The sequence below is a fragment of the Chionomys nivalis genome, chromosome 17 (assembly GCF_950005125.1).
Source record: "Chionomys nivalis chromosome 17, mChiNiv1.1, whole genome shotgun sequence".
NCBI classification, from domain to species: domain Eukaryota; kingdom Metazoa; phylum Chordata; class Mammalia; order Rodentia; family Cricetidae; genus Chionomys; species Chionomys nivalis.
In genome coordinates this window covers 42727493-42977732 of record NC_080102.1, presented here as the reverse complement: position 1 = coordinate 42977732, position 250240 = coordinate 42727493, and the positions used below count along the sequence as shown (strand labels likewise).

At 50.0% G+C, this 250240-nt stretch overlaps 5 protein-coding genes and 1 pseudogene across 7 annotated transcripts; 2 read left to right on the top strand and 4 right to left on the bottom strand.

The window, feature by feature from the left end:
• The first annotated feature begins 31402 nt into the window (after nt 1-31402).
• On the top strand, nt 31403-167621 carry Celsr1 (cadherin EGF LAG seven-pass G-type receptor 1). Its single transcript, XM_057791439.1, has 35 exons — nt 31403-34991; nt 91348-91986; nt 107811-108033; nt 111058-111173; nt 112086-112174; nt 126358-126515; nt 127870-128033; nt 128456-128581; nt 129419-129585; nt 135332-135517; nt 136584-136697; nt 137240-137414; nt 138144-138285; nt 138589-138709; nt 140030-140213; nt 140514-140615; nt 141418-141512; nt 141916-142125; nt 143000-143183; nt 144580-144723; nt 146383-146587; nt 147585-147752; nt 149842-149968; nt 152152-152352; nt 159686-159860; nt 161314-161426; nt 161823-161902; nt 162578-162704; nt 163419-163544; nt 163968-164062; nt 164319-164422; nt 164600-164749; nt 165158-165391; nt 165635-165896; nt 166084-167621. Exons 1-35 carry the CDS (start codon nt 31403-31405, stop codon nt 166106-166108), a joined length of 9120 nt encoding a protein of 3039 aa, XP_057647422.1. The 3' UTR covers nt 166109-167621.
• Nucleotides 167622-167775: 154 nt separating this feature from the next.
• On the bottom strand, nt 167776-183635 carry Trmu (tRNA mitochondrial 2-thiouridylase). Of its 2 annotated transcripts, XM_057791437.1 has the most exons (11): nt 183498-183635; nt 180596-180761; nt 178827-178933; nt 176449-176571; nt 174118-174290; nt 173026-173079; nt 172885-172951; nt 171777-171877; nt 170297-170441; nt 169868-169950; nt 167776-169736 (listed from the first exon to the last, which is right to left on the bottom strand). In XM_057791437.1, exons 1-11 carry the CDS (start codon nt 183577-183579, stop codon nt 169584-169586), a joined length of 1254 nt encoding a protein of 417 aa, XP_057647420.1. In that variant the 5' UTR covers nt 183580-183635; the 3' UTR covers nt 167776-169583. The 2 variants fall into 2 exon arrangements, with proteins under 2 accessions (XP_057647420.1, XP_057647421.1); XM_057791438.1 differs by lacking the exons at nt 178827-178933; nt 180596-180761; nt 183498-183635 and having other exon boundaries at nt 174118-174231; nt 176449-176566.
• A 3649-nt stretch (nt 183636-187284) lies between these two features.
• On the bottom strand, nt 187285-204480 carry Gtse1 (G2 and S-phase expressed 1). 2 transcript variants are annotated; one of them, XM_057792120.1, is made up of 12 exons: nt 204365-204480; nt 204072-204158; nt 202285-202342; nt 201553-202177; nt 199723-199878; nt 198028-198151; nt 196422-196799; nt 191147-191219; nt 189572-189808; nt 188580-188775; nt 187962-188177; nt 187285-187549 (listed from the first exon to the last, which is right to left on the bottom strand). In XM_057792120.1, exons 2-12 carry the CDS (start codon nt 204148-204150, stop codon nt 187466-187468), a joined length of 2226 nt encoding a protein of 741 aa, XP_057648103.1. In that variant the 5' UTR covers nt 204151-204158; nt 204365-204480; the 3' UTR covers nt 187285-187465. The 2 variants fall into 2 exon arrangements, with proteins under 2 accessions (XP_057648103.1, XP_057648104.1); XM_057792121.1 differs by having other exon boundaries at nt 201586-202177.
• Nucleotides 204481-207188: 2708 nt separating this feature from the next.
• Nucleotides 207189-230312, bottom strand: Ttc38 (tetratricopeptide repeat domain 38). The gene is made up of 14 exons (XM_057792710.1): nt 230204-230312; nt 229458-229535; nt 227707-227788; nt 226481-226652; nt 223698-223871; nt 220982-221057; nt 218563-218682; nt 216649-216708; nt 215284-215322; nt 212791-212872; nt 211167-211332; nt 210441-210600; nt 210155-210228; nt 207189-207798 (listed from the first exon to the last, which is right to left on the bottom strand). Exons 1-14 carry the CDS (start codon nt 230222-230224, stop codon nt 207705-207707), a joined length of 1398 nt encoding a protein of 465 aa, XP_057648693.1. The 5' UTR covers nt 230225-230312; the 3' UTR covers nt 207189-207704.
• A 1246-nt stretch (nt 230313-231558) lies between these two features.
• Nucleotides 231559-232014, bottom strand: LOC130889029 (ubiquitin-conjugating enzyme E2 L3-like; annotated as a pseudogene).
• An 8599-nt stretch (nt 232015-240613) lies between these two features.
• On the top strand, nt 240614-247030 carry Pkdrej (polycystin family receptor for egg jelly). Its single transcript, XM_057791225.1, has one exon. It carries the CDS (start codon nt 240614-240616, stop codon nt 247028-247030), a length of 6417 nt encoding a protein of 2138 aa, XP_057647208.1.
• Nucleotides 247031-250240: the final 3210 nt, after the last annotated feature.

The window sequence follows — 250240 nt, the reverse complement described above, 5'->3', positions numbered from 1 at the left end:
CCCCAGGAGCCCATATGTTTGAATGCTTGGCCCCTACACTGCTTAGGAAGGACCAGAAGCTGTGACCTCATTGGAGGAGGTGTGTCTCTGGGTTTGAGGTTTCAAAAGCCCACACTATCCCCAGTCAGCTCTCTCTGTGTCTCATGGCTGTGTCTCAAGATGTAAGCTTTCAGCTACCGCCCTAGCGCCATTCTTGCCTGCCTGCTGTGCTTCCTGCTGTGATGGTCACGGATAAACCCATGTGAGTCCCAAATTAAAGGCTCATCTGTGTGTTGCCTTGGTCATGGTATCTCATCCAAGCAATAGAAAAGTAACTAAGACAGAAGGGTAATTCCCTGCTATACAGCTCTCATGAGGATGGCACTGGGCAGGCCCTCACGATCACACAGGACATCCTGAAGCCTGCCGGCCAGTGCAGCTTCAGAAGGGAGCTGCACAGGGCGCTCTGCAGGGAGTTACAGGAAGCCCCGCCCCTCACTTCCACTCACACGCACACACTCTCTCTGATTTCCTGTTCCTCCCTCTGTAGACAGGCACCACCCTCAGCTCCTGACCCCAGGGAGAATCTTCCCTGACCTTATCCCTGTAGTATATCTCATTCTCAGGCCGCTGCGCTTGCAGCGTTGGCTGGGGCCTGCGCGTTGCTGGGGCTTCCTGACAAAGTGAGTCACCTGAGAACACAGCAGCAGCCCATCAGGAAGGGAGCCAGCCCCCACCCTGACAGAACGCAGAGGGGGTGCCCAGGAAAGGTTCTCTGCCTGCCTGACTAGGATAAGGAGATGAACAGGAGCCCCACAAGGGAGACAGACTTCTAGGGCTTTCCCAGGAGTCCTATCCCGTCCCCTCCCCCCAACTGTAGACAAACAGCCCCTGGGTACCCACTCCCAGCCACTTCCTGGTGGGGAACAAAACTGGTCAATAGTGGTACATTCTAGAATACACTGCCCCAAGGGGAACTTGAGGTTCCCATGCCCACCATCTACTCAGTGGCTCCTTGCAACCATGGTCTCTTGTTTATCGTATTCTGGACTGTGTCTCACAAATCTGGATATGGAAGTCCTAATCCACCCGACCTCAGAACATGACTACATTTAAAGGCAGGGTCTTCACAGAGGCCAGTAAGGCTAGTGGGGTCCCATAGGCCAGCTCCAGTCTAGTCTGCCTGGGTCTTATAAGAGGACAGCAGAAACAAACACACACAAAGAGGTGACCATATGGAGACAGAGAAGGCTGTGACTCCACACCCTTGAACTTGGCCTTCAGAACTGTGAGGGAATCTCGGCTGCACCAGCTGTCCCAGAGGTCACCTGGTGCTAAAGGCCACACACTGAGAATCAATAATGTCACCACCGACTCGCGAGCTAGACATGGAGGGACAGGTCGGAGCTGCACCAGCTCCTGAGTCTTGTTGGCATCTATCGGAAGGTAGCTGGAACCTGTTTGCAGTCTGGCCAGCTGGACCCTCTTGTTCCCTACATCCTCTCCTCAGAGGTCCGAGAAACAAGAGTAACTGCTATCCTCTGTCTTCCCAGCATAAGAGAACAATGTAAAAGCGAGAGAAGACAAACTCACTGCTACAGCACCCCCGGGACACGCAGAGCCCAGCCCATCAGACAAGCCTGATCTACAGCTTATTCCATTCTTACAGGAGAGAGACCAGTGAACTTGCTGTGGCACAACTCACGCAAAATCCGGACTCCCCAGAGCAGTGGTTCTCAACCTCCCCAACACTGCAACTCTTAAATACTCAACGCTGTGGCGAGCCCCAACCGTAAAATTATTTATTGCTGCTTCATAACTGTAATTTTGCTACTGTTATGAATCGTACTGTAAATACCTGCTATGCGGGATACCTGATGCGTGGCCCGCAAAGGCATAGTGACCCACAGACTGAGAATCGCTGCCCAAGAACCTCAGTTTCTGTGTCTGTAAGGTGCGGGAGTGAACTGGCCTCTGTAACCATGGCAGCTGGGACTGGGTCTCAGTCTCTTACCGCCCCCCCCCCCCACCAAGAGGAGGTAAGCAGCAGCCCGTGGGGAGATCAGGGCTCAGGGGCTCTAAGAAAGTGCTGAGAGTCAAGAAGCCTGTGCAGCTAGGGCTGCAGTCTAGCGGTGCCACACAGCTGAATGTTCATCTGTGCACAGTGCCTGTTCTTCTCCCCGTTATAGGCACTCTGTGAGCAGGAGCTCAGTATGTGCTCAGATGTCATCTAGAAACCTAATTTTCATATTTCCTGGACTTCGAAATGCCCTCTGGAGTGAGAGCGCCCACCAATGAAACAGCTGTTTTCCGGGAAATCCCCAACCCCTGCTGTGTTAGGCTGTTCCCATGACAGCGTGACGCGGGACTACTGGGCATCTTGACTGGAAGGAACATGGATATGATGTGGCATGACACGTGGAGGGTTCTGCTCTAGATTCTCCACTCTGCACCCCAACTCTGGCTGTGACCGTTGGAGACTCTGTCCCCCGAAATAAAAGGTGTTCTCTAACGGTCTTGCCAGGCCTCATGGGGGTGGCAGAAAACAGGTTCTGAGCTGCCAGCCTGGCATGGGAACTGGGGGTAGTGAGCCAGTGCAAAGAGGATGAGGGAGCAAGCAAACTGCCCACCCCTTGGAGCCAAGTTGCAAAGTTAGGCTTTTCTGGCTTCAAGCTGAAAGGTCCTCCACCTTGTGGCTGCAGATGGTAGCACAGCACAGGGAGGAGCCTGCACAGTCCCGAATGGCTTACACTGTCTTGTACCACTTCTTTACCTTCTCCCTACCCAACAGCCTGCCAAACTCTGGCACTACTTGGGGCCACTTGGCAGGCTCTTCCCTTTTTGTCCCTCTGTCTCTGTCTACTTGGGGACAGACTGTTGCCCTGGTCTTTTCTAGGCTCTGAGTTTCACCAGCTTGGTGACCTTGGCTAGTCCCTGTAAGCTCTCAGAGACCTAGTTTCTTTACTTCAAAGGACAGTGACTGCCTTCTTCCTTTTCCTGTCCTCTTCTCTTCCACAGCAGTGCACAGAGGCCCACGGCCAGCAGAGCTGACCTATGAAGACTTTCTGGAGATGAAGGACCTATGTGTGAGCCGTCTGCCACATGCTCACAAGGGCTGGAGGACTGGAGGGAAGAGCCTGTCCTGGTATGAGACTTGGGTTATCAGAAAACGGAATTTAAAACCTAGGAAGGCTTCTGAGGGGGTTAGACCATGGAGAGGTGATAAACTTCAGGATTTTTCTTGGGGAAGTGGGGGCAAGTAAACAATGGGCTTGGGGAGCTGAAGGCATGAACCAGGGACACAAGCAGGTAAGGAGATGAGGACATTAAACAGTACAGGGGTGTGAGGGGCAGGGGACAGTGTGTCAGTGCAGGGGTGTGAGGGGAAGGGGCAGTGAGTCAGTGCAGGGGTGTGAGGGGCAGGGGACAGTGTGTCAGTGCAGGGGTGTGAGGAGAAGGGGACAGTGTGTCAGTGCAGGGGTGTGAGGGGAAGGGGCAGTGAGTCAGTGCAGGGGTGTAAGGGGCAGAGGCATTGTGTCAGTGCAGGGGTGTGAGAAGCTGGGGGCAGTATATCAGTGCAGGAGTGTGAGGGGAAGGGGCAATGAGTCAGTGCAGGGGTGTGAGGGGCAGGGGACAGTGTGTCAGTGCAGGAGTGTGAGGGGCAGGGGACAGTGAGTCAGTGCTGGGGTGTGAGGGGTTGGGGGCAGTGAGTCAGTGCAGGGGTGTGAGGGGCAGGGGACAGTGAGTCAGTGCTGGGGTGTGAGGGGCAGGGGCATTGTGTCAATGCAGGGGTGTGAGGGGCAGAGGCATTGTGTCAGTGCAGGGGTGTGAGGGGCAGGGGCAGTGTGTCAGTGCAGGGGAGCAGAGGCTGGGGGCAGTGAGTCAGTGCAGGGGTATGAGGGGCAGGGTACAGTGAGTCAGTGCTGGGGTGTGAGGGGTTGGGGGCAGTGAACCAGAGCAGGGGGTTTGGGAGCTGGGGCGGGAAGTGGGGGAAGTGATAACGTTGGAGGAGGTTGGTGCACGGAAAGAATGGAAAGGTAAGATGGCAGGGGCCTCTTGAAAGCCAAGGGCTAGGAGCAACTTTTGTAGGGCCTGTATGTGGCTGAGGAGGGAACTTCCTGACCTGTGGTTCTTGGTGATTTGGGGAGCAGGCTACAAGAAGATCTGGCAATATAGACAGTCTGGACATGGAGGGCCCCAGACCTGATTTCTTTCCTAAAGAGACATTCTTGCTCAATCCTCCAGTACAGTCTACGTGGAGGCAAACAGGGATTACAGAGCCAAAGGAATGGGACCATCCAGAAGCAAAGAGGAAGTGGGCAGACAGACAGAGCTCCAGGACAGAGCCTCTTGTCTGTAGAAGAGCTACAGAGGAGAGAATGAACAACAGTGGGGGTGCGGGGTGGGGAGGTGGGGAGCCATGGCCAGCAACGCCTTCCTGGTCCCTGTGATTCCTGAGAGCAGGGGATGCAGAAATGAACTGTAGCTGGGCAGTTTTAATCCCAGCACGTGGGAAGCAGAGACAGGCAGATCTCTGAGTTTGAGGCCAGCCTGGTCTACAGAGCTAGTTCCAGGACAGTTGGAGCAACACAGAGAAAACAAACAACAACAACAAAAGAAATGCCCCGTAGACAGGATGGTAGTCGGACCCCATCTAGAGTTCTTGGGAGGGAAGTGTTAGGATTCTAGAGACCAACACTATATTTTACAAACTTTCTAGCATTAGAGAAGTGTTCTGCAGATAGTCTGCCCTCTAAGGTGTCCCCATTAGCCACATGCAGCTACTGAGCAACTGAAACGTAGCTAATTCCAGGAAGGGGAACTTGCAATTGTATTTCGGCCTCACAGATTCCAATGCAAACAGCGTGTGTGGGTAGCGGAGGGAGCAAGCTGACTGCCAGCCTAGCTGGGGAGCAGACAGGAAGCACAGGCTATCCTGCAATGGAAACCGGAGCCAGGGAAGTCACGAAAATGACGAGCCTGTGGAAGGACAGCATGATTCAGTGCGAGAAAACAAACCAGCCCATTAGAGGGAAGCTACTCGGGAAGAACGGGGAAATGGTTAGAAATAAAATGGGAAATCGTTTTATAATGAGTAAAGGAAAACAGAACTTAAGAGACATAAACAATAAACACATTACGTTGTACCTTGAGATAGACAAAGGCAAAAGGAAAACTTTTTAAAAAGAGACTTTATTTTTTTCAAGATTTTATTTATTTATGTATATAAGTGCTCTATCTACATGTATGTCTGTATTCCAGAAGAGGGCATCAGATCCCTTTATAGTTAGATGTGAGCCACCATGCAGTTACTGGGACTAAGCTCAGGACCTCTGCAAGAGCAGCAAGTGTTTTTAACTGCGGGACCATCATCTCTCCAGTCCCAGGTTTGGAGGAGGTTTTTTTTTTTGTCTTTCGATTTTTTTATTTTTATTTTGTGGGTATGAGTGCTTTGCCTGCTTGTATGTATGTGCACCATGTGTGTGCATCGCCCACACAGGTCAGAAGAGGGCAAAACTGGAACTAAATGTGATTGTGAGTGACCATGTGGGCACTGAGAATCGAACCCAGGTCCTCTGCAAGAGCAAAAAGTGCTCTTAGCCACGGAGCCATACCTCCGGCCCCTCATGGTTCTTGACACCATTCCTAGTCCCTAAGATGTTTTCCAGCAGTTGGCTAGAGAATTCGCCTGGAATTTCAGGACCAGGCTGAGACTGTAGAGTGTAGTCATTGGTGTGTGTCAGGAGGCCTGGGAAGTACACCTGAGGTAGCATCCGTGTGCCGGCACACCAGGATGCCCGTAGACATGCGGTCCCTTGCCAGATACATGCAGAGTGGAAATGAAGGTAGCTTTTTGTTTTGTTTGGTTTTGTTGTTGTTGTTTTAATGAAGGTAGTTTTCAATGGCGCTTTGTGATTTGTTCTGTAACGTTCTTTTACTTAATTTGTATTTTTTTTTTCTGTAAGAAACTGCTTATAATAGACTGCCTTGTGCTCAAATCACTCGGGGTGAGTGGCATGAGCCCTGGGGCTCAGCAGGAATGAGTATCTGCGATGCAAAGGGGATGGTGGTGTTTCTTGCTTCTGGTGAAGCCTATTTCTGTACATTAATGGTTTATAGGAGAGCCATTCCATACCAGAATTGATAAGTGTGTACAGGCTGCTTTGCTTTAATTGGCCATGACTTGATTCTGATGTGCAACCACTGAGACTGTTAAGTCTGACCATGAAAATGTAAGTCTGGAAGCTATGGAACACATCCTGTGCATTTATTATAGCTACTTTGTGTATCATAATGGCGACATTTTAAACGAGATGTTTTACATTCCCAAGAGGAGGAGAGTCTTGTCACTAGCTGTGTAATTTAGAGTCCAGTTGGTTTTTTTCCCCTAACTGGACCTGTTTGTGCAGTAATATGATACTATGTGTGGTATGCTTTGCATAAATCCTCATCCTGACAGTTACTAGCTGACAGTGCAAACGCTAATTGGGGGTTCTATTTATAGGGAGTCTAGGATAAAATATGAAGTTCTGCAGTCAGCTTACTTAGGGCATCATTTCCTTGTGCTGTGGCTGATCTCACATCTAGCTTGTTTCTTCTCCAAGGAGAAACTGTGGTGCTGGTCCAACCCAATAGCTTCACGCAGAAGGATGAAACCAGATCCTTATCTCACCCTATGCAAGACTTAAGTCCAAAAGGATCAAGGACCATAAGTCCTAAGAACCTGCCTCTGAGAGAGGAGAAGGTAGAGAATAGGCTTGAACTCACTTGAACAATAAAAGGACTTTCTGAACAGGACCGTGGGAGTGCAGACATCAAGTCTAACTATTAATAAACAGGACTTCATAAAACTAAAAAAAAAAAAAATCTGCACAGAAAAGGACACCCTTCCTCCAGTAAATTGGTGGCCTACTGAATGGAAAAACAAACACAAAAACTTTATCAACGAGGTGTCTTATGGAGGGTTAGTATCTAGAATATATGAAGAGCTCAAAATCTTAAATAAGAAAACAAGCAAATAATTTAAAATGGCACATAGAATTAAACAGAGTTCTCAAAAACAGAGTTACAAATTGCTAAGGAACACTTTTTAAAATGTTTAGCATCCTTAGCCAGTGATTTTCAACCTGTGGGTCTTGACCCCTGGGGGGGGTGTCAAAGGACCCTTTATCAGGGGTCACATGTCAGACATTTACATTGTGATTCATAACAGTGGCAAAATTACAGTTATGATGTAGCAACAAAAAAAATGTTATGGTTGGGGTCAGCACATAAAGGATCGCAGCATTAGGAAGGATGAGAACCACTGTCTTTAGCCATCAGGAAAATCCACCTAAAGCTTCTCTAATATTTCATCTCACCCAAGCCAGAAACACTAAGGTTAAAGAAAATGAAGACAGATACTAGCGTAGATGTGGGGAAAGGGGGTGCCGGGGCTGGCATGCACGTGGGGAAAGGAGGTGATGGTGCTGTCATGGATGTGGGGAAGGGGGGTGACAGTGCTGGCATAGATGTGGGGAAGGGGAGTGACAGTGTTTGCATGAATGAGAGAAAGGAGAAAACTGTTGGTGTCAAAGCAAATGGTGCAGCCACCATGAAAATCAGTGTGGAGTTCCCAAAAAGGCTATAAATAGATCTCCCACGTGATTCAGCTCTTGATTCTTGGGTGTATGTCCAAAGGACTCCACATCTTAGAACAGAGACACCCACCCAGCCCTGTTCATTGTTGCTCTACTCACCATAGCCAGGAAACGGAAACAGTCTAGACGTCCATGGGTATTGAAAATGTGGTATATTTACACAATAGAATAATATTATTCGTCTATGAAGAAAAATGGAATTACCTAATTTTCAGGTAGAAAGATGGAGCTGAAACCATGGAAACACTCATTCTGAGTGAGGTAACCTGAACCCAGAAAGACACTGTATGTTTTCTCTTCATCAGCCAGTGTTATCTTTGAATCTTCAGATGCCTGTGTATGCTTCATTTAGAGCATCCACAGAGGCCAGGAGCTTACTGAAGAGTCATGGAGGTGGCTATGTAAGGGAGGGGCAATAAATAGTGTATGGGGTTAAAGGGGAATAGTAGAACAGAAAGTGTCATACTGGGTAGGGGAATGGAGGGTAGGTTAGAGGAGGGAGTATGGGGAGGGCTAAATAACATGCAAGACCTATCAGAAATACATATAGAAACCTACTACTATAGAAGCTTCCTAAAAGTGCACACACAAACACACTACATATTATGTATATCACTATATAGAGAATGAAACTACCCCACATTTTTTTAACTTTTAAAGATTGTTTTTCTTATTTTTGAAATATTTACTTATGCGTATGTGTGTCTGCCTGTTTGCCACATGTATATGGATGTCTGTGGAGGCCAGAAGAAGGAGGGTATCAGGTTGTCTTGTAATTAGAGTTACTCTGCTCAGGCCTCCAGCTCCTGCTATGGCCTGATGTCACCAGAATCTAATAGCTGCTGTGAGCTGAGTTAGAAGTCTCGGACCTGCCCAGGCAGAGACACCCTAGAGTCACTGTGCTACAGGGGTTATTGGGAAGACATCTGGGACTGGAAGGGACTGCCAGTCTGTTCTCACTTTCAGCTCACTGTGACATTAGACAAGAGCGGCCATGCTGTGCTCTTCCATGGGAAGGCCTTCCTGACCACCACCCCCCCCAAGATCTTCCTGGGACCCCCAGCCTTAGAACATTCCAATGCTTCAAGGTGGATTAAGAAAGAAATAGATGGGGCTGGAGAACTGTCTCAGTAACTAAGAACACTGACTGCTCTCTCAGAGAACCTGAGTTCAATTCCCAGCGTCCCAGCACACCTCACAAGTGTTTGTAACTCCAGTCTCAGGAGACCCAGCGCCCTCTTCTGGACTCCGTGTGCACATGGCACACACATACCCCATAGACATGCAGGCAGGCAAACACATCCATACACATAAAATTAATTTTCTTAAAAAATAAGAAAAATATTGATTCAGCAGCTCACACTGGCTCCACTTGAAACAAATCTATCTATCATTTATTTATTTAGCTTTCCAAAACAGGGTTTCTCTGTGAAACAATTCTGGCTATCCTGGAACTCTTTCTGTTTGTTTGTTTTTGAGTCATGGCCTTATTATGTGGAGACTCTACCCAGCTCTGGCTGTCCTGGAACTTATTATGTAGACCAGGGTGGCCTCAAACTCACAGAGATCCACCTGCCTCTGCCTCTCGAGTGCTGGGATTAAAGGCGTGCGCCACCACTGCCTGGCAACATTACTAATTCATGAAACTGCTAAATCCAAAGTATCCCTCAGGCACAGTTGGAGTCAGGCAAGTCCCAAGGGCCTCGGGCCCTCTTTGCTCTGGCTCTACCTTTTGGTCTATCCAGAAGAACCTTCTCTTCCTGATTACAAGACTAAGAAATGCAGAGAATTTTGTCTTCCCAACAGTTGAATCAAAATTTCAGGATTGAGCCCTGCTGACTAAGATTGATCTCCTGAGGTCACGTATGTTGTGGAATATTATTTTAAGTGGTTAAAGATGGTTTTCATTGTTTATGCTGCAGAATATTACTTTAACTGAGTAAAGATGTGTTACTTTTGTTTGTGCTGCATTTGTTTAATGATGTCAGGCTCTGTGTTTAATTATGTAAAGATGTGCTGCATTTACTTATTCTTGCCTGTCTAAGGCACCTGATTGGTCTAATAAAGACCAATATCTAGGCAGAGAAAGGATAGGTGGGTTGGCAGGAGGAGAAGTCTAAAAAAGAGAGAAGAGCTCAGCAGCATGGCGGGTGGACCATTCCTCCACCAGAGAAAACCTCTGCAGATGGTTGGGCCACAGCGACAGCAGTGGCCTCTGGAGATTGTCTGACAAACCTTTATACAAACTAACCAAAAGGCAGAGAGAGAGAATATCCAAATCATCAAAATCAGAAATGAAAAGGGGGACATAACAACAGACCCTGAGGAAATCCAGAGAACCATCAGATCATACTTTAAACACCTGTATTCCACAAAATTGGAAAACTTAAAGGAAATGAACAATTTTCTGGATAAGTACCACATATCAAAATTACATCAAGACCAGATAAGCAAATAGACCTATAACTGCTAAGGAAATAGAAAGTCATCAAAAGTCTCCCAACCAAAAAAAAAGTCCAGGATCAGATGGTTTCAGTGCAGAATTCAATACGAACTTCAAAGAAGAACTAATACCAATACTCCTCAAGTTGTCCCACACAATAGAAACAGAAGGAACATTGCCAAACTCTTTTTACGAGGCTACAATTATCCTGATATCCAAACCACACCAAGATATTACTAAGAAAGAGAATTACAAACCAGTCTCTCTTATGAACATTGATGCAAAAATACTCAATAAAATAATGGCAGACTGAATCCAAGAACACATCAGGAAAAAATCATCCAACATGACCAAGTATGCTTCCAGAGATGCAGGGTTGGTTCAACATACAAAAAAATCCGTTAATGTAAATCCACCATATAAACAAACTGAAAGAAAAAAAAACATGATCATCTCATTAGATGCTGGAAAAGCCTTCAACAAAATACAACATCTTTTCGTGATAAAGGTCTTGGAGAGAGCAGAGATACAGGAACATACCTAAACATAATAGGCAATATACAGCAAGCCAACATCCAACACCTAACTAAATAAAGAGAAACTCACAGCGATCCTACTGAAATAAGGAACAAAACAAAGCTGTCCACTCTCTCCATTTCTATTCAGTATAATACTTGAAATTCTAGCTAGAGCAATAAGACAACAAAAGGAGATCAAGGGGATACAAATCAGAAAAGAAGTCAAACTTTCACTATTTGCTGATGATGATAGTATGCATAAGGGATCCCAAAATTTTGCCAGGGAACTCCTACAACTCATAAACACCTTCAGTAATGTAGCAGGATACAAGATTAACTAAAAAAAAAATCAGTAGCTCTTCTTTATACAGACGATAGACAGACCAAGAAAGAAATCAGAGAAACATCATCTTTTACAATAGCCATAAATAACATAAAATATCTTGGGGGTAACTAACCAAACACGTGAAGGACCAGTATGACAAGAACTTTAAATCTTTGAAGAAAGAAATCGAAGAAGACATCAGAAAAGGGAAAGACCTCCCATGCTCTTAGGTAGGTAGAATTAACATAGTAAAAAAAATGCCAATCTTACCCAAAGCAATCTACAGATTCAATACAATGCCCATCAAAATCCCAGAAAAAGTCTTCACAGACCTCAAAAGAACAATTCTCAACTTTACATGGAAAACCAAAAATCCAGAATAGCCAAAACCAATCCTGTACAAAAAGGTATTTCTGGAGGCCTCTTCTTACTTGCGGGGCTGAGGAGTTTAAAGGAGTCTTAGCTCCTCAGGCCGGGAAAGGCAGTCCTTGACCCAGTGAAACCCTTTTTGCATCTTGGGCACCTAGTTTTTGGTTTGGCCCATGTGCAATCCCTTCATGAGTGGACGGGCCTGCCACAACCCTAGCAAGTTCTGTCATTGGGCATTTCTACAATTCTCCCTTGGTTCTCTGTCAGCAAGAAGGGCACTAAGGGAAGCCATTGGCAGTTTCTGGGATCATGGTCTCTGGCTGCTATTACCCATTTATGAACGACTTCATTGTGAGCAGCAGCCACTGCATCATAGGTAGGGACATTAAGCCCCTCCCATGTTAACTGTTGGGGGCCTGATGTAGTGACATTTTCATTTGTATTTTAATAAATAAAGCTTACCTGAAGATCAGCAAAGTAAAACAGCCCCATTGGTCAGGCAGTAGTAACACACACCTTAATCCAAGTAGCCACACTAGTTGCCATAGAAACCGGGCTATGCACACCTTTAATACCAGCCCTAGAGAGAATTACAAAATGGGAAAAGACAACTCTCACTCTCCATTTCATTCTGAGATTTCTGGAGACAGGATCACCATTTCCGACTGAGGTCAAGGTAAGAGCTTTTTCTGGTCTTCAGGTTGAACCCCAATCTCTGTCTCTGAGTTTTTATTAATCATGTATCATACTTGCCTTTAGGGCTTTAAAGGCCAGGTCAGAGATCTATTGAAGGTAAACTTGCTGTTAATTCGGGCCTACGTAATGGGGTTGGCATACTGTCCATGGCCTGTGCATGTCATGAACTACAGGAAGGTTTAATTGTATATTAATATTTGGCCTGATGATCACAAAAAGAGCGCCAGTTAACACTGCAGGCTCTAAGAGCCTTCATTAGAGGGTACCAATCGTAATAGGCTTGTAAATACATCGCTCATTGCCTTGAAACCTGTTTGAAGTACAATGAATCGGGACCAAACTCACTGGCCACTTTATAAATGAGGGAGAGATAGACCAAGGGGTGGGTATTCATGGCTGAATGGCCACATTAGGTCCTACGTTCACTAGAGAGGCCATGGTTAAACCCTGTGGTATCACAGTTGAGATGATTGAAAGGTTGGCAGGGTGTTTGCTGCAACCCGTAAACAGTGTGGTAAGTCCCCCCCACCATGGGTACTGCAGGGGAGGCGTAGCCACCAGCAGCACAGGGGGAGCAGAGGGGGAAGCTGGCATGGACCTGGGGGGTGTTATCTTCTCCTTTTCTCTGTCTATTGTTCCTGCTACTTCCTTTGTTTTCCTTTTTTCCTTTTCCTTTTCTTTTCCTTTCTTTTTCCCTGCAGTCTCCTCCTCCTCAGAGTTAGAGGGGATCCAGACATTGGTTGAATGGAGCTGACAGATAAATTGACATGGCACAGTTCCTGACAGTGTATATTGTGGGCCTAAATCACCTCCTCCTCCGCTGAGGAGGATCTTAGACTAGCGATTATCATTAACAAAACACACATAAAGGATAACTCAGGGGTCACTCCCGAGGCTAGCTCTCTCTTCCTAGCCAGAAACAAAACCCGCATCCAGAGATCGGGGTCCCACATATTCTCTGGTGAGACCCATGGCATGAACACCGCGGCCTCCATTCAAAGTTTTTCTGGGTCCTCAGTTCTGGCCCGAAGCCCTCGGCTGCCTGAAAGGGACCTGGGGACCCCACACGAGCCTCCTTACAATGAGAAGGGAGATTTCCCACAGCGGCAAAGCATGGTGAACAACAAGGAAAGCGAAAGTGTGTGTCGGACCCACATTTCTTGTGCTTAGTGGGGGAACTTCCGTGGTGTTTTAGGCCACAGTTGTATGCCCACACGCTGTCTCTGGATGGTGGTCGACCGTTAGGAGTTCAACCTTGATTCTGTTTCCTGAGGGGTCAACTCTTATGTGGAAATGCCAGGCAAACCAGGACAAATGATATGCGCCTCCCAATCACTTTCGCAAGACAAACACCACAAAGAAGAGAGAGGGTCCCACAGTGGAACCGAAGGGACGCTCAGCACAGAGGAACCTCATCCCTGAGAAACACCCATCAGGAAGCGCTATCCGGCACTGTGAGTGAGAAGAACGGATTGGCTGGGCCAAAAAGCCAAAACATGAATGGAAGATTGGGTCACGGGTGCTGAATGTGGTGGCCCCAAAAATTACTGAGGCAACGACAATGACAATCCACATGGGTTCAATACCTGCCAAGCCCCATGTTGGGCACCAGAGGTAGAAGGGTCCCAGATGGTGTCCCTTGGGCGAGAGGGAAAGGTAGGTGTGAAACCAATGACGTAGGCACTGGGAACAGGTTGAAACAAGAAGCTCATTTTATTTCAGGAAGGGGAAAGCCTTGTATATCTCCCACTCTCCTGGGGGTGGCAATTCACTGAGCTGGCATCTACTGAGGTGATGTGGTCCTTATCCTTAGATCCGCATCATCTCTCATCACACTCACCTGCCATTGTCAAGGCCCTCTGGCAGACCCAGGCTGGATTTTAGGAAATAGCTACTATACATGCTCTTAATATCAATCCAGGCCGGCTGGCTCTCAGACCCATTAAGGCTTAGTCATCCCACATATCCACACTGGTCACCTTGTGGACACTTGTGAGGATGCCCAGTACCAAGGAGCAGCTGGACCCCAGAAGGCTAGGGGGCAAGCCGTGGAGTCATGTTATCTTGTTGTATGAAGAGGAGCCCATTTGTTTGTCTCGACCGCCCGGCTAGCTTAGCCTCAAAATAATCACACAGAAATTGTATTAATTAAATCACTGCTTGGTCGGTTATCTCTAGCCTCTTATTGGCTAATTCTCACATCTTGATTTAACCCATTTCTATTAATTTGTATATTGCCACGTGGCAGTGGCTTACTGGGAAAGACTCTCACCAGCAACCATCTCAGGCAGAGGATCCATGGCTTCTCTCCAGCTCTGCTTTCTTCCTCCCAGAATTCAGTTGTCTCCCCCCCACACACACACTACCTAAGTTTGCCCTATCAACTAGACCAAGGCAGTTTCCTTATTAACCAATGAAAACAACACAAAGCCAAAAGGACCTCCTATACCACTATCTGGATTAGAAATCACCTGAAAACCAATAGCTTCCTTCTCTGTTACAATGGGTGTGACTGAGACCAAATGGAGTTCCTTGGAAGAAACATATATGCAACAACCAGTTACACTACTGCTCATCCCTGGGGACAGGCCCAGGCTCTTCTTCACCTGAGCTCTCTCTAGCCCCACCCTATACAGTTCTTATACATCTCAGACACATGCTTGCCCTGCTTATTGGTCCCAGCTTCTCAGAAATGGCTCCCCTAAGACTTGGCTGCCTAGAGGCTCTGAGCTCCGGGTTGAACCATGAACAACAAGGAAGTCCATACCAGCCATGGTGCTTGGCACATCTTGCCTCCATCTTGTCCCTGTACCTCTTACAGCTAACTGATCAGGTAACCCTAACACCCTCTGTTTGAATGGCATGCTTCCAGAAGATTCCAACAGATGCAGCCCCACCTATCCTCCAGCCTCTGCCTCACAGCTAGGAGCAGAGCTTCTCTGCCTTCCACACCTGGCCAGATTTTGTTCCATAATGGCTCTGGTGGCCTGTGAGAGCCCGCATCCCAGGGACAGGCCTGTATGTGACCAGTGTCCCACCTCCTTCCTCCACCCTGCTTAAGGCCCTTGCTTTGCTCTAGGGAGCACATACCTTGTTCTCCTCAGCGCCTGTAGGCAGTGTCCATCTGTGTCTTGATGTCTGAAACCTGAGCTGGAATAGAGCCAAGAGTCCCTCACTGGGGAATCGTGTGTGTGTGTGTGTGTGTGTGTGTGTGTGTGATGCATCTGGATTGCTCAGCAGCTGATTGTGAGACAAAAAAGTACCCTGTGTTGTCTAGCTGGGCCCAATGTCCAGAAGGATCTTGTCTTGTGAAGGAGGGAATCAGAGGACCAGCTTCAGAAGGACAAAATATTCGAAAGATTCAGCTGGCCATGGCTGGCTTTGAACGTAGAGGGAGGCAGAAGTTGGAGAGATGACTCAGCGGTTAGGAGCTGACTGTTCTTCCAGAGGACCCAGCACCTACATGGCAACTCACAACTGTCTGTGAATCCAATCCAGGGAACACGACACCACACACAGGCAAGATAGATAGGTAGATAGATAGATAGATAGATAGATAGATAGATAGATAGATAGATATAGAGAGATAGAGAGATAGATAGATAGATAGATAGATAGATAGATAGATAGATAGATAGAATCTTTAAAAGAAAAGAAAATGGAGGAAGGAGACAAGGAACATAGGTGGGTTCAGAAAGTTGGACACAAGAATGTGTTCCTTTCAGTCTCCAGAGAGACATGTGGCACTCCTGACATCTGACTTCTGCATTGGCTGAGACCCATTGCAGACTGCTAAACCCCAGGACGGTTGTGCTAAACTCCTGAGTGTGAGATTTTGTTACACAGGACAAGAGATGGAGAATACAAGATACTCAGAGAGAAAAGAGGTGTGCCTAAACCCACCATGAGAACTGTCTTAAAAATTATAGCTGGGCAGTGGTAGTGCACACCTTTAATTCCAGCACTTGGAAGGTACAGGCAGGCAGATCTCTGTGAGTTCAAGGATATCCTAGTCTACAGAGCAAGCCAAGGTTACACAGAGCAACCCTGTATTGAAAAACCAAAAAAAAGAAAAAGAAAAAGATTGCGATATGTATGTATATATATACATACAATCTTTTTCTTGTGTGTATATATACACACACACACACACACACACACATACACACACATCTATCTATATATAGAGAGAGATAGATGTGTGTGTGTGTGCGTGTTTGTCTGTCCATGCACCATGTGCATGCAGGTACCCAAGGAGGCCAGAAGAGGGCATTAGATCTCCTAGAGTTAGAGGAATTACAGATGGTTGTGAGCTGTCCACTGTTGGTTCTAGGAACCAAACCCAGGTCCTCTACAAGAGCAGCAAGTTTTCCTAACTGCTGAGCCATCTCCTCGACCCTACAGCCAGGCCTTTTGATTGCTACCAGGGCCACTCTTCCCAGAGGACAGAAACATAGGCTCAGCAAACATGTTCACTTCTGGTCTGGGAGGCCAAAATGTTGGGGAATATTATTTTAAGATGTGTGACTTTTGTTTACACTGCATTTGTTTAATTCTGTGAAGCTGTGATTCTTTGCCTGTCTAAAACAACCTGATGGTCCTAATAAAGAGCTGGACGGCCAATAATGAGGCAGGAACAAGGATAGGTGGGGCCTGGCAGGCAGAAAGTATAAATAGGAGAAATCTGGAAACGGGGACGAGAGAACAAGGGGAGGAAGACATCAGGGGTCAGTCACAGAGGAAGAGTGAAAGTAAGATACACAGAAGTAAGAAAAGGAGAAAGCCCAGAGGTGGAAGGCAGATGGGATAATTTAAGTTAAGAAAAGCTGGCAAGAAATTAACCAAGCTAAAGGTAGGCATTAATAAGCATGAGGGATTTATTTGGTAACTGGTTGGTGGGCCCCCCAAAAAGCCAAAAGAGTAAAATGTCACACCTACAGGGATCTGTGTTTACATGTAGGGCCTGAGAAAGCTGGAAAAAAAACCTCATGGGTCCTTTGAGAGTTTACACCTGGTGGCGAGCCCTTGAGTAGCCAGTATGTTAAGTAGGAACAAAAAATGAAGTAAAAATGCCTGCCACCGCATAAGCATGGGCGTTCTAGTGCTCTAGAAAGGCTGTGTGCGGTTCCTGGTCATGAACCTCTGATCTTGCTGCAAGTTTTAAGCTTGGCTTTCACAACCCAACCTGAGAATGGGTGGAGCCATTCTACAGTGCATGCAGAGGATTAGGTGTAGCTTTAGCAGTCTAAAGTTGGCTCTATCCAAAAAGGCTAAAAGATATGCAGCAAAAAGAGGTCCAGACTGAAAAAAAACCTGTAAACAGGTTCCAGTGTGTTTTACAGTGTGTGTAGGCTTAAGAAAGAAAGAAAGGAAGAAAGAAGGAAGGAAGGAAGGAAGGAAGGAAGGAAGGAAGGAAGGAAGGAAAGAAGGAAGAAAATGGGTATAGTCCGTTATAGAAAGAAATAAGGAATTTTAAAAAAGTCTTTAAAGAGACAGTAAGAGTGAAAGGCAAAAGCCATGTAAAGATGGGAGCCACACAGGGAGTCTGGATCCTGTATAGTATTGTGTTGATTTTGAATTTTTTGATTGCTGAAAAGCAAAGGACAGCTGCTAAGAGACCTGGAGTTGAAAGAGGGATTGTAGAAATAAACCAGCCTGGATATTTGAAGAATGTCTTTAAAAAAGTCAAAAAAAATGTATTTGTCAAATGGAAATCAAAACTGCTTTGGAGAAGATGTTTTGCTTTTGTTTCCACAGGAAACAAGAGGCCCTGGATTCTTTCCAGATTGATTTGGATCTAGTCTGATCAAGGGAGAACTCCTGAATCTTGACAAGTGCTATCTATTAACAAAGGTTATAATTGGTCTTTCTAGGACTTGACCATTATCTCATATTTTTCTTGGGTCCTCTGGGGTTGTCTTTGCCCATAGCCAGCAGGAAGCGGTATAGAGAGGACTGCACCCACATTCCCAAGAGAGAAGGGGGTGTGGGTGGTGTTTGGTTATTTTGTGGGTTATGGATGTTTGCTATAATTTAGGGGAATATAGGAATATAGAATGAAAAACAATTATTAATTGCAGATATTTTGCCTTGGCATGGATTTTGGTATATAAATACAAGTTCAAGCTGGGCGGTGGTGGCACACGCCTTTAATCCCAGCACTCGGGAGGCAGAGGCAGGCGGATCTCTGGGAGTTCGAGGCCAGCCTGGGCTACAAAGGGAGTTCCAGGACAGGCTCCAAAGCTACAGAGAAACCCTGTCTCGAAAAACCATAAATAAACAAATAAATAAATAAATAAATAAATAAATAAAATAAATAAATACAAGTTCAAAGCCAATTTTGTTATACTGTATATGTTTTTGCTTTTGTTTAAAGGACTTTTGCATATTGATACACATTTAGGATATTTTTGTTACAACACACTGTATATATGTTTCTACTCGTTTAAAGGATTTTTGTGTATTGATACAAATTTAAAGTTTGTTTTTGTTTTTTTTTTTTGTTTTTTTTTTTGATTTTCGAGACAGGGCTTCTTTGTAGCTTTTGGTTCCTGTCCTGGAACTAGCTCTTCTAGACCAGGCTGGCCTCAAACTCACAGAGATCCACCTGCCTCTGCCTCCCGAGTGCTGGGATTAAAGGTGTGTGCCACCACCGCCCGGCTTAATGTTATTTTTGTTACAACATAGTGTATATATGTTTTTGTTCATGTTTAAGGTGTATTTAGGCAGTTCACTTTAAAATGTAAGGTTAAATTCTAGGTTTTGAAAGCTATCATTATGAACTATCTAGGATAATCAAAAAAAAAAAACAACAGGTCCATAGTTAGTCATCTATAACAATCAAATTTGTAGATATATTAGGCATGTTTTCCAGATCATATAGACATATTTTAGGTAAATAAAACTTTCAAAGGCCTACAGAATATGGCATTTAAAATGATTTGTTAATTTAGGGATTTTCATGACAATGAGACACATCTGCTACTAGCAGCACTAATTTACTTCAGAGATGATGGGCATCAAAAAAACTCCTTATGATAAGAGTTTGCTTTCAAGGAAGCAAGGCTAGTCATTTGGGCAAGAAGCTGCTTTTTCTTGGTCTGTTTGACAATATGTTATAAAACAGGACATGTAGGACCCACAGGAAAGTAACCACTGAACTTTGCCAAAACAAGGCAGGATGGTCCCTGAGGGTCCCTACTTCCCAGAAGAAACTGCTAGGCATTCTACAGGACACAGAGGAAAGTGACTGACAAATGCTCAATATAGGTGGACAGTCATTCAAGTTTCCTGCTTCATTGAAAAGTCTGCCAAGTACTGTGGGCCTGTAGGCTGAAGATGAATGCTCCAACATTGCATAGAAACTTAGGTGACTGTTTATCAAAGTTGTTTGCAATGCACTTTTGTTTATTAAAATAATATTATATCTTTCTAGTACCTTTGATGGAGTTGAAGACTAGATATAGTTGCAGCTTTTCTTAGATATGATAGAAAATAGGTTAAAAATTTGAATTTACTAAGACAGGATTGATTATGGAGTATTTTCTTTAAATTTACCAGACAAAGTATACTATGAATGTAATCTTTATTTGATAATTGTTATGATTGTATACAGTCTTACTATGTTCAACTTAAAACTTTTCATTTTTGCAGAAAGGAAAAAAGGGGAGAAATGTTGGGAAATATTATTTTAAGATGTGTGACTTTTGTTTATGGTGCATTTGTTTAACTCTGTGAAGCTGTGAATTTTTTGCCTGTCTAAAACACCTGATGGTCCTAATAAAGAGCTGAACGGCCAATAATGAGGCAGGACAAGGATAGGTGGGGCTGGCAGACAGAGAGTGTAAATAAAAGGAGAAATCTGGAAAAGGGAGCAACCAGAGAACAAGGAGAAAAGAGTGTCAGGAGCCAGTCACCCCGTCACCTGGTCACCCAGTCAGCCACCCAGCCAGCCAGTCACCCGGCCACCCGGCCACCCAGCCACCCAGCTACCAAGCCACCAGCCCAGCCACCCGGTCACCCGGTCAGCCACTCGGCCACCCAGTCAGCCACCCAGCCACCCACTCACCCAGCCACTCAGCCACCCAGCCAGCCACAAAGTAAGATAAAAGGAAGAGACACAGAAGTAAGAAAAGGAAAAAGCCAAGGGGTAAAAGATAGATGGAATAATTAGTTAAGAAAAACTGGCAAGAAATTAGCCAAGCTAAGACCGGGCATTCATAACTAAGAATAAGTCTCCATGTGTGATTTATTTGGGAGCTGATTGGTGCCCCCCACAAATGACAAAAGAGTAAAACATTGCACTACACCAGAGGATGGACTCTGAGTGAATTCTGTGGTCAGAGAAGCCAGTCAAGGGGCTGGAGAAATGGCTCAATTGTTAAAAGTACTGACTATTCTTCTAGAGGACCTGAGTTCAATTCCCAGCACCCATGTGGCAGCTCGTAACTGTCTGTAATTAAACTTCCAGGAGACCTGACACACATAGCAAACCACCAATGCACATAAGATAAAAATAAGCAATTTTTTAAAAAGTCAATCAACCAACTGCAACAGAAGTCAAAATCTGAAGGAGCCAGTCACTCTGGCAATAGCTTCCTGGATTCTCCTCTCCCTCACAATGTAGGTGGTAGCTTGCCATGGTCATCCGTTCTGGCTCCTTGTGCACGCAGAAAATGTACCTTCTGGCCCCCGAAGGCTGACTAGGGGCTCTAGCCTATTTGTAGCATCCCAATCCATCTTCTTCTCTTTTGATCAGGGCAGGGTCTGAGTGCCTCTTCCAAGCTGCAGATCTCAGCATGCTTAATGACATTCCATGTCATCTTGACTCATTATTTGTGCCCTGTGGGACCATGGCCTCTGCCAGCAGTGTTGGTGGGGCCCCAGGGCTCTCCCACTGCCAAATTTCAGTAAGTTCTGCAGACTCTGTGAGACAGAGTCTTCATGATAAGAGGGTCTGCTTAGCCTGCCTCTTCTGCCTAGGGAGACCTGCATCAAGGAGACCCTAAGCACTGGTGGTTCCTCAAGGCTAGTATTTCTTGCTGAGAAGCCATGCATGGCTAACCCTCACCCCCAATTCTTTTCAAATTGGGATCTCTCTTTGTTTTTTCCTTTTTTAAAATTGATTTTTATTGAGCTCTACATTTTTCTCTGCTTCCCTCCCTGCCTCTCCCCTCCCCTTCAACCCTCTCCCAAGGTCCCCGTGTTCCCAGTTTACTCAGGAGATCTTGTCTTTTTCTACTTCCCATGTAGATTAGATCCATGTATGTCTCTCTTAGAGTCCTCATTGTTGTCTAAGTTCTCTGGGATTGTGATTTGTAGGCTGGTTTTCTTTGCTTTATGTTTAAAAACTACTTATGAGTGAGTATATATAATTGTCTTTCTGGGTGTGGGTTACCTCACTCAAAATGATGTTTTCTAGATACACCCATTTGGGGGGGGCTCTCTTTTTCAAGGAACTCTGTTCACACTGACAGCCAGGCATCCTGTTGGACTTGCTCACAAGCTCTGTCCCAGCAGTTTGCAGAGGTTGGCTCTTGCCTGTTCTTGGCAAATGTCCTCTACCCTCTCCTATGATCAAAGCCAGGAGGCCTGGGCTCTGTCTCTAACACATCCCTGTAGGGCAGCTGGACTCTGGCACTAAGAGCTGTGGAAAGGGCAGGGGAGAGATGTAGGGAGGACATTCCGTTGCAGCAGACACAAACAGGCAGACGTTTTCCGTCACTGTTCGCTGGAGGTGACCTGTCACAGGTATTTGTCCTCCCGCATCATGCCTTTGTCTCCTGGATATGGTGTCCCAGGAAGAGGACTCACAGAGAGGCAGCATCAACAGGAGTGGTTCTCAGCTTTGGGAAAAGACCACTATGGTTTTCTTTATATATTTTTGCTTAGCACAAAGATGTCTCTCATGCCATGCAAGTATACCACTATTGAGCTGCATGCCTCAGTCCTCTTAACTTTTGCTGTTTTTGAGACAGGATCTTACTATAACATAAACTGGCATTCAACTCGTGATCTTCCTGCCTCTGCCTCTCAAGAAGCTGGGATAGTAGACCTGTGCCGCCAGGCATGCTTGTACATGTGTGTTTGCGTTTGTGTCAGGGCAGTGCCTGAGTAGTCTAGAAGTGGGCATGGGATCCCCTGGATCTGGATTTATAAGCAGGTATGAGACACTGGAACTGAACTTGGCTCTCCTTGGAGGAGCAGCCATCACTCTACTGCTAAGCCATCTCTGCAGCCCTCATTTTATGCTTTTTAAACCACTGTAATTACAGGGGATACAGCTCAGTCAGTGGAGTGTTGCTTAGCATGCATGGTTATGTCTCCAGTATAAATCAAGTATGGTAGGAAATGGGTATAAGCCCGGGAATTTTTAAAAGCAGGGAATCCAAAGTTCAAGCTTATCTTCAGCTGTAGAGTGAGTGTACAACTAGCCTTGTTTACATGAGACCTTAACACACACACACACTGTAATTCAGATATGGCTGTCAGCTCTGTACTTCCCTCATCCTCTACAGAGGTTCTACAGAACCACTGAGAAAATTATTCTTACCCAGATCAGCTATACTCCGTAAGTTTCACAAGTTGAACCAAAGAAATTAACAGAAAGGGGCCTTCATATGCATGTACCCAGTCACGTCTTCCCTCCAGAAGCAAGTAGATAAAGTCAGATTTTCTTTGTATCACCAGCTCCCCAAAAATTGATTCTGTCAGGAACAGACATATCTCACTGTCATGAAAAGCCTTATGTTTTAAAACATCTTAAGTACTATATTCTGTAGCTCTCTGAAGTGTTTGAAGACCACCTATCTATCTAAAACACTTGAGGCTAAATAAATATTATTTCTGTCTACTTCTAAACCCTTACTACATGTTTGATTGTTATCTTAATTATCCTAAACAGTTTGTAATAGTAGCTTTCAAGGACTAGAACTTTACATTGCAATTTTAAATGAGTTGCTTACGTACAATGCCTTACAATATGTTGTAACAAAAATAGCCTTAAATTTGTATTAGTATACAAAACTCCATGCCATGGGGGGCTGGAGAGATGGCTCAAAGGTTAAGAGCACTGACTGCTCTTCCAGAGGTCCTGAGTTCAATTCCCAGTAACCACATGGTGGCTCACAGTCATCTGTAATGAGATCTGGTGTCCTCTTCAGGCCTGCAGCAGACATGCAGACAGAATACTATATACATAATTAATAAATAAATCTAAAAAAAGAGATTCAAGTACCAAAATAACATTTAAAACAAAACAAAACTCCATGCCAATATAAAATATTTGAAGCTAGTATTTACTTTTTAGTATAAAAGTAGATTCAATAATCTACTCTTTTATCTTATCATTCCTATCTCTCTCTTTTTTTCTTTTCAGAAAGAGGCCCCTAAATCTAACTTCCTTTGCTTAGTTTCCTCCCTGACCATGATGAATAACAACTTGTAACCAACCCCCCTAAACAATGACAAACCTCCATAACTCACTGAATGACCAAAAATCACCCACCTCACCTCTCGGGAATGCAGGCATCATGATCTTAAAATTACTTCCTGTTGTCTGGGGGGGTGATGACATCTTTAAGGGACCCTGAGAAAATTGGGATAATGGTCAAGACCTGGGAGAGCTTGCAGTATCATTTTTGTCCAGTCTCTGTGTAATTGGAAAGTGCAGAGCTTATCTGAAGTCATGGCAGGTGTAGTCTATGAGACTGGACCATCTTAGTTAGCAGCTTTGAGGTTGCCCTGGATGCAGATTTATGAGGAAACTGCAAAAGAAGCATTCTGAGAGGCTGGATCACCTGGGCTACTTGTCTTCATTGACATCTGGTCCTTAGGTTCTGAAAACATACACACTTTTAAAGATAACATAAACATCTGCATTAACACAAGTATGGGATGTGTGGTGTGCACAAATCTACTAAAGATGATTCTCTGCTCTATATTTGAGTAGATAAACGGCATCTGTCAACTTTATAACTCCGTTTGGATTGCATAACCAAACTGTAAGGTTTTTCATGTCTCATCCAGTCTCAGAGCTGCCCCCCATGTAGAGGGATCAACATATACATCACCTACCTTGTAGTTTTCTTTGGTTTCTTTTTCTTTTTTATTATTATTTTTTAATATTTATTTATTATGTATACAATATTCTGTCTGTGTGTATGCTTGCAGGCCAGAAGAGGGCACCAGACCCCATTACAGATGGTTGTGAGTCACCATGTGGTTACCGAGAATTGAACTCAGGACCTTTGGAAGAGCAGGCAATGTTCTTAACCTCTGAGCCATTTCTCCAGCCCCACCCCCTGGTTTCTTCCTTCATGCCTGCAGTCAAGATTTTCAGGAGGTTTCCCCAGTTAAATATGATCTCTATTAATTTTGAAGAAATCCATAGCTTTTCGTTTCCCATGGAAACAAAGGCATAACCTTTCCCCCAATGCAACACATTTCCTGACTTCCAGTCTGAAGTTAAGACATCCTTAAAATATATAGGATGATTTAATTTAGTAGTTTTTCCCACAATCCAATGTCTCTCAGTAGTTGTTGTTTTTAGTTCACTAGCATTTAAAAATTTAAAATTAATAGAGCACTATATAGGATCCAGACATCCTATTTTATAATATTTCTCATCCCTACAGGACTCATTCTTTTTATATTACTTTAGTTTCTTTATTATTTTTAAACTATTTTTTGTTTTTCTGTGGCTGTCTTTACCCATTTTCTTTTCTTTTTTCAGCACCTAAGCACATTTTCCAAGCATACTATACCTGTTCAAATGTCTTCTTGATTTGGATCTGGCTTTTTGCATAGCTCTCAGCCTGTGTGAGCCAAGTCTTAAAGGGCCAGGCTAGCCTCTATGCAGCTCTGCTTAGTGTCTGGTGCTGGCAGCTGGCTCCACCCACCTTGGATTCCATCAGTCTACCCGCCCCAGTTCTAGATTGCAACTACTGTTCTGTGAGAGCCTAGCCTCACATTCACAGGCTCTGGGAAGTTGCGGGCTGAACTGTGGGAGGCATTTCTACCTAGTTTCCCCAAGAGTATCTAATCAACTGCTCAGTCCCTACACTTAGATATTTGGTGATGGACACCAAAAGTATTTGAATTTTACTTGGACCACCAGCTCCCAAATAATGACTTCGAGATTTATTGTTAGTTATGAAAGTTTGTCCTTAGTTTAGGCTTGTTCCCAAATAGCTCTTATAGCTTAAATTAACCCATTTATATTAATCTACATTCTCCCAAGTGGCTCATTAACTCTGCTCAGTACCGTGTGTCCCACTTCCTCTATGTCTGGTGGGTGCATTTCCCCTTCTTCTTCCCAGAGTTCCTAGATCTGTCCGGAAGTCCCACCTATCCTCTCCTAACTAATTATTGGTCACTCAAATTTTTGTTAAACCAATCAGAAGATGCCTTGGTAGAGACATATCTTCATAGTATACAAAAAGATTATCCTACAACAAGTAGACCATCAGACAAACCAGGCAGGAGACCCTTGGGGTCACTCCACCTCCTATGCATCAGTGGGTAGGGGGCTTAAGTGAATTGTCACCTGACACCTGCAGGGCTTCTGCAGAGACGAGGCTTCCCCCCACAGCAGCACCAGTGTGTGCTAATCACAAGGTCAGAGGGACAGAAAGGGCTGTAACATCCGACTCAGTTACCCAGACACTGATTGCTCTGTTCCCATCCAAGATGGTGAGGGACCTTTGATGTTTCTTTCACTTCCTCACTTCAACTCCACAAACAAGGTCCATTGAGTCATCCTCAAAGTCCAACCTAATTGTGACCATTTTTATGTTTGCCACACCCCCTAAGTCCACCCACAAGTACCAAGGACAGTTGATAGTGTGGAGCAGGAGGAAGTAAAGCCAAGGCAGCTAGCTCACCTCAGACCCCACCAGCCTGCCTTGGGTCAGCGCTGGCATTCCTCTGTGTGCTCATCAGGGACCAAGGAAAGTCCCCAAGGAAAGTCCCTGATAGAGCTGTAGCGATAAAGTCAAAATGGGAAAATAATGAAGAAATTCAAAGATTTTTATGTGCAATTTTGCACAGAGAACACTATCTCATTCTCTTTTTGCCACACTCAGAAGGAAGGGAGGGTCAGATGTGTAACCCTAGCACTTCAAAACCTGAGGCAGAATGATTGTGAATTTGAAGCTAGCATGGAAGGAAGAAAAGAAACAAGAAAGAATAGGAAGGGAGGGGGAAGGAAAGGAAGGAGGGAGGGAGGAAGAAAGAAGGGGGACAGAAAGGGGGGAAGAAAAAGGGAAGGAACAAGGAGGCAAAAAGAAAGGGAAAGAAGATAATTACTCCAGTTAATAATTAATTAATTAATTAATCAATCAATTAATTAGAGTAGAATCAATGCCCCAGTCCACGGATGATTGCTAATTGGACTGTGGAACACCCACACCCACACCACAGAGACCAAGCCTTCAGGGAAGGACTTAAGAACCAGCGGAGCACTGAGGGACAAAGGCCTGGCACACAGGCAAGCATTACTTTCTATAAACCCTCTGGAATAGACGGATCCAGACAGGAGGTGGACCAGCAGGTCTGAGGGTTGGAGGGGGACTAGGGTGTGGCAGATTGGACTTGATTTGAGGTTGCCTGAGGGTGATGAAAATGTTGTGGAATTGGTGGTAAAAGTAGCTCAAGCTGGTGAATAAGATCACACTCACCCAGTCGTAAACTTCAAGAAAGGCCAAGTTCTGACCGCATAAGGTCTTTCTTTTTAAAAATGTTTAGATAGAATCACCATGTAAGTGGTAGCTGGAGACGTCACCTCACCCATCATAGCTACCAGGCCACAGCAAGTCTTAAACCTATCTTCACCCAAACGGGAAGGAATGCTGTCAAGCAAGACAGTGCTGCCTCTCCATGTCAACCCCCTGAGTGTGTATTTGATGGAGGGGGGGAGGAAATAATACCAGCTGCAACACTAATGACAGAAACACAGGGACATTCGGCCCCGTGACATAAGCAGGGTGGATGATGCTCTGGTTGTCCCGTGATTTCTAGTCCATCCCAGGTGACTCTCTTTGTAGTTTCCCTCTGCTGCAGCTGCTGACCCTTCCAGCTTCTCTGGCACATTCGTTCCCCTGGGTAGCGACCAGCTCACACCCATTGCAGTCGACTCAGAACCTCAGTTTGCCACCGTCCACAGTTGAGCTGGGCATCCTTGGGCGGCAGACCTTAAGGGGCTCAGGAATCCCCGGAGCAGAGATTGCCTATCCAGGGGATGCTTGAGGTGCAGGTCTGCACCCCTTGGAGTGCACACTTCATCCAGAGTGTGGTTCTCAGTGCAGCAGCCTGGAGCCCAGAGGCTATTGTCCTTGCCATCTCCATGTACCCAGGTAGGTGGGCGCTTGTACGGAATTGGAGATTACTCCTTGGAATATTCTGAGTTGTAGAGACATCGCTCCGCCACTAGGGGCCAGTGCAGCCTGGAGATCGGTCCTATGCAACGTATACACTACCCATAAGAACTGGGGACCTAAGGAGGCGAATGCAAGCAAGGGAAGGTGGATGCCATAGGGGTAAGGAACACATTGTCTTTCCTTCCCACCCAGGGGACTACAAGGAAGTTGTGGACATGAGATGAGTTGCCCTGTAATCGCCCCATTTACAGTGGGGAGACGGCATTTCTGCCCAGCTTTGAGACCCTGGACCCTTTCAGGTCTTTTTTGGAGCCTGGGCTTCCCTAAAAGTTATACAGGTGGATCGGGGCTGGCTTCTCAGGGGACACCCGAGGGATCCAGTCCCATCTGCCCTATGCAGGGGCCCAGGGTAGCCACACCTGTGCTGAGGGAGAAATCATGGTGCTAGTGTTCGAGCTGGTCCTGGTGCCTCGCAGCTAGCAGGGAAACATTGTTCCTTTTTTTGTCCTGAGTTCTTCAGGTCTCTCAGAAAAACCAAACCAGAAGACATGGGTGATTAGGATCGCAATCCCGTCATTCTCTTGACTCTGTTAGCATCCTAATTAATTCAGGGCTGAGTTTTTGTTGCATGTTTTAATTTTCATGATTTTCCATGACTCAACCCCCACCAAACACAAGAGTGCCAGTGTCGGGTGGATGAGTGGACCAGGTCTGTTTTCCAGAAGCTTTTCTCTCTAAATTCCAAAAGCAGAGGACGGGATCACACTGTACCTGCAGGATAGTTTCTTGGGGGCTACTTGCTGTTCAAAAGCTGGCTCAGGAATTCACCATGTAAGGAACTGAGTCCCAGTGTTCATGTGGGTCTCAATTCAGGCCCCCCACAGAAAGCACTTTGAACAATCTAGAAATTGATAGCTTCTGCTTACTGTTTTATTGTTTCTATTTTTAAAAACACCGGAGTTCCTATGAAATACCTTGGCATGCCTGCAAAAGAGAAACATCAGTTACGGCCCACTGTTCCCCTGAGGATGGTGGCAGCAATCCAACACACCATCCATCATCATGAACAGATGGCTTCATGTAGTCATCGCCAGGGGTCAGCTCAAGAATGACATGGGCCACTCCCAGGCTTCTCTTCAACCTCCAATACAAGGAGGCCCCGAGAGTCAGGGGTGAATGGGTCCCTGGGCCTCGGAGACCAAGGAATTATATTGTAAGGGAGAGCTCCTTGCTTAAAACTACCTTGCAGATGAATGGCATTTGAGCAAGATGGTGACCTGCTAGAAATCCAGGCTAGGGGACATCCTCCAGGCAGTGCTGGATGAGGCCACTTCCCACCCTGTTGCACATCCGACTACAATCTCCAGGTATAAACCTTCTTTTCAGTGAGTACCTGGTGGACTGGATCAAGTCCTAGCACAGACTCAGTGGGAAATGGGTGAAAACTGAAAAGCCACAGCTCCTCTCTCTCCTTGACCATGGACACATGACAAAGCGTGTGCTCTAGTGTGGCGCTATACATCCAGGCCCGATAGATGACATTGGGTGTCACAAAAGTCTGTATATTATTATTATTTTATTATTATTATTATTACTATTATTATTATATTAGTGCTGGGAGTAGAAGCCAGAGCCTGGAGCTTGCTAGACAAACACTCTACCTCTGTCACTGAACCACACCCCATTTCTGTCTCTTGGATGTTACTGGGCCACCCTGCAACTCTGTCACAAGCCACAGCCTGTCTTTTTATCCCTTCCCTCTAAGGCTGTGGCCCTGAGTGTGCACAAGGGATGGGTGTGTGGCATGTGCACTTAGTGGCGCCATGGAATGAATGCTGCCAGGACCTGCAGGTTCAGAAAGGGGCCCCTTTGGCCCCCACCGGGTGGAATGGGGGCTTGCTCCTGACCTGTTTCTGAACAGAAAACTTGCCTATGGGACTCTGCTGACGGCCTGTCCATCAGATTTGCCTTTGTGGTCTGGCCTGGTTGCTGGGACCAGGAAATGTTCACTTGTAGCTTGCAGGTGTCTGATTCCAGGAAAAGCACCCACACCCAACTTACTTGCTGTATTTGAATTCTGTTTATTTAAACCCAACCCACCCTATTTAAAGCCCTATTGCAACATGCACTATGGGGGGGTGGGAGTATGGGGAGTACCGAGGGGGGGTGTCTCGGTAGGTTCTCCAGCTTTCTCCCTCCTGCCTCAGGGAGCTCTTCTTCCTGAGGCTCCAAAACCTTGATTTTCCTACCAGTGAAACTCAAGTGCCCATCCAAGAGTAGTGTGGGGTAGAGTAGTCCTGTCCCTGCCCCTACCCTCTTCCCACACATCTCTAGATCAGGGCTCCCAAGCTTTGCAAGAGTCCAAAACAATTCTATTTTTTTAGGTCAGTATTATGTCCTCAATTGTTGCCAGGGGGAAGAAAGAACCATTTTCAGCAACTGGGGAAAACCGGAGACACATCTATGATACATACACGCTATAAATGCTGAGAGGAGATCCCTTGACTCCTTTCTAAAACCACCCTGTCCTCTGTTGCCATCTTGCTGGGCTCTGACTGCACAGAAACCCCAACTCTGATGGTGACCAAGCAGCCTTCAGAGCCCTTCAACTCTTTGAGGAGAAATCTTTCAAAGGTTAGACGCCTACCCCAGTGCGTCCATGACTGGGGCTGCGGGCTTGGACCCCGTTCAAAGGGGTGGGGTAAACGTTGCAAAGCTCCGCCTCTCCCTTCCCAGTTAGGAGACACCTTCAAGGTGTGCTCCTTCGGAGTCTGGGAGTCTCGGCGTTTTCTTGTGTAGCTAAAGCCACGCCCCACCTCAGCTCTGCTGGTTCTCAGGCCCCTTCCTCTTTTTCTCCCCAAGCCCTTGCCTCCTGTAATGGTTGCTTGCCCCTTGATGGGCGGTAACTAGTGGTTTGGTGACAGGTGGCGGCCTCCACCAAGGTTTAGGTCCCACAGCACGCGCTGGGGAACAAGGTCCCTCCCCACTGTCACCTCCAAACCAGGTTCTTTTTCCTTCCATTTGAAAGTTAAACTTTAAATGAGACCCGAATCCGGTTAGTTTCCCATTAGATTTCAAAACCTAAGGAATGTTTGCGCTGAAGTCAAATATTTTAGCCACCCCGTGTCTAGAGTCTAACAGTTTCCAGTCCCCTGCTACTGCTGAGACTACCTAAGTTCTCTGACCCTTCTGTGTGTCCTGCAGCCCTGGGTCTATCCCTAATGACGCCGGGGGCGGCTAACACGAAGATCGGTCCGGCCAGGTGCGGTGAGCGGCTTTGGATCGCACCCGGCCTGGGGAGGAACTGTGCTAGTGCCTCAGTGGCAGCCGCGGCCGGGGACCCTAAGGCAGTAAGCAGTAGAGCACTGGTCTCCCAGGGCCCCGCCTCCCGCGGAGGCAGGGTGGGGAGGCCGCAGGGGAGGGGGCTGAACCCCAGCCCTCGCCCGGGCCTCGCCCCTACGTCTCCATGGAGATCATCCGGGCCCGCACCTCCCGGCTGGCTCCCTCTCCCTCCCCCCTCCCGTCCCCCCACCCGGCCCAGGGCTGAACAATGAGAGACTGGGAGGGGGCGGGGCGGGGCCGGGGGCGGGGAGAGCGCGGGCAGCGGGGGCGCAGGCGAAACACACCGCCCAGTCAGCAATCCACCTCCTGGGTCCGCAGGCCGTGCGGTGATCGCAACCCCCGCCCCGCCCCGGGCCCGCCCAGCTTCCCACGCCCGCCCAGCGGAGTCGGTGCTGGGGCCACCTGGAGCCGCCTGGAGCCAGCACTGCTACAGGTTGATGCGCGGCGCCCTCCCGGGACGCGCGGAGGAGCCATCTTGAAACCAACTTGGCAAACTTTCGCAAAGTGCTCTCGAAGTGGAAGCTGCGCGGGAGGCCGGGCGCGCGGACCCCGGTGTCCGTGCCAGGGCCCCCGGGGAGGCAGAGCGCGGGCCGCCCCGAGGGCCCGGCGCCGGGCGCGCGGGAGCCGCCCCCCGGCTGTGCCGGGTGGATGCGGAGGTGCGCCGGGTGCATGGATTGTGCTCCGGCGCCCGGCTCGGGCTGCGGCTCCGGGCCATGGCGCCGTCACCGCAGCGTGTGCTGCCCGCGCTGGTATTGCTGGCCGCCGCCGCCCTGCCTGCTCTGGGGCTTGGAGCAGCCGCCTGGGAACAGCGGGTGCCCGGCGGGGCCCGCGCCTTCGCTCTCGGACCGGGCTGGATCTACAGGTTGGACACCGCGCGCACGTCTCGGGAGCTGCTGGACGTGAGCCGCGAGGGACTGATGGCGGGGCGGCGGCGTGGGCCAAGCGCAGGGACCAGGGACTGTGCGCGCTTGACTGGGAGGCTGCTGCCGCTGCAGGTCCGGTTGGTCACCCACGACTCCCCAACGGCCCCGAGCCTGGTACTGAGGGCGCGCACCTATGGTGCCCGCTGTGGGGTCCGGCTGCGGCGCCGCTCGGTCCGCGGTGCGGAGCTGCGCTCTCGATCTGTCCGCTCAGTGCCTGGGCTCGGTGATGCGCTCTGCTTCCCATTCCCAGGTGGCGGCGCAGCCTCGCTGTCTTCGGCGCTCGAGGCCATCACTACCTTCCCCTCCTGCAGCTGCCCGCCGCTCGCCGGGACCCGCTGCAGGCGCACAACCATCTGTCTGCCGCCGGGAGGCTCAGCGGGCCTACGCCTGGTGTGCGCCCTGGGACGCGCGGCTGGCGCCGTCTGGGTAGAACTGGTAATAGAGGCAACCCCCGGGACTCCCTCAGAGTTGCCCTCGGTGTCGCCTTCGTTGCCTAGCCTGTCCCAGCCCCGGGCAAGGGCGGTGCGACGGTCTAGACGGGGCGCGGGAAGCAGTACGAGCCCGCAGTTTCCGCTGCCCAGTTACCAGGTGTCAGTGCCTGAGAACGAGCCCGCGGGCACTGCGGTCATAGAACTGCGCGCGCACGACCCAGACGAAGGGGAAGCCGGACGTCTTAGTTACCAGATGGAGGCGCTGTTCGATGAGCGCTCCAATGGTTACTTCCTCATTGACGTGGCCACGGGCGCAGTGACCACGGCCCGCCCTCTGGACCGCGAGACCAAGGACACTCATGTACTCAAAGTTAGTGCTGTGGACCATGGCTCCCCGCGGCGCTCAGCTGCCACCTACCTCACCGTAACTGTCAGTGACACTAATGACCACAGCCCAGTTTTTGAGCAGTCTGAGTATCGAGAACGAATTCGAGAGAACCTCGAGGTGGGCTATGAGGTGCTGACCATCCGTGCCACCGACGGAGATGCGCCTTCCAATGCCAATATGCGTTACCGTCTGCTGGAGGGCGCAGGTGGTGTCTTTGAGATAGACGCACGATCAGGTGTGGTGCGCACCCGGGCTGTGGTGGACCGGGAGGAAGCCGCTGAGTACCAGCTGCTGGTGGAGGCCAATGACCAGGGTCGAAATCCAGGCCCCCTCAGTGCCTCAGCCACTGTCCACATAGTGGTTGAAGACGAGAATGACAACTACCCCCAGTTCAGTGAGAAGCGCTACGTCGTTCAAGTCCCAGAAGATGTAGCTGTCAACACTGCTGTGCTTCGGGTCCAGGCCACCGACAGGGACCAGGGACAAAATGCAGCCATACACTACAGCATCGTCAGTGGCAACCTGAAGGGCCAGTTCTACCTGCATTCGCTTAGTGGGAGCCTGGATGTCATCAATCCCCTGGACTTTGAGGCCATTCGGGAGTATACCCTGCGGATCAAGGCGCAGGATGGGGGTCGGCCTCCTCTCATTAATTCCTCAGGGCTGGTCTCAGTACAGGTGTTAGATGTGAACGACAACGCACCCATCTTTGTGAGTAGCCCTTTCCAGGCGGCTGTGCTGGAGAATGTGCCCCTGGGGCACTCCGTACTGCACATCCAAGCGGTGGATGCGGATGCAGGGGAGAACGCCAGGCTGCAGTACCGCCTGGTGGACACAGTTTCGCCTAGCTTGGGGGGCAGCACTGTCGACCCTGAGAACTCTGCCTCTGCTCCAGACTTCCCCTTCCAGATCCATAACAGCTCAGGCTGGATTACTGTCTGTGCAGAGTTGGACCGTGAGGATATAGAACACTATAGTTTCGGTGTGGAGGCTGTGGACCACGGCTCACCACCCATGAGCTCCTCTGCCAGCGTATCCATCACAGTGTTGGATGTAAACGATAATGACCCGATGTTCACACAGCCTGTGTACGAGCTGCGACTGAACGAGGATGCAGCCGTGGGGAGCAGTGTGCTGACGCTTCGAGCCCGAGACCGTGATGCAAACAGTGTAATCACCTACCAGCTGACAGGCGGCAACACCCGGAACCGCTTTGCACTCAGCAGCCAGAGCGGTGGTGGCCTCATCACCTTGGCCCTGCCCCTGGACTACAAGCAGGAGCGGCAGTATGTGCTGGCTGTGACTGCGTCGGATGGCACGCGGTCACACACTGCACAGGTCTTCATCAACATCACTGATGCTAATACCCACAGGCCGGTCTTCCAGAGCTCCCACTACACGGTCAGCGTTAGTGAAGACCGACCCGTGGGCACCTCCATTGCCACGATCAGTGCCACAGATGAGGATACTGGTGAGAATGCCCGCATCACTTATGTGTTAGAGGACCCAGTACCACAGTTCCGCATTGACCCGGACACCGGCACCATCTATACCATGACAGAGCTTGACTATGAGGATCAGGCTGCCTACACGCTGGCCATTACCGCTCAGGACAATGGCATTCCTCAGAAATCAGACACCACCTCTCTGGAGATCCTTATCCTCGATGCCAATGACAATGTGCCCAGGTTCCTGCGGGATTTTTACCAGGGTTCCGTTTTCGAGGATGCGCCCCCATCTACTAGTGTACTCCAGGTCTCCGCTACCGACAGGGACTCGGGCCCTAATGGCCGCCTCCTTTACACTTTCCAGGGTGGGGATGATGGAGATGGAGACTTCTACATTGAACCCACATCTGGTGTGATCCGTACCCAGCGCCGGCTGGACAGAGAGAACGTGGCCGTGTACAACCTTCGCGCTCTAGCTGTAGATCGGGGGAACCCTAGTCCCCTTAGTGCGTCAGTGGAGGTCCAGGTGACTGTCTTGGACATTAACGACAACCCCCCAGTGTTTGAGAAGGACGAGCTGGAGCTGCTTGTGGAGGAGAACAGCCCTGTGGGTTCAGTGGTGGCGAGAATAAGAGCCAGTGACCCAGACGAGGGTCCAAACGCCCAGATTATGTATCAGATCGTGGAGGGCAACGTGCCTGAGGTCTTCCAGCTGGATCTACTGAGTGGTGACCTTCGTGCCCTGGTCGAGCTGGATTTTGAGGTCCGGAGGGACTATATGTTGGTGGTGCAGGCCACTTCTGCTCCTCTAGTGAGCCGGGCTACCGTGCACATCCGTCTCCTGGACCAGAATGACAATCCCCCAGAGCTGCCTGACTTCCAGATCCTCTTCAACAACTATGTCACCAATAAATCCAACAGCTTCCCCAGTGGTGTGATCGGCCGCATCCCAGCCCATGACCCTGACCTATCGGACAGCCTCAACTACACCTTTCTGCAAGGCAATGAGCTGAGCCTGCTGCTGCTGGATCCCACCACCGGAGAGCTGCAGCTCAGCAGGGACCTGGACAACAATCGGCCACTGGAGGCGCTTATGGAGGTGTCTGTGTCAGGTGAGTGGCCCGTGTGGAGGAGTTGCTGCTCCCTTGGGCCTCCTAGAGAGCCTCGGGGACCCGCCAATGGCCGCCAGGGCATGCCTAGACACATTTGGGCAGGGCCTGGGCAACCATCCTGGCATTTGCTGCTATGATTGGTTGCACGCTGGGGGTGTGCTCCCCACCCAAGCCCATGGAGGGGGAGGCCCCTCATTGCTTCCCTCAGCAGTTTTGTGGGGAGCAGACCTGGGCTGTTTTAAGCTCAAGTGCAAGGGCTTTTCTGTGCTTCTCCCAAACCGTGCTGTTAAAACCTGGCCTCGGGGTTATCCAAGTTGTCTGGCTTGCCCAGTGATGCTCCTTAGTAAGCCTGCTGCATGCATGGCTGTCTGGAAGGATCAAAGGTCACTCCCTGCTCCATGTGCCAATTAGTTCCCGGGTGGGACCGTTGGAAATTGCTGGATGGTCCCTGAGTCACCCTGTAATATGGCTGGTGTTCCCTTGGTCTAGTTTTTCTGTCTCCTCTAGATAATAACAATCGGCTCATGTGTGCTGCCTCTGGGGTGACTCTTTGAAAAGCACAGCCCCGTTTGATCTCGGCTCCTGCCCCTGGACTTGGGCTTATAATTTGGGAGTTTGCTCATAGGCTGTTCAACTTAGTGTGGGAACCAGTGAGGCTGCTTCGGGGCTGTGGGGGATGGGCAGAGGAGAGAAAATGTCAGCTCAACCCTCACAGACTTGGCAGCAAACCTGCTGTGTAACAGGGCCTGGGGTGCCTGGAGACCCAGAGGAGAGAGGGTTGAGCAGGGCCTAAGGGACAATTTAAGGGCGCCAGTGGCTCTGGGAGGGGTCCAGGTTGCTTGGGGCTCACAGGTGTGGATTTGATCAGCTGGTTCAGGTAACTGACCAATGTTCCAGGAAGGATGGTTCAGGTGTGTGGACACCTGAGTCTGTGTTTCACGTGGGCAGTAAGTTATGGGATGTGGTATCTCCATGGGAACAGGGAAGCCCTGAAGGTCAGTTTTCTATTTGTCTCATCTCAGTGTTGGCTGATATTCTTATGTTCCAGGGGGCGGGGGGTGACTAGCCTCCCTTCCAGTGGTCTCTTCACACCATCTGGGACATCGGGCCTTGGTTTTGAAGTGGTGTGGTGACCCAACATGGCTTTGACCACAATCTATCTGTTTGGGAGAAAGTGTAGAGACCACTAGGGAACGTTCTCATAGGTTATTAACCAGTGGTGGTTCAGCAGGGCCCTACTGCATGGTGATCATCACTGATTCTTTCCTGAGCTTGGTGCCTCTCCACATCGTGTGTGATGATTACCTCTGGCTCCCAGCAGCCTTCTAAAGTCTCAGCCCTCTGGCAACTGGAGGTTTACACACACGGATACTGAGGTTCAGAGGTGTGAAGCCCCAACCAGCCGGGCAGGGGCTCCGGGATCAGCATGAGGCCACATCATCTTTCCCACTCCTTTTCTCTGCGGCAAAGGGTTTAAGGACGGAGCTGCTAAGCCGACTCTTCCGCTGTCATTGGGTGCTCTGCTGGGAAATGAATTCTGCCATGCTACCGCTCTCAGACCGTTTGCTTCATCCTTCAAAGAAGAGACTCACTGTGACCGCAAGGCCTGCCGGTCTCAACAGCAGGCCTGTGAAGAGACCTAACCAGGCTTTGGTTCCCGGAGGCCACTCTTACATTTTATGAAGGCACAGTGTGGGAAAGCTGTTGATTCAGGCTCACTCAGCACTGTTTTCAGTGCCGAGTAATTGGCTCCAACAGGATTTACAGCCATGCCCTAAAGCCTTTGAAGCTCTTACTGCCCTGGAGAACTAGGTGTGAGGCTGGCAGTGGTTGGGTCTTGTGGGAGCTCTTTCTGGAAGGGCTGTGAGCCCTCAGCCAGGAGAGGAGACCCATGGCTTGGGGAGAAGCATCTGGGAGCAGGATGGGATGTGCAGGGGAAGAGGTAGTTCCCAGCCTGGCCCTGGATCCTGCATGATCCTTTTTGACTGGAAAAAGATTGTTGATGGTTCTGTGGCACTTCTCAAAGACAAAACAGTTTTTTAAAAAATGTTGGAATATGTATGTGATAATTCAAACAGCTGGAATTTTTGCAGGCTGGTCTTTCTAGATGTTTATTTTCTGTGTGGGGTGTTTGAATGCCATTTTCTATTCTGTGATGGGGACTTTTTTGGTTTTTCGAGACAGGGTTTCCCTGTGGCTTTGGAGCCTGTCCTGGAACTAGCTCTGTAGACCAGGCTGGTCTCGAACTCACAGAGATCCGCCTGCCTTTGCCTCCCGAGTGCTGGGATTAAAGGCGTGCGCCACCATCGCCCGGTGGGACTTTTTCTTATGGACACTGAGGAAACCAATGTTGGCCTTTCTCTGACAACTAGCTGAGAAGCTCGAGTGCTGAGGACTGTCCCCTGATTGGTCTTTTAGTGATGCTGACATCCCATTCCATTAGTCAGTTAGTTAGTTGGTGTGTGACTGTGTATGGGTGTAGTGTGCCATGGTGGAGAGCAGATGACATCTCCAGGAAGCTGGTTCTCTTCCTCCATCACGTGAGTCCCAGGAATTGAACTCTGATTGTCAGACTTGGTGGCAAGCACCTTTACCTGATGAGCCCTTTTCATAGACCTCAACACTGACATCTTTTAACACTCCTGGAACGCGTAGGTGCCTGTAGGTTCAGGGACTCATGCTTGCCTTGGAGAGCGCGGCTATTGGCAGGAAGGCACAGTTCCTGCCACTACTATTAAGGTGTGTCACAGACTCGTGGATGTGGGAAAAGTAGCGTTTGTGGGGTAAAAATATGAGTGGCTGATGAGTCATTCAGACGTGTCAGAAAACCTCAGAACTCGGTCAGCCTCGCTGTTTGCCCTAGCGGGGAGCGGACAATGCAGAGCCGTCCAGACTTGACTGGCTCTCAAGAGTGTTTGCCCAGTTAAATACAGGATATCGCGGTGACTTTTCAGTAGGAGATTGCAAACAAGGAAATGAGCAGATGGCTGTACCAGGCATAGTCTGGACGCACCATGCTGCATTTCCCCTAAAACTCAACAGTTAGCAAAGAATCAGAGTAATATTACCGCCCTTAAACCATTCCTGTAACAGAGCTGGCCTCACCTGGTGACACAAATCACCAGGAGGAGTTGGCACTTTGGGCAGCCAGCTAACTTTTTGAATGTCTGATAACGTGGAGTATTTCTTTGTTTGTTTGATTGTTTGGGAGCAGGTCTCTCTATTTAGTCTGGACTGTCCTGGAACTCACTCTGTAGACCAGGCTGGCCTCGAACTCACAGAGATCCACCTGCCTCTGCCTCCCGAGTGCTGAGGCTAAGGGTGTGCAACACCATGCCCAGCTAGTATTTACTATTGAATACCTACTATGTATAAGATCTTGATGAGTCTATGAAGTCCCAGACCTTCTGGAGTTGGATGGAGATAGACAGGCACAGAGCTAAGCTCAGGGAGGACCCGAGGAACAGTGGAGGAGAGGAACTGTCCAGTGTGGACTAGGCGGCAGGTGCCTGGCAGGGAGACCTGGAGGGTCAAGCGTCCTTGTATCTGGAGAGGGCAGACCACAAGGCCCCATCAGCTTTGTCAAGGGCGTTTGAAGCACCAGTTGTGTCATGTCCCACCTGCTGCTGCTGGAGGTGTGGAGGAGACTAGAGGAAGCTGGGGAGGCCGAGGGTGTGCCTGTGGAGTGTGATTGGCAGGGCAGGGATGTGCCAGGCTAGGACATCAGATGCCAGACAACGAGACCGTCAATGGTAGTTGGCTGCTCTATGTCGGGAATTCTCCCCAGGCCTGTCAGGGCATATTCAGTTCTTAAGCTGCTGCTTCATGATGCAGGTTCTTCTGGCATCGTCCCGTCCCAGAGATAAGCCAGGGCAAGGCACACAGGGCGCTTAGCCTGTGGCAGCAGTAGGGAATAAATGTGTATAGTCAGGATAGGGCCCAGGCCTCCCTCTGGGAACCACAGCCTGAGCAGACTGGTAGCTGAGTCGAACCAGGAAGGGACACTCGGGGAAGAACGGAGAGGGGGTGACCGATGGCGCATGGGATCAGGGAGCTGAGGTTATGGTATACGATGGTGATCCCAGTGCTGGGTCGTTGTGGTCCCGTAAGAACGGATGAATAGGTGACACCATTGCTGGGAGTAAGGTATAGAAAGGATTAAGTCTTGACTGGGATGGCGGTGGGGAGACACAGGGCCAAGGTGAGGTCAAAAAAGGTTGACATCATGCACAAGCAGCCATGCAAATGTTTACCTGTTGGGGGTCCTGGCAGTACCTTTCAGGGGGTGTTGGGAGTTGGGGTGCCTGTCACTGCTGGACAATAGAGTTGTCTCTTTGGGTCATTGCATGAGGAGGAGGGGCTGGGGATGTGGCCCAACCACCAGCTACAGGGTACCTGGGTACATCTGGACACTTACCTCAGCACCAGGTATAGTGGCAGACAGATGGAACTCAGTGGAGCAACCTTACAGCCCTTGCCCAGCACTTGGAGAAGGAGGATACTGATGATATGCCTCCCAAGTGGGTCATGCTCCTGGTGACACCAGGACTCATCCAGGACCTGCTGTCACCATTGCAAAGACCACTTGGGTTTGGGCTGATGGAGTTCTATCAGAATCCTGCTGGGGAAGTGGATGGGTGAAAGATGGGAGCCCCTGGCAGCAATGCATGTGCTTGGGGCGTGGTGTGTGGCCCTGTGCCATGGGCCTCTGCCCCTGCCAGCACTGGGACTCCAACAGGTAGATCTTATCATGTGAGGCAGAGCATGTGGAAAATATTCATAAGTTTGGCATGACTCTTTCAGCTCGTAGCCTTGGGGGAAATAGTTTACTAAGTTTGGGTGTTTTTTATTTTATTTTATTTTATTTTTTTGTCCTGTAACTTGAACACAGGTTTACATAAATGTCCAGAATCAAATTCTTGGTATAGTGTGGGGAGGGGTGCAGTAAAAAGGCCTTGGCTTCCAGTTGCCTCTCAACATGGCAACCTGTGCTTGAAAGGTAAGGAGAGGCCACCCGATGAGACGTGGAGGGCTGGGTCCTTCACTGCAGGGATCTGAGAGACCAACTGCTAAGCTAACCTCTGTGGCTGATTTCTGGAATGAGCTAGCATGCCAGTTCAGGGATCTGCAGCCTCTACATGGGCGACTGAAGGCAAGGGCACCCCAAAGACATCTTCAGTTCCTCTTTGTGCACAGGGGGACTTGGCCAAAAAGGACAGGGCTAGGTATCCACCCCTCCTCCCCTCAGGAAACTGTGGTTGAATTCTCACATATATGTGTCTGGTAAGAACCTGGGGACACCTTGATCCACTTACCTTTTGGGATGTGACATTCCAAAGGTGCCAAAGCTCATGCCAGCCCCTTGTCACTGTAGCTGCTATAGGGTCTGATCTCTTGAAAACCAGGTCCTTGAACACACACACACACACACACACTACACCAGGGTCCACTTCAGCCATTCCAACACAATTTTAATTCATTCCAGTAGCAACATGGGGGGCATCCTACAGACCACAGAGGGTGTCTGAGAGACAGGATCATTTGGGGGCTTGATAGGTCCCCAGTACCTCAGGTTCCCTGTATTAGGGAAAGGAGTCATGCTGAGTGAACTCCTTGGCCTAGTCAGTTGACATCACATGTCAGATATGCACAATAGGGGACATGTCACACCCAGAGCTGTTGGGATAGGTCTGTTGTCTTTGGGGGCATTGTGTCTGTATTTTCCCGGGGCGCTGCTCATGAAAGTGAACTCTGGGTGAGCAGGAGACCCCTGGATGCCTGTGGCTTTTCCATCAGCATGGCAGCTCCCTATTTTCCGGATATAGCTGTGGCCTTGCATCCCCAGCTTGCTATACAGATAGCAAATGTCAGAGAAGAGCTGAAGCATGGCTCTCCCAGGCCATACCAGCCTTTTCTCTGTCCCTGCATTGGGCTTTCCTGGCTTCCTGTCAGCCATGGGGGTGCTCTTTTGGGGTGTTTGGATGTTGCTGGTCCCCACCAAACAAAGGAAGCTGTGCCTGATTTGGGGATTTGTCTTTGCGGAGGTGCAGACGAGGAGCTCCCTGGGGTGGGAATGCTGCCTTTGCAGAGGTGCAGATGAGGAGCTCCCTGGGGTGGGAATGCTGCCTTTCTTATACCCCACCCTTTTGATCTCCAATGTCCACCAGATCATTTTACCTCCAGCCTGGATACTGGAGCCAGTGCGGGGGAAGGGGCGGTGCTGATGATGGAGAGGGACAGGTAGCATCTGTCATCTCCACCAGACCTGGGAACAGGAGCCACTAGCCATGGGGAGGTGGGTAGAGTTTAGGAGGCGGCTCAGAGATTGGAGTGGGACTGCCTGCCCTTTGGGCCTTTGAGTCTACTTTGCCCCTGGGTCATGTAGCACGTGGAGATCAGGGTGTATCTTCCTAAGGTGGCTAGATCTTTGTACCTCAGTTTCCTCGGTGGATCAGGACCAACAGGCACCATCTGCAGAGGGATGATGAGGGCTGCTAGAGGCGCTGCCTAAGATGTGATGGCATCAGGGACCTTTGGTACCACACTGACTAGACTGGGTGGCAGGGGCTAAGTAGCCTCTTCCTCTGATAGGCTGGTGAGTAGTCTGTGGGGATAGCTCTCCCTTGCTGCTCCACTCTCCCGTCTTTCTGTCTGTCCCTCTCTCTGCTTCCAGTATGCCAGGACATCATGGGTGTCTGTCTGCTTATAAGAGGCCTCACTGGTAGCCAGCAGAGACCTCGGGCAGCTAGAATGTCCCTTAAGCAGAGGTAGTGGCCACGGGGCTAGGGAAGTCTGCTTGGTTGGCACAGTTTTGCAGAAGGGTTGGTTCTGGGACCTTGATGCACCTGTGTTAATTTGAACTGAAGAGTGTGGTCCAGCTGAGGGCGGCCTTGGGATGGCTTTGTATAGCTGTTTGCTATCAGCGGTCAAAATGCACGGAGAAAGACCCTTTGTCTCTGTCCTTGGCCTCATACTGCCTGCCAGCTCTCCCTTCACTGAGCTGACACGTAGTGTGTGTGCACGTGTGCGTGCGTGTGTCTGTTTCACTGTGTGTCATCTTTTTGTCCCTTAGTGTGTGGTGGATGCCAGTCTATCAGTACTGGACTATAACATCTCCTTTTGCTCTCAGGTATGGCTCCAGGTACTGGCTGAGCCTAGTAGCTGCCTCTGCCTTCTCCACTCTGCACCCCTTTGGCTTGGTCTTGTCCTGGGCACAGTGCCAGATTCTTGCCCCCCCACCCCCAACTTATGGGAACTTTCCATACCCTTTGTGTTCTCCCTCCCATCCCTAAGGCTTCATGGTCATGTGGTCACTGCCTGTCTTTCGTAGAGGGGGTGGTCTTGGAAGGATCCCAAGGGGCAAGGCCGCAGAGCTGGGTAGCATGTATAGTTGTAGCCCCATTATATGACAGAGCTGAGGGGCTAACACTAGAGAAGGGAGTGTTAGGGAGCTGACTCTTTCTCTGTGGGCTCTTGTGTGAGGGACAGTCATAGGAAGCTGGGGACTTCTGAGCGAAGGCACCAGGTATGGGGTGCAAGTTTCTTGGTGCAGGGCATTTAGGCCTGGAAAGTTCCTTTTGAGGTTTGAAGAAGCAGCTCGGGCTGAGCTGTACCACTTACCTCTAAGGCTGTCCGCTTCCCGACTGTGAGCCCCTCCTTTTTATATTTGCTTATTTATTTGGGGGGTACATGTGCATGCCGTGGCATGTGCAGGTCAGTCAGAGGGTAACCTGTGGGAGTCAGTTCTCTCCTACCATGTGCGTTCCCGGAATTAGACTCAGATTAGATCATCAGATTTGGTGGCAAGTGCCTTTACCTGCCAATCTGCCCCCCTTCTCATCTTCCTCCTCCCCTACTTATTTGCCTTTCTTTCCTTCCCCTAAGCCTCCCTCTCCCTCCCTTCTTTCCTTGCTTTGTCCAGGCTGGTCCAGAAGTGACTATATAGTCCATGCTTGTACAGTCTGCCTGTACCGTACTGTCTACCACGTGACAGTTTGCAAGGCAAGGGACTGGAGATTGAAACAGAGAGGAGAGAGAGGGAGGGAGAAGGAGGGAGAAGGGGGGAGAGGGGGGGAGAGGGGGGAGGGAGAGAGGGAGGGAGAGGGGGGAGGGAGAGAGGGAGGGAGAGCAGGGGGGGAGGGAGAGGGAGGGAGGGAGGGAGAGAGAGAGAGAGAGAGAGAGAGAGAGAGAGAGAGAGAGAGAGAGAGAGAGAGAGAGAGAGAGAGAGGGGTCATCCTTGAACCAAGAATGCACCCTTTATTGTATTCCAGGGCAGCTTATATAGGGTTCTTCCTTGATTAATGGCCCCTAGCTCTCGGGATTTTTCAGCTGCAAGCCCACCAGAAACCACTCCCCTGCCATCAGGAACTCATGAGGATCTCGTGCCCAGAACAGCTGCAAGCACAGGAAAGCAAGTTGTTTACTCCGGCAGGCAAGGGATCATAGAAAATTCAGGGTCTGAGGGTCTATAGTCCCTCAACACATGCTGGCCTCAAACTCCAAGCCATCCTCCTGCCTCAGCTGCACAAATGCTCGATTAGAGGTGTGAGCTATTATACCCAGCTTATCTTTCTTTTTTTAGAAGTCTTTCCCCTGCCAGTTCCGTGTTTTGATTTAAAAACAGTTTCAGGATATGGTTCATATCTAATCTAAATGACGCTTGCTTAAGGTAAGCTAACAGCTGCTCACTCAAATAAATCATGAGTGGTGTTAGCATTAGGAGATAAGAGTGCTCTTGCAGAGCAGTGGCCCAGAGCAGTGATCTGGTGGTGGCCCACAGTTCCTCAGAGGGAGCCTGCTGCACCAGGCACAATCTGGGTGCCACACCTCTGTGAAGCCCTGTGTGTGGGCTCAGAAGCCAGAGCTGCAGGCTCCTTGAGAAAGTGGCTCCTGTTGGGAGGAGATGTAGGTGGGCCTTCTGGAGAGGACATTTGGGCGGTACCCTTCTCTCTGCCCCCTGCTGATACCTCTGGGTCTCTTAGGGACTGATGCTTCTCCTCTCTCTTGCTGAATTTCTCTAGGGTTAGAATTGGCAGAGCAGAAGTGCGTAGGTGGCTGACTTTGGCGTGGGAGACTGTCTTTTTAGTCCTGTTTATTGGCAGGTGCAGAGACCATATCTCATTTAAAACTGTTAATATGGGCTAGAGATGCTCAGTGGTTAGGAGTCAATTCCTGCCCTCCTCATTGGCTAGTTCACAGTGCTGAGAACTCCAGCTCCGAGGGAGCTGATGCCTTGGACCTCCAAGAACACTTATACATACCCCTCCCCCACCGATACACAGATAATTATATAAACAAATCTTAAAAAGCTGCTGTGAAGCACCTGCAAACTGTTAGGTAGTAAGGGATTAGTATGCAGAGTGTGTAGAGAACACCAGCTCAACAAGAACGTAACTTGGTTTTAAGAAAGGATGGAAATTATATTAGACATTTTTCTCACGGGTACGGATGGCCAGAGACCGCCCTGTGCAGCCCTCTGCTGTGGCCAGTTCTCCCCACCTTGAGACCACGTCCTGCGTTCCAAACTCCTGGGAATACGTTCTAGTTAGTATTTAAAATATTTAGCTGTTTGGCTCCGTGTTCCTGGAACATGAAGACTAAGGGGGCTTCTTGGGACACAGACAGAGAGAGGGACCTGTAAGCTTGATGCCTGAGCCCTCCACCCTTGTCCTACCTTGTCACACAGCATGAGTCCCAATTGATAGACAGGACATAACCCAGGGAGTGACAGTGCTCTGTATTCTGAGGGTGTCCTTTAGGGCGGGGATAATGCTGGTCACATGGTAGAGAGCATAGCAGTAGCCAGGAGCACTTAGGACAGACAAAAGTATGCCCTCCCTGTGTGTCCTGAAGCCATGTAAAATGGCGGGAGGCAGCTCTCTCCTGAGCATGGAAAATTCTAATGTGTAAGCAAAAGCCCCTCCACTCTTCAGAGAACAGAGAATGGAAAATATGAAGGTTTATTGTTCTGAGAAATTTCCTGTCTCTCTGGCATGTGTTCATCGGAGGGCAGGGGGGCATGCATGTGTACAGGGCAGGAAATCCAGGGAGGAGAGTATGGCATACTGCATACACTCCCCAGTGTGACCACATGTGCCTGGGAAGGTGAGGCCAGGAGCCAGTGACCAGTTCTGCCTTCTAGAAATGACCATGTACTAAAGGGAAAATGACCAGTGCTGGATGGAGATGGGGGGGTGACAACAAGCCAAAGTGGCCTCTTAGTCAGGAAACTGGTGGCTTTAGGGTTGGTATAGCCATCAGGAGTCCCGGTTTTGTCTGGTCTGGGAGATCTATGTGTTTGTAGCAGGGATTCTTTTTCCCTTCCTGTTTTTTTTGCTTTTTTTTTTTTGGCTTATGGGCCTAGTCTTTTTTGAGCCACAAGCACATAGACTAGTGTAAGAATCAGGCTAAACTTTCCCATGGCCAAGTTTGTCCTTTCTGTCCTTTGCAGCCAGGGAACTGAGACACCAAGGCTGGGAAGGGTATCCCTGGGTGGGAACTGCCTTGGCAGGCCAGTCTGGGATCTGTGGATGGCATGGTGAGGGCAAAGGAACCGATGCCTGGAGTACCCTGGAGTACCCAGGAGGCAAGAGTCGAGCTATGTGTTTTTGCCCAGTGGTGCATTGTTTGGGTTAGCACAGTATGGGGACACGGATATTGGCACCAGCAGTTACTAAAGGACTGACTGCTTTTGTTGTCTGAACTTGTGCTTTCTTTTCTCTCTCTCTTTCTCTAAGACTTACTTATTCTTATTTATGTATATGTGTGTATGATTATGTTTGTATATATACCATGTGTGTGCAGGTGCCTACAGAGGCCAGAAGAGGGCGTCAGATCCCCTACCTATAGTTAAAGTTTTAGGTGGTTGTAAACAACCTGATGCGGGTACTGGGAATGGAACCTGGATCCTCTGAAAGAACAGCAAGTAGTCATAACTGCTGAGTGTCGCTCCAGAGATCTAACTCTCTTGATTCTTGAGGCAATCCAGTTTACCTCTAATTTAAAATAAAAATTAAAAAGATTTTTTCATTTATTGTGTATGAATGTTTGGTACATATGTATGTCTGTGTACCATGGGAGGTTCAGAAGAGAGCGTCAGATCTCTAGGAGCTTGAGTTATATAGATGGTTATGAGCACCAGGTGGGTGCTGGGATGGGAACGTGCTCTTAACTGATGAACCATCTCTCTGACCCTTCTTCTCTGTTTTTAACGGTGGCTCAGCTCACAACAAGGGAACAATGTGGTGGTGTTCAATACATTCACATGTTGTGCAGCCCCACTCTGATAGTATATCTGCTTGGAAACCTGACCCAACCTGGGCTTTGCGTTCTCCCACTGTAGATCCCTGAACTCAGGTGCATCTGTGTCATCTGGGCCTCCCTTGTCTTTGGGATATACGCTGTTATAGAGGGAATGCTGGACCAACATAATATCCCTGTGTGTTTTATGGTCCTACTTCTCATCTCTCCCATCCACCCATCCTCTCCCAGCCAGCCATCTAAGAACATATCATTTCTGGGACTCCTGGCAGTCATCACCCCCACCCCCCGGAGTTGGACACTTGTGTCTACTGCTCACTGTGTGTATGCTCTCAGGAGGCACAGGGATCAGGTCAGGCCATGTAGATGTGTGCTTTCAGATAGTCTCTGGCTGAACGCTAGGCAGAGGGAAACCCTATTCTGCAATGTCTCCCACATTTCCCTATTCTTGAAAAGCTAATTTCATCAGACAGATGAATCTGTCAAGAAGTGTGACTCAAGCCACTGCAGGTACTTCCTTCAAGAAGAGAGGGCTTCAGTGTAGGGGATTGGAACTGGGGGCACGAAAGGGAAGCCCTGCAGAACTTCCTCAGGACCCTCCTCGCTCCTGAGCAGCCGCCCTGCAGGAGGCCTGTGGACTCTATACTTACCTTCCAGGAATCTGTTCCAGCCACTGAACTATAGCCACAGCTACAGAAGAATAGCTTCCCTCCTCCTAGGGGTGGCAGCACACAGATGGGGCCTTCAGCTTGCAAACCCTGCTCTGCAGAGAAGCGCAAGGCAGGCCTAGCACCCGGGCCCAGCTGGCATTGGTAATAACATGCTAACTTTTCTGCAGCTAACAGAGTAACAGAGGAGGGAAGAACCTCCCATCCTTCTTACCGCCCAGGAGTGATGAACATAGTGCGTCTTAACGGATTTTTATTCATATGGGTGTGTGTGTGCATTCTTTTTTAAAGGCACCTTATGTAAACTGTTCTGTGACTGGCTCTTTTCACTACAAGTCTACCGTGAGATTTCAGTGACTAAGTCTCTGTCATTCATTCCCTTTCAAACGGTGGAATGCCATCTCTCTGGGCCAGTTTTTAACTGTTAGCTGGGCTCCATGTCCTTTGTGATGATCTGGGGTTTCTGTCTTTCCCCTCCAGGTAACTTCCTAGGAGTAGACCTGGGTGGGGGCCATATTGATCGGCTTCCATTTCTGCCCCGCTTCCCTCCCATATGCCCCTCCTCTTTTTGGGTCAGGATCTCATATAGCCCAGACTGGTGTCAAATTCACTATGTAATTGAGGATGACTTTGAACTTCTGATCCTCCTGCCTCCACTTCTGTGGTGCTCAGATTACAGACATGTGCCATCGTGCCCAGTTTGCAGTGCTGGGGATTGAACCCAGGGCTCTGAGCATGATCGGCAAACTATCTGCCAGCCAGGTCACATACCCAGCCCTCCAGTCCTGCTTGCTTGCTTTCTTTCTTTTCTTTTTTTTTTAATATTTATTTATTATGTATACAATATTCTGTCTGCATGTATGTCTGCAGGCCAGAAGAAGGCACCAGACCCCATTACAGATGGTTGTGAGCCACCATGTGGTTGCCGGGAATTGAACTCAGGACCTTTGGAAGAGCAGGCAATGCTCTTAACCACTGAGCCATCTCTCCAGCCCCAGTCCTGCTTTCTTAACCCATTAACTATTCCAGGGGAGGTAGTTGATGTTGGGGCTTTAGAGTGGGCTGAATGTTTAAGTCAGTCCTGTCACAAGGGTTGGCCGGTCCATGCTGGCTGCTATGAGTTTAGTGATTCCATAGATCATGCCTGCCTTATGGAGGAGGAACCTGTGGGATGTACAAAACCTGGCCAACATCTGTGCCCCGAGTCCTCACTCTTCTTAGGGGCTGTATGGAGATGGAGCCCTGTCCCATTGGCCTGCACCCCTCAGCTTCCATCCTGGGCCCAGGGCTCAGCCCTTCCAGATCTGTTGTTACCGGGAACCATGGACTGCCTAACTTTCTTGTGTTCTGTCTAAAGATGTAACTGAGTAATTGAGTTTGTGCTTGAGGCGAACCTGTTTCTTATCTTAATGGCCCAGCCAGGACCATGTGATTGGGGAATATCTGCCAATATGCCATTTGATTTTATAAACTCTGGGATCAGCAGCACGTGGTTCTAGCTGCCCAGCCCCCTCCCGAGGGTCAGGTGAAGGTCAAGAATGGGTAGACAGAGGCCTGGGGTTCCACTCTCTGGCCAGAGGACTGACTGGCAAATAAAATGGTTCTCTGTCCATCTTGTGTACCAGGAACGCATCCTTGGATCTGTCCTAGCGTCAGCCAGAGCTACAGCTGAGTGGGTGCCGTTTAGAAGGGGCTTCTGAAGCTGGTAGAATGGGGCTGAGGAGAGAGGGAGCACTCTGCACAGATATGGGGTTTGGAGGAGATGCCAGAAGGCTCAGAGTAGGTCTGGAGCATCCACTCCCAAGTCTGAGGGCAGGATTGATCGGGTACAGGCAACAGCCCCTGGGTGAGGTGGAGCCTTGGGGTTGTCTTGCTGTAACTCGTGTGAGAATGACTCAGAGAGGTGGGCGAGGCAGGAAGTTCATTCAGAAATACCTCTTGCTGCAAAGCCAATGAGGCCTGGGATTCAGCGGACCTGGAACAGAGACTCTTCTTGAGACTTGACTGACCTTTGACACAGGGAGGATGGACCATGGAGCCAGTCTAACCTGAGGAGGAGCTGGGACGCCATTGTTCCTATCTTCTAGCAGGCCCTGGGCGATGACACACAGATAGTGTGGTATCATTGGGCCGTGACTTTTATAACTGCCCCCCACCTCCACCATCCCAGATGAGACTGACTGGCAGCCAAAGAGGCACAGCCTTGGCTTCCCCAGAGAAGCCCTGGCCTCAGGAGCTTTCTGTGCCTTTATCCTGAGCCTTTGGGTGACTCCCACCAGATGCCTGCCTACACCTCCATCTGTCTATCTCTTGGGTCTGAGGGTGGACACCTTAGACATTCACTCCCCAAACTAAGCTGAACCGGATCCATTGGGTGAAGAGAGACTCGTGGTCAAGGTTCTGGGAGATTCCAGCCTAGACATTTTCCCACAGGAGCCTGGAGCACTGTGAGAGGGACGTAGACAAATGAGGAAAGGATTTGTGGCAAATGACAAGTTCCAAGCCGTAGTTCATAGTCTACAGAGTCACTGTTATTCCAAGCGTGTAATAATGAGTTTTCTTACCGGCTCGTGGTGCAGCTAGGGTTTAACCGTAAGTTCTTTGTGTGAGTGAGGTTTGAATGCTCACATGGCACGTATGCCATGGGTCTGGCCCCTCAGCAGGGTGGAGAATGATACTAATTACAACCGCCCATGGGCAGTATCAAGTTGACCTTGCTTCTCAGATTCCATGCAGAGGATATTGTTCACATTCTCCAGCTGTAGCTTAAGGGGTGCTGGCTCACTCTGCTTTGCCCAGGACATGATTTCTGTCTCCCTGTTTCATTGGACACCTTGGTGTGGACAAGGATCTGTAAGACTCGGGGCTCTAGGTGGCTACCACCACCTGGCTAACCTAGGTTTTAAGTCTCTGTGTATAGTCACGGATGCTTCTGTTGGCTTTCTGCCATCTAGAGAGAACTGTTACTCCCGTCAAGGGACTCACTCATGTTCCCTGTCCCTGTAGTGGTGCTGAGTCCCAGATTACTCTCAGGCTTGTTGACCTGAGGGGTGTGATTCTGAGACATAGCTGTGGGGGTGCACACCTCACTTTGGTGTGATTCTGAGACGTAGCTGTGGAGGTGCGCACACCTCACTTTGGTGTGATTCTGAGACGTAGCTGTGCAGGTGTGCACACCTCAGTTTGGTGTGATTCTGAGACGTAGCTGTGGAGGTGCGCACACCTCACTTTGGTGTGATTCTGAGGCGTAGCTGTGGAGGTGCACAGACCTCAGTTTGGTGTGATTCTGAGACGTAGCTGTGCAGGTGCGCACACCTCAGTTTGGTGTGATTCTGAGACGTAGCTGTGGAGGTGCACAGGCCTCAGTTTGGATGTAGCTTGAGGAGGTCACTCAGCCCTCCCCCTCCATTTTTTAAAAGTTTATTTTTTAGCGGGGCAGTGGTGGCGCATGCCTTTAATCCCAGCACTTGGGAAGCAGAGGGAAGTGGATCTCTGTGAGTTCGAGGCCAGCCTGGTCTACAGAGCAAGTTCCAGGACAGGCACCAGAATTACACAGAGAAACCCTGTCTTGAAAAATCACAAAATAAATAGATACTGCATTTTTGCATATGTAACACGTGTGTGCAATGCCGACAGAAGCCACATGAGGGACTGGACTGGGGTCTCATGGCTTTGAGGACCCTAGGCCCTACATGTGTTGATGTCCCTCCACGAGTTGGCAGAACACACACACGTACACACACACACACACACAAAAAATCTCAGAAGTGACTGTCTTAACATTTCTGTGGCCCTGGCAGAGGATACCCCTGTTCATGCTGGGCTGACCAGGAAGTAGAGAGACCAATAACCCGAGAATAGCTCTTAGGGATGGCACCTGTATTGGTCATGATGCCTCATCCCAGAGCCACCATACCTAGGAAGTTCTCCTGCTGCCTTTGACCCTCCCCACCTGCTCCCAGCCCCTCTCCCTATAAGGTCATCATACCTGAGGCCTTCTAAGGGGCCCTGTGTAGGCTCTTTAACCTCTAAGGGACCCTGGGCTTCTGATGGGCCAGCTTCCCATGGTTCTCCATGCTGTGGAGCTCAAGATTAAGGTGCAAGAAAGCTAGCAATAGTGTTGTCAGCCTAGAGGATGGATTTGCTCGCATCATGCTGCTTGGAAAAGCTTAGGATACCTGGATAACCTGGATGGGGCCAGCTGGCTCTTAAGAACCTTCGGGGTGAGTGGGGTGTGGCATGTGTCCTGGGCTGCTGGGAAGTTGGCAAGATGGTCTGTGCCACTCTGCTAAGTGGACATCAGGGCCTGCAGGTTCATTGGCCACTGCTTTGTCCTGTGATCTTCAGGAGCCTCCAGCTGGCTTTTCCTGCCCCTCGTTGCTCTGTTCTACTACACTGTACACTCCCACGAGGAAACTTGTCTTGGGGCACTGCAGGGCAGGCACAGGGTGGAGAGGCCCAACACGCCCTGTTTGTCATATATTTCGGGATTTATTATAACCCTGCAAGTTCTTCTTTGGAATACAAATAGTTTTGGTCTGCCCTGTTCATAAAGATAAGCACGCTCAGGTTAGGAAGCTCCACCAGCGCTGGAAAGCGGAAAGCAAGAAGTTCCCTGACCAGACTCCAGGTCCAGACACGGTTCTTGTGGCGGTCGATCTGTCCTCAGCATCAACTCCCCCGTCTTCATAGACTGCGTACCTTTTATGATGAAGGAGGCCTTCCTGGCTTCTGCTTCTGGGGTGGGTGGTAACTAGGGAGCGTATAATGTTGGTAACTCCTCTGTTGCTCTGGAACTCAGCCTTTTCCAGGCCCTGGCAGCAACAGGGGTTGCCATGGTGACGGGCCTCTCTGAGCCCATGGGAGGCACCTCGTGGGGAGAAAGGGAGGGTCCGGGAGGGTGGGCCCTCACATTGAAGAGCTGGTCCTTTGTCCAAGAACAGTGGGGCCCTGAAGGGCCATTTGTATATCAAGCTCGCTTTAATTCCCTCCAAGGGGCGGCCCAGGAAAGGAGGGTGTTCCTTCTACCTTTCAGAAATGAGTCTGGTGGGTGCTTTGGGATGTTTGAGCTTGGAGCCCTGGTCTTCAATCATGACCTCATTCCGGAAGTCTTTTTTTTTTTTTTTTTTTTTTTTTTTACTTATTTATTTATTTTTATTCTTTTTTAATTAAAATTTCCACCTGCTCCCCATTTCCCATTTCCCTCCCCTCCTCCCAAATATTGCCCTCCCCCCACTTCCCTCCCCCTATCCCCACTCCTCTTCTCCTCCCCCCACTCCATTCCCCCTCCCTCTCGATACTGAAGAGCAGTCCAAATTCCCTGCCCTGCGGGAAGACCAAGGTCCTTCTATCTACGTCCAGAAAGGTGAGCGTCCAAACAGGCTAAGCTCCCACAAAGCCAGTTCATGTATTAGGATCGAAACCTAGTGCCATTGTCCTTGGCTTCTCATCAGTCTTCATTGACCGCCATGCTCAGAGAGTCCGGAATCAACCCATGCTTATTCAGTCCCAGACCAGCTGGCCTTGGTGGGCTCCCAATAAATCAGTTCCACTGTCACAGTGGGTGGGTGCATCCCTCGTGGTCCTGATTTTTTGCTCATGTTCTCCCTCCTTCTGCTCCTTTAGTTTGTAATGACTCTAGGGTGCTAGCTGCCGGCCCTCACCCACCGGGCACAGAGGACAGAGCCAGCCTTCTGTGCCTGTTATCTTCTGTCCCCACCTGCTATGGTAAGGGATATGCCCTCCCACTCTGCCCTCTTCTTCGCATGTGCCATGGTCATCAGAGCACTGACTGATGGATGGGAAGGTGGTTTTGCCTTGGGGGGGTATGAGCACTCTCAACCTGTGTACCCAAGTAGGTATCGGGCCGGAGGAACGAGTGTCCTTGGTCCCTTACCAGACGAGTCGTGGTGTGTTCAGTAAATGACCTACTGACTGTAGGTTACTGAACCAAGCTCTGCCTTATGGGACGTGCCACACAGCACCTTCTCTTGTCAGGCCTCTCTTCCCGGATCCCTTAGGGCGGTTTGGTTCCCCGTGTACCCTCAGAACTGCTTCCTTCCCCTCTCTCACTCCTCTGTCTGGTCCTGTGGCAAACGTCTCCTTCAACACTATTGATGCCAGCTTGTTCTCTGGCTTGGTCTAGCTCCAACTGGCTGTGTGCTTTGAAATATCTGTTCCATTTTCATCCGCAGAAGAACGTGATAAGAGTTACCTTGTGGGTATCATAGACACACAGGTTCACTGGGGCCTCCACTGCAGGTCTGCACCCCTACCCCTCTGGCCAGCTTGGGTCTCCATCTGGAACTTGACCAGGGGAGGACAGTGGGGTGTCTTTGTCTACCTGGGTCTTCCCCCATAGCGGGGTGCTGTTGCTTGATTAGAGCTGGGGCAACAGACATGCAATAGGATGGAAGGTGGTCAATTGCATCACGTATGACAGGCCAGGACACTGCTGAAAGGACCTGGCCCCCACCACAACTATAGAAACCCTAGACCCGATAGAGGACACCACCCCTGTTTTTGAGCCTCCCAAGAATGTGGTGTTCACCATTCACGTTAGTCTCTGGCTTGGATGGAAGAAACAGCTAGATTGTTCCTCCACCTTCTATTGATCTCTCTGTTGCCATCTCCGAGACCTGTCCCACCTGCAGGGGTGTGGCAGTGTTTCTGTTAGGGATGCTACTACCTAGACATCATCAAACAGAGTCCTTTCTAAACAGGCATTTCTAAATTCACGCAAACCGAGCATCCTGCAGGAGATGCCAGTAGCACCTGGTCTTTGAGGGATGCTACGGGAAGCCACAGACGAGAGCTCTGATGCTCAGTGGGGTTACCTTCTAGTGAGCTCATGTGTGAGGGGATGACGAGGTGGGAAGTTACTCAGAAGGGCCTGTGGGATAGCTGGGTTTGGTGAGGAAGCGAGGGAATCTCCCTGGGGGAAGGCCTGGGCTTGTGAGACATGCCATCCGATGAGAGGACCACCCAGTGCAGGAGGCAGGGTGCTGGGCAGGTGATGTGTGAGAAAAGAGCTATCAGCGCCACCAATGTAGGCTGGTGTCCACTGGCGTGGCTCCTCTGGTTGGTCCTTGGAGCATCCCCTCAATGACATGGCATTCGTAAAAACAGACCTGGCATGCTCCCTGGAAGCATTAGTCAAACTGGTCAGTGTCCAAGGTCAGTTTGCGTTGTGGCTGAGGGGCCGTTGCAGTTAAGAGCAAGAGCCAAGAGATAAGGTCTGGTCAGGCTGGTTGGGACTCAAGGCTTTCCAAGGTCTGGGCTGTCACTTTCTTAAATGCCCACGGACCTCCTGGGAATGTCCAGACCCTATGTGTACTGGTATGTAAGGCAGAGAGGAGAGAGGATTGTGTTCCAACACATGATTTGCACACTACCTTCCCTGTGGACTAGAACGTGGGTGTCATCTACCACAACATCACTTCAGGCTGGGGGACTGAACCCCACTTGTTCATGCTCGGTCTGCTGAGGCAGAATGAGGCTACACAGGCTGGAGCCTGGTTATAGACTGCACATCCCACACCAGGCAGCTACTTTACAGGACTCATTAATGCCCAGGACGACTGTACTAACCCTGTGGCCTCTCCTTGCAGCTGGTGAATCCCATGTCTGATTTTTTTGTTTATTTGCTTGCTTGTTTGTATTTTTGAGGCAGTGTTTCTCTGTATAACATCCCTGATGGTCCCGGAACTCGCTCTATAGCCCAGGCTGGCCTTAGACTCACAGAGATCTACCTGCTGCTACCTTCCCAGTGCTGGATTAAAGGTGTACACCACCACCTGGCCCCATGTGTAATTTTAAATAAAGTGTGGAAGGACACCAGGGACATGTCCCAGTAGCCTATGAGAGGCCCTGGTGCCAGCCGGAACCCCCTGCTGCTTAGGTGTCTGGTGGGGCTCTGGTTATAGGGCCTCCACTTGGCTTCCCAGAGAACACATTTTGCACACTGGCAGGGAACTGGTGACTGTGGCCTTCTGGGCAGTATAATGGCCTCCAGTCTCTGTGATCTTAAACAGACAATGAAGGAAACATGACTGTGGCTCTTTCCCAGTGTCCTCTGTGGCTTCTTCTTCTCTGTGTCCACAGCTTAGAGAAGTCCCAGCTTTGTTTTCATGAGTCTGGATCAAATGCTTCCAGCACACAGGTGGTCCAGTGGTCCATGGCAGCCGAGGGCCCTCAGCCTGCAGCCTGTTCTCTACCAGGCAGTTAACCTTCCCTGGAGACCCGTGACACCCATTTCTACTCCTCTCAACTGCTCTGCTTTCCTAGGGGAACAGAGCCCTGAGTCAGTTTCAGAAGTTAAATGTGGGATGGTCTAGAAGCATCCTCTTTCAGATGCGGTATTAGCAGTAAATGGGTAGGGAGCTATGGCAGGTACCTAGGGCTGCCAGGGAAGGGCACAAAAGGAGAGACCTAGGGGCTTGATAAGTGGGACACTAGGTGGTGCCTGTCATGCTTCCACTTGGGGTCTGAACCAAGAATGTGGCTGAGGGAGTGGATCTGAAAAGTCAAGGGAATAAAGAAAGGGAGGAGAAGGGAGGGGACTCTCGGTGCGGCAGTTCAGGGGCCAAGCCAGCGCCATGCTTGGAGGCACCATGTCGGATGCCTGCCAGAGCTGCCCAGAACCCAGCAGTCAACAATGATGGTTTCTAGTGGAGGGCGAGGATGGGTAGAATAGTGGTTCTTGCTTAGATCTTGCAAAGATCTTGTTAATTCAAAAACCAAGGCCACCCTGCAGGCATCTGAAGGACTACAGTCACACAGAAGGAAACTCAGTGTTTCTGGTCATCCTCACACTTTACAAGACACCATCAGTCTGATCATTGAAGTTTCTTCCCAGGACTCATCACGTGGTGGAAGCCGCAAGGCAGCTTTGGTCCCCACACACATACTGTGGCATGCATGTGTGCATTTGCATGTGCACACACACACACATACACACACACACAAACATATAAATAAAACTTTAACAAGCATGGCATGGGCTTTCTATCTTAGTGCCCTAACACATCCTGGCTGTGTATCACAGCTCTACTCCCCAGCACACGGGTATGATACGATCCCCAGCCAGCGCCCTCCTCCTGTACGCTGGCTTCCACATAGCGGTTTAGTGAACACACTTGTGGTGTGGGCTCATGTGTAACCTTGGGGGCCATTCTGAATTACAAATCCCCAGAAGGGAAATGGTGGACGAGGTTTTGAACACTTCGAGATGAGGGAGCGTTGGTCGAGTGGCCTTGGGAACATTTGCGTGGTTGGTTCAGAGCCAGCAGCACGTGGAACCCTCCAGATCTCCTTCACCAGAGAGGAGAGGCTCCCTTGTCTTTTTCAGCCCTTTGGGCTAAGTGTGCTCCCTGTCTGATTTGCATGTCTCTCTTGAGAGGCCGTAAACAGCTTTTATTGGCTCTCACCCTCTTACACTGCTGTGAATTGCCTGTCTCTTTTCAGCCAGGCTCTTATCTTTTATTAGTTTACATTTTGCTTTGTAAGGGCTTTTTTTTTTTTTTTTTTTTTTTTTTTTTTTTTTTTTGTAACCACAGAGTTTTCCTTTAAGTAGACGATCTCTTTTGCCATGTAAATCTAATACGGACTTTACTGGAAGTTTGTCTTTTCCGTCTCTGTCTCTAACTCCAGCTCTCGGGGATCCACACTCTCCATCGGCACCTGCCCTCGTGTACATATAACTCTCCATACACATCCTTAAAAATAACATAACAAATCTAAGTTAAAAAAGAAGGAAGGAAGGAAGGAAGGAAGGAAAGAAGGAAGGAAGGACAGACGGACAGCAGAAGCGTACTCTGCATTGACTCCCATCCTGCAAACTGTGTGGCTTCTGCCAAGAAAGGGAAAGCTGGAAGCAAGGCCGAATCTCCAGCTCCAGCTCCCAGTCCTCAAAAGCTGCACAGACAGTGAAAGTGTCTGTAACTTGACACCCCTGACAGGTTGGATTCCTGAGTGCCTGCTGCTCCCAGGGAGGCTGGAGGCAGGCTAGCAGCCTGCCAGTTCTTAGATCCCATTTCCCTCTCATGGCATTGCTATGCTGAGACAGCTCCATGCACAGCCACCAGAAGAACCCCTCCTTATGGCTGCGTGACCGCGACCGAGGCTCTGGAGGGGCAGAACTGAGGGCAGGCAGCACTTGAGAAGTGAGACTCCCCACGACAGTCTTGGAGATGCTGTCCGTGCAGTAGGACTCAAGTGCCCCGTTGAGACCCTCTCCTCAGGTGTAGCTGCACATCTCCAAAGAGTCTGAGGTTCCCTTATCTAAAGTGTTTCTGATTTCAGAGTTCTCCAGATTTGAGAGCATTTGCACAATTGACGTCTCAGCCTCCGAAATCCAAACTCCTTCACAATCTATGGGGGTGGACATTCACAATCTGAAACTTTGGGGGGAAACTACCTTCCCATGCTCAGGCTTTAGAACATTCTGGACTTTGATGTTTGGATTATGAGTAATAATAATAACACTAACTGCTCTTCCAGAGGACCCAGTTTCAGTTCCCAGCACCCACGTGGCAGCTCACAGCTGTCTGTAACTCCAGCTCCAGGGGATCTGACACCCTCACATGAATGCAGATAAAATAAAATTAAATAAATTAAAAAAAGAATCTAATGGTCTTCCTCCATTCCTTCAGAATAAAGGAGTTATGAATTTCTCTGACCACAGATCCCCTTCTCTTCAAGCCCAGGATGTTTAGGAGTAGGAATAGGTCAGGGAATGTAAACTTCTTTCCAAGGACTTACTCTGTGAATTTGGAAAGATATCATCAGTGATTTCTCCTCTGAGATGCTCAAATGTCAAGAGAAGTGATGTGATTTAAACTAATATGAAACTTATTTAAAATAATATTAAAACTAATAGTTGGGGCTGGAGAGATGGGTCAGCAGGTAAGAACAGTGACTGCTCTTCCAGAGAATCCAGGTTCAGTCCCAAGAACCCACATGATGACCCAGACATGCATGCAGGCAAAACACCCATACACATAAAATAAAATACATCAAAAAAAAATCAACCCCAAACTAACATTTGTCAGGTGTGGTGGCTCACACCTTTGATCCACCCTTTAAGAGGCAGAAGCAGGTCTGCCTCTATGAGTTCAGGGCCAGTCAGGGCTACTTATGACCATTTCTCAAGGAAAAAGAAAAAAAATCAAAATAAAAAGCTAGCATTTTTAGGCCAGCCATTTGGCTCAACAGGTAAAGGCACTTGCTACCAAGCCTGGCAACATGAGTTTGGTTCCTAGGGCTCACGTGGTGGAAGGAGAGAACTGATTCCTGCAAGCTGTCTCCTGACCTCCATATATATGCAGTGGTACACACATACACAGGATAGATGGACAGACGGACGGATGGACGGACGGACAGATGGACCGGTGGATGGATGGATGGATGGATGGATGGATGGATGGATGGATGGACTGGTGGATAGATGCATGGATGGATGGACGGACAGATGGATGGATGGACTGGTGGATGGATGGATGGACGGACGGACAGGTGGACAGATGGATGGACTGGTGGATGGATGGATAGATGGATGGACGGACAGACGGACAGATAGATGGACGGACAGACAGACGGACGGATGAATGGATGGAAACTAGCATATCATTTCCACCACTGGAGGATCTTAAACAATTTGACTGGAACTATGCTGCATGTAGACCAACTGGCCAATTCTCAGTGCCTGCTGGCCAGCATAGTTTGGTGCCCACAGGGCTGGTCCGCCTCGAGAATGTGAAGCTGTGTGTGCAGTAGGTAGTTTAGGAAATGGCCAGCCATGGGCCACCAGGCTGATTTCTGTTGGAGAGACCTGGGCCACAGAGCTGTGGTGACTCTGAGCTGCAGCTGAAGGGAGACCAGAGCTGTTGTAAAGCACACTGCAGAAAAATGGCGTCCGACAGAGGCCTGCTGAGTCATTGTTGTAAATTCTCCAGAAGATCAAAAAAACACAGGTGTGGGCCCGCACTGGCCTCTGTTCTTTTGTGACAAGTTATGGGTGTCATTTACGCCCCTTTTAGAAGCTCCCAAAGCCCCTGTCATTTCGCCACTGGCCTTTGTGCTGGCTCCCATTCAGAACGCGGGTCATCTGAATGAGCACAAGAGGCGCTGTCATTGTCCCTGTGGTTACCCATCAACCATTTATCGCCTTCACCAGGCTGCCTGTTTCCAAGGTTACCGCCACTGCTGTCAATGGAATCTGAGGCTCGGGGGTAGGGGGCGTCAGCAGCTACATGTGAAAGGTCATCTACAGCAGGCGGTGGGGCAGCACCAGGCTTTGCTAGGTCCCTGGCCTGTCAGCCCAGCTTTTCAGAGACCACTCGGGTTGGGAAGGTCCTATGTGAACTGCTGGGAGAGATGGCTGTGCCTTGACTGTGAGCTGGAGGAGAAGGATGTTCAGGGGCACAGGGTGATTATAAATACTCCTCATGCTGGAGAAGAGGGGGCATAGTTTGGGAAGGGTTTGTTGGTTGGTTTGTTTGCTTGCTTTAGGGATGTTGTTTTTAGGCAGTAGAGAGGTTTAAAGTCCTATGTAGGTTTTAAGTCCTATATGTCTGTCTGAAGGATCCAGAGGGAGCTGGCTAAGCCAGCAGTTGCCAAGACTCTTGGCACCTGATGCTTGCAGCCTTAGAAGTGATGTCAGGGGATGTTGGGAGTGACCCAGAGTTAGTGGGAGTGGGGTGAGGGTGGGGATGGAGGCTCCTTTGATATTGGACATCAGTGGCTACCACCAGGCACCTGGCTCAGGGTTGAGGTGGATGGAGGTTTAGGCTGTGTTTTTCCATCTCGTGTGTTTCCTTATATTTGTCCTTGGGATGAAGGCCTTTGTCTGTAGGCCAGGGTTTCTTGAGGATGCATGTGTAACACTCGCTTGCTGCTCTGGGGGTACATCATGTTTAGATTTGGATCACGTCACTGAATTGTCTCCTGAAAATGCTTCGCTGACTAAATCCTTGTTACTGTCAGCTAAGCGTATCCATGCGTACCCTCTCCAATTTGCTCTTACCTTGTGTGATGGTGAACAGCACCTCGTTTCCCCGCTTGTCTCTGCTTGTCTCAGGTGGGGCTGCTTTGCAGTCCTGTTTCCTCTGAGGCCAGCTGGCCTCCAACCCGCCTTGCTTTTCCTTGGTGGTTTGGGTTTCGAGGGTTAACCACCGAGTTGGGGGTGTCACCCTCTCCAGCTCCCTATGTTGGCACCACCCCGACCCCTTCCATTATGGAGTTAACTAGAGAAGTGACAGAAAGTGACACTACAGATCTGTAAATCCTATGCGAAGCCCCCACCCCCACCTCTTCCTAAAATGCCACCGTTATCACAGGCTGCATTCCACAGCCACTGAAGACGGCTCACAGAGGTGTTTGTTTCTAGCCCATAGTGCCAGGAAGCCTTAGTTGCTGGTCACATTCCAGCAGATTTGGGGAGCCCCGGCTCGCTGTGCCCTGCTCTGTTTCTCTCAGCCTGGTCCTATGCTGCTTTCTGATAATCAGTTATAAAGGCCTGTTGGATTCAGAAAGCCACCCCACCTCCCTCACCGGGAACTTCTGGGAGAATAGCATTGGATTTAGGAATTTGTCTGAGTAGTGTGCTGAAGAGAGAATACCCAGCCCCAGACAGGCCCAGAACTTAAATGAGACTTTATTTGGAAAAGGGATCTTGGCAGATATCTTTAAGCTGAAGATCTGGAGGGGACAATAGTGTAGGGTGGACCCTAAATCCAGTCCTCTTTGTTTTTGTTTGTTTTTCAAGATAGGCTTTCTTTGTAGTTTTGGAGCCTGTCCTGGAACTCACTCTGTAGACCAGACTGGACTCAAGCTCACAGGGATCTGTCTTCCTCTGCCTCCCGAGTGCTGAGATTAAAGGCGTGCGCCACCACGGCCTGGCCTAGTATAGCGTCTTAAAGGAAGAAATGGGTAGGGGCAGAGCTCAGTAGTGGAGCACCTGCCCTGCATGCCTGAGGTCCTGTATCTGTCCCTGCCCTGGGAAGTTGGGGGCAGAGTCAGAAATAGAAGAGAGAAGCTGTGTGGAGATGGGCTGAGATTAGGAATATGGGGGACTGTTGACTCCCACCAGAGACGAAGAAGCTTGGATGGACTCTCGCTCAGAGTCTATGAAAGAAGTCTTCCCATAGCTTGAGCTCAGACTCAACAGCCTTCACAACTGCTAGCAGGACTTACTGTTCTAACCTGCCAAGTCTCTGGGAATTTTGTTACAGTGGCTATAAGAAACTGATACCCTCTAGGGACAGGTGAGCTCTTTCCTGAAATACCTTTTCTGTGTAAAAGCATGATGTGTATCTTATTTGTTTTCTTTTTTTCAAACATTGATTTGTTTGTTTAGTGCCTGTGTGTGTGTGTGTGTGTGTGTGTAGGTGCCACAGTACACATCTGGAAGTCAGAACACAACTGTCAGGGGTTGGTTCTCTACTGTGTGGGTTCCAGGCATCAGACTTGGGTTATCAGGATTGGCTGAGCCACCTCACTGGCTTGCTCTTTCTGGATGAGACCATACTATATAGCCCCAGATCAGGTTGTCCTCAAACTCAGAGATTTGCCTGTATCTGCTTCCTAAGTGCTGGTTTAAAAGTATTGAATTCCAAACCCAGTTTGTATCTTTTTTAAAAAAAATAAAGGATATTATTATTATTATTATTTTATGTGTGTCTGTATGTATATATGTGCCCAGATGCATGCCGTTCCTGAGGAGGCCAGGAGAAGGTGTCAGATTCCCTGGTACTAGGGTTATGGATGCTTGTGAGTCACCGTGTTGGTGCTGGGAACTGAACCCAGGTCTTCTGGAAGAGCAGCCCAGGCTCTTTACTGCAGAGCTGCCTCTCCGGCCTGTGGCCTTATTGTTGTCTTTTGCACACTTTACTAAAACCAATCATCTTTTCCATTCTGACCTTGTTTCGAGGAATTCTATGGTTTTCATTGCTGTCATGAAAAGGACTCTTGGCCGGGCGGTGGTGGTGCAGGCTTTTAATCCCAGTACTCAGGTGACAGAGGCAGGCGGAACTCTGTGAGTTTGAGTTCAGCCTGGTCTACAAGAGCTAGTTCCAGGACAGCCAGAGCTACATAAAGAGACTCTGTCTCAAATAAATAAATAAATAAATAAATAACCCAAAAATTAAAAAGGCTCTTTTCTTTTTTCGTTTTTTTGTTTTTTAAAATCATGTTTTCCAGCTGCTCTGTTGGGGTTAGAAACCACTCCCACTTGCACTGGTTGTTTTATACTCAGCCTTCCCACCAGGCACTTAATTATGGTACTTTCCCAATTGTTTTATTCATGGTAACCACCAAATCGACTCTAAATGATGTAAGTTTTATTCCTTTTCTTCGATTATTCTCTTTTATTTTCTTATTTTGTGGTCAAGTGTTTTATTTTTTTACCTCTTAGGTCACTGTGGCCCACACTCATTTGCTTACAAGCAGGGGTTGGATCCCCTGACAAAAAGTCCAAGAGTCCAGACTTGCTCCCCCCGCCCTTGCACCCACTTCCTCTGAGACAGGGTCTCACTGTGTAGCTCAGGTTGGCCTAGAACTCCGGACCCTTCTGCCATAGCCTTCCTAGTGCTGGGATCATAGGCATGTGCTGTGAACACAGCCTTGTAGCAGGCTTTCCTGGACTGCCAGTCTCCAAATCACGACATGGAGACCTTATTAATTATGAATGCTTGGCCTTAGCTTAGGCTTGTTCTAACTAGCTTTTTTTTTTTTTTTTAACTTAAATTAACCCATTTCTATTCATCTATGTGCTGTCCCAGGGCTCACTTTCTTTACTTTGTATACATACTGTTCATCCTGCTTTCCTGGTTCCTCTGTGTCTGACTGGCCCCTCTCCTCTCTGCCCGCCCGCCCCACCTGTCCCTCCTCTGCCTAGCAAATGGCATAGTTGTCAGGAATGAGTAAGATCGTTTCTGATAGCTTGTGAAAAATTATTTTCTTAGTCAACATTTTTTTTTTAGTTTACTAGACTTTCTTTTTACTGAATCTCATCTCATGTTCACTGTGGTTGTATTGAAGTTGCACCCAATGCAGTAAGACAAGAAAAAAGTAGATGTAACTGTTGGAAAGAGAAATAGGCAATACTCTTTTTTCTTTTCTTTTCTTTTCTTTTCTTTTCTTTTTTTTTTTTTTTGAGACAGTGTTTCTCATTGTAGCCTTGGCTGTTTTGGAACTTACAAATTAGTCTTGAACTAGATCCACCTGCTTTTGCTTCCCTAGTGCTGGGATTAAAGGCATGCGCCGCTCCATCCCACTAGAATGGACAGTACTCTTATTCATTGGTTGGGGCTGGGCTGGGTGTTTCCATGCTCTTAATATCTTATTCCAGAATAAAATAAGGGCGCTTACAGAGTGTAGAGCTTTGAGACTTCTAGGACGCCCCAGTGAGTGAAGTCCCGAGAGAATGTGTGCTGTTGACATGGGCACAATCTTGTGAAAGACCCCATAACCTTAGACCCATGCTCTGGTCCTTGTGTGGATGTCCACTGTGTGTGTGGAATGTGTCCTTCATCTCTTTACCCCCCGCTCCCAGATGTGAGTAGTTACACCTGTCTCCGTGATCCAGTTGTGTATGTAACTCCTGACTCCCCATCCATCTGTCTGCTTTACCTCCTTGCTCAACTCTTTATAGTGAACACCCTGAGCTTCTTGGTCGCTGCCAGTTTTCATCAGAGCCCAGTCCACCCGATGCCATTTTCTCTGTGTATGGTTGTCTGTTTTCATTCCCATGCCTGCTCAGGTCAGTTCCCTGGAGCCATGCAAGGAAAGCAGTGGTAGGTACAGGTCAGAAATCCACTTTCAAGATTAGCAGCAGCCTGCACGATTGATTACTGAATTATTGCCTGGGGCTTCTTCCTATGGAAAGTTTGCTTAACAGGAATATAGTTTGGGTGGTTATCTATTTGATTGACAGACTAAGTCTCCCATGTCCCTTCCCATTATATATCTGAGTTTAAACATGCACACCCAGTCATGCACAGCCATAGGATGGTAAATAAGAGATTCCCTCTACAAGTTCACTTGGAGGACACAGTTTGCCTGATTGTGTCTCATCCCAAACCAGGGTAAGCCAGATCAGCCTTCTAAGTCTAATGCCAGAGGTAAGCTGAGAAGGATAGGATAGAATCCAAGTGGGATGGTCCTTAAGGGGAGAAGAACATACTCCATGGTTCAGAGTGAGGCGTGCCGTGCATGCATAGTGCATGCAGGTGAGGGGCTTGGGTTGCCAAGTGCATTATTACAAGAGCCGTGTGTGAATAACCAGAAGCAAGCAGAGTCTGCGATTCTCTAGGCTTGACTGCCTCCGCTACATATAAAGATAATCCCAGTGAATAAACAGATATCCAATGCAATAATAATTGTGTGATGCAGGCTCGCAGGATGCTTAGCTAGTATCTAAAATGAGTTGTGGGGCCTGTAGAGACGGCTTGATGGGTAGGAGCATGCTCTGCTCTTGAAGAGGACCCACATTTGTCAGCTTCTAGGTCAGGTGGCTCACAGCTCCCTGTAACTTGAGCTCCAGGGGGATCCAACCCTCTGGCCACTGAGGGCACTTTACCCTTGGGCATAGACATAGACATACACACATAATTAAAAGTAATAAAAACAAATCTTAAAAACAAAGTAAGTCTTTTTTTCCCTAAATGGAAAATGAAATAATTTATAGTCACTCACAAGATCAAATGTCTAAGAGTAAATCTCGTAAAAGATTTGTCAAAAGGTAATAATAAATGTTACCAAGAGAGTCAAGACAGCCCGAGTTAAGTGGGTGTTTTTGCCACAATCCTGCATTAGAAGATACAGTCATAGAAAGATGTCAGCTCTCCCCAGATCAGTATATGCATCCAGTGCAGTGCTAATCAAAACCCACAGCTTTTTAAGAGGGAATCGAACAAATTGACAGACTAATTTTAAAATCCATCTATGTTAATAGAATTGGCTGGCATCAGGCAGGGCAACCATGGACAACGAGGTGGGAATGTGAATGCATGGTTGGCTGGACGTCACACTTGTTATGCAAACATTGCAGGTGCCAGAGAGATGGCTCTGGCAGTTAAGAGCACTCACTGCTCTTCCAAAGGACCTGAGTTCAGTTCCCAGCACTCACATGGAGCCCCACAGCCATCTGTAACTCCAGTTTCAGGGGATCTAACGCCCTCTTCTGGCCTCTGTAGGTGCTGCATGCATGTGCTACACAGCCAAAACACCATACACATAAAATAAAAACTAAAGAAAATAAAACTGTCGGGCAGTGGTGACACCTTTAATCCCAGCACTCCGGAGACAGAAACAGGTGGACATGTGTGATTCGAGGCCAGCCTGGTCTACAGAGCTAGTTCTAGGACAGCCAGGGCTACACAGAGAAACCCTGTCTTACAAGCAAACAAACAAACAAAAGGAAAGAAAACTATTATGCTCATGAGAGAGGCCAGGGTGGTTAGAGAGGAGTGGGATGGAAAAAGGCCCAGAGGCAGACTCAGCGTAGTTAATGTAACAAAGTAACAATGTAATGTAAGAAGTAACAAAGGGAAACTCACTCTCCGGACTGGGTCAACCCTCATGCAAGTGGATTCTGAGTCTGCTTCTTCCTTTCCCAACTAGCTTCATTATGAATATTCTCTTTTGGTGTTTTCCTTCCTTTTCAGTTTATTTACCTTCTTGTCACTGAATCTAATCTATTCCTAAATTTTCCTGTTGAGTTCTCAATTTTGCTTGTTGTGTTATTCAGTTCTGAGTTTTCCTTTTGGTGTGTTTCTGATCTGTGTTCTTTCTCTGAGATCCACAGTCCCGCCTTTTCCTCCCTTGAACTTGTAGACATGGCATTCTTAGGGCCATGCTTTGACTCTTCTGTGGTCTGTTCCAGTTGTCCCAGTGTGCCTGTTGGTTGTCATTTGGATTGTTTTGTTTGGTTATGTGCCTGGTAAATTGTGTTACCATATTTTTCTTTGTGCGAGCTCCTGTGAGTTCATGCCTGTGAAGGCCACACGGTGATGTTGGGTGTCTTCCGAAATTGTTCTTCACCCTGCTTTTTAGATAGGGTCTCTCACTGAGCCTGGAGCTCACAGACTTAGCAGGACTCGCTGGCTAGGAAGCTCCAGGGATCCTCTGGCTCCGCATCCCTACTGCTGGGATTATGGGATTATGGATGTGCATTGCCATACCAGGCTTTTTAAAAGTGGGTTTAGGGATTTGAACTCAGGTCCTCATGATTGCATGACCATCATTTACTGACTGAGCCATCTCCCCAGCTCCCCTGGCTGTTTTCTATGTATTATTGTGTTTTTATCTATTGTGGTGATCACATGGGGCCCAGGATGCTGTTGTACCAGGTATTATAGTGAGTCAGGGTCATTGACATCTGTAGGAACTGACTGCTTGCCATAGTTACATCTTTTTTCAAGTATTTTCTTCATTTGCATTTTATATGCCTTGGTGTTGTTAATGCGTGTATGTCTGTATGAGGGTATCAGATCCCCTGGAGCAGGAGTTACAGACAGGTGTGAGCTGCCATGTGGGTGCTGGGAATTGAACCCAGGTCCTCTGGAAGAGCAGCCAGCGCTCTTAACTGTTGAACCATCTCTCCAGCCTTACTTTCTGTCATCTTGAGATAGACCTAGATACATCTGGCAAGAGGGAATCTTGGTTGAGGAACTAACACCAGATTGGTCTGTGGGGTATTTTTTGTTTTGTGTGTGTGTGTTTTATTTGTTTTTTTTTTATTGCTGATTGATATGGGAGAGTCCAGCCCTTGGCATGCAGTACTGTCTCTGGGCAAGTGTCCTGGCATATATAAGAAAGGTAGCTGGCTGGGTACAGTGATGTATACCTTTAATCCAGCACTTGGGAGGCAGAGGCAGGCGGACATCTGTGAGTTAAGGCCAGCCTGGTCTAGTGAGTTCCAGGACAATCAGCTACATCGTGAGACCCTGGAGAGAGAGAGAGAGAGAGAGAGAGAGAGAGAGAGAGAGAGAGCGCTGAGCTGGAGCATGGGAGCATGAGAGTAAGAAGTGTTCCTCCGAGGTCTCTCCCTGCGTTCCTGACTTGGTTTCCTTTGATGTTGCACTGTCTCCTCCTTATAAGCCAATGAAACTCTTTCTTCCTTGAGTTGCTTTTGGTCAGTGTTTCTCATAGCAACTGAAAGCAAACGAACTCTCTGCTATTCCTAGCAACAACCACCAAATGTAAGTTCCAGCCCGGGCTGGAGAGATGGCTCAGCAGTTAAGAGGGCTGACTGGTCTTCCAGAGGCCTTGGGTTCCGTTTTCAGCAACCACAAGGCAGCTCACAACTATCTGTAGCTCTAGGATGCAACACAGACATACATGTAGACAAAACACCAATGCACATAAAATTAAATAAATAATGAGTTCTAGCCTGGACTCAGGATGCTTTTTAGTGCATGGTGCTAAGTGTATATTCTTCTGTGAGTGACTGCCATCATGAAAGTCCCCCTACCTCCTCGCTTTCCTCACAAACCGTACTGGAGGTCGGTGGCAGATGTAACCATTATCAGCCATGGCTTCCACAGAAATGTGGTCTGATTTCTAGAAATTTCCAAGTTGCTTTTGAATAGAGGCTTCCTATAGGCGTGTTCTGAGGACAGGAATGCAGTAGACTTGTTGAATTGCTCGCATGGACAGCCCAAGCCAGTGAGAAGGTCAGGGCCCTGGGTGCTTCCTCCAGCTCCTTGAGGCTTATCTGTTGCTGCAGTTGTGTGGGATTACTGGGAGTTTCAGAGCCCCAGCACGGCGCAGGCTCGGGAAACTGAGCTAGTCACTGAGCTGTGACCCTCTCGCTTATTTTTAACAGGCACGGGTTAAGGGTACTGAGATCCAAGGAGTCAAAGTTACCTCACTGGTCTTGCCAGGTCTCAGAGCGAGAGCTGTGTCGCTGCTAAATGATGCCTGGGCACTCACCATGGGGCACAGGCACCAGGAGAGGCGCTGTCTCCTCTGTCTCGGGTTGCTATGGCAACAAGCATGGCATGGCTGCTTTGCCTAGCGCTCTCATGACTTGGCTGCTGGGCTGAAATGTCCTGCGTTGAGATTAGTTATCCTTCTGCCTGGAAGGCCCCAGGGTAGACTGCCTCAGGCACACCCTGTGCTCAAGTGGATCTAGATCTTTCCTGCAGTGTCGCCAGGTGTCATCTTACTGAAAGCATGAAAGAACTCCATACCAGAGTATTCTAGAGCGGTCTCCAAGGCGAAGTCCTTCTCCTGGATGGAGCCTGAGGTCTCCCTGACATATCAGTGGCAGGCTCAGGAACTGGGGCTGTGCCTACCACCTCCTCTTCTTCCTCATAACTGAGACAGGCTAGGAAAGACTGAACATGGTCTCCTCACAGAGCACAGCCCTTACTGAAACTGGCAGACTGCACCCACAATACAGTCTCTGGTGGTAATTACATGCCAGGGGATGACTGCTGTCCCTGTGACCAGTTTGTCACACTGTCCTTGAACAGGTGTTGGTAGCTGGCAGACTGTTTATCTGGAGGAGGCTCAGCACTTCCCACAGTAAGCATAGGAAGAGAATGAGGCTGGTACCCAGTGACCTTGCCTGTGAGTCTCGACCCCAGTGGCAAACCTCTGTCTCCAAAAATATTTACATTACGATTCATAACAGTAGCCAAATTACAGTTATGAAGTAGTAATGAAAATAATTTTATAGTTGGGGTCACCCAACCTGAGGAATTGTATTAAACACTCACAGTATCCGAAAGGTTGAGAACCCCCCCGGGTTTAGACTCTGTGATGGTCAGGTTTTGTCAACTTGACACAAACTAGGGTCACCTGGGAAACCTCAGCTGAAGAATTAACTGCATTAAATTGCACGTGGTCCTGTCTATGAGGCATTTTCTCAATTGCTAGTTGATGTGGGAGGGACCAGGAGGGCCCAGCCCACTGAGGGTAGTGGCATCCCTGAGCAGGTGGGCCTGAGCTGTAGAAGAAAGCAGGCCGAGCAAGCCTGGGGGAGGAAGCCAGTAAGCAGCACTCCTCCGTAGTCTCTGCTTGAGTCTCACGCTCTTTTAAAATCCTGCTTGAGTTCCTGTCCTGTCGTCCTCTGATGATGGACTGTGCCTTCGGAGTGGCCATGTAAGTCAGATAATGCCTTTTCTCTCCCATATCGTTTTTGATCAGTAATGAAAAGCAAAGACAGAGTCTCTAGGTGTGGGAATTGAATCCACGGCCTTGTGCATGCTGGGCAAACACTGTATCCATGAGCTGCTCCCAGCTCTGGACTTTGTTTCCCACCCAGAGAAATGTTGGATGTTTCCGGTGTCCTCCTCGTCAGCTTTTAAATCCTTTGTTCTAGGACCAGGCACCCCTTTCTCATCTAGATAAAGATGTACTCAGTAGGAACAGCACAGGCTATTGCTCTAAAGCAAAGGGCCAAGTCTCTAAGGAAATTGGTGGGTGCTTTTGTCCATGGTGAGAGTAAAAGCAAACAGACCCAAGGAGGAAGCTGGCCTGTGCTGCCCAGGTAAAGCCACACAGGTTTCTCTCTTTCCTCTTGATGTCAATAGCACCCAGGTGCAGCAGAGATCAAGCGTGGCTGACAGTTTCAAAGGCTCGTTTTCTAAGGAGGTTGTAATTGTGTTTAAAAACAGGATTGGTAGGTGAACATGGGAAGCTGCTTCATGGGACTGCTAGGAGGGAGACCTGAGGCCTCCTCTGTCTGGAGCCAGGGGAGCGTCCTGAGGTAGAAACTCGGCTCCAGTCAGCTGGTCATAGCATCCTCACTGTTCACGGCCTCCCTTCTGCCTCCAAGGTGTCTACACCACTGCCTTGACAACTTGTCCCTGTGTGTGTTTTAACTTGGTCTTGGCCGCCCATTGCAGGATGCCTGTCAGGAAAGGGAAAGCCCAGAGAGCCTCTTTACTTGTAAATATTAAAAATAGACTTTATTTCTTTTCCTTTTGGACAGCTTACAAGAGATTAATACACATTTTTTTGACTAGGTATCTGAAGCATTCTAGTATTTTAAGTTTACTTTCAATTAGCATGCAAAGTGTGACAAGTCTCCTTATGGCACATTGATACCCACTCTGTGTGTGTTGGTTGATTCAGACCTATTGTGTGTGTTCATTGATTCAGACCTACTGTGTGTGTATTGGTTGATTTAGACCTACTGTGTGTGTTGTGTGTGTTGGTTGATTCAGATCTACTGTGTGTGTTGTGTGTGTGATGGTTGATTCAGACCTACTGTGTGTGTGTTGTGTGTGTCCGTCCTCTTTCCCTGCCCACTGCCCCCTTCTGCTTGTACCTTTTCAGCCCAGCTATCCGGTTTCCATTTTTCCGTTTTAGCTTATCTGCTATCCTCCACCTCCCCCTGTTCTGTAAAGCTTCTTTCCACCTCTATGGTTTCCTTTTTACTGTACGGCCTGTATCTACACTCAGTTTCATATAAACACATTCAAAAATTAGAAGCTAGGATCCACATATGAAAGAGAATTGCAGTATGTGTCATTTAGTATAATTTTCCAGACTCACCCATTTTCCTGAAAAAAAAAATCATGATTTCTTTTTTCTTTATGGCTGAATAAATTTCTGTTGTGTGTAATTGCCACGTTTCCCCACATTTTCATTATCCAGTCATCTGGTGATGGGCATCGAGGCTGGTTCCATGTCTTTCTGTGGTGGTTTTTTAAGTGGGAGTGATTTTGTTGCCAAGAGAATATTGCCAGTGGCTAGAGACATCCTTACTGTCATTGTGGGGAAGGTGTATTAGCTGGCATTTCATATGTGAAAGCGTGGGACACAGCTCAGTGTCCTGTGATGCACAGGACAGACACATGCATGAAGGGGTTGGCCATCCTGAAATGTCCCTGGTGCTGAGGCTAGGAAGATGCTAGGATTGTTGTGTTGCTGGGGCGTGTGTCCCTTGACTGCAGTGCTGGTGAGTGAGTGTGTGCCCTGACTTGAAGGCCAGTGAACTCACTGGAGGATAAAAATTCTCTGTGTGCAGTAGGTTTGGTAAGTGTTGCAGAGGACCCGGGAGCCCTGGCATGTGATCAACCAAATGACAATGGACAAATCGCATGACCTTCTGACCCTCTGGGGCCTAGACTGTGACCAAAGGGAATTGAAGCCTCTGGCAGGAGGGTCAGGGCACAGTTCCTAGAGCAGGTGGCTGGCTGTCCCTGAAGCACCAGTGACACCAGAAGGCAGTTGCCCTGGCTGCTGGAGGCAAGTTTGTATGGCTCTGAAAAGTGCAACAATATAAGTGTAATATAATCTTGCAGCTTTGTACTGGAGTACACAAGTGTACACACATGGCCATTTTTTGTTGTTTTTTGGTCTTCCATAACAGAACTTTGTGCACAGCCCCTGTTGGGCAGGAGGCCCCGGGTGGTGCTCCCTGTTTTCCGCAGTCTGACTCAAGCCCTTCCTGTGACCCCAGGGATCCCTCTGTGCTCCATCTTGTCAGATCTAGGTGAGGCACAGAACCCCGGGGATTCAAGGCCTATGTTGGTTAGGTTTCTTTTCCTTTCTTTTCTTTTCCAACTTCACACAGACTAGAGTCATTAGGGAAGAGAGAAAACTTCAGTTGAGAAAATACCTTCATCAGATCGGGCCTGTAGGCAAGTCTGGGGTATTTTCATGATTCATGATTGACGTGGGAGGGCCCAGCCCACTATGGGCCATGCCACCCTGAGCTAGTGTCCTGGGTGGTATAAAATGCAAGCTGAGCAAACCTTGGAGAACGAGCCAATAAGCGCCATTCCTCTATGGCCTCTGCTTAGCATCCTGTCCTGAGTTCCCTCACTGATGGGCTGTGACCTGGGAAGTGTAAGCCACATAGACCCTTTCCTCTCCGTGTTGCTTTTGGTGTTGCTCTTTACACAGCAATAGAAATCTAGACTAGTACCTCTGGCTAGAGACGAAGGCCTCGAAACCCACTCTGAGGGGCCGTACTGGGGGCTCCTGTACCTCTTGGCAGGGCCTCGCACGGGATGCTTACTTGATTTGTAGCCCTGTGTGCTGGGTACCATTGCAGAGGGAGGCAATTCAGGTGTTGGGACAGGGCTAGTTTCTAGGTGAGCTGAGCTGGGCAGCACTTTGGTTCATGAAAGTTCACAGTTCTTGCAACGTGGAGGACAGAGGAAGGGATGAAGTGGCTTTCCTGGCAGAGTCAAGAATGCCCCAGTGTTGGCCCTGTCTCAACTGGGAGTCGTTTACAGCCAGGGACCCCCATACTCTTTGAGTACCTAGGAATTGGAAGGCACACTTGCTCAAGTCTTACCCTCTGGCTTATTAGCAAAGGCTTGGCAGTGCTAAGTTAGATTCCTTCCACCTGCAGCAGAGGGTGGGAAAGTCTCGCTTGAGTTAATAGGTAAACAGACTGTGGTCAGCAGGCGCGGTGCCCCTCATGCTGCTGAGCTGGGAAGAAATGGTCTCAAGGTAATTACCGGCCAGCTTATTTGGCTGTGACGATTGGAGGGACCGGGGACAGCAGCCATATGCTGGTTTAAGGTACAGAGCAATAAAAATGCACTTAGGCAGCCCCGAGATGGCACAAACTGAGGGCTCACTTTGGAGGAACGAAGGTGCTGGCACTGCTCACCCCACCAGCGTTTATAACCAGCGGTGAAGTGGCCAGCCTGGCTGTGAGCGCTGTGGCCTGACTAACCTACCCCTTCTTGCCCCTTGGCCCTGAGGGATGCTTGTGAAAGGGATGTTGTGGAAAAAATGGCTTCTGAAAGGTTTGCAGAATGGAGCTGGAATGGGATGTTTGTTTTCTTCTGTGACCCATGGCCAATCCCATGTGGCATTGCCTGGCTTCTCAGGCCTGGGCAGAATCCTGACTCAGGTGTGAATGATTCAAGCCACCTTCCACGAAACAGTCTGTCTCCAGGCGTTCATTTCCCTGGCACCTGGGCCTGTGGGTGGGCAATGGACCAGGTGCTCTCCAAGGCAGAATGCACGTAATGCACGGACTTCTGAGTGGGACTGTCATCCTCACCTTGTCCCAATGTCCCTGAACGGCAGAGGAGAGAAGCCATAGGTTTGCTGTGTATTTCTGGGTACCATCTAGAAGACAATGAGTGTGTTGTCACTATTTCCTGCTATCGTCATGGACTTCCAGTCTCATCATTGCCTGCGGTTGGTTTTCACCTTCACGCAGCTGCTGCCCCTCCACCCCCACCCCAAGCCCTTTCATGCTTGGAAAAGGAAAACCAAGAGCAGGCATCATCCGTGCCACCCACAGGCACACTGGGTATCCTCCCCCACACCGCACCAGCTTCACTAGCCTCCCCCACCTCCCACAAGCCTACAGCTCTTCTCTCTCATTCCTCCCCCCTCCCCCGTGGGCACTTCCTACCAGGTAACCCTGTGGCTCATCTGCCCCCAGCCGGCTGAGGCCATCTTGAGGGCACCCATGTTAGGCTTCCTCTTGGCATCCTGACACCTCACCTGGCACACACGGCGCTGAAGATATTTGTTGAATTAATGAGTGACGACATTTTTAATTAGAGTTCCTTTGAGTTTAGGTTGCCGATTAGAATCTTTAAACACTTTATGCCAGGTAGTTTTTAATTGTGAATGTTTGTATCTGTAGTCAGCTACAGTAATTATGGAGCAAACTTAACCTACCATATTTCAAGATCCTGTGGGGCGAGGCGGGGGGGGGGGGTTCTGAGAGAGAAATCCAATTTGTTTCTGCTAAATCTTCTTTAACCTCTTAGTAAAAGGGTGTTGGATATTAATCTCTTCCATCTGTTCAAACTCAGGCTGCAGGTGCTGCTGGAGGGGTTTGCAGCTGATGACGCCCTTGGGCCCCGGTGTGAGTTGAGTGTGCGGCTGGATGTGAAGGCTAGAGGCCATGTGCACAAGAGGTTCAGCAATGGAGGGCACAGTTGGAGGGACCCCCCCCCGAGCCTGATGGTACAGGGGGAGGGGCAGGGGAAGACCTGTCAGACCTTCTGGAGCAGAAGCAGGCAGATAAGGATGAGAGGGCCGCGGCCTCTTGGAGACCTTCTCCACAGACCGCCTTCTGGTATGCGACCGGAGATAGTGTTAGAGTCCTGGAGCAATTAGGAGGTGGCCACAGAATGCCTCCCAAGCTTGTTAATGTCATAGCAAAACAAAACAAGCCAAGATGCTGCCCAGAGTTGGCTCTCAGAAGCAGCAGATGGCCCCCTCTGTCCCATCCTGCATGCTTCCCACCTCAAAAGGTTGGTGCTACAGCCCTGAGCAGCCCATAGCTGGGATCACAGAGGGGGCCTAGGGCAGTGCCGCCTGTACCAGCCCACGTGAGTGGACATGGGAGAGGAGCCTTGGTGTCTGTCTTTGAGCCATTTCTGCAGCAGGAGCAGCGTAGAGGCACTCAGTTAGGGTGCGCTGTGGAAGGGGACACCCCGGCTTGAGCTTACGCCATTGCCGCAATGCTCCCTCGACTCCTCAGTTCCCACTAATGAGCTGGGTGAAGCTGCTGAGTGGTGTGGGCACTGTGCCCACCCCAGCCGCCAGCCCACACAGGGGGGTCCAAGTCCGTGCTTGGATCTTTGTGCTGGCTAACCTCAAAACAGGCCCATCTCATTAGTTTCATGAGGAAGGAGCCGGGTGGCAACAAAGACCAAAGAGAGAACCCAGAAACCCCTGTGACATGGAGCTTGTCCACAGGCAGGGCCAGGCTGAGGTGGGAAAGGGTTTTTGTTCCCATCTTTGAATACGGGAGACTAATTCCACCATCTGGAGGAGGAGAAAGAGGCCTGGAAGACGTACATTAAAATACTCAGCCATAGAAAGCCGGTCATGCCTCCCTAAAGACATAGTATGTTAGAACGCGCGTTTTCCCTTTCGCTTGAAGAGCCCCATTCACCGGGGTGGGGGTGGGGCACTGTCTGCAGTTAACAGTCTGAAACTCCTTGTGTACCACACTCTTCGAATGCCATGCTGAATCGGTCTTTTGAAACTTAGGCCCGGAATTTTGTTAACAAATATTTAACTAGGGGGAGAAAAAAAAACCTGCAGTAGCAGGTTGTGAGTCAGACTCTGGGGCCAGCCTTTAATCTGTTCCCCAGAAGAAAAGCCCACATGGGCCCCTGCTTCACCTAATTGAAGGAGGCTGTTTCTGGGAGTCATGGAGGTGACCCACATGCCCTTAGTGATGGAGGAGGCTATGTGGGCGTTTGGTCCCCTAGCATCTGTGGGTACCCACTCCTGCATCTCTCGCAGCCACGGTGACTTGGGTGCAGCAATGAAAGAGTAGGCAGAGGGCTTTCAGGTGTCCTGGGCTGTTGGCTCTGACTTGAGGGGGCTGACTTGAGGGGGTGGGGAGTTAGGGCCTAAAATGGACTCTCGGGTATTTGCAATTCAAAACAGAGCTCCATGAAATTATTCTGGAAGTCACTTGAAGGGTTCCTGAATGGCCAAGAGCTTGGGGTCAGAAGGGATGGAGGCTCCCTGTTCCATCCCTGTAGGACGATGGGGCCTGCCATGGCTGGGCAGAGCTCCAGGGACCGAGTCTCTCCTCTACAGGACTTATGGGGCTGAGTGGTCTAGGCTGCTGGGGTGTGTACAGCTGTGGTTGTTAGGCTGCTGGGGTGTGTACAGCTCTGGTTGTTAGCACACCATCCTCACCTTTATACCTGGTTCCTGGCAACTTCCTCTTGTCTCTTCCTTTGGTCTTCTGGGATGAGGGGTGTGGGCAGTGCCCCTGTAGGTGGGTCTAGGAATCAGGATGCCCTGTGTGGATGTAACTGCTGGCTGTCCTCACTAGCTGTGGCACCTGACGCTGTGGGTACTAGTCATCTTGGTCGTTGCTCCTTTGCTTGTAGATAGGTACAAGGTTGGTAGGGTAGAGCCTGCAGCTTCCTGCACTTGCCATAGCTGTACACTTAGGATGATTTTGTTCTCTAGAAAATGTTAGAGTAAGACAGCCAAAGAGTCCCCTGGAGCTGGGCGGCGATGGCCAACGCCTTTCATCCCAGCACCTGGGAGGCAGAGGGAGGTGGATCTCTTGAGTTCGAGGCCAGCCTGGTCTGCAGAGGGAGTTCCAGGACAGTCAGAGCTACATAAAGAAATCCTCAAAAAACCAAAAAACAAAGTAAAGCAAATAAAGCAAAAAAGCTGCCTGGAGCCGGGCAGGCCTCACTGCACCCTGCACATGACAAGAGTATTTGTGACACCTGTGTTGCCCAGGCTCAGTCCCTGAGTCTTCTGTGTCCCATGTCTTCATCCTCAAGGTAGCAGATTTGCTCTATGCACTTCACTGTGCTGTTGGGGGTTCCAGTGAAGTCACAGAAACATGAAAGTCCTCATGGGACGGCAGAACAAGCTGCTAGGTTTGACTGATGGGGAAGCTGAGCCAAGACGAGATTCGTTAGCTTGCCTGAGATTCTGGAGGAAGTGGGTGTGCAGTGGGATTGCGAGCTGAGATCCCTTATGGAGCTGTTGGACACCTCATGGTTGTCCTGGGCATCCCTGAGTGATGGATAGCATGGCATTTTTCCCCTCCCCATCCTCTCCTCTGGGCAGCTGGTGAAGTTTTACAACTTGCCTTGGCATTCTTCTAAATATGAATAAAATAGTCCTTGGGCTTCTATTTGAGTCCTCCTTAAATTATTTTATTAATGAGACTAAAATCCCAAAGAGGAGCCATGGTTTCATTGTCACTTCCTTGTGTCTTCTGTCTTTCCTCTCTTGCCATGGAGATGATTTTGATTTTTCCTTTGCTGTCATCTTTGTTGACTTCTTGGGCTGGTGGCTTTTCTGGGCTGGACAGCATTTTTGCTTTCTGACTTTTGGTGGTCTCTCCCACAAGAACATTGAGCCAGTGCTTTTGGTCATCATTCCTTGATCCAGAGCACTGAAAATCCAAATCAAGTTTTGAAAAAGTCCTTTGGTAGAAAACCTGACCTAGACCAGATGAGACCAGATTTCCCATCTGTGTGGCTATGCCTTCTGCTGTTGTGGTAGGCAGAGCATGTTTTTGAGGTACGGGTTACTGTAACAGATACCTGAGAGAAACAGAAACAGAGAAAAGACTGTGTCTGATGCATGGTTTCATAGGCATCGGCTAGGCGTCATCTGGGTCTGTTGCCCTGAGCCTTAGTTAAGGCAGAAATATGGCGTCAGGAACGTGCAGCTGGAGAGGCTGCTTACCTTATGGTGGTCAGGAAGCAACAAGGTAGAAGAGGAAGCTGTGTCATGATACATTCTTCAAAAACCCACCTGATGAGCCACTTCCTTCAGTCAGGTCCCATCTCCTGTGACTTCTCACGCCTTCCGGTAGTTCATTCAGTATGAACCCATCAATGAGTTAATATATTGATGAGGTCAGATCCCTCATGGACTGGTCACCTCTTCACCTACTGGGCACCAAGCCATCAGCACATGGACCATGGACTTCAGAGCTCCCCACTCCCCACAGATGTCAGATGAAGGATTTGGGGCCTATGTCGGTGGCTGTGTCCATGGTGGCTGGCTCAGGGGTTGAATTATAGCTCCACACCACTGCCTATGGCAACTTGAGGAGTTCCCCTAAATTTTCGGGAACCTGAACTCAGGCCATACAAGGACATGTGGTTTTGATGTAGAGAATGGAAGGATTTCAGGACTAGACAGTAAGAGGCAGAGTTGGAGGTTTAAGAAAGATATTTTAATCCAGACTTTAAGCGGGAGCATAAGACACTTAATAAGACACAGGGCTGGAGAGATGGCTCAGCAGTTAAGAGCTCTGACTGCTCTTCCAGAAGACCCAGGTTCAATTTCCAGCACATGGCAGCTACCAACTGTCTGTAACTCCAAGATCTGACACCCTCACACAGACATACATGCAGTCAAAACTGGTGGCACACGCCTTTAATACCAGCACTTGGGAGGCAGAGGCAGGCAGATCTCTATGAGTTCAAGACAAGCCTGGTCTACAAGAGCTAGTTCCATGACAGGCTCCAAAGCTACAGAGAAATCCTGTCTTCAAAAACGAAAACAAAACAAAACAAAAAAAAACCCACCACCAACAACAACAAAGAATAAATACTTAAAAAAGAAAGTAAGGCACATCCAAGAGCATAAGTGTGGGCTTCTTCAAGAGAGAGTCAGTTTACTAAAAGACTCTTTTAACACAGATACACACTCAGGGCAAGAGGAAGACATCCCCGGGTGTGGGTCTGGACTCTTCAGGAGTTGCGGTGAAGACAGCATTAGCCTTCTGTACCATTTGGGTGGTTCTCAAGTTACCATTCAAAGGTTGCTCAGAACCTTCCCCTCCCTCTTGCTTTTTGATAAGTGCGATTATAGGGTAGCTCTAGAGGTGCCCATGAGGAAATTATAAACCGATGAGATAGAACCAGGAACCGCTAAGGCTTCATGAAGGGTTTCTGTGAGAAAATTGCAGGTTGACAGCTGGGTCGGGGAAGAGGCTTTTCAGCAATTGTTACTGTGCTGGCGGTCTTCCTTGCCACCGTCTCCAGGGTGTGGAAGGCTCATCCCTCAGGTCTTTTCTCCCATCAATGGATGAGGCATCTAGCTGGGTTAGTTAGAAGCCAGGACTGCCCCAAAGTCTCTCAAAGCCCTAGGTCAGTGCAAGCTGCTTTCTCTATAGACAGAACCTGGCAGGGCTGCGGAGTGCTACCCGCCTGCATGGATGGGGTGGGGTGTTCGCTAAAGACTCTCCTCTTTGTTGTTCATTGCCCTCTCAGGCGGGTGGCATGCATGTCTCGGGCTGGAGAACATATGGCTGTCCGTTGGCAAGTGCTCAGGGCACCTTGTTATGCTGGATGGCGTCATCTGGCTTCGAACCAGGCACTCACTTAAGCCCTCATTGTTGGTTAATCTTTGCCTGGGGGAGCTTCACCCATTTTGCTAGGAGGAGGTGGAAAGGTGGCTTTCTGGCTGTGGCAGGGAAGAGTGAAGCTGGATGGCTCCCCGCTGGCCCAGCCAGTGTTACCTTTGGGGCCCAGCTGGCAGCGGGAGCCCCAGACAGTGCTGCCAAGAGATATGGAGGGCTGGCCTTGGCAGTATCTGGGGCGCTGAGCCAGGAGCCCCCAAGCCCAGCTGCTTCCTACATTCTGGGTGCTTGAGAGCCTTAGCTAGAAGACTCCAGCTTGTGTCGTCTCCCAGAGCAGGGTGGTTGCTGGCTACAATTCTGCTCCCACAGACGTTGGCCAATGGAGATGGTTTTGGTTGTGACAGCGCAGCGGGGAGGCGTGGGTACTATCTACTGGGTAGAAACCAGGTACGCTTCGCAATGTCCCACAGTGAGCCACCTACTGCAGTTACCAGGTCCCCAGTGTCAGCCCTGCCCTTTGAAGCTGTCTTTTGATGTCGCCCCAGAAGGGAGGTTAGAGGACTCAGACTTTGGGTCCTGGTCAGTGGAAGAATTTGTACACATTTCTTCATGAGCCCTGGAGGTAAAACCAGCAGGGGCAACGCAAGGTCGCCAACCAACTCACCATGTGACTCTAACCGAAGCTTTGGTGAAGCTTCCATGCAGGCATTGAACGCACCCGCCTGTGGGTTTCTTGCATGGTGTTTAGTGAGCTATATAAACAGACTGTGATGGCTTTGGCTCTGTGTAAGCAGTAACTCAGCATTCCTGCACCAGTGCGTTTGGTAACCCCGTGGTTAGCAGGTGGCTACACAGCTCTTGAAAGAGAAGCTGGTTTTGTCCTTTACAATACGTCTCTTTATCTCCCTGGACCTCATTCTCCATCTGGGGTTTGAGGAAGTCATGAAAGGAAGTTTTCTTCTTTGGGATAATCTCATACTAAAATAAAACAATTTGTATTAAGGATCATAATTGTAACTCCTTTTAAAAAAAAAAGCTTTTCAAAAGTAGATAAGAAGGGGCTGGAGGGGTGGCTCATAGGTTGAGTACATTTAGCTCTTGCAGAGGACTCAAGCCGCCTGTAGCTTCAGGTCCAGAGGATCTGATACCCTCCTCTAGCCTCTGTGGACGCCTGCACTCATGTGCACATATATTCAGATAACACACATGTATATAAAACGCACAAGAAAATTAAATATAAAGCTGAACATGGTGCTCCCCTCCCTCCCTCCCTTCTTCCTTTCCTCCCTCCCTCCTTCTCTCCTTCCTTCCCTCTCTTCCTTCCCTCCTTCCCTCCCTCCTTCCCTCTCTTCCTTCCCTCCCTCCCTCTTTCTCTCCTTCCTTCCCTCCATCCCTCTTTCTCTCCTTCCTTCCCTCCTTCCCTCCCTCCCTACCTCTCTCCCTCCTTTCCTCCCTTCCACTCTCCCTCCTCTCCTTCCTTCCCTCTCTCCTTTCTCTCCCTCCTTACCTCCTCCTTCTCTCCTTCCTTCCCTTTCTCCCTCCCTCCCTCTTTCTTTTTACCCCGCAGGGTTTTTGGCCTAGACCTCACTCTGTAGACCGGGCTGGCCTCGAACTCAGAGACCCACCTGCCTCTGCCTCCAAGCATTGCGATTAAAGGTGTTGCATCCTTATAATCTAGTACTTGTGAGTTAGAGACAGGAGACTCTGAAGCTCAGTGTCATCCTTAGCTACATAGCAAGTTCAAAGCCACGTTGGGCTGCATGAGATCCTGCCTCAAAAGCAGACAGGATCTGGAGAGGTGGCTCAGTGGTCAAGGGCACTGGCTGCTCTTGCGCAGAACTCGGGTTCAGTCCTCAGCTCCCACACAGTGACTCATAGCGATCTGTAACTCCAGTTTCAGGGGATCCAGTGCTATTTTCTGACCTCCATTGAATGATACACAAATATACATGCAGGCAAAACACCAATATACATAAAATAAAAATAACCTCCAAAAAAATCTGTACAAATTTTAAAACTTAAAAAAACCCAAATTGCATAAATTCACATGAGATAAAACAAATCATTTTGAGAATCACAACAGCATGTGATTCTCTAGTGTCCTCTTCTTTCCAGACCCCAAACATTTCTCTCATCAGAGACCTGTGGGCTTAGTCACCCTGCCTCCCCTCTCTTGCCTCTATGACATTGCCCGTTTGGGTATTTCATGTGACCTTTTGTGTCTGGCACCTTCCCTTTAGAAGAAGGTTTTGAGGTGCTAAGTAACAGTGTCTTGGAGACAGAATGAGCATGGAGAGAAGTGGGTGTTATGTTTGGACAAGCGGATTTGGGGCTCTGAAGTTTCAGGCGCTCACCACAGGGTTCTTAGCTGGCTGATTCTGAGGCTGGCTAAGATCTTGCTCAGTGTGGGAGGAAGGATCTGCTGGTGGGGGAGTCACAGGCCACACCCGCTGGAGGAACCTTGCCGCCCCAGTGCTGGCCGGGGGTTCTAGAGGGTCTTGGCAGACAGGCTCCTCACATGTTGGGTATGGACTTGTTTGTGGCCGTGGTGGCAGCAGAGAAGGCTGCAAAGCAACTGGGCTGGAGTCTGCTTTCTCTACCTGACTGCTCCCAGCCCCTCTTAACCCTTTAGCAGATGTTCTAAGGCTTAGACCTACAGCAGCTGACCTAGTTCTCTGTGGAGCAAACCAGAGGTCAGGATGGGTGACGGCTTGTCAGAGCCTGAGCCTGAGCTGTCCCCAACCTGGGACCAAATTGTCTGCACATGAGTTAACTTCTCTGGCACCAACTTTCAGATGATTGCCCCACAAACAATGTGCTAATGGTTTGGTATTTTTGCTGCCTATGTTTTCCCAGTAGAGAGGTTCAGATGTGTGAGGCCCATGTGAGCTGGCTGGGGCATGCCATGTACTCAGCCCTTCCAGAATGTGGGGCTCTGCCTGTCCAGGCTGCAGCAGGAGGCAGATGCTCAGGGTGGAAGACTGAGGATGCAGGAGATACACCGTGGGTGGGCAGGTGGCAGTTTTGTCTCTTGAACTCTGTACCCAGTGCTGTGGGGGACTGTGCCAACAAGCCTAGGATTCTCATGTCTTTGGGTGGATCAACTCATCCCTATCCCTGCATTCTTAGGAGGAGCAGCCTACAGGAACTCCTGTCCCTGTCACATCTGCGGAGGGTGTGGAGGTCTAGAACGAGGCCATGTTGGATGTTCAGGAGTTGCCTCTGCTCCATAGCAAGCCCTTGTCCTTTTGGACTTTTAAGTGGTGTCGTTTATAAAGCCAGCAGTAGGAGCAACCTTGGGGCTGCCTTCCCCTGTGACCCAGATTGTGTATTCTCCCCTCTAAATAAGACAAATGCCTCAGAGGATATGCTGGAGGTGGAGTTAGGAAGAAGGGGCAGGCCCCCGTGCTGGTGGGCCCTGGAGTCTTGGACAAGCCCGGCAGGTGCTGGGAGGTCACTGACAGCAGGGAGATGCCAGGTGACCTGAGGGAGACTATATGCCGAGGCCTGGCTGCCTCCTCTCAGGGGCACAGGTTGTGGGGGATCCAGGAGTAGGTTGGGGGTGGAGCCTGAAAACATTTTAAGTTAAAAGGGGTGTGTTGAGGGGCTCCGCTGGAAGAGTGGTGGGGCTTATCATGGCCAGCTTCCTAAGGCTGGGATACAGGCTTGCCTGAAGAAGTGTGGGACCCAGAACAGGTGTAAGAATGTGAGCGGTGGTAAGTGTTTGTGGAGGCGGGCAGGCAGTAGGCATTAGCAGGGGCGGGGCAGGGGTAGGGGTAAAATCGCTTTGGCTGTCTGGGTTTGGGCGCAGACTCAGTGGACCAGTAGAAGAAAGTATGTGTGGAGACCCCTCCTCCAGCTCCAGGGGACAGCCATGGAAAAATAGGAAGAGACCCTAAGTGTGAGTGAATACAGGTGGGTCAGGAGAGACCAGTGAAAACAGGACCCAGCAAGGGACAGGAGAAAGGGTTTTTGGCTCTGTCCTTTGCATCCCTGGTGACAGAGGTCCTGCAGCGGCAGACCCCTGTGGCACCCTGTGCACTGGCTGCAAGGTGAACATAGATCCTTCCCGAGCCAGCACAGGTGGCCTGCTTTGTCATGGCACCAGTGTGGGGAACCATTCCTGATAGCCTGTGTCTCCATCCTGAGGCTGGGGAGGTGGGGCACTGTTGCTCCCCACAAATGGAACAGAAGTGATATTCTCACCGCCACCTGTCCACGCCCCACCACCTAAGCATTGACTACACCCCGAAACCTCCTGCCACCGTGTCCCATGACATCCAGCTTTTGTTTTCCAGGGAGAAGGGGGAAAAAGGAAATTAAAATTAAAAAGATGTCCTCAGGGCAGGAGCCAGATAGCACCTGCTGTCTAGTCTCAATCTGGACTCAAAAGCCTTCCCCTCTTGACTCCTGGGAGAGGCACTGAGAGCCACAGTTCCCAGGGGCCTTGTGCCTGTGGAGTCCTGGAGAATAATAGGAACTGGGGACAGGAGCACAGGGTCTGGCTATAATCTGCGGCTGGCTGCAGTGTGTCTCCCTGAATGCCAAGGCCATCACAGGTTAGAGCTAGAAAAGGGACGGGCTTCCACATGGGTAGATGGCACTGGCTTCCTCTCAAGCTGTTTGTCACCAAGGCTTTGTTGTCTAACAGGTCAGCATCTGACCTTTTCTACTCCTAGTCTTCGGCTGTGCCAGCTCCTCCATGCACCCTACCCATCGTTGGCGGGGCCTTTAAGTCTAGCAGTAGGCGTGGCCCAGCTGGGCATACCCCGCTGTCTGTGCTGCTCTGCCTCACCTGTAGGTGCCCCTTGTGCTCCTGTCCACACTGGTGAGGATCTGTCCCTATGGTTACTCCCTCCTGCCTTGCATAAGCATCAAAATCCCACAAGGTCAGTAGCAGCCAGGGAACGTCCATCTCCTGCCTCTGTGGTCTTGCTTCAACTATGGCCCTGTTGCCCCATGGTCATTTTTTTTTAACTTTTTATTTATTCTTTGTGTCTTTCACATCATGCATCTCGATCCCATTCATTTCCCTTTGAATCTGTCCTCTGCCCTTGCAACCCCTCCCAAAATAAAATTGAAGAGGAAAAAAAGAAAATAGAAGGTAGGGGAAAAAGGAAAATTTTTGCCATGGAAGCTGTAGTGTGAAGCAGAGAGTCACGCAGTAAACCCTTTTGTCCGTATTGAAAACTTTCTGTGCCCTGATAAGCCTCTCTGCCGATGCAGCAACCCAAATCAGACCAAATCAAACTGGTCAGAAAAAGCCCAGTTTAATAGATACAATGCTCCCAGATGATTTTTCAGCCCCCAGAGAGGAGATGGGAAAGGAAGACCAGAAAACCACACATCTGTTTTCTGGAGGGCAATATAAGTACCCTGTCGGGGAGTGGTCTTGAGCACCTCTTGGGGAAGGGTCATTATTTGGCGGACTTTCTGAGATGCAGCAGGTTTTGGAGAGAGAGGTGGGGAGGGGTCTTGAGGTAGAGCTTCCATCCAAACACATCTATTTTTACTTGCAAGTGTTTATTACAAAAATCTTGTCAGCCGGGCGGTGGTGGCGCACACCTTTAATCTCAGTACTCAGGAGGCAGAGGCAGGAGGATCTCTATGAGTTTGAGGCCAGCCTGGTCTACAAGAGCTAGTTCCAGGGCAGGCAACAAAGCGACACAGAGAAACCCTGTCTCAAAAAACCAAAATAAATAAATAGATAAATAAACAAAACAAAAACAAAGATCTTGTCATTGGTCTGGTTCAAGGCTGCTGGTTTTTGCTACACTATTGATGTTGGGCCTGCACTAGTACTGTGCCCTGTGTCATGGAGATCCTTCAGCTTTGGGTTTGAAGAACCAGTCCCTTCATATGCTCCTACAGATCATAATTTGGGTGGATGTTGGCGTGGGGCAACTCATAACCCTGGTTCTGGGCTTTGGTAGTTGCAGGGTTGGTCAGCCTACCAGCTCTCTCTCTGGTCCTCACCACTAGAGTGAGCTACCCAGCATTGCTCCAGTGATGAGCAAGAGTGGGGCCAGTTCTCCTGCTTTCACGCCCTCAGGGTTGGCTCTCCCACAGTTGGACATCTTGACCAGCTTTACTGTGTTGCCTAGGCGAGGTGCAGGGGCCACTCTCCACAGTGCTGCAGCTGGTGAGGGGCAGGGACATCTCTGTCTCTCTTCTGCTCTTGTGACCTCAGGGCCATCTCTCCCACCTGCCACCGGCGGTGGGGGGTGACCCCAGGTTTTATGTGTTCTATGCTAAATAATACTCCCTAATTCATGTCCATCTGGAGTCTCAGATTGGGGCGTTAGCTGAAAACAATCTGCCTTATATGGGATGCAGAGAGCCCTTGTCCAGTGACTGGTGTCCCTGAACAAGGTCCCACTCTGTGTGCCCAGAAGGTACTTTATAACTTCTGCTGGTTTCAAACTCATGATATCCCACTGCCTCAGTCTCCCAAGTCCCGGGATTGCAGGGAACCACAGGAACTGGCTCTACCCACTTGTGGATTCTGGAGTTTGGTTTTAGATTGAAGAGAGTAATCGTACTGTTGTAAGTAGCTTGGTCACAGTTGTGTCATGGAACTTTGACACAACTCTTACTTGCCAGGCTTGCCTGTCACCTTTTCTTCTTTGCATGCCCCTTTCTGTGAAGCAAGTTCCATCCCTCCTGGTGGTGGCAGTGATGGCTATACTATCTGCTTCTTAGCAGGTGACGCAGCGGAGTCATCTGCACTGGGTTCCAAAACGGTAGCTCCGACTCCTGCTCCCATCCCACACTGGAGGGTCTTTAGATCCCAAAGAGATAGGTCTGCCATCGGGACATAGTTATGGATGCCCTCCATCCTCTTGCCACTGCCCCTCCCCCTATTAGAAGATCAGGCATCAGGCTCTTCCCCTAATTGTGGAGACCTAGAAAGTGCAAGTATTGAGAGCCCCTGCTGGGGGACACACCACAGTCTAGTGTCCTGCCTTCTTCCTGTTGTCGGAGGCAGCATAATGACATCTGAGAAGCTGGATCGGGCTGCTTGGGGGTGCTATAGCATCAGGCTGTTTGGGGGTACTGTCGCATCAGGCTGCTTGGGGGTACTGTAGCATCAGGCTGCTTGAGGTTGCTGCAAAGCCAGTGGCAGCTGTGGTTGTTGGCCCCTGAACCAGCTGTGGTTGGCTCCTGCACCACTCTCACAGATGTGGGTGGAAGAAAGTCCTCAGCTCTCATCTGGGAAACTGCATAAGCCCAGAACTTTCCAAAAGTCGATCATCTTGACCCTGCATACCCAAACTGGCCGCAGAAAAGCAAACAAGAGAAGGTACAGAGGAGAAAGTTAGCACTCTGCATCTGTGCATTCAAAGGCTTGAGCAGTGTCAGTCACTCTAAACCATTGTGGCCTGAGGCACAGGAGAGCCTGAGACACTGCCACAGCCCAGAGGCTCTGTGCCTGAATGTCATCTGGGATTCTGGGTGGGGACCTGGACAGGAAAACAGTGGGTAAAAATGCGAAGCAAACCTGCGGGCAGTGTATGCTGTGGTTAGTAGGCATTAATATTGGCCCACAAATGACAAGTGCTGTCCCACACTAATGTGTGATGTAGTTAATGGGGAGGGTGGGTGTGTGGTGTTCACAGCCTCTCTTCAGACATTTAAAGTAAACCTAAAGCTGCTCTAGAATAGAGTTTATTTAAAGTCAGTGGCATAGACAGAACTAGTATCTACGTGGCAGAGAATACCCAGGGTGAGTTCTCCTCCAGGCTCATGAGCAAACGGGATCTTGTTTTATCTTGTGTAAAAGTGGTGGTTTCCTCCCTTCTAATACCCTGTTATCTAGATCTGCCCTGTTGAGAGCCCCTGCTGGGAAAACCCAGCTTGTTTTCACTGCATGGTTGGCTCGTCCATTGCAGTGATACCTTGGTGATAGGCATGTGGGTCTGTGTCCTGAAGGCAAGGTCAGTTGCAGGCTTGACCCACAAACCCAACCCAGACCACTTAAGCCACACACACCTCTGGGCTCAGCCTTAGAGGAAGTTAATATTAGGGCTGGCAGTAAGGCATGTGGGTCATGCTTCTAGCCCATCAGTACCAAAAGCTGTTTCTCCAGGTGTGTGTTTGCTTTGTCACTGGATAAAGATAGGTCTCCCCTAGGCTGTGGTTCCTTGTTCTGGTGTGTTTCTTGGTGCTATGCCTTTCTGGACTGCTCCTGTAAGGGCTGAGACTTGGGAGTCCCCACTCCACCCTGGTTCCGAATAACAATGCACTAGGGAGAAAGGAGGTCTGGACTCTTAGCTTAAAATCACAGGACCTTTAACAGCCTAGGCCAGGACAAACAAATCACTGTGTGGGTAAAGAATGTTTTGTAACAGGCTGCCACCAGGAAGCGAACACTGTCCTACTCAAACGACTGTGACAAAACCAAACCAAACAGCTACGAAAACATGGCTGGGTGGAATGCTATCTCTGGGTGTTGTTCGTGCCTATGTTAGTGCTGGAGTGGAGGAACCAGCAGGCTCCCATTCTCTGCCATCCCCCTTCGTCCACACTGGTTTATCCAGGCATTTCGGGGAATGTTCTAGAAGTATCAGTGCACACAGTACTTGCAGAATACAACCTGAAAGGTCTTGTTCTAAGGACTCTCAGAGGCAGACAGTGGAAATAAGTGAGACTGTGGCCACTCCTGAACAAGGAGCAAAAGCGGGAACGTGGGGATTTGGAGGGGTGTTCAGCATGGAGACTCCAGGAAGATGCTTAGCATGGAAGCACCCCAGTGAGGGACAGGTGTGGTCGGAGGGTCCTCAGTGAGGTGCAGGTAGCTGAGACGAGGGAGCAGCTGGTGGATGATGAGGAACACAGCAGTCCAGGTCAAAAAATCAGGACATACACCAAGTCCCTGAGGCAGATTGAGTGATGGCAAGATGACAGGAGGTGTCACTATGGTCACGAGGGAGGGCTGTGGGCACAGACTGTGAAGTGCCGTAGGTGGGGTTTCGGGTATGGATTTTATTCCAGGTGTCATTAGCAGCAGCCACAGGGAAATGGGGTGATGTAGCTGCATTTTAAGACATTCACCATGACAGGTGTGGGGATGATGGTAGAGAGTAACTGAGGCAGGCAGGTCTGGAGATGTGTGAACCCTATGCGTAGCCTAATGATACCCCTGGGTTATAATCAGCCTTTAAAATTTTTTTTTTTAATTTTGTTAAATACACTTAAATCATACATCTTAGTATCATTAAGAATGTTCACATTCTATTAAAATTTTATTTTCTGTGTATGGGTATCTTGCCTGCATGTACATATGTACACCACATGTGTGCCTGATTCTCACAGGGCCAGACAGAGGTGTAGATTCCCCTAGAAGTGTGGCGTTATAGATGGTTGTGAGCCGCTGTGTTGGTGCTGGGAACAGAATCCAGGTCCTCTGCAAGAGCAGCCACTGCTTTTAAACCCTGAGACATTTGTCTAACCTCATTACATCCTTCCTCTAATTAAAAAAAAAAAATTGAGAGAGACTATGAATGGGAATGTGTGAGTATCCGGGCTTATACAGCTTGCATGTGGAGGTCAGGTCAACATGAGGAGTCAGCACCTCCCGTATGCTGTGTGGGTCCCTGGGGATCAAACACAAGACGTCAGGCTTCAGCGCTTCCAGTCTCAAACCTCTGTCTTCAGACAGTTTTCTTCCCTGTTCTGAAACCCTGCACCTGTCAAGTGCCCACTCCCCACTGTAGCCTCCCCCAGCCTAGCGAAGCACCTGTCCTGTGTGTCTGTCCGCGGAGTTCACTCCTGGGGGGGGGCTGGCGAGTGGGAGCCCTCTGCAGATGTTAGTGTGCAAGGTGGCATGCCCTCCCTGTGCTTAAGTGACATGGGTGCAGTTAGCACGTTCCAGGTTCAGCCTCAGGTTCTCCAGAGGACTGAATGGAGCCTCGAGCCTGGCTGTGACCCCACCAAGTGGCTTGTGACTTGGGGCGTTGCTGGGAGAAGCTGGCCTCCTCCATCACAGCTGTGCTCCTGAGCATAGACTTGACATCGCTCTATCTCATTTTCCTCATCTGGGAAACGGGAACAGGGCCAGTGCTGTTGAACCCCAGGTAACCAAAATACCTAGATCCAGAACGGTGATGTTTCTTCCCTGTGAGGACAAGTCACATAACTAATGGTCCCTCTCAGAAATAACCGTGGCTCCTGGTGCCCAGAGAAGAAGCATTGGGACACTAAAGTTGCCGTGGGTGTTTCCTTCTGCCGTAACAGCTTCTTGCTGTTGCTGTGCCTTCATGGGGACAAGGTAGTTTCTGGGCTTTGTCACTTGACAGCAACCTCTCAGTGATCTCTGGCTGACCATTTCCCAGAACCAAGTGGGAAGGGGGTCCAGTTCCCTGCCTGGCTTCTGCCTTCCTTCTGGGTGGGGCTCCTGCCTATGCTGAGCTCTCTTAGGGAGCAAGAGAGGCTCTTTCACAGAAAGAGGCCTATGCCCAAGAAAACCAAGTCAGAGCTTATGGCGGGGTTACAGGGAGCCATGTGGTGGGTGGATGAGGATCCTTGTGCTCCAGACAGCCGAGAGTCTAAGATACGCTGGGAAATAGTCCATTTCGCAAGTGTTTCTCAGGTTTGAGGTATACCTAGGAGGCAAGGAGGAACCACTTGGGTAGAGCCCTTCATTGATGTCCTGTGTCTAGGAGCCACCAGTTTCCCTGGGTGTCCTGGGCATCCCAGTGGCCAGTCCCATGCATACCTGTCTCCTGATTCTTGGCTAGAGGTTTATGTGCTTAGGTTCACAACTCAAGTCGTCTTTTCATTTGGTTTCGGAATTACAAGTAACTAGCCTCATGGTGTGTTTCCAGCACTGGAAGAGATTCAGTGTCTGTCATCATGTGACCTTCTGTTTCCTGAGGATGAAGGAGTTTATTGTGGCTCACAGTTTGAGGGACTCTCAGTCCATTAGAGTGGGGAAGGCATGATTGACAGGAGGCGCCAGCATTGGCCAGTAAGCAGGAGGTGGCTGGTCACCTAGCATCTGCAGTCAGCAAGTAGAGATGAAAGCTAGTGTTTGACTTCTTTCTCCTCTTGTGCCTCCTGTTTTTAGGGTAAACCTTCCCTCCTGAGTTAATCTAATCTAATCTAGGTAATCCTTCTCACACATACCATGACTGACTCCCGTGATTCTAGGAAATGTCAAGTTGACAATGTAACGACCACATGTTTACCCCTATCAATCTGACACCCAAAACATCACTTTAAACCCCTAACTTTTGACTCCTGTTCTCCACAGGCAATAATGCATTCAGCCCAACTTCAAAAGTCCCCATAGACTTGAACAACTCCAACACAGTGTGAAAGTGGAAATGTGGAGTCTCTTTTGAGACTCAGAAGATTTGTTACTTGTATTTTAATAAAATACTGATTGACCAGTAGCTAGGCAGGAAGTGTAGTATAGGCAGGGCAATGATAACAGGAGAATTCTTGGAAAAGAAAAGAGTCAGTTTGTAGTAGTAACCCAGACACAGAGGAAGCAAGATGAGAATACCTCACTGATAAAGGTACCAAACCACATAGCTAACATAGACAAGGATAATGGGCTAACATAAGTTATAGAGTTAATAAGAAGCCTGAGCTAGGGGCTGGAAAGATGGCTCAGAGGTTAAGAGCACTGGTTGCTCTTCCAGAGGCCCTGAGTTCAATTCCCAGCAACCACATGGTGGCTCACAACCATCTGTAATGAGATCTTGTGCCCACTTTTGGCATGTAGGTGGAACACTAATAAATTTTAAATAATAAAAGAAATTTTTTTTTTAAAAAAAAAGAAGTAGCCTGAGATAATAGGCCAACCAGTTTATGATTAATGTAGATCTCTTTGTGTTTCTTTGGGACTGAATGGCTGCTGGGACCAGGCGGGATAGAAGCCTCTGACAACACCCATAAAAACCAGCACCTTGTAGACAATGCTGCAAAGTTCTGCTTCCAGTGTGGAGTTGAATTTGGCTCCCTTGGACCATGGTTGCATTGGTCTTTCTGTGCTGATGAGTTCAAAGGGAAGCAGTCCATCAGTGGGGATGGGGAAAGGTGGCCCTATTGCATTGGCAGTCATGAAATAGTTACAGATGAAGCTCTTAGTACCCTTGTAAAGCAGTGTTTATCCAGCATTCCTGCATGCTTGCCATGTAGAGATACAAATAGATAGGCTAAGATAAATTAAGCCATGACAGGGCACACTGAGTAGAGCTGTTCCCTGGTGGCGCCAGTGTTGACCTACTGGTGGGGTTTGAGCTGAGATGGTCGGGATAATGGGAAGAATTGTGGTGGACTGAGAGGAGGTTAGGGTAGGGTGAGCTGTCCATGTTGGGGTGGGATTGAGTGGATACAATCAGGATCCCAGATCTCACATGGCTGGAGTAAATGTGTGAACTGGGGAGTCCTGGGTGTTAAGGGGCTGAATCGTCCTGGTCCCTGGAGTACCCTGTTCTGTGGTTTTGGACCACTGAGTGTTTCTATAAGAAAAGGGCACACTGGGAGCTGTAATGATTTGGGATGGTGTGTATGGGCAGGAGGAGGTCAAGGTAGGGAGTGAGAATGGGGGTACCCAGCCTGGCTTCTCCCTTGCTGAGTGCATCTAAGGCTGTTCTTGGCGTGGGGTTGTAGGCTCCTTTGCTGTCTTGAGCATCCTAATGACCCCAGGTCTCCTTGTGTCCCACAGATGGCATCCACAGCGTCACGGCTCTCTGCACTTTGCGGGTAACCATCATCACGGATGACATGCTGACCAACAGCATCACCGTCCGCCTAGAGAACATGTCACAGGAGAAGTTCCTGTCCCCGCTGCTATCCCTCTTTGTAGAAGGCGTGGCCACAGTACTGTCCACCACCAAGGATGACATCTTCGTCTTCAACATCCAGAATGACACAGACGTCAGCTCCAACATCTTGAACGTGACCTTCTCAGCGCTGCTTCCTGGTGGCGCTCGTGGCCGCTTCTTTCCGTCCGAGGACCTGCAGGAGCAGATATACCTCAACCGGACACTGTTGACCACCATCTCTGCCCAGCGCGTGCTGCCCTTTGATGACAACATCTGCCTGCGGGAGCCCTGTGAGAACTACATGAAGTGTGTGTCCGTGCTCAGGTTCGACAGCTCGGCACCCTTCATCAGCTCTACCACGGTGCTCTTCCGACCCATCCATCCCATCACTGGCCTGCGCTGCCGCTGCCCCCCGGGCTTCACCGGTGACTACTGCGAGACTGAAATCGACCTTTGCTACTCCAGCCCATGTGGAGCCAACGGCCGGTGCCGGAGCCGAGAGGGTGGCTACACTTGCGAGTGCTTTGAGGACTTTACTGGTGAGTGTCTGGAGCGTGGGGATGGACTGGCAGGGGCTGACCTGTACTTTGCACAGAGGTTCACAGTGCACATGTGAAGTGTGAGGGTTTCCTATGAGTCCCAAGAGGCATGATGTTAGAAGACTGGTCCCTGGGCACAAGAGTCAGCTCTGCGCATTTTAAGGTGGCCTTAGGTGGCAGTTTCCTTAGCTAGCAAGGGAAGCTGCTGGCTGCCAACCTCCCAGGCCTCATTCATCTTCTCTGGGGGCTTGTGTCACCCTCTTCATGAGGACTTTAGGAGGGAGGCTCTAGGTGAGACCTGCTGTTGACACCCAAATGCGTCAGCTACTATGTTTACATCTAAGTGGGTTCTGTTGTTTTGAGACATGGTCTGGCCCCCAAGCTGAGCTGAGCTTTAAAATCATGGCAATCCACCAACCTCAGCTAGTTGTGAGTGGCTTTAAAGTTAAAGCCCCTTGATTCTAGATTTCCAGTTTAACTGGTTAGTGCAAAACTGTGCAGCCAGGGTAGAAATCGTGAACCTTTAACCGCCTGGGTCCTGGAAGAAGTTAGCAGTTTTAGTCATGCCTCGTTGCCGTAAAGACTGGTTCACCTTCCTCCGCCTCTCAAGATGTTCTTAGCTCAGCAAGTCCTGACCAGTCTTGAAGACCAGCCTCTCCAAATGCAGTCAACGGTTGCTTTAACCATAAAGAGGCAGCCGTGGAGAGCGATTTACAATGACATTGCCCACCCACAGATCTTGTTCTGGTCCTTGGTCTCTTGTAATGTACAGTTACATTCCATTTGAAAAGCCAGTTCCCATAGGTTCGATGGTGAACAGATCATCTTTCTGGAAGGCTCTCTGGAGATTAGGTGGAACTTGATTTGTACCGGAAGTGACTTGGAGATTCTTCTGTCTGTAATTAAGGACTTTAGTATGGACACCCGAGGGTCCTCTAGTGTGCTATCTGCGTATAGCACAGCATTAATTGCACTATAGGTTTTAGCAGTGCATGTGGAGCAGAAAGATATCTAGGTAGCAAGAATAGAGAGGGGGAAGTGGGTATCTGTGGTTTTGTGCATCTGAAGAGGAAGGGACGTCACTTGGAGAACTTCACAGTGCGTGAGTTGAGCTGCCAGGTTGGCCCATCGGCATCTCAAGTTGGTTATTGTCTGGGAACATGAAGGAGGGAGAAGGACATTTGGCTGCCCACCCCTGTTCTGTTCCCCTCCCTGTGTGTGGCTGACTGCCAACAGGATGTGGGCAGTTCTTCCTGCTGTCTGGCATGTGCTGATCCCAGATTCCTGCCTCTCAGGTGCCTGGTGGTGAGCAGGAAGGAAGGCAGAGGCCTAGGAGATTCTCTAATTGTCGGTGTGTACCTGAAGTGCTGGGGAAAATGTGTGTGTGCACACGCATGCATGTTTGGGGGGGTCTCCCCTCCTCTGCCTCTCCTCCTTGCTCTGAATTTAGCCAAGCCTATTTTTCTGTACTACCAACAGGACACAGGGTGGTCATACCCTTCCTACCCCTGACCCCAGGCTTCAGTGGGCATCTCTTTGGAGGTCTTATGAGACCCAGCTAGCTGCATGGTCAACTCCCTCCTGACAGAGAAGCATGAGGTGGCTCATTCTCCAGTCCCTCCCTGTCATCTGGTCCTGTGTGGAATGATTTGTAAACTCTCAGACAGAGAAGCTGAAGCCACCGTTGTAGGGAAGATTGGTGCCCTCCAGGGAGTAAACACCGCCCTTCTTCATCATGCCCATTCTTGCCACAGACATTTACTGCACTGAGCACCTGCTGCCAATATTCGCAGAGTGCTTGCTGTCTGCCAGAGCAGTGTTCAGTCGGACTCTACCCTATCTCTGTGGGCGAGCACTCAGTCACTTGGTGCGTTCTCTTCCACTGATATTTAGGACCCCTTTCATCATCTGCAGGGTGACATGTGACAGCTTCCAGGCTTCATCCCAGGGGCTACCATTAGTTGACCTGTTAGAGGTCCTCAGGGCAAGATATGACTGTGCTGGGGCAGGTAAGTAAGGCCGCAGTGACTCTGTGGACCCTCAGATCCCTGCAATGATGGCTGAGCCAACTGACTTCCGAAGCTCTCAGGTTTCCTCTTCATCAGCAAAGTCATTTCTAGAAGGACGGTAAAGGGACTGTGGCCACATCCATCATCTCAGTGAGATGTGGTGATTGACGTGAGGCTAATTTGATTCTCTTTGGGCACTGGAAAACATTGTGCTATTTCCCTTGAGATAAAACTAATTAAAAGCGATTACGTCTCCTCGATTCTCTTCCTTCCCTCTCCTCCGTGTTGTCTTTGAAGCACTCTCTTTTCTGCGTGGAGGTAATTGTGCTCATTTCTTCACGATGAAAGCAACGCTGTCGTCATGTGGCTTTAATTTCTTGCTCCCCGGTAAGCTGAGCTGGAGCTCTAGGCCTCCGTACAGTGAGGTTGGAATTGGTCCAACTGTGCTGGGAGCCCTTGACTTCCTGTGTCACGGGACAGGAGGCTCAGGAACAGGAGCTGGCAGAAGGAAGGCATCAATTAATTTCAGGGAAAGCTCTCTGAATTCGCCAGGGACTGAATTCCAGATAGCTCTCCTGAATTTCTGAAACCATCCTGGCTTTAGAGGTGTGCCCAGCTCAGGGCACCTGGATCCCGTGGTGTTTGTAAGGGGAAGGGAGCTGCTGGCCCCTTATGGTGTGTCCCTGAAGCTTCAGCTCTGCATTGCCACTGTGGTTGGGTTCAGCAACTATCTCCATAGTTGGAAAGGAATGAGACAAGAAGACTTCAGACCTGGGCTCTGGATGCATATTAGGTAGCCCCTTAATTTCTCAGTCCCAACTGGTAAGATGGCCCAGTGGGTAAAGGCACTTGCTGCAGCCAAGTCTAAGGACTGGAATTTGATCTCTTGTAGAAGGGATGAACCAACTCCTACAAGTTTTCCTCTGACCTCCACACCTGCCCCCACCCCCCATAAATAAATAGATAAATATAATTTCTCAAGCTTGTAAGCAATTACAAGCTTATTTCCTTCCGTGCTTAGCCTCTCAGTCTTCATCTGAGGGACACCGTGGTTTGGTTTTTTTTCTAAATACTTTTGTGTATGTGGCCATGAACTCCCATGTTGACCCCCATCTCCCAGCTTCCTCACCTGCCATCTTCCTGTCCACCTACATCTACCCTTCATATGTCCCCTGAATCCGCTGTCCTCTGCCCTAGGAAGGTTCTGGAAGGTTTTCTTGTTAGAAACCTTTTGGTTTCTTCCTTAAACTTCACACGTGTCCTCTTTATTTGCTGCTCCACTGTCCCATAAGGTAGACTCCCTCATCTTCATGTCTGTCCCCAGCCAGCAATGACTTGGAGCTCATTCCTAGCGAGCACTTCATATTCTTTGGTAGAAAGCTGTTTCCCACCGTGAAGGCTGTGGCCCTAGAACTCCAAAGGCCCCTTCCTTGCTCTCCACACCCAGGTTTTGCTGGCCTTCCAGTACCTGCTGGCCTCTCTCACCACAGCCCCTTGTATCTCAAGTGGAAGCCCCCTCTCCGCACCCCCACCAGGTTTCCTAAATTTCCCTTCCTACCCCCTGTGTGTCTGCTTAGTAACCTCCCTCTGCTGTGTGAGATCTATGGGGACACATGCAGATGGGACCCTCTCCAGCTACCTCTCTTCCACAAGGCTGGAGACATGTCCTTGCACCTGCCGTTTGTCATATGCTGTGGTCAGAGTGACACCTTTGCTGCTTTTGGTCCTTAGTGGGAAGAGACAGGATCCTGTCTGTCCCAGTCCCTTCCCGGTCATTAAGGTTCTTCCTACCTTTGGGTTTCAGGTCTATCTATGATCAAGCTCCAAATTGAGTTGGGACCCACTACTGCAGGCTCCTGGGCATTTCTAGGATGTCCCCCTTCTCATCTCTCCCTCTCCTTCTCTCCTTTCTTTACGGAGACCTGGGAATAGCTACCTAATCATCACAGATCAACATCTCCCCTGGGGAACATTCCAGAATGACAGCTTTGATGTCAGCAGGAGGGATAGTTCAGCTGGGTCCAGGTCTGAGAGGGGGCGGTTGGTTGCTATCCCAACTAAAGCTAGCCCTGGGTGTCCTTCCCAGAGGTGTTCATGGGTGAAACTTCTTTGTTAGGGTCAAGTTCATTCTTGACCCCTAATTTGATCCCCGTTCTTAGGGTGCCCCCACCCCCACCTCTCACTGCTTGTCCTCAGTCAGCATGTTTCAGCAAATCCAAGCGAATGGTGCTTGCACAGCTGCCGAGCACAAAGCCGCAGCCCTGGGCCATGAGCTTGCCTCTGCCTCCCATAGTAGTGATGGGTGTAGAACTTGGGGAACCCACAGTGGCACCCACTTTGAACTTTGTAACAGCTCCCCCAGCACCTTCACACTTGCTTTAAGAGCCTCCCCAGACTGTGGGACCCTCCAAGGCCTCCTGAAGCTGAGGACGTCTTATGTATGTACGTTCAGGGCCTGAAATACTTGACGCAAGAGCCCAGCCACCTGTCTGCTTGTGGGAACAACTTTAAAGTAGTTGCTAGCCCTCCTCTGCCCTTGTTATACATATAGATATCCAGCTCCACTGCTGTTTGAGATAGAGTGCTGGTGTCCCTGTCACCATGGAGTACACTAACATACCAGGTGCCACCATCAAACAGTTCCATGCTGTGTGGTGCATTGCTCCTGAGCTGTGTCCTGGTCCTGCAGGGCCACCTCCTTGAGCACAGGGAGGAAGGCACCCAGTGGGCTGAAATCTGCAGGGTACATCTCATCTGCACGGGGAGTGGATCCCAACACTCTGACATTAGTCCCTAATGTAGGAGATAATTATCAGTTAAAGCGAGAATCATTTCACTGCCTGTAATTAAAATCTCAGCTAGAGCAGCGAACCCTTTCAGACTTTGGGAGAAGATGTTATGTTTTGTTGTTTTCTTCTCGTCATTGTGTACCTACCTGCTGCTCTGGCTCTTTCCACAGTGTGGGTTGCAACACGCTGCCTTTCTCTTCTGTGCTGTCCTGAAGCTGGGTGTTATTGCACTTCCGGGTGACCTGGTTTTTCACTAAGACTTGTCCTTAGGGATCCAGGTGTGGGCAGATTCAGCCTGGATGCTCCTGTGAACTTTAACCCCCAAAGCCAGGGCGAAGGGCAGAAGGAAAACATCATGTCTTCCCTTAAGTCTGAAAGGGTTCACTGCTCTAGTTGAGATGTTAATTACAGCCGGTGTAATGATTCTCACTTTAATTGATAATTATCCCCACATAGGCAAGTGTCAGGCACAGTTGACTGGCCACTAGGATGATCCCCCCACTCTCCCCATGTCCTCTTGGGGGTGGTGTTAACAGAACTCAGGTTGAGCATCCCTAACCCAAAGTTTGAAGTCCAGAATGTTCCAAAATCCAAAACTTTGCATGCACCAACACGATGTCAAAGTGGAAAATTCCACATCTGACCTCACGTGATGGGTTGCAGTCAGAATGCAGGTGTGTTTAAAAATGTGTATAAAATGACCTGGAGGCTACATGTAAAAGGTATACATGAACCATAAGCGAATTTTGTGTTTAGACTTGGTGCCCATCCACGAGATCTCATTAAGTATATGCAGATGTTCCAAAATTTAAAAAAAAAAAAAAATCTGAAATCTAAAACCTGATCCCAGGCATGCTGTCTTTCCTTTTTTGGATCAAAGTCCTTTGGGGGGTAAGGGTTGACGCTTGAACTCATGATCCTCCTGCCTCAGTCTCCTGAGTGCTGGGATTTCAGGCTTATGCTGCCACACTTACCCTTCCAGGTATTTTGGATAAGGAATTAGCACAGGTGAATTAAGACGGTCGAGCCATAGTCCTTGATGGTTCTGAGGCCGCTGTCAAGGTGTGCCCAGAGAGCTGCAGCACCCAGAGGCCTCAGGGGCCAGCGCTTCCTGCCTCTTCTCAGCTTCTCAGTGCCTTGGCCTACAACTGCATTCCTGCAGGGTCTGACTCTTCACAGTGCCTGCTTCCCGTGCCTTGTGCTTCTCTCTTCCGCGAACATCAGACACTGAACTAATGCATCTCTAATCCAACACAGCCACCTCTGAACTTGGCTATACCTGCAAGAGCCTAGAGCCAAATAAGGACCTCCTCACTGGCACCAGACATGGGCAGCACTAGTCTGTTACAGTGGAGAAATAACTCACTCTGCCCCGGGATACCTCCTGCTTGTTACTCACATGCCTGTCAAGCATCTATCTGGGTCAGGGGCATTCCTGCTAAGAGGCAGTTTCCCCGAGCATCGTTTTCCTCGGGGGTCCTAACCAGAAGGCAAGAGTGGACTGAGGGCTAGCAATCAGCTTGCAGATGGTCAAGGCAAGAGTGAGTAAGGAGAGTTAATAGGGAAGGGACTGGCCAGTCTGTGCTGAGACCTTAGGAGGCCCTGCACTGGGTGTCTCTGCCGTTGGTGAGATGGGGCCTAGCTTCCCTCCTCTTGGGAAGTGTGGGTGTCTCTGTATCACTTGGCTGTTTGTGCCAGAGGGCTGTAGGTCATCGCAGATGGACTCACTTGAGGATGGGGAGGGAGCCAGGCTCTAAACTGAAGGTTCAGCTGGTCTGCCTCCTCTTGGAGGCTCCCATGAGGAGTTTGCTTGCCTTCCAGCATCTGGAACCACCTGTGTTGCCCTTCACCTCCTCTGCCCTTGTATCCCACGCTCTGACCTCCCGACCTGCCTCCCACGGGATCCCGTGATGGCTTCGTCTCTTCTCCCAGTAATCCAGCTGACCTCCCTCTCCTGGTCCTCAATGTGTCCCATCTGCAGAGTGCCTTTTGCAGTGTAGAGACCCAGTTCTCAGGCACTGGGTGGCATCTTCTTTGGGTCCATAATTTTGTGACTACTACCTCTGGCCTTACCAGCCCCTGGTACCCACTGGACTTTCAATAAAAAACTTGCTAAGGGCATAGGAGAGCTAGCAGACCCGCGACTTTAGCTTGGCTGTCGTCTCCACATCCCCACCCCCCATTTTAATGCCACTGTGGAACTCTGGTCATCGAGCTTTTCTGGACAAATTGAGCCTCTGACCTGAGCGGTGACCCCAAAGGACTTTAGGGAATGTATCCCTTTGCCGTTCTCCACCCCATCCATTTTCCCCATAGCATCAGACAAAGCCCCTCTGTCTTGCCTGGGACCACAAGGGCCAGAGCAAGAGCTATGAAGGCATTGACTCCAAGCAAGAAGTTTGCACAAGACCTGGGCACACCACTATATGTGTGTGTGTGTGGGTGGGGGTATCCCATGCTGAAGGGGGTCTTCAGCATCCCTGCTGGGGGCTGGGTACATGGTCCTGAGGAGCTACACACTATAGTGTCTTTCTCAGGCCAAACATTTGTGCAAGTGCACGTGTGTGCATGTGTGCATGTGTATCCATATCCATCTGTGTGCTGGTAGTTCTGTCTGTGGGGGCCGTTCGTAGAGTTTCCAATTGGCTGTAATTCAGACTCCCAGACGGATCCCCACAACCACAGGACAAAGCCCCCCTACCCGTTCACCCCTTCCCACTCTCAAGGTCTTCCTTCCCCGTCCCCTCCTTTCCTTCTGCCTCTGTTTCTGTCTCCCCCACTTCTTTGTCTCTCTTTCCTTCCCTCCTGTCCCCCTTCCTTCTGTCTCCATGTCGCCATAGCATCCTAACTGATAACAACTGTTAAAGATCGTGTTAAAGGGCCAGGGAGATGGCTCAATGGGGCAAAGGTGCTTGTTGCACGATCCTGGCAGGTGAGTTTGGTCTTCAGAACTGTGTAAAGGTGGAAGGAGGGACCAGCTCCACAGTCTCTCAGTCTCTCAGTGTCTCTCTCTCTCTCTCTCTCTCTCTCTCTCTCTCTCTCTATCTCTCTCTATCTCTCTCTCTCTCTCACACACACACACACACCCTATTTTTTTTAATTAAAGATTGTGTTAAAATAGTGACTCTCAACTTTCCTAATGCTGAGACCCTTTAATACAGTTCCTCATGTTGTGGTGACACCAACCATAAAATTATTCCCGTGCTACTTCATAACTGTAATTTTGCTACTGTTATAAATTGTAATGTGAATATCTGATATTCAACTCCAAAAGAGGTCATGACCCTCTGGTTGAAGACTGCTGTGTTAAAAAGTTCATTTAGCCGGTTGGTGGTACACGCCTTTAATCCTAGTACTCGGGAGGCAGAGGCAGATGGAGCTCTGTGAGTTCAAGGCTAGCCTGGTCTACAAGAGCTAGCTAGTTCCAGGACACGATAGGCACCAAAGCTACACAGAGAAACCCTGTATTGAAAAACAAACAGACAAAAAAACAAACAAACCAACAAAAATAAAAACCTCAACAAGTTTATTTAAGAGGCAGAGGCAGGTGGATCTCCAGGTTCAAGGCCAGTCTGGTCTGCGTAGTAAGTTGAGTTCCAGGACATCCAGGGCTATACAGAGAAACCCTGTTCATTCAAAGTTCGTTTAAATCTACAAAAAAACACATTGCTTGTGGCCGTTTGGCTCCTTCACCTCTGGTCATAGAGTTTTCCCATCTCAGAGTCTTTACTCTGAGCACCTCTTGATTGCTGAGGACAGTCCCGGCTCTAGGGCTCAGGCTGTGGGCACGCCTCTGGCAGCCGCCCTTGCACCACACAGGGTGGATCATCTTCTGGCCTCTTCAGCCAACAATGGCTTCAAGACCATGGAGGTGCTTTATTCTAGGGGGCGTGTTCCAAGTGTAACTGCGGTATAGGACCCCCTTGGAGCCGCTCTGAACATGGAGACTTAATGTGGTACCCCATCCCCCTCCGGCTCTGCAGGCCCCAACCCTTAGCCAGGCAGGTGGCTTCTCAGGGTAGGGAGTAGTGTGGGTGGGTGGAGATCTGGCTCTTTGCCACTGGCATGCATTTTTTATTTATATTTAAAAAAAATGGGTGTGACTGAAGTTCTGAGAATTTGCTTCAAAGACAATGAAGTCATCAGAAAGACACAGACCCTGGACAAGCCCCAGCACTGTGGCTTCTCCTGGCCTCAGGGCTTCCTGCTCCCACCTCTCTGCTCCCTTCTCACAGAAGCCACTAGAAGGGGCAGCAGGTGTCTGGGCCCTCTGTTGAGACCTTCTGGGTAGCCTGGCTAGCAGGGAGGGGCTGGGCCACCTGAGCTTGTGGCTCTGAGAGACTGGGCTTCAATCCCAGGAGGTGAGAAAGTCAAACAAAGCTGGCAACTCTCTAGGGGGAAGGGAGGAGGGGCTAGAACCTGGCAGTCTGCCTGGAGTGGGGAAGAAGTGAGGGCCTGAGGCAGGGTGGGTGAGGATCGGGGGCCTGGAGTGACAGTTGCCTGGGGGAGGAGTCAGGGCCAGGAGCAGGGCAATCCAGGACCTTTGCCAAATGAGTTCTGTTTGCTTACCCAACCTCTCAAGTGCTGGAGATGGCTCCTGGACACGGGTGTCTGGACTGCCTGCCTCCAGGATAGCCATACAGCCAGTAAAGCAAGAGTCATTTGACTGGTTTTGGGCCAGTGAACCTCTGTCCTTCGCAGTGGTGCTTAGAAGTCCTGAGGCCCTGACCATCATCTCCTGACACCCTCCTACTGCAGTTTTGAAGGGCGATCTGGGTGTTTACACACTCCACAGACATCCCTGCAGACTCCATACAGACCTTGCTGATGCTCGTGTGCGTTACCCTTGCTGCTGTGTGATCCAGCACACGCTCTGACCGTCTCTGGGTCTTCTGCACATTGGGGCCTACCTAGAAGGGAGGTTGTCTGTTGATGGCCCTGACTGGTCTGTGCTGTGACTGCTCTCATGGTGGTAATAGCGTTGTTCAACTCTTGACGTGGCCCTGGTACCATCCAGAGAGAAAGCATCAGGCTGCATCGGGCTAGTCCTGTTTACCTGTGGTCTCCTTGGCAAAGCAGGCCTGCAGGGCACCCTCTTTCACACCTTGGTGGCTATGCTAAGCATGTGGCTACACTGAGGACTTCTGCAGATTTTGTTTCTGTCCTGGAGCTTCATGTCCCAGGCACTGGGTTGTTCTGAGTGACCTCTGTGCGGCCCCTGTGTGGAGTGGGGCATTGCTAATGTGACCGTCCTCTCCACTTCGTCTCTCCAGAAGCATGAGACGAGGAGGGGAGTGAGAGGCTGCTGTGTGGCACCAGGAGAGGGCCCCAACTGCTCTGGTGGGGACTATTTTGCACGTGTGTAGGTCCCATGTGTGCTACCATGTGGGGCACGCTTGAGGCTGGAGGTTCTTCCTCAGGTCTACTTAGAATCTGTGGGTGTGGCAGGGGTTCCAGGTCCAATTGCAGCCTCATGACCCATCCTCTGGGGTGTGGAGGGTTTGCTCTGTCTGAGTTCTGTAGTCTGGCCACACCCTTTAAGCCTCTTAGCACATCTTTTCTGTTTTCCTAAGCATTTGGTGTGTTTAAGAGACTCCAGAGCTGCAAATGGCGGTTCTGTTCATTCTGGTAACCTCAGTGTCTCAATGTGTCCTGTGCCCGGGCAATTCATTGCATGAACTCATTGATGATAGGTGTGTGGATGGATAGATGGGTAGAGGGACGGGTAGATAGATGGAGATGTTTGAAGGGATAGCTAGATCAATGGATGGGGGAAGGGCAGGTAGATAGGTAGATGGTAGGTGGGTCGGTGCGTGGAAGGCTATAGATTGATGGATGGAGGAAGGGTGGGTAGATGGGTGGATGTGTGGTGACTGGGTAGAAGAAAGAATAATGACTGAGTGCAGACATGGGAGGCTGGGTCAGTGTGCTTAGTGCTCAGTGACCTCTGATGGACACCTACCTTTCAATGCCCCGCGGTGCCACTGCTGGTCACAACATTTCCTGTGGTCGAGGAGCTTCTGCCCCGAGTTGCACAGTGACTTGCATCTTCTTTGCTAGGACACAAGGTTTCTCTCTGGGCCTGAGTTGTGGTGGGGCTTCTGGCCACTCTGGGGCTCTGTGTGTTTAAGACCTGACTTTGAATGATCCACACTCAGATTCTAGCCCCCTACCCCGCACCCACTTCCTTGCTTGCTGTGTTCTCCACCTGTCCTGCTGATCCTCAATTCTGCCCCAACCTCCAGCTTCCAAGTGTGCCTTTTGTGGGTTGCATCTGAGCTTATACTCTCAGTACCTCTGGAAATTCTAGTTTTTCTACTTTAAAGCCCTCCCGTCTTTATTAAGGGAGAAAGGATTGTCTTTTTATTTAGTTAAAAACTTAAGTTGGCAGACCTTTCCCTGCCCTTCCCTCCCAGGGAGTACATCCTGCCCTCTTCCAAGTCTTAAGGGTCTGAGCACCACCCTTTGAGGCTGAGTCAGGCCTTCTGCATGGCTAGTCCCTGCTCCTGTGCGTGGTGCACTGAAGTGGGGCTCGTGGCCAGCCGCTCCTCAGCTCAGACCCCCATCCCTTCCCTCAGACTGAACATGATTACCCTCTGCATTGTGGCTTCCATGGCCTGCATCCTCTCATCTCCTAGAGCTTCCATTCTGAGCCAGAAGCCCTGACTTTCCCACCTACCACCTGACTCCTTCCTGTGACAGGTGCCCCATTTGCCTAAGTCTTATGATACTGGGCTTTTGCTTAGATTCAGGGTCAACGGCGCTGACAGTACTAGCTTGAGTCTCTGAGCACACAGGACAATACTCATCTACATCTGGACAGGGCACTTGTTAAGTGATGGGACATGCATGAGATTCAGGGCCAGACTGGCCTCAGCTCCAGGGCGTTTCTCTATACAACTCTCTCTAGTCTTTTCCATGTGGGTTTATATGTCTGCAGCCTTAACCAGGCTGAGGCCAGTGTCCCTCATGGGCAGGGACCTTGTGGCATGCTCCATGAATTATTGAGTTCAGCAATCAGGTTGCCCAGGCTAACCTTACCTCGGTGTGGATGGAGGGGCTGCCTATGAAATGGGGATGCGGGGTGGAGGTGCGGAGGCATGCTCCCTGCTTAGGAATGAGTCAGCAGCATTTGACTCTGAACAGAACACCTGGCATGTTCGGGGAATGCCAGACTCTGAACCGTGAAATCTTAGAAAGGGACAAAGTTAAATCATGACAGTAAGCCCTGAGAAGATTTATTTCATCAAAATGGCACTGCTTGGTAGGTGTGGTAGAAGGCTAAGGATGGAGCACTCTGGGCCATGGAGTGACCCTGTTTCAGAAAGGAAAAATGATAGATCAGGGAGGGCTCAGCAGACAAAGGCACCTGCCACCCATCAAGTCTGTCAACCTAGAAAAAGGAAGAAAGGAAGGGTACGCTGGAGGTGGCTCAGGCGTTAAGAGAGCTTGCTGCTCTTACAGTTTGGTTCCTAACACCAGCTCCAGGCATTCTAACACCCTCCTCTGACCTGCAGGTACATGCACGCACACTCATGCAGGCAGACACACACACACGTGTACATGCGCGCGGCTCTCTCTATTTGTCTATCTGTCTGTCTGTCTATCTTAGAAATCTAAGACCAAAGCAAAGCAAATCTCTTACAGTGTCTCTCTGAGAGCATTAAGGATGCAGGACTCCCAGACTTTGGCCTGTATCCTTCTCCTGGGCTAAGATCACTTGCAGAGTTAGAAACCGTCATAGCCCAGGCCTCGAGTGTGCACACTGTATGGTCAAGCTGGCTGCTCTAGGTTGGCAGTGCTGGGAGCATGCATATACTGTAAACTGAACACCCCCACCCCAGGGCAACTGGCTAACCACATGCAGAGAAGTCATGTGAGGAGCAGTAAGTCCAAGGAAAGGCCTTAGTGGGCCAAGAAGCAGCTGGAGCGGCAGCTGTGACAGGTGCTCTCACAAAAACTTCAAAGCAGACCCTGGGTCGGCACCCGAGGACCTAGGGTTGACTCCAGGGAAAGTACTAGAACCTGAAGATGAGGCTCCATCCCAGGCTGGAGCGGCTTACCTGAAGCCCAGTGACCACAGCTCACAGTACCCTATATAAAAGTGGTGTATTTAACCCTACAGCTAAGTCTTCTTTGTGTGGATATCTACCCACACTGCTTGGACCAGTGGATGAATGATGTTGGCTTTGTAACCTCGTGGATTAAACTCAAGCGTGAATCATTGCCTTGGATCCGGGGAGCCCTGGTGCTGTATGATTTCATCCCACAGGCACTCGGCAGTACCTGCTGCATACCCCACTCTTCTCAGACGCCCCCTCACTGTGGGCACCAGTCCAGCACCCTAACATGCAAGGCACCTACTGTGTACCAGATGTTTTCAGACTTGACCCTAAAACAGCCCCTGTGGCTACATCCCCACCCCCACGCTCCCACATTCTGGTGCTGTAAGTGGAGTTGGGAGAGATCCTAGGTCCTAGACCTGTTCAGAAAACAGTGACGCTTCCCATGGGGTGAGCCCACAGTCAGAGACAGGCTTGGGGGAGGGGACACACTGTGACCTTCAAAAGCTGAGGGGAGGGGAACCTCAGATCAGCCATCACTGGGTTTCATCATCAGCGACTGGACAACTGCAAGGTCCCTGGAGTGATGCCCTGGGACCTGGGTTCCTGAGTAAAGGAACAGTGTGCAGTTGCTTGCTTGCGGTGCTTGGGTCTAGGTAAAGATTAGGGCAGTAGGATGAGGTCCCAGGAGGTGAGAATGGTAGGCAGAGTATTGGCGAGCTGAGGGCCTGGGGGTGTTGGTGGCTTCAAGACTCAGAGTCGACTTCCCTGGGCAGAGGGCAGAACCCTCACCCCAGGCTAGAGTAGGGAGGTCTGAGCTAGAGGTGCCAGGAGATGATGGGAGGAAGTTGGTGCTGGGTGGGGTATGGTTGTTGGGAGGAACCAGAGAGTCTGCAGGCTGAAACTGGGCAGGCTGTTGACTGGGTGCTGAGATGTACAGCCTTCTGCTTGGGAGGGGAAAGGTCAGAAGCGCCATCCCCTGAGCGCTGGAACACAGCCTGAGAAGCCCCCCACAGTCTCAGGGCCCTGGTCTTATAGAGGTCACACCGAACATCAGTTCTGGGACAACAGAGCCCAGAATGAGGCCTTACTGGGAAATGAGGTCTTTGTACATACAGCCTGACATTTGAGGTGAAGTTATACGGGACTTGGGGTGGACTCTCTTCCATCTTCAGGGTCTTTAGAAGATAAAATGTGTGCATTGAGGGGGACTAGATACCCCTGGGGCCTTTTTGGGTCTTGAAGAGAAATTCCTGGGCTTCAGGAGAGGAAGAGAACCCCACGTTCAAGTGACAGGACTGGGCTACCACATTGCCATCTGACAACCAGGTGGAACTGGAGATAGGAGAGTCTCACAGGGCAAGGCTGGCCGCCTTTTCTGCTGGGAAAGTTTGGGTATTTTTTGGAGCCCAGAGCTCCCAGGTCTGCTCCTCTCAGGCCCTGGCTGTGGGTAGCGTGATGGCAGGGCCCTTTGTCTTCACGGTTTAGTGAGCAGAGTGCCAGACTGTCCCTGGGGCAGCTTTGTTCACAGTGCTGGGCTTGACTGCTCCTGGGCTAACCTGGAATATAGTAAGGCAACACTCCCGAGGGAGAGAGTATGAAGTGTTCTGAAGGAAGAGAGCCGCATCTTAAGCTGAATCTGCTCACAAGGGCTGCCTAGAAGGGCGTGAGCACCGGCTGACCTGTGAGTGTGAGAGTGTGTGTGTCAGGGGAGTACATATGTACACGGTCTGTGAGGGGCGAGTGCAGCTACAGGTGTGAGCATGTGTGTGTGTGAGGTTGAGACTGAGTCTGAGACCATGGGTGTAAGGATGCATGTAATGGTATGTTTACATGTGCACATGGGCACGTTGGTGAGGATGTAATGGTCTTGAGTGGGTCACCCGGGGTATATGATGGCATGAGTGTGCAGGTGTGCGTGCAAGCATGCGAACTCAAAGCTCCCTGCAGAGTGGCCAAGCCAAGAGCCATGGCAGGCAGAGCGGCTGGGAGAGAAAGTGTCCACCATGATGGACTTAATGAGGAAACACCAAACCAGCTGCTGCTTACTTCTGCACATTGGCGGCCTCTCTCTGTTTCTCTGGGCCTATCTCAGCCGGTGCAGAACCAGTAGGTGGATGAGAACACACCCTCCTGGTCTAAACCTGGCCTGCGCCTGGCCTGGCACCAGAAGCATTTAGCATCCTTCCGTGGCCTGTGTGGTTGTGAAGGTGTATGGTGGATTAGCGATGTCAGTCTCTTGTCTCAGCAGATTTGTTCTCTGGGATACAAAGGCAGTAACTTGGGACGCAGTGGGACTCAGCCCCGACACAGTCAGTTGAGAACTCCTAGGGGAAGATGGCCCTATAACCCGTCAGTTTTGGGTAACTTCCAGAGCAGGGTGTTTCTGATACTTTGAGAGCAGCCCATGTGGCTCTGCAAGGTGACAGCAAACTCTACCAACGATCCAGGTCCAGGTGTCCCTGTGCATCTAAGCCTCTGAGCCTGAGGCCTCTCTCATCAGCGGTCAGCTGTGTGTCTCAGGACATCTACAGTCCACTGGCTTTCTCTTAGCCACTGTGCTGGCTACTCTTTATCAACACGAGGCATCTAGAGTCACCTGGACATCGAGGACTTCAGCTGAGAGACTACCTCCATTAGATTAGCTTGTCAGGGGCATGTCGGTGGGGCATCTTCATGACTAATGATTGATGTGGGAGGCCCAGCCCACTGTGGGTGGAACTATCCCTGGGTTGTATAAGAACCAAGCAAGCCCTGAAGAGCAAGCCAGTAAGTATCACTCCTCCATGTCCTCTGCTTCAGCTCCTGTCTTTGGGTTCCTGCCTTGATTTCCCACAGTGACAGACAATAGCTGAAATAAACCATTTCCTCGCCAAGTTGCCTTTGGTCAGTGTTTACCACGGGGGAGGGGGAAGAAAAGCAAACCAAGACAGCCTTTGTGTGACCTCCGCTTTCTTCTCCAGGGGAGCATTGCCAGGTGAACGTTCGCTCAGGCCGCTGTGCCAGTGGTGTATGCAAAAACGGGGGTACCTGTGTGAACCTGCTCATTGGAGGCTTCCACTGTGTGTGCCCACCTGGCGAGTACGAGCATCCCTACTGCGAAGTCAGCACCAGGAGCTTCCCGCCCCAGTCCTTTGTCACCTTCCGAGGCTTGCGGCAGCGCTTCCACTTCACCGTCTCCCTTTCGTAAGTGCAGCCCGTGTGCGTGAGTATCCCTTGGGAAGGTACCGTCACTTTCTAGGCTCCGGGTGGCCAAGGAGGCTTGTTCAGTGTTAGATGCTGGACCAGCTGCTCAAGGGTCGGATCGTTGCCGTGGTGATGACAGAGGAGGCTATTTCTGCACAGTGACCGCAGAGCATCAGCGCTGCTGCTTTTGAGAGGGGACAGACAAAATCCCAGGCCTGGAAACTGACCTGGCTATTTGGGTCCTGTCCACCAGCCAACATGTTGATATTGTTGACATGTTTGTAGCCAGTGGGGCAGACCCTGGAATCAGACCTTCCATTGCATATGTGTGTCACAAGGCAGGCTGCTCAGACCCCAACTGCCCTGCCTTGGTCCCTATCTGTGACATGTTGAATATGTGCTGTTTGTACCTTTTCCCCCAGAAGAATTTAGATGTTACCTAAAAATATTTGAATCTATCATTTGGGGCCGGGGAGATGGTTTAGTTGTTAAAAGTCCTTGCAGGCATGAGAGCCTGAGTTCAAATTCCTGGCCATGTAGAAGGCCAGGCACAGTGGCACATACATGTCATTCCACAGCTGGGAAGGCAGAGACAGGAGGACTCTAGGGACTTACCGACCTGCCAATCTAGCTGAATAAGAGAACTTTTCTCAAAATAAAGTGTGCAGAAGCTGGGCGGCGGTGGTGCACACCTTTAATCCCAGCACTCAAGAGGCAGAGGAAGGTGGATCTCTGTGAGTTCGAGGCCAGCCTATCTACAGAGAGAGTTCCAGAACAGCCAGGACTGTTACACAGAGAACCCCCCCCCCACACACACACAAAACAGTGTATGGAGAGTGATCAAAAACACCTGATGTCAGCCTCCAGCCTCTGCACACACATGCTCCTGCACACGCATGCTCCTGCATACACGTGTACAGATATACACACAGAATATCAAATGAACTCACTGCATTCTAGGCAGCATGAGCCCATTATAACTGCTCAGTTAAAAGAAAATGTAGAATTTCCATTTTGGAGATCTCTGCTAGGTTAAAGTGGGTTGACTAGGGTGAGGTTTCTGTTGGGTGTTTTCCTGGGCGTTTGCAGTGACTCTCTGCAGCTCAGCTCTCTAGACAGAAGTGTGGTAGTCTCTGTCCTTCCCGTGTGGGTCACCCAACTGCTTTTTCTTCACTGAGCTGCCTGCTGAGGACCAGACCTCTCAGGATGGACAGAGCAGGAACCTGTCCCTGGGTTCTACCCCAAGGATCAAGCCCCCCCTTCAGAAGTCCTTCCAACCATAGACAAGCGACTTCTATGAACTCATCCACTGTACATTGGGCTACCCTGGTCCCTCCCATTGGTGCATGGTCCAAGGATGTGGGGTGGGACTTGCTATTGTCCCCCCACCCTCAACTTGCCTGATAAAATGAACAGTGTCTGCCTATTGGCACAGTACATACTGAGCCCTGTTCAACCAAGCTGGAATAATTGTTCTGTTTGCCCCTTTGTGTCAAGACTCTTGTCTCCTGGCAAAAGGCTGCCCCTTATGGCACAAGCCTGCAAAGCAAGGGCCCTGCAGTAGGATCTCCCGTGACACGGTATCTGCAACAGAGGACTCCCATAAATAGCCACCTTCCACATTAGAGGAGCCTTGTGTCCCTTGGTGAATGTGTCACAGTATGTGATGGGCGTGAGCTGGGGGTTTGTAACTCTGGAGTGTAGTCATGGCTGCCTCCCACCTTGGTATGGCCAGCAGCTCAGCCATGTGCATGGTGGTGACTTTTGGTGGCCTTTACATGTGACTGCCTCAGAACTCAAAGTCACCAGAAAAAGAACAGAAAGCTCCCCCAGAATTCTGCTCACAAAAGAGCAGTGGACGTCCAGTCACAGTTTCCCGGAGCACACATCCTGGAAGCTGCCGAGGCTGAGGCCCCACTCACTGCAGAGAGCTGCCCAGCCCGGCTGAGTTGCTTTTGTATCAGGTGGCTTCTGTCATGGCCCGTCTCCTCTTTCTAGTTTCTGTTTGCCAAGTGCTGGGGCTCCCAAGTGGGCCCCACTCCCAGCCGCCTTTCATCCTTTTATTCTTGGCTCCTTCTCCTCTGGCCCCACAAGCCTTGGTTTCTATTTCTGCCTTTCCTTATTTTACTTGCATTTTTCCCACCCTCCCCTCAGCCCTGGGCCCCGTCTCTATTTCTCTGTCTTTAGCAATGGGTGGTGCTTGCCAGGAGGGTACCATGTAAGAGGGGTTAACCCGGACCCAGAGAGTCCAGGATCAAATGGTCCCATGGGTACGAGAAGCTTAGGACATGGCACCTGCTCGTGCAGAAACATTGATGCTAAAGGGGCACTTTGGGGGTCTCATCTGATCCATAGCAGAAGATAAACTACATGCGTTCTGCCTTCAGATACACTTCTGGTTGGTAAATGGGCTGGCATCCTTTTGAACATGTTCTCTCTCTCTCTCTCTCTCTCTCTCTCTCTCTCTCTCTCTCTCTCTCTGTGTGTGTGTGTGTGTGTGTGTGTGTGTCTATGTACACGTGCATGAGTGAATATGGAGGCCCGATGTTGATATTGTGTGCCTTCTCCAATCACTTTGCACTGTATTTATTGAAGCAGGCTGTCTTCCTAAACTCAGTGTTCCCTGACTCCAGATAGTCTCGCTGACCCTGAAGGTTCCTCATCTTTGCCTCCTAAGTGCTGGGATTACAGGTGGCTACCATACCTGTCTGGCTTTTGTACACGACTCCTGGGGGCTCTAAACTCTGATCTTCATGCTGCACCAGCAATCTTGATTGGCTCCTTCCCTTTCCCCCGCCCACATGGAGTCTTTCACACTCTGCTGGCCATCCCAGTGTCCCCAAGGCTCTGACGCATGAAGCAGGTCTGATGGGCCATCAGCATCTCATGATAAAAGTGCTGGGCAGTTTCTCCCCTGAACCATGGTCCTCTGGGCTCGCTCCCTTGACTGGCCATGTCACCCCTGTGTATGTATCTTCGTGGCCCTGGGGTCCTTCATTTGTGTGACATGCTGCTCACCCACAGGTTTGCCACCCAAGACAGGAACGCCCTGCTGCTCTACAATGGACGCTTCAACGAGAAGCATGACTTCATCGCCCTGGAGATTGTGGAGGAGCAGCTGCAGCTCACATTCTCGGCAGGTGCGGCCTCCTGCGGCTACAGGAGCATCTCCCAGACCCTTTATGGATTAAGTTTATCATTGTCCTCATAGCAATGCCCAGCTGCTCATCCTTCCAATTCTAATCCTGTGTCTAGGAATCTACCCTCTAGAAGAAATCAGAGTACAAGAAAATGACATTGTTGCAGTGTTACTTGTTAGCCCCAGAAAAAGCCTATTTCCTAAATCAGAATCAGTAAATAAAATGCAGCGATGGGGCCAGAGAGGTAGCGAGTTCAGCAGTGAAGAGCACTTGCTGTTCCTGCAGAGGACCCGGGCTCGGTTCCCAGCACCCACGTGGCAGCATACAACTGTTCATAACTCCAGTTCCAGGGTATCCAATGTCCCCTTCTGTCTTCTGAGTATACCTGGCACACATATGGTGCACATGTATATACATGGAAGAAAAATGCTCATACACATAAAAATCAAATCTAAAAATAACAATAAAAAAGTGCATTGCCGGGCGGTGGTGGCGCACGCCTTTAATCCCAGCACTTGGGAGGCAGAGGCAGGTGGATCTCTGGGAGTTCAAGGAAAGCCTTGAACGGGCACCAAAGCTACAGAGAAACCCTGTCTCGAAAAACCAAAAAAAAAAAAAAAGTGCAAAACACTTGTAAATTAATGTGATAGCTTACACCAGCATGGGAGGAGCAGACAGACACAGATATGAGGAATAGGGAAGTGGGGGGGGGGGTGAGATGGATCAGCCTTTTCTGACTCAGGTTAAAGTCCTCCATGTAGGGGTGGGGTAGGGGATGGCTTCCCACGGTGGCTGTGCCAAAGAAAAGGGCACACAGCCAGTCTTTATGAACAGCATGTCTACCTTGTATCTGGAAGCCTGGTTGAAGGCCCCCAAGCCTATGTCTCTCAGACTGCCCCTCTTGCCATGCAGGTGAGACCACAACCACAGTGACCCCGCAGGTTCCTGGCGGTGTGAGTGATGGGCGGTGGCATTCGGTGCTGGTGCAGTACTACAACAAGGTAGGAAGGTACCTCGGGGTCTCCTTGCCTCCTACTCCGGCCAGTGGGGGACCAGTGGGTTTTCCACTGGGGACAATGTTCGTACTCTGCAGTGTAAAAGCAAGCACCGATGGAAGGGAATGGAGCGGATGATCTCAGTGGAGGGTTCTGTGAACATAGCCACACCTTGAGCTGGAGCTGTGGGGACAGGCAGGGACTCGGATACACTAAGACCAGACGCAGAGAATTGGGTTGGCTGTGGCTTCCGTCAGTTCTAGGTGGGCCAGACACAGCTCGGATGCAGAGCTGCCTGAGCTGTGACTGGTAGGTGCGTTCCTGGCTCTGAAGACAGGTGTCTCGGGTATGCTTTGCAGTTTATCGGCTGTAAGGAAACACGCAGTCACAAGGCAGAGTCTGGCTCTTACTGTGACTCCATATTGGTCTTTCCTACCCGTCCCTGATCATGGCCACAGTCCTCCCCAAACTTTCTAAGATCCAAGTCTAGGCTAGGTCAGCAGATGGGAGATGAGGAACCTCTTTTCTATGCAGCAACTTGCATGGTAGCAAAGGTATTTTCTGGATTCCCTGTCCATGGCACTTCAGGCCTTTGGTACCTGGGATGGCATCTCCTTATTCTTGGGGCCTTAAAGTATGGGGCTTGCCTCTCATTCATCCTTCCCTGCCAGTCACTGCTGTCTCCCTTTCTCCAAGGTCATCCCTTACATTCGCCCTGGGCATCTTTTTATTTCTGAAGGCTCACCCACCCAACCACCCATAGATTCTAAGAGTAGTCTTTGATCCTCATTCTATGTCCCTAGCTGGGGGTGGAAACGGTCTCTCGTGGGGTAAGTGTTAGCCCAGTCAGTCTCTGCAGCCTTAACAGTGATACAGTGGACAGAGTTGCCAGGGCCTGGGGCCAAAAGGCTCTTTGGGGCCCTTGAGGGACACTGAGCTGGTCAGCAGTACTTGGACTGGGGTTTGGACTTCCCCAGGCCTATCCCCACTGGTGGTTGTAGTGTCGCACAGGGCACAGTTGTCAGAAGAGCGAGTCTCTGCAGTCCACCCTGTCCTATTTTAGAGACTTTCATTTGATCATAAAGTGCTGGCCCTGTGGATTTGGGGACAGTTATTATCAATATAAAGGATGCTGCTTGCACATCCCTTGACTGACTCCCAGTAGCCCCATGGGAAGCAGCAGGATGTGTCTCTCCTCTCCATTCTCTCCTCCCAGAACTCACAGTTGCACAGGGTTTCCTTTCTGTGATATCTTAATCTCTCATTGTCTCATCTCTTTCTTTGGGGGTGTCACTCCTGTGTTCTCCCATGGTCTTTCCCCACACCATGTTCTGCATTGTAGATCAGTGATTCCCACCCTGTTTTCACCCCAGAGAAAGGGCATCCTGCAACCCTGCATCCTTGTTATGGTTAAAGGATAGCTGTGACCTCTGGGCACACAGGTGAGGGCTGAGCTCCTGTGACTGTTGCACTAGAAACCTCTGGAGTTTGGGATTGCTTCTCTGTGTCCCTGTGGAGACGGGCATGGTCACCTGAGATGCTCAGACACTTTGATTGCTTTCTGTGCTGTCTGGATAGCAGGGCAGATGATGACAGATAGAGGGAGCAGAGCTTGCAGGAAGTGGAACACACTTGGCTCAAGGACAAAGTGTCTATGGTTTTGTGCCCCAAATGCTCCTTTTCTTCTCTCTCTCTCTCTCTCTCTCTCTCTCTCTCTCTCTCTCTCTCTCTTTCTCTCTGCTTCTTTTCCTTCCTTCCTTCCTTCCTTCCTTCCTTCCTTCCTTCCTTCCTTCCTTCCTTCCTTCCTTCCTTCCTTCGCTTGTTTCTTGTTTATTTGAGATAGGGTTTCTCTGTGTAACCGCCCTGGCTGTCCTAGAACTCACTCTGTAGGCCAGCCTGGTCTTAAACTCAGAGAAATCCACCTGCTTCTGCCTCCCTAGTGCTGGGATTAAAGGCATGGAGCTTTTGAGTAGAAAGACAGACAGTCCCACAAACGGATGATGGCCTTGCTGGCCTCTGCTCCAGAAAGAACAGCTAGGGACATTCACCTTGTTGCCTTGCTGCACACACCTTGATCCTGTGGCTTCTCTTGTATATTCCTCCTGCCTCCTAGACTTTAATACCCTGGGTGGACACTCCCAGTGGCTTGTGCTTCTGGAATGGACAGGCTTGTCAGAATGAACCATAGGAAGCTCTGGGCTGTCAGGGAAGCACAGTATGTATTTCCTTTCTTGATTATGTCAAGGAAGGCATACCTCCAGACTGCAAGCTTGCTCCTGAGGGGGTTGGGGGTGGGTAGAGGAGGTTGAACCAGCCTTGGTTTCCCCACTAGAAGCCTCTGCATCTGTCTGCTGTGGTTGACTGGAACCCAGATTTGACCTCTTAGCCCCGTGTGAATTCTCTGTCCTGTGAGCCATCTCAGAGAAGCACACCATTGCAGAAGGCTACCCCAAATGGCCCAGAGGAAAGAGGGCCCCATGTCAGAGGATCAACAGGCGGAGATGTATTACTGGAATCTATGCTTCTCTTTCTAGGGCTGGGTCCTTTCAACAGCTCCCTCCTCCTCCCAGTGAGCAAACAGAGCCCTGAGCTCAGGATTAGGCCTTTGCTGGGCTGTTTCCGTCTCTTGCCAGAGGGTGTTTTAGGGAGGAAACAAACCAGTCTCCCTTATATCCTTAAGCCTCTGTGTGTGGGTTGGGTGGGCCACACACCAGGGAATATTAGCAGAGATTACAGTATCTGTCTGTGGATGGCCCTGGTGTTTCTATGTGATTCTGCCTCCGAGGTGCAGGGACAGATCAGTGGGGGCCTGGGAAGACCTGTCAGGCTGGGAATAATTTACAGACTGATTGGGAGCAGCAGCCTGAGGTCACAGTACTCCAGTCTATAAGGGAACAAAGGGGACCCTGAAAGTGACCTGTCAAGGCAAGTTACTCTCTTTGTTGGGTCTCTGTGTCATTGTAAGAGGCATCATCAGTGGCCTCTCTAGTCCTGGCTTCTGGCAAGAAAATGTGGAGTGACCTCGGGCTACTGAGGGTGGCTGTGAGAAGGGGGCCTGAAGAGAGGTGCAAGATGATGCGGGGGGGGGGGAGTGAGCCACACTTTGAGAGACTCAAGCTGCATCCTGATGGTGGCCTTAACTTCAGTGGATCCAGCAGCAGAGGGAAGTCCCTCTGCAGACCTTTCTCCATTCCACTCACACCACCTAGGTCTGGCTATTTTTTGGTTGTTAAGAAGATGCACTCGGAGACTTGAGTATCTATCTGACCCTGCAGCGAGGGTGTGGAACTGACTGCTGGCTGTGACTGTTACTTCTGCCCTGCTCTCCCTGAGTGCCAGCTTCTTTAAGGCATGGCTTGGCTTTGTTCCCATCCTGGACATGTCAGGTCAGCCTGACAAAGTATCTCTCCACAGAGACCACAGAGTGCTGGGAATCTTGTGGAACCTGTCCCAGGTCAGCTGGTCCGTCCATGGGGGGACCTCAGAGTTGCCAGGTTGGCTTCTTGTCAGTGTCCCCAGAGGAAACAGGTGGAGCACACCAACAGACTGATCCAGGAGGAACAAAGGGCCGGCCAGTGTGGGGCAGCAGGGAGGGAGGTGTACAGGCCTAGGGAAGCTGATGGTGGAGCTGTGTGGCCTTCATCCTGGAGAAGCCTGAGATAAGCCTGAGGAGGACAGGGTCTGCGGCCCCAGAGAACCCTCTGCAGACCTTCACAGTGGGGACTGTGAAAGGCAGTTAGCTCTTTCTTTCTGGTTAAACTGGTATTTTGAGTGAGAGCTTCTGTTGGTTAAGTTCCTTCAGGGGAACCGAGGAGCATGTTGGAGTTGATGGTGGGTGTTCTGTCGAGGTCTTTTCAGAGGCAGCCATGGTTCGGCACCTTGAGCTTCACCCAGCCCTTCTCTAGAAGTACCAGGGAGGTTTGGCTGGCTGGGGATTTGTGACCGTGGTCCCACTGTAGACTTTTTTTTCCCCTGAGGTTTTGGTAAAAGCAGTTAAGCATTTCCACTTCCAGCATATGATGGCTGACTTCAGTACAGAGCATTTGAAATCTTTTCTTTGCACTTAAAACTCAGGTTTCAATACTGGGTTTCTTTTAAATCACCTTTCAGCTCCCAGGGGTGCTTATGGAATTGGGAGAGGTACGCTACCTATATCCCAGCTCGCACTGGGAGAGGCATGCTACCCATATCCCAGCTCGCAGTAGGACCTGGCTTCTTCCAAAAGAAGGTATTGTTTGGAGAAGAGGGAACCTGCATGCAGCCCCTGGGCACTTGGTCCTCTTAAGCACATCTTTTGCTTCATGAAGGATTCTGGCTATGCCTTGTTTTGCTCAGGAAGCCCCAGTGAGAGCTGGGGACATGGGAATACCACGAGTTCCACCCTCTTGCATGTCTCAGGGATTGACCCAGCTGGGGCTGACCTACAGACACGTATATAGAAAAGCTGAGGTCAGGTAGGCTGTGCTTGTTCTGATGGAGGACACTAGCTGTGACCTAGAATCCCAGCACATGTGTGCGCATGCATGAGTGTGTGTGTGTGTGTTTGTTTTTTTTGAGACAGGGTCTAGCTATCCTGGAGCTTGCCATGTAAACCAGGCTGGCCTGGAACTCACAGGGATCTACCTGCCTCTGCCTCCCAAGTGCTGGGATTAAAGACATATGCACCACCCTCCAGCCCAGTTAGGTATATCTTATCCATCTGAACCAAGGCAGGTTTATGCTCTAAAGCTGCACAAGGAAGCAGGTCTAGCTAATGGAGATAGAAGGTCTCTCTAGGGAAGCAGTCTCAGGCTTCAGCCATCCCCGAGCAGGAAGCCATGGTCCATGCTTTCTATACACGTTATTAATATTCCCACTCAGACCAGAGGAAGGCTTTTCTGTTCCTCTGAGCCTCACCCAGGGAAGGCTTATCCACTTCCATGGATTGAGGCATTGAGGTCCTTGACATGGCCATGCTTGTGTCAAATAATACACTTCACTCAGGACTCCATCTGCTCTCCACACGAGGAGCCGTTTAGTGAGACCCTCCTCACTGCCGTCGTCAGCGAATCAAGAGTATCATGTGGATTTGGCTGTTCCCACCTCAGTTCTGAGATAACCCCCAGCCCACTGAGGAGGTTTGCGTGTTTGTGTGTCCAACCTGGACATGTGAAGCAGTGTGGTCTCTTCTGTTGGTATGGTCAGGATGTGGGCAGGAAGTGGGGTCTGAGGGTAAGGTGAGTCTTCAGGGGAGTTTCCATAGAGGTGAGATGTCACTTGGGGTTCTCTACCCGGCACAACTGGCATTTGGGGTTGATGACTCTCTATTGAGAGTGACCATTCTGTGTCCCCAGCCACTACTCATGAAATGCCACAGAATCCGTGCCATTGTGAAGAATCAAATGTGTCTAGCTACTGCTGCATGTCCTCAAAGGATTGTCTTGGTTAGGGATATAGGGGTTAGCTGGGAGGGACTTACAATGGTTAAGGTGGAAAGCCACAGCAGGAGACAGGTGTGTGGTAGCAGCAGGCAGTTTGTCTTCAAGGACATTCAGCCTTCAGCATCTTACACAGAGACATCACTATGGTGACTGTCTTCATCACCCTGGCCTCCTGCAGCTGACAGGACTTGTGACGTTCCTCCTGGTCAGGCTGGCTATTGGGTACTTGTGCCCGTCTTGTTCAAGGGATGACCGGAATGGCACTCCTCCTCCTCTTCCTCCTCCTCTTCCTCTTCATCATCCTGGTGGGTAGTATTGTTTTTTATTTTTTCCCATCAGTTCCATAGTAACCCAGTAAGTTAACCCCACCAATCCAAGTCCTCAGTGGCTAGTTATGGCATCTGCTCTGGTTTTTGTGCATCTTCCCTTTGAAACATGGACTAAATCAGTATTTCTCTCCCAGCCTGTCATGCCTAGGGTCTGCTTATGAACACCCCCATAATTAGGGAGCACATGTGTGATCAACCAAACTGCATTAGCTTTTAGAAGAGCGGGCGCTGTGCAGATGTGATCTTGGTAAAAAAGAACACCAGACAGTGCGCAGGAACTGGGAGATCCTGGGGCTGGAGAGACGGCTCAGGGGTTAAGAGCCCTGGCTGACATGGGTTTGGTTCCCAGCGTGCACGTGGCATCCCACAAAGCATCTGGAACTCCAGTTCCAGGAGATTCGTCATCTTGTTCTTCCAGACGCAGCATGTCAAGTGGTGCACATGCACGTGCAGGCAAAACACCCGTACACATAAAAATCTCCAAAGCGCCGCAGAATAGTGTTTTCAAAGGATAAACAGTAAATCAAATTGACATGATTAATGTCAGTTTGGGTTGCCATATTTCCCTTGTCTCCATTTATCTGCTGAGAAGAGGTGTAGAGAAAGGGTTGCTATATATGTTCAGGCTGACTGTTTCTGGTTAAAAACTAAAGTCACTATTATGGAAAAAGGGGAGGGGCTCCATCAGAAAGGTACTACCCTTCTCTGAACTCACACCTCTCTCTGAGTGGGGTGGGGTGACCTCAGGCTCACCTCTGGATATGGGTCTTCTTAGGAATTCCTGGCCCTGGCTGGGTTCACTCTGGCTTGTTCACACGATTTAAAACCTCTCATCTGTTCTGCATGTGAAACCCCATCTCTAGAAGGGGTGGGTTATAACCCCCACCTCCACTCCCCTCAAGATAGGGGAGGGTTTCTACTATTCCAGAAAAATCCAAGGGCCCTTTCTCAGACACTTGGGCAAGTTCCTCCTCAGGATTTCTTCCTTCTTCCTCCTCCTCCTCCTTCTTTTTCTTCTTCATCTTCCTCCTCCTTCTTCTTTTTCTTCTTCATCCTCCTCCTCCTCCTTCTTTTTCTTCTTCATCCTCCTCCTCCTCTTCCTCCTCCCTCTTCTCTTTGTTTTTTTGAGACAGGGTCTCACCATGGAGCTCTGGCTATCCTGAAACTCACTCTGTAGACCAGGCTGTTCTCAAACTCATGGAGATCTACCTGCCTCTGCCTCCCACGAACTGTGAACCCCCACACCCAGCAAGGGTTCCCCAGGTCCCTGGAGGTCTGAAATCTTAAGGCTGCATTGAGTACATGTGCTGCCAGTGGCCCTGTAGCTGTTCTCTGTACAAACAGCAAGCGAGGTGGGTGTGTGGGAGTGAGGATGTGAATTTAGGTGGCTCTGGGATCCTTTGGCATCCTGCTGTGTATCTTCTTGTACACACCCGGCTCAGTTATGGGTGGAGCATCGACCTTCTGGCTCAGTGGCAAATGAACCATTTTGGCTCCTTTTCTTTTCTTTTTTAAACAAATCTGCAGGTTTGAAGACTATGCAAGCTAAGCTAAAAAAAAAAAATCATGAAGTTCAGTGAGCTTTGAGTTTTGTAAAGTATACCTAGGCCTGTTCTGACCAAGGTGCAGCAAAGTGAGCTTACTTTCTTTACTCTCCCACTGCACAAGGCCCTCTTGCCAACAAAGGGGGTGAGTGTGGGGTTTCATATGAGCCTATGGGAGTGCACCTCAGGGGTTCGGTTACCATAAAAGCTCTCATTGTCCGCAAGCCCAAGCCTGGAGTGTGAATCAGTTGTTTCTTTCCGGCTGTGTTTCCTGCCAGTGCAGTGAGCTCCTGTCTGGCCAACACGGCTATTCCTTAAATATCAAGTAGCAACACTTCCATACAGGCACATTCTGTCAGCTCTCAGTGGGTCACTGGGTGACGGGTGACGTCTGAGATCCCGGTTATCTGTCCTTCATCTCCACCTTTGGAATGTTAAATGCTTCCCTTGAAGCCAAGCGTAGTAGGTAACAGAAGCCAGCCCAAGGGGTCTGGAGTGGCCAGTGAGCCCTGTGGGAGAGGTGGCTGGGGCCGCCCTCTGTAGAGCTGCAGTGGTAATAACGGGGACATGCAGCAGGTACAAGGACACACCTTGTCCTCTGACAGGTGGCAGAGCTGAGAGATAAGGTTCCTGGCTTCCTTTCCTAAACACAGGCTGGTCAGATGGTAGAGAGCCACATGCGTGGAAACTCCACAGCTTCCAGTCTCGCCCTGGGCCCTTTGTGTTCCATTGCTCTGTTATGGAAAGTCCTCTAGGAGCGAGGCAGCTTGTCATAGGGCGTGTCCTGTCCGGTGGAATGGCTGTCTTTTCCTGTACCCTCCATCTGTCTGGTCCTCTCCCAGTCTACTCCTGTGCTCACTCCATGCAACTTGTGCAATTTGCTGCTACAAGCCTGCTCCCAGATATCTGGTCTCAGATATCTCGGATATGTGCTAGTAAAGGAGAGAGAGCCCAGGGGACACTTCCCAGGTGCACCCTTGCCCGGACGCCCAGGTCTCTATGACCAGGACAACTCAACTTATGCCTTTGTCTGTGATGTGAAGCACAAGAGAAGGAAACACAGCTTTGTGACCGAGAGATAGTCCCAAGCACATGCTAGGGACCTCAACGGCTGGAGAAGGCAATCTGAAGTGATCAATAACTGCCTGCCTGTGGCAGACACAGCAGGGTGGCCTCAGGGCTGCTGTCGGAGAAATGGCGGCACCACACTTCAGCTCCCGCAAGCGTTCCCGGGCTCCAGCCATCTGTGAATTCTTTGATATGAATGTTGGTTGGCCATTTCTGACACTGAGTGTGAATCCATTCACCTCCCGAGCCTCACCCTACTGCATCTGGTTTCATAGGCTCCCCACTCTGCCCGCCCCCACGTTGAAACCAAACCCCCATCAGCCTCCAAACAAGGAATTGTCTGCAGCAGGTTAAAAGACTGCAGAAATGTGAGCGGTTTGGAGGACCAAAGGCTTTTGTGTGCACACAAAAGCGCTCTGCAGATACTTTAAGCATCTAAGTGGAAGCCATGAGGGAGGGGCTGTACACTGGGAAGAAAGTAAGCTGGGGGAAAATGGCAGGGGGCAGGCCCAGTGATGGCTTGGCATCAGGAATCCAGATCTGCTCAGATTGGTAGAGCCGGCCTTTTGGGGCCTCACTTTGAAGTGCACAGTAGCCCTTGGTTTCTTGAGTGGAGAGGGAGTTACTGTGGTAGCTCTGCCCACTGGCCATTTCCACCTGCACTGGGGGTGGGGAGTGGGTTGCTTGGTGCAGCCTGTGTGGCCAAGGTGGGACACTGAGACTGTAGACTTCCAAAGGGTGTAGACAGTTGTAGATACTGATGATGCTAGAGACTCGGCTACAGGCATTCTGTATTGTTCGGCCGTGTGGGAGTCACCTCTGGTCTATGTGTATTTCACCACTTTTGCCCAAGCAACCTGGCCTGGTCACTGCTAAGCTTTTCATCCTAAAGATGACTCCTAAGGTTCAGGGGGCCTGAAAGGGGTACCTCAGACATGGGGGTCTTCCTGGGTTGGCTGTCTGTTTCCCAAGACACAGTCAGCGCTGGAAAGGTGAATTGTCATGTGCCCAGACGCCAACAAGAACAGGATAACTCTGACTTGCCACTCACCCTTTAACCACACGCTCCTTTTCTTTTGTGTAAATATGTGGCAAATTTTTAAAAGTCCACTTTTAAAGTGTTAGAAGGGCACTCCTTTTGTCCTGTTCTTTGTCCCTCGTCACCTGAATTGAGGCCCAGGAAACTCAGTCTCAGAACAAGCTGCTCCTGGTGCCATCACTGTCTCCAGTGGCTTTTCCACCCTCATCTGTGTGTCAGCTTCTCACTGGGACATGCTTTATTTTTCCTTCCTTCCTTCCTTCCTTCCTTCCTTCCTTCCTTCCTTCCTTCCTTCCTTCCTTCCACTCGCTCTGTAGACAAGGTAGCCTTGAACTCACAGAGATCCGCCTGCCTCTGCCTTCCCAGTGCTGGAATTAAAGGTGTGCTCCACCACTGCCTGACTCTTTATTTTTTTAATTTAAAATTTTCTTTTTGAGACAGGGTTGCATGTATCCCAGGCTAGCCTCAGATTTGCCATGCAGCTAAAGACGACCTTGACTTCCCAAGGCCTGGGGTTACAGATGTGCATCACCGTGCTTGGATTCATGGGGCGCTAGGGATTGAACACAGGCTTTGTGTATGCTAGGAAGCACTTTATCAACTGAGCTGCATCCCCAGGCTCCAATTACGTTTTTATGTGCCTATGTGACATATATGGGCACGTGAATCCAGGGTGTATGTGGCGTGAGAAACTCATTCTCTCCTTTCTCCATGTGGGCTCAGGGATCAAACTCATGACCTCACTTGATGGCATGTACCTTTACCCCTGAGTATAGCCAAATCCCCCTTCAAAAAGAAGGCTTATTTTTGTTGTAGTGAGGCTGGAGAGGGAACCCAGGTGCTCTTGCGTACCAAGCCCAACCCCATGCCTTTCTTTGACCAGAGCAGCCAGCCAACAGTGTGCCTACTGCTAGCCACCCGTGTAGCTCCTAAGCCCTTACCAACAAGTGCCATCTTCCTTGCTGTGTCTTACCGCCCACCACAGCAGCACGGGGTCTAGCGACGAATATAGGTGGACTTTCCCAGAGGTGGTCCTGAGAGAGCACTGTGGACAGCTGATGAGCACTGGCTGAAAATTATACGGCCCAAAGAAACAACTTTCAGAACATATATGGTGCAGTCGTGTAACATATTGTCTAATCTAGAATGTTCTCCGAATCTGACAATGATATTCTGTTGCTCTCAGCAGTCACCCCAACATCTCCCCAGCCTCCACTGCCACCAGCCAGCATCTTTGTGATGTGTGTGTGCTGGGCATCTGGGCTGCATGGCCTCATGTAGTATAAGTCCTCGGTGCCATGCCTCAGAGCTCACCAAAGCTGCAGTGTATAGCAGGGCCCCAGTCCCCATATCATGAATGGGCCAGCGTTTGTCCCTGTCCCTCTCTGGAGGGGCATTTGGGTTGCTTCTGCTCTCACTGGGGAATCACAAGGAGTACTGTTGTGAACCTGTGTGAGCTCCTTTGTGTGTGTGTGATGTGGTGTGTTTGGTCTTGAGTCTCTGTATTCCCTTGAACATGTCCCTGGGCGTGGCATGGTGGGCCCTGTGGTGACCAGCATTTGACTCTGATGAAACCCCTGCATGTGTCCTGGTCACCTTTGTATTATTTTTCTGCCCACCTCCCTTTATGTCAGACAGGGTCTCTCTACAGAGGCCTGACTGTCCTGGAACTCATTATATAGACCTGCCTGTCTCTGCTTCCTAAGTGCTGGGGTTAAAGGTGTGCACCTCCATGCCTGATTTTCCTGGCTTTTCTTTAACCTTGTCTGTGAGTTCCCCTCCCCTAGTGGGCAGTGAGTTCATTGTTGGACAGCCAGGAACCAACAGACCACTGAGGTTGCTAGCTTCTGACTGCTCCAGCCCCAGCACCTTCAGGAGTCCCCCACCCCTGGCTCTTGCTGTCTCTCCTCCTCCTGATCCTGTTTGACCCACAAGTGCCTGGCCCTCTGTCTACACACGCCTTCCCTTTCATCTGCAAGGCCAGGGCACCTGTTTGGGGGTGACGACCCGCAGCAGTCACCCCAGGGCCTTGCTACCACCCCGGATCCCTCAGCGTGGAGCTAGGTGTCAGTATGTCAGTATTGGCTATTGCTTATCAGCAGGAGTCACTGTGGATACAAACCTGGGCATCTGTCTCCCCCTCCACCTTGCCCCAGGTTTTCTACCCCAGTGCTCTCTTCCTCCCTGTCTGTGCTTGAATCCCATGGTGCTGAGCTGTTGATTACAAACCGTAGTGTAGAGCAATTGCAATTTGGTAAATAGCAGCTCAGTTTCATTAAAGCCTCCGCGTGTAAAGGCTGTTTACATCCACCCTCTGAAAGCCTCACACCCATTCCCAAAAATGTAAATTACACGCTCTGCAGATGATATGGGGTTCGGACGGCCTGGGGATGGTCCTTCTTTCTCAGCGTGGTACCTAACACTTAACCGCCCCTAATGGGCACCTCACCAATCTCCCAAAGCAGACTGCTGCTCCCGAGTGAGAAAACAGATGATTTTCCATAACTCTCTACCTACTACTTAACACAGAGGTGGACTCGCTAAGGAAATAGATAATCAGAGATTGACCTAAAGATAATTGACTCCCCTCAGAGTTCCCAAAGAAAGGTTTGTGGGAGACTCATGTATAGTTGACACTATGATTCTTCACACATCAACAGGATAGATCTGTGTGTGTGTGTGTGTGTGTGTGTGTGCATACATGAGTGTGCGTGTATCTATGTATATGAGTGTCTATGTTCATTTGTATTTTGAGGGCTCATATATGTATTCAGGTGCATTTGCATGTTTAGAGATCAGAGGTCAATGGGCAGCTTCCTCAGTTGCCCCCCACATCATATTTTTTGTACTGAACTTGGAGTCCATGGATCAGCTAGGCTGACTGGCCAGCTTTGGGGAGCACTTGTCTCTACCTCCCCAGTGCTGGAATTACAGGCACCCGCAGCCACACCGGATCCTCACGCTTGCATGGCAGACACAGTACCTGGTGGGTATTTTAATCTTACATGCTACCTCATGCCCAGAGGAAGTACTGCCAAGCGTTTGTTCAGGGCCAATGGCTGGGGGAGGGGGAGTGGAGGGCTCCCGGGAGGTGGCTGTGGCAAATCACCCGCTGTACAACTCCAGGGTATGTGGCCTGAGCAGACGAACCCTGGGTCACACACTTCAGACACTTGACTGAGCTCCTGTTGCCAGCGGCTCCGTGTTCTACCTTCCAGCCCCGTGGACCCATTAAACAAACAGGTGCTTGCTTCCTGTGAGAATAGCGAGGTTTCCTTTTAAACGAGCTGCACAGTCATTCCCTGGTAAAAGGAATTAAGGATAAGTTAATTATAGTCTCTGTTTTTACAGCCATTGCCAGTAGTATAAAGTAACATAAGATTGCCATGTTAATGCAACCAACCTCAGCAAGAGGAGGTCCTGAGCCCATGGATTTTTTTTTTTTTTTTTTAAGATGTGGTGTTGCTATGTTGCCCAGGCTGGCTCTAACCTCCCAGGCTTAAGTGTTCCTCCTACCTCAGTCTCTTGAGTTCTGGGTCGGTAGGTGTGCCAATGTACCTGTCTGGGCCTATTGTTTTGAGGGATTGAGGAGGACTGCTGCCAGGCTCCTCAATACATCCTCCATGTGGTAGGAGGAGGTATGTGTGGTTGTGAGTGTGTTTGTGTGTGCCAATTGGAAGATCTAGGGACACCACTCTGGGGTTATGCTCACAGCACCTAGGGACACAGGCTTTGGTACCCTGATGTGCAGGTCAGAAAGGAAATCCAGCAGCCCATCAGCCTGTCAGTCCTCTGGCTTTTGCCTGTTTCTAAAACTCTAAGGCCTTCATACCTTTTGTCCAGCATGGACAGTGCAGTTGGCTCCTCTTCCACTCCAGGAAGGATGTCAGAAGTTATATGGGTGGACACTTGTTGTCCTGAGAGACTGAGGACTGCCAGGAAAAGAAGCCATCGCTGGGTGGCTTGAGGAGGTGGGAACCCAGGCTGGCATATGAGGTCAGCAGAGGGGCCAAGGCCAAGAGGTTCTTGAGGAGTGGGTCTGGCCTGGAAGCTTAGAAGAGGCAACTTCAGGTCAGTGAAGGGATAGAGATAACTTGAGGGTGAGACCACCACAGGTACTCAGTACTTTGAATATCCATCTGTATGGTCAGGCTCCATCTTAGATGGCTGGGAAACAGATCTCCCTATCTGGACCAGGAAGCTGCAACCTGAATACAGGGTCGTGGTGGACAGGAGCCAGTGAGGGACAAAAAGAGGGTCCTGTAAAATGGCAAGGTTGTATCTGGAGGCCACTGTAAGGAAGGGCTAGCAGCTGTGTGGCTTAGACCACAGCTGTTTCTCCTCTCGACCTGGAGAACTGGACTTCAACAGCTGTAGGGCTGAAGGTTTACTAGTTCAATCATTGAGTGGTTATCTGTATCCCTGGGTTTTCATCCCTAGCACTACCAAAAAAAATATAAGCCAGCTTTCTAGGAAGGGTCCTGCATCCCCTTTCGGGGTGCTGGCTATATAAGTGGACCCCAGTCATCTGGCCTCAGGCCCACATAGTCCACCCTGGATTTGCCTTAACTCAGTCCATAGCCTTGATTTCAATACACTCCCCTTCTGAGGTTCTGAGAAGGACCTGTGTCCTGGGACGATCCCCTGCACCCCGTGTAGCAGGTCGCGGGCTAGGATACCTCACCCTTCACACACCTTCCACCTCTGCAGGCAGTGTCCAGAGCTGGGACATCCACCAGGGCATGCTGACAGACAGAGCTGATTGATTTTATTCTTTCCGCCCCCACAGCCCAACATCGGCCACCTGGGCCTGCCCCATGGGCCATCCGGAGAGAAGGTGGCTGTGGTAACGGTGGATGACTGTGACGCCGCTGTGGCCGTGCACTTTGGAAGTTACGTTGGGAACTACAGCTGCGCTGCCCAGGGCACTCAGAGCGGCTCCAAGAAGTGAGACACCTGGAGGGGAAGCACGGAGCATCCGCAACTACTCAGGCCCTCCTCCAAGTCACCCTTGTCAGGCCAACGCAGAGTACTTGGTACCCTCTGTCTGCACTGGTGTCAGACAGTCTCCCGTGGATAGCATCTTCTCTCTAAGACCATAGATTCCTCAAGAATAAACCCCCAGACGTACCCATTAAGACAGGTCGGCAGGGCATACCCATAATCCTAGTATTTGGGAGGATGAGGCACATGAATTGAGATTCAGTATAGGATGGTCTCCCTATGAATTCAAGGACAGTCTGGACTTAAGCAGTGAGCCACCCCATGCAGAAGTCATGCCGTCTTCGTCTTGTCTCTTTGGGTTGCCAGTCCCTGAACTAAGGAATTACATGAGGTGGAAGCAGCTGGTTGTCCTTGCTGGTTTTGGGTCTCTCAGGGATGTTTTTAACTCAAGACAAAGAAATTCTAATACCCATATGTAGGGCCAGCCTTGCTTTATTTTCTTTTAATATCACCAACCTCAAAAGGTGAGAGCCCACTCCTGCTGTGTCTAGATGATAGTTTGAGGGTGGAATATAGAACATTGGGTTTTAGGGCAGGAGAGACGGCTCAGCAGTTAAGAGCATTAGCTGTTCTTCCGGAAGTCCTGGGGTCAATTCCCAGCAGCTACATGGAGGCTCACTACTGTCTACAGCTGTAGTACCATAGGATCTGGTACCCTCTTCTGGTGTGCAAATGTACATGCAGATCAAACACTCATACACACAAATAAATAAATCTTTTGTTTGATGTTTGCTTTGAGACAGCGTCTCCCTATATAGCCCAGGCTCTCCTCCTTCTTCCAGTTCTCTGGCCTCGTTATCCTTGTGACCAGGATTACAGGCTCAACGAAGGCCCTTGACCCTGAGTCTTTATCTTTCTTGAGAGTCGTGTTCAGGGGAACATGATGGAAGGTCACATGTCCTCATTTAACTTTCTTTACTGTCTTGGGTCTAGAGCCCTGGCTGGGACCTCAGCTGCCCCCTGCTGGAGCCAGAGTTCTGCTCTCATTACACTTTCTCCCCAGAGAGCCAAGGAGCTGTGGGATGCTTCCCTCTCCTGCAGCATGGAACTCGAGGTGCTCCTTAGTTGTCCCCAAACACCCATTTGTCTGAAGTGATGGGAAGTGTAAGGACGTTGAGGCCCAGAGAAGCTGCGAGGAGCCACTAGTGACCCTGAGGCAGGGCCACTTCTGTCCTGACCACCAGGCATCTGCCTTGGGCTTGCACCTGCTCTGTGATGGAAGGCTTAGCAGTAGAGTCGCAGTGATGCCACAGCCGTGCCAGGCCCCATATTACAGAAGATGGCTTTGTCTTTCCAGGTCACTGGATCTGACTGGACCTCTGCTCCTGGGTGGTGTCCCCAACCTGCCAGAAGACTTCCCCGTGCATAGCCGGCAGTTTGTGGGATGCATGCGGAACCTGTCCGTCGATGGCAGGATTGTGGACATGGCTGCATTCATTGCCAACAATGGCACCAGGGCAGGTGTGCACAGCCCCTGGGTGTATAGGGCTAGCATGGTGCCCACTGGACATTTGAGGACCTCTTGGGAATGGGTGTAGAGCTTGGCTGGGTGGCCATGACCACAAGCCTGAAGTTTGCTGTGTTCCTGATGTTGGGATGCTGTCCAGTCACCTGGATGCACAATCCTAAAATCTTGAACTTGTCACCAGGTGGTCAGATCAGACCCTGGGATGACATGGAAACCCCGAGTGTCAGATATGGGTGGAGAAGAAAATCCCACACACCCCAGAATGGCATTCTCACCATGCCCAGCAGATTCTAGGCTGGCTGTCTCTAACTGGTTGCACGCTCACGTGGGTCAGTGCGGGGAGTGTCACAGTTCCTTAACAGAAATCACCTTGTGGTCTTGAACTCAAGTCCAGACTATACCCTCTGCCCTGCAGGCTGTGCTTCTCAGAGGAACTTCTGCGATGGGATCTCATGCCAGAACGGGGGCACCTGTGTGAACAGGTGGAACACGTACCTGTGTGACTGTCCGCTCCGCTTTGGTGGGAAGAACTGTGAACAAGGTAAGAATCTGTCTCTTTCCCCAGACCACGGCAGTGTATCTGGGAGGGGGATACAGGCTATAAGAAGTTGCGGGTGACTGGGATAAAGGTCCAGGGCCTGGACCCAGCTCTCTAGGATGTCTAGGACGTACAGGTAACCATGAAGGTCAGAAGAACAAGGTGGCTGTGGGGGCACACTCTCCTGACAGCTGCTGCTGATTGGGTCTGGTGATAGCATGAAGGACAACCTCCCGTCCATCTCCCGGAGATGCTACAGGGTTCACGGGGTATCTTAGTGTCTTTCCTGTTCTGTCATAAAATACCCTGACAAGAGAAAGTTAAGAGATATAGGCTTTATTTGGCTCACAGTTCCAGACCGTAGTAAGTCCATTATGATGGGAATGCCACAGCAGGGGAGCTTGAGAGAGAACTGGTGACGTCACACCGTCACCATAAGTCAAGAACAGAGCAATGCATGCATGCCAGTCCCCAGCTCACTTTCTTCACCATAGCAGCCATGATCCCCTGCCCAGGGAATGGTGCCACCCATCCAACTGAAACCTGAAGCTGCTCCATGTCCCAAGCACCACAGGACCAGCCCGTGATTGTCATATATCCATCTAGGGTGCTCCTTGGTCTCTTTAGAGATGTCTGGCAACCCTCAGGGCTTCTTTGCCCAGTGAGCTGTACAGAAGCCATTGTGGGCATCTGCAGGATATATTGCTGCCTCTTAGGACAGTACTGAGCACAGATACAGGTCTGAGGCTGGCATCTGTCCATCCTCACCTGGCTGGTAGCTGAGAAGATGCTCTCTGCCTGATTTCGGGAGGTGCCTGAAGGCCTGGTCTGTATCTGCAGTTATGCCACACCCGCAGCGCTTCAGTGGCGAGAGCATTGTGTCATGGAGTGACCTCGACATCACCATCTCTGTGCCTTGGTACCTGGGGCTCATGTTCCGGACCCGGAAGGAGGATGGTGTGCTGATGGAGGCCACAGCTGGCACATCTTCCAGACTGCATCTCCAGGTGAGTGTGTCTGTGAGCCACACAGGCAGCTGCAGAGCAGACAAAGGGGCTTCCTAGGATCCCTGTAAAGGCATCTGCCACTCACCTACCTCCTCCTGTGCCTGCCCTGAGGTGGACGGAGGGAACACAGAGGGGAAATATGGGTAGCTCAGGCAGCAGTGCCATTGTGCCCTTCAGTACGGAGAAGTGCAGAGATCATGTGCAGCTAATGGCTCCGGTGAGTTCCTTTCCAGTGCCTGCTTCCCTTCACTGAAGTCACAGAGCAGAGCGGGTAACCATGGAACCTCTCGCTCTGTGTAACTTGCCGTAGACAGCAGCTCTGCCCTGCCCTGCCCTGCCCTGCCCTGCCCTGCCCTGCCCTGCCCTATCCTGCCCTATCATGCTTGGAAATTGGCCCTTTTTTCCCCCTGGCATTTCAGAGCTGAGGGCAAAGGGCTACATCAGATGCAGTGAGCGAGCCTCCATCAGTTCAGACTGCGGCCCCATACTCCCCATATTAAACCTGTGTGCTGCTATACACCAGGTCCCTGCCTAGAGGGCTCTTGAGGCCCCATTGCATCATGCCACATGTGTGTTTTCTTCCTTTTTCCTCTTTACTGTTTGGCTTGTTTGAAACCGTAGGTTGGAGTACTCGAACTGCAGTACAATCAGAGTGATTGTAATGCACCCCATTCACACATTTGCACATCTCTTGCATCACAGATGGTTTCTGATAGGTTGTTGGAGCCAGTGGTACCAAGGAGTGATGAGTTACTGCCTTTGCTGGGCTAACCCAGTGCTTCCTCACTGAGCTACCCTTGCCTCTCCGCCTCTTCACTGGCAGTACAGTAGAGAGAGCCCATATCCTATGCTCACCCTGAGGTTCTGAGGTGTTTAGGATGAGCCTACAATCTAGGACTCACTGCTTGGCCAGGGGATTCCACCAAGCCCGCCACTCATCCTCTGTTCTTGTGTCTCTGGCAGTTCCCATTCACCCTGACCGGACAGATTCTCTTGTATAAACCATGACCCGTGATTCCTGGGCAGGATCAGGATTCTTCATCTTTGGATCTCCTTAGATTTAACATGTTTCTGCTGTGCAAAAATCCCAGGGGATCAATAGTCACTTAGGGGAATCATGCCCAAGCAGGGACTTAGTCTCAAATTCGGAGGAATTAATAACTGGGTGTTTCTTTCTTTCTTCCAGGCTTTTCCAAAGTATGTATATGTAAGCACATGCATGTGTGCCTATGTCTCTTTGTGTGCTTGTGTCTGCCTATGTATGTGAATGTATCTGAGCATGTATGTATGTGTGCATCTATGTGTACATCTGTGCATGTCATGCACGTGTCTGTTTGCATGTGTTCATGACTGTGTATTTGTATGCACATTTGTGTACATGTCTATGAGTGTCTGTGTGCCAATATGTGAATGTATGTTTGCGCGTGTGTGCCCATATATGTATGTATGTTTATGCATGGGTGCATGCATGTCTCTGTGTGTGTCTGTATGTGAGTGCATTTAATGGGCCCTAGTGCCATGAACTTCTTTCCTGTTGGTCATCCTCTGTCCCCCTTCAGCATAGTCTCTGCTACATATCAGTCTCTTCCTTTCCTGAGGAGTCTGGCCACACCGACATGTGAAACACATAGTACATCTGTCCCAAGATTACACCTCTGAAGGTAGTGGCTCCTGGAACTGGGGCCGATGGCCCTTATTATCCCCATGTCCGCACAGAGCTATGACTTGTTTCTTCTACTTCCTGGGCCCTGGATCCTTGTTCTTCATTCCTCGTCAGGCAGTCGGGGTGGGTTGGAGATGGTCCGGAAGAGGTGAACTCTGAAGAATGTCTGAAACTGAGGCTGGAGACTGTGTGATCTAGGCTGTGCGGGACCTGGGTCAGCAAGAGAACCAACCCCTCCGCCTCCATGGAGTAGGGCTCGGCTCAGAGAATGGGAGGAAATGGGACACCCAGAGCCCTCCCCCTCCCAGTTCTCTGTCAGAGGCCACAGGGCCCCTTGAGAGATTCCTTTGCACTGGCAGAAGGAGGGTGGGGCCATCAGCCCAGACAGAAGTCTGCCTGCCCACTCACCTGGGGTCATGGCTCCAGCACCCCACTTGGGTTGGGGGTGTTGGCATGTGCGTCAAGGGTAATTGCAGCTGTCATTGTTCTCTCTTTAGCTGTAATTTCACAAGTTTACCTGCTGCCCCAGAAGCTCACTTTGGGCTGAACTTGGAAGCACCGTTCTGCCCGGGGAAGGCATTTCTCTGTGGGTGTTTCTCTGTCGGCTTAAATTGGCTCAAAACACCTTAAATTGGCTGTTTCGAGTTGGGTGATGATGGGTGCTCACAGGCTGTCATTAGTGTTCCTGAAGGGGGAAAAGGCTGCGTTCAGCAGGGTTAGCCCTGACTGAGTAGTCCCATCCATAAATTCAGGGACTGTAGCCGGGAAGACTGGGTGCACCAAAGATGGTCTCGAGGGGTCCTGTAGACCTCTACCAGAGACCACCTCAGTATGATTCCCAGTATGCCTGTTCTCCCAGGCATCCCAGGAATTTTCTGGTTGTATTTTGTATGTCATGTGTAGCCTGTGGCCTCCAGACTGCCTGGGTAACATTGTGGGGCTGCTGTTCGAGTGTCCAAAGCCCAGACAAGTTGGATAATAGCTGTCAGGTGCCCCAAATCTAGCTGCATTGTCCAGTGGAATATCATGCTGTTGCTGACACCTGTCTTGAAGTAGGTAGCTGTCCAAGATGGGCAGCAGCTTCTGTCTCCATCCTGGGGTTTATTCATGGCTTCTCCTTTTGCTGTAGACACATGATATTTTTATCTTCATTGTTGGTCTATTACTTTGGGGTTTTGCCAGCAAGGCTAGTGAGAGGGAGAGAGTACCTCACTAGCCCAGAAACCTCTGTGAGTCAAAGGTAAAAAGGTAAAAATTGCCTTCCGAAATCAGCTATTGAGGTAGACCAAAGTCAAGAGGAAGCAGTCGTGATGCTAGTCTTGTCCATCAGGGCTTCCTCCAGAGCCTGTGGAGTATTTGAGTTAGCCAGCATGAGGCACCATCTACTGAAACCTTTTGATATTGTTTCTAACATGGTAGAGGCCATACAACTTGGGCCCGGGGAGTTCAGTCCTTGGAAATGTGTTGAGGCTTGCGTTAATGCCTGGATGCAGCGAGCCTTCGTCAACATTTCTGTGTATTTGAGAAGAATGCGTGCTCTGCAGTTGTCAAGCAAGGAGATGTAGAGAGATCCACATATGTCAAGATGGTGGCATTAATTGTGTTTAAACAGACTGTGTCCAGGGTTGGAGATGTAGCTCAGTAGTTAGATTACCTGACTAGGGTATACAAAGTCCTTGGTTCAATTCCCAGCACTGCATAAACCAGGGGTAGTGTCACACCCTCGTAATCCCAGCACTTAGGAAGTAGAGGACAAAGGATTAGAAATGCAAGGCCATCCTGTGCTTACATAGGAAGTTGGAGGCCAGTATGGGCTGTATGAGACCCTATCTCCAAAAAAAAGAAAAGAAAAAAGGAAAGAAAGGAAGAAACCAACCAGCCTCTAAAAAAAAAAAAAAAAAAAACTATGCCATTTTCAAAGTTGTTTTTTGTTTTGTTTTTGATTTTTTGGGGTGGTTTTTTTGTTTTGTTTTGTTTTTTTGGTTTTTGTCTGTTATTGTGGCAGTCTGCATCTGGACTTCAGTGCTCACCTGTTTTCCTTCCTCGCAGGCTGGCTCTGGTGTCCTTAGGAAAGTCCTTTTCTCTCTAGTGATGATGCTTGCCTTAAAGTGCTCTGTCTACTTATGCAGCCACACTAGCCCTTCTGTCTATAGTGTCTCTGTCCTCATTTTGCTTTTGTTTTAGTTTAAGACAGAGTTTCTTTGTGTATCCTTGGCTGTCCTGGAACTCAATTTGTAGGCTAGGCTGGCTTCAAACTCAGAAATCTGCCTGCCTCTGCCTCTTGAGTGCTGAGATTAAAGGTGTGCGCCACCACTACCTGGCTGTGTCCACACTTGTTCTTTCAACATTTTCTATGTCTTTGCATTTCAAGTGTGTCATGTTCAGTGGATTTTAAATCTAAGTCTCAATTTGGTGGGCATTAATCTTTAACTGAACATCTTACATAAGCCACAGCCCTGCTTTCTATTTTTTCTCCCATGTATTGAAATGTAGTGGCTTGATCCTTCTGGAATGTTACACGGACAGCCAGAAACAAGAGTCTGATGGTCCCCAAGTCTGTCTGTGGCTCTCATGACTGCTCACAAACCTGGTTCCGACAATTCTGTCATCCCTATGGGTCTGTTATACTCTTCTGAGTTTTTAGAAATGCTACCGTGTCCTCATACTTTGGGAAATTTTTATTGAGTGCTAGGCATTGTACTGAAATTCTAGAGCGAACTGGTGTCCTTGTCATCTTGTTTGTTGTTGGTGGCAGCCAGGGGAACCATTTGCCCCAGATCATGTTAGTACTGTCGCTGAGTCAAAGCCAGGCTCTGTCCCTGCAGGATCTGCTCTGTTTCTTGTTTACTCAGAGTGTCTGTCTAGCCCTTAAGCATCCCAGTGCTAAGCCTTGAAGATTCCTGCCCATCCAGCTTGGTTGGAATAAGAATTCTCTTCTTTTTCCCATGGGCCTGCACGACCCTCTTCAGCTTGTGCTGCAACTGAGTCTTCAGAACCAGCTGGTGGCCCTGGGGGAAGCAGCCCCTAGAGGACCTGCCGCTTCCTTCTCCCTGGCCTCGGCCCTCCAGCTCAGCCTTGTCACTCAGAGCGTCACACAGCTGTCCTGACCCACAGAAGGAGGATGGTCCAACTCACCCAGTTCTCTGTCAAGTCAAAAAAAAAAAAATCCTCTGGCCATTGCTCCAGCTTGTGTTAATTTAAAAATTTGACATTTATATATTTATTTCTTTAATTATATGTGTGCATGTATGTACTATAGTGTGTATGTCAGTTCTCTCTTTCCATCTTGGGCATCTTGGGGGTCTAACTCAGGTTGTTAGGCTTGGCAGCAAGTGCCTTTACCCCTGGGTCATCTTGTCAGCCCCCAGCTGCATTCATTTCCTTTGCTTCCTTTCTTTTATTTTCTTTTTGTGGTTTTGCTTGTTTGGTTTTTCGCTTTTGTCTTGGCTGGCCTGGAACTCACTGTGTAGACCAGGATGGCCTCAAACACACAAAGATCCACTCGCCCCTGCCTCTACCCCTCGGCTTCCCCTGCTCTTGTCCCTGTCTCCACCTCCCAAGTGCTGGGATTAAACGCATGCACCACTGCACCTGGCCTTAACCGCATTAATTTAAAACACTGTTCTAGGCTAGGTGCAATACTCGTGATTTTCATGCATGTCTTTAGAGCCCGACAAACTAAAATTGTCCCTAATTGCTGGTGTGTGGTGTTGTCAGGGAGCAAAGCCCAGGCCTTACATATCCAGGCAAGTGCTCTACCACTGAGCTACATCCCCAGCCAAACCTGTGTCTTTCTTTGTTTTCTTCCTCTTTTGAGATAGTCTCACTATGTAGCCCAGGCTGGCCTGACACTTGCTATTAAGAATAAGCTGTCTCCAAACTCAGGATCATTTCTGCTGTCCCGCCAAGTTCTGGGATAACAGGTGGGCACCATCATGCCTGGCTCTTAATTTTTAAATCCATTTCTTTCCCCACGCTGGTGCCATGTCTAAACCTGTCTGCATGTCTGTGTCATTAGATGTCTGCAGAATGCTCTCCATATCACTACACCAGTCAATTGGTGTGGCTTTCTCTGCCCTACAGATTCTCAACAGCTACATCCAATTTGAGGTCTCCCATGGCCCTTCTGACGTGGCATCCATGCAGCTGTCCAAGTCCCGGGTAACCGACGGAGAATGGCACCATGTGCTAATAGAACTGAGGAGTGCCAAGGAGGGCAAGGACATCAAATACCTGGCCGTCATGACCTTGGACTATGGGATGGACCAAGTGAGTATGTACTTGTACCCTCCTGGGAACCGTTCCTTCATTGGCCCCCAGGAAAGTACAATGGTGCCCAATGTGCCAGTGCCTGCAGGGACCTTAGAGGTTTGGAGAAGTACTGGTTGGCATCCCTGGCTTAGTACCTTCTATTCCACGTATGCTGAGGATACTTCTGTAGTCTGGAGATGGGCCCTGCCTATCTGGGTCTCCCAGCATGATGCTTCGGGTGCCTTTGCAGAGCTTCCCCTTGGCAGAGTTGCTCTGAGTAGCATCTCATCGTCCAGCCCTGTGCCTGTCTGTCCCCACACACAGATATCAGCACACCTTTCCCAGAAAGGGGAAAAGTCAATTAAGCTGGAAAAGACGAGGGAGCCAACAGGCTGGAAGACACAGACACACACCTGTCCCAACCCTATGGCAGCTGTCTCCTGACAACACCCTCAGAATGCTCTCTGAACTGGTTTCTGCAGTTCCCAGCCAGAGAACATGGCACGTGCCAGAAGATACCCACATGCTGAGAGAATGCCTCGGAGTCTTAGCTTACCTTGCACCACATTCTAAGAGTACATAGCTGTTGAGTTTAGATGCCCCTTGCTGGGGCTGGGAGCCAGCTGCGACCCATGGTGTTCCCATGGTCATGCATGGCCCCCACTCCCTGCCTGTCTGCTGTTAATCCAGCTCATTCTCTCAGCATGGCTCTTTGGGTGCTATGCCTATTATAGGGCAGGAAGGTTGCCCATGTCTTCCCCACTGACCACCTGGATCCCATGCCCTATGTGCCACATACAGGCAACCTGCTTCCCTCCAGAAGGCCAAGTGTTTCTTTGGAGGCTCTAGGGAGGGGACTCTTGTCCCTCTGCCTTGGTCTTTAGCACATTCCTCCCACTGGGAAGGTGTATCCAGAGACCCCCGTTCCTCCCACTGGGAAGGTGTGCCCAGAGACCCCCGTTCCTCCCACTGGGAAGGTGTGCCCAGAGACCCCCATTGTTCTCATTGGGAAAGTGTGCCCAGAGACCCCCCTGTTCCTCCCACTGGGAAAGTGTGCCCAGACACTTCCATTCTTTCTGTGTAGAGCACGGTGCAGATTGGGAACCAGCTTCCGGGGTTGAAGATGCGGACTATCGTCATCGGAGGTGTGTCTGAGGACAAGTTGTCCGTACGCCATGGTTTCCGAGGCTGTATGCAGGTATGGCGGGCATGGCACTAGGTCTTTGCATGGCTGGCTCAGGCCGCCATCACTGCAGTTGGTATGACTCTTCGGTTTGTTTTTTAACAAAGGAATGGCCATCTATTAAGCACCTAAACTTCTAACTCACGTTTCCTGCTCACTCCCACTTTCCCCATAGCTCTCTTTATGCCAGGATCCAGTCCCCACATCCCCAGCCTTCATCCTCTTGCTTCTGCCATGGCCACCTGGTCCAACTTCATAGCCACACAGGTGTCTCACAACTGTCAAGGGAGCAACTTACATGTCCCTTGTCCCACTCACAGCCCCCTGCAGGGGACACAAACCATACATTCCTCTGCTGCTGGCCATACTGTGTGATCCAACATTGCCCATGTCTCTGGTCTCTACACTGTGGGGATAAGAACTATTCAGACTGGGAGAGAATTTGGGATCTTTCTTAACGTCTCTTTACCTTTTGGGGTTCATCACTAGGGTTCTTTACCTTCTGGGATTCTAACACTCCGGGACTGAGTCCAGCTGCCCTCACTTTTTAAATGCAGGGCGTGAGGATGGGGGAGACATCTACCAACATCGCCACCCTGAACATGAATGACGCCCTCAAGGTCAGGGTAAAGGACGGTTGTGACGTGGAGGACCCGTGTGCCTCAGACCCCTGCCCTCCACACAGCCACTGCCGTGACACCTGGGATAGCTACTCCTGCATCTGCGACAGAGGTGGGGCCCTCCCTTTACTCCATAGTAGAGGAGCCTTTGGTGGCTACAGTGCATCTAGGGAAACTGATTTGGGGCATTAGCTTCCCCGGTCAACTCAGTGAGGCTGTAGGGTCCTGAGCTGTCTTCTGAGTAGTGGCCTCTGTGCCGTGCATGGTGGCTCACGCCTATGATATCAGCACCCGGGAAGAAATGTCAGCCATGGCAGGGAAAATTGCTGCAAATCTGGGGCCAGCTTGGGCTGCATGGTGAGGTTCCCGGGGGCTAGCCTGGGCTACCGAGATAGACCTTCTTTCAACTTCCCTACTCCCCTCGGAAAACAGAGGACCTTTCTACTGGAAACAGAGTCCCTTGCCTTTTCTTTCTCAGCCTAGAGAACATTTTGGGACTTTAATTTCCAAGTGCAGCTGGAGCGGTCGGTAGTATAAGAGTGACGCATCCTAATGTCACATGCACCGGTCACTTTTAGACCTGGTTGGTGGAGACGTACTGAAGCTATCCATCAAGAGCTCCCATTGCCCATGTGTCTGGAACAGCCAAGACCTACACCCCTGCATTCCACCCTCTCCTGGCCTGGGCTGGCTGCCTTCCATGTTTCCCCAGTCTGTCTCCTGTGACCTGGAGGAGAGGTTGCTCCTCCCTTTTGCTGAGTGGCAGGAATGGTCCGCTTCGGGAGGCATGGGATGCAGGAGAAGCCTTGAAGTAGAGCTTATGCTGTCCCTGTACCCACAGGGTACTTTGGAAGAAAGTGTGTGGACGCGTGTCTCCTGAACCCCTGCAAGCATGTAGCAGCATGTGTGCGCGCCCCCAACAGTCCCCGCGGCTACTCCTGCAAATGCGGGCCCGGCCACTACGGACAGTACTGCGAGAACAAGTAAGAGAGCCCATGACACTGCCTGGTGGCCCCCTTGGCTTCTGTCCCCATCTTCCCTGCCTCTTCTCCCCTGTGTGGGGAGGTACAGATGCCATCCCCACCCTGCCCCTCCTGTCTATGCCACACTGAGGCCCTCACTGGGATTCTCATGTGGGTCTTTAAGACAGATGAAAACATGGAGAAAAACATCATTTTAAACCATTTCTGTAGACAGAGCCTGGTTGGGTATATGGCCCATAAAGGGAGGGATAAAGGCACAACTTTTTTGAGTATCCTTCATCTGTCACTTTTTTTCCCCATCAGAGTTGACCTTCCTTGCCCCAAAGGCTGGTGGGGGAACCCGGTGTGTGGCCCCTGTCACTGTGCCGTCAGTCAAGGCTTTGATCCGGACTGCAACAAGACCAATGGCCAATGCCAATGCAAGGTGAGAGGCCACCAGTCTGTCCCCACCTTTCTTCGACTTGAGCCCAGCAAGCTGGCCATGCATGCACAGTATGGCCTACATACAAACGTGAGTCTACACACATGGACAGATATACCCGTGTATATATATCATAAACTTTCATATATACACATTCACCTGTATTCACATACATTCCTATATAAGCACAAATATCTGCATGCACTCCTACCTGTACATAGTGACACATACACACACTACCTGTACATACATATACCCACGCACGCATGAATATAGATGTTGGGTTGTGCTGGGCAGTGGTGGTGCATGCGTCTAATCCCGTGAGGCAGAGCCTGGTAGATCACTGAATTCAAGGCCTTCCTGGTCTACAGAAAGAGTTCCAGGACAGCCAGGGCTACACAGAGAAACCCTGTCTTGAATACTAAAGCAAACAAACATATATTGGGTTGCTCACCTGTGCTCTGTGAACACTCCAGGGCCACTCACATCTAAACTGGTTCAGACTGTCCCACTATGGGATCTAGAAGCCACTGTAGTCTTTCTTCAGCCCCACGCCCAAATGAGGAACAGCAGATCAAGGCATTTCTGTGCAGGCTGCCACATCGTTGGCATCAGCCTTGGTTTTCCTAGTCGACTGCTCCCCTGCCCTTTTACCAAGCTGGCACTTAGTGATGTCGGTTTTTAAAATCTGGAGGACAGGGGATATGGCTCAGAAGGTGGAGCTCACACAGTTGGCATTGCACAGACCCTGGATTTGATCCCCGGCACTCCCCCACACACACATACACAAGCCACACCCTGTCTTGGTATCCAGACCTAATGTGTGTACAGCATTGGACACCTGTTCTCACAGCTTCTGAAAATGCTCCTGTGTGCTTAGCCACAGCTGTGGGAAGTCCCACCCCCAACTGCAGGGGCCTTCAGTTGCCTCTAGAAGATTGCCATTGGGTTTTAGGGTAGCTGTAGTCACTTAGTAAGGGACATGTTGTCAAGGAGACAGGGTGAGAAGGAAGGAAATTGTCACCGTGGGCTGCCTGTGATGCTTCTCCAGTGTCAGTCTGGCCCCGAGTGCTCCATGGTGATCCAACAGTGACACAGGCCTGGTGCCTTGAAACACTGTCAAAAAAAAGAAAAGAGTTTTATTACATTTCTTTATTTAGTGTCATGGTGCACATGGGGAGGCCAAGGGACAACTCTGTGGAGATAGTTCTTTTCCTCCACTCTTCTGTAGGTTCTGGGAATCGAACTCAGTCGGCCAGACTTGTGTGGCCAGCACCTTTACCCACTGAGCCATCTCACTGGCCCCACCTATGCCTTTTCCAGGAGAATTACTACAAGCCCCCAGCCCAGGATGCCTGCCTTCCCTGCGACTGCTTCCCCCATGGCTCCCACAGCCGTGCCTGCGACATGGACACTGGGCAGTGTGCCTGCAAGCCTGGCGTTATCGGCCGCCAGTGCAACCGCTGTGATAACCCCTTTGCCGAGGTCACCTCACTTGGCTGTGAAGGTCTGTTATTGTCCCCTGACCCCTTTATGGTCACACTGCAGAACAGACTGCCCTGTTTAACATGTGTATGCTAGCATGTGCATGTGTGTGCCTGCATATCGCTTGGGCTCAGAGAATCCTGGCAGCCTTTTATTCTGAGTGCTCTTGGCCTTCTAGAAACCTGGTCTTGGTGAGGCCCTAGTGTGCATGGTGACTGGAAGGTGCTGGGGGTCACTCTTGTCAGGAGCCTTTTGTAGGTGGGACGTAGGACATTTTGTGTACGGCTGAGCTGAGTTGAATGATGCCTTCCTCTGCCCTCAGTGATCTACAATGGGTGTCCCAGAGCATTTGAGGCTGGCATCTGGTGGCCACAGACAAAATTTGGACAGCCAGCAGCGGTGCCATGCCCCAAAGGATCAGTGGGTAAGTTCTGTGCCTGGGTTTTCCTCAGGATAGGAAACCAGTCTCAGGCAGGCTGAACATCTGAGCTTTTGAATGTCAACATTGAAAGAATCCCATGTGCTAGAGAGATAGCTCCTTGGTTAAGAACACTGGCTTCTCTTCTAGAGGACCTGGGTTCAATTCCCAGAACCCACGTGGTGACTCATAGCCATCTGTAACTCCAGTTCTGGGGGATCCAAAGCTCTCTTCTGGCCTCCCTGGCACGGGCACGTATGTGGTGGTGATACACAGACATACATGCAGACAAAACACCCACACACCTTTAATTTGATTTTCAAATATGCAATTAAGGAATGTGTTGGGAGAAATGACATAGTTTTCCCCTCGATAGCAGAAAGCAGAACATGAAAGGGGCGTAACGGATGAAAATGCTTTGCCACTCTGCCTAGGGCCTTGGCAAGTCATCTTGTTGTCTATGGTATTTGTTCTCTGTAAAATGGCAAGTAATGGTGTCTATGCTGTCTCCAGTAAGCCCTGTGTGGAGGTCTTCAGCACTGGCTCATTGTCTCACAGACTTGTCCATGCCCACAGAGTTGCTTGTATTGCAGGGAACCCAGAGGGTCTGAGCCTAACTATCAGGGCAGCTTGGGTTTCAGCATGGAATATGAGCGCATGTGTTGTCCCTGTTCTGTGGCTGTGAACTTGGCTGACATAGCCCCCACCTGGACCCTCATCTATGCTCAGGGCGAGGGTTGGCCAAGTGTATCGGGTTGTGGTGTTACTAGGTGGCTACCCACAGTCTGAGCATGCTTTTGTTCCCAAGGCAATGCAATTCGGCACTGCAGTGGGGAGAAGGGCTGGCTTCCCCCAGAGCTCTTCAACTGCACCTCAGGCTCCTTTGTGGATCTCAAGGTCATGGTAGGTCACAGCTTTGGGGAGGTGCCTCTTGGGTCTGTGCTATAGGGGCTGCATTTGGGTCACGTATGGCTCCCAAGAGGCTGTGAATCTGGAAGCAAGTGGAGAAGGTACAAGCCTGGGGCTGCAGGGGCCGGGCCCACTTCCTTCACTCAGGTGAGTCAGGCTGGTCTCAAGTTCGTAGTTCTTCTGTCCTCTGATTCTGGTTCTGTAGACAGAGTCCTCACTGTCACCAAACTGTGACATTGCTTCCACACACTCCGCCCGGCAGGTTTGCCCTTTGTCAACTCAGGATCGTTTCTGGGTTTGGAATCTTTAAAGTACTATTAAGGATACTAAAAAGTAGAGAATTTCTGAATGGCGGGAAGGGCCATTTGCAAACATTGCCATTTCTTTTTTGTTCCAGAATGAGAAGCTGAGCCGCAACGAGACAAGGATGGATGGAGACAGGTCCCTGAGGCTGGCAAAGGCGCTGAGGAACGCCACACAGCGCAATGGCACACTCTTTGGCAATGATGTGCGCACAGCCTACCAGCTGCTGGCCCGCATCCTGCAGCATGAGAGCCGCCAACAGGGTTTCGACTTGGCAGCCACTCGGGAGGCTAATTTCCACGAAGTAAGAGGAGGGTGAACTCAGTGCAGCAGGAGTGGAGGGGTCAGGAGCTGGGCTCAGTTGGTGAAGCACAGGACGGGGCCCTGTCCAAATCCCTTCACTTCAGGTGTGAAAAAGTCTCATGAGGCAAGGGTGGATCACAGCTTTGCTGACAGCAGCAATGCTAACATAGGGACCACTCAGTAGGCGCAGCGGTCTAAGTGGCACGCATTTTAGCTATGCATATTTTCTTACCCCTTGACAGATAAGGAAACTGAGGCACGTGGAGCTTAGGATTTGCCCAAGGACACAGTCAGAGAATGGTGAAGCCTAGTAATAGGCTCTTGAGCCTCCTACAGATACCTCCCTCAAAGGCCCTCTGCTCCACGTCATTTAAGCCCCACATCCAATACCATGCTGACTACTGTTTCACATAAACCCTGCTGTGGTGGGTGTAGCTGTGGGGCATCGCCCCACGAGTATGCCCGCAGCTGGCCTCACCACACTTCCATCCTCAGCGAAGTACACTGTGGTTCCCTTCTCTGGTTTACCTGTGTGGTCCAGGGTCTAAAATGAAGGGACATCCCTGCCTGACTTTCTCCTTAGTGTCTGGGGATGTCTATGTGAGACCCCAGCAGGGCACACCCCTGGTGGAGTCTCTGACTGCCGATGTCCTTTTGTAGCCCTGCTTTGCTCCCTCCCCGTGGCACAGCCCTCAGCCAGACACTCTCCTGGCAGTCTCTGGCCTCTGACGTTGACTCTGATGATGCTCTCCTGGTCCAGCTCAGTCCTGGTCAGCTCCTGGCTGTCTGTAAGATGGTTTGCTCCATCTCAGTACCAGGCATCTGAGGACAGAAGACCGAGTACCATCTATCTGTTTGTCTGTCTGTCTGTCCAGGACGTTGTCCAGACGGGCAGTGCCCTCCTGGCCCCGGCTACCCAGGCATCGTGGGAACAGATCCAGCGAAGTGAGGGCGGCGCCGCACAGCTCCTGAGGCACTTCGAGGCGTACTTCAGCAACGTGGCCCGGAATGTGAAAAGGACCTATCTGAGACCCTTCATCATCATCACCGCCAACATGAGTACGGACTGACCTGTGGGAGGGCAGAACACCTGACCCCCAGGGACTTTGGGCATTCATTGGCCACCAACAATGAAGTAGGTGGGAGCACAGCCCAGGCACTCTGTAGAAAAGTGAGCCAGCAGCTCAGTTCTAACCTCTAGCTTCTTCTTCTGTAAAATGGGAGAAGAGGCCCAACTCGAAAGACATCTACAATGGCTGATGTCATTCCTGGGGCCTGATACTTCCATGGTGGTGTCACCCTGGGGTCTTTGGAGTCCAACTGGCCTTCTAGACATCCAGGTTTGGGATTCCCCACAGTGCAGCCTGCCTGGGGACAATATGCCCCTCTCCTCATTGAACATAGATAAAAGTACATGCAGGAGGGACATGTGGGGATGGAGATGCAGGCTCTCCCAGCTTGGGAGCAATCAGTGCTACCTGCACCCCATGGTCCATGTTACATCAAACACTAGTACACACATCTCTAGGCTTGGGAGTTTAACAGTCCTGATTTCTTCAGGCAGAGAAAGCCCCAGGTTGGTAAAATCAGTTCCCAATCTGTCTGGACAAAGCCGGCAAGCAGTCCCCACATCCTGAAAATCGCCATCCCACAGAGAGTTCTTCTAATTAGGTGCAGGACCAGTAGCGTTGCTGATATTGACCCTCTGAGCTCCCTTACCCCACACCACAGGCTTTTCTTCCTATCCCTCACTCCTCCTACAGGTGGCTCAAGGGGCACTGTCCTAGCAGTGAGTCTTTTTTGAGGGGCTCTTTTGAGACAGGGTCTCACTCTGCATTTTAGGCCATCCTGGAACTCACAAATCTGCCTATGTGCTGGGTTGAAAGGTGGGCACCTCTATGCTCAGCTTTTAGCAGGCAGTCTTAACTAGGGTAGGATGGTGTGAGGGTGGCCCCTGGCACATACAGGCATGATTCTATCTTTTTGTCAGAGTGGCGGTGGCCAGCACCAGCTGAGGGACAGCTCGACTGTGTGTCCCATCAGGGGCCTGTAGGTGTTTCCACAAGGCAGAGAGCAGACAGTGTGAGTCCGTACAACAGAGCTTGATCTGTCATGGTTGATTTCACCAGTTCTGCCTCTGTCTCTACCACTTGGAAAGGCTGCGGGGAGATGGCACGGCCCAGAGAATAGAGTGGGGCAGTACCCCTCGCCGCCATGTTGTGGCTGGCCTTGTCCCTCATATTTCACCCTGCCAGAGCCATGTGAGACAGTGCCAGGTGCCACTGTAAAGAGTCAGATTGCCACACTCAGCCTTGTGTCACCCTCAGCTGTCCTGTTGGGACTCTCAGTAGGTTCCCTAGAGACAGTGGCTGCTGTGGCAACAACAGCTATCATATAAAAACTCAGGGTTCAAGAAAACGCTAGCACGTGGGAGTGAGTCAAGGAATTGTCCCAGTTCTTGCAGTTGACGTCTTCGACAAGTTTAACTTCACCGGTGCCCAGGTGCCAAGGTTTGAGAACGTTCGGGAAGAGTTCCCAAGGGAGTTGGAGTCCTCCGTGTCCTTCCCAGCTGACACCTTCAAACCGCCAGAGAAAAAAGGTGAAGCCGCCTACGCAGAAGTCCCTTGTTGCCTTGAGTGTCTCCGTCCTTTCAGGAGAGAGTGACCCTCTAAGAGTCCCGCGTGTACTCTGAACGAGTCATGGAGCAAGCAGACCTGAGTGATGCTCAGGCATCTTCTACAAATACTGGCGAGGTTCTCACGGATGTGGGAGCGAGCTCAGAACAGGCCCCATCTTCCAAGCTGTTCAGTTGCAGCTTCCACATGCATGTGTTATGTTTGTTCAAAGCGGACCACAAAAGTGATTGTGTTGTGTGTGAGCTCATGAGTGTCCCTTGCAAGCAAGCATGCGTATATTCTATCTATGTGTGGGTATGTATGTTCCTGATGTGTATATGAGTGGTATTCTGTGTGTATACATGTGTATGTTGTGTATGAATGTATATGTTGCATATACATTCAGTATGTGAATGGTAAGGTGTATGTGTATATACCCAGTATGTGTATGTGTACCTATGTTAATGTTTATATATGTGTATGTTCAGAATGTTTGTATTTGTGTATATGTTAATGTGCATATGTGTATATGTTTAGGGTACATATACATTTATCGATATGCGTATATGTGTACAATTCCAGGAGTGCGTGTGTATATGTATACATGTTTATATTATGTGTGCATGTGGTTATAGCATGTGCGTGTACATATACCATGTATGCATGTAAATATTCTGTGCATGCACGTATCCATATATGTATTGCCTACATGGTGCACAGGTAGACTATTATGTGTGTGTACATTGTTACCTAGAAGAGGACTCTGTCTCTGTGACACCGTCACCTATCTTCTGCTGAGGCATGGTTCAGGGAACACTCCCACGGGGAATCCCATACCGTCTCATCCCTAATTCTCCATGGCCCTGCAGGTGGCATTTTATTCATTGTGCCAAATCTGAAAGCTGCCAAAAACCCTAGGGTTAGCCAGCATAGACCACACTGCCCAGTTGTCAGGCAGCATGGTGTCTAGTAGGCCAGCTGTTAGGAAGGAGCCTCACTCAGGCAGGGAGTAGGCCCATCCCTTCCACATCCTGATCATGGGAACATGATGACATCGTCTCTCTCCCTGTCCTCTCCTCCACTGAGTCCAGGTGCTGGCACAGTCAGCCTCCCACCAAAGTCTCCCACATCATGGCTGCCTTAGTGAGTTACATGACACTGTAGGCTTGGGCACCCCAGGTGTGTACTTACATGTGGGGTATATACGTGGTCTCTCTCGTGTACAGTTGAAAACATGTCCACATTTAGCATGAAGTTAGCACAGGGCACAGAACTCATGTGTTCAGAAGGCCCCTGTCTCTTGCAGTTCCCAGCACTGCTCTGAGTGGGGGTGTCGCTAAGACCCCAGCCACCCACCACACGATATTGTTGCCCCTCTAAACACCCCATCCAAAGGTGTCTGCTGCATCCTCAGTGCCTCCCACCCTCCTCAGCCCTTCCTCTTGTTGTTGTGACACTAGCCACTGGTCACTAACAAGTCCAACCCCAGTGGCCACTGTGCTACTTTCCGTCTGTGAATTTCGACAGTCTGTGGCCACATCTTCAAATCTGTTTGCGACTCTTCTAACGCATACCCAAAGGTAGAACTGCTGGGCCTGGCTCAGCTGTCTGCCCTGAGTCCTCACTATGTTCTCGCACTGCAGAGAGCCCCATGGTGAGGCTGGGCAACCGGAGGGCTGCACCACAGACACCACAACCAGAAGCCAGGGCTGAGAGAGAAACCTCACTCAGCAGACAGAGGAGACACCCCGACGAGCCTGGCCAGTTTGCTGTTGCCCTGGTCATCATTTACCGGACTCTGGGTCAGCTGCTGCCTGAACACTATGACCCCGACCACCGCAGCCTCCGGTGAGACCTGGGTATAGGGACCTTGAGGGGACCCATTCCCCCAACACCCCGAGTCCTCCATGAGTCAAAGTCCTAAATCACTCACTGTCACCCACATAACATTACGAAGTGACCCTGGCCTGCAGTGACTGCCAGAGAGAGGTTCTATGTCTGCCATGACGCTGTGCCCTGGGATGGTGCATGCCCTGTGCTTCAGTTTTTCCTCACATTTATGCCCATATGTTCTTTTGTTTGTACCAACGTGTACCTCTGGGTGCTCTATCCTGTCACCCATACCACACCCAGAGGCTGTCATAGGTTAGACCTACAGGTTCATCTGCCCTCTGCTGGCCCAGTACCAAGGGCCACTCAGCCAGTGTGCTGGACGGCGCATGTTGCCCCTGAACAGAAGGCTACACACAAGCCCTCTCAGCTACTGTAGTTTGTGGGTGCTTCCTTGTTCCCCAGTCCTTGTTGTTGCATCACGCTTAGAGATGGGTGACAGGGTTCCAGTCTGTGGTCACTTAACCTGATTCCCTATGTGGGCCATGCTACTGCTCCCAGTGTCCCCACCATATGTAATGGCCTCTGACATCTTGCAGTGACATGCCTGCTCCTTAAAGTTTCTAAAGCCTCCTTCCCCTGGAGGTGATAAGTCTCCCTGTACTTTTTTTTTTGAGACAGGGTTTCTCTGTGTAACCAAACTACTCTGGCTGTCTTGGAACTTGCTTTGTAGACTAGGCTGGCCTCGAACTGAGAGAGCTGCCTGAGTCTGCCTCCTGAGTACTGTGATTAAAGGCTTGCACCACCCACACCTGGCTCCTTTCCCTGTACTCTTGAGAATACCAGCAGTGAGGCCCAGACCCTCCTGAGGGCAGTGCTGTGTGGTCTGTGTCCATGACCTGTGTGTCGGCTGTTCATCTGACCATGATGTCCTCATAGCGTCTGGACGCAGGCTCTCACACACAGAAGGTGAATTAGTCATGTTTATCCCTGTAATTGTCCCTCTCTGCCACAGATTGCCTAACCGGCCTGTCATCAACACCCCAGTCGTGAGTGCTATGGTGTACAGTGAGGGGACCCCACTCCCCAGCTCTCTGCAGAGGCCCGTCTTGGTGGAGTTTACCTTGTTGGAGACTGAGGAGCGAAGCAAGCCTGTCTGTGTATTCTGGAACCACTCCCTTGAGTAAGTGGGACCCCAAGAGCCTATAAGAACCTCTTCGGGCCTGGCTGAGGTCAGAAGGCTCAGTTGGCAGAACGAAGGCTGTTTTCCCCTTCCTGAGCTGAACAAGATAGGAGGCTTCCCCCATTTTGCCTTTAGAAGTGTCAGTGTGTGCCCACATGCACACATACACACACACACACGCGCACGCGAACACACACACATATGTGCATAAGTCTGTGTGCACATTGAAGAATTATTTATATTCTCGTGGAAAAATATAGTCCTATACACACAAGAACACGCACAAAGATGTGCACACATAATATAGACATGATCCACATGCAATAATACGTAAATACATCCATGCATACATATGCAGGGCATATACACAGGTAGACATAATACTCACAGAGAAATAGGCATGCATACACAAGGCTCCCTCAAGGAGGCTGTGGCAGAGATGGGCTGATCACCTATAGAACACCTGTGATATGGAATCCATACAAGCACCCATTTCTCTGCCAGGGAAGGCCACTTGCAGGAGGATACGGGACTCAGAGATGAACACATGCAGAGAAGCGGCAGTGGTGGTCCCAGGCTGTCCCCCATAGCAGGGTTTGTTTGATTTGTTTCTGGAGCCATCAGAGATAACTCAAAGAATGACCAGATTCACGATGTGCACACAGGGGTGCGCCTGCAATCAAGGAAGGGGGGAGGTTGACTTAAAAAGATGTAAAATGTTATTGCCCTGTTCCTGTGTGACATTGGATTCCAAGGCCAGTGACCTATCTGTGGCTGAAGCCAGTTGGGTCATTACCTTTGTCTTTTTAGCTGCAGGAGTCATGGGAGTTGCTGGGCCTTTGCCTCCTTGCCTCCCTCTTTGGGTCTCCCTTAGGTAGAGGGGCACAGGGTGGAACAAGAAAGTGCTGCGATAGTCCCCATCATCAGGCTTGCTTGGCACATGGTCTGAAGTGAAAAGTGTCCTGCTGTTCCTCATCACAGGGAGCCTGGGATTCAGGGGATCAGACCCCGAGCCCTCTCTGCATGCCTAAAGCTGGGCCCAGGTGCACATCTGGAAGCTCCTCCCCCACAGCGACATTTCCCATGTCATGGTCCCCCACGATTGAAAGGGGAGCTACCACATGAGTCTGTGCTGGGCGCCCAGGCACATGCTCGGGCAGGAGCATTCATCTTCTCTGGCTCGGTACTTTCCAAACGCCAGTTTACAAGTGAGCTCATTTAGTCCGGGGCCTAATAGATCTTTGGCTCACAAAGGAGAGTGAAGGGAAGCGTTGGTGTCTGGTGTGTGGGCCCCACGGCTGCCAGGCACGGCTGGCTGTCCCTGGCTATTTGTTTGAATAATGGCAATTAGCAGTGGCTCTAGTGATCTGCCCCCTGCTTTGTGTTGCTGCCATGATCCCCTGAACTGAGCACCCCTGGCAAAGCGCGTCGACCGTCACACCCCATTTTACAGACGAGTAAACCGAGGATCAGAGGGATTAGAGGACTTTCCCAGAGCCACAGAGGGCAGGGCCCTCGTAACAACTTGTTATTTGGGGCCTTCCATCAGTGAAACAGCAGCGCTAATTGAACCCTGGCTTCCAGGCGGCTCCTGTAAAACACTGCGCAAGGGGAACATGAAAGTGGGCAATGGAGAGATGCTTATTGCTGAGGCCATTGAGGCTCCCCGTATGGCTGGTGAACAAAGTGGCTGTCTTGGCCTTGACTGCCACCTCTGGCCACAGGCTCTGCTTGCTGTCTTTGGAGTTTTCTGTATCTGGCACATAACCTTTGAACTTGAGAGGCGCTCATGAGAGCTATGAAAAGGAAAGGAAAGCTTTTACCCAGTGCCAGGGTCTGTCTGTGAGGGCTGTGTCCTTGGTGACAGTGGCCATGGCCCTTGTCTTCAGTGTGGTGAGGAAGGGTCAAGGTTCAGGCTAGGAGCAGACACTCGGCACCCACGGGTGGCTGTTCTCTGCACTTGGCCGTTCCTTCCCAGCCAGATCCAGCGATGTCAGGATGATCCCCGAGACCCTGCGGCTGGGTGATAGCCCTCGGGCTACCTCAGTGGTAGATGGGACAGGCTCACCCCTTTCTCTCTTCTCCACAGCATTGGTGGGACTGGAGGGTGGTCAGCCAAGGGCTGTGAGCTGCTGTCAAGGAACCGGACCCACGTCACCTGCCAGTGTAGCCACTCGACCAGCTGTGCGGTGCTCATGGACATTTCAAGGCGTGAGGTGGGCATTTTACGGCTACTCACTCCCTTAGTGAGCCTGGGGACTAATCCCCATGGCAACTGGAATCCTAGTCCACAACCCATCCTCCCAAGGCCCCCATATTCCTTGTGTGTTGAGAAAACCAAATGAGCCTGTTGAAAGCTGTGTCCTACCAACTGTTTGAAGAGGTGATGAGAAAACCTTGAAGCAGTTTTAGGGACCAGTAAGATGTCTCAGTAGATGAAGATGCCTGATAACCTGAGTTCCACCCCAGGGCCCCACATTGTGGAAGGAGAGAACCAGCTCCTGCCAGTTGACCTCTGACCTCCACCTATGCATGTGGCATACATGTGTGCGTGCACACACATATACAAACATACAAAAATAAATGTAATTTTTTTAAAAGGGAAGGTTAGACATGGCCTCTAAGCCCTACACCTAGGAGGCTAAGCAGAGGATTGCTACAAGGTCAAGGTCAATGAGCTGCAAAGTGAAACCCTGTCTAAACAAACAAGTGAACAAAACATTTCAAAGAGCCCAGGTTTTAACTGTAAAGGTATAGAAGGTGTCTTAGGATTTCTGTTGCTCTGATGAAACATTATAGCCAAATGAACTTGGGGAGGAAAGGGTTTTTAGAAATATCATAGCCAAATGAACTTGGGGAGGAAGGGGTTTATTTGGCTTATACTTCCACATCACAGTCCATTATCATAGGAAGTTAGGACAAGAACTCAAGGCAGGAACCTGGAGGCAGGAGCTGAAGCAGAGACCACAGAGGATTGTTGCTTACTGGCTTGCTCAGCCTGCTTTCTTATAGAACCCACGACCACCAGCCCAAGGTTAGCACTGCCCACAGTGAGCGGGGCCCTTTCCCATAAATCACTCATCAAGAAAATGCCCCCACAGACTTGACTGTAGGCCAGTCATACAGAGGAATTTACTGAATTAAGATTGTCTCTTCCCAGATCTGTCTAGATTTTTGTCAACGTGACTAAAATCAACTAGCACAGGTTAACCCCAGGCTCAGAAGTTTTATAGAATGTTACCGTCTCCCAGGGCAGGGTCCCCCAGCCAAGCTGCTTCTACCTCCACTTTGAATGTCTCTCAAGCCACACAGTACCCCAAAGGACAGAGGCATGAGGAAAGGAAGCCAGTGACAGGGAGATGATACCTCTGGTATCTTAAGCAGGTTGAGAATGTGAGCTGGCCATTGTGGTGTCACTGATGCCTGGGGTATAGGCTCTGAGCAGCCATGGCACACAGCTGTCACCGCCGTCTGGAAGGTATTGGATAACCTGTACCCAAAATGCCCAAACTGCCCAGGACTCCATAGTTACACTAAGCATATGCCTGGAGACTCACAATGGCCAATCTCATGTATATTTACCTGGAGTTTTAAAAGCAAGCCACATTAGTCACCCTTGGTAGCAAGAGGCTGTGTGGCAAGGGCGAGAAGGACGCGCCAGCTGCAGGATTCAGGTGACTGTCTAGGCTCCAAGTGACCAGAGCTGAAGTTCTAGCCTGTCACGTCAGGACACTGAGGGGCTTTGACCCTTACAGCTTCATTCATCAGTGCCTACCTTGTACCCACGCTCCTTGTGGGTTCTGTCTGAGGACCACATGAAATGAGGCCACCGTGGATAGGTGAAGAACCCCTCCCATGTATCAGACAGCAGCAAATGGGGCTGTGTCACAAGTTACCCAGTCTCCTTGTTAAGTGTCTGCTGTGACTGCTGGCTGAGCGGAGGAGGGGCAGTGCTACTGGAGACACGTGGAGTTTGCATAAACTGAGTCCCCTTGTCATGTCTCCATCTCAGGATTTGGATTGACTGTTTCACTCCTGACAGCAGGATTTATGTAGGAAGGTTTTTTAACAAAAATGTTTTTGAGGAAGGGGTCTCATTATGTAGACCAGATTAGCCTGGAACTCAGAAATCTATCTGCCTCTCCATGACTGAGATTAAATGCATATGCCACACTGGCTAAAATACATATCACATGGGCTGGTAGCATTAGTACATCCCCCTGTCGGGCAGCTGTTCCCAACCATTTGTCCATCCCCAGAGTTTGCTCACCATCCCAAACTTGTCCCCTGGTCCCCTGCCAGCCTTTGATATCTGATGCCCATCAAAATATTTTGTCTGTGTTGTTCAAACATCCATCAGAGCCCACTCCTCTCTTCTCTCTAACCAACCCACCTTCAGCACGGCGAGGTTCTACCCCTGAAGATCATCACCTATGCCGCCCTGTCCTTGTCCCTGGTGGCCCTCCTGGTGGCCTTTGTCCTGCTCTCCCTTGTCCGGACACTGCGCTCCAACCTGCACAGCATCCACAAGAACCTCATTGGGGCGCTCTTCTTCTCCCAGCTCATCTTCCTGGTCGGGATCAGCCAGACCGAGAACCCGGTGAGACCACTCCCCCGAGCCTGCCACAGGCTTCCCTAGGTGATGTTACTCAGGCATGTTGTCACCTGGGCCAGTCGTCCTGAAGCAGTGGAACGGTCCTACCTGCCTCGTCAGGGCATTGCGTTAGGGAATCTCTGGGGAGACCTCCCTCCAAGGGTGCCCATAGGGTCCTCCGAAGACTGCATACACAGTGAGAGTCTCATCCTCTTGATATAGGCATTAGTGATTTCATAGGTGATGTTCTGGTTCTGTTTCTTGCTGTGAGAAGAAAAACCTGACAAAAAGCAGCTAAAGGGAGATGGGGTTTATTTGGTTCATGATTCCAGGACATAGTCAGCTATTGTGAGGAAGCCAAGGCAGGAACTCAAGGCTGCTAGTCACTTCACATCCAAGGGCAGAGAGAGACTAAATGCAAGCATAAGTCAAGGCTGCCTGCCTAGAGAATGAGGCCACCCACTGTGGGCTAGGTCCTCAGCCATCTATTAACAGTCAAGATAACCCCCACCCCAGACAAGCCCACAGTTCTATCTGACCTTGACAGTCCCTCGTTGAGACTGTTTTCCTAGGTGAATCTGGCTTGTGTTAAGTTGACAATTAGAATTAGCCATCCAGGCGCTGTCATGTGTTAAACCCCAGAGTCCTGTGGGCTGCAGTAGCGTTAGTGGATAGTGGTGCACAGATTCCTCACCCCTCTGTTTTCTCCATGCCCATGACAGCTGAGGAGCAGCACATGCAGAGAGCAAGGAAGTGGTTTCTGGGGATATAAAGGACCAAAGAGGAGAAAGGAACCTGCCGAGAGAGCAGGTGGGGAGGAGGAGAGGAGAGGAATGTCAGGGAACTGTCAGTTGATATGATTAAATGTTGAGTGTTAGGTAGGTTAATTGAATATTGCACTGGATCCGGGAGAATTGAATGAGCCTCAGGGTGTTGCAGAACCTCACAGGGGTTCTAAATGCTCACTGAGGTCATGCACTCCGTGCTCTATGGGTCACTAGAGTAGAGTGGTATCCAGACTGGACGTTGCCAGATGTTAGCGTGCATGCCTCCAGATGTTAGCAGGCAGAACCTAAGTGTTATGGAGGAAGGGTATGGAAAGCGGTGAGAATACTTAGCTGGACCTACGCAGCTAGATCTGGGGCCAGCAAGCTCCCAGTGTTCATCAGCAAGGCCTGTCCAGGCACAACTACCTGGCACATACTCGTCTCTGACACAGTTGATTGGTGGAATCTGCCACTGATGTAAAGATAGCCCACAGGAGGGACAGTTGTAAGAAGCAAAAAGATTCACAGTCATGAGGTGTGACCGACAGTGCCAGCCTAGACAAATCCAAGGGTCTCTGGTCATGAGGCTGGAAGCAAATGATTGTACCAGGGACGGGGGCAGCTATGTAGTGATCACAAGGGTCTACACACTGGGACAGTAAATGCCTGCTATGCAATGTACCTAGTAAGACAAACTCAAAACAAACCCATAGAAGACACAAGTTCGAGATAGTTTTCTAGAAATCTTAATGAAAAAAAAAATGTTAATGGAAATACCATGTCTGACCTTGCAGACCAGGCAAGCGGTAGAGTGGGTACCAAGCCTGATGACCTGAGTTCAATTCCCAGGACCCACGTGCTACAAGGGTAGAGCACACTCCCATCACGTGTTCTTTTAGGTCCACATGTGTACCCGTGGCACACATGCTCACACATATGCACACTCAAAATAAGTAAATGTAATTTAAAATAATAATTCACAGGGTGTCATAAAATCAGAATAAAGAGTTGAAATCACATTGCTGATGCTAGATAAAAAGGCAGTAGGGGCTGGAAAGATGGCTCAGGGGTTAAGAGCTCTTCCAGAGGACCTGGGTTGCGTTCTCAGCAAGCACTAGTGGCTCACAACCATCTGTACCTCCAGTCCCTGGGATCCAACGCCCTCTTCTGACCTCCATGGGCACTGCACACACGGTGAACATACATGCAGACAAAACATCCATATACATAAAAAAAAACACTTTTTTTTTTTTTTTAAAGGAAGCCTGAAATCCAGTGATCTAAGGGTCCTTAGCAAAAGAACACTGGGAGCTTGAGGAAGTTTGGGAAGGGAAGAATGAAACAGAAAGCAAGTGAAAAGGAAGGGGATAAGAAGACAAATAGCCAGGAAGTGTTATTTGAAGGAAAAAAATCTCTAATGGGAAAAATAAAAAGCACACATAACAAACTCTAGAGCAAGAAGGCAGCTCGGAGAGTTTGGGGCAACACATTTGAACCGTGGCTGAGTGGTTGCACTCTCATCTGTGCTGAGGAAGGCTGGCACTGGGAAGGCATCAGTATCTGTATGTAGATAACGGAACCAGCTGGGCTTATCTTAGGACAGACATGAAGGTGATTTAGCAGCATGTCAACCTATAAATGTCATTCTCGTCACCGCACCTAAGGAATGATCCAAGTTTCCTTTCCCTGTTTGGACACGGGCTAAGGTAGCCCAGGTGGACTTGAGTCAGCTGAGGCCCAACATGAACTTGAAGTCCAGACTCTCTGGCTTCCACCTCTGGAGCGTGTTGAGGATTATATAGGCCAATGTGCCTGTACTACCTGATTTTGGCTGTATTGGGGAGTGAGTGAACCTAGGGCCTCTGGTATGAGGTCCTCTAACCATTAAGCCATGTCTCTAGCTCTACATTTAAAGAGAAAATATTTTTTCTTTTTTAAAAATATTTATAATATTATATATTATATAATATATATGTATATACTGTATTTTATTATGTATACAATATTATGTATACAATATTCTGTCTGTGTGTATGGCCAGAAGAGGGCACCAGACCCCATTACAGATGGTTGTGAGCCACCATGTGGTTGCTGGGAATTGAACTCAGGACCTTTGGAAGAGCAGGCAATGCTCTTAACCTCTGAGCCATCTCTCCAGCCCGAAAATATTTTTTCTTAATGCAGAAAAAAAATGGTAATTTTTTTTTACACTCTTTCACGATTAGAAAGAAGGGGGCAAGAAAAAAAAACCCGTTGGACAAACTAGAAAAGGGAGCTCCTTAATCGAGGATGTGGACCACCACACAAACACAGCAGTGGAGGGAACAGTGGTTTTAGCTATGGGCTTTGTTGTTGTTGTTTGTTGTGTTGTTGTTTTGGTTCGGTTTTGGTTTTTCGAGACAGGGTTTCTCTATGTAACAGTCCTAGCTGTCCTGGAACTAGTTTTTGTGGACCAGGCTACCCTGAGGAGGTAGTGCAGGTCCATGCTGCTGTTGACAGTGTCCAGCTCTTTGATGGCCTGCCTGATGGAAGGCAAAATTGTGTGACACAATGGGGTTGTGACTTTGGGTGGTCCCAGCTCACCAGCTGTGGTTTTCCATATTTCCACATGAGAATTTCAAAATATGTGAGGTCTAGCCCACTTGTTGGGAATTTGGGGAGGGAGGAGGATTGCAGGTCAGCCCGGCTCCTATGAGAACTGTGTTGAAAGCTCACTTACAAGGTCCACCCATTAACCCCTGGGAGGTAAGAAGCAGCTGTGTAAGGAAAGACACTCTTGGCAAATGGAGTCACCCACCGGGCCACTCAGGTGGAGGTGGTAGAGTTGGTCCTTGGCCCTTGGTGCCACCTCCCTGTAGACCCCAAGGAGCCCTCTGCTATGGAGACTTTTAACTACCCGAGGTGAGGGATCTGACTCTCCCAGTCTAAGTGTGTTGCCTGCCCAGGACTTGCTACAGAACACTGTGTGTGTGTGTGTGTGTGTGTGTTGTTTCACACCTGTGGCTAAACAGTGACTGTCAGCCGAGAATGTCACAAGTTCAGCAGACCTTCACTTGTGCGTGCGCTGAGTGACCCTGACTTTGAGGGGTGACCCTGACCAAGACACCGTCATGCTTGCAGCGGGCTCTGGCACAGGATGGTGCCCTATGTGGCACTGTGGCTGCAGCCAGCTGTTCCTTCAGCCTCACCCTGGTCTCCCCGGGGTGCTACAGCTGTGTTCCACTTCCACATGGACTTGTCTCGGGTCCCAGGGATACCGACCCAAAAGATGTGTCAGATGAGGTCATGTCTGCACAGGGCACTTCCTCCTGCGCATGTCACAGCGTCCCTGGGCTGCGTGACAGCAGTGTGAGGCATGTGCGGTGTGATTAGTTGTTGGGTTGTACCGTTAGAGAAGGGTGAAGAGGGAAGGATGCACACTTAGTGCAGGTGACTCTTTATACCCTAAATGTTTAGCATCCTTGGATGCGGAGCACTTGAGCATAAAAATGTACATTCAGTCTACCACGATTTGGGAATACCTCCCACCCTCTACCTGGTGGCTGGTGGGGAGCTGGGCCAGGGAAGGGGCTGTGAGACTACCCAGTGTCACCCACCGGAAGGTGTCTGGGAAAGATGCAGGAATAGGTTCATTCCATGAAACAATCCATCAGTAGCCATTTTCTGTGTGCAGGCTGTATCATGCCCTGAGGTGCCATGGCAACCAGCCAGCACTCTGTGCTTCAAAACAGGCCTGGTAGTCAAGACCCAGAACAGAGACCAGGGCAAGAAGGGGGATGGGATTGGGGTAGTTTTAAGGGCTCTGGGGTGGAGGGTGAGTGGGTGGCAGCTAAACACAGTTACCCAGGGCACAAAGCACTGAGCCCAGGCATCAAGACTTTGATCTCTAAGCCAGGCTCTGGGAAAGAAGGGGAAAGAAGGCTGCCAAGCTGGAGTTCCCCAGCAAACATGGAGACCTTCCTGAGTGGCCAGAGCCCTCAGGAGAAAGGCCAAGCCCTGCTACCTCCTAAGGAAGGTTTGTAGGCTGTCCTTGACCCGGTCCTACTGATGAACTTGGTGGCTTTCCTGCAGGGTCACAGAAGCACAGGTTTGGATCAAGAATAAGGACCGAACTTCCCTGCCACTTCCTGAGCCAGACAATAGCCCTCACAGGCATGGGCACGGAGGGCTATCCTCCACACGCATAGCCTGGATGAAGGCTCAGTAAGCTGAGATTCATTTGGGGTCCTATAGGTGCACTTCTCCAAAGTCTGGATAGAGGAAAGTTCAGTCACTGGCTGCAGGCCACCTCCCTGCAACTAAGTATGGTGTGTGGAGCATTGTGAGGCCACCGCTCACGTCTGACTCAGCGCCTGCCTGGAATGAGAGCTTTCCATGCACCAGTGAGCACAGACCAGGCAGATGCATTCTGGGAGGAAGGTGTGCGGTGGCAGGAGCTTGGCATCGCGCCTGGGTTTTTATCTAAACTCACAGTCCTATCTCTGGGCGAGGCTGTTTATCTCCCAGAAGCCTGACAGGCTGAAATGATTTAGTGTTTGTCCTGTTCTGGAAAAGCAAGTATGTTTAGTGTAGACGTGTGAACACACAACCCCGCCAGGTCCTACTGTCAATTTCTAGCCCTTTTTTCAAACGATGCTTTTTGTTTGGTTGGGTTTGGTGGGGTTTTTTTGTTTTTTTTTTTTTTGTTTTTTTCTTTAAGGGTTTACTTTTGCACCATTTAAAACAACAGCTAGCCAACTTTCTCTCCCTCGTCCTCCAACTGAACCTGCTGCACTTCCCACTCTGGAAATGGCTATAGTGTGGGTTAATCCAGCTCAGACTTGCCCCTCAAGGATGGCATTCTGATGCCAGCAGAGGGCATGGCCCAGCTATAGCACAGTTTTGTCTTCAGCAGTGTGACAAGTATTCACGTTCACATAAATTTCTCGTAGTGTCCGGAAGAAATTTCTGGAAGGCACCCGGCCCTTGGAGGTTGGCCTGGCAGCAGAAGGTTCTGTCATGGCACCCTTCTGTCTGTGCTCTGATGATCTTTCTCAAACGGCAATGACCTGGTATTTGAACACAGCCATGTCTAGTAAGAGGTTGAGCGGTGGCTCTGCTCCCCGCTGTGTGGCTCCACGAGGGTGGTCTCCCCAGAGACGACACTGAGGCCCGGCTGCTCGTCAAGGGCAGAGCATAGGACTGTACCTGTGGGCCCCATCTCGGAGTGTGGTCAGCAGTAGGCTTTGATAAGGATGTGGCCAGCTATAAGGAGAGATGGTGCTTGTGACCAGGGTGGAATCCGGCTGTGAGTCTGGCTCAGCTAGGGGAGGGTCAGTTGTAGCTGTGGTTAGGGATGTGGCTCAAGGTAGGGATAGCTTGTTCAAGGGGCCAACTTGAATAGGGCCAGATTTTTCCCCTCCCCACTTCCCGCCTCATTTTCTACCCTGGCTGCCTTAACTTCCTGTTGGGACCCTGCTGTCACCTTCCAGCTGGCTGGCCTGGAAGCTCCATCTAGTGCAGGTCCCCTGGAAGGCCTGTGAACGGCTGCCGTGGGCAACATCTTCAAGTCCCATCGTGGAACACCTGAGGTTGGGTTTCCACCAATAGCCTTCTGGGAGCTCAGCATCCCTTGTCCCTCCTCCTCCCGTTATCTTCTTCCTGGTACTGCTGGGTCTTCTGTAAAAGGAGCTGCCTTCTGCAGCTGACTCACTACCCAAAGAGAGGCATGCCATCTTCAGCCAGCCCACATGCTGAGTTCTCATTTGTAGCACCTAGCCTTTGGCTTTGCCACATCGCCCTGGACCGAGAGGACCCTGGAGGAAGTGGCCGCCAGCCCCCAGCTGATCCCACTGGCTGTAGGAACCATGTGGCGCCAGTTCTGGGAACATAGGCCGAAGTCCCAGCCTGGGAGCTTTTAGCCTGAGCAGGTGCAACTCCATAGTGTGTTTATAAAGCCTGAAGTCAGTATTTAAAGATTAGAATCAGCTCGCAAAAATACATTAGTTCCAGAGTCTCGGAAAGACTAGTGCTTGTGGGGCTGGAGAGATGGCTCAGCAGTTAGAAGCATTGACTGCTCTTCCAGAGGTCCTGAGTTCAAGTCCCAGCAACCACATGGTGACTCGCAGCCACTGGAGTGTAGGTGTATGTGCAGATAGAGCACCATGTACATAAAATAAAAAATCCTAAGAACACACAAAAAAAAACAGTAACATAAGCTAGGCTTGGCATGTCTTTAAAGAAAAAAAAGACTAGTGCTTGTGTCTTGTTCCTGAGTTACACCCACTCTTGGTAGTGACCCCAGGCTGAGGAGGGGTCCTCTTCCTGCCATCTACATCAAGAGAGATGCAGTGACCGTCACTGCCCCCCCTGCCGAATCACACGGGGAGAGGAGTTTCGCTGCCCTTTGGAGACACTAGAGACCCTGTCACTGCAGAACTGCCTGATTTGGTCACTCTTGATGAGGAGGGGTCACTCCTAGACTTGGACCCCCTGTCTGTAGTTTCATAGGGTGCTTCCCAGCCTTCCCACCCCCTCAGCAGTCCCAGAGCCTTGGAGCCACCTGCTGAGCCTGCTCTCTTCCACCTACCCAGTTTCTCTGCACAGTCGTCGCCATCCTCCTGCATTATGCCTCCATGAGCACCTTTGCCTGGACCCTGGTGGAGAACTTGCATGTCTACCGCATGCTGACAGAAGTACGCAACATCGACATGGGGCCCATGAGGTTCTACCACGTAGTAGGCTGGGGCATCCCTGCCATTGTCACAGGTAAGAACACGCAGGGCAGCTCTGCCAGGGTGACCTGTGTTAAAATACGGATTTCCCCAAGCCGTCTGTCCTCACTTCCTCCTGGCCCTCCGCATTTAGCTGTGTACAGAAGAGCGGTTACTCCCAACCCACGGGGAGATGGGTCTCTCTGGTCAGGTGTGAGCCGCTGGGCCAGGGTATTTGGGGGTTCTGTGTGCAGTACTCAGATGGAAGAAATTCTTCTCCAGTCACAGGATGAGTGGGTGTGGGTGTGAGTGGGTGAAGAGGTGGGAAATAACTAGACCACCAAGGAGGGGCCAGGGGTGCACGGACAGATGGGTGGACATGACTGAACCATCAATCAACCTGTATAACGAACGACTGAATGACTCAGACCTAAGGACTGCTTTATGAACACTTCCTCAGCACGCCTTTTCTTCTTTCTTTTGTTTTCTGAGACAGGGTTTCTCTGTGTAGCTCTGGCTGTCCTGGAACTCGTTCTGCAGACCAGGCTAGGCTTGAACTCAGAGCTCTGCCTCTCTCTGCCTCCCAAGTCCTGGGATTAAAGGAATGTGCCATCATGCCTGGCCTACATTTTTCAGCCTCCTGTTGAGAGGAAGAGCCACACTTCCATTTCCAACGAGAGGGCATGAACACCCTTGGCAGACCCTGGTGGGCATTCCAGGGATCTGGACACGGTCTTCCAAGGGCCCGAGGGTTCTAATGCAACTCATTCCTTTTTTTTTTTTTTAAATTATTTATTATATATACAGTGATGGCTGTGAGCCACCATGTGGTTGCTGGGAATTGAACTCAGGACCTCTGGAAGAGCAGTCAGTGCTCTTAACCTCTGAGCCATCTCTCCAGCCCCTGCAACTCATTCCTACTCCAAGGGAGCCTGAGTGACTTTCATACCTCAGACATTCAGGCTGGGTGGTAGAGGGCAAGTGACAGGTGACTCTTGTTGCTTGACAAAGTGTCACCTCTTTCAAGGTCAGCTGTCATAAGAATAACTTACTGAGGAATACCTAGACAATGGTGTTTCTTCCTCAGTGAAGAAGCCATCTTGAGGTGTCAGTGGGAGGCCTCCCCAAGGGCCTGCTGAGTTGTGAATTGGAAATGTCATTGCTTCCTGAGGGCTTTGCTATCTATAGCCAGGCTGGTCACAGTTCCAGCTTCCTTTTCAAAGTTTATTTTTAAAAATGTATCTTTTAGAAGATGATAAAGATTATGCCCTCAGGCAGATGAAGTTAATAGCCAAAGACAGTGGCTGCCTTCTGGCCACAGGGAGTAGCCAGCCCCTAGCTTAGTTTAAGGAGCTTGGATACCTTTCCCTCTGGCTCCTTGATCTCTGATGAGGGTGGTTTGGGATCTTTGGGGGGCTTGCCTGGCTGGCTTCAGTTCTCCTCCCGGGCAGGGGGTGACCAGCCAGGACTGTGGCCCTCATTCTTCTCTCTCTCTCCAATACACACAGGACTGGCTGTTGGCCTGGACCCTCAGGGCTACGGGAACCCTGACTTCTGCTGGCTGTCCCTTCAGGACAGCCTGATCTGGAGCTTCGCTGGGCCCGTAGGAATGGTTATAATCGTGAGTGTTATGGGTCCCACCCAGGACACAGGAGCTCAGGTGCTCCAGGGTGGGCTGGCTGTGGTCAGGAGTTCCTCAGGATGGCTGGGGTTGGCGGGAAGAGGATGTACCTCGGAGTAACAGTCAGCAGAGTTCCCAGGCTGCTCTGGAACCCCATCTTTAGGCCCCCAGGTTCTGGGGCTTATTTCACGCCCACTGGAAGATGTTCATGCACTAGTAGCCTAGAGTGGCAGGCTGAGGCCTGGCCATAGCGTAGCCTGGCTTGACTCATCTGGGGCCAAGGCCTCTAGACCCACCACACCTCCAGATATGGATGCAAATATGCATTTGGTTGGTGAGGATCACCTTGGAGACAGCGGAAGAGCCCATTACCTGAAGCTGCTTTTTGTCTCCTAGATCAACACAGTCATCTTCGTCCTGTCTGCCAAGGTTGCCTGCCAGAGAAAGCGCCATTATTATGAGAGAAAGGGGGTTGTGTAAGTTGCGGCTGGATCTGGCTTGTGGGTGGGACATAACACTAAGCCAGCCCCACCACGCCGTTCAGCTGGGCCCTGAGAACTCCCAAAGATAGAGTCCGTGTTGGGCCGAGTCCCATAGGAAAGTGCCCATCATCCATCTCCCTGGGCTGTTAGCGACATACCCATCCCAGGGAGTCAGCCGGAGGGCGAGGGTAAGCACTGGACCTCCAAGGAGTACAGCTGACATGGATGTGGGAGACACAGTGGTGATTAGCCCTGTGGATTCAGGCCCTGAGATAGGCTAGGCTGTAGGAACTGGAGGAAGAGAAGAGGGACATGGGTAGGAGAGGGTCCTTGTAACATGAGGTCCTGCTTGTTGGGGTTTCTGTCCTGCCCAGTTCCCACAGCCGATAAGCTCCCAAAGAAAATCACACAGAGTCTGCATTAATGATAAACTAATTGGCCCATTAGCTCAGGCTTCTTATTAGCTCTTGTAGCTTATATTAACCCATTAATAGCCCATTATTATTAAGGAGTGCTGCAAGCAGTGGCTCACTTTGGTGGCTGAGGCTCATACTTTGTTTTCATTGTGTCATCTTCTTATGCCAACACCTCTACCCACATAACCTCTGTCCACCTGGGGTGGGGTTATGGGTGGCAGGAAAGATCTGCTCTCACTGTGCCCTCTCATAGCTCCCTGCTGAGGACGGCCTTCCTCCTCCTGCTGCTCGTCAGCGCCACCTGGCTGCTGGGACTACTGGCTGTAAACAGCAACACCCTGAGTTTCCACTACCTCTTTGCTGCCTTCAGCTGCTTGCAGGTAGGTGCAGGGGCCACTCTGTGATCTCTGTCCTGGGGGCAGCTGCAGCGAGAAGGGGGGATGGGGGGAAGCCTCCTCAGCGAGAAGGGGGGATGGGGGGAAGCCTCCTCAGCGAGAAGGGGATGGGGGAAGCCTCCTCAGCGAGAAGGGGATGGGGGGAAGCCTCCTCAGCGAGAAGGGGATGGGGGGAAGCCTCCTCAGCGAGAAGGGGATGGGGGAAGCCTCCTCAGCACTTGTACTTGCAGAGGAGGGAGCCTGTGTTCTCCACTTGTCCCAGCCCTGCCTCCAGGCCCCGCGTCTGTCAGGGCATTGCCATGGCTTGGGCAGGACAAAGCTTGTCCCACTCCCCCCCTCCCTCCTCTGTGCACTGCTGCAAGCTGGCCCAAATCCTGTTGGTGTTCTCAGGACATACGGCTAACCCTTTATGTTTCACACTGAGTGCTACCTAGTAAGTTTATAGCATAATTTTGGGGCCCATGATGGCCCATAAAGCTGTGGACTGTGTTGCCCTGTCCAGGTATCTTAGCTGCTGAGACTCCCCTGTGAAGAAAGTGGTAGCCCTGCCTGGAGGGGAGGCCTCACGGGTCTTGGGGCATCTCCTGGATCGCATCAGCCAGACTGCTCTGAACTGGCTTTCTTCAGCGGACAGCCAGGTGCAGCAGCATGAGGACCCTGCGAGTCACGCTGACCTGGTTGATGTCCATCTCCCTCCAGGGCCTCTTTGTCCTCCTGTTCCACTGCGTGACCCACAGGGAGGTGCGGAAGCACCTGAGGGCAGTGCTGGCTGGGAAGAAGCCGCACCTGGATGACTCAGCCGCCACAAGGGCCACCCTGCTAACGGTAAGAGACCCCTCCAGACCTGGGAGCTGGTGGCACTGCCTATGGCAGGGTTGGGAGCTCTGAGAACCTACCCGACTACGCTCCGTTCCATAGGCTTCGTATCTTGGAGCCATCCACACACTACAGGGCAGAACTGTCCTCTAAGTGTCCCTGTCCAACTGTAGCCCCACTTACAAGGTCCTTGGAAGATATGGCCAGGACACATATCCATAGGACAACCAGAAGCAGTGTCCATAGGGACTGAGGTGTTCCACCGTGTGGACCAAGGGATATTCTCCCCATTGCCATGAGGCTCCAGTGTGCAGCCCTGTCTCCCCCTCCCGAGTGCTGGCAGGGCAGTCAGAGTGCTACCATGGGGGCTGCTCAGGGGCAATATTAACCTCTGGCTTCTGCTCACCAATGGCTTCCCACCCTTCCCCCTAGCGATCCCTCAACTGCAACAACACATACAGCGAAGGACCAGACATGCTCCGCACGGCCCTGGGCGAGTCCACAGCCTCTCTGGACAGTACCACCAGGTCAGGCCTCTGTACCCACTATTTTCATGGGGTAAACAACACCCTGGCTGTGATGCCCAGTCTGTCCCCGTATGTCCGCAAGGCTGTTTTTTTTTTTTTAAATCAGTTATTGCTGTTGATAGAGCATAAATGGGATTGTTTAGGGAATCTTCCAGAGCTTCCTGTGGCCTTCCACCGTGTGTGCTCTGTGACGCTGACAGCCCATCACTAGCACTCAGGGACAGTGCTGAGTCTACCCCACTTGTACCCTGTCTAGGGATGAAGGGGTCCAGAAGCTCAGTGTGTCCTCTGGACCAGCACGTGGTAGCCATGGAGAACCAGATACATCCTTCATCCCTAGGAACTCCAAGAAAGCTCATGGTATGGTTTCCCCTGCAGACACCAGAATCCCTGGTTCTTTCTTGCCCTTCCTCCCCTTTCTGGACCCCCCCCCCCATCCCTGAGGTACTGGACTGCATGTACCCTGGAAGAGCATCGGTGGCCTCACGTTCAGCTGGAGTCAGGGCCTGAGTTCCCTCCTGCACCTTGCCCCTGCAGGCCCTGACTCTGACTCCGACAGTGAACTGTCCCTGGATGAGCACAGCAGCTCCTACGCCTCTTCACACTCATCAGACAGCGAGGACGATGGTGGAGATGCTGAAGACAAATGGAATCCGGCTGGGGGCCCCGTCCACAGCACCCCAAAAGGTGAGCAGTAGAGACACAGTGGGCTATGGGCACACCTCAACTGTGGCTTGCACCCTCTAGGACCTATCCAGCAGAATAATAGCCACACAGGACAGCTCGGATTGGAACAGAAAAATCAGAAAGTTGCCCACACCATCTGCTGGGCAAAGGCAGGAATTTGGGTGCTTCCACAGACTGTGGAGAGCTGGAAACGACATGCAGTGAGCAGCCAGTGTTGTGTGCAGCCATGGGGATCATATACCAGGGTCCCCAACATCAAGATGTGGTCACAGTGTCTCCATCTTTAGCGTATTAGGGTCCTGCTAGTCCAGCAAGCCAGGATGAGGTCAAGGCAACTCTCGGGGTCTACCAGGCCTGGTATGACAGGGGTGTAGCTGCAAGTCTAACCCAGTGTCATTCTTCTCTCAGCAGATGCTGTAGCCAACCATGTCCAAGCTGGCTGGCCCGATGACAGCCTGGCTGGGAGCGACAGTGAGGAGCTGGACGCAGAGCCCCACCTGAAGGTGGAGACCAAGGTCAGCGTGGAGTTGCACCGGCAGGCACAGGGCAATCACTGTGGCGACCGGCCCCCTGACCTGGAAAGCGGAGTCCTGGCAAAGCCAGTGGCTGTGCTCAGCAGCCAGCCCCAGGAACAACGGAAAGGTACCTCAGGAGGGCCCTGCTGTGTCCCGGGAGCAAACCCTCATACAGCACACGGGACGGGCAGGAGTCCATGTTCAGCAGGTTGGGGTGGGGGGGTCCTGTGGAGAATTTGGGTTAGGCCTGGTCAAATCGTTAAGAACTAGGTTAGGTACAGTCACTTGCTCGACACCATCCATCTCCAACTGAGCCACTCTGTTCCTGTGTCTACTTGGGCTGACTTGGTGGACACCTCCCTCCTCCCAGGCATCCTGAAAAACAAAGTCACCTACCCGCCACCGCTACCAGAGCAGCCGCTGAAGTGCCGGCTGCGAGAGAAGCTGGCAGACTGTGAGCAAAGCCCCTCGTCTTCCCGCACATCCTCCCTCGGCTCAGGTGATGGAGTCCGTGCCACCGACTGTGTCATTACCATCAAGACTCCAAGGAGGGAGTCAGGCCGTGAACACCTCAATGGGGTGGCCATGAATGTATGCACAGGGAGTGCTCAGGCTAATGGCTCTGACTCGGAGTAAGTAGCCTCGATTCCAGGGTGTTATGAGGGTGGGGCCCACCAGCTTTCCCCATCCAGGGCCACTAGAGCCCCCAGGCTTCCCCCACACCTCATTGGGAATGCCCGCCCCTAAATGACTTTAGATTCCATCCAGTTGCCACCGTCACTGACCCTCCACACGCCTGGCAATTCTTCCCACACACAGAGGCAGTAATGAAACTTCAATTTGAACCATCAGGAAACCATGAGGCACAGTCAACCCTACACACTGCCAGTCAAGCCCTGGGACCTTGACGGACAGGCCTTGGTATGAGGGTCCCTGCAACAGCAGCTGGCTCTACACGGAATGTTCAGATGGGAAGCTCAGGGCCCATCAGACTCTGTGACAAGTGCCAAAGCCACAGGCATGTCTCAAGAGGGAGACACGGACTTTAGGCAGGCACGGCTCCGTCCTCAGACTGCAGACAGAACCCAAACTATGCTGCTGACCTGGCCACAAGAGGCCTAGACAGAAGCCACAGAGCCCAAGCTAGCTGTGGTGAATCACTATGCCAGGCCCTTCAGCCTGCCAGGGTTCAGATACTGGACACAGGCCAGGCCCAGCTCTACAAGCCTATAGTCACCAGCCTGAGTCTCTGCAAAGGTACCGTGTCTTAAATTGCTGTTTAAAGTTGTAAATACGTATAAATCTGTCCTGGACTTGGAGAAAATGGGAACCTGTGTATATTTTACAATGTCCTGACTTTGCTTACACTGGAGAGCCATGAAATGGCATCTCAATATATTGCCCAAGGAGGCCTACACAGTTGTACTTGCGTCTGGAAGAATCAACACAGCTGGTCCCCGTGCCCAGGCGGGAAGGACAAGGGCGCTGACGTTGATATAGTCATCACAAACTCCGGCAGCTGCTTCCAGCCAGCAAGCGCGGAGTGTGGTGCTCTGCCGGCCTTCAGAGCACACAACTGTGTGCGCTCAGCTCGGTGGATCCAGGATGGGGCTGGCCCGTGAAGTGTGACTGCCACTGCTGGCTTCACACAGGGTGAAATCCCCACCACTCTGCCACTCCCACCCCCTGTGCCAGGTCTACTCCTGATACAGAGGGGCTTCTCTGGAGCGTCCCAGCCAGCCCAGTACTGCGGGAGAGAATTTTTGTCCCTGCTCCTGCTCCCTGTAGGATCTCAGAGGAATCATGTTCCTGATTCAGAGGGACCCCTGCAGTCTTCCAGGATGTCACATTCCTTCCTGCCAATGTTCTACTCTTTCAAACTCCAGAGCTCTCTGGGCAGGCAGGGGCTCCACCCCCGAAATCTGACCAATGACATCACTTTGCTTTAAGTGGCCAATTGTGCAGAGAAACAAAGCCACAGTCCCAGTTTTCAATGGTTAGCAAATTCTTTTTGGAAACTCACACCGAGGGCTACTGTGATCAGCCCGCCACAAGCCACCGTGCGGCCAAGTCCAAGAGATGGGGCCCAGAGTTACTGACACTCGTCAGCATTCACTGCTGTTGGAATCGGGTGGACATGCGCTGCATAGCTGCTGGCGAATGGGAGAAACCAGGACGTCAAATGCGACGACTTTCACACCGCGCTGCACACTGAGAGATCAGAACTGCTAATGATCGACTTGTCAGAGGAAAGCCCACATGACGTGGTCTGAGGTCACTCATTACCACGAGGCTAAAGGGAGGCCCCAAGCGGCCTCTGAGGATGCAAGGACACAAAGAATGAAGCACAGGGAGCTTCAGTCTCCAGGAGCTGGAGCACCGTGACTGCTCCCAATGCCGCAGCTCCACAGCACCCCAGAAGGTGGAATTTTTAATTTGATCATAACTGTTACAAAAACAAAACAAGCTGTCAGTTTTAAACTGTTTTTATGACCTAAGACTACAGGTTCAACACTGGAGGTTTTTAACAAGTGTATTTATTACTGTTCAGCACTGGGTGACAACACAGGTGAGACACAGCTATAATAAATTAAAATTTGTGGATTTGTACCCATGCTGTGCTGGGTGTTTCCCGTCCCCTAAGGTGGCATGGAAGGGACTACTGAAGACGGCCTCAGGCTCTCGTGGGGTACAGGTGGCAGACAGGTATTGTCATAATTTTCTATTCATGTGCAGGCCTGCCACGACATGGATGGACTTGCCCAAGTTTTCCAATTCTTCAGCCTTTGTGTCTTTATCAAATTTGAGAACTTAAGGATCCGTAAAGTGTGCATGGATGTCTCTGCCAGTATTCTTAACCACAGAGTCATCTTTCCAGCTAGGGGACAGAGACCAGAAAAGGGCATCTGGTGTCTTCTATCACTTCCCACCTATAAGGCACGGTCTTTCCCTGAACCTGGGGTTTGTGGGTTTTTTCTTTTGTTTTTTCAGCTAAACTGGAAGCCAGCAAACCCCCACTATTCCTGTCTCTACTCCTTCTGGAGATGGGGTCACAGGCATGTGCAGGCCAAGCAGCTTATGTGGTGCTGAGTCCAAGCTCAGGGCCTCCTGATTGCACAGCAAGCACTTTAAACCACAGCACCATCTTGTGGCAGTCTCCAAATCTAGGAACCTACACAGGGAACACTACAAGGACCTATTAGACCCCGTGGTGCTGCTATGGTGTCCCACTGGTCCCTAACCTCTCTTGTTCTGCAGATCTGAGCACTAGCAATAGTCATGATGCTCGCTCATCCTCTCCAAGATGGCTCACATTCCAAGTGTTCTGCTTCCTCGCTGTGTCTACTGCTCTGCATTCACCGTCATCTCCTAGGCACAGCGGATGGGTGCTCTACCCTCCCTTGTGCTGTACAGATCAATGACCTTAGGGTTCCATCCGTCATCTTTCTCTCGGCTTTAAAGAATTCAAGATGCCACTGGAGTTCTCAGATTCTGGGCCTGGTCAAAACCCTCACCCTAACGTAGCAGCAACCTGGCTAGCACTATTTCCTAGCAGTGCTGTTTCCAGCCCTCATCTCTTAGGACCTTTTATCTTGATTCCTGTCCAAAAAGGTGAGTTTCCAGACTTTTAACCTCTGTATTGTCTCACACATCTGCCCAGTGGTGCCACCTTTGGGAAAAATGGGAGCAGAGTAGTGGGTGCCCTTTCCCCGGGTCTCTACCTGCATGCACACCTCCCCACTAAAGGTCATCTTCCGATGTGTTTTTCCTTACACGTTTGAGCCCTTCTGGAGTGACACAAATGTACACTTCAATCCAGTGCCAAGCTGACAGGAAAACACTGGCTTCCACTTGGTGTGGGCACTGCAGGGAAAGGGTTATCTCACATATCAGACTTCAGACAAGGAGTGGCCTAATACAGATAACTGCCTTCCTTTTGGAGAGAAATCAGGCCCTAGGGAGGGGAAAGGGCTACAGCCGAGGCTCAGTGGAAGGAGCACAGCCACAGCAGCTCACTCAGGCCTCCAGCCGGTCCCAGACACAGTGGTCAGACTATTTGGCAGATGGTTTTATTTAATGCTGTTCCTGCACGGCACTGAGAAAGAGCAGCTCCATCAGGGCCCTGGAGGCTGACCCACCAGCCAGCAACTGCTTCTGGTGTACCGCAGCACCAGTGCAGAGACTCATGACTCCTTCCTCACACTGCCCTGGCTCTGCAGCCAACCAGTCTACTTACTGATTCTGGCAGCACCAAGCCCATCACTGACCAACCTGCCCCCAGACTGCTCTAGCACTTCGTCCCAGCGACTTGGCCTTTGTCAGGGTGTAGGGTGCAGGCCTGAGCTGTCACTGGAGACCTCGGGAGCCACTTTGGTTCTGTTCTTGCCCTTCTGGAGTGTATAGGCAGACGGCCCTAATCGTAGGATTTTCCCACTGCCAAGACATTCATCACCCTTGTAGAACACAGCAAACTGGAAAGAAAGAGGGATGGGGGAGGCTCACTGTGGGGTCTCAGACTCTAGGGCAGAGCTGACCAAGCACCTGGTCTAAGGGGGACAGCAATGTGGAAGCTCCCCATTCTACCTCCCACTGCCCCACTCACCTGTCCCAAGGCAAGGCCCCGCACAGCCTTCACAGCTGTCACCCACACGGTGCCATCCTGGTTGAGTGTCAGCACACAGGGCACTGTGGGAGAGTTATGAGATGGGTGAGGGTCTACTTTCACTGCCAGTCACAGCACTGGGGAAATAGCAGCCTGTGGGAGCAGGAACACCTAACATCCTTCCTGCTGGAGAAGGACAGACACCTCAGAATAGCATATACTGCAACTCAATTCCTCATACTAGGACCCCAACTTCCAGCAGTTCTAACAAAACAGCGTTCCTGTACCTTAGTCCCCTTTCTGTGGCAGACACAGGGTAAGGAGTTTTGAAGTTACACAGTACCAATGATGGGGACTTCCGGGTGTGGACAGTCTGGTTTAGTTTAATCCCACAGAGTTTAGCAACAAGGGCCCCTTCCATCCAGTCACCTAGTGCCATCTGGTGGCGGAATCGGAAATGGCACTCCATCATCTTGTCTCTGACCAAGGCAGCAGGTGGCTCCTCGGCAATCCAGTGTACACGGTTGGTCCTGAGCAGGTCCCTGTACAGAGCTGGGTGGTCTACCTGGGGAGCCTGCAGGGCAGAATACAGACACTGTGATCCTTTGAGGGGAGCAGCCCTCATCCCAAAGCTCTCAGCAGGTATCGTTAATAAGAACAATCCGAACAGCACATCCATAACTATTTATAAACCAGCCCCGCTCAGCTGCATGCGTCAGCCCATATGTGGAATTCATTTTATCAGCTTAAGGGCTTGTTTATGCTGGTTTCCAAATGAGAAAGGAGTAAGAGACAACAGTCAGCCATGGAGCAGAAGCAGAGGGCAGGTGTAAGATCCCCACTCCTCTCATTACCCCCACCCTGCCATACTCTGAAGATTATTTTCTATTCCTAGAGACACAGGTCAGCCACACAACTGGCCTCTTGGAAGGGCCACAGATGCAACCAGCAACAACTGGCTGAGGAAAGCAGGGGCTGAAGGATGCAGGCCCCCAGCCACCTGGGTGGCTGCGGAACTGTGCAGCTGATCCTGGCCTGAGTAGTTCTCACAGGCAGGACTGGTTCTGAAGTCCCTATTCCCATCACCACTAGTCTCTGTACAGAAGAACCCAGGTGCTGCCTAGGGCAGTCTAGTCTCGCCTGGGGCGGAACCAGAAACACTAAGCCCCGAGATTCTGGGTGCTAAGACACTGAGATCACCTGGCCCTTGAGCCAATGATCCTTCCAGCTCTTCTCAGCAGGCCCATCTGAGAGCTTATGCTAAAGACACCTTAATTCAAGCCTGAGCAGGCATTTCCGTGCCGCTCTTCTAGAAGACTGGTGAAGTCTGTGGGTCCTCCAGCATCTCTGCCCACACCAGCTGGCAGCTCAGCCTACCCCAGCAGGGTTCCCACCCTTGCACTCCTGAGAGCTGGTGACTGCCATGTATGCACAGGCAGGATGCCAGCAGCACCTATTCCTCCATCCCCACCCAATTCATAAGCCCAAATATCTCGACAGTGTCAATCTCCTCAAAGCTTGTCCTCTTGGAGAGTTTCCTCCAGATCCTAGGGCAGACCAGAATGGCCCAGGGTCCTATGTGACCAAGGGCATGGCTTGGTCCTGGCTCAGCCTGGTTCTAGCCTAACTACCTTGGCCCACAAGAACTTCTAGGACCCTCCCACGGAGGGTGGATGGGAGAGCTGACTGGGTACTATGACAACTTCCTCTCCACGAGAGGTGTTTACAAGGTATCTAAACCGACTCTCGTCCTCCTTTGCAAAGCACGCCAGTTTCTCTAGGAATGGGTGCCTTGACTGGTGCATGGCCAGCACACAATAGGAGCCTAATAATACGTTATAGGCTCTTGGGCACTCCAGTGCTGCTTGTTTTACTGGCATAGCAGACAGTGAAGGCCAATCTCACTCACCACAAGCACGTCACCCTTGGTGCCATCCTTCTCCACCACGTACCAGGGCTCTCTCAAGCCACTGATCTTAGCTCTCTGGCCCAAAGTATACAGGAACCAACCTATGAAACAGTGATTCAGATGGTACATCTCAGTCCTCATAAGTGGGAGGCTCTGGATTGCTATGAGGCATGCTGTCTTTAAACTGTGATTCTCTTGGCTTGAAGGGCTATTGGCCCTAACCACACACTCATGCACACGCCACCTAAGGTTAGGACTTGAGGGATATGATGGTACTAAGCCTGGTACAAATCCCAGCTCTTTCATCTAGGGGCTCTGACCCCCATGGGGATACAGCTTGCAGAGTAGGTCTTGTGCCTAGTGACCACATTCCTTGCATCTGCACTGTATACCCACCGGACCACCTAGTCACCAGCTTTACCTCCTCAAGAATGCATGTGCCCTAGCAGAGGCAATCTGGCAGGACTCACTGTACCCTGGGCATCCAAACCCATAAGTCTCCTAACCGATGGCTGCTAGGGACAGAAACATTGTCTCCAGCAAAGCCACTCTCTTCAATATAACAACTGGGTCTCTCCTTACTCTCGGGGAGCCCTGCTCCCTCCAAAGGCGCCATACATGGCAAAAAAAAAAAAAAACCAAAAACCCGGCTACCCTGACTTTCCAGCCAGTTTAACAGATGGGTTCAGACCTTAAGTCTTAGGAAGCATGTCCCCTCCAGCCCATACTTCCTGCCCTCACATGAGCACTGTGCTATGAGCACTTGTGACTGGCTCTGTCTCACACGCAGCACAGCGCAGGTCATGGTGGTCCTCTGTGATTAGCACCCATGTGATCCCTCAGCCCTATGAGGCCAGCTCTATTCTTTCGCCAGTGGCATTCCTGCAGTCTCCCTGTACTCCCATAGCAATCAACAGCATACTTTTAGCAATGTAAAATACATCTAGAGTCCAGTTCTGAATCTAAGGGCTAAATATAAGATAAGCATCACAGCACACATGAAGTTTCTGTCAGAGCGACTGCTCATGCCACATGTACCCAGCCCAGCCTACCCCTCAGGTCCTCCCGTGCCCTTCATGAGATGGACAGGAGCTAGCCCTGGACTCACCTTTATGTGTTCCCAGAACTGTATTATCCTCGATAGAAATAAACTTTCCAGGCCGAGGCTGCAAATACTGGAAGACAAGTTTCATCACTACTGGAGACCCAGGCCCAGCGCAGACAGCCACTCACGTCAGAGGACACTCACCTGAAGAATGAAATGCTCGAAGTTTCTTTTACCAATGAAGCAGATGCCCATGCTCTGAAACGAGAGGAAGGCCAACATGATGTGAGCAGAAGCCAGGAGGCAAAGCAGGGAACAGAGAGCCAGGCTGGGCTAGGAGGGCAGCACCAGTGCCAGCCAGAGAGCAGGCTGTGCTACAGGAAGCCCCAGAACTCAGCACAGACTCAAACAGAACTCGAAGGCCTAGAGAATGTCCTGTCTTTCTGAGTTTGGCCCCGAAACAGGTGCTATCATGTAAACACACTGCATCATTTACAACTAGACTGTTGGAAAACCCAGATGACCAAAGTAGACTGGCTCCCAACTCAAGGCAGTAGGGGAGTCAGGGAGAAGATGGCTACAACTGGCTGAGCCCAGCTGGGAGACCAGGAAAGAAGCGGATCTCCCCGGGAATGCACTGGGCAAGCAGTTCTGCCATTACTCCTCCGTGTGTGTCATGAGAGCAGGGGTATGCCCCATAGAGTGCAGTGACTCTGTCAGTTTCTACCATGGAGAATGCTGTCAAATGAACAACAAGGAAGATGATAGAACAGGTAAGGGATATTCTCTTTGGCAATGTGTACTTGCTGATAAAGGCACAGCCATGTGTGTTCCCAGAAGACTGGCATAAACAGTGGCTACAGGTGAAGCTGTGCTAACCTCTAATCAACCCTGGACTACTGGGGCTTCTCCCTCCACAGGGGTTAGCAGTGTATGAGTGTCCTTCTACAGGGAGCTCTGAGAAGGTGGAGAGGAACTGTCTATTCGTTACTGTCTCCTTGGACAGGCAGCACTGTGTTGCAGACTCCTGTCTCATGGGATGGACCAGCAAGGCTGCTCCCTGTCCACACTCACCTGGCTGGCTAAGCCAGTTACCATGTCTGCTGAGAAAGCAGTCGACCACAGCAGGCACAAGAGGTGGGAGGACGAGGTCGACCTCAGCTGCTCCTCACCTGCAACCGTGCTCTGTGGCTTGGCCCGATGGGTTCCTAGCAAAAGCACCACCGAGCCCAGCCCTGCCTGTGCCATGATGACACGGGTGGAAACATTCAGGAATGGCAAGCCGCTCACTCCTACCTCTTTCTTCTGAAGCACATGATGGAGTCTATTCTCTGCAGCTATTTTCTTTACAAACTCTTTTGTTAAGTCCCCCAGGGGGAAGATGGTTCTTCTCAGGGCATCCTGGGAAACCTGGCTGAGAAAGAAGGTCTGGTCTTTAAAGCTGTCAGCTGCTTGGAGAAGTTTTACGGCTGCCAAGAGTAAAGAACAAAAGTCACTGCAGGAACACAGATAGTAACTCTGCTTTTAATGCCCTTCTGTGTGAGCAGCTACCCCACCCCCACCCCCAGTCTGCCAGAAGCAAACTCATCTCAAAAGATTATGGGGAAAAAAAATACCAGCATGGCTAATGTACAGGAAATGCTGGATCTGGTTTATCTATAAGGAACAGCACAGGGAAGGTAGATTTTTACATACAGAAACTTATACTGCTTGTAATTTTGATTATAAGATTTTCAAACATGAAACACTATATGAAAAAAAAAATGTGAAGTGAGAAGCAATGGTCCTAAAAATCTAGTCACACCTGGGAGGCTGGACAGACAGTCCATGCGGAATTATGCTGAAGTAGTAGCAGCAGTTCATCTGCCTATCAACTGCAGGCGTATGACGTGTGCAAAGAAAGAAACAGGGCTCCGGTCGCAAGCCCAGCCTCAGGGTGGAAACTGACATCTGCCGCCAGCCCCACTGTGGTTTCTCTAACTTTCTCCAGGTGACTGTAAGGAACTCCTTGTTGACGTACACAGCTGTGAGTAGCATTGACTTTAGACCGAGAAGGTCGCTGGGTAAATTTCCCCAGGCCAGAGCTGGTAGGGCAATGGGTGGATTTGCTTCTCCCACCCTTTCTCTCACACGGTGCTAGGAGGCACCCAGAGGTAGTGTGGAGCACTTCACACACAGCAGCTCAGTTGTGTGTATGTGTGCACATGCGTTTGAGAGCTTGCCCACGTCAGTGCATGAGTGTGGAAGTCAGGTGACAACCTCGACTGCTCCTCAGGGTCTCCCACTAGCCCAGAACTCACCAACTAGGCTAGACTGTCGAGCCTATCTCTGCCTCCTCAGTGCCGGGACTACACGGACATGCCACCATGCCTGCCACTTTACACGTGTTCTGGGAATTGAACTGAGGTCACAGCCTTTACTATCAAAGCCATTTCCTCAGCTCTACACAGTTTAAATACCACTGTACACATCACACACCAGCCAGCAGTAAGCATCATACTGTCTGTAGGTTTCCACCCACTGGCTCTGACACCGCCTTGTAAAGGAGAATTTTCCCAATCTCTACAGCAAGGACTAAGGTCTGGTCCAAGATGATGAAGGCTGTTCTACAAACTGAGCTGTTTCCCATTTCCGACCTGTTACTTTGTTTAAAAAAAAAATTGCAACTGGCTGAAAATAAGACTAGAATTCTCTCAAATAGTGTTTCTGTACATTTTCTCTTGGTTCTGAGTTACTCTGTCCTGGATTCTTTGTGACTGGTTGTTTTTTGAGCCTTCTAAGTGCTGGGCTTACAGGTGCGTCCCCACATCTACCTTCTGAGTTATTTTAAAACACAATGAAAACCTATGCCTTTGAAACAGGAAGCTGGTAACATATTAAGATGTTAGAGGGAAAGAGCTGGTCGCAGCTAGCAGCTAACTGGTGAAGCCGTGCTGTTTCCCGGATTCTGCCCTCCTTTTTGTTCTGCCAGGCACTGCACCATGTTCAGATGAAAAACAGCTACTTACAGGGTCAGGTCCACAGCTACAGCCATTCCCTGAGCCCAAGAGCTCTTATGCCTCTACTTGGATGATCCCCTAGGACACAGACCAAAGCCACAAAACAGCTTTGGTTTGCCTAAAATGCACACCGGAAACAAAGGCATCAAAAACTACCACCAGCGAGTCACTCAACACAGTACTTAACCATCTTAGGAGGGTCAGAACAGGTACGGACAAAGGTGAGCATGTCCTTGACATGAGCAGGTGTATCTACTCGAGATTGGAAGTGACTTGCCACCTGCTTGGGACCCTCTTAAAACCATCCCAATTATTACTGTCAAATAGTTCCCCAGATATTTTTGGAAGTCCAACTTACCAACATGTAATACCCTACATGATAAGTTTCTGATTTCCTTCCTCAGCTCTCACCCTGGCTCCTGACCAGGGCATTGCAATGCTCAACACAGGCCCTGGGGAAGCAACCCTGCTACCTGTGCCTTTGCAAATCTAAACCTAAACGGACCAGCTAACTGGCCAGGAGCACACAGGACTGGGTGGGGCTGTGTGCCCAGCCCCCACTCTTGCCATCCTTCTAAGTACTCCCGTGCTCACAGAGATTAGGCTCTGGCCGCGCACATGAACTTACGATTTCTGACTTCAAATCGATTTCTGAACAGCCCATCTGGTCTCTTAGTGTGCTTCTGCTCAAAGACCTCTTCATCCTCCAGCGAGGTCCTTGCATAATGGCCAGTGGCAACGGCATCTGCTCCTGGAGGGTTTTCAGAACACAAGGATCCAGTGTGAGACACAAAGTTACAGGCAGAAACTGGAGTCAGTTGCGAAGAGGAATCCTCAACTAAGAAAATGTCTCCAACAGAATGGCCTTTCTCCATCAGCAGACTTTTTTTTTTTCTTTTTTTTTTTGAGGGAGGGTCTCTCAACATACTGCTGGCTGTCCTGGAACTATGTGGACCAGGCTGGTCCTGAACTCCCTCTGTCTCCCAAATGTTAGGACCAATGGTGTGTGACACCATGCACAGCTGGTGGGCAATTTCTTGATAAATGGCTGATGTGGGCAGTACTACCCCAGGAAGATGGTTCTGTATTGTAGAATAAAGCTAGCTAAGCAAGCCATGGGGATCAGCCAGTAGGGAGCATTCTTCCATGGCTTTTGCTTGAGTTCCTGCCTTGGCTTCCCCTGATGACGGATTGTGACTGGGACATGTAAGCCAATGAACCTTTCCTTCTCTAAGTTGCTTTTGGTCATAATTTTTATCATGGCAACAGAAAGTAAATTAGGATACCAGCCTAGATAAAGCATGCAGAACCAACCACATACCCTGAAACCTGCACAACTGTCAATCCCCCCCTGACCACAGAGCACGGGGCATAGAGGCCTATGTGATAGCCCACTAAGCAGCTCCCTTCAGCTCCTGCATCTTTAAAGAGCCTTTCAAAAGTCAGAACCGATTCACTCACTCATCTAGCTTACTCAAAGATTGACAAGCTTACCAGTTTCTTACAACACTAAGGAAAAACTGAAAACCAAAATATTCAACAGTAGGAGGCGTGAATTCTGATGTTGCAGCCTGATGGGAACGGCACTGACAAAGCACTGAGTGGTCCCAAGAGACCACACCCATGGCAGTGGTAAGCAGAGAAACTCATGTCATACTGTCCCCATGACTTTTAATATACAGGGGAAAAAAGGACAACCTCGGTCTAATTCCTTTGATTCTTGTGTAAAATCATAGATAAGCTACCCCTCTTTTATCAATGCCAGTGATTTGGTAAGTGTGCATTATTTTCATATGGAAGGACCACTCAACATGTAATCTCTTCTGTCCCCATGATACTACCTTTCCACCGTGAGAAGTTCAGGTGTCGGCACTGCTGAGACTGACCTGGAAGGCACAGCGAAGCAGACTCAGACCTGAGCAGCTGCACTGCTGGGCTAACACTGCATTCAAACCACTCAACTAGAACCTTCCAGGACACAGCATGGCATCTTCTCATTGCTCGCACGTCATTCCTTAAGGACCATCACCCATACTGCAAGAAATGTGGAGCTCTTCTGAGAAGCTCCACTCCCTCAGAGCCTAGATTTCAGGTGTCTGACCATCAAGGGGGAGGGGTTCTAGTGTGGGATTCAAACACAGAATAGGGACCCGGAGAGACAGGGAGACACTACAATAGGGAACCAAGTAAGCTGTGGCACAGAAAACACAGAGGATCACCACACTAGGTCATAGCTTGACTGACCCTCAACACAAATGCATCTAAGAGGCTAGGTGTCCTCTGGGCTCCCGTGGGCCACACTCTGGACACCACTGACTCCCAGTTTAAGCAGTCTTCTTGCCAGTGTATGAAATAACATACAGGCCCGTAAGTCCTGGCTTGCTGCTCTGTGGGTAGTCTGCTGACTCCCATCTTGTACAATTCTGGCTACGGTCAGACTGGCCTGCAGGCTTGTCCATGTGCCTGCCTACCCACCCTCCAGCCTGCCTCCCACCCTCCCTTTCTTCCTTCACTGAGACGTTTCACTATACAGGAGGGCTTAGAATTTGCTATAAAGCTTGGCTGGCCTCAAACTTCCAACAGGCTTGCCTCAGCCTACCTCTTACTAGGATTACCAGCGTGTGCTATCACTTCCTCCTCGGCAGACACTTGAGAGCTCTGCTGTCTCCGGCACTCCCGTGTTCCAGCTAATACAGGTGACGCGCAGGTTCCCATGCCTACTTCTCTTTACTGATGCTCTTTCTCCAATCACTACTGATTTAGATCTGAATCCTATTTTCTGAGAGTCCTGTGCTTAGAGTCCTGCCACCTTTTAGCCTTTAGGTCAGTGGCTAAACATACCTCCTCTCAGCTATGTGAGGCCCGCTGCCTGCCCATGATGGAGGGCACCCTCTCCTTGAACTAGAAAGTTCTTCTGAAAGACAAAACTGTCCACAAGGTTCTAGCTCCTGACTATGCCTGGAAAGCTATGATTTAAACACAGATGAAGAAATTCCAGTTCCTTACCAAGATTGTCCACAGCATAATGATAAAAGCAACTGAACTTGATGTGCTTATTGCAGATGATGTCAGGGTTGGGAGTCCGCCCTTTCTCATATTCATTTAAAAAGTCACTGGAAAAAAGGAAAGCACCTTCAGCTCTAAGTGATACATTCCTTAAAAAAAATAAGCTACTTGTTTAACATGGAATTTCTCTCCATTGTCCCAAAACTATACCTTCCTCCCCCATGAGAGCTTCATTATCAAACCATTTCCTACTATATCAAGTGGCTTCTCAGAACTCACATATTTTAATGAGAACAGGCTCAGATGTTTGAATACTTGTTCCCCAGTTGGTGGTGCTGTTTGGGCAGGCTTAGAAGGTACAGCCCTGATGGAGGAAGTAAGCCACTGGGGGTAGGTTTTGAGGTTTTAAAAGCCACATGCCATTCCCAGTTCACCCTCCCTGCTGCTGCCTGCGGCCAGCTGCCACAGCAGACTTGCATCCCTCTGAACTGTTAGCACAAACAAACTCTTCCATTAGCTGCCTTGGCCACAGTGTTTGTCACAGCGACAGAAAATGCCCAAACCCTTGTGAGTGAACCAGGCACTATTCTAGAACTCTTCAGGACAGCAGCAACTCATTCCCACGATGCTCCTGGTAGGTATGAGCATCATCTTTGATTTAAAGATGAGAAAATTGAGACTTAGAAAAATCAAATAAATTGTCTCCAAGCAGTGGGAACACACGCCTTTAATCCCATCACTCAGGAGGCAGAGACAGGTGGATCTTTGTGAGTTCAAGGCCAACCTGGTCTACAAGAGCTAGTTCCAGAACAGCCAGTGCTGTTCTCAAAAAAATCAAAAAACAAAATAAAACCCTGTCTCAAAAAACCAAAAAACAAAATAGATGGATGGATGGATGGATGGATGGATGGATAGATAGATAGATAGATAGACAGACAGACAGATAGAAAGAATTGTCAAAGGTCTTCTATGTGGAGTGGCATAGTTGAGACAAAAGCAACCCACAATGAACATGGCCTGTTATCTCTGCATGTGTAAGGGCTTCCAGGCATTGTCAGGGTTGACCAGAGACTAGTCTGGGTGTCTTTCTCTGCAGGAGTAAGTGGCTAGCCAAACGTCAAACATTCCTGAGATAGAAGAGGAGCATGTTCCCCCTCACTGCTGCTCTTGTACCCCACAGAACAACCTCTATTTAAATCTTCCTTGAAGCTGCTCAGGCCCCTCCTCTTCCATGAGGCTGCCAGACCATACTCTATGATACGCCATTTTCCCTCCTCTCAAACCAGAGAGTTTCCTACAGGATGCTCACCACCATCGGCACCTCGAGTAAAGAGTCTACCACCAAGTAGTTAGCCAATTCCTACAGAACAGAGCCATGATGTATAGACTTTGTATTCTTAGATGTAGCACAGCACTTAGCATATAGTAAGCAGTAAGAATTACGGTGTTTAGGCTGGATTGTGGAGGCAGAGGCACGTGGATCTCTGTGAGTTCGAGGCCAGCCTGGTCTACAAAGAGAGTTCCAGGACAGCCAGGGCTATACAGAGAAACCCTGTCTTGAAAAATCAGAAAGAAAAACAGAAATTTCTGGCAGGTGGGAAATATCCCAAGAGGGTGAGAAAGGTGAGGGTGCTGTGGGCCAGGCCGTTGATGCTCCCACTCCAGCACAGTCTTGGGCACCTCTGTGGAGAGGCACTGACTGTTTTCACCCTTCCTTGGAAAAGACTCACAGTACAGTAAACCCTGCGTGTACAACGGCCTGTACTCACCTGAACACCTCATTCCAGTACTCCTTCACGTAGGACACCTGATGGAAAGGGATGTCTAAGATCCGACAGACTTTATAAGCATCTTCACAGTCCTTGTCAGCAGCACAGACACCATGTTCATCCAGTGAGTCCCAGTTCTTCATAAATACCCCTGTCACCTGGTAACCTGCAGAGAGAAGTGAGGGTAAAAAGCACGACCATCTGTGCTCTGAGCAGTTTGGACACATCATACATTTCCAGCTCTGATGCCTCTGTAGATTTTGGATGGCAATCCAAGCCTGTCCACGTGGCCTAGGGCCTGGTTTCCATTCTAGTGTAATCCCTGTAGGCTCTTCTTCCCTTTAACACTCATTGCACTGCTAAGGCCTCCACACTGTAGTACACTGTGTATGAAACTGTTTGTGTCCCCAAAGTGAACAAAATGAGCTTTCTCCCATCCTATGTATCAAAACAATGCTTAACACACAGCAGGGGCATATCAGATATGTGCTGAATGACTGAACAGTGAATAGAAACTCAAGCTATCATTCAGCCAGATGTGATCACACACACCTAAGATTCCAGTATTTGGGAGGCTAGGGCAGGAAGGTACTGAGTTTGAGGCTAGCTGCAAGCTACATATCAATTCTGTTTAAAAAAGAAAAAAAGAAAACCAGGGCCAGAGAGATAGCTCTAGGGTTAAGAGCATTTGCTGATTCTTCAGAGGACACAGGTTCAATTCCCAGTATCCACACAGCAGGCACAGGCACAACCATCTGTAAGTCCAGTTCCAGGGGATCCAATGCCTCCTTCTTGCCTGCCTTAGTATCAGGCTCACACATGGTACACAGACATACATGCAGGCAGCTTTACCATCCACATATTTTATGATTCATTTTTTTCTCTACTGTGACAAATATCACATAGGACAGCACTGGCACTCCAACATCTGAGAAAACTCACAGATGTTCAACCTACATCAAAACCGTTTCTCTTGAATAAGCTGAATGTAAGGAAAGACAGAGGAGTTGTATTAAAAGCTTTAAGTAACACCCCCCCACACCCCCCCACACACAAATTCCAGGGAAAATTTTTGCTGACAAATCTTTAACAAATTAAATGCCATGCCCATTAAGGTCCTACACACCCTAAGGACCTATGGGATGAGGCCCTCTTGCATCTGGAAGCACCTGACTCTGCTTTACCAGAGATTAGCCATGCTAATTTGAGCTAGTTTTGCATTTAACTTACTACAGAAGAGGACTCCTTGAGGGCAGAGACAGCATAATCCAACCCTGGATCCCCAGAGCTACTACAGTGCCCAATGCATAAGGCGAGCTAAAACCCGACAAGTCTGTAGGACGAACAAACTCTACAAGGAGCTTTAGCACCTCCCTATCCACATACCAAATCTGCCCGATCAACTATCCCACAGAGAGACAAACACACATACCGGGGGGTAGGCACTCGAGGGTGGGTGAGCTTTCTAGGAAATGTGTGACAGGCCATCCCCTGCAAAGAGCCCTCGATGCCGAAATGATAGGATAATGCTTTCCCCCTGATACGGCCATCAGCTTCTTCCATGAAAGAAATCCAAGAAAAGACAGAAATAAGAGACACTGCAGCCTGGAGGGACAGAGCCAGTTTGGGCTAGGTTTCTACTGATGTGATAAACAGCATGACCAAAAGCAACTTGGGAAGGATTGATTTTGCCTTAAAGAGCACATTCCATCATCAAGGGAAACCAAGGCAGGAATTCAGGTCAGAAACCTGGAGGCAGAAAATGAAGCGGAGGCCATGAAAGAACACTGCTTACAGGCTAATTCGCAACAGGTTGCTCAGTCTGCTTACTTAGACAACCAGGACCACCTGCCCAGGGGTAGCATTATTCATAATAGGACTGGCCCTCCTACATCAACCATTCATTAATCAAGAAAATGCCCCACAGACTAGCCAAGCCCGCAGGCCACTGCAATGGCGGCATTTTCTGAGCGCCCTCTTTCCAGGGGACCCCAGCATGTGTCACGTAGACATAAAAACTAGTAGGACTTATCTTCTTTCCGTTGTAAAATGATAAATCCGAACGAACACAGTCAACCTCCTGCATCTCCCAAAGCATGCAGTCCCAGTCCTCATTGGAAACCTTCCAAGACTCACAGCTGCCTACTCCCTAATACCACGTGGCTTCACTACCTGGGGATTAACCCTCTCTATCCTACCCTGGCCAGACTCTCAGCACTTTATCCTCTGACTCCTGCCTGTGTTACCGACTCTGCCTCTGCAGCCAGCCCTTTGTAGAGAACTCTCCTGAGCTTCCGTCCCAGCTCAAGCACCCTGGCTTCTAGGCGTGGCTCCCTTCTCCCTTTCCCACCCAGCACACGTGTATGCTATGCCCATCCTCTTCGGCACTTAATACCTCTCATAGCAGCTGTGATTAAGTCGCTCCTGCTTTCCAAACTATCTCATATTGCATGGCTAACCCTTTCAATACAAACTATACCATTTAACAATTCCAGACACCCCAAATTTGGGGTTGTCCCACTTTACAAAGGGGTGCTTAATTAACGTGCCCAAATTCTGACCTAGCCCGAGCCTTGGGGAAGGTGATTCACGGCTCAGGCTCCATAAACACTGCCACGTGAATACGAAATGAAGTCGAAATAGGGGGCGGGGAGATACAGCTAGAGGAATTTAGATGGGTAAATTGGTATCAGATCCGGACCCTACGGTCCTGTGGGGCCACGTTTAGAAGTCAGGAAGAAAAGATAGCCGTTTAGAGTCATCCAACTAAGGGGAAACACTGAGTGCTTTAGTAACCAAGCAGGTGGCCGTCCTCAAGTGGAGGCCCGCGGAGTCTGCAGAGGCCAGGCCTAAGGCCTGGATGAGCCCAGTTCCTGTCCCCACTGAAGAACCCTGGCCTCACCTCTCCGCCGCAACAGAAGCGCAGCCACCGCGCTGTCCACGCCACCAGACAGGGCGCACACGACGTGCCGCAGCGCCGACATCGGCCTACAGGCAACTCCTACCAGCAGCTTTCGGGCAGCGTCTACGCTACGCCGGAAGTCCCGGCCTCCAGGGCGTCCTCAACTCTTCTCCCTGCCGGAAACGTGCTCCGCCCACCCTGCGTTCTGCCCGCCTTCTGGTTCCGCGCGGCGGATTGGCTGAGATGTGCTAGGCGTGTCGCATCCCGGAGAGGTCGAGGATGAACTGGGCGGGCCGAGCTTCCCAACCGCTGCCCGCTGCTCCGCCTTTTCTTTTGCGCTCCGCAGTCCTCCCGGGTCAGCTGCACCAGGAACAGCCTCCCCTCTGGGTTGAGATCCTGGCTGCACAAGGGCGAGGACACCGTGTTGTGTCTGGAACTGGCTTCTTATGGTTACCTGCTAGAGAGACTGGACTGTCACTACGTTCCCACTGAATTTTAGACAAACTAGATTTTTTTGAGAGCTGGCATCGGGTCCTCCTGGGGTGCAAATGCCTGAAGCTGCTGCAGCCACAGAGGGTGGAGAGGTCAGTGGACAGAACAGAGTGGACTGTTAGTAAGGCTTTCCTAGCTGCTCGGTCAGCATATTGGAGTACGCGATGGGAACGTGGTTAGGAGGCCCAGTGAGCTGGGAAGGATGAGCCACAGCGGGTAGGAGTTGAACCTGGTGCTGTGGCCTTGGACTTAAGAGTGCACTCGGGAGGCAGAGGCAGGCAGACCTCTGAGTTTGAGACCAGCCTGGTCTACAGCACCAGTTCCAGGATGGCCAAGGATGCACAGAAAAACCCTGTCTTGGATGGGGGGTGGGGGGATGTCTCATAGGCCATTCTTGGAGGATGAACTCTGATGAGTGGATGCCTTTGGAACCTCGGATTGGAGCTGTGGCTCTTTCTGAATTCATTGTGGGGAGCTAGGCACCTGGCAGCTGGTGGGTGACTGCTGGAAGAAACATGTGCTGAATATGTATGGGGGGAGTAGGGTATGAGCAAAGTCAAGTAGGAGACTTGGGCAGGCAAGAAGGCAAAGGGTCGTGCCTATGGAGTGTCCCAGCCAAGGATAACATGCACAAGTTGGCCTAGAGTACTGGAACCTCTCTTCTTTTTTTTTTTTTTTTAAATTTATTTATTTATTATGCATACAATATTCTGTCTGTGTGTATGTCTGCAGGCCAGAAGAGGGCACCAGACCTCATTACAGATGGTTGTGAGCCACCATGTGGTTGCCGGGAATTGAACTCAGGACCTTTGGAAGAGCAGGCAATGCTCTTAACCACTGAGCCATCTCTCCAGCCCCATGGAACCTCTCTTCTTAGGTGTGGGCATTTAATATAGCAAGCCTCACTTTCCCTGCCAGAGCTGGTGATAGGACCAACCACAGAGTATCATAAGCCGGACAAACTTACAACCTCTCTTGTCCTAGTTAGAGTTTTTTGGCAACTTGACCCAAGCTAGAGTCATCTTGGAAGAGGGAACATCAATTGAGAAAAAGCTTCCATTAGATTGGCCCTTAGGCAAGTCTGTGGGATTTTCTATTTTTGGTTGTGAGCCTAGCTTTTAACAGCTGAACCATCTCTCAGGCCTTTAGGATTTTCTTAAGACTTTTTAAAATTTTATATATATGAATGCTCTATCTGCATGTACACCTTTATGCCAGAAGAGGGCATCAGATCCAACTACAGATGACTGTGAGCCAAGCGTGTTGCTGGGGCTTGAACTCAAGCTCTCTGGAAGAGCAGCCAGGGTTCTTAGCTGCTAAGCCATCTCTCCAACCCCTGGGGGGCGGGATTTTCTTGATTGACTGATCACTGTGAGCAGGGCCACCCCTGTGCAGGTGATCTTGGGTTGTGAAAGAACTAAGCAAGTCACAGGGAGCAAGCCAGTAAGCAGCATTTCTCTATGGCCTTTGCTTCAGTTCCTGTTTTGAGTTTCTATTCTAACTTCTCTTCAGGTTGGACTCTGTTTAAGATGTGCAGACCAAATAAAAAAACCTTTCCTCCCCAGCTGCTTTTGGTCAGTGTTTCATTACAATAGAAAACAAAGTAGGGCATGCCTTTCTGATTAAACACATAAACCTATAGTTCTAATAGTCTGCGGTATAATTAATACACCATGGACCAGCTGTGGCAAAGGTGACATCATAAAGTGCTGCGTGCCAACAACACAAAAGGCACGTAAATCTCAGAAACACTGACCTTAGCCAGGTGGGGGTGGGGGGGTGGGGTGGCACATACCTTTAAATCTCAGGACTCAGGAGGTAGAGGCAGGTAGATCTCTGAGTTTGAGGTCAACCTGATCTACAGGGCTAGTTTCAGGACATCTAGGACTATTACACAGAAAAATCCTATCTTCAAATAAAAAAAAGGAGGAGGAGAAGGAAGAAGAGAAGAAGAAGAAAGAAGAAGAAGAAGAAGAAAAGAAGAAGAAGGAGGAGGAGGGGGGAGGGTGAAGGTTTAGTTATCCGCCCATGTACTTCATGCCAGTCTCTTAAGCTAAGTCTCCAACCTGTGTCACAGAGCTGACCCTTTGAAGAGCCAGCTTAGGATGTGTGAAGAACAAGGACTTAGGAAAGCTGCCTTTGAGCATCTTTAGAGGGTAAAGCAGATTATAACACAGGCCACCAACACCAAATGTCCTGGTAGACAGAGCAGAGCCCAGCCACATTAGGGAAAGGCACACAAGGGCTGAGCCAGAGCTAAAGGCTAAGTAGTCACCGAGTGAACACTACCACGGTAGCCTGGTTATTATGAGTTAATATCTTTTCCCCACCAAACACCCCACTATACCCTAAGGGAAATGCAGCCCAGCTCCTAATGCAAACCCAATACTTGTTTAATGAGTTCAATTCCATATTTCATTTTTCCCATGTGGAAGGAGGATTAGATCTGGGAAGGTGAGGGCACTTTAAACTGCTAATGCTCAGGACTCCAGAACTTACCGTCCACTGGGGAACAATCTTCCATCCCTTCAGGGAATGCAGCATGCAGGATCTATGTTAGATGGACAGACAGATGAGGCAGTGCCGTGTGAAAACCCCTCAGTTTGTCCTGCTGATGCCGTAACCATACTCCAGCTAGTAGCTTTGCATTCAACACATAACCAGAGAATGAGAGACCCATCCAGACTTCTTTCTCCCAACCGTAGACAGTGAGAGGCTCCAGACAGTGCTTTCTGCTGTCATCCATAGGTCAGTGGCTTCCAGGTAGTTAGTCTTTCTGTAGCAAGTGAGGCTTCAAGCATGGGACTGGCTTTCCAGTGACCTTCTTCCCAGTGTCCCACATCATCTGGTTGGTGTGTGCTCAGAAGTGCCCCAGGGAAGAGAGCGGCAGGCTCAGGGGCTGTCACTTTGAAGTGACCCTCCTTCACAGCTCAGAGCAGCCTGTGAAAGGTGTGCCCCTTAGACTACTGCATCAGACTTAGCCGACTGTATCAACAATGCAGGTTATTAGGCCTGCCCAGATGACAGGCTGGTGTACCTGGGGTGGACCAGAGACTGATATTTATACCAACTTAATTTCCCTACATTTTTGAAAATTAAGGTTGGATAATGAGAGTCTTCTATAATGTCTGGAGAGATGAAAACAGCTCTCCATGTCCAAACATCAAGTGTGAAAATCAAACATATTTTAATGTACTTTATAATTTAATTTAAATCTAGAATATTTAACTTTTCAAACAAATTTAAGTTTACAAACAGTCATTAGCTATTTTACATACAATAGAATCAAGGCAGGGAGCGGGGCAGTCACAGAGGTGGACTGCTTAGGTCCACAGTGGGAACCCTACCTGGGCGCCACTCCAGACACAAGCAGTATAACAGGCCTCCCCCCAGTCAAATACAATTCCTTCCAACGTTTGTGTCTACGGTCTGAGGACACGACAGAGGTCAACCGCGAAGGGCAGAAGGTGCTCTGCTCAGAACTTGAGCAGTGGTGAGTCCACATTTTCTTTGTCAGCCTCAGGGCTCAGCTGAATCAGTGGGGAGTCCAGGTCGATCAGCTGGAAGAGAACGGATAGCAAGGTGAACACAGCTGTCTGGGAGGCCATCACACGGACACAAGCAGCTGCAGTAGCTGAGCCCAGGGACAGAAATCACCTCAGCACAGCAGTGAGGCCACGGAGACTCAAGCACCATGTCTAAGACTCTTAGACCCTCACACTCTTAAGCACTGTGGGACTCCCTGACACAGCGGGCAGAAACGTGTGGTGCTAGGGACCTGACTGCTGTCCTGAGAGCACCTCCAGGTCTAGCAAGATGCCTGAGGGCAATGGGTGACCACAGAGAAGCCAAACCTGCCCACCCAACATGAGAGTGAGACACAAACCCTGTGAGCCCCAAGGGCACCATGCAGGGCCCAGGTCAGACAGCACCCTGGGCTGAAGTCAGTATGGATGCCCTGCTGCTTCTCACCTGCCCAAGCTCAGCCTTTGGCGGTTTCCCCACATTGTTTCTGGCCATGTTTGGAGTGTTCATTATAAGGTCCATCAGGGGCCAGCTGCTGGGTCCCAAAGCCATGTTCGACTCAGGGGTGTTGCTGAAGTCGATGAGAGGGTGGTCAGATAGGTCTCTGCCCCCTGCTTCAGGAGTGATGGTCAGCTGGTCCAGCTTGATGTCCAGGAGAAGATCCTAGGCAGGGCATGGAGAGAGGGAAGTCTAGTAATATGTTGGTGCCCAGCAACCACCCTGGGAAGCCAGGCTTTGCCTATAGCCTGGACTCACAGCTTGGAGCCTAAGGAAAAGGTTGGAGGGTGCGCAGAGTGGGAGTAAGCTCCCCGCTAGGCAGTACTCCCCTTCCCAGAACTAGTAGGGAGCTTCAGCCTGCTCCCACCCCTGGCCTCTGACCCCCAACCAACTCCCTTGTCAAACATTTCTTTAGTTCCCAGTCCTGAGCTCCCCCGAGTTTGGTGGAACCATAAGCCCAGCCATGGGGGGAGGGGAGAAGGGGAGAAGGGGAAGGGACCTATGAGTCCTTGTCCATGGCTCTCCATGCATCTCAGAGGGCTCCTAACTGCAACCAGCTCCATGTACCTCGCTGGGGCTTGAGTTTTCTTGAGGCTCTGCTTCACCCTGAGCTGCGCCTGTGGTGGCGCCGTGGGAAGGAGGAAAGTCACTCTTCTCTGGAGAAAAGTCAAGTGCTTGAGGCACGGAGGGCGGAGGAGAGCTCTCATCTGAGAATAGGTCTCGGCCCTGCCCATTGCTGCTGCTCTCCTGTATTGGCTCCGCTCTGGAGGGTGGGGAGAGAAAATACCTTTCCACAGCCATGGCATAAAAGCAGTCTCTGAAGCAGCACCTGGACCAGGGGTCAGAGGTCTAACTCTGAGGACACCCTCAATGGGCAGGAGGACCAAGCATTGCCAGGGCTCCTTCCACTTCTGATTCTATCAGTCTAGCCTCACACCTTGTGTCCGCTTCAGCCCTTTTATCTAGAGCCACTAAATTACACAGGAGGAGCTCTATCTCTGCCCACAGGTTGTAGCTAGCCCCACCCCACACCAGGCCGAGGTGAGTCAAGTGCCTGCCTGCCTGAGTGACCCTCCCCACTGCTCTCTCAGGAGACTTGGTCCTTCGCTCTGGCCAGGTTGGAAGCCCAGTCTGCCTTGAGCTAACAGCTACACCTGGCATGCTGTGTTTCCCTCAAGCCCAGACCCCTCGGCACATAGCACACCCCTAAAGCACCTGATGACTCAGAACTGAATGAACTGTGGAAACCGGGAATAGCAACAATATCCACAAATCAGAACCGAATACCTTCTTTGTACGGGCTTCACAACAACCCGAGAAGAGTTCCTTTCATATTATACTTAAAACACACACTCACACAACACATACATGGCACAACAGACCACACACACACACACACACACACACACACACACACACACACACACACGCTGAGCTTTGTGCTCCACTGAGCTTATTTTCCTGTTTCTCCTATCTGCTGCCTGCACCTTCCCAGCACAGGAGACCCTGAGGTCTGGGGAACTAAAGACAAAAGCTCACTCCATCCTTGTTTTTCTTACCTGACTGTGGACCTTCTCCTGGGTTCAGATGAAAGTCGCCGGGCAGGCACACACAGTGGGGATGCCAGAGCCCTGGGCATGGACTGAGGTGCCATTAATGGAAGGCCAGAGAGGCGCCGACTGGCAGGTGTGGGCAGCGCTGACATCCGTCTTGCGCTCACAGGGGTCCTCACACCACTGGGCAGTCCTTGTGAAGTGGGCCCCGATGAGCGCCTCACAGGAGTGCTGCTGATGACTCTGGGGAAGACAGAGATATTGTCAACAGACACTGAAGTTGAACGGGCAGCCAGGGAGTCTGAGTGGCTCTGTTCTTGAGAAGGGACTCAAGGACGCTGGCAGCCTCCATGAGACCTTGGATGAGTTCCAGGTTCCTCTACAAGCAATGCCTCTACCCTGTCCCACAGGTAACTAGAACATTCTTGAACATGGCTGCATTCATGGTATCACCCACGGAAGAGTCAGAGGGACTGAAGGAGATACTCATGCGGTAGATTTTCTCTACAGAGACATCTGGGCTCCCACCAGATTCTGGCTAAAAGGTGAACTGATGGTGGTCTTCACCTCTTGCCCAGTCATCCCCAGGCTTATGAGGTGAGAGCGGAATCAGGGAACTCAGCATTTCCTGGCAGCGCCCATTCCTTAACCACCATCTGTCCCAAATGTTACTTTGTTGTTGTTCTTAAACCAGAGGCTGAGTCAAAGTCAATTATTACCAGTTATGGATTAAATGTTTGCATCCCCAAATTCTTATGTTGAAAGCCTGTCCCCCAAGATGATGACATAGGAGACAGGTCCTCTGGGAGGTAATTAGGTCAGAAGGCAGAGCCTCAATCAATAGGACTAGAAACATTATAAACAAAGTCCCCAACACCATGTTTGCCCTTCCAGGTGAAAACAGGATGTGCAGAGCAATGGGCCCACAGACACTCAATCTGTAGATGCCCTGATCCGGATGACCAGGCTTCAGAACTGCCACATACCCGTTTAAATCTCAGATGCCCAGCATGGTGGTACAAGCCAATAATAGCAGCAGGGAAGAAGGAGGCAGGAAGATTGAGATTGAGGTTAACTCAAACAGTCTACATAGAGAGACCCACACACACACCGGCCCCTGACTCATAACTAAACAAAGACTAGGTGTTGGTATGCCTGTTACAATAGCCCTAGCAGCTCTAGGACACACTATTAACATAGAGCCCTGGCAGGCCTAGAGTCACCGACCAACTCTCCCATCCAAAGACAATGTCTGTGTTCTTCAGAGTCTGGAAACAAACTTTAAACAGCATGAGCTGAAAGATGGGCTCCCCACACAGGGCAATCCAGGCATGAGGGGTGCTCTCAGCTCAAGCTCCCCACCGCTGCCGAGGGCCAAGCCCACTGTCCTACCCATCTTGCTATTGTGGACTGGAGCTTGTGGCAGAGCTAGCCGTGTCCACAATAGCAGGATGGGTAGGGCAGTGTGGCAGAAAGCCTGCACCTCAGAAGCTTGACCTGCAGCCCAGGCGGCACTCCCTGGAGCCTGCAGACACACAGCAGTTCTCAAAAGGTGAAAAAGGAGGCAAATCTGTCAGCTACCTGCTAGTTGGTGTCCAGGACTGCAGCCGATGTGTCCGTGAGAACTTTGGGGTCACGCCATCAATTGACTCGCCTAAGAACAGGAGAGAAGAGAGCCATGTGGGAAGCCTGGCATGTGCCCTTACCTGGGCACTCTCCTTTAGATGTCCCCACTTTCCCAACCGTCCATGTAAAGTACAGACAGAAGGTCAGATAAGACACACAAGGAAACCCTCTTAAGACCCCATCTGAGCCATGGGCTGGGTCTGACGCTGAGAACCCTCTGTACCGTTATGCCAGTCCCTTTCCCAGCTGGCCTGGGTTTGGTTTGAGTCAAGTGGCAGGCTCATCCCAAGTCCCCCGCGCCTGTCAGGCTGCTTCCTGCATTCCCGTGCATGTGAATACCATGTGGATGGAGTCCCAGGCAATCCAGTGAAGCCTACCGAACCTTCACATCCCAGAGCTGTGGCATCCCTAGCTCAGAGACACATTACATACACCGTCTACAAGTGATAAGGGTCTCCAGGTGGATGCCTCAGCTGGTATTTGACAGGCATCAAGCAGAGTCAGAATTCAGTGTGGGCTCACCAGCCACTGAGCAAAGCCCAGCATAACCCAGATGGCCTGTCACACCACTGTCCCTCTACCACATGATTCTAGATGAAACACAAACTTGCCTCTCATGATCCTGAGAGTCAATCCGGGAACCCGAAGACCTGGGAGCCAGGACCTCCATGTACTATCCGGCTGTCTCAGAAGCCGTGGGTAAAGTGCTATCACCAGAATCCTTAGCTCTAGCCACCAAAGGGTCCCATCTCAGCAGGCCATGCAAGGCCAGCTGAGGCTACTAGGTCACCACCAACTACACTCCTGTCATCCTCTGCACCCCAGCAGCTCTGCAGCACCCGTCATGAACTGCTCTAAGCTTCTCACCTTACTCCTCCTCCAGTCCTCACTCTTCAAATCCACATCAAAGAGTTGCCTGTGCCTGCGCCACCTCCCACCTGTTTTTAAAACTGCTGTCGAGGTGATTTGATTTACCAATGAGGGGTGCATCTTGGGGAGAATGCAGGTCTCCTGCCACCTCCACCCCAGCTGGTCCTGGAAGCCTTTGCCAGCATCCTTATAAGTCACATACTTCTCTGCTGCCATTTCGTTCCCCAAAGCTTCTCATGCCATGAGAGTTTCTGCCTTATTCCCTTGGGCTCTGTGCTGGCTAGTTGTATCTCAGCTTGACACAAGCTAGAGTCAACTGAGGAGGAAACCTCAATTTAGAAAACACTGGTAAGGCATTCTCTTAATTAGTGATTGATGGGGAGGGCACAGCCCATTATGGGTGGTCATCCCTCAGCTGGTGGTCCTGGATTTGATAAGAAAGCAGGCTGAGCAAGGCATGAGGAGCAAGCCAGGAAGCAGCACCCCTCCATAGCCTCTGCATCAGCTCCTATCTTCAGGTTCCTGTCCTGCTTGAGTTCCGGCTTTTACTGCCTTTGATGAACTGTTACATGGAATTGTCAGTGAAATAGCACCCGTGCCCTGCAGCCTGCTTTGGTCACGGTGTTTCAGCACAGCAACAGCAACCCTGAGGCTGCAGACACTCACTACCACTGAGCATGCTACTGCCCCTCTGCACCCTAGCAGCACCCTGCTGTCAGGAACCACTCAGTGTCTCACCTCACTCCTCCTGACAGATGCACCCAGCAGGGCCACGGGTGTCCCCATATCTTCATCTACTCAGACTTTGATTCAGGGGAAAAAATACACCACCTTTTCCTCTTTCTTCTTTAACAAAGCCAATGTTTGGGGCTTGCAGTGGGATCTATCCCAGCTGCATTCTCAATACTCTGTCTTCCCTCTCTTCTAGGAGCTCAAGCGCCTTTCTGCCACGGGACCTTTACAGCATCATGTCCTCGGCCAGGAATGTTCTCTTTGAATTATCTAGTGGCTGCCTGGGCTTCTGCTCTCAGCTCAGCACTGCTGTTTGGAGAGATTATTCTGGCCAGCCAGAAGGACCACTCCAACTGTGACTCCTAATCTTCATTGTCAACACGCGGGAGAGAGAACCTCAATGGAGGAGCAGCTTCCATCAGGCTGGTGCAGCAAAGGACCCAGCACTGGAAGCTGCGTGGGCCTAGGCCTAGAAGCAGCATTCCTAAGTGGTCTTTGCTCGAGTTCCGGCTCTGACTGTGATGTGGAAGTGAAAGCTAAATACACTCAAGGTGTGTGGTGTTTCTCATAGCAACAGAGAGCAAACTAGAAGTGTCTTATTCTTCTACTGCTGTGAAGCAGCATGACCACGGCAACTGACAGAGGAACTCAGTTAATGGGGCTCACAGTTTCAGAGTCCATGACCACCATGGCCGAAGCATTGCAGCAAGGCAGGCGCTAGAGTAGTAGCTGAGAGCTCACATCTGAGCCACAAGCATAAGACAGAGAGAGAGAGCTACCTGGGAATGGCACGGGCTTTCAAAACATCAAAGCTCACCCTCCGGTGACACACCTCCTCAACAAGGCCACTCTGTAATCCTCCCCAAATAGTTCCACCACCTGGGAGCCAATTATTCAAATATACACGCCAATGGCGGCCATTCCCTTTCAAACCACCACGCCAAAGCACCAGTCAGTCTGTCGCCAACCTTTCTTATTCCACGGCACTGAAGATCTGAAAGGACACTTCCTTGATAGGAGCCAAGTCTTCTATTAATGTAAATGTGGGCTGGAGAGATGGTTCAGCGGCTAAAAGCACTAGCTGCTCTTCCAGAAGACCCAGGTTTGATTCCCAGCACCCACATGGCAGCTCACAGTTGTGTATAATTCTGGTCTCTACACTAGGCATGGAATACACAAGGTGTACACATATACACTCAGGCAAAACAATCACACACATAAAGATGCTCAGCAGAGGCCTCAGTCTGGGGTTTTGTTTGGTTTGGAGACAGGGCTTCACTCTGTAGCCCATGCTAGTCTAAAACTTGTGCTTTCCTGCCTCAGTCTCCCTCATTACTGGAATCACTGGCAGAAGCCACCATGCACGACTTTTTCACTTTTCCCTTCCCTGTTTCTTCTTCTCCTTCCTCCTCCTCTTCCTTCTGTTGTATTTTTGTTTTTGAGGTAGGGATTGCAGCTCTAGTTACCCTGGAACTCCTTACGTAGACCAGGCTGGCCTTGAACTCAGAGATCCACCTTCGTCTGCCTCCCTATTTCTTTCTGAACTTTCCATTAGAAAAAGAAAATGACGAATGGGAGGCCGAGACCAACCAACCACGAGCCAACAGAGCGGCTGCCACTGTGTGCAAGAGTCCCGCCTCAGATAACAGGCTTTGGTGGAGCAACTGTCTGACAGCCACAGGCCAAGGAGAAAGCCTCCCATGCTGACAGCTTGTGAAACCTTACTGCTCTATTACTCTCTAGAGACTGAAAACCCCTGCCTCTGCCAACCCCACCACTGTCACTCCTTTCCAATGCTTCTATTTTATTTATTTTGGTTTTTTGTTGTCGTTGTTGTTTGTTTTGTTTTTTTTGAGACAGGATCTTATGAAGCCTTGAGCTCAGATCTGCCTACCCCTGGCTCCCGAGTGCTGGGATTAAAGGTGTCATGAAGCAGCTCCTGCGAGTTGCACTCTGAACTCCAGCTGTGTCACGGTGGACACACACACACCCACAGGTAAATAGAAAATTTAAAATTTTTTCCAATGAAGAGCTTTCTATTTCTATTTGTGTGTGGAGGTAGGGATTGAATCCAGGGCCTCAAACATCAGGAAAGGATTCTGCCACCGAGCTACAGCCCAAGCTTTAAGATGTGCTTTAAATGGGAAAAGACAAGACAGGGTTTCTCTGCAGCCCTGACTGCCCTGTAACTCACTCTGTGGACCAGGCTGGCCCCAAATTCACAGAGATCCATCTACTTCTACCTCCCAAGCACTGGGATTAAAGGCGTGTGCCACCATCACCTAGCCATTTTGTTCTTTAACACTGTCTCACGGTGTGCTCCTGGGTCCCAGAACTCACTACGTAGCACAAGCTGGTCCTGACACAACAGGGCAGGACAGTCTTAGCGGCTGAAACCGACAGTGGCTTGAGTTTAGGGGACTGAGGAACCAGAATCTGAGAGCCAGAGAACTGGAGAGAAGCCACACAGAGAGAAAGATCTGGAAAACTCTGTGGAATCTCCTGAGGGGGCAGATATGCAGCAGCAGCACACTGTGCAGGAAGAGATGCCTGAAGGTCAGCAGGAGCAACTGCTGTGCAATAGTCGTTGAAGATGAGTTCCATTCGTTTATAGTGTGGAGCATCTGATAATGATGCAAAGACGTGCTGCATTCTTTTATGTCGCATTTGTTTAACTCTGAAGCTGTGCTACTTCGCCCGTCTACAACACCTGAGTGGTCTAATACAGAGCTGAACGGCCCATAGCTAGGCAGGAGAGACGGATAGATGGGGCTGCCAGACAGAGAGAATAAACAGAAGGAGAATGTGGAAGGAGGAGCGAGAAGATGAGGAGAGGAGGATGCTGGAGGCCAACCATCCAGCCAGATAACAGAATAAGAAAGATATATAGAAATAGAGAAATGTAAAAGTCCAGAGGCATAATTTAAGACAAGCTGGCTAGAAAAAAGTCAAATATTCATGAGAAGTAATAAGTCTGTGCGAGGGTGTTATTTATTGGGTGCTGGGTCCCCAAAGAGTAATGAGTTAAAAAAACAACAACAAAACAAACAAACAAAACAACAACAAAAACAAAAACAACCTAACTACAATCCCCTAGTGGGGAACAAGGGCTTGGAAACAGCTCATTCCACCCAGCCTGAGTGGACGGAACAAACTAACATGGAGCTTAGAAGCTTAGAAGAGAACTATTTGGGCAAAACCCCACATCAATGCCAGGGCTAGAGCATTCTAGACGACACCCTTCTAGACCCATCTGTGAAAGGTTAAAAAGACCAGCGTAGAGCAGGCTGGTCTGCACATTCACTGGCTGCCAAGTTCAGACCCTTAATGAAAACACAATCCAGATGGTTATAAACAGATCCACAGAAGCAGAACCACCAATACCATCCTAACAGACTGACAAAGCTCTAACCCACCCAGGCAACAAATTAGAAGCCGCAGCTCCAGACATAATGACCACACTGAAGACAACAGTGAGCAAGCAGCAGCCCCGGGGCTATGGCTCACCCACAAGAATGGACACAGTAAGTGGGCAGAATACGCCTCGGACAGAATGTCAGAGCTAAAGTTAAAAACAGCACTAGCCATCCTGGTAACCTCCCAAAATCTTAAAGACCAAAGGACTTACCAACAGAGAACTGGGGAACTTTAAACAGGTTTGTATTGGTAGACGCAGCCTCTGTCTTGCAGCTTACGTAGGAGTCCTGCCGCTTTACGCTGCTCGTTTTATTCAGCTGAGAAGAGGTCAGGGTGTCAGGGCCCAGCCTTGGTCCTCTTTGTTCTGGAGTCTGAGGTGGTTGGCTGAGAGGAGTCAGGATGGAGGCCTTGGGCTGCTCTACCGTTGTCTGAGCAGCATCGGCCCCTCTGGCTTGTTTGCAAGATGCCCTGGCAGGGGCTGTTGGTAAAGCCTGATGCAGAGAGGTGGAGTCTATTTTGCCCAATTTGCTGGTGTTTGACAGAGGCCGAGAGCTGCTAGCGGGGATATTTGAAAGATCACTGGACTTTGCTGCGAACGGAGATAATCAAGGCTGGTCACTCAAGCCAGTGTTTTCAAAAACCTTAACATACCAATACACATGCACACATGCATGCACACACGTGTGTGCGATATGACACCTCTAGATTAACATCAGCCACAGACAACACATGGATGCCCGTTAGGTGATCATCAAAGTCAGAGGCAGCAGGGCGCCCGGACCTGAGCTGAATGCCAGCTGAAGATCAGCAGTTACTAAAATCTGCGTGTGCACTCACACAGTTGAGCTCTCCTTCGTTCACTTCCTTGCTGAGCATAGAAAGTGGACAGTCTGTCTGGTCACCTGTCCTGCCCCATCCTCATAGCTGACAGGCGCTCAAGGAGGGAAAACTTAGGACTAGGAAGTTTGGAAACTGCAGTGGATAGTAAGGATGGTATCTGTTCGAAGTGAAATGGACCCACTGTGGGCATCAACACAGTGAAGGCCAAAGTGAAATTTAGAGAATAATGCTGTAGCATTATTTAGAGAATAATGCTGGTAGGACTAACACCGTGTGTTAGTCCTACCAGGTCCCTTCCCACAGTCTCACTGGCTCGAATGACTCTACCATACAACACATGGTGTCAAATCCTGAGTCAGTGGAGCAAGACTTGCCTCATGGTGCCTAGGCAGCAGCAGGAGCTTTCCTGATCATGGACTCATGGGCCACGAAAGGGCCCACAAATGTTCCCAGACTCACAGGAACCTTGCAAGGCCAATAAAGGTAAGGACGCTGAGTTCTGTTAACCACTGAGTAGCAGTCAGGACTTCAGGCTGATTCTAGAGCTCAGATTTCTCACGTCTGTGACAAGTCGTCACCACGATGGCAACAATGGATATGGCCAGAATCCACAGGCAAACTCGAGAGACAGATGCATTCCCTAGCCCCTACACCACTTCACCACTAGGGGGCAGCCTTGTCTAGGCACGTTGAACCCAAGGGACCATGCCCCAGATGACCCAGGCCGGGCTGGCCTGACTTAGCTAGCACCTGTGCTCTGGATATCTGGCTAGTGGAGCATCCATCTCTTCTTGGCACTTCAGGAGTTTGTGTGCCTCCAACTGAAACCACCATCTCCTTACTGGAGAAAGTATGCCATGGCAGAGGGACAATGAGTCTCTTCCTGCCCAGCCTTCAGTCCTTACCTATAACTACATAGCATCCTGTGGGCCCAAACATGGTGCTCCAGAGTTCACCTGACTAGCTGATCTGCTCACCTTTGCCTGCTGCTGGAGACACGCATGCACCAGACAGGCTCGAAGCAGACCCTGAGGCAGAGGATTTCCTCGTGAGACTGCTGGTGTAGCCAGGTGGCTTCAACAGGGTCTTCTTCAGCCCTGACTGAGAGAAAAGTTGAAAAAAAAAAAATTAGTGGGGACTTTGTTATCTACATACACATTCTTAAGTCTGCAAAAGTAGAATTTAAAAATGATCTTTAGTGAGACTAGAGAGATGGCTCCAGGAAGGCACACTTGCTGTTGCAGAGAACCTGGATTCAATGCTCGGCACAGGGTAGCTCACAGGCATCTATCACTCCAGTTTCAGGGGATCTGATACCCTCTTCTGACCTTTTTGGGTACTGGGAACACACGTGATACATAGACATACATGCAGGCAAAACACTCATGCACATAAAACAAAATCTAAAAATCTTTAAAAAAAATAATCTTCTATAGTAATTACCTCTATAGGAAAATTGAAGAACAGTCATACACCAGTCTCCGCAGAGCATGGCTTTGAGCACCCTGTGGACACTAACCTACGTGGGTCCTCCACATGCAACAGTGTAGTGTGACAGCTGCATGGGAACCGACACACATCCACACACAGACTCACCCTGGATGACTCTAATCCTAATGCAAGACTGTGGAAGCCACCACAGCCACTCAACGCTGTCAAGAAAAAGCCATCCGTGTTCAGTACAAAGGCAAATCCCTTCTGAATAGTTCCTGCCTACTGGATGAATCCACAGAGGAGGGGCCCATGGACCTGGAAGGCGGACTGTGTCTAGAATGTAATGTCCAAGCCTCTGCATGAGGAATGGACAGGAGAGCTAGCAGCAATCAAGACTGTGGGGCTCAACCTAGACCCCAAATCAGTCGCTGTAGGCATAGCTTTTGGCAACTTTAATAAATGATTTCTAATAGGTAGCTCAGAGTACCAGAAAGATGACAGCCCCAATGTTAGCTCAGACTACAGAACAACACTCATGTCTCCCATAGAGGCTATGAGGGATCAGCGAGAACTGGTAACTGGGAACCAAGCGCTAGGCTCTTATCAACCCACACAGCCCAAGTGACAAAGCCAGTTCAGTGCACACTGCCAGCCTCTCTCCTTTGTAACCCAGCCACCTCTTGTGGATTGCTTCCAGCTTTCCTGAACTGGTGTGCTGGGGTGTGTGTGTGTGTGTGTGTGTGTTTGTACGTGCACGTGCATGCATGAAGACCAGAGGACAACTCCACCCTTATTTACTTTGGATACAGGGTCTTGCTGAGTAGCTGTAGCTGGCCTAGAACCCACTATGTAGATCAGCTACAGAGATCCACCTGTCTCTGCCTCCAAGTGCTAGGATTAAAGGCGTGCACCACTGCCAGGCCCAGACAACTTTTTCTATTAAAGACAGGGTCTTTCTCTGGACTGGCATTCGCCGAGTAGGCTAAGCTGGTTGATCAGCAAGCAAACTCCAGGGTTCCATCTGTCTCTGTTCCCCCACCCCCGCAAACGCCGAGATTACAAGCATACACCACCACACAAGGCTTTTTAAATGAGTCCTGGAGATCTAAATTACGACCACGCAAGCATTTATCAAATAAAATACCACCCCACCAACTTAATTCTAATCAAAATATATAAAACTGGCACCTTGTTGCCATGGAGGACACGTGGCAGCCCTGCAGCCCCAGCCAACTCACCTTGCTAGGAACGGGGAGGGATCGTTTGCCCGGGCGGCTCCCTCTACTGGCAGCATCTGGAGCGGTGCTGGGTTTGTCCAGGGGCACATCACTCTGGGATCCCTTTTGACTCGGCGGTTTCATCCTCTGAACACTAGTTGGTACCTCTTTTTTGAGCTGAAAATGTTCATTTGAAAGGTGAGGACTACATGGTCTCAAAAGGCCAGAGCTGGCACCACTGCTCCCAACCCCTGCCAGTCAACTCCTCTGCTAGAGTGAGGGAAACAGCACAGAATGACAGACTTGGCTTCTCCACTAAAGCCATGTCAGATGGGGAAAGGCGGCTTGCAGGAAGATCTCTAAGGCTTCTCCTCTGTCAGACTTTTGCTTATGAGTGTCAGTGAGAGCCGGGCAATGGTGGTGCATGCTTTTAATCCCAGCATTCAGGAGGCAGAGGCAGGCGGATCTCTGTGACTTTGAGGCCAGCCTGGTCTACAAGAGCTAGTTCCAGGACAAGCTCCAAAGCTACAGAGAAACCCTGTCTCAAAAAAAAAAAAAAAATGTCAGTAAGGGGGCCCAAGGCGGTGGCATATGATTTTAATCCCAGCACTCGGACACTGAGTTCAACAAGGCCAGACAGCTACATAGTGAGACCTTGTCTCAAAAACAGACACACAAGAGCCCCAGTGAGGAAGGTGGCTCAGTCACACATGTTCTACATATGAGTGCAAAGTCACCCTCTACCACAGTAATGGCTCAGCCGTGGTGAGGCTTTCTGTCCAAGTGCTGAAAGCTAGTCTCTGGCCTGCAAGGCAAAGAGCAAATTCCTGACCTATTTGGGGACAAGGGCGCCAGGGAGCTGCTTCATGTGCACACAAGCATCAAGGGCGTCAGGAGGGCACAAGCGGGCGGCTTCAGTGTGAGAGTAACAGTTATTCTTTCTCTTTAGCGCTTCATGAGACATGAAGCAGCCGCCTGGAAGACATGCCCAGTGACACCGCAATTCTCACTAAAACGCTAGCCCATTATGTGGATATGCCCCAGTGTATTTCTCTGCTCATCTGGGTCAGCAACCATGAATTGCTGCTGCTGTGAGCACCTATGTTGAGTTGATGTGGGCCACACCCACAACCCTGCCTGGTACCCTGCAGGTGCTATGACCCCAGCCCTGCACCACTACCATACACGGATCACACACAAATCCTGCTCCATGTCCGCATGTGCTGCTAGTAGATTCCACCCAGAGCATCCTGGACCCTGGGGGAACAGACACGGTCAGCAGACGGCTTATAGATGGGGAAAGGGATGTGCAGGGCTTCACTGTCCCACAACCTCCCCAGGCCATTCCTTTTACAATGGCGCTGGTGCGGGACATCACGACAGGTGCCACCCTAGGACACCTTTACTCTGCATCTTTTCTCTGAAGCCCCCTCTCCCAAACAAGAACAGAGCAGGCAAACCTGGAAGCAAGCTGTCTCTGCCATCTGCTCTTCTGTCTACCCCCAACCAAGCCTCCAGGACCCTGAGTTTTCTAGAGCTGGTCAACTGCCAACTTGTCTATTGCTGCTTCCCTGACAGCTCACGCATGCAGTGCCTGGGAAGAAAGGTATAAAGTCGCAGCCCCAGGGAACTAGAGCCCAACTTGGGGCACAGTGCTTATCCAAGGGGCCCTCGCTGGGCAGCTTCCCATCACTGTTCCCTGCACTGTCCGGATCCTGGCTCTACTCCCAGGCTCTCCAATCCTGAGAGTGGCAGGCCCTCCCGTGAGGCTTCCACAGCAGGGTATGGGCTGAGGAGAGGCGGGGAGATGGGGAGTTGTGTCCCCGGGCCGTTGCTATGTGTTTCGTCTACCTTCTCTGTGGCCAGGGGAGGTTTTCTTCTTACAGGCAGAGCTCGGGGTGGCTGCAGCTTGCTGGTGATCCTCCTCGGAGGCCCAGCCTGATGTGGAGGTTGGGAGGTCCTTGCCTCCCCTGGCAGCGGCTGAGAAGAGCAGGGCAGATCCTGGTTGCTCTGGGTCTCAACAGGGCCAGCTGGGACAGGGGAAGTGAGCAGGGCTGGAGAAGCCAGCAGCTGGGTCTCCCCCAAGAGAGGCTGTACCCCTGAAGACGGCAGGCAGAATGTCTCTCTTTTCAGTGACGTGGGGCTTTTCTCTCTCTCCTGTTCTTTTTCAAAGAGACTTATCTTTAACTTTGAGTCTTGCAGAAATTTTTCCACGCCCTGGTTCCCAGGATTTTGGAGCTTGGCAGCCTGGGCCACCTCTCTTCGGCTGTGGCTTTCTATCTGCAGGGCCAGTAAGTGGGCTTCTTTGTACACCTCTACAAACTTCTCCCCGGTGAGAGGACTCCAGGTGAAAGGGCTGCCAGAGGCTGCTGCAAGAGCCTGCTCAGAAACCTGGCTGCCTAGGCGCAAGCTGGCCGCAATGCATCTTTCTTTATGTCCAACAGCCCCAAAAAAGACTTCATCGTCTTCGTTTGCACTGTGTTTAAAGAAAAGGATTAACAGCGATGAGTTACATTGGCATTCAGATAAAGGGTTTTAGTGACTGTGTCTGCCCGGGGACAGGAAGAAAATGCATCTGTTTACCTTGAAGAAGACAAGGAAAGGTCGAAGTCAAATTTTTCATCTTCCAAAAGAACAATGTCTAGAGGGTGGAGGGAAAAGTCCACTGTTACTTGGGGCTAGGATAAGACAGGAAAACATCACAAGTCTGCTGGTTTCACAGCTCTGTACAGTTTCATGCTGAGAAAAGGAAGAGATGGTGGCTTGAGCTCGATCCCTTTTCCCGGGGAACTCAAGTCCACTCTCAGGTTCTGAGTGTGCTGACCCAACCCTAAAGCACAGAGCCTTGCTGCTGTGATAGAGTCAACACATTGCCACAGAGCGTTCTGAGGGTTTCCAAGGGGGCTGGCTCACCTTCAGGCACAAGGGTATTTCCTAAAGACCACCTACTTCAACTCCCCCGGATTTAAATTACGAGACATCCATCAACAACGAGTTCAAGGGCGGGTCAAACTCACAGTAGAGACTCAGTAAGTACGTGTGGACCACCGCTGCTCCTTGGATCCGTTCCTGGGTCACTCTGCCCTCCACCCAGTCCATATTCCTAGCAAAGCCTTGGTTGGCCCAACTGTTGATTTGTTCAGCTCCCTCTAACAGACCCGCAACTTCCCAATCATATTTAACGTACGTCTACTCCACTACAGGGAACCTACATGTGGTACTGTAGTTCAAAACAGAAAACTGTAGCTGAAGGCAGTCATAGGCTCCAGTGGGGACTCCACTGCTGTTGTGCTAAACAGATATGCCTGGTAAGCTACCTCCTCAACAACTGTGTTTACGCCCATATTTACTGTGGTGCCAGCCTTGGTCTGGGAACATTCTTGTAGTAGGCATCAGTTACTGTACAAAGCAGTCTCGCAAGGAGTCAAAGTGAAGAGGATACAAAACCTGATAAGATACAGAGACTCCGTGCTTAGTCCTAAAGAGAGAAAATGAGTGTAAACCTGTTTTAGCCCTCCAAGACTCAGGGAGCAAAATTACTGTCCACCAAGACTGACGACTTAAGTTCAAAGCCCTGGGACCCACTAGACAAAAGCAGAGCTCTTTCCAGCAAGGTGTTTTCTGAGCTTCCACACAAGCATGTACACCATGGCCCCTCCTCCAAAAATTCATAAATGCTACGAGTTTTTTCTTTTCTTTCTTTTTTGAGACAGGGTTTTTCTGTGTAGCCCTGGCTATCCTGGAACTCAAAGATCCACCCGCCTCTGCTTCCCCAGTGCTGGGATTAAAGGCATGCACCACTACTGCCCAGCAGGAATTTCTTTTCAAAGAAAGAATCTGCCAGCTCTCCTGCAGCAGAAGCAGATGGATCTCTGCATGTTCAAAGTGAGTTCCAGGCTACAAAGCGAGATCCTGACAAGCGCAAAACAAAAAGAAAGGAAAGTGGAGGAGGAGGAAAAAAAAATGCAAAAGCCAGAGGAAAGAGGTGGACTGTGGTGGTACACGGCCCTCTGTGCATGAGGAAGCTTGTTGTCATTTTGATGTCACAGCATCTGTGATTACCCACAGTGAATTCTCAGAAGACTGAGCCCAGTAATGCCCTTCTGGTAGTGGGGGAGGGGGCCCGCGGACTCGAGGTACAAGAGGTTCCTCTGAAGATATATAAGTGGTTTACAATTGCTGGGCGTGGGGGCCCTCTTCTTTGGTGGTGTAGCTGTAAATTGCTAATGTCCCTGTAAGTGACCCAGTTAAATTCATTAGCTTACCAAACCATACCTGTTCATTTCTTTGGTCTGTTGTGGTCCTCTATTTTAACTGGGGCGACTAGGAATAGCCTGAACTCCACAGTCGCACAAACAGAAAGGACCTACCTTCCTTACTACCAGCATCCATCTTCACCTCTCTCGCCTGGCTGGCCGAAGGTGCGTCGCGGCCGTCTCCTCCTTCCATGAAGATCGCTGCAGGAAGAAAGGGGATCAGAGGGTGAGGGCATGTCAGAGTCAAGCCCCAGCTTGCTCCGTGTCGCCCAGATACAGTGCGCCCCGAGGCGGGGTAACGGATTCCTGACTCTGAGCTGCAGAGCAGACCCGGCAGCCCGTTCTCCTCGGCCTCAGAGGCGCGAGCCCGGGTTCCCCACTGTCTCTACCTCGTGCTCACTACTTACCCCCTAGCCTTTCACTCGGAGGGCCGAAAACTCAGCTGGTGTTCCGCCACGGGTTTAAATGCAGCGAAGGCCTTCGCCGGTCGCCGATTGGCCGGTTTGAACAGGGAGATGTTCTCGGTGCACCTTGGGAATTGTAGTCAGAGTGCTGATGTGCGCGACCAATGCGCACTCACAAGGAACTCCAGGCCTCGGATTGGCTCAGCTCGGTGTCGGACCCGCCCATCGGAGGTGTCCATGAGTCTTCTCCCCAGCAAACACCGGGAGGATATTTGCGTTCCGCCTGTGTCTGTGCTAGCAACTGGGCGGAGGCGGTGAGGGCGGGGTATGGAGAATGGCCAGACAGCTAGGAAGCAGTTTGTCTTGACCCCCACTCTCTTCATTCAGTGCTTGTCTTGGCATCCGTGACACTTCCCTTGCGTCCGGAGACTCTCCCTCTGCAGCCTGAGGTCTCGCTCCTGTACTCTGATGTTCTGGCCCTCCCTCTCACCCTCCTCCCGCACTAGATCCTCTGATCTTGGGCTGTTTCTGTAAACTGGTGAAGAGTGACAGTGACAAGACGGAGCCAGCCACAGCACATCCTAGCTGCCAGTATCAAGAGCCTTTGGATAGCACTGAACAGAAAGCTGGCTTCAAGGTCGTTTGACTGAAGAAGGCCATCAGTTTGGTTGTCTGCAGATTTTTGCCTATGCAAGCTGGCTTTGTTGTGCCCAAGCTTTCCCACCTGCCAGGGATGGTGACCAGTTCAGTGTGACCTGCACTATAGCTAGAATTCTAAGAATCAGGCTTTCTTGATTCATGCCCAAGAGGAGGGGCAGAACCCCAGCTGCAGGTGCATCTATGGTCAAAACCTCAAGAGCTCTTGACCCCACTTCTTCTGTGCCCCCTAAAGTGTTAGGTCCCAGCATCTGCAAGTTCACCAACAGTTCTCTTTGTATCATATCAATTCAAAGTAGATGTTCAGTAAAGCATACCTCTAAATTAATAATTCACTGTTGCATTTTCTCTTGGCTTTTAAAATATACTTTTATTCCTCTGTTGATGTGTGATCATGTACATTGTATGTATGCAGGTACCTACACAGGACAGAAGAGGGTGTCACATCCCCTGAGGCTAGAGCTTCAGGCAATTGTGAGCTGCCACGTGGATGCTGGGAACTGAACGCTGGTCCTCTCGAAGATCAGCAAGTGCTCTTAACCATGGAGCCATCTACACACACACACACACACACACACACACACACACACACTTTAAATCAGTGGTTTGTCCCTGGTAGATTCATACCCTCCTTCATTAAAGCCTATACACCCACTTTTACAGGCAGGTATTCAGTGGAAGCCACTGAGTGGCTGGGTGATACAGAGTTCACACTTCCTAACCAGAGAGAAATCATAGCAGAAAGTGTTGTAATAGCAGGGTCAGGCTGCCGGGCGGTGGTGGCTCATGCCTTTAATCCCAGCACTCGGGAGGCAGAGGCAGGAGGATCTCTGTGAGTTCGAGACCCACTCATACAAGCAGAATCAGAGGTTGGCCAAGGAAGCCACATCCCTCAAGCTCCACTCCCATGTGCAATTTAAAGAAAAGCTCCAGTTGGTACCACTAGATCCCCTCGGGGAGGCAGAAGCCACCCTTCCCTTCATCTCTGGGGATGGTGGTAGGTGCAGTAGTCTGGGGCTGACAACCAAGGTCAATGAAGCAGATCCCCCCCTCCCCCGTAGGCCCATATTTCTATATGGCATGGCAGCCAAGCCATCAAGCCATAGGCCACACCTGAGATGGGTCATGTATCCTGCCAGGCAGGCTGTCACTAACCTAACAAAAGGTCAGGATGTTTTGCTCCTTTCTTTGTAGTAGCATACAGAGCAGACAGGTAGTTGTGGACATGACAAAAGGCCATTACCCTGGTTACCTAGGAGACAGAATGCTAATGTATTTCACCCTCAGTTAAGTTATAGTATTAAGACTGGAGAATAAACGGAGGAATTCTTCAGGATGTGAACTCGGGATTTCATGAGGGGCCACTGAGAAAGAATCTCCCTCCCAAGGAAACCATGTGAGTAGTGTCTTTATTCCCGTCTCCTCCACGCTGGTCCAGAGAGGGAAAAGTAGTTAATGTTGGGGCATCGGACTCCGACACCCTCCCCCAACCCTACCCCCTCCCAAAAGGAAAGGTCCCCGGGCAGCTCACTGAAATCCTCCCCAGGGAAATGGGACAGCAGGCCCTGTGTAGAAGAGAAGGGACACCAAATGAAAAGTTTCACTCTGCCAGGTGTTGTAGTAATAGGAGCCGCGGGCTACATTCTTGGCACCTGGCTGCCCGCATGGCTAGCTTTATATGAAATAATTACACGAAAACTGTATTCTTTTAAACACTGCTTGGCCCATTAGTTCCAGCCTCTTATTGGCTAGCTCTTACATATTGACCTAACCCATTTCTAATATTCTGTGTAGCACCATGAGCTGGTGGCTTACCAGGGAGGATCTTAACCTGTGTCTGTGTCCGGCGGGAGAATCATGGCGACTCACTGACTCGGCTTCTTTCTCCCAGCGTTCTGTTCTGTCTACTCCACCCACCTAAGGGTTGGCCTATCAAATGGGCCTAGGCAGTTTCAGGCAGAGGGCTGCGAGATTGGGACATGCAGCTCTCTCAAACTAAAATTCAAGTCTGCGCCCCGGGCCCGCTCAGGGGTGGGGGCAAAAAGCCCCACGTTGGGCGCCACTCTGTAGTGTGAGCTGCATGCTGCGTTCCTGCCACCCAGCTAGCTCCCAGCCGCCTGACTAGCTTATGCCCCAAAATGTAATGGCATAAATGAACAGCAGATGGAAATTATAGTAAAATATTTAGCTTTAATTAGGGAAAGACTCACAGAAACCAAAGTTCCAGCAGAGAACAGGAAAGCAGAAGGGAAGGCGGGGAGCACGCCCGCAATCTTTATAAGTAAAAAATATCCTCGGGGGACCCCGCCCTACAAGCAAGGTGATTGGCTGGGTCTCCCCTACAAGGTGTGTGGGAGGCGCTTGGATACCTCCCAGCTGAGCTGGCCACAGCTCTGCCCTGCCTGCCAGCCTCAGAACAAGAAAGTACAATGTTCAAGGCACCTGCAAATAATAGCATTGTTTTGGTTCTGGAGGCTTAAAAATGCATGTTGACCCTGAGAGGAATTCTGAATATCACTCAAAATTAACTTCTGTCCCCTATTTCCACCAAAGACTGATTTGGAGAATTCTACCTTATTCTCTGACGAGCAGGCCCAGCTATTTCCTAACCCTAACCCAACCAGACAGTCAGCCTAATGCCTAGAGGTTATTAGCACTGAGCTGTAGGCCAAGGACTGGGCCTGGGTCACTGCATAAGATGGACAGCGGCTGCCTTGCGGATGAGCCGCTCAGTCAGGGGTGAGTTGGGTTTCAAGGCATCACGCTCCATCAGAAGGCTCCTGTGGAAACACAGAGAGGTTTTTGTTATAGAACCTTCTAGAAGAATGTAAAAGCGTGACTGGCAGGAGCAAATTAGGGTACAGTCAGTTGGATAGTACTTTGGTTCTGCCTTAGGGACAAACGCTAGCCGTAAGGACTCCAGTGTCAGGCTGTCACTGTGGCTTTGCCCGTCTTAGGCGGAAGCCATGGCTCAAGATGTCACAGCTCATGCTCCTGTCACAGTCTAATGCTGAGGACCAGTGGGACAAGGGGCCTGGTGTCTGGCAGGAAGCCACATGTGAGACTGGTTCAGGAAAAGCAAGTGAAAGAATAGGTAGGTAGGCAGGTGTAGGGAAGCCTTGATTTAAAGAAAGTATGCATAGGATCAACCAGAGGTAAAGTCCCTGCTGTGGCTAAATATTGACACCCTTGTCATCAGCATGACTTAGGAGGGAGGGCCTTTGGGTATGACCCTTATAGTGGGGTTAGTGTACCTATAAGAAACATATGAGAATCTGTTCTCTTAAGTGCTCGGGGGAAGCAAGACATAGCAAGAAGCTTTGAGCCCGGAAGAAGAGCACACCAGAAAGTGAACCCTGCTGGACTCTGGTGCAGGACATTTCAGCACTATACAATGAGTTGTCTAGTTGAGTTGAGTCTGGTATGTGAGCAACCACCATGTCTGCGTTTGGTTTGTTTTGGTAATACCCGAGGAGATTAAGATAGAAACAGATTAACAGTGGTGGGTCCGTGGGGAGTGAGTGAGGTGATGGGGATGGGGCTTGGTACGCAGGTAGGGGACAACACCACAGCCAGGGCAGGAATGTATCAGTCTACTTTCTGCTGCTATGACAAATATCTGAGGCTGGGTACTTTGTCAAATTAAAGGTTTTACTTAGCTAGGTTTCAGAGACTGGAAGTCTAATATGGAGGCCCTGTCTGGCTCCAGATAAGGCTCCTTGGCTGGGAAGAGAGGCAGAGAGGCAAACGGCTGTATGCAGAAGAGGCCATGCAAACCAAGTGGCTCTGTTCTATAACATTCTCTTGTGGAGAGCACTAACTAGGGTCCCTCGAGAATGACTTTAATATCTTCTGGGGGTGGGGACCCAGGACCCCATTCCAGGGGTTCTCATCTCCCAACCCTCTTCCCTTTCTCAACACTTACAACCTGGGGAACACATTGTCTAGTACATGAAACCCAGGGGGCCATACACAAACCATCCCAAACCACAACAGAGGGCTTTTACCTGTGCAGGGGATGGGCTGCAAAGGGAGGCGGGCACTTGGAAGGAATGCCCCACCCCTGCAGTGTCTTCCTAGGTAGTTGTGCTGCCTCTCTCCCTGCATTACCTCACCTCTCCTGGGTAGTCCTGAGCTGCGTAGCATCTTCTACATTATGGGCCATCCTGCACCCTAGCATCTGCCTCAGCCCACTCCTCTGTCCACACAGCCCACATGCTTTTAACTGTGACCATGGGCCCCACCTTTTACCCACAGCAGGTCCCCCAGGAGGCTCAACCACTACAGCATCGCATGTGGCTTTTTGCATGTGGACGTGGAATGACAAAAACAAGGACATGTGTCCATGGCATTTCTGAGTTCAAAGTAGTTCAAATGCTCCCAGCCATCACCTGCACTGCTGGGGGTCTGGCCCAAGAGCCAGGGCATCTGACTAGACCTCTTCTCACAGGACAGGGATGCAGGGGCCCTCTCCTTGGCAGGGTGGGTGGTGAGCCAGGGGAAGAAAGGATAATGGTTAGGGCTGCAGGATTTCCTTTCCTGGGTGTCCCAGACAAGGTCTATGGCTTTCTCCTAACCAGGCCCACTGGCTAAGTGCACTGGGCATTTAGTCTCCCTACACCCCTCCATGGGACACCCCTATGTTCCTTTCCCCCCTTCACCAGATCCACCATCATCCTCTCCTCCCGATCGCAATTACGTGACTGCCCAGATATTTGCGTGATGAACTAGGTTTTTTCATAGGATCCACATATCCACCTACTCAGTACTGCATCCCACACCCAGCACAGGTAGCTAAGATACTGCAAGATGAGGCCTAAAGAAGCAGATGAAAAAGGAGACAGGGTGTCCCAGGCAGAGGGCACAGCACATGCAAGGACCAGAGAGCAGGTGTACTAGATATCTGTGTAGTGGGAAGGAGACTGAGGAGGCAGGAGGCTGGGCAAAAGGGCAGCACTGGCTGTACCCTGTTATCATGTTGAGCCTGCTAATGAAAGAGAACCGAATCCCCATTTGCTCCTGTCTTTCTGAACCCCAAAAGCAGAAGCACACATGCCAAGGCAGGTGTATGCATACAGAGATCCTGTGTAGGGAACTAACCCACGCCTGGCTGACCGTAGGAAGGGCAGTGCTCACCGGGCCACATTCTTATGGACGCTGGAAGTGCAGGTGATGGCCGCATGAATCAACAGCTGGTTGAAGACGTCTCTCTATGATGTCAGTTAGGCAAGTTAGGCACCTGCAATGTGGACCAGGGATGGGCTCCCAACCCACAGGAACCACTGAGACCAACCTCATCACAAACCCCCATGTCAGCGTGAAACAAGAGTACACCTACCCCACAAGTACCAACTGCACAGGAGACACTCGGCTGCCAGGCCAGGCTCTCCAGCTTCTGGTTCCCTATCCACAGCTGGCTTACCTGGGCATTGCTACCCCCAATCTGGACGATTCGGTAGCGGATTGGCAAGAGAAGTTCGAGGACTCGGTCAGGGTTCCCGTTCTCAGCCTCCACGAGGGCCTGGCACAGGGGCAGCCCCACATCTTGTGCCAACCGGTGCTGGCAGTTCTCTCCTGGGGACCTGTCACCAAGGACCAAAGCTCAGCGTCCACTCTACAAAGTCCTGCCCTGGCAAGGGATGCAAATTTAGGGCCTTTCACAGTTGCCTGATGGGAACAGGAGACATCTGCCCAATGTACGGAGAAGACAGGGCTCCCTGCCCCCAGCCTCAGTTTGCCCATCTAGAAAATGGTGTAACAGCACAGCAGAGAGATCAATACTGCAGACCTTGCCGGCAAAGCCTGGGCACCAACAGCCAGCACTACCATGGATACCAAAGTATCCTCCCAGGACACCCTTGTCAGTCCAGAAGGCACCATTTCCAACAGATAAATTTAGGCTCAGAGCAAAGAAGACACCAACTGGGCTCCTGGAAGCAGATACCTATGAAATATACACCTGCATGGACACCCATCTGGGAAATACCCATCTAGAAGCAAGGATATCTTCAAAGTCATGCTCAGCAGCAGGACCTCACTCTAAGGTTTCCCCCAGAAGGCAGGGTGACCCCTAGTAGGCCTTGGCTCAGCCCTTGCACTCCTTCACCCTCTCAACTGGCAGACTGCATGGTCTCGGGGTCTCACATACTCGCTGGCCTCCTTCAGGGTGGTCAGCAGCTCCTGTGTGGTCTGGAGGTCCTGGGCACCCAGAGAGGCCATCAGGAAGTGAGCGTCATTGAACAGAAGGACGTGGTCCTGGGTATGCTTCTTAGTCACCGGTAGGACAGCCTGCCACCGCTGGCCAAGGGACACCCCTGGGGGGACAAGAAGAGGAGCCAAGGGCTCCGTGTAAGGTAGCAGTGTGTCTCACACTTGGTTCTGCACCCACATCCCTCAGAAGCCTATCCAATCTTATCCCAGTGAGAGGCAGGGCAACGAGTGGGGCCACCAAGGCCTGTGCTTTCCTTGTCTCCCTAGAAAAGCAACAAATTCATGAGGTAAAAGCAAATTTGAAAAATTGTCACAGGCTATCAAACTATTCCTAGCCCCTTCAGACCCCCCAAAAAACTTTTCATATTTTCCCTATGTAAACACAAGTCTAGTACCTGGGGAGAGATGGCTCAGTGGTTAAGAGCACTGCTGTTCTTCTAGAGGACCTGGGTTTGGTTCCCAGTACCTGCATGTGGCTCACAGCCTTTTATAACTCCATTTCCAGGGAAGACAATGCCCACTTTTGGCCTCCATAGGCAGCAGGCACACAAACAGTCCACAGGCATACACGCAGTCGAAATACTCACATACAAAATATAAACACATTGTTTAAGCCTAGCACCTGATACACAATGGGCATTCAATGAAAGCCAGTGGCATCAATAAATAACACCCTCTCCTTAAATCTGAATCTTCCTACTCTAGACAGTCCCACCTCTGCCCCAGCCTACAGCCTCCACCTGCTTTACTTCCCTCTCAGCCCTGGGACGCTAGGTTCAGCTTTCTTCTCTAGGGCATCCCCACCCATCCAGTGGACCCTGAACGTCTATCAGATATCTGGGTTTATCAGATTGAACAGAGAGGGCCAGGTAGTGGTAACACACACCTTTAATCCCAGCACTCAGGAGGCAGAGACGGGAGTGAGTTCAAGGTCAGCCTGGTCTACGGAGTGACTTCCAGGACAGTCAGAGTTACACAGAGAAAACCTGTCTCAAATACTCCCCCCGCTTCCAGAAAAAAGTGAACAGCGATCTTTGCCTTACAACAATGAGGAAGTGAGAGGCCTCCCCCAGCCTGCCAGCCACTGAGTACCCCACCTCACCCCTCACAGTGGAGATCTGGAGCTCTGGCCTTCCTCAGCATCTCTCTCTGTGGGGCATCATCTGGCCTCCAGCCATGGGCAGGAAGCCAGACCCGTCAGGGCAACTGTGAAGCCTAGGGTGACAGGCTGAGAAGCCTCTGCAACGTCAGAGTTGGGAAATTAGCACCTCCTGTGATCTAGGAAAAAGAGGCATCAGCCAGTAGCCAGGTGCCACCTGTATCCCGAAAGGCCTGCCAGGCAGGCTAGGGGAATGGCAAGGTTCAGAGCCTAAGGCCACTACTCCAAGGAGGGGTGGAGAACAGAATAAAGGACAGCTGAGGCCCTTTGCCTTGGACTGGCATGGAGACCGCTGCATAGGCTCGCACGCAGAGCTATAGGCAGGCCCATTCATCCCGAGGCCTTAGGACCAGTAATCATGCTTTTCTCTCGTTGTATAGAGAAAGGGAAGAGACTCGGCTACCTTCCATCTGGAGACGGTAGAGCATGGAGCAGCTGTCCACCACATCTAGCATGGCACCACTGGCCTGAAGGCTGGGGAGGATCTGGAAGACAAGAGTCATGGGGAGCCGGGCTCAGAGGGTCAAATAACGACAGGGCCATCTGTCATTGTCATCTGACCTGCACAGAGAAAGCGCACTGACTGCTATTCCAGAGGATCAGGGTTCGATTCTCAACACTCATATGTGTGGTGTTTGAATAGGTATGGTCCCCCTAGTGTTTGAATGCTCGGCTCATAGAGAGTAGCACTATTAGGAGGCATGACCTTGTTGGAGGAAGTACATCGCTGTGGGGATGGGCTTTGAGGTCTTACATGCTCAAGCTAGGCCTAGTGGGGCAATCTCCTTCTCCTGCTTGTGGATCCAGATGCAGAACTCTCAGCTACCTCTCCAGCACCATGTCTGCCTGTATGCCACCATGTTTCCCACCATGCAATAACAGACTAAACCTCTGCACTGTAAGCCAATCCCAATTAGATGTTTTCCTTTATAAGAGTGGCCATGGTCGGGGACTGGAGAGATGGCACAATGGTTAAGAGCACTGTCTGCTCTTCCAGAGGACCCAGGTTCAATTCCCAGCACCCACATGGCAGCTCACAACCATCTGTAACATCAAAGTATCTGACACCCTCATACAGACATAAATAAAAATAAATCATTAAAAATATTTAAAAATAACAATAATGAAAAGGAAATACATGTACATATTTTAAAAAAAGAAAAGGGTGGTCATGGTCATGGTGTCTCTTCACAGCAATAAAAATCCTAACTAAGTGAACATGGTAGCTTACAAACTATCTCTAACTCCAGTTTTAGGGGATCTGGCCCCCTCTTCTGACTTCTGCAGGCACTAGGAATGGATGCAGTGCACATACATACATGCGTGCAAAAGACATAAAATAAAATAAATCTTTAAACAATTAAGACACACATACATGTGCACACACAACTGGCCATGTGGCTCAGTCAGGGTGAAAGACTTTAAGGCACCTTAGCACTACTGCACCCCCCTTCCTGGGAACCAGGCCCTTAGCATTAGGAGGCACCTTAGCACTACTGCACCCCCCTTCCTGGGAACCAGGCCCTTAGCATTAGGAGGCACCTTAGCACTACTGCACCCCCCCCTCCCTGGGAACCAGGACCCTGGTAACCAACCACGCGTGCACGGGAGCTTTGAGTACTTTCCATGCCCATTGTAGTCTTTCTTCAATAGACCCGGACCCCGGAACTGGGGTGAGACGACCTCCTTGTAACCGCCACAACACTGATCAAGTAGAGTTAGCTGACCATTGAATGAACTAGTCAAAATAGTTGACAAATGATTTTTGGACTTTCCCTTTGATTCTGTACTACCCCCTCCCTGATTTTGTGGTTTTTCCTTTAAAAGAGCTTGTAATAGACAAAGCAGGCGTCCTTCTCCTCTCGAGGCTGAGGGACCTCTGCCGTGGCAGAATAAAAATTCCTCCTGCTATTGCATCAACCGTGCTGTGAGTGTCTCTTGGGGCGACCTCCTCCTTGGTGGGGCTTTAGGGCCCAACAAGGGCACTCGTACGGCCAAGCCTGATCTGATGCCTGGAACTCACATGGTAGAAGGAAAGAACCGACTCCTGCAAGTTGTCCTCTGACTCTCACATGTCCTGGCATACATACACATACAAAATACATGCTTTTTTTTTTTTTGAGACAGGACCTCACTATGTCCTAGAACTCACTATATAGACCAGGCTGCCTCAAACTCAGAGAGATCTGTCTGCCTCTGCCTCCTGTGTTCTGGGATCAAGGAGTGTATACTAGGCCTGGCTCTTGCTTTTGTTTTTGTTTTTTTTAAAAAAAAAAAAAAAAAAAAAACGTTAAAAATAAGTGAACAAGCCCAGAAGTGGTGGTGCACGCCTTTAATCCCAGTACTCAGGAGGCAGAGGAAAACAGATCTCTGTGAGTTTGAGACCAGCCTGGTCTACAAAGTGAGTTTTAGGTCAGAGCTTTTACAGAGAGAAACCCTGTCACAAAAACAAAACAAAGTAAAAAGCCAGGAGGTGGTGCACGTGCCTTTAATACCGGCACTCAGGAGGTAGAGGCAGAGGATCTCTGTAAGTTCAAGGTCAGCCTTGAACTTGAGGGAGTTCAGGACATCTAGGGCTACACAAAGAAACCCTATCTTGAAAAGACAAAAACAAACAAAAAGAAGTGAACAAAATCAAACCTCCTATGGACAGATGAATTACCTCATTAGGAATACCCATCTGAAAGGACAGTGACAATCAGAGACTGCTTAGACGTGTCAGCAGAGACTCCGTGGTACAAGGAGTCAGGACATGGCTCTTGACAACTGCCAGTCCTACGAAGTCCAGGGGCATTCTCCCACCATTTGCTCTGGCTAGGACACTGTCAACCGGCTCAGAGGTTAGGAGAGACAAAGACCAACTGTAGTCAAACTGTAAGGATGTGCGTGCACTTACATGGCTGTCATAGATGGTTAATGCAGCCTCATATTCTCCCTGCAAAGGAGAAGTCAAAAGGTGATGCTCAGAAACACGTGAGGAATAGCTGACCAAGCCCCCCTTCCACCCACCAAGGGAGATGGGCAGGGTTCAGTGACAGCCCTGGTGTGGAGAAGGGAGAAGGTGAGCCCAACTCTTGTATCGTGAGGGCTACACTTTGCATACATTTTTCTCTCTGGACATCTTAGGAGCCTCTGTGTCTTTCTCTACAGTCACAGTGCTACAAGAAGCACCCTGACACATGGGTGGCTCCCCGTCCCCATCTTCCGACCCTGCCCCTTCTCATCCTAGCATTAGTTCTGGTAATAGAAATCCAATCTGAGACCCTCCCTGTATCCCAAGCAGTAAAGAGGCTCCAAATCACCTGAGGTGGTGTGAAGGTGTCCCCTATGGGCTCAGATGTCTGAATACTTAGTCTCCAGTTGGTGGCACCATTTGTGCAGGCTTAAATGGTGTGGCCTTGCTGGAGGAAGTATGTCATTAGGGGTGGGCTTTGAGAGCTTAAGGCCCCCCCTACTCTCAGTCCCTGCTGCTTTGTGCCTGGATGATGGGAGCTCTCAGCGCCCAGTTCCTGCTGCCATGCTTACAGCCAGCTACTGTTCTTCCCCACCGCGATGGAGGCTCTTATGCCTCCCAAGCCACTGAGCTGCGAGCCAAATAAACCCTTCCCTCTCCAAGTTGCCTTGGCCACAGTGTTCCATCGCAGCAATAGGAAAGTAGCTAATAAGCCATAGAGTTTCAGCTCCCAAGAGTGGAAAATCCCTTGGAGGTGCTTGGCCTCCAAAGCTGTTGGAACGTGAATGGTGTACTGCTTCAGACACCATCTCTGCTGGACAGGTTTATGTCATCTGAGGAAACTCGATCAAGAAAATGTCTCCGTAAGACCGGCTGTAGGCAGGCCTATAGGACATTTTCTTAATTAGTGATTGATGGGGAAGGGCCCATTGTGCGTTGAACCATCCCTGGGCTGTTTGTCCTGGGTTCTATAAGAAAGCAGGCTGAGCAAGCCAGGGGAAGCAAGTCAGTAAGCAGCACTCCCCCATGGCCTCTGTATCAGCTCCTGCCTCCAGGTTCCTTCCTGCCCTATTTGAGCTCCTGCCCTGGCTTTCTTCAGTGATGATGGACAATGTAACCTAAATAAACCCATTCCTCCCCAACTTGCTTTGGGTCATGGTGTTTCATCACAGCAAGAGAAATCCTAAGACAGCATCTTTTGTACCAACACACAGAGGTGTTGCATGGAAATCGACACATAGTGGGGGCTAGGGCTCTTCTTTGTACATCTGCACTAGGTGAGACGAGCCAAAGAGCCAAGTATCTTACCTTTTCAATCAAGTACAGGGCCCAGTGCCAATAATTATGACAAGCGAGCATATCGGAGTCCTGCAGGAAGAATGAGAGAAAGTCTGAGTGGGGGTGGGCAGGGCCTACAGTTCCGTTGGTATCATGCATGAACCCCCGGGTTCTATCCCCAGCATCGAATATACTGGGCCTGGTGGATCACACCTGTGATCCCAGCACACCTGTGATCCCAGGGAGGCAGAAACAGAGGGTCAGAAGTTGAATTTGGGCTGGGGAGATGCTCACTTGGTGCAATATTTTCTGGGTGAGCATTGACGAGCTAACTCCCTGCCTATGTAAAAGCCGGGCATGATGGTGTATGCCTGTAATCTCAGGAGCAGCCTGGAAGTTTTCTAGTCAGCCAGTCTTGCCTAATCAAGCTCCATATGTTATGGAAGCAATTCCACTCAGAAAACAAGGTAGAGGGCTGGAGAGATGGCTCAGAGGTTAAGAGCATTGCCTGCTCTTCCAAAGGTCCTGAGTTCAATTCCCAGCAACCATATGGTGGCTCACAACCATCTGTAATGGTGTCTGGTGCCCTCTTCCGGTCTGCAGGCATACATGGAAGGAATGCTGTATACATAATAAATAAATATTTTTAAAAAAAAAGAAAACAAGGTAGATGGCACCTGAGAAATGACCTGAGAAATGACAATGTGGCTTCCACAAGCACACACACATATATATATATGCACTTACACCCACATACATGTATGAACACATAGGTATACATACACACACACAAGTGGGGGTGGGGGAGCGTGTGTGTTCTTGGGGAGGAATATGAAAGAGAGGAGCCAGGCCAAGTGGAGGATGAGGCCAGCTAATGTTGCCCACCCAGGTGTTTCTCCCTACCCACAAAACCTTGGTATCTGCCTGGGGAATCCCAGGTAAAATGAGCCTCTCTGGCTTTAGGTTCGTAGTGTCCACTAGAATTTTCCATACCCTGGAGTCTGGACATCTTTAAAAAGAGCTGCATGTTTATAACCCTCCCTGTAAGCCAGCTGCACCTAGAACCATTCCTGGAGATGTTGGGAACTGGCCTGGTTGTCAATCATAGTCCTAGCCCATGGGACTGCTCAAGAGTGATGCTGGTGGCCATTGCACCCTGCCTGGTCTCTGAAGCACTGAGCATCTCCTACTCAGTGGTAGGCTCTGGGAAGGACCTGCTACCCTAGCTGGTGGTGTCCTTGGAGCCTGCTGTGGCACAGAAGGACAGGGCAGCAAGGACACCTGGATAGGTGACCAAGTCAGGTGCCAGAGGCAAGTCCAGAGAAAACCGGCACACATGGAGGAAGAAGGACCACTACAGCTAGTGGGCAAGGAGGAAATGGCCCCGGAGGGAGCACCAACCAGTCAAGAGCACGGATGAGTAAAGCTGTGAGTAAGGAATGGGGACGACGAGGCCACAGAGGGGTTATGCCATGGAAAGGGTCAGGCTAGGCACTAGGGTCTGAACCATCCTAATCCCCATATGCCAGTCCTACATCAGTGGACCACACCCCGTCGGCCTGTCTCCCACCCACTGCACCATGTGGTCCAGAGGGACACTCTTTCATCCCATGTGGAGCCTGCTAGCAGCCGTAGAAGCACATGCAAGTCAGGGTCCTAAATATGCCCACCCTTGCTGAGCTCTTATTTCCCCGGCACCCTTTCGACCTGTTCCTTTCAAAGCAAAATGCTCCAGGCAGACCCCAACTGTACAAATCACTTATGATGTTGGGGTGTTGTGGAGCGCCCAAAGGATGCCTTATTGTCAGGGATGCCTCCAAGCTGAACCGAAGCTCCTGGGGAACCAAGCTACGTCTGTAAGCCCCACCCATGAAGCCTTGGTGGAATTCCAGGTATCAGACTGGATCGTCCAGAAGATGACCACCAATAGGATTCGACTCATACCTTCCAGTGGCCTTCGGTGTGCTGCATAAACTCCAGCCCATCTTTGACCTCTGCTCGCATCTCATGTATATGGGCAACAGTGTGCACTGACCACGCATCCGTCGGCTCAATAGCTAAAGCCTGCATGAGGTAGGAGACAGGAGGACAAAGAAAATGGGGATTAAGGACAAAGAAAATGGGGTTTATCCTGGCGGGACTGGGCTCTAACTCAGAGTAATTACAGTCCCAACACTACCCCCATTTCTTAGGTGCCTGGTGTGGGGGGCAGGTACCAATGTGTGCCTTACCCTACACAACAGGCTGCTGAGGAGGGCAACATGGATGGCCTCCCAGAGGAGGGAACTGGGGCTCAAGGAGACCAGGACTTGCAACCTGGGTAGCAGACTGCTACCCAGGAGCTCAGTATCTCAGTTTCCCATCACGGCTTCTAGGACTGCCTACCTCTCAGGGCTATGAGAACAAGTAGACTGTCATACCCTTTGGTGGTAAATGACAAGAGGCTACCCCTCCCACTTATACTCAGGAGACGGGCACAGGTGGCTTCCTGCATTAGAAGCAACTGGTTCTAAGAACACCGTCGTTAATGAGAAAAATCTACATGAACCATGAGCTCCACAGTGAGGCACAGGGACACACGAACTGGCTCTTACTTCCCTGTCTATCTATTCACCAGGTCAATTCACGTTTATTGAGCACCTCCTAAGTTCTGGACATGAAGCAGGGAAGTGGAGCTCATTGCAACCCCATCACTGGCCCCACACCAAATCATGAGCCCCCCCACACACACTCAGAGCCCCACACCAAATCTTGGGTCCCTTAGGCCTGCTTTCCGTGGTGCCTAGAATTACGAGTGCCACTGTGCTGGCCTAGCACCTGCAGCAAGGGTTTGGTAACATGTCCCCAGCAGTCTCTGGCTCCTGCTCCTGGCCCTCAGCTTTCACAGTCTTGTCCGCTCCATGTGGGAAGACAGGGGTCCCACGGCATGTCTGCAAGGCCTTGGGACAGCTGGGCATGTGGCAGGGTACATCCTGAGCACCCCTTTAAGGAACCCCTCTAAGCATGCTCCTTTCACACAGGGCAGTTGGGAAATAGGACTCAGCCCTGTTCTTTTGAACCAGCATCCTCACTCAACTGGAGCCCTTGCAAGGTTCCCTGGGAAACTCCAACTCTCTCCCTGCCCCTCATGCCTGAGGTGGACCTGCTGGGCTTTTTGTCACTTCGGGAGGTCATTGTAGTTCAGTGGAGCCTGGTGCTATCCACCCTTGCCTTGTGGAAACCTGCAGGACACAGCCTTGTCTTCAATCTAGCAACAGTCTGGGGGGGGGGCTGGGGCTAAGGTCAGCGTGGCCCACAGTACCAGGAGAGCTGGAGCAAGGGGCAGGAAAGAGCAATGGGCGGGGCGCTATTCTGTCACATCATGCTTTTTGTAGGACTTGAGTCTGCTTAGACATCTCTCTTTGGAATCAGCTTGTCACCTTGCCACTCTAACCCCTGAGCTTTACCACCATGGGAGGGCTCTGCCTCATTTCTCTCTGAGTTACAGTTCTCCTGTCTGTGCACCAAGGTATTTAACAGTATGGGCAGAGACCATTAGCAGAAGCAGGCATCACAAGTGCCAGCTGTGAATCTGAACCAAGGGTATATGTCACTCTCTATGCATGGCAATGCCACCTTGAACCTTAGTTTCCACTCTTCCAAGGACAAAGGTGGCAGAAAAAGACTTCCAGAGTCTGAGCTACCTTGCACCCAGGCTTGTCATTTGACCCTGGTTTCAGATCTGCAGAGGAGTCCCCACAGCTCCAGATTGGCCAACACATCTCTTCAGAATACAGAACACAGGGTCTGAGGCTGAAGCATCTAGCAGGCTCCATACTGGCTCCACCCCTTCCCACTGGGAAGCACTCTTGTGAGTGATAAGTGGTGGCTGTGGGCAGGACAAAGACCCCACCATACACACACACACACACACACACACACACACACACATTCAGGGAGGAAGAGCATAACAAGATCCGGTCCTGATCTTTGAAATCTCCACTCACCTCAAGCCTCATAGGTCATGGCCAGACCCAGTGGAAAGGTGAAATTCAAGGAGGAAGAACCAAGGTTTGCATGGCTCTCCTGTAGTGTTCCAGTCCCGATGGGCCTTGTGGCTCTAGAGCCAACTGGGACTCACAGAAGCACAGAGCCACCACTCTGGTAACTAAAGTATAAAAGCCACCACCTCCCCGAGTCTCACTGCCTCATCTGCTCCAGGAAACTTGGGAGGCTTAGAGGAGTGATGAACAGGTAGATACTTTCCCTAACAACAGCCCCTCCCAAGAGGATACTTCAAGGTGGTGAGTGGGCTTGCTTGGTCCTCCTCCCTTGAGGGGCCATACCCAGAAGGGCCTCACACCTTGAGAAGGGTCCACTTTACCTCTTTGGCAAGCTTTTGTGCCTGGTCGTAGAGATTGGTTTCCATCAGCCCAAAAGAGTAGATGCCTTTCACATAGCTGGAAACAGAGAAAATACTTCAGTACCCAGGAAGCCGAATAGGAGCGGGTGGGAAGGAGTCCTCCAACAGGATAGGCTGGAGTCCACACGCCTTGGCCTATATGTGACTGGGTTTGGACACAGGGCCTTCGCAGATGGAACCAAGGAGAGACACAGTGGGTGCCAATCTGATCACTGTTGTCCCCTTTGTGAGCAGGCTGTGTAGAGCTACTTGCTGACACTCTGACCGCTCAGACCTTCAGCAAGAGGTAGACTGAAAGACGACTCATGCCCTGGTGTGGGAGGTCCTTCTGTCTATGTGTTGTTTTTATTGGTTAATGAATAGAGAAACTGCTTTGGACCTATAGCAGGGCAGAACTTAGGTGGGCGGGGAAGACAGAACTGAATGCTGGGAGGAAGAAGGCAGAGTGAGAGAGACACCATGGAGCTGCCAGAGTCAGACATGCCGAATCTTTGCCAGTAGGCCACTGACACGTGGAGATATACAGATTAATAGAAAGGTGTTAATTTAATTAATATAAGAGTTAGCCAATAAGAAGCTAGAGCTAATGGACCAAGCAGTGTTTTAGTTAATAGAGTTTCTGTGTGGTTATTTTGGTTCTGGGTGGCTGGGATGAACAAGCGGCCTCCTCCTACAATGCCCCCAACACAGAGAGGAGCTCTCTGTGGGAGACAAAGTGCTGGTAACCTGTGCCAGAACCCTATGCTGCCCGCATAGCTGGCCCACTACTCAGCAAGATCCACTTCCTTAGACATTGATTCAGGGTCTCTCCACAGAGGACGACATGGTCTAGAGGCACTTTCCTGGGAAGCCCAGCTCTATGGGTAGCTCCTCCCAGACTTCTGTTTCACCATCCTTCACCCAGCCTGGAAGCACCCACTGACCAGCCCACCACGTCCCAGCACCAGATTCCAGCCCCGTCTGTCCAGTGCACCCTACACTGTGGCTCACGTACTCTGAATGACCACACACTTGCATTTCTCATCAGTCAGCCAGGCACTGAGCCCCAAGACGTTGGGCCACAGGGGCAGAGGGCCTCTATGTTGTGTGAGTGAAACAGAAGCTTCTGTCTAAGACTCAGGTGTCACTTTTACTGTTACACGGGCAAATGGCAGCTTTTACTGGAGAGCAGTGACTTGCAGATGACTTTTAAAAATATCTACCACTCGGAAGCAGAGGCAGGGGGATCTCTGAGAGTTCGAGGCCAGCCTGGTCTACAGAGCGAGTTCCAGGCCAGCCAGGGCTACACATCTCGAAAAATGAACAAACAAAAACATTTGCCAAGAGCTTACTGTAGGTCAGGTACTGTTAGCCTGGGAGTTGTTTAATCATCAATTGGCTGAGCCATGGTGCCTGGCCGTGTGGTCAGGTGCCACTCCGAGGGTCACCACAAAGGTATTTATGTCAGATGTGTGCCGTGGATTAATCCTTCTGTACACTCTGAACATGTATTACTCTCATTGGTTAATAAAGAAGCTGATTGGCCTATAGCAAGGCAGGATAAGGTTAGGCGGGACAATCAAACTAAGGATACTGGGATGAAGAAGGGCAGAGTCAGAGGAGATGCTGGCCAGCCTCCGAAGAAGAATGTGTAGAAAATGAGGTAACAAGCCATGAGCCACACGGAGAAGCATAGATAAAAAATATGAGTTACAGAGAGATGGCTCAGAGGTTAAGAGCACTGGCTGCTCTTCTAGAGATCCTGAGTTCAATCTCCCAGCAGTCACATGGTGGCTCACAACCATCTGTAATGAGATCTGTGCCCTCTTCTGGCCTGCAGGCATACATGACACTGTATACATAATAAATAAATCTTTTTTTAAATGTATTTATAAGAAAAAAGAAATATGAGTTAATTTAAATGTAAGAGTTACTATTAACATGCCTGAGCAATTGGCCAAGCATTTCTAAGTAATATTAAGCCTCTGTGTCAGTTTTGGGGAGCAGGAGGTCAGGACAGGAAAACTCCACCTACAGATGTGAGTACTTAAGAGACAAACACTCTCAATACCGTCGGTGGGTCTCGTCCAATCAGATCGCAGTCAGATACAAAGAGGAAGTTGACTTTTGTGGGAATTTCTAGCCTGTCACCCTGCCCTACAGGTTCTGAATTTGCCAGATGCCACCTAAGCTGCCCTCTGAAGAGCATTCCTCCTTGCAGCAACTAGTGTATCCACAGTCATTCTTCTAGCCGTCTTGAGAATAGACAAGGGCATGGCCACAGAATCCTTGGCCCTGTACAGATGAACAAGGAATCGTCAGGCATGGTGGCTCATTCCTTGTAATCCCAATACCCAAGAGGATGAGGCGTAAGAGTGCCATAAATTTGAGGTCAACCTGGGAAACAGAATCAGATCTTATCTTAAAAAAAGTAAAACTAATGATAGACATGAAGCATGGGTATTAAGCTTTGGCGAATATAATCTTGGGGATGCTTGTTACTACAACAACAAATCCTACCTGACTGATACACAAAGGTACTACCTCATTCACAGGATGGGCTGAAGATCAAATGAAGAAAATGAAGCCTTTAAGATTAGTAGCAGGTGTCTCATTACCTTTCAATACAGTTTCTGTACCTTTAGAGTAGAAGAAAGAACTGAAGAATGAGATGATGTGGCTTCTTGTTGGCATGTACCTGCTAAGGGGGGTATCACGTGTCCAGAAGGGGTAAACTCGAGCCACAGAATCTCGCATCTGCTCCTGGTAGCCCAGGTAAAAGTAGGCATCATGGGAAAACTTCAGGGCCAACATGTCTGTTGGGTGGTCCCGGAGGATCTGTTCCCAGAGATCACAAGCCTTGGGGAAGTTCCTGCAAGCCAAGAACACACTGGCATGAAGTCCACATCCACAGGGGTAGAAAGCCATCCTATGTCTCTCTCTCTGCCTGAGCTGCTTTAGGCCATTAGGTCTGGGGTTGGAGGGGTGGCACAGTGGGTAAGAGCAGTTGCTGTGCAAGCAGGAGGACCTGAGTTCAAATCCCCAGCAGCAGAGTACAAGTCAGGCATGGCCATGTTCTTGTAGCCCAAGTGGTGGAGAAAGGAGGGTTTCTGTGGCTTGCTGGTCCCCCAGTCTGGCTGAAAGGCCATCAGCTCTAGGTTCAGTGAGAGACCCTGTTTCAAGGGACTAAGATGGAGAGCGGCAGGATGGACACTTGACATCCTCTGCTGACCTCTGAGCACAAGGGCACATGTACACTTCATCAACACAGACATGTGTGCACGTGCTATAACACACCTCTGCACACAAAATAAATAATACTATATATATATATATATATATAATAGTTACGTATGTGTGTCACGCATGGGTCACTAAACTAAAATTGGTGCCATCTGAAGGGAGGAGGAAATAGAAAAGGCAATGAACTATGTGTGACGTGAGAGCACAGAGACATTCTTGCGGGGAGAGTGGGGCAGGGACTTGAGGACAGACAGTAGGGGTGGTGGTGAAGGACAGCAATGTGTGATAACACCAAGAGCTAGGGATGTAGCTGGAGCTTGCTTAGCAGGCAGAGCTCTGGAGCCCATACCCAACACTGCACAGAAGAAAAAGGGTTAGAGACATTTCTCTGTATATATTTTCTACATTAGGTTGTACCTCACTGTAAGCTGCTACGTTTACTCTGACTTCCCCAATGTAACAGCTCTGTTTCAGCAGGGGAGGGCTCCCCCAGCGAAGTTGTAACAGTTTGGCTCTGGTCCTTCTGAGTGTAACAGCCCCACCCACTCTAGTGGAAGGTTCCCCCAGCAAAAGTGTTACACTCCTAAAATTCAAAAACCCCTCATAAAATTAAAAAACCCATGGGAAATTTCATCCTCTCATTCAAGTTCAAGAAGAAAACCAGGGAACTGGAGGGACGCTCAGTGGGTAATAGCACTTGCTGCTTTTACAGAGGCCCCAGGTTCAGTGCCGGGAGCACAGCTTAAAATCATCTGTAGCTTCAATTCCAGGAGCTGTGGTGCCTACTCCAGCTCTCCTTGGGCACCAGGCACACATGTGATATATAAATATACATATAAGAAAAATACTCAAGGGGGCTGGAGAGATGGCTCAGCGGTTAAGAGCATTGCCTGCTCTTCCAAAGGACCTGAGTTCAATTCCCAGCTACCCACATGGTGGCTCACAACCATCTGTAATGGGGTCTGGTGCCCTCTTCTGGCCTGCAGGCATACACACAGACAGAATATTGTATACATAATAAATAAATAAATAAATAAATAAATAAATATTTAAAAAAAAAAAGAAAAAAGGAAAAATACTCAAGACACATAACATAAAAATAAATAAAGCTTTAAAAGAAGAAGAGAAAAACAGATAAACAGGTTTGGGGTGGGGTGGGGGCCAGAGGTCAACATCAGGTGTCCCTTTCAATTGATCTCCCTTTGTTTCCACAGCCTCTTATTGAACTTGGATCTTATCGATTCCGTCAGACTGGTGGACCAATGAGCGCCAGGGATCTATCTGCCTGTCGGTCTCTACCTCCCCGGCCCCCAACTGGGTTACAGTATAGATCACCAGGCCTGGCTTTTTGACTGTGTGCCGGGCACCTGAACTCAGATCCTTAAGCCTGTGTAGCAAGCACCCTATCTGTGGAGCCTCTCTTCAGCCCAAGGAGGCTTAACCAATTGCCAAGGACAATTTGCTCCAACACCATGAGGCAGTCAGAGAACCCCACATCTCCACTGACTCAAGGGTGGTACTTTCTTGGTCTAGGCCCCTGAGACTCCTCCTCATCAGCTTGAGAGATCTACTCTAAGGGACATCTCACCTGTCTGGGTAGACAGAAGGACTGCCCTAGAGGACTGTGGGAATGGAGAAAGGGAACCATCTGGAAGGCAGAGAGCTGATGCACACACTTTAGAGTTCTGAACATGCCCTAAAGACCTGTATGTGGAAGGCTGGGTGTCTCAGCCTGTGGTGTAACCTTCCAGGGTTTGGGATACTAAACTTGGTCACTGGAAACATGCCCTTGAAAGAACAGTAGGACCTTGGTCCCTCCTGGCTGCTATGAGGTGAGCAGCCTCCTCTCCTACCTATTACTACCACAAAACACAAGCAATAGGGTAAGTGCCCAAGAACTGGAGCCTCTGAAACCATCTGCCCAAACAAACCTTTCTTTCTTAGAAATGTGTGGTCTTGGGTGTTTCGTTACAACAACAGAAAGCTGACAAATACAACCTTTAGGGCAAGAAGCAAACAGGTCTCCTCCTCTCTCCCTCTCCTAGGTGTTGTGATTAAAATAACAATCATGTAAACGAACCACAGCTATTCTGAACCCTAAACCACTGGGAACCCTTGCTAAATACTTCTTCATTCAGCATTCAATTTGGGGCAGAGCAGGCTGATGAGACTCAACCTCTGAGGCATCACCTTGCACAAGCTTAAAGTCCCAATCCCCAGCCCAGGGAGGCTCCTCACCCCTTGGCAAACATCTCCACGGCGGACACATGCAGTTGCTCCCGAGGTGTCAGAGCCTGGCTTTGGGAAACCTCCACCATGGTCTTCACAGCCAAGTCCAGGTCTTTGTCCAGCTTCACGGAGCTTCCCGTGCCAATGAGCACAAGGCCATTAGCAATGGCATGACCCATGGCTGACAGAAGATTGGAAAACAGCTGGTCACCCAGCCTAGCCCAGTCCCACATTCTACAAGGTGCGAGCCATGCTGGGTACAGGTTTGCTGTGTGTGACGCCACTGTCAAAACCTGGATCTCAGCTCTGGCCTTTAGCACCTTTTAAGTAACCGAGGTTATTTTTTCAATTGGGCTTTCTGTTGAACCCTGAGGTTTGCAGTACTTCCCTCTGCCCTCATGAGCCTAGCAGAAGCTGCAAACCAGCTCATTGACTGGTATTATTGCTATAACCAGCTCAGACCTCCTGGGATGTCCAGGGGATGCCATTCAGGGAGCTGAATCAACGAGGCCCTGGGGCACAGACCGTGATCCCATTTTGCTGTCCTCACCCTGACCACCAGCTGTCCCTGTGGCTGCATTTGGCTTGTCCTGCTTTGCTCTGGGTCTCTCCTCATTCTGTCCTTGCCAGGTTAGTAGGGCCCTAAGCTTTAGCTACGCTAGGCTGCTACACGTGTTAAAAATGTCCCTAACACCCACCTTCATTTTATATGTCTTCTCAAACGCCAGGAACCTCGCCCCTTACTCGGGCCACACATCTTGGATTCTGAAATGTACTGAACTGACCTTCCCCAGCCCACTACATCCAAGGCTTGCCCATGAGACAGCCTCTGTCCTCCATCTCCATCCGGCTCTGGAGATGTCCTGAGATCCCTGGATCAAGGTTTCAGGAGCCATCTCTGGTGTTCTAGGATTCTGGGCTTTAGAGCCAGACGAACTTAAGTACGTCTCTCACTGTCACTGACCCTTGGTTTCCTCATCTATGAAGTGGAATTGATGTTCTACGTCAAACTGATAATAGAGAAAGATCTAGAGCCTTCTAAGGAATGGTATCCTCATGGGCTCAGCCACTGTTCCAAACACAAAAGTAGCTGTCATCACACCCCCTCCCCCCAATCCCCGTGCAGTGTCAGCTTGGTCAGTGTCCCCAATGTGCCCCTCCCCCAGCCAAGCAAGTCCCATTGTCAGAGCATGTGAACAGTGCTCCTTTACCTAGGGAGAGCTTTATTCTCTTACCAAAAGTTGGGTCTGCTGCCTTGAGCTTTGACAGGCAGCCCTCGATGCCACCAAGACTCTTGTCATTGGTCCACTTGACATACTGGAATGAGAAATGCAAGACAAGCCTGTCTGCATTAGACCATATCAATGAAAGCATGCATCTAAACTCTGATTTTTTTTTTTTTTTTTTTTTGGTCAGGAGTACTGAAGATCAAACTTGGGATCTCCCTCACTTGCTGAAGGAGTCCCAGATCTGAATTATTTTTATTTCTAGAACACTGAGCATTTTCTGGACCCTAATTCAAAGAAGATATAACTTAACTGATCTTCTAGGATGAGATTAAATACACATAATTACCCAGGTAACACCTCTTAGGGCTGGGGATGCCCACTGCCAGAAAAGAACTGTAGAAAGGGTGGTCGTTCCCAAGAGATGAGGTGCAGCATGTCCTCTTCTTCAGTACCAATAGGAGCCCTGGACCCACTCCCTCCCCCGTCCACTGCCAAGGCAGGCAGATCTTCCTTCTGCTTCCAGCCTGAACTCTCTTCCTTCCCATCTTTCTCTCAAAGAGGTAGCTGCTGCCATAGCTACTCCCTTCTCTCTCTCTCTCTCTCTCTCTCTCTCTCTCTCTCTCTCTCTCTCTCCCTCCCTCCCTCCCTTTCTCCCTCCCTCCCCCTCTCTCTCTCTGCTCTTTCCCCTTCTCCCCTTCTCCCTTTTCCCTTCCACAAATCACTAGATAAATATCCAACCTCACTCTGCACGGCGTGCCCATCCATCTCAGTCTCTCACTCACCATGCGGCTCCTGCCTAGGACCCCCTGACCCTCATGGATGGCGGGCCACTCTGCCTGGGGCTTGCTGCTCTTGATCTCTCACCTGCCATGTGGCTCCCTGCCCGGGACTAGCTGCCTTTGTGGCCTGCGTGGTCTTGTGCCCGCTACCTACTGCTGCCATTTAGGGAACAGCACCGTTTTATTTTTACTTAAACCATAACAACTTACACAATTCCTGCTTCATTTCTTTCAAAAATAATCACAATAAGCCAGGTATGGTAGCTCACATTCCATAATCCCACAATCAAGGGACTAAGTCAGGAAGCTCCCTGTAAATTCCAGGCCAGCCTGGACCACAGCATGAGACTCAAACAGACAAATAGATCACGGCCCATGTTCATTACAGCTAGAGACACAAAGGCTGGAAGATGGGAAGGCCAGCTTTTGCTTTCTGTGACTTCAGACTCAGGGGCACATTGACTCTGCCTCTGATGTACTGGATGACCCTTGACTCAAGTCAGTTCAGTTCTCTGAGCCTCCACTATTGCACCTGGCAAAAAGGCTGCTTGGACCCTCCTTCTGAGACCCCGTCCCCTCTCCTATAGCTCCAGGACTCTCTGACTACAGGATCCTTCATTGGCTTGGAACTGCCTGGGAATTGGTGAAGGTCTTAGCCCAGCTAATATGAGATGAGCCTCAGGACAGGACCCCATGCCTTTGTGGCAGAGCTCACAACAAACCCTCAGCAGGACACAGTGGGACACCTGTGGAGGTTCAGCATTTCCAGGACCCCTCGGGGCATCCATTGCTGTCCACCATTGAACCAGGGACCTTGGGAACAGGGGTACTGGGACTGGCAGAAACACTTCCCATATTGTTGGACCTCTGTGGGGCAAACTGCAGACCTTTACTGCGATGGGATTTACAGACCATTCACCAGCCGAAAGCCCTCCTCAGAAGCCTTCAGGGAGGACATGAGTCTCTTGGCGGGCATACCTGGGTCAAGGTGGCATCAAACAGCTTGCAGGCTTCATTGCTTGTGGTTGAGAGAGGGAGACCGGCATCCTTCCATGCCTGCACAACAGGAAAAGAACACCAGGGGTTTACTGAGCTGAGTCCCCAGCCCCTTGGTCACCCCTCTATAAGATATCTAAAAGGGCCCAGTGAGGTGAGTTCAAGTGTCACTCAGTAAATGGGAGACAGTAAATGGAGTCGCATTAGCAGGAGTGATGGGAAGCCTGGGCCGGGGTGTGTATCTCGAAGGATGTCTGACTTGTCACCTGCCTAGCAAGGTGTGTACTCCCTGCCAACACCGTGTGGGAGGAGTCTTGGAAATCCTTCAGATTATAATAGCTGCCCTCAGGGACCTGACTGTCAGGGTGCACAGTGCCAGGGTATCCCGAGGGCGTGGGACATGACCTTTAGTCCTGGTCAGCAAAGGACTGCACCTCCCAGGACTTGGAAATTAGGTGGCTGTGCTGCCCCGATCTTCGTCTTCTTCATCTGAAAAACGGGCTCAAGGTCCCGGCCCCGGGTGGGGGCTACATATGAAATGCTCCTGAAGCCAAAGCCAGCGCCTGAGCTTTCACTGATGCCCTACTGGGAACCGCTCTACCCTCAGTTGCTGAGGAACAGCGCGCTCAAGACCAGGTTCCCTGCCTAACCTGCAGGTTTGCTCCCGACTGCTCGGCGCTGGACCAACTCCTGGACCCAAGAGGACCCAGACGAGGGGGTGCGCATACCTGGCAGTCTCGCAGTGACATGGTTGTGGTTTTGGTCTGCAGAGTGAGTGCCACCCGGTCAAGCCTCTTGGAAGTCCCTGAGGTTCCGGGGAGGTGAGAGTGTTGTTGATTGCCGAAGGGGGCGGAGCGAGGGCGGCCGCGCTCCCCTGATTTCTTACTGGTGGTTTCGGGTGCACGTGTCCAGCTCAGGACCCAGACCCGCCCGCCCCTGAAACCGGGAGTGGGTGTGGGAGGTGTGGATGTCAGTGTGGGTGTGGGGAGGAAGTGGGAGGGGGTGGGGGGAATAGGAGGACGCGCCTGGGCTCCCTGGACGTTTTCCCCAGCTGCGGTGCTCAGAACAAGCGCGGTGACTGCAGTCCCTGCTACCAAACCCCACCTGACTAGAGGTGCCCAGCTCAGGTTTGAGCTTTAATGTCCCCTGGCCATCTGATGATGTGGGTACCCATGATCCAGCCTCTCCCGGCCGAGCCTTCTTCACTAGGTCAGAGGCTCTTGGGAGACTTGGGAGTCCTGGGTTAGTGCCTGGAGCCTCATGCACCTTAGTCAAGTGTCTGCCAGTTTTGAGTTAGGATCTCACTAAATTGCCTAAGCTGGTCTGAGATCAGCTTTGTTGCTTAGGTGGGTTTTGAACTTCCTATTGCTTAGAATTGTTACATTACTTGCCTATAATGCCTGACAGCGTTACAGATCTGTCCCACCAGGCCTGGTTGTTACTTGTAAGTTCTCGGTAGCCTTCCTCCAGTCTCAGACACGCAGCTTAGTTTTGGGATAATTTCTCACTGCCAAGCTTTACCGGTTACTCCGCTGCTGTCCTGGGACAGTTCCCTCCCTACCATGGAGTTTGAAGGTTAGTACAGTTCCCTTTGTTCCCTGCAGGAGTTTCTTGCCAGTGTGGGGGAGTCAGGTGAACAAGGACGGTGCAGAGGCAGATCCATCTTTGTTTTAAAATGTTGGTTTTTTTTTTTTTTGTCACAGATTTTCTGCATTACTGTTCACTTTCAGAAATAAATTAAAATACTGTTTTATGTAAGTGCTGAAAGGATACCCCTCCCCCCTTTAAAGACATTTTCGCCATGTAGATCAGTTCGGTCTTGAACTCACAGCGATCCACCTGTCTCTGCATCCAAAGTGCTGAGATTAAAGTTGTGTGCCGCCCCAGCTGGCATGAATACCATTCTTTTCTTTTTAAGAACATCTGAAATTCTAATCCTTCTTTACAGGTTACCTAGACCACTTTTGATTAAGAAAACTGTAGAAAGTTAGTAACTGCCACAAGCGGACGTCAGGTCGTGGCACGTGTCAATTTTCCACAGAGTCCTGCTTTGCGGGGTATCTGAGTACACTGCTCAGGGGCTCTGCTCAAACTTGCTGGACTCACTCATGGCAGATTTTAGTCCACAGGTCGCTCTTCCCCATATTTCTTTGTAAACTCTTCAGCATTCTTACAGAATATTTTTACGGTCCTAAGAATATTCTTCAGCTAGGTCAGCCTGGAGTGGGTACTCAGGCTGGGGGTCGTTCACCAGTGCTTGGTTGGTTTTGGTGGCTGGCTTCTGGTTTTCAGCACTAATTACCGGCAGACAGACCTGCCCTTTCTCATCAATGTAAGGGTGTTAGATCTTGGTTTTAAATGTGATCTTGGATGGTTTGAATGGATACTCTGCTGGAAAGTGGATTTCAATTCTGAAGGCCCCCTTGTCGTATGGAGGGTTGTCAGGAACAATAAGCCCTTGCCAAGTCAATAAATTAGCTTCATCAACCTGGATGTTATGGAAGTTTTTCATTTCACATTTGCAGATCTCTTCCAGCTCCTTCACTGGCTGGCCGCCATCTTGGATCTGGTGCTGCTACATTGATACCATTCTTGACAGCAAACATGGTTGGCGGTAATTCTAGTCTTTGGGTTTGACAGTGGACTCGTAGGCACAGCACTGACACATCCACCACTAACAAAATGGATCAGTTGAACTTCACTAAATTAACATATTTTTTGAATCCAAGGGCACTGTCAGGAAAAGAACGGATAAACTGCAGAATGGGAGAAAACACTTGCAAGTCACTGTTAGATAAGGGCCTAGTATCCAGGATCTGTGAAGACATCTTGAGCCTGGAGAGATGGCTCAATAGTTAACAGCACTTGCTGCTCTTGTAGAGGACCCAGATTTGGTTCCCAGCACCCACACCAAGTGCTCAAAACTGTCTGTAACTCTAACCTGGAGACCCAGTGTTGTTTGGCCTCTATGGGCACCCGCATGCATATGGTGCATGTAAACTCGGGCAGGTGCACACACATACGCATAAATAATAATGAATCTTAAAGGAATAATTCTGGGGGGCTGGAGAGATGGCTCAGTGGTTGAGAGCATTGCCTGCTCTTCCAAAGATCCTGAGTTAAATTCCCAGTAACCACATGGTGGCTCACAACCATCTGTAATGAGGTCTGGTGCCCTCTTCTGGCCTTCAGGCATACATACAGACAAAATATTATATACATAATAAATAAATTTAAAAAAAGGAATAATTCTGACAACTCAAGAGGAAAGTGTTAAAAATCCAAGTGAGAAACTGGCAAAGGAAGGAGAAAAAAAAGCAAGTGGAGGATTTGGAGGATTTGAACAGACAGCTCCTCAGAGAAGATACACAGTTGGCTTCTGCAGAGTTTGTAAGGAGGTTCACAGTGTTGTAGGTAAGTGAAAGAAGTCACACAAAAGGAAACATACCACCAGCATCATCATCATCATCATCACCATCGTCATCGTCGTCACCATTATCACCATCATCATCATCGCCATCACCATCACAATCGCCATCATCACCATCATCATCGCCATCACCATCATCATCATCATCGTCATCACCATCGCCATCACCACCATCATCATCATCACCATCACCACCATCACCATCACCACCATCATCATCACCATCATCACCATCACCACCATCACCACCATCATCACCATCATCACCATCATCACTATCGTCATCACCATCACCACCATCATCATCGCCATCATCACCATCATCACCATCACCATCATCATCGCCATCACCATCATCATCGCCATCACCATCATCATCACCATCACCATCATCATTGCCTGATGGAGGTGGGTCTTGTATTTATCTGTTGCTTTCATTGGTTAATTAATAAAGAAAACTGCTTGGCCTCTGATAGGGTAGAATTAAGATAGGCGGAGTAAACAGAACAGAATGCTGGGAGAAAGAAGCCGAGTCAGTGAGTTGCCATGATTCTCCCACTCCAGACAGACGCAGGCTAAGATCTTTCCTGGTAAGCCAGCTCGTGGTGCTTCACAGAATATTAGAAATGGGTTAGATCAATATGTAAGAGCTAGCCAATAAGTGGCTGGAGCTAATGGGCCAAGCAGTGTTTAAAAGAATACAGTTTCCGTGTAATTATTTTGGGTAAAGTTAACCGGGTGGCGGGACGCAGCCCCGCCACTCACTACAACAATTGCCATCATCATCATCATCATCGGGTATATGTTAAACATCCAGAATAGCAGACTGGTAGAAACAGAAGGCATACTGCTGGAGGCCGGAGCAGGGGAGGATAAGCAACCACTGCCAGTGGTGGTGGGGTTTTCTTTGGGGTGACAAAATATTTGGCTGCAAAACCTTGAATATGTACTTACTACCATGTAGCTTTACCCTTCTGAATAGGTCACTTGATGTGATTATCACTTCAATAAAGATGCTGTCTTGATGAATGAGGTTTTTGTACCACATTCCCTTGAATCTTGCACCTGAGTTGGGTTCCCTGCTCCCTCCTCCTTCTCCACAGGCTGGTGTCAACCAGATCATCACTTTAGAGAAGAATCTGGAGACTGATGGCCTCCAGTGAAGCTGGAGTGGCCCAGAATCCAAATCACCAGCATTCCATTCCTGCACAACCAGGAGGCTCCAAAATACCATGAACAAACCAATGGGGTGAGGGAGGGGGCTCAGCGGGTAGGGTGCTTGCTGTCAAGCCGGATAAACTGAATTTAATTCTTAGACTTCAGCTCCACATATGCGTGCATGTGCCTGCCCCCCACCAAACAAACAAAGAAACAAATATATATAAAAAAAAAATGTAAGGGTGTTGTTTTTGACTAAATCTCAATTGTTTGATTTTACCAATAGAACTCGGGAGTCAGATGCTGGGGTGAAACCCTGCTAACTCAAAGAAGAAGAGAAAGCACCCAGCTCACCTTCCACCTCAGCTGATGTCCCCCCCAAACTTCCTCTCTCCTTTGCCTTCTCAAACAAAATACCCTCAAACTGAATGTCTCCCCCTTCTACTTTCTGTGCATCTCTCTATCCATCCTCCTGTCGGCCTCTTATTCTCTATGGTTTTTTTCCTTGTTCACTTCCTGTCAGCTGGTTGCTTGCTCTGCCTGTGGGCCTATGTTGACTTTATTTAATCCTGTTTTCAATATGCAGAAAGCAGTAGGATTAAAGGTGAGTGCTAGGGCTGAGCCACACAACAATCAGAAACAGGTTTTTCCAGTAAATAATGCAGTCTCAAGGTTCATAGTGTGATCAGATATCCTGCAACATAAGGAGGTCAGGAAACCTCTATAGAGGCCATTGAGGGCCTGGGTTTCCTTGCTTGCTTCAGGCATAGGGGCTATAGAGGAAACAGGGGTATCTCTGAGACCACTGGAAATGCCAGCATGATACCCCTTCCACTCCCCAATGAATAGCAGGAACTTCCTGAAGCCCTCTGGCCTGCACCTAGGGACCCATAAACTGGTGTCTGATGTGGCAGCAGCTCTCTAAGGCGTGCGCAGGAGCAGAGGTGTGGTGGGAAAGGCATCCTCCCGGTAGGGCAGAGTACAAAGGGTGCTCATGTTTACTATAGCCTTGATTTAGCCTTGACCATGAGGGTAGACTGGCCAAAATTCTACAAACCCAGGGCTGAAGAATGTCTAGGGAAGTCCTGGCTAATTGAGGGACCCCAGGTGAGAAGGAGACCCTTGGAAACACCAAAACCCAAGTCCTCGGGGAGGAGCCAGGTTCAGGGATGTGCGGCCATTGGGCATCAGTGACACAGGTGCCCTCTGGATTCATTTCCATTTGGATGGACAGAGGTGACTTGAGGAACCAGCAAAGGCCAGAGCAGGGGTAGGGAGAAGTTAGTGTAGAATAAAGTCAGAGGTTTACTGTTGATTACCTGTCAATTACTGGGAAGAAAAAAAAATGACAGGCACTTTTAATCTTTGTTTTAATAAAGCAAAATTTTATGCCTCACATTCTGGACACTGGAAGTCCAAGAGAGCCAGCAAGGTCATGGTCTTGGCGAGGACCTACTTCTAATTTTGCAGATGACCACAGAGAATGAAACAGGGAGAATCTTTTTATAACATCACCAACTTCGTCATGAGGCCCCTCTCACGTTCATTAAAAAGCTCAGTTGTCACTTCAAAGGGAATAAGAGATAGTTTGTTCTTGAGCCAAACTCATGCATGATCATGACCCAAAACATAGATTTCAGGTTGCCCCAAAGATATATATCCACACATTCTTCTGTGGATGTGTGTGGTGGTTTGAAAGAAAATGGCACCCATATGGGAGTGACCTTGTTGGAGTAGGTATGGCCTTTGTGTAGGAAATCCTAACTAAGACAGAATCTGGTACCAGGGACTGGGATACTGCTGTGATGGGCCTGACGATGTTTTTGTTTGGAGGAATTTGGACTTTGGTACTTTGGGATAGGAAAGCAGTGGAATGCTTTAAACACAGCTTTATGGGCCATACTGGCAGGAGCATGAAAGACAGTGATGCCGAGAATGATTTGAACTGTGGAGATCAAAAGGTTTCAGAGGAGAAGAATGTTAGTATGTGGCCTAGAGACTGGTCTTGTGATATTTTGGTGAGAACGTGGCTACTTTTTGCCCTTGTCCGAATAGTCTGCCTGAGGCTAAAGTGAAGAGTTTTGGATTGATTCTGTTGGCAGAGGAAATCTCAAAACAGCCTAGTATAGACCCTGCCATGTGGTTATCAATGTTAACTCTAATGAAGATTTACCATGAAAAGGAGCAAGCTGAACAAATAAAAAGGTACAGATTGAGAAAAGAGACATCAGGGAGCAGAAGAGAGATAAACCGTGTGTTCAAGGAAATAAACAGATTAAGAAATGGAATAGATGGTGTGGTGGATTCAGGACAAGATTCCACCCAGCAAGTTTCCAACTTGTGAAAAGGAACTAAAGAAAAGTTTAGAGTGGGGTACGGTAGTGCAAATCTTTAATCCCAGCACTGGGAAGGCAGAGGCTGATGGATCTCTGAGTTTGAGGTTAGCCTGGTCTACAGAGCAAGTTCCAAGATAGTCAAGCTTAGGCAGTGAAGGTAACCATCAAAACCAAAAAGCTGGCGAAGATGTAATTGAACAAGGGGGCCATGTTCCAGCCCCAGCAAGCAGCAGGACTTGGCAGCTTTGTCCACCTGGTTTTAGGTTTTACTTTGGTCCAGAATTTTCTCTCGATTCTCCTTCCCTACATTTTGGAGCAATAATGTATATCTTGTGCCATTATATGTTGAAGATAAGTAATCTGGTTTTTTATTTTGATTTTACATTTAAGAGATTACACGAATCTCAGAAGAGACTTTGAACTTTGAACTTCTAAACATTGTTGAGACTGTGATAGATGACGGGGACTTTTGAAGTTGGACTAAACGCATTTTCCATTATGATATTGTTACAAGCGTATGGGGGCCAGGGAGTGGAATATGGTAGTTTGAACGTGCAAAGTCTCTTCTGAGTTTCATGCACTCTCATTCTATAGACCTGACTGGCCTCGATCAGCCGACTCAACCCTGGCGATTACTGGGGACACAGATGTCGCAGCCAGATCACCCTCACATCCCGCATCACAGGGCTTACCACTCAGAGTCGGATGTTTTGGACTTAGGAGACAGTTCAGATATTGTCTCGGTTTTTACTCCCCTCTCTCTTTGGTTTTGGTTTTTTGGTGACAGGGTTTCTCTGGGTAATAGCTCTTGTGCTGGAACTCACTTTGTAGACCAGGTTGGCCTCGAACTCACAGAGATGGCCTGCCTCTGCCTCCCAAGTTCTGGGGTGAAAGGCGTGTGCACCACCACTTAGTTTTAGTGTCTGTTGTGACAAGCAAGTTTTAGATAAGCAATCAAACACACTGGGTTGCAGAAGAGCATATGATATTTAAATTCTCACCCTCCTCATTTCAGAATGATAAGTTACAAAAAGAGGTTTCATTATGTGGTCTACATTAATAAATTAAATGGAATGCCTTGGGAATTTTTCCTGGATGAACTTTTCCAGTGTAGGTCAAATGCCCACAGTTATGCCTGTTCTTGGCAGCATGATCAAGCTGACAGTTTGGTTCCCTAACTCTGTTGGCAGTAATCTGGAACCAACAGCAAGTCACATGACCCCCTCAGGCATCTCCCTGTTCTTTCCGTGCAATTTCCCCAGCACTTGGGAAACAGAGGCAAAAGGGTCCAATGTTCAAGGGCCTAATTAATTTTGCTCACCCTCTTTGTCAGCCTAGGAAAATGTTGGTGCCCAAAGGTTATCTGAGAAAGTGTTAAATGAATTAATGGAGCACACAAGACAAGAGTGGGCCAGTGATATGGCTCAGCAGTTAAAGGTGTTTATTACCCAACCTGACAACCTGAATTTGGTCCTCTGGACCCACACTGTGAAAAGAGAGAACTGACTTCTGTAAGTTGCCTTCTGACCTCCACATATGCACTGTGCACATTCATGTGTGTGCACACACATACACAAATGAAGCATGTAAAGAAGAGAAGGAGAAGCATCAACAGTCAATAATGACATTTATCAGAAGCGACATTAGATGGTCATCTTTTAAAAAATTTAATGACAGGGGCTGGAGAGATGGCTCAGAGGTTAAGAGCATTGCCTGCTCTTCCAAAGGTTCTGAGTTCAATTCCCAGCAACCACATGGTGGCTCACAACCATCTGTAACGGGGTCTGGTGCCCTCTTCTGGCCTGCAGGCATACACACAAACAGAATATTGTATACATAATAAATAAATAAATAAATATTTAAAAAAAATTTAATGACAAGCCAACAGTGACTGAGTACAAAGAGAGACAAACCTCTATCAAATATGGAAGCCAACTGAGAGAGATCGCCACACAGGAAGTAAGCAGGTTTGTTGGCTGCTTAGATAAAACAGATTCAAGACAAAGCTTGTTACCAGATAGACACATTTCACAGTGACAGGAGGAGCAATCTGTCAGGAAGACATCAACCCAAAGCTATATACACTCACTAACCAACAGGGTCCCCAAAATGCACAGTGAGAAATGTCAGAAGGGAAGTATGAAACAGAAATTTCCACTCCCAAGGTAGGAAATTAACTTCACTTAGAAATTACAGCACTGGCCGAAACCTCAGGAAGGGCATCAAAGATGGGAGTACCACTACCAACTGCCTGCATATAATCAGTCCCTAAATTATGATATTATCATTTAAGCTAGGCCTGGTAGTTCAAGCCAGCTACTCAGAAGGCTTAGGTAGGCATATCACAGGTTCAAGGCCAGCCTGAGAAACTTAGCAAGACCCTGAATCAAAATAAAAAGGGGGGGGGTTAGTTCAGTTAAGAGGGCCTGGGGAGCATGAATGAGGTCCTAGGTTCAACCCTAACAACAGTGTACACATTCATTTTTAACTTCACATGGAACATATACCAAGTGGGACCCCAGAATGGCCATTAAGGCAAGTTCTATATTTAAAAGAATAAAAATCATCCTGAATCTACTCTCTAATTATAGCAGAGTTAATTAGAAATTAATAAGCATAAGTTTTCTGCAGAAACCCCCAATGTTTGTAACTAACAACACCCTTTGGGATAATTAATTCATGGGTACAAATAAAACACCAGGGGAATTAGACATATTTTAACAGAAAGGCGACAAAAATACAATAAGCATGTAGGATGTATTTAAATACTGTGTAGTAGGGAATTTATAGTTTTGAACACCTTTGAAAAAGGGGAAGAGAAGCAAAGGGAGCAGAAGGAGGAGGAGAAAGAAGAAGGAGGAGAAGGAGGAGGAGGAAGAGGAGGAGGAGGAGGAGGATGGGGAAGAAGAGGAGGAGGAGGAAGAAGAAGAGGAGGAGGAAGAAGAGGAGGAGGAAGAGAAGGAGGAGGAGGAGGAGGAGGAAGAAGAGGAGAAGGAAGAAGAGGAGGAGGAGGAGAAAAGAAGAGGAGGAGGAGAAGAAGGAGGAGGAGAAGGAGGAGGAGGAGGAGGAGGAGAAGGAGGAGGAGAAGAAGAAGAAGAAGAAGAAGAAGAAGAAGAAGAAGAAGAAGAAGAAGAAGAAGAAGAAGAAGAAGAAGAAAAAGAAGAAAAAGAAGAAAAAGAAGAAGAAATACCCCCAAAGGTTCAGGGATACAGCCCCTGTCTATCATTCCCAAAGACCTTAGGTTTTATCTCCAGTAACCTTCTCCCTCCTAAATCACATAGTTATTTTTAGCTAGGTTCAAACACACTTCTGTGATCCTAGTACTGAGGAGGCTGAGGCAGGAGGATCTTCATTCAGTTGGTTCCTGGGATGACACCTTCTCAAACAAACAAGCAAACAAATACATAAATAATGCATTTAAAAGTGGAGGGAAGAAACAAAACAAAACAAGAACAAATGTCAAATGTCCCCAGACTGAGCTGAGGCGCTGGCAAGGTCTTCCTGATTACATTATTTTGGAACTGGTTTTCCCGTGGGAGCGGAATTTCTGCTAAGAAGCTTTTTTTGGTGTGTCCAGTTTTAAAAAGAAGAAAAGAGGTGGGGGCGGGGAGCGGGATTAACCTCATTTAGCAAGCCCTGATCCTGGAGCCTACACCACTGTGGGAAGAAAAAAGGCAGTGGGAAGCAGTCTTGAGGCAGGCTGCTGGCCAGCGCCTAGTGACCTACCTTGCTTGCCTCTGCCTTTCTGGAAATGGCATTGCCCTTAACGCCCCAGTGTCCTGTGATATAGCCCTGGTCCCAGCAGCTCTACGATCCTCCTTGTTCCTGAGACTCCACGAGACCACTCCCCCACTTTTCTGTGATTTCCCACGCCGCAATGTTCAGTGCTTTTCCTTGGTCCTGAGACCTTTGATGACCCTGAGACCCCACTGTTCCTGGGAACCTACAGCTGGTACCCAACCGCCCCTGGGAACACACTCTTCTTGAAACTCACTAGGCCCTGGAAATTCGCAGTCCCTGAAAACCCACTCCCCCTGGGAACTCATTGCCCTGTGGTGTCTGAGCCCCAGATGCTCCGTGGACCGCTTTATTCCAGTGTTGCGGGGCACGGTGCCCCGCGGCTGGCTACGCGCCCGTCCCCTCCCGGTGCGCTCGCGGCCCAGCCCAGCGTCACGGCCGTTGCGCCCCGCGGCCCCGCAGCTCCTGGGGGAGCCATGTGGCCGGGCCCCGCGCTGCTGCTCCTGGGACTGGGACTGGGCCTGGGCCTGGGCCGCCTGCCGCCATTCCCCAGCCCTCGCGGGCTGCCGGGCGTGCTCAGGGGTGCCCCGGGGCTGGGGCAAGGCGAGGAGAGCAGCGTCCGGGGCGGTGGCACCGGTGGCCTGTCCTCGCGCACAGCCCCGCGCCGCGCGGGCCCTACGCTGCCCCATAGGTGTCCCTCGGGCGCACCTGCGCGTGTCCTCCTGAAAGTCAACTCCTCGGACCCTGCAGCCTCCATGGCTAAGGTGTCCTGCCAGACGACCATCTGTACCATTCAGCAGGTGAAGATCAACAGGAAAGACCAGCACGCTCCCCTCATCCTGAGCAGGAATGAGGAAGTCACCCTCAACGTCACCATGCTCTGGGATTGCCCTGAAGCCATGATCATTCGCAAGAATTGGTTGTACTTTTTGGTGGCCTCTGTGAAGGACACGCCTGACTGGAACCGACCTGTGCGCCTGCCGCAGGTGCGGGTGATGAAGTTTTCCTCCATCCACATCCCCAAATTTGCCCTGTCTTACGGGGTGTATGTGTTTAACTTCACGTTGTCCATCAACAGGTGGGACCCCACCTTGCCCCCACTGACAGACTCGGATAGTATCTACATTTGGGTTATAAAACGTCCCCTGAAGGCGATTCTTCTTCCCGCATCTGCCAAAGTGACTATGAATTTCTCTGATAAACTGATCCTGAATGGAAACATGTCCTATGACCCAGAGGCAGACATCCCCACACAGGGGCTCCGATTTTTTTGGTACTGTACCACAAATCCTATATACTATGATGACAATTACATACCAGTGACCAAGCAGGATGTCTGTCACCCAGAGCAGGATACATTGAACTGGCCTTGGGCAGTGGGCCCGGTACTAACCCTCCCACCAGAAACTCTTAGGGGCAACGGCGTGTATTACTTCAGAATGGTAGTACGGAAACAAAACAGAACTGCGTTTGCAGATAAAACCGTACAGGTACTGAAAGGGCTCCCGCCTACGGCACTCATTTCATGCATTGAAAATTGCGGCCCCACGTTAGTCGTATCGGACAGATTCTCTCTGTCTCTGGATTGCCCAGGTTGTTCCAGCCAGGATTTCTATAGCTGGTCCATCTTGTCTCGGTCAGGTCATGAAGTGATGTTTGACTGGACAGGGCAAGCTGTCACCAGGAGGAATGGGACTTTTTTATCTATAAAAGCATTTGCCTTTAGGAAATTTTTGGAACGCGGGTTTTGGGTTTCTCTGGATCTAATATCTTGGAGTGGCGCAACGTTGAATTTGATACATCCCTTTGTCATTAACCATGGCCCCCAAGTTGGCAAGTGCAAGATCAATCCAGCGAAAGGGACTTCGATGGTTACTAAGTTTGTTGTTGAATGTAGTGATTTTAAGGATAAGAACCTCCCCCTCACGTATAAGATCATAGTAGCTGAGTTGGAGAGCACTGGCGAAATCAGTTCAGTAGAAGAGAATACACTAGGGACCGTCGCGTATTTAGGGACACAGTCCACAACACCTGCCTTCTTTCTTCCTGTTGGCGTGATGGAGAGTCACTACAGTTTGAGGCTGTATGCTCAGGTCTATGACTCACTAGGGACTTTTACTCAGGTGACTTTGCAAGCCACTGTACTGGTGCCGACTGTCAGGAACTCCCCGAAGACCGCTTTACAACAGCTGCTCAATTTCACCACGGGATCGACGTCACCACTGTCTACTCTGCTTCAAAAGCAGGACTGGCTGCCCGCAGGCTACTTAATATATGTGGTGGCTTCTGTCTTGAATAACATAAAAAGGGAGCCGGAGCTCCAAGATGAGAGAGCTCAGTTCCTGGAGCACCTTGTCAATCAGTCTTTTGTGCCTACCATGAGTACCCTGGACGAGATCTGCCAGGTGGTGATAGCGATCACCAAATTAACACAGAAAGCCTCTAACTCCAGTCAAGCATTTTCTGTGGGAGCCACATTACGGCTGTGGCAAGCAAACCAAGCCCTGCAAACCTACCAACGCAGGAACAAACACTTTCACACCCGACACACTGAAATTGTGGGCACTGGCATCCTCACCGGTCTATCTAACCTTCTTAAGCTGATCAGTCCCTACTACGTATTCCAAGACCCTTTCTTTGTAATTGAATCGCTATCAGACACAATCCTGGCTAACAAGGTGCCAGGGAGCAAAACCACAGTACTGAGGACCAGCAACTTTAACATGTATGTGGAGAAAGCTGAAAATTCACATGTTGCTAGGGTCTTCAGAAATGAGACACGCTGCCCGGACTGCCTCCTTGCAACACTGACTGCAAGCAGGGTTCCGGGTCTACCTTCGAAGGCTCCAGTTTCAATGATGTTTTGTGAGTTCACCAATGACCCCTTTCCTTGGTTAACTTACCCGGAAAACATTTCTTCAGATGTGGTAGGGTTCAGAATGACAGAAACCACAGATAACGGTAGTGTCATAGAGATCACACCTGATGTAGCGGAAGTGTTCATGGCTAGAAAAGACTTGACCTTCGCGAGTTTTAACCTCATGATGGGACCAGCCCTTGAGGGTGCTGGGCTTTCAAAGAGGACAGCTGGTGGAGTTAGCTTTGAGGTGGACAGCAGAAGAACCGGGGAGGTGCTGATTCAAATTGTCACAAAAGTGACAGTGTTGTTCAAGGCCTTGGTATATGCAGGCAGTAAGGTCACCCCCACCAATTTGGTTGCCACGTTCCTGGTACCTCATGACATCCCCCCCATTGCCAGGTGGAGTGGCCTGTTTGACCCCACCTGTCCAGTGAAGGAGGCCCGAGTGGTTTGTCTGCCATCATCCTTGCTTCGAATCATAGCTCAACGCAGTCATTCATTCAAGTATAACGTATCCGTGGTGCTGCAGGCACCTCGTTTTGTCTTTAGGCCCACTAACAAGCTAGTGAGAATTGCCCTCTTCGTGGTTCACTGTTTGGACTTGTATGGGATCCAGGGTGATTGGCAAGAAGGCACCTGTGTGTTGGGTGAGAAGACCACATGGGAACGAGTACACTGCGTCTGCAGGAATGTGGGGCGGAGCCGGCGACAGCTGGCCTCGGTCAAGCTGATCTACCATCATCTGCACACCCACTTTGTGACTGGTAAGGTGATTGTGATCCCCAACCCCGTGGATCTGCAGCTAACCATCATTAGAAAACTTAGCCAAAACCCCGTAACCTTCCTGGCTGTGCTCTTCATTATAATCCTGTATGTTATTCTGGCTTTCTGGGCCTTGCACAGGGATGTAATGGATCAGTATCTTCGGGACCATGTGGTAATACTGCCTGACAATGATCCTTTTGATAGCATATGCTACCTGGTTACCGTCTTTACTGGGAGTCGCTTGGGGTCTGGAACCAGAGCCAATGTCTTTATCCAGCTTATGGGAACAGAGAGTACCAGTGATGTGCACTGTTTAACCCATCCCTATTTTAGAACTCTCTACCGAGGAAGCATCAACACTTTCCTCCTAACAACAAAGCGTGACTTGGGGGACATCCATTCCATCCGAGTGTGGCACGACAATGAAGGCAAAGCGCCTAGCTGGTACCTGAGTCGAATCAAAGTAGAAAATCTCTTCAGCAGACACATTTGGCTGTTTATGTGCCGGAGGTGGCTCTCTGTGGACACCACTTTGGATGCCACGTTTTCTGCCACCAACCCGAATGAACCTCTGAGAAGAACGGACTTCTTCCTCATTGACCTGAGCCATCAGCTCGGGAAAAACCACATGTGGTTCTCCGTCTTCACCGACGTTGTCCCCAAACCATTCAACAGGCTCCAGCGGCTGTCCTGCTGCTTGGCCATGTTGCTAAGCTCTCTCGTTTGTAATATCATGTTTTTCAATCTGAACATAAATGAGCAAAATGAATCCATAGAAGGGCGCATCATCAGGTCAATGATGATAGGAATCGAAAGTGTGTTGATCACAATCCCCGTGCAAATATTGATAACCTTTTTCTTCACCTATTCCCAGAAGAAACCTCGAGTGAGTCTAGACAAGGTGGGACCTCAGAAGCACCCCCTGATGTCAGAGGAAGGTGTGTTCTGGAAAGAGCGACTGGACAAATGGCATGAGCATGAAGTGAAGCCTCTCTCCAAAACAGCTGCCAGGTCCACGTCTGCTCCCAGGGAAAAGCCTTCAAAGAGGGCCTTTAAGACCTCCCAGAAGAGTAAGAAAGCAGACAGCAAGGACCCAGACACCCAGAAGTCCAATAGGAACTTCAGTAACAGTAAGGTAGACAGTGAAGACACGTCTTCAAGGGACTCCTTTACCCAGCTAAATACTGCTGAGCCTGTTAAAAATAAGACCCAGATTATCCTGCCCAGGTGGTGTACTTATATAGCCTGGTTTTTTGTGTTTGCCACTTCTGGCATATCATCATTCCTTATTGTATTTTATGGCCTGACGTACGGCTATGACAAGTCAGTAGAGTGGCTCTTCGCATCTTTCTGCTCCTTCTGTCAGTCTGTGTTCCTTGTACAACCATGTAAGATTCTACTGTGGTCAAGCACCAGGACAAAAAACCCCAAGTACTGTAAAAACCTCTCATGGTCCAGCAAGTACCATTACACAGAAATCAGGCTGCAGGAGGCGAAGATGTCGCCAGAGGAGATGAAGCAGCTCCATGAGGACATGGACTACCTCCGAAGCTCGAGCATATACCAGCCCATCAGTGAAGACAAAATCCAAATACTCAGGAGAAAGAAGAGGACCAGGAGGAGGTCCCTCTTGTTCCTGAGCTACCTCGTGACCCACTTCATATTCCTGACCCTTCTCCTACTCCTCATTGTCACACTGCGCCATAAAGACAGCTTCTTCTATAACCAGTTCATTGGCCATCAGTTCTCCATGGGTCTCGCCACCGTGATGAAGCTGGGTGACATCTACACATGGCTCAACAGTGTGCTCCTGCCTTTGTTACACAACAACCTGAACCCAACGTTCCTTCCAGACGGCTCCTCCAAAATCCTTGGCCTTCCACTTATGAGGCAAGTGAGGGCCAAACCTAGCAACAAAACTTGTCTGTTGGCCAAGAAGTTTGCGCAGAGAAGCATCGCAGGAGAAATCCATTGTCACCCGCAGCACGGCATTGACCCAGAAGACACAAAACACTATTCCAGTGTTTGGAATAAGGCTGGCAAACGGTCTACAGGCAAAAGCAGTGACGGATTTACTTACAAGCCCCCTGGGAAGAAATGGGTGTATCATTCCTATGGAGTGTTAAACACCTATGGATCTGGAGGGTATGCCTTCTATTTCTTTCCAGAAGAGCAGATCTCCAATTCCACACTGAGGCTCAAGGAACTTGAGGGAAAGAATTGGCTTGATGAGATGACCTGGGCTGTGATTGTGGAACTGACCACCCTGAATCCAGATGCCAGTCTGATGTGTAGCATTTCAGTTGTATTCGAAGTCTCTCCTTTAGGGGTTGTCAACTCCAGCCTCTCTGTGTACTCCTTCTCGCTATCTGATTTCAACAGAGAAACTTCGGCAGAAATCTACCTGTATGTAGCCGTCCTCATTTTCTTCTGTGCCTATGTTGTGGACGAGGGCTATGTCATTATGCAAGAAAGAGCTTCCTACTTAAGAAGTGTGTACAACCTGCTCAACTTGTCTCTGAAGTGCATGTTTACTCTGCTGATATTACTGTTCTTCCAGAAGCACCTCCTGGCCACCAGCATGGTCCAGCTTTACCTGACTCACCCTGGAGCCTTCATCCCCTTCCATGCCGTTTCTCGGCTTGATCATTCCATGAGGATCATCTTGGCTTTCTTGTTATTTCTGACCATACTGAAGACACTCAGGTATTCCAGATTCTTCTATGATGTGCGCCTGGCTCAGAAGGCCATTCAGGCGGCCCTTCCTGGCATCTTCCACGTGGCCTTGGTGGTATCTATGTATTCCTTCATGTACGTAGCTTTTGGGTACCTGGTGTTCGGTCAGCATGAATGGAATTACAGCAACATCATTCACGCCACCCAAACCATCTTCTCCTACTGCGTGTCAGCCTTTCAGGACACAGAATTTTCCAGCAACAAGGTTTTGGGGGTCCTGTTTCTATCATCTTTTATGCTGGTGATGATCTGTATCTTCATCAACTTGTTTCAGGCGTTGATTCTGTCTGCCTACGATGAGATGAAGCAGCCTGTGTATGAGGAGCCATCAGATGAGGCGGAGGCAATAACCTACCTGTGTGATAATCTAAGATCTGGGTTTGACTTTCTCACCTCCCGATCTAGGGACAAAGACCAATCTGAATTCTTGGTTGACATGATGTATGGGCAGCCAGAGAAAAACAATCGCCGATTCCTGGGGCTGAAGACCAGAAACATCAATGGGAAGAAAATGGTTTACCTTGTTGTCTGACTGGTGAGGATTGGAAGGGCCACAAACAAGACTGTCCCTAAACATTAGGTGTTTGTCAAGGGGACCAAAGAATGTCTGATGGCTCGGTCATGCACATATTCACACCTGGAGTATCCCCGCTCTGGGCCCTGCTCTTGGGAATAAGAACTTATGAGCAGAGGGGAATATTGGGGGAGAAAAGAGGATGACAAGGTGGAATTCCCTCTGGATGGGATTCAGCGACTCCTTTTGTGGGAGCCTGCAGCAGTATGGAGGAGTGACAGCCACTGATTTTGAGACCCAACCTCAAGGGAAAGAGCTGGCCAGGTCCCATTGTGGATTTAGCCTCAGGTCAGCAGCCTCTAAGCAGAAGCAAACTGGCCAGTCTCCCTGGGAGACTCCCTTGCAGACCATGTCTGGGAAGCCTCTCTCCAGCCTTTCTGCAGACCCGGGTTAGAGGCGTCCGGTGCAGGGAGTGCCAACATTGGCTTTAGAGTTTGAGGATGCAGAGATCAGAGCAGAGGACAGGGATCTGAAACTTCCCACTTAATCCCCTCAGAATAAGCATTTCTAGTGCACTTGGCAACAGTCTCTGACCAAGAAGCACAGCTGTTGCCAACAAAGGCGCACAAAGGTCCATGTGGAAACATGGCACCTGTTCTGAATATAACAATATGTGTCTGATGACTTGGGTGTTCGGGTACATTTATGACTGGATGGATGATTTAGGAGGAAGGGAACGCGTTTCACTGTTCATGAAGAACAGGAGCTAACAACTATTATATTGTTACCCAGAGGTATGCGCCTTTATGGTGACGTCACTTTAAGTTTTATATGAATTAAACTTGAGATTTCTTCTGTGACCTGTGCAGTGATTTCTGTGTAAGGGATCAAGGTGTATCTGTGACTGCCTTCGAAGGTGAGGGCCAGAAAAGGAAACACACACAAGTGAGGCTACGGATGCACTAGACTCACAGCAGCATCCTGCGACTTTGAAGACTTACCTGTATGACACTCTATACTTTTTTTTTTTTTTGAGACAGGAGCTAACTACATAATTCTGGCTGTCCTGGAACTTACTATTTAGATCTGCCTGCCTCTGCCTGGTGGCCATGGCACACACCTTTAATCCCAGCACTCAGGAGGCAGAGGCAGGCGGATCTCTGTGAGTTCGATACCAGCCTGGTCTACAAGAGCTAGTTCTAGGGCAGGCTCCAAAGCTACAGAGAAATCCTGTCTTGAAAAACCAAAATAAATAAATTAATTAATTAAAAATAAAATCCCAGCTCCCCCAGTGCTGGGATTAAAGGTGTATATCACCATATTCAGCTTTATTTTAAAATTTATAGAAGTATATAATATACCTGGAATCTACCCACTCCTACCACTCCTTCTGTACTCCCCCAAGAATTCCTCTTCCCACCTTCGTGCCGCCACCACCATCATCATCCTCATCCGAAGTCCCACCTACTCTGGATGTGTTTAAGACCATGACACCTCTTTCCCCAGTAGCCATCAGTTGCCAATAACTCCCGAGACAGGGTGGAGCCACAGGAAGCCTTCCCCCATCCATGCTGGAATGTTACTGGCTTGGTCTTATTGTGTAGACTTGTACAGGTAAACTCGGTTGCTGTGAATTCATGAGGCCAAAGGCCATGCCATGCCATGCCCAAAAGACAGCTTGTCACAGTGCCCTCCCCCACCGTCCCTCTGCTCTTAAGTTCTTTCTGGCCCCTCTTCTGAGATGTTCCCTGAGCCTTGCTGGGGGCGGGAGTGTTACAGATGTCCCATTTAGGGCGGAGCACTCAACAGCCCAGCTGTTTTGTGTTGTACTGTACATTGCTAATGGCTTTGTTATAGAATCCCTTCTGCTGCTTAATCTCAAACTCAACTGGCACTTGCTTGGAATGGCAGCTCAGTGATTCCACCCATCTTCTGTGAGAGGGTTTTAATATATATATATGTCATAGTGCTAGCCATCAGGTGTCTTGGAGATGCATCTGGAAGGACAGCACAGCAACAGTAAAGAAAGGACATTGCATGGTTAGAAACCCAGAAGCTGTAGGGTTGCTGAAAGAAAATCCCACACAGTCATATGTCCCTACAAGTTGCTAGCCAACAAAACCCTTTAAATCCGAGAAACCAGAAAGGCAATTTCCACTAATGTTGGTTGCATGGCTAAATTAGGTGAAAACACATATATCGCAGGACATGGAGAAATTAGGCCAAAACTGAGGAGGAGCCCACACTGCAGAGGGAGAATTATTGCCAATAGTCCTGCTTGGCTATGGATTTCATTACACGATCATGCCAGGCAAGGGGTGTCTGCTGGTGCAATAATGGCAAACTGGTGTGAATGTAGACAACACTGATTGGATTTAAGGCTCCCCAGGAAGGAACCCATGTTTGGAATTATAAAACTGGCAAAAACTTGTGGCTGGAGGTCATAGGCTCTGGTGGGGAGAGTGCTATTGTTTTGTTAAATGAACAGACATGCCCGTAAAACACTTGTCTTTCTTACCCACAGGTTACTGATGCTCTTCTTTTTGCAGTCAGTGGTAGTTAATGAGACTCAAAACCAGCCAAACAGCTGTAAATGAATACCCATTTCTATGGCATCGCGGATCAATGCCCTATCATAAGTGAAAGGAAGTAATTAGAGTTCTATGTAACCCCTTCCAAGGTTCAGGGAACATTATCCAAGAGGTGCAGAAATATGGGCCATAGAAAGAAGCGAATATACAGTGTTCCCTTTCCTGTAGATGGACACGTTCTCTCCTGGAGGCAGAGGAGGATGGACGAGAATCAGAAAGTTCACCTAACTTTTAATTTAAGACTATCCACGACAGGCATGGTGGCACACGCTTTTAATCCCAGCACTTGAGAGGCAGAGGTGAAGGATCTCTGTGAGTTCGAGGCCAGTCTGGTCTAGAAAGCGAGTTCCAAGACAGCCAGGGTTCTGTTACACAGAGAAACCCTGTCTCGAAAAACCAAAACCAAACCAAACAAAGAATATCCACAAAGCCCCTTCCCAAAGTTACTAAAGCAGTTAGCAATTGTTGTGGGAGGCAGATGGAACTGCCTCCACGTGCAGGCAAGTCATTTAACCCCATAGGGTAGGTTTTTCAATGTTGCAATTACTTCAGTCATCCTTAGCTCTGTAAATAATCCCAATACATTCACTGGTTCACCAAGCAAAATTTAGGAAGAATTGGTTTTGGTTTTGTCTGC

Coding starts and splice junctions, on each gene's coding strand:
- Celsr1 (XM_057791439.1), top strand. CDS start 31,403: ATGGCGCCGTCACCGCAGCGTGTGCTGCCCGCGCTGGTATTGCTGGCC. Junction 128,034..128,455: donor CAACAATGGCACCAGGGCAG/GTGTGCACAGCC, acceptor TCTGCCCTGCAG/GCTGTGCTTCTCAGAGGAAC. Junction 149,969..152,151: donor TGGACATTTCAAGGCGTGAG/GTGGGCATTTTA, acceptor ACCCACCTTCAG/CACGGCGAGGTTCTACCCCT.
- Trmu (XM_057791437.1), bottom strand. CDS start 183,579: ATGTCGGCGCTGCGGCACGTCGTGTGCGCCCTGTCTGGTGGCGTGGAC. Junction 180,762..183,497: donor GCTTCTGTTGCGGCGGAGAG/GTGAGGCCAGGG, acceptor TTCTCTCTGCAG/GTTACCAGGTGACAGGGGTA. Junction 176,572..178,826: donor TTATGCTGTGGACAATCTTG/GTAAGGAACTGG, acceptor AAAACCCTCCAG/GAGCAGATGCCGTTGCCACT.
- Gtse1 (XM_057792120.1), bottom strand. CDS start 204,150: ATGGAAGGAGGAGACGGCCGCGACGCACCTTCGGCCAGCCAGGCGAGA. Junction 202,343..204,071: donor GGATGCTGGTAGTAAGGAAG/GTAGGTCCTTTC, acceptor TCCACCCTCTAG/ACATTGTTCTTTTGGAAGAT. Junction 198,152..199,722: donor CCCTCCCCGTTCCTAGCAAG/GTGAGTTGGCTG, acceptor CTTTTCTCTCAG/TCAGGGCTGAAGAAGACCCT.
- Ttc38 (XM_057792710.1), bottom strand. CDS start 230,224: ATGTCACTGCGAGACTGCCAG. Junction 227,789..229,457: donor TTGATGCCACCTTGACCCAG/GTATGCCCGCCA, acceptor TTCTCATTCCAG/TATGTCAAGTGGACCAATGA. Junction 216,709..218,562: donor ACACCGAAGGCCACTGGAAG/GTATGAGTCGAA, acceptor TTCTTCCTGCAG/GACTCCGATATGCTCGCTTG.
- Pkdrej (XM_057791225.1), top strand. CDS start 240,614: ATGTGGCCGGGCCCCGCGCTGCTGCTCCTGGGACTGGGACTGGGCCTG.